This window comes from Mobula birostris, chromosome 26 (assembly GCF_030028105.1).
Source record: "Mobula birostris isolate sMobBir1 chromosome 26, sMobBir1.hap1, whole genome shotgun sequence".
Lineage (NCBI taxonomy): Eukaryota > Metazoa > Chordata > Chondrichthyes > Myliobatiformes > Myliobatidae > Mobula > Mobula birostris.
The window spans coordinates 26,271,382-26,527,551 of record NC_092395.1 but is presented as its reverse complement, the minus strand read 5'-3'; the positions used below and the strand labels follow the sequence as shown (position 1 = coordinate 26,527,551).

General features: G+C 42.5%; 3 protein-coding genes across 7 annotated transcripts in view; 1 reads left to right on the top strand and 2 right to left on the bottom strand.

Annotated features, from left to right (window-relative positions):
• Window positions 1-28,704: 28,704 nt before the first annotated feature.
• Window positions 28,705-165,128, bottom strand: ell (elongation factor RNA polymerase II). The gene is made up of 12 exons (XM_072244570.1): window positions 164,979-165,128; window positions 117,049-117,096; window positions 82,401-82,522; window positions 79,792-79,955; window positions 64,740-64,990; window positions 62,137-62,261; window positions 49,690-49,771; window positions 46,162-46,666; window positions 39,244-39,310; window positions 38,428-38,599; window positions 35,039-35,083; window positions 28,705-34,385 (listed from the first exon to the last, which is right to left on the bottom strand). The coding sequence occupies exons 1-12, from the start codon at window positions 165,111-165,113 to the stop codon at window positions 34,269-34,271; spliced, it is 1,833 nt and encodes a 610-aa protein (XP_072100671.1). The 5' UTR covers window positions 165,114-165,128; the 3' UTR covers window positions 28,705-34,268.
• Window positions 165,129-175,526: 10,398 nt separating this feature from the next.
• fkbp8 (FKBP prolyl isomerase 8) lies at window positions 175,527-192,250 on the top strand. The gene is made up of 9 exons (XM_072244307.1): window positions 175,527-175,567; window positions 176,516-176,856; window positions 180,727-180,896; window positions 180,990-181,078; window positions 182,286-182,506; window positions 183,112-183,284; window positions 188,677-188,754; window positions 191,459-191,590; window positions 191,824-192,250. Exons 2-9 carry the CDS (start codon window positions 176,529-176,531, stop codon window positions 191,908-191,910), a joined length of 1,278 nt encoding a protein of 425 aa, XP_072100408.1. The 5' UTR covers window positions 175,527-175,567; window positions 176,516-176,528; the 3' UTR covers window positions 191,911-192,250.
• A 1,349-nt stretch (window positions 192,251-193,599) lies between these two features.
• Window positions 193,600-256,170, bottom strand: part of myo9b (myosin IXB) — a 114,128-nt gene continuing 51,557 nt past the window's right edge. For 2 of the 5 annotated variants that reach the window (XM_072243946.1, XM_072243945.1), the window contains exons 9-41: window positions 255,276-255,392; window positions 253,944-254,078; window positions 251,674-251,795; window positions 251,018-251,159; window positions 249,858-250,056; window positions 245,792-245,867; window positions 241,173-241,286; window positions 239,870-239,909; window positions 237,591-237,713; window positions 237,419-237,499; window positions 236,246-236,356; window positions 234,697-234,819; window positions 229,473-229,622; window positions 228,546-228,712; window positions 221,644-222,537; window positions 220,603-220,678; window positions 219,585-219,688; window positions 219,035-219,171; window positions 216,956-217,173; window positions 216,593-216,700; window positions 215,345-215,527; window positions 213,947-213,988; window positions 213,007-213,118; window positions 208,556-208,626; window positions 207,914-208,106; window positions 206,297-206,425; window positions 204,997-205,102; window positions 204,080-204,211; window positions 201,417-201,531; window positions 200,927-200,974; window positions 200,012-200,154; window positions 194,645-194,772; window positions 193,600-194,485 (exon numbers count right to left, since the gene is read on the bottom strand). In XM_072243946.1, the coding sequence (XP_072100047.1) occupies window positions 194,034-194,485; window positions 194,645-194,772; window positions 200,012-200,154; window positions 200,927-200,974; window positions 201,417-201,531; window positions 204,080-204,211; window positions 204,997-205,102; window positions 206,297-206,425; window positions 207,914-208,106; window positions 208,556-208,626; window positions 213,007-213,118; window positions 213,947-213,988; window positions 215,345-215,527; window positions 216,593-216,700; window positions 216,956-217,173; window positions 219,035-219,171; window positions 219,585-219,688; window positions 220,603-220,678; window positions 221,644-222,537; window positions 228,546-228,712; window positions 229,473-229,622; window positions 234,697-234,819; window positions 236,246-236,356; window positions 237,419-237,499; window positions 237,591-237,713; window positions 239,870-239,909; window positions 241,173-241,286; window positions 245,792-245,867; window positions 249,858-250,056; window positions 251,018-251,159; window positions 251,674-251,795; window positions 253,944-254,078; window positions 255,276-255,392 (5,091 nt within the window). In that variant the 3' untranslated portion in view covers window positions 193,600-194,033. Of the gene's footprint in view, window positions 194,486-194,633; window positions 194,773-200,011; window positions 200,155-200,926; window positions 200,975-201,416; window positions 201,532-204,079; window positions 204,212-204,996; window positions 205,103-206,296; window positions 206,426-207,913; window positions 208,107-208,555; window positions 208,627-213,006; window positions 213,119-213,946; window positions 213,989-215,344; window positions 215,528-216,592; window positions 216,701-216,955; window positions 217,174-219,034; window positions 219,172-219,584; window positions 219,689-220,602; window positions 220,679-221,643; window positions 222,538-228,545; window positions 228,713-229,472; window positions 229,623-234,696; window positions 234,820-236,245; window positions 236,357-237,418; window positions 237,500-237,590; window positions 237,714-239,869; window positions 239,910-241,172; window positions 241,287-245,791; window positions 245,868-249,857; window positions 250,057-251,017; window positions 251,160-251,673; window positions 251,796-253,943; window positions 254,079-255,275; window positions 255,393-256,170 lie in introns of all 5 variants that reach the window. The other 3 variants (XM_072243949.1, XM_072243948.1, XM_072243947.1) reach the window with 3 other exon arrangements.

Here is a 256,170-nt window from a genome sequence, read left to right as displayed (position 1 = left end):
CCATCATCTCATGCAGACGGTGAACCTCCAGCACCGCAAACTTGCTGATGCAGCATCCCGGAAGCATCTGACCACAGTCCAACTCTGAGTCCATCCAAAAACTTCGAGCCTCCGACCAGCTCCCCGACACAGAGCACCGAGCACCATCTCTGCCGAGCGCTTCGACCCCTGCCCCGGCAACAGGCAATAGGCAAGGCCGAGGATTTGGGGCCTTCCCTCGGAGATTCTCAATCACACAGTAGCAGTGGCAGTGAAGCAGGCATTTCAGAAATTTCTCCAGATGTTCCTCTGTGCTTCTTCACGTCTGTCTCTATCAAATCAGGATTGTGCACGGCACCCTACTTCGCAGGTAGCTTCATACTTGATACTAACTTGTTTTAACTCTTTCCAAGTTCTGACAGAGCATAAACACGAAGTCTTCAGGTGCTGAAAATTCAAAGCAACGCATACAAAATGCTGGGGGAGCTCATCAGATCAGGCAGCATCTATGGAAATGAACAAACGGTTGATGTTTCAGGCTGAGACCCTCCGGCAAGACCAGAAAGGAAGGAGAAAAATGCCAGAGTAAAAAGATGGGGGAGGGAAAGGAGGATAGCTAGAAGGTGATAGGTGGGTAGGAAAGATAAAGGGCTGGAGAGGAAGGAATCTGGTAGGTGAGGAGAATGGACCATAGGAGAAAGGTAAGGAGGAAGGTCACCGGGGGAGGTGATAGGCAGGTGAGAGGAGATGAGAGGCCAGAGTGGGGAAATAGAAGAAGAGCGGAGGGGAGGGTTTTTTTTAGCGGAAGGAGGAATCGTTATTTATTCCATCAGGTTGGTGGCTGCTCAGATGGAATGTAAGGCGGTAAGAGGAGGCCATGGACTGAGATGTCGGAAAAGGAATGGGAATGGGAATCAGAATGTTTGGTGACCAGGAAGTTCTGCTTTAGATGGACAGAGCAGCAGTAGTCAATGAAGCGGTCCCCCAGTTTACGACGGGTGTCATCAATGTAGAAGAGGCTGCATCGGGAGCACTGGGCACAATAGACAACCCCGGAAGATTCAGAGGTGAAGTGTTGCCTCACCTGGAAGGACTGTTTTGGGGCCCTGAATGGGGGTGAGGAAGGGGGTAAGTGGACAGGTGTAGCACTTAGACACTTGTAGAGATAAATGCTGAGCGGGGGAGATTAGTGGGGAGGGCCAAATGGATGAGGGAACCACGGAAGAAGCAACGCCTGCAGAGAGCCGGGTGGGGGGAGAGGTAAAGCTACGCTTGGCGTAGTTTGAAGATGGCAGAGGTTTTGGAGGATAATGTGTTGGATGAGGAGGCTGATGTGGTGGTAGTTAAGGACGAGAGGAACTTTATCATTGTTAAGTCATTGGAAAGGTGGGGTGACCGTGGATCTTTTAGGAAATGGAGGAGATGCAGGTGAGGGCAGTGTCTGTGGTGGAGGCAGGGAAAGCCTATTCTTTGAACAAGGAGGACACCATTGATGTGCTGGAAAGGAGTGCTGCATCCTGGGCAGAGATGAAGGAACTGAGAAAAGGGAATAGCATTTTTATATGAGACAGTGTGGGAAGAGGTATAGTCAAGATAACTGTGAGAATTAGGTCTATAAAAGATGTCGATCGATACTTTGTCTCCAGACATGGAGACAGAGAGATCAAGAAAGGGGAGGGAGGTGTCAGAAATGGACCAAGTGAATTTAAGGGCAGGGTGGAAGTCAGATGCAAAGTTGATTAAATTGACAAGCTCAGCATGGGTGCATGAAGCAGCACCAATGCAGTCGTCAGTGTAGCAGAGGAAGAGTTGGGGAGCATTACTGCGAAAGGCTTGGAACATGGACTGGTCTACGTAGCCAGTGAGGAGGCAGGGGTAGCTGGGGCCCATGTGGGTGCCCATGACTATCTCCTGACACCTGGAGGAAGAGGGAGGAGCCAAAGGAAACATTGTTGAGGGTGAAGACCTGTTCGACCAGATGTTAGTGAAGGAGAACTGGCTGGTTCTTTTATTGAGAAAGAAATGGGGAGCTTTAAGGCCTTCTTGAATGGGGATAGAAGTGTACAGGACTGGAGATCCATGGTGAAAGTGAGGCGGTCAGGGCCAGGGAATTGAGGAGATCGAGAGCATGAGAAGTATCATGAACGTACATTGGAAGGGACTGAACCAGGTGGGGTAGAATGGAGACAAGGTACGAGGTCACCAGTTGAGTGGGGCAGGAGCAGGGTGAGACAATGGGCCTACCCAGACAGTCAGACTTGAGGACCTACGCAACTTGTGGATCTTCCTCCTACACAAGCAGTGCAGGGCAAGGAAACTATGAGTGGCAGTGGATGGGAGTTCTCCAGAGCTGATGAAGCCGTGATGGTGTCAGAGACAGTTTTCTGATGGTTTGGATTGGGGTCCTCTGCCAGGGGTAAGTATGAGGTGCTGCTTGACCACAGCAAGGCAGAAGTCACTCCGCCACACTACAGCAGCAGCCCTTTGCCTGCTGGTCTGATGGTAAGGTGGGGATTGGTGTGGAGAGAGTGGAGGGGGTTGTGTTCAGAGGGGTAAGGTTCAAGGAGAAGGGAGGGGTGCTAAAGTCGAGCCAGTTGATGTCTCATTGCCAATTCGGGATGAAAAGATCCAGAGCAGACAGAGAGTCAGAGCGGGTTGCCCAAGAAGAGCATTCTGACAAATCATCTTTGATTTGAAACCTACATCGACAGTGCTGGAGCTGCTGAGTATTTCCTACATTTTCTGGTTTTATTGAGTGTGTAGGGACAGGAGCAGAAACCTTGAGGCTGATGAGCAAACTGATCACATAGCACCACACTACAGGAGGCCATTCACGTTGGGGGAGTGTAAAAGAATTGCTGTGGTAATAAAAACAGTAAAATTGGGGAGGGAGGATAATTGTTATTTTTAACCTAATCTCAAGCCCAAAAAGCTACATTGCTCACCTGGACATCTCCTTGGGCCGGTAGAAGAAAGTGGAGCAAAGGAAATGATTGTGCCCTTAAGGAAGGTGCAGGTGAACTATCCTCCTCTGAGCATACATGGCTCCTCCGTGGAGAGAGCCAAGTGCAGCAAGTTCCTGGGAGTTCACGTCACAGGTGACCTCACCTGGTCCCTTAATAACACCCCCATGAATGAGAAGTCACAGCAGTGGCTCCATCTCCTAAGGAGATTAAGGTAAGTGAGGCTTCCCCCTCACCCCATCTTAACCGCGTTTTACAAGAGCACCATTGAGAGCATCCTGACAAGCTGCACCTCCATCTGGTACAGGTGCAGCAGAGCATCGGACCCAAAGATCATACAAGGGACTGTGAGAGCAGCTGAGAGGATCATCAGGGTCTCCCCACCATCCATCAGGGACATTTATCAGGAGCAGGGCCCCTTAGTATTATCAAGGATCTCACTAGTCCATCCAGCATTCTCTTTGACTCTCTACCATCAGGCAGGAGACTCTGATGTATAAAGACAAGAACGGTCAGGGAGGGAGACAGTTTCTTCCCTCAGGCCATTAGACTTCTGAACGTCCTGCAGCATCGCACTTGACTTGACAAGAAAGATCCACTTAACATGATCCAAATGGAAACTAATGACATACAATAATAAAGGATATTGACATCATTGATGTGAAAATAAACAGTCCTGTTGGGACAAGCTTCATTTGAAACAGGCTGGGATGAAGGTTTTGGTGAATTTAATAATTAGAATTGTAAGTAGGACATAAAGCTAAATTATGGAATGCTCAATTGTAATATTTTAACATGTTAGAACATAATTAAAAATTTGAAGTAATTTATTTCAATTTGAAGTGAGGATCTTAAATCTGAATGAAGTAAACTATAATGCCATAAGCCATGAGTTAGCAAAGGGAGAGTGTAAAATTTTTTGAAAGATATTATCATAAGAAAGAACTGGCTCTCACTTAAATAATTAATATTTAGTTAATAGAGATTCTTCTAAGGCAAAAAAATTGTGAACGTGGTCTGACGGTGGCTAGCAAGAGAAGTTAAAGACAGTATTAAATAAAAGGAAAAGGCCCAAAAGAAATAAGCCCAAGATCTGGGAAATTTTAGTAAGGATGATCAAGGCATTGATAAAAGGGAAGTTGAAGACAAGAAAGATAAAAACAGACTGCAAGAGATTCTTAGCAATGTAAAGAGGAAAAGATCACCTGCAGATTGAGAGAGGGGAAACTGGGAAGTAAGAAAAGTGACAGAAATTAAAGAAATACTTTTTGTTTCTCTCTGTGAAAGACAATACAGAAAATCTCCAGGAAATAGTGAGGAACTAAGTTTAGTGTGAAATAGGGGTTCAAGAAATCAGCATTTATTTAAGAAATTAACTTCAAAAGTACAAAGTAAATTTATTGTCAAAGTATGTATCGGTAACCATATACTATGCTGAGATTCATTTTCTGGCAGGCATTCACAATCGAACAAAGGAATACAATAGAATCAATGAAAAAAAGAATGAAATGGATAGAAATGAAAGGTAAAAATTCATCAGGACTTTATACGCTGCTTTCTTGTTCTTTGAAGGTGGTGGTTATAGTGATGTTGATACTTTCCAAATTTCAAATTATTCATGAATTGGTCAAATGTCTTGAAAGGTAGCACATGTAATTCCATTACTTAAGAAAGGCATAAAAGAGAAATCAGGAAACCAAGACCAGTTATTCAACAACCAATAGTAGAGGAAATGCTGGAATCTATATTAGGGAAGTGGTAAATGGTGTATATCTAATATTAATGAGATTAGCCAGAGACAACATGGGATTTATGAAAGATCAATCATGTTTGATTAATCTATTGGAATTTTGAGGTTATAGTTTTGCAGAAGAGATAAGAATAATGCAGTTGAAATGGTGCATTTGGAATTTTGGAATGCTTTGTTGATGTACCTCACCAAGGATTATCAAACAACATTGATAATGGGTTACAAAGGAGTGTAGTCCGAGGACTGCTAAATGAGTCGTTTTTGAGTTGTCAAGTTATTAACTAGTTGGAGATGATAGCGATCAGTGCTGAGGCTCCAGTGCACAATTTATATCAATTTATTTGCAAAGCAGATGAACAGTAATATATCTACATTCTCAAAGCTGGCTGACAGGGTGGACTGTGAGAAGTATGATGAGGCTTCAGGGAGATGGAGGTTAAATGAATGTAACAAGGTAATGTTACAACTATATAAGACCTTGGTCAGACCCCACTTGGAGTACTGTGTTCAGTTCTGGTCACCTCACTACAGGAAAGATATAGATACTATAAAGAGAGTGCAGAGGAGATTTACAAGGATGTTGCCTGGATTGGAGGGCGTACCTTATGAGAGAATAGGTTGAGTGAACTTGGCCTTTTCTGCTTGGAGCGACGGAGAATGAGAGGTGATCTGATAGAGGAGTATAAGATGATAAGAGGCATTGATCGTGTGGATAGCCAGAAGCCTTTTCCCAGGGCTGAAATGGCTAACACAAGGAGGCATAGTTTTAAGGTGCTTGGAAATAGGTACCGAGGGGATGTCAGGGGTAAGTTTTTCCACACAGAGAGTGGTGGTTGCATGGAAAGCACTGCTGGTGGCGCTGGTGGAAGTGGATACAATAGGGTCTTTTAAGAGCCTCTTGGATAGGTACATGGAGCTTAGAAAAATAAGGGGCTTTGCTCTAGGGAAATTCTAGGCAGTCTCTGGAGTAGGTTACATGGTCAGCACAACATTATGGGCTGACGGGCCTGTAACGTGCTGTAGATTTCTTTGTCCTATGTTCTATGTATCATGGCAAATAAAATATAACATGGAACATTATGAGGTCATTCACAATATAGAAAGGCGGTGCTACTTAATATCTAAACGGGTCTCAGCCCGAAACGTCAACCATACTCTTTTCCATTGATGCTGTCTGGCCTGTGGAGTTCCCCCAGCGTTTTGTATGTGTTTCTTGGATTTCCAACACCTGCAGATTTTCTCTTGTTTATGAAAGTTTAAAAGTTGCTGGCCTCCAGAAGGACACGCATGCAAATCACTGTATGTTTTTACGCAAGTACAGCAAGCAGCTGGCAAGACAGTGTATTTGGTTTCATTGTAGGAGGATCTGAATGTGAGAATGGAGCTATCTAGTTTCAGTTACACAGGTCCCTGGAGAAAGCAGATCTGGACTATTGAATACAGACAAGGCTGTGTTTAACGACTGATTCCTGGGATGGCAGATTTGTTGCGCAAGGGCGGGTTAAACAGCTGGAAACCTCATTAAAACATAAAAAAATTCTTATAAGCAACAGATTAGTTGCAATGATGATTCTCTCTTTAACTTGGGAGCCTCGACAATAGATTAATCTTAAAATTAAGGATTGGCCTTTCAAAAGGGGGTGGGGGGAGGGGAGGAGAAGAAATTTCACCATCGATGGAATTCATTATCTAAGGGGGCAGAGCAGGATTGTTTGCTGAGTATATTCAATCCAAAGACAGGTAGATATAATAAATTTTAAGAGAATCAAGAGATTATGAAATGTGCAGGAAAATGGCATTGGAGTAAAAAATGAGCCATATTTTGTTTGAATGGCATTGGAGATACAAGGAAGATCAATGGCCTATTCTTGCCTCTATTTCTTATGTTTTCTAAGATTCTCTTCCTCCTGCTGGATTCCCCCGTCAGAGAAAATGGATCCTGTATCCTGTCCACTCCTTTATTAGCATAGGCATCACAATTAAATCATCCTTTAATCTAAATTAGGAGACTGTGCAATTTGTCCTAGTATGTTAACCCTTCCAGCCTTAAACATTGCTAAATCTCTCCTTTCCGTGTTCAGAGCCCATAGGACAGTGATTGGTATGCTAGATGTGTTCTTAACCTCTAACTCCTTTGACTTAAAACGTTTATTTGTTTATTTCTGTTTAGTGATACAGCATGGTAACAGGCCTCTCTGGCTCAATGAGCCCATGTTGACTGTTATTGCGTGAATGAAGTCACTGGAGAAAATTACTGGTAAATACAAAGCAGCTTCTTTATTCGCCAAAACAAGGTACAGCAGGTCTCCCTGGCCCAACGTGGGGCTCGATACTTTATGTGCCAAACATCAAGGGAGAACTCCATACTTACAATGTATGGACAATGCTTTCTTTGAAACTACCTACAACCTTCACACCTCCTGATTCACATGCACACCACAGACCTCCAAATGAATTTTAATCAGCATTGTCACAGCTTTTAGGAACCCATTGTTCAGAGCTGCACTCCAAATTAAATGCACAATATATATTCAGATGTGAAGACTGGGAGCCAAAGGCAATTGTTAAATGTATATGTCCTAAACCTAAAAGTCACTCTAACACTGACTAATTGCACCAATATGACTGATTTAACCTACTATTCCATACGTCTTTGCGTTGTGCAAGGAAACTGGAGTACCTGGAGGAAACCCATGAGGTCACGGGGAGAAAGTACAAACTCCTTAGACAGCAGTGGAATTAAGCCCGAGCTGTGCTGCCCAATTAATCAATCATTTACTTATTATATCTGTCCATGTGATTTCAGGCAATTTCTGTAAATAGAGCCATATATCTTTGCCCTCCACTATTTTCTCACCAATACAATGACAATGTTACACTCACTTGATGGTTCTGTTCTTAAAGTGCTGCACTGTCTCAGTATTGTCCCCGATGGTGTGGCTTCTCCTCAGTCCATCCCCCTGACAATGTGATGGTCCCAATTTGGTTAAGAATGTGCAAGGCTTTGATAGTAAACTTGTAGATGACGCTAGAAGAGGTGACATAGTGGACAGTGACGAAGCTTATCAAAATTCCTGGTGGGTCTTGATTACTTGGGTCTGTGGACTGAGGAATGACAAATGGAGTTTAATTCAGACAAGTGTGATGTGTTACATTTTGGAAAGTCAATTTAAGGCAGGACTTTCACAGTGAATGGCAGGGCCCTAACGAGTGTTGTAGAACAGAGGGGTCTTGGACTTCAGGTATATGATTCCTTGAAAATGGAGTCACAGCTAGACAAGGTGGTGAAGAAGATTTTTGGCATGCTGGCTCTCATCAGTCAGGGCATGGAGTATTGAGGTTTGGAGGTCACGTTGTGTCTGCACAAGATGTTGGTGAGGCTGCACTTGGAGTATCGTGTGGAGGATAGTAAAAGCTCCTTTAGGTATGTGAAAAGGAAAAAAAAAGTTAAGACCAAAATTGGGCTCTTGAAGACAGAAATGGGTGAATTTATTATGGGGAAAAAGGAAATGGCAGACGAGTTGAACAAGTACTTTGGATCTGTCTTCACTAGGGCCAAAGGACCTAGGGTAATGGATGAACTGAAGGAAATTTATATTAGGCAGGAAATGGTGTTGGATAGACTGTTGGGTCTGGAGGCTGATAAGTCCCCGGACTTGATGGTCTGCATCCCAGGGTACTTAAGGAGGTGGCTTTAGAAATCGTGGACGCATTGGTAATCATTTTCCAATGTTCTATAGATTCAGGATCAGTTCCTGTGGATTGGAGGGTGGCTAATGTTGTCCCTCTCTTCAAGAAGGGAGAAAGAGAGAAAACAGGGAATTATAGACCGGTTAGCCTGACGTCGGTGGTGGGAAAGATGCTGGAGTCAATTATAAAATTACGACACAGCTGGATAGCAGTAACAGGATAGGTCTGAGTCAGCATGGATTTACGAAGGAGAAATCCTGCTTGACTAATCTTCTGGAATTTTTTGAGGATGTAACTATGAAAATGGACAAGGGAGAGCCAGTGGATGTGGTGTACCTGGACTTTCAGAAAACCTTTGATAAAGTCCCACATAGGAGATTAGTGGGCAAAATTAGAACACATGGTATTGGGGACAGAGTACTGACATGGATTGAAAATTGGCTGGCTGACAGAAAACAAAGAGTAGCGATTAATGGGTCCCTTTCGAAATGGCAGGCGGTGACCATTGGGATACCGCAGGGTTCAGTGCTGGGACCACAGCTGTTTACAATATATATTAATGATTTAGATGACAGAAATAAAAGTAACATTAGCAAATTTGCCGATGACACAAAGCTGGGTGGCAGTGTGAAATGTGAGGACGATGTTATGAGAATGCAGCATGACTTGGACAGGCTGGGTGAGTGGGCGGATGCATGGCAGATACAGTTTAATGTGGATGAATGTGAGGTTATCCACTTTGGTGGTAAGAACAGGAAGGCAGATTATTTCTAAATGGAGTCAAGTTAGGAAAAGGGGAAGTACAACGAGATCTAGGTGTTCTTGTACATCAGTCACTGAAAGCAAGCATGCAAGTACAGCAGGCAGTGAAGAAAGCTAATGGCATGCTGGCCTTCATAACAAGGGGAACTGAGTATAAGAGCAAAGAGGTCCTTCTGCAGCTGTACAGGGCCCTGGTGAGACCATACCTGGAGTACTGTGTGCAGTTTTGGTCTCCAAATTTGAGGAAGGACATTCTTGCTATTGAGAGAGTACAGCGCAGGTTCACAAGGTTAATTCCTGGGATGGCGGGACTGTCACATGTCGAAAGATTGGAGCGACTGGGCTTGTATACCCTGGAATTTAGAAGGCTGAGAGGGGATCTTATTGAAACATACAAGATTTTTAAGGGATTGGACACGCTGGAGGCAGGAAGCATGTTCCCGCTGATGGGTGAGTCCAGAACCAGAGGCCACAGTTTAAGAATTAGGGGTAGGCCATTTAGAATGGAGTTGAGAAAAAACTTTTTCACCCAGAGAGTGATGGATGTATGGAACGCTCTGCCCCAGAAGGCTGTGGAGTCCAATTCTCTGGATGCTTTCAAGAAAGAGATGGATAGAGCTCTTAAAGATAGTGGAATCAAAGGTTATGGGGATAAGGCAGGAACTGGATACTGATTGTGGATGATGAATGGCGGTGCTGACTCGAAGGGCCGAATGGCTTACTCCTGCACCTATTGTCTATTGTGTTCAGTTTTGATCACTCTGCTATAGGAAAGGTGCCATTAAACTGGAAAGGGTGAAGAAAGGGTGCAGAATGTCGCCGGAACTTGAGGGACTGAGTTACAGGGAGAGGTTCAACAGGTTCAATAAACCTTTTCACCTTAGAGCATAGGAGACCAAGTGGTGATCTTGTATTAAACAATCAGGGGGATAGGTAGGGTGAATATACTCAGTCTTTTTCCTAGGTTTGTGGAATCAAGAACTATGGGACATAGGTTTAAGATGAGAGGGGAAAGATTTAATAGAAACTCAAGGGGCAACTTTTGTTTTTACACAGAGGCTGATATGTATGTGGACTGAACTCCCAGAGGAAGTGGTTGAGTTAGGTAGAATAGCAATTTAGAAAAGACATTTGGGTAGGCACGTTGATAGGAAAGGCTTAGAAGGTTATGGGCCAAACTCGGACAAATGGGACTACTTGGAGGAGCATTTAGGTAAGCACTGGTCAGTTGGGTCTGTTTCCCTGTTGTATGACTCCATGAACGCATTTCTCAAACAGAGCACCTCCTCCCCAGTACACTCTCACCCCCATCTCTCTTGTAAAACTACTCAGTATAACTCTTGACATTGATGATGGTGTTCCCCCTCCTGCGTACTGACTCTCTGACAGCGTGGCACTCCCCCACTGTTGTCCCTTTACAGTTCAGCACTTCCGCAGTACTGGTCTCTGATTCTGGAGCTATCCCTCAGCTTCATCTGCCTGGCAATTTAGCACTCTCTCAGTACAGCCTTTATGATATTCATTCCCTGAGAATCGCACTTGTCAGACTGGATAAAAACAGAAGATCAAAGAAAACGTTCTGAGGAAGGGTATTGAGCCTGATATGTTAATTCTGTTTCTCTTTCCTCAGAGGATGTCTGAACCGCTGAATATTCCCAGCATTTCTTTTGCATTTTGTTTCATATTTCCTATATTTGTGGTTTTTAATTTCTGTTCACCCATCACCCCACATTATGTCTCAAATCTCTTGAAAAGTAAAATACATTTTAACTCCATTGCACGAAGTTTATGGGAGCAGCCCAAAGTGCCCAACGCTTGCTTTTTCGAGAACTCTCTTTACTGTGTCAAAATGATGGCCAACTTGGAGACCGTTGGCAACCTCCCAACACAAAGGGCAACAGCCTTATCTCTGCTTACAGTACCAATTAAATATTAATCAGGATAAGTCTAAGTGTCATTAAGTGCAGTAAGCTTGCAAAGTGTAAATATGAGAAGCACTATTTTATCACTGACCCAGTATTAGATAACAGTCTCTGACCTCACTAGGCTTACCTGAATGCTCTGAAAACATCCCTGCAGTTCCAAGAAAAATATGCAAACAGCTGAGCAAGCACCATGTTATCAGTACCACATAATCAAAGGAGACCTTAAATCAGAGGTTAAACACACGCATTCATGTTAGCCTGCTTGTCACAACAACCCATTCCAAGTTTTTAACTTTGGGTCATCTCTCTCTTTTCAGAATGTAGCCTCTCTTTCCCTTCTTTCCTAAATATCAGAATGCACCTGTATTGCCTTTGATGAAAACTCAAAAAGGCTTACAGCAGAAACTTCCTATGTAAATAAAAGCAGAAGATACTGGCGATCCGGGATAGAGAGGGAATGAGGGAGTGTGAGGGATTCCATTTTAAGCCAATTGCTATTTGTCGGAGCTGGGAAACTTTAGAGAAAAAGACATGTTTTATATTATAGAAAAGAAAGATGCATGTAAGACCAAAGGAAATGTCTGACATAAGATGGAGACAAAGAGAACGTGGACAACACAGAGCAGTGGGAGCAGGCTTGTTAATGGTAGCTTGGCTGCTTGGAGGGGCATAAATAGAAGCAAAGCAGAGGAGAGATCAGAAACGATAGAAACATCCTGAAATGATGAGATGCAGGACATGAAGATTGTTGGAAATCTAAAATAAAGGAGAAGGCTAAGAAAGCCCAGCAAATCAAGTAGAATTGTGGAGAGATACCAAGGATTGAAAAGCAAAACTAAAACCTACACATGCTGGAATAATGCAATTAAAAGAGAAAATGCAACATAAGAGAGAGAGAGAAATAACATTGATAACCTCTCTAATCTCTATCATGAATAGTTATGGACCTGAAATTCCAACCCTACCTCCCAACCCTGTAAATATTACTCTGTAATACACCATTTTGTCAGTAGTGGTGGAATCACAAAATTATAAAAGGTATTTTCCATACAGTTAGAAAATGGTAGAAAGATACGTTAAGTTGCACAGAAGGGTAAGACTAACAATGGGGGAAATTATTCACTTTACTTTGCCTGACTTTCTCCCTATCTGTCACAAAAATGAAAGAGAAAGATGGGACCTTTCATAATCTTTGTACCAATTGAGCATTACTCAGGGAAAGCATCCTTTACAGCCAATGTATTATTTAAAAAGTTACTGTAGGAAATGTAGCTCACATTCATGCAATCTAGATGTCCCACCTATCTCTTCTAAGTCCGCTGTCAAATCTGTGTTCAAAGCCAGTTTCCACTCAAGGTTCCAATGTCTGCTCATCAGGGACCTTCTGTGAAATGCAATAATGCATCACTGATAAATGTGGATTGTAATTCTTTGAATTTAGAACGTTGAGAAGCAACTTCAACTGATCAATAATAAGAGATTTGATATAGACCATTTGGCTTTCTTGCACAAAAGTAAGTGAAACTCTAGAAGCCACTCTTTGGATGGAAGTGATAGCTGAAGGTCAGTTGGAACCTACAAGACTGAGACTGATAGATCTTAGGCACAGCTTCTTCCCCTCTGCCATCTGATTTCTAAATGGACATCGAGCCCGTGAACACCACTTCACTATTTTTTATTTCTATTTTTTTGCACTGCTTATTTTAACTAAACTACTTAATAGTCATATGCACATGCTTAATGTCATTCATTTTTCCTCTATATTTATTTATTATGTATTTCATTGTACTGCTGCTGTAAAGTTAACAGATTTCACGACATATGCCGGTGACATCAAACCTGATTCTGATTTTTTGTCGAGTAAGGGAATTAAGAAAATGGAATTTAAAAACTAAGAGGGAGTTGAGAAACAGACTGGTCATGATATAATTAAATAGTTCAAATATTACACAAATAACAAATTCATTTCACAAAATTGTTAGAAATTCAAAACTCTGAAATTGGTTGAGTTGAAGTAAGACTATTAAATTGCTGCCATTGATGCCAATCACCTCAGCCATCTTGTTCAATCAATTCAGAGGATTGCTGGTCTTCCCTACCATTGTAGTATCAAGATAGTTCTCAAGTGAGTCCACATTTTTTACTTCAACTAAACTGTGAATTAGTGCCACCCATAACTTAGTTTGCAAAGAAATTCCTAAAATCAAAAAAGTATTGTTTTCTAATTCAAACTCATGGTTCACAGCTATATCCTCACAGGGTTAGCTCCTTTGGTACCTGTAAACTCAAATGAGCCACTTGCTAGATTAGATTATTAGATTAGATTAGGTTAGATTATGAGGACACGCAGTCCTCTTTTATTGTCATTTAGTAATGCATGAATTAAGAAATGATACAATGTTTTTCCAGAATGATATCACAGAAACACATGACAAACCGACTTAAAAACTAACAAAAACCACATAATTATAACATATAGTTACAACAGTGCAAAGCAATAGCGTAATTTGATAAGAACAGACCATGGCACGGTAAAAGTCTCAAAGTCTCTTGAAAGTCCCATCATCTCACGCAGACGGTGAACCTCCAGCGCTGCCATCTTGCCGATGCAGCATACTGGAAGCATCCGACCACAGTCCGACTCTGAGTCCGTCCGAAAACTCCGAGCCTCTGACCAGCTCTCCGACACTGAGGACCATCTCTGCTGAGCGCTTCAACCTTGGCCCCAGCCCCGGCAACGGGCAATAGGCAAAGCCGAGGATTTGGGGCCTTCCCCTCCGGAGATTCTCGATCGCACAGTAGCAGTGGCAGTAAGATGGCATTACAGAAATGATGAGGGGTTACACAGGAAAAGGAGTATGACCTTTTTCTTCCTGAGGTAGTTCAACCATTGTTCGAGACCATAGCTGATAGTTGGCCTTACTTTGTTTAAGTGCACCTAAGATCACTTAACAATAAAAGATGGATAAAGATTGGGGAAAGAGATTCAGATTTAGGGCTTCAAAGATAATGACTCCTGGATTACTTCTTTTACCACTACCGATCAATACAGGAATAGAAGGACTACACAGACAAAATCTTTTTTCTATGATATGTTTTAAAGGGAATTGGAAGGGCAAGGGTAATCGCTACCCTTCCAATTCATTGATATTTGATACAGTTACTATGTTACGAGGCATTTATACAGCCACATAAATAGGCAAGGCATAGAAGGATATGGTCCTACTGCATATTAAAATGGGGAAGGCTAATTACGACAGTGTTAGTCAGGAGCCGGGGACTGCAGATTGGGAGTAACTGTCATTTCAGTGAGAATACTTCTTACACGTGGGAGTTGTTCAAAGGCAAACAGGTCTGAAGTCAGGACTAAGATGATCCTATGAGGAAGAAAGACAAGGATGGCAAGGTTTGAGAATCTTGGATGATGAGAGATGTTACAAATTAAGTCAAAAAGGGAAGATATGCAAGGTTTAGAAAGCTGAAATTGGACAGGGTTTTTGAGGAAAATCAAGGAAACAGGAAGAAATCAGGCCGTTTCTGTTGAGTAGCATTAAAGAGAATCCCAAAGTACTTTTACATACATTAAAAACAAGGGACTAACTAAGGAGAGGGTAGGAAACATTTAAGAAAAAGAGGGAAGTTATGCCTGGAGCCAGAAGAAGTTGGCAATATACTAAATAAATACTGCTCATTGGTATTCACCAATTGCCTTAATAGCTTTTAAAAAATGTATTGCACTCTATTGCTGCTGCAAAACAAATTTCACGACATAAGTCAGTGATATTAAATCTGATTCAGATTCCGATTCCAAGGAGAAGGGCATGGGGGATAACAAGGGCGGGAAGAAGTATGCTGATATTTTAGAGCACTTTGATATCAAAAAGATGATGTTGGAGAATATTAAAATGGATTATTCCCCAAAGCCCAGGTTACTGAAAGACACAAACAAGGAGATGGCCGGGGCCTTAAAGAGATCTTTGTATCCTCCTTAGTCACAGGTGTGGTCCCAGCGAATTGGAGAATAGCCAATTTTTTTTCTGTTTAAGAGTAAAAGAGACACATCAGGAAAGTAAAAGTCTGTGAGCCTTACACCAATGGCTGGGAAGCTAGCAGAGAAGTTTCTCAGGGATAGTATCTACATGCATCTGGAAAAGCATAGACAACATTAAGGATAGAAAGAATGCTTTGTGCAGGAGAGGTCATATCATAAAAAATGATAGAGTCTTTTGAGGAGGTGACAAAGATGATTGATGAGGGAAGGGCAGTGGATGTTGTATACAACAATAAATCTATTGATAAGATCTGTTTGCATCTGTATGCCTGGGACACTGCTACAACAAGGCTTTAAAAAAATTGTATCTGCACTGTCTGCATTTGTGCATACGACAATAAACTTGACTTGACAGGCTGATTCAAAACACTAAAGCACAAGGAATCAATTGATAAATTGGATTCAAAATTGTCTTGGCCATTGAAGACAGAAGGTAGCGGTGACGAGCTGTTACTCAAGTTCAAGTTTACCATCATCTGACTGTACAACCAAACGAGACCTCAACGGTGGCAGGGTATTCGTTAGTCTCACAGACTGAGGAAAGAAGCTGTTACCCAGTCAGGCATTCCTAGGAAGCATTGTAGATACATTGTAAATATAGAATTGTCCTTTGACCTTTAACATATAAAATGTCATGTAATTTCATGCTCGGCAGAGATGGTGCTCGGTGTTTGGTGTTGGAGGGCTGGTCGGAGGCTCAAAGTTTTTGGACGGACTCGGAGTCGGACTGTGGTCGGGTGCTTCCAGGATGCTGCATCGGCAAGTTTGCGGTGCTGGAAGCTCATGGCAGGGAGAGCTTCTCGTTTATCCCTTCAACCATCTGCGTGAGATGTTGGGGCTATCGGGATTTTGAGACTTTTTTTTACCGTGCCCATGGTTTGCTCTTATCAAATTACGGTATTGCTTTGCACTGTTGTAACTATATGTTATAATTATGTGTTTTTTTTGTCAGTTTTAGTCTTGGTCTGTCTTGTGTTTCTGTGATATCATACTGGAGGAACAGTGTATCATTTTTTAACACATGCATTTCTAAATGACAATAAACGAGGACTGAGTGTCGTCATAGTCTAATCTAATCTAATAATCCAATCTAATCTAATGTTGGGTTGAACAGGCCTCTTCCTCTGAAAGGGTCTCAACATGATGCCTGATGCGTCTCATTTTGTCGAATAAAAGACTACTTCAGATCTACAAGTTGCATCTCTCTGGTAACTTTTTCACATTACAACAATGTAGATACTACTGTGCCTTCCTGACTAATGAGGAAGTGTTGTGGGTTCAGGTTGTGTGCACACCAAGGAACTTGGTGCTCTTCACTCCCTCTATGGCAGAGCCACTGATGTGCAATGAAGAATGGCTGACCTGCATCTTCCTGAAGTCCACGATCACCTTTTCTGTCTTGTCCACATTGAGACTCAGGTAGTTGTTCTCACACCATTTGACAAGCCTCTCTACCTCCTTTCCTAATGCCGGCTCATCATTGTCGCTGATGAGGCCAACCACTGTTGTATCATCAGAGAACCTGATGATGCGGCTTGAGCTGGACCTAGCAGTGCAGTCGTAAATCGCAGCGGGCTGAGCACTTGGCCCTGAGAGGGTGCGGGGTGGTGTCATCAGTGCTCAGTGTGATGGAGCTTGAGATGTTGTTGCTAACTCAGACTGGAGTCTGACAAGTCCAAGATCCAGTTACAGAGAGGGGTGTTGAGTCCCAATGAGGACAATTTATTCACCACCCTCTGAGGGATGATTGAGTTAAACACTAAGCTGGTTGATGAACAAATCCTGGTGCATCAGGCACTGTTTTCTAGGTGGGATGGGACGGAGAGGAGAGCCAAGGCTACAGTATCACCAGTTTGAGCGGAAGGCAGACTGGAAAGGGTCCGATGTAGCTGGAAGATAGGATCTTATTCAACCCATTTCCAGCCATTCAAAGCACTTTATGAGTTTCGTGTCATCAGTGTATTATATGCAGCTCTGGTTGCCATATTATAGGCAGGATGTGGCGATTTTAGAGAGAGTGCAGATGAGTTTCACTGGTGCCCTGGATTGGAGAGTATGGTAAATAATGAGCCTGGGGTTTAACCTGGATTGCTTTTTCTAGCACACAGGAGGCAAACAGCAAACCTGATAGATGTACTGTATATGAAATTATGAATAGCATAGACAAGGTAGTTAGATTTTTATTTCAGCCCAGGAAAATCCAAACACTAGAGTAAAGTGAGAGGGAGAAAGTTTAAAGGAGATTTGTGAGGGAAGTTAATTTTTTTTAAAAACAGAGTACCTCAAAACTAACCAATGAGCTTCAAGACCTTGGCCTCAATATCTCCTTTGTGTAATTGCATTCCCGGTTTTCTCGCTTGTAGACCCCAGTCAGCTGGGATTGGCGACATCTCCTTCACGATTGCCATCAGCACATGTGGCACAAGGCCGCGTGCTCAGTCCCCTGCTCTACTCGCTATACACTGTGTGGCTCCAATGCCATACTCAGGTTTGCTGACGACACCACTGTGAATCAAAGGTGGTGACAAATCAGCACATAGGAGGGAGACTGAAAATCTGGCTGGCTGGTGCCACGGCAGCCTCTTACTCAATGTTGGCAAGATCAAGCAGTTGATTATTGACTCCAGGGGGAGCAACCCAGGGGTTGATGAGCCAGTCCTCATCAGAGGACCTGCAACTTTAAATTCCTCAGTGTTAGTGTTTTGGAGAACCTGGCCTGGGCCCAGCACATAAGTGATATTACTAAGAAAGTGCGACAGTGTCCCCACTTGCACAGGAGTTTGCAAAGATTCGGCATGACATCCAAAACTTTGACAAATTTCTATAGATGTGTAGTGGAGAGTATTGACTGGCTGCATCACAGCCTGGCATGGAAACACCAATGCTCTTGTATGGAAAATCCTATAAAACATAGTGGATCTGCCCAGTCCATCATGGGTAAAGCTCTCCCCATCATCCATCATCAGGGACACCCTCCACACAGGCCTTGCTCTCTTCACACTGCTGCCATCAGGTAGAAGGTACAGGAGCCTCAGGACTCGCACCACCAGGTTCAGGAACAGTTATCACCCCTTAACCATTAGGCTCTTGAATCAGAGAGGGTAATGTCACTCAATTTCACTTGCCTTGTCATTGAAATGTTCTCCTCAACCTCTGAAGTCACTTTCAAGGACTCTTAATCTCATGCTGTCAATATTTACTGCTTATATATTTATTTATTATTTCTCTCTTTTTGCATCTGCACATTTTATTGTCTTTTGCACATTGGTTGAATGCCCATGTTGGTGAGGTCCTTCCATTGATTCTCTTATGGTTATTATTCCATTGTATTTTTTTTAATTGAGTATGCCCACAAGGAAATTTATTATCAAAGTAAGGGTTGTACAAGGTAACATATATAGCATGTACTTTGATAATAAATTTTTTTTTAAACTTTGAACCTGGAAAACACTGCCACAGCAATTGTTGGACTGCTGGAGGAACAGCAAAGATTAGAAGACATTTAAACAAGCAAAAGTGAATAGGGAGGAAAATAGAGAGATCTAAACCATTCAAGGTCTTGGACCCAGACCCATCTCTCAGGCCCAAATGTTAATACTTCATTTCCCACCATTGAAGCTGCCTAATCTGCTGAGCTCCTCCAGCACTTGGCTCAAGATTTCCAGTATCTGCAGAATGCTTTGTGTCTCAATTTTGAAAGCTTTTAAACAGAATCAAACTAACAGAGAGTACAGTACGTGTACCTAAGTGCAATAACAATGTTAGAAAATGTTGGAACGTTCCGGGTGCAATTAACCGCATGGGATTGTGAAGAAATGGCAATAAAAAGACCCCAGCTCAAAACAAAAAGGCAGGGGTGCATTCTAAATATTGTTGAAAACATAACGTTCTTGATCACACGGATGGAAAGAAAAAACGGGGAGGGGTGGATTAAGGAGAATAGGTACTGCAGTGCTGGAGAGAAAGAACGCCGCGGAGCGTTCAAGGACAGAATCTATATGCTTAAAATTCAAAAGGTTACCAGCCAGTGAGAACAGTATATGTGCAGGGACATCGCAGTAATAGTTAGAATAATCAGAATTACAGAATACATTCAGTGGCCACTTTGTTAGGAACAGCTGCTCATTAATGTAAATATCTAATCAGACAATCACGTGGCAGCAACTCAACGCTTAAAAGCTTGCAGATATGGTCAAGGTTCGGTAATGGGGAAAGAAATGGGATCTAAGTAGCCTTGACCGTGGAATGGTTGTTGATGTCAGATGGGGTGGTTTAAGTGCTGATCTCCTGGGATTTTCATGCACAACAGTCTAGCGTTTACAGAGAATAGTGTGAAAAAACAAAACAAAATCCAGTGAGCGGCAGTGGCAGATCTGTGGGTTAAAATGCTTTGCCCTGTTAATGAGAGGTCGGAGGAGAATAACCAGACTAGTTCCAGTTTACAGGAAAGCAACAGTGGCTTAAATAACCATGCATTACATCGATGTTGTGCAGAAGAGCATCCCTGAATGCGCAACACGTTGTATCTTGAAATGGTTGGGAGATAGCAGGAGACGACCAGGGACATACATTCAGTAGCCACTTTATTAGGTTCAGGAGGTACCCAATAAAGTGGCCACTGATGTGTAGTTGGAATGGAGATTTTCAAGTATCCAGATATTTGCAATATAGGGGGAGGAGTGCGAGTTGGCAGGTGATAGGTGAGGCAGAAGGTAGGTGGGAGAGGGAGGGAAAGTGAAAAGGAATAATGTGTGAAGATAGGTGATAGGTGCGGGAGGTAAGGGGCTGAGGAATCCCTGCCCCCACATTTTCATTTTGGCTCTGTCCCCTTCCTTTCCATTCCAGAGGAGTCTCGGCTGAAAATGTTGGTTGTTAATTTCCTTCCATGGATGAGTTTCTCCAGCATTTTATGTGGATTGCTCAAAATTTTGTGCCTCCATATTAAAATAAGGATAGGATTGACTGGAGGGGAGTCAGAGGGGAATCACAAGTACGTATCTAATGTGAGGGAACATGTGTTTGGAGTAAAGGTCAAGAGATTTAGAGGATCTGAGGAAGAACCCTTTCACCCAGTGGGTGTTAGAATCAGGATTGCACTGTCCAAATGGTTAATGGAAGGAAGATACTTGCCCAGTGGTAAAGATCAATTGCTGGTAAACGGATTAGTATAGGGACATACTTTATGGCTGGCATGTACGTTTGTAAATGGTGGATTGAAGGGTCTATTTCTGTGCTGTGAGACTATAGATGAACGCAAGAAACAGATGTGTAAACATAATAGGGATTTCAACTCCTCAATATTATCTGTGTGCAACACTTAGGAGTGCCAATGCAACACAAACCTTCAACGCGGCTGTACTGAACCGAATCTTTGGCAATGTATCCAGGCGAATAGAAATATTGACCACAATTCAGTAAGTTTTAAATGTGTTAAGGTGAAAAGCAAGAATAAGCTCCTGAAGGATGATTTTGATTATGATGAGACAGAGGCTGGTAAAAATGGACTAGGAGCAGGTTCTTGCAGGTGTAAATACTTGCATGGCCAGTGAGAGTTCAGGGCCAGTATTTCCGTAACGGTGAAAAGTACAGAAACCAGCAAGGAATCCTAGATCTCAAAACACATCGAGAGTTGGATAAATAAACAAAAGGTAACCACGGCAGCATAGAAACAGCCAAGAACAGGTAAGGCCTATTGGAATATTGAATTTGGGAGTGATTCTTGAAAAAAGGATTGAAGGGAATGAAGAGGGAGCATAAAATAGCACTTGTAGACAAGATGAAAGAAAATCCCAAAGCACTTTAAGTACACGAATGAGAGGCGTCATCAGTAATGGCCTTCAGGAACCAATGCAGTGAAAATTGGTGAGGTCTTAAATGAATACAACTTAACTGTGTTAACAAGGAGATTGTAATTTCAGAATTTAGGAAGGGGATAGAATTCCACAATAAATTAAAATTGAAAACGTGGGTTTAAAGGTGAATGGATCCTGCATGCTTAATGAGACGTACTCATGCTGCTATAGGAGACAAAGGGAGAGTTTGCTGGGACTGTGACAAAAGTTTTCAAATCCTCTCTGACCTCTGAAAAGGTAAAGGATGACTGGAGGGCAACACATATAGTACTTTTATTCAAGAAGGGAAGGTGAAATAAACCAGGTCATTACAGACTCATGAATTTAACATCAGTGGTAGGGAAATGATAGGTCAAAAATTCTGAGGGATAGGCTTAATCCACACTTGGACAGGCAGTCACAGCATGGATTTGCAAAAGGGAACCCAGAGCAATTTGGCTCCAAACCTGACTCGGTGATGGGAGGCACTGGGTCATGGGTGAGGGCTGTTTTGGAATTGGAAGCTTGCAGCTTGTGATGCACTGCAGGGATTAGTGATGGGACCCTTGATGTTTATTAAATACATTAATAATATGGATAACACTGGAGAGGTATGATTAGCAAGGTTGCAAATTACACAAATATTGGTGTTGTTGACAGCAAGATAGTCTGGCTATAGAAAGATATTGATAAGTTGGGCAAGCAATGGTAGACGAAAATAGATCCTGAAAAATGAGGTAATGCATTTTGGGAGGCTAGGATACATAATGATCAAAGACTTTTGAAGGCAGCAGCACAAATACCTGTGGGACCCTTGCCTTCATAAATTGAAACATTATTTTTCTCAGAGCACGACTATACATTAATTAGGTGACAGCCAATGTACTGCATGCAGTTAAGCAAAATTGGGATAAGTGTGATTGTATTGGAAGTATTAGAGGAAACTCACCAGGATATTATTTGGGAAGGAGTATTCCAGCTAAGGAAATACTAGACTGTATGGTTTGTTTTCCTTAAGAGCACTGAAGGATGAAAAACCACCTTATTAAGCCAAACAAAATTAATAATAGGACGTCAATGGGAGTTTGGGGGAGGGAGGGAATACCTTATCCCTCTTTGCAGAGATATTAATAACCAGAAACCATATATTTAAGGCATAGGATTGGAAAAGTAGAGGACCTGAGGAAAATCGTCAGCCAGAGAACGTGGTTTAAATCTGGAACACGTTAGCTGAGAAGACATGCACCCTCACAACACTGGGCTGAGATTTAGTTAATGGGACAAGTACAATTAGGTATGGAGTGGAATAAGGAGTTGACATTTCTGACCGAGATCCTTCATCAGGACTGAAATGCAGGAGGGAAGAAGCCAGAATGTGTTTTTTTCGGGGGGGCGGGGTGAAAAAGTACAAGCTGCCAGCTGATCGGTGAAACTATTCTGGCTCCCTTCTTACCTCTTCTTCTCATCCCTCTTCCTTTCTCCAATGGTCCACTCTCCTCTCTTAGTAGGTTCCTCCTTCTTCAGCACTTTACCTCTTCCACCTATCAGCTTCTCACTTCACCTCCTCGCACACAAACCCATCGTCTCTCACCTGGTTTCACCTATTACCTGCCAGCATGCACACCTTCCCTTCCCATCTTTCCAGTCCTAATGAAGGGTCTCAACCCAAAATATTAACAGTTCATTCCTCTCCATAGATGCATCAACCTCCACTGTGGAAAGTACCCGCAGTATGCCAGATATTCGAGTGCGTCAACGGGCAGAAGTGATTGTAATTGCAATTATTAAGGAGAAGCTGAAAGGTTTGAAGATAGGTAAGTTACCTGGACACTCCAGGATTCTGAAAGAGGTAGCTGAAGAGATTGTGGAGGCATTAGTACTGATCTTTCAAGAATCACTTGATCTAGGAATCACTCCAGAAGACTGGAAAATTGCAAATGTCACTCCACTCTAATATGGAAGGGAGGCAAAAGACAGGAAATTATAGGCCAGTTAGCTTGACTTAAGTGGTTGGGAAGATGTTGGGAGTCTATTGGATGAGGTTTTGGGATACTTGGAAGCACATATTAAAATAGTCCAAAGTCAGTGTAGTTTCCTTAAGGGGAAACCTGTCCAACAAATCTGTTGGAATTTTGAGGAAATAACAGGCAGGATTGACAAAAGGAGAGCCAGTGAATGTTGTGTTCTTTGATTTTCAAGGCCTTTAACAAGGTGCTGTGCATGACACCTCTTAACAAGAGCCCATGGTGTTACAAGAAAGATACAAGCATGGATAGATTAGCAGGAGGCAAAGAAGGGAATAAAGGGGGCCTATTCTGGTTAGCTGCCGAAGACGTGCTGTTCTGCAGGGGTTGGTATTGGGACCATTTCTTTTCACATTATATGTCAACAATTTGGTTGATGGACTTGAGGTTTTTGTGACCAAATTTGGAGACAATACAGCTAGGTGGAGGGGTAGACAGTGTTGAGGAAGCAGGACATTTACAAAAGGACTTGGACCCATTGGGAGAATAGGTAAAGAAGTGGCAGATGGAATATAGTGTAGGGAATAGTTTGGTCACGCACTTTGGTAGAAGGAATAAATACAAAGATTATTTTCAAAACAGGTAGAAAATTTTTTTAAAGATCAGAGATACAAAGGGGCTTGGAAGTCCTTGTGCAGGATTCCCTAAAGGTTAATTTGCAGGTCGACTTGGTGGCAAGGAAGGCAAATGCAATATGAGCATACATTTCAATAGGACTAGCATATAAAAGCAAGGATGTAATGCTGAGGCTTTATAATGCCCTGATGAGGACTCACTTGGTGAGTATTGCGAGTTTTATGCCCCTTCTCTAAGGAAAGATGTGCTGGCGTTGGGGAAGATCTAGAGGAGGTTCATGACGATGATCCTGGGAATGAAAAGGTTAAAGTATGAAGAGTGCTGGATGGCTTTGGGACTATACTTGCTGGAGTTTAGAAGAATGAGAGGGTGATCTCATTGAAACTTATCAAATACTGAAAGACCTAGAAAGAGTGAGCGTGAAGAGGTTTCCGACAGCGGGGAAGTTTAGAAGAGATAAGGAGGAATTTCTTTAGCCAGAGTGCGATGAATCTGCAGAATTAATTGCCACAGATGGCTGAAGAGGCCAAATCATTGGGTATATTTACAGCAGAGGTCAATAGGATCTTGATTCGTAAAGGCATTAAAGGTTATGGGGAGAAGGTAGGAGAATGGGATTGAGAGTGATAATTAATCAGCCATGATGGAATGGGGGAGCATACTTGACAGGCTGAATGGCCTAATTCTACTCCCACGTCTTTGCATGTGTTGCTCTGGATTTTCTGCATTTGCAATATGAAAGAGCAGCCAGTGGCGGTAAAGTGGAGAGCAGACGGAATAGCCTTGTCAGGTAAGAGTATGACTACATATTGAGGTGGTGGTGGATTTTCAGAGAGTGTATGTGGGGAGGAGGAGGTGAAAGGATTAATAATGAGGATCTTAAAATTAGTGTTCTGCTAACAATGTCAAAACATTTCAAAGAGGGTGTGCACTTTTTAGCTGTCACTTTCAAAATGCATTCATTCCTTTGTGGAAAATTACTGGTATGTCTGCCCCCAGGGACTATCAGTATCATTTGGTGTTGTCTATTTTGTTTCCAAAGCAGGCGAAAACCTTGTTTATGCATCAGATTCATTCACCTGAACATAATAACAAACATCATGGCCTGTGATACAACAAGATCTGAAGAAATGGCCATTTAAGATTTCTCTATTCTAGTCAATTCAGCAACCAGGTGTCTTTGTGGAAATCTTCTAATCGTCCAGGGAAGTCTTGAGATAGCAAGTGAAGCATAGTCAAAAGAAATGAGACAAAAAAAACCTGCTAACATGAAGAAAAAATGTTTTGCTTCCATTAGTTTTGAGCTTTGAACACCTATTCAGTTTTGTGCAAAGATGCATCGTACAAAAGCTGGGAGGTTTAATGTCACAACTCAAGGCAGTGACCAGAATTATCTTCGATCATCAGAAGCAAATGTAAATATTTCCATATCGCTTCTGATTAGTTTTGGGTATTCCTTGTTTTGCTTTGTCCAGGTTTGTACTCTGGATGCTACCTGCTCCACATTTTACCATTAAACATGTCCATCTGGAAACATTGCATACAGAGAGAATTAACTTGTTTGATATTAAGTAGCTGGGTCCTTATTCTCATCAGTCTGAATTACAGATTGCATCAGACTAAATCATTCCTTGGTCACTAGCCTTATGATATTCTCTGTATTTTCTCTGGGTCGAGTTTTTAAGTATTTCATGAAACAAAGATGATTAAAAAAGAGTTGAGGTACAGAACCAATGTGATTATCTAACTGACCCTTTATTGATTTGAAATCTTGTTTTATTTTACCATCCATAAATACTCAGACATGACTTTTTGTTACGACTGAAAAACAATTTGTAAATAGTATGAAGTCTATATGCATACTCCTCCACTTCCCCTTTTGTCTACTTGTTTAATAATCTAATATTTCTTCAACAGATATACCACCCCATTTACTCTGTAACCACATGATTACTAGACTTAAGATTGATTTCTTGTCTGGCAACATTTTTAAAACTAAGTCTTTGCTTTCAAGTGCCCAAGCAGCTTTGATCCTGCCCATCACCAGATTCCACCTTCACAATTCTCAGGTTCCTCACTCCCTTAATTCTGGCCAATTGCATAGTCTCAACTTTCACTGCTTAACTGACATCATCTGTTCAGCCTCTAAGCCTCAAAGACAGAGTTGTACGAACCTTCAGCCTACCATTGTGGCTATTTACACTAATACTACTTGTCTGAATTAATTCCATGCCCTACTTATTCAAGTACCTGTCCAGATGTCTTTAAATGTTGTTCCAGTTTCTGCTTTCACCACCACCTCTGGCAGCATGTTCCAGATACCAATATTTTGTGGGAAAAAAAATTACCACTCACCTATTTTAAATCTCCTTCCTCTCACCTTAAACCTATGCCCTCTAGTTTTAGACAGCATGGCCAAGGGAAATACTCTATCTAATCTTCTCATAATTTTTAAATATCATCCCTCAGCCTCCATTTTAGGAAAACAAACCAAGCCTATCCAATCTTTCCTTGTCCTTCAAGCTCTCTAATCCAGGCAACATTCTTGCCTTTTCTGCACCTTCTCGGGCATAATCACATACTTCCTACTCCAAATACAGCCTATCCAATGTTTTGTACAACATGACATCCCAAGACTTATGCTTGTTGCTTCAACAGATGAAGCCAAGCATACCATATGCTTTCTTAGTCACCTGAAATGTTGCCACTTTCAAGGAATTATGTACTTGTATCCCAATGTCTCTGTTCAACAGCATTCTGCAGGATCCTGCAATTCACTGCGCATGTCCTGCCCTGGCTTACCTTCCCAAACTGCTTTACTTGGCACTTGCCTCTTCAATTCCATCTGCCATTCCCTTGCCCGCTTTCTCAGTTGACTTGACTATTTCCTGATGCAACTTGACAAAACTTTTTGTCTATCCACTACATTAGCAATTTTGGTGTTACCTGCAAACACGTCACTCATAGAATCTGCAGTCTCATCCAAATCATGACAAACAACAAAGGACCCAACACCAATCTTATAGTATACCGTCTACTACCAAGCCCTCATTACCAAGCCAATTTTGCATCCCATTTTACAGCTCATCCTAGATTGTGTTCTAACTTTCCATAGAAGCCTACCATCCAGTACCTTGTCAAAAGCCTTGATAAAGCTCATGTAGACAACCTCTAATGTCCTGCCTTTGTCAATCCTCAAGTCATGATGACGTTAGAATTTCTACACTAAAATTTTCTCTATCTTTACCTCTCAGTCCTTCCTATAAACCTACATCTTTAACCATGTAGTCACATTTCTTGATATTCTTTGTGGCCTACATAAAATTTTATTTGAATGATGTTGAGATTTATGTGCATGTGTTTTTCATATTTATTTTTGCAATATGTACGCTATTTGGCTCACATAACTTTGGGACATGAGAGGAAACTCAAGGTTACAACAGACGAACTCCACACTGTAGATCAGGATTGAACTTGGGTTACTGTCACTGAGAGATAACAGCTCCAGCTCTACTACTGTGCTGGCATCAACATAATAGCATGTAAATTGTTGTTTTAGCCTTCCAAAAGCTCCTTCATCCTCTCAACATGATTCTTCAATTGTATCAGTACACCAGTTTTACCAGTGCTTGTAAGATTCCGGTTTGCAAGCATTCTATAGACAATGGAAGCTCATGGCAAAACCCATCTTGGTTGCATTTAACTTCTAGTCACCATTTACTGATTTCAAAACAACAAAAAAAAATCACAAATCAAGTACAAACCTTATCAACAAAATCAATAGTATTAACTACTCCCTGATAGAGAGCGGTCTGATCAAAGGACATCACGTTACCAGATTTATTGCACACACAAGTCTCTTGAGAGCACAGTATCTTTCAAGCACAGAGTGGCATTGGTGGGATTTAGATTAACCCCCAGTAAAATAAAGTGCAGTTTTAGCTAACAATTCCCATTCAATTCATACTCTGTTCAAGGTAATCATTTGGTCTGATTTTAATATCTGTACAAAACCGTAGTAACACATCCCTGTCCGCCTTTCATATGTGTAAGCAGATGACAACAGTGGAGGGAGCAAAAGATCAATGGTTGATGTTCACATAGGGTTCTCTTTGTCCAGTAAGATCCCATACTGCCTACACTTCCCTCAAGACATTCTCAGTCCTTAATGGAAAGTGTGGGGAGTGTTGTATAGGATATCCCTATACTGAAACCTATTTGGCTGATCCATCCCAGATAAGCAACAGATGATGCATCTTGTACCAGTAGCAGGTGGGGGTGGGAGAGAAAGAAACTGTTAAACACCAATATACATGGACTGATGAAGTATCAGACTTTCACTTCAGGCCTGAAATATAAAAGGCTCTACATTAATTAATCTAATAACCCATCTGGAGTAATTGGATTTCTGGAAGAAGATTGGCATTGGAGAAAATTCACCAGAACAACACTGGGGCCAAAAGATTTATGCTAACAGACTGCAAAAACTAGGCTTGTACTCATTTTGGCTCAGAGGATTAGGAGATGATCTGATTGAGAAGCTTTAGGAGGATTAAAGGAACTAAAAGGATTACAAAGAATCTATTTTTGTTGCAGGGGTGGGATGGAAGCTGGAGCTCATAAACCTAAACAATCTCAAAACAGAGTCAGCCTGTTCATCAAAGATGTCAGGAAACTCTTCTTTACACAGAACATTGGAAGTTGTATGAAACACTACTTAGACCACATCTGAGGTAACTGAGTTCAGAGGAAATCTAGCACTCTCTCCATCAAGACTGCTACTGTGGTTAAGGGACAATTTAAACGTTCAATACTGACACCCATTATCCTTTGTTGGGAAAGGGCATTGTGGGCTATGGAATCCAAACAGGTAAATGATGATTCAAGTCATGATGCAGGTGTGAGGAGCTGAATGGTCACTTCCTGCTCAGTACCACAAAGAATGTTTGAACAATTCAGTCGTTATAAGCCAGGAAATAAAAACACAAGCAAGTAGTTATATTTATACATAATCATTAAATATTTGGTAATTCTACAATCTTCCTAGCTTGTCTTCCTCAATATTTACAACTTCATGATCAATTCCTTACCTATACAGGTTCACTCAAAAATATTACACAATGTAGAAACGCTTTAATCTGACATCTATAATATACTGTTCTCAAAAAATAGTTTTATTTAAACTGTGGAAGGTTCAAAAAAATTCAAATTCTTAACTTCTTAAGTATTTTTTCAGACCCAAGAGGGACTGGTATTGTAATACTGTGAACAAACTTGGCAACAGGTAGCAAGGCAGCAGAACAAGCTCACTACTCAAAATCTTGGAAAATTAAATAAATCAGAAAGAAATTTCATTGAAACTCTGGCATTGTGAGAGATGGAAATAAATGTGGATCTGTGAAACAAAATGGACCGTGCGGCAGTTAGAAAAGTCAGCCAGTGCCCAAAAGGTAGGCTTAGTTCTTTAAATCCCCAATCTGCCAATAGTGTCTCCCCAGCACTATTGTTTTTGAACTCCAGGTAACTGCATTGTGTTGGATTAGGAACTGCAGTCACTCTGCCAACTGACAGTTTCATCACCCACTGAACCCATTTCCCTGGAGCTCAGGCTATGGAGTATGGCAGTGGCATTCAGTAAGATCATGCAGGTAGTGCTTTACCACTGCACGTGCATAACAGAGGAAGGAAGAGATAGAGGTTTCTACTCATTGTGTTGCACACATTCAAAAGGGGATACTGTATATTTATATTGTGCCTTAATGCAAGTTTCAGATTCCTGACAAGGAATAAGTTACTTTGAAATACAAAATACGTGCAGGCATTGATTCAGTTTGTAATCCCACAAAATGTGCAAAGATGGATTGCACTGTCGGACTTTTCATGTCACATGGAATGCCTAAATAGATCATCAACCATGTGGCTGCCCTGCATGGACTAGCGAGCAACTCCACAGTCTTCTAACTCAGGGACAGGTCAGAAGAACACAATGAACTGCATTGATATTGGCTAGAAAAAAAGCATCAGGCATATCTGGGAGAAGTTGATAGATTTAAAAGAAGGGGAGGTGGTAAATGGAAATAGATAAGTAGTGTTTCACTGCAAAACCAGTGAAACTGAAGGGGAACACTGATTCCTAAACATGTCTCATTTCAGCATGTCAACTGCAAAACCACACACAAGTTCACTGGTTTTATCCAGTGAACTTGAAGGAAAGGTCATACAAACCCTGTAGTAGCCGTGATCTTTGTACAAGGTTCGTCAAAGGCATTATATTCAATAATATTTTGAACAAGTGAAAAGTATGAATTGGTGACTAGGGCAGAGGAGTTAATGCAATAACATTGGAGTAGGACTCAAAAACTGGTTGGAATCCAATATGGGAGAGCACCACAATCAGGAACTCGTTCTCCAACAAATATTCTATACTTAACTGTGTGAAATTCAAAAATCACTCCAGTACCTCAAAGGCTTAAAGATATAGCATGTACAAATCATTAACAACACAGACCTGTGTCTTGGAACTGTCCCCTTTTCAATTCAAAATATACATTTAATAAATCAAAATTTAAGGCTTCATTTGCATAGAACTTCAGATGTGAGACCAGCACTAACCTTAATAATTAGATAAAATTTGGGAATAGTGGGGGGAGGGGAAGGGAGCCCCTGTCTGTAAGTGTCTATAGTGAGGAGAGATTAGTGTTCTAAAAAAGACCAAGGCTTTAAAAAAATGGAAGCAATATTCAGGACTTGCTGTTAATTGAATGTCCCTCCTACCACCATATTATAAGTCAAGCTCTTTGTACTTGCTGTACATTGAAAATCCACCTCCTCCGCGCCACCCCCCCCCCCACCACAACAACAACCTGACTTTTCAGAATCTTTCCTGGATGTGATATTTTTGCTGCTGCTCTTTATTTGCCTCCTCCACTGTGCCAAGACAGAGTTAAAACATTAGCTGTAAACTGCCATCCAGAGAGACAATTTGTGGATTGCCCTTTCGCCCTGGTTGTTGGGTGCCCCTTTACTCAACTGCATGGAAGCTGCAATACTTGCAGAAATTGGAAGTTTAGCTGCACTTTCAGCGAGTTCACAGGATGCCAGCTCTAGCTAAACAGAGCCCTGTGGGTTGTCCACAGGACCATGTCACTCCTAAGATAACCAATCAGCTGTGAGTAACCCAAGTTGCATCAGCTTTTCAGGGTCTACTTGCTGGCTGTCTGTAAGCATGAAATGAAAAGGATCCTGGTACTAATTCTAAACCTCACTGGAAAAGAGGTTGCTGACTGAACAAGCATTACTTCTTGGGGGTCAGTGCAATGGTATTGCCTCCAATATCAGTATTCAAGGTGCTGAACCCACCCACTAACCATCTGTTGGAATTGATAGAATTACCATTAAGTGATTGTTTTATAATTAATTTTTTCATGAATCATTGCTTCAAAAATACATAGTGGGACCCATACTAAAGAAAATATGTGTTGAGTTACTGTAAGTACATCAGTGCCCACATGGGTCATTTTAATCCCTTGTATTTCATATAAGGGATGGATTGGTGTTTAGATCCTCGTCATCCGAAGTAAAAATTTGGTGTTTTGTTTCTCCCCTTTCTTCTCGAGGTCCTGTCACAGTGAGGCAGGTGGTTATAATGATAACCACAGTCTAAAATTCTGGTGCTTCCACCTTTCTTCAAAGCTGTGATTTCCATTGTATACTTTTTATGGGCAGCTAATGGCTGCCGTCTCATATCTCTGTTTTAGTTCATGTCCCATACAATAGATGCTGATATCAACACCATTATCTATCCTACCTTTCCTCTTGATATGAGTCTTTCTTTTCCCCATCCCAGAAGACCCATCAGCTTTTCTATGGATGCTGGATTGAAGCATTGACAAAGGCACATTTAGTTTAATTTAAATGTCTGAGAAAAGATTTTTTTTTTATTCATCACAATGAGCACTCTACAGTAAGATGAGGAACACTCTTACAGTTTGAAATATCTAGAAGAACTGTTAAAGACCTGAATGGAATCAAGTGTTAGATAATTGCCCATCTTAGGTCTTTACATATCTTCCTCCTTTTAGTTTATCTTCTTTTTATGCCCGAGCTAGTCCAAGCTTGTGTAATAGACAAGAAAGATAATTAAAAAATCTATTTTATTTAGCAGGCAGCACCTAGGTCTAGTACCAGAGATTGAGTAAACAAGCAATTTAACCAACAATTTCAAATTCTTTCTTAAGCCTTCTAATTTCTGCTACTTTGTAATTGCTGTACTTTTCTCTGAGTCCCAGACATGCCCACACATGCATATTACACTTGTCAGAAAAGCCCATTGAAGAATATGTATTTGAGGTGTGTAAGAACTACAATTAACAATTTCATTATTGGAGCAAAAAAAATTTCCAGCTCTATACTTCATTGCAGTGAGTAACCTGAGGGACACAATCACGAACTACATTCAGTGCTAACTAGCTTTCATCCCAAATATTGTTCAGGCTGGTCTGTGTATTTAGGAGATGGGTTTCGTGCAGACAATAAGGAAACAGTATTCACCTATTTCATCCTGCTATCTATTTTCTAAAAGTTTTGAATGGATCTCTGGTCAGTCACAGAAAAAGTAGATTCCTTGAGTTCCTACTGCATTCACTGCAGCTGTAGGTAACTGAGAAGCTACATTCATTGACCCTCTGTCCCCTTTCTCCCAACTCTTCATTCCCAGTGTCTACAGAGCTATTCAGACTGTTGTTTACAGACAGGGAACTCTCCTCAGAGGTTTGAGATGTTATAATCCTTTCTTCCACAATTTTATTTTAAGTAAAAAATTTCTTTGAAATGTAAGCTGTTAATTGCTTAAACACAGGCTATGGTCAGGAGTTGAATATTCAGATTTGAGTTTTAATTTCACTGCTGATTGAAATAATCAGAAAACATTGCCCCTCATTAATCAGCAGTACTGAAGAGGCTTAAGTCCTCTTTATTGAATAGGATAGGATTCTATATTCAAGGTTGATGGTAGAGATGAGAAACATGTTTGAGTGCAGAAACTGAATCCTGCAGCAAACATTTTTTGACTGTAAGCTTTTCCCGAGGGTCACTTTTCCCTAGGGTCTGTACATGCTCTCCCATCCCAGGAATCTGGAAAGATGCTTTCCAAATTCATGATATCATTGAATCACAGCATAAAGGGGGTGATTGACTGACCAAGTCTGACTTTTGTGCAGGCAGTAGGAGTTCACAGTGAAATACTAAACATTTATTATCCAAATACAGATATTGTTATTGGGTACTGGCACTGTAATCTACTTGGGTAGAACATTAAAACCCAACTGGCCACTCTATACCTGACACAAGTCCAAGAACCAGTACTTTCCACACCAGCTGTGACCATCACCTTCCAGGGTACCTCCTCTCTACTGACAATATCTGACAGAACTCCCACAAATGTGCACCTGCTAAAACACGGTTAATGCATTTCAGACTAATAAGGTGTGAGCTAGCCCAAGCCAAAGGAATTGTCATTTTTTAAAAATCTTGGATGATCAAACCAAAAGCCAACATGGAGTCAATCCCACCGGCTCAAATTAGATGGTCAGGTTCTGGTTGGCATAGCTTGGCTGCTTCTGTGATTATCAGTCAGGCAGAATGCCACTGATCATATTGCCTAGTGAAGGCTGTTGAGAACAGGGCTATTTCAGGGAATCTGTTTCCATCCTGGCATGAGCCTCTTGCAGCATAGTACTGGTTCCAGGCAGTTAACATCAACTTGAGGAAAGGTTAAATAAACTAGGCATATGTCGACTTTCACAGTAAATGATGATGGTAGAATGGAATGAGCATCGACAACCGGCCCAACCAGTAATTGTGGAAAACTAATGTTGCATTTGGAAAATTTTCCAGTGTTCCCAAGAGCCCTACATTAGTGATGTTTAGTAATCAAAGCATGTTTGGTCACAGGAAATTCAAATGTCAGATATATATAGTTTAAAACTTAGTTAGCGGCTCTATCAATGAATTCTTTAGGTGCAGAAGTATCTAAAATGGAAAGCAGCAAGAAATTTCTAACATAGAAAGCAGTACTGGGCACTTCTATATCCAGAGATAATAACATTGAAAAGCTTGGTATAGTAGGGGCTGAAGTCTTAACTGGTGTAATATTAAATGATTTCCAGCTTTCTTTAATGGGTAAATGACCACTTACTGAGTAAGTAATAATTTTAAGAATGTAAACATTACTTTTTGTGGGGAAGTCACAGAATGCTTTGCATTGCAATGCTTTCCCAGCAGTATACTTCCCAGTATCAGGTGGTTTTGAATTGGTTCTGGAACAGTTTACATTTTGCACATAGTGCTGATTGATATTGAGGATGTTCTGTCTCCAGCTTCTGTGATGTCTCCCTGATTACTCTGTAGCACCTTCCAGGAGTAAGCCCTCACTTTGGTCTTGGCCTTCAGGACATTTCAACATAGAGCAGCTGAACCAGCAAACTCGTTTATTCTGTTTTAAAGGTGTAACTGTACTCCCAGATATCACATGAACATCTGAAGTTCTATGCAAATGAAGCCTTAAATTTTGATTTATTAAATGTATATTTTGAATATGCTGCAGTTTCATCTTCTTGAAGCGGACACACAGGAGAAGCTGGAAACATAATTAGATGCAATTGTTTGCCGTCACGCTCCCCTCTCTCTCTCTCTCACACACAATGGTAATTAAGATGGGCTAACGCCAGGATTGTAATTGCTTCTGGTCATACTCTGCTATTAGTTTCTTAATGTGAGCCAGTTTGTTGTGCAGATATTCACAGCGGTACTTCTCTTGGCTGTAGTTGGGATTTGTCTGCATAAAACACAAAAACATAATTCCATCAGACACAGCAACTCATTCACACAGTTTGCATTCCTATAGTCTCAGCAGCTTAAAGTAATATTTCACTGACATTGCCATTTGGGAATGACACATTACTATGAGGAGTGTGGGATGGTGGAATTAGTTTGAGATGGAGACAGAGCTACAAGGAGTCAGCAAGGCAATGGGATTTCTTTGGGATTCAGGTACAGAGTGGAACAATGGGATCAATTTTGCCCAACTCTAGGAAAGAATCAGTACACAGATGAAGATTCAAATAATTTTCTTCTGTAGTGTAAACCCAAATGACTGCAACTCTCAGCAAAGAGCAAAAGCAGAGGATCAAAATTGACTCTAAGAGTACAGTTGACATTTCAGGATGAATGGTCTCAGCCCAAAACGTCATGTCCTCTTTTCCATCGATGCTGCCTGGCCTGCTGAGTTCCTCCAGCATTTTGTGCGCGATGCTTGGATTTCCAGCATCTGTAGATTTTCTCTTGTTTGTGATTGGATTCTATCCTACTGGTCAAGTAAGAAATTACCTTCTCTACCCACTATGTTATTGGTTTAATCCCTGGTCTGAGAAAGGGTTTAGCAATTAACCTTGGAGCACAATTTATTTGCTATTTTGCTCAAACACTTACCTTTTTAATTTTACGATATTCCTGTAAAATTTGATCATGGATGCTCTGCAGGAAAGCAACACATACATAAAAATTCAGTAAACAGTTTTGTTACAAGAATATGGGCATGACATTATAGACTTTACTATGAACAAGTGACAATTCCCCAGGTCAAACAATTAAGGTATAATAGGACTTGTTCATTCAATTAGAAACCAATTGCTTTGGTACACTTTGTGCAGGCAAACAAATCCATTCAAAATTCCATGAGCACTGCTCAAATGTACCATAGCAAGGCAGAGCTAAAGAGTGATAAAATGCCAGCCCTGCCTTTCCCTAGCCTTCCCCACTCAACAATAGCTCAAATCAGGGAAAAAAACAGCCACATAAATATATAAACAGCTTTAAGCCACTGCGTGCGTGCCAAACACACAGTGGCACTCCCTAGTTGTATTTTGATTGCTGATTTCAGTTCAGGGATTGGCAAAGGCAAATAAGGTCAGTAGGGTTGGGAAGACACATCAATACTACATGGCATTTAGTCAACCTGCACTTTAAAAAGAACAATGGGTTACACCACTCTTAAATAGACAGACTACGCCTAACAACCAGTTCAAACTGGATGATCATATCTGATTGCATACAGAAAAATCATGAAAGACAGTGCAAATTAACCTGACAATATCACTCTCACAATGGATAAAGAGCATATAGCACAGCTGTCAGCAGCTTGTCCAGGATGGTCTGGGTCAAGGAAAGAGGCAATTAAAGGAGAGGGAGAATAAAGGGCTAGATAAAGCAGAAGCTGAAAGGGGTGAGAAACTGGGAGAGGGTGAATGAACTGGGGCCAGAATCAAAATCAGGTTGATTATTGTCATTATTTTAAGTAGCAAGTAAGATAATGGCATATTGCCATTTGAAAACTGTAAGTCTCGTCAAGAGTGAGTCTTAATTGTACGAATAAAAAGAAAGAAGTTGTAAATGGAGTGGCCATTGTTGGAGTGGGCCAATGTTAGAGTCAAGCTTTGGCTTAATGGGCTTCAGCAAGACCAGACAGAGGCAAAAAGATGCTGCAGCTTATAGAGTCATTTGGTTGATTGCAGAACTTCAGCTTAAGAAATTAGAGCCAAAGGCAGGATGGTCGTTAATGCAATGGAATGCTCCTCTTGTAAGATGTGGGACTGCAGGGTACTTAACTGATGACAACATCTGCAGGAAGTGCACCCAACTTCAGCTCCTGACTGACAAGATCAAGGAACTGGAGCTGGATGTACTCAGGAATATCCAGGAGGCTGAGACTTCATACATGAGGCTTTTACTGAGGTGGTCACAGCCAGAGTGTAGGCTTCAGATGGGTGACCACCAGAAGTAAAGGGAGTAAGCAGTTAGTGCAGGATTCCCCTCTGGCCACTCCCCTCAGTGACAAGTATACTCTTCTGGACACTGTGGCCAGCTCTGAGGCTCAGCAGGGAAGGGTAAAGTCAGGTAGTGCGAAAGTGATAGGAGACTCAATAGATGGGGGATGGACAGGAAATTCTGTAGCTGTGAAAGACACCAGGATGGTATGTTACCTCCCAGGTGATAGGTCAAGGATGTCTCAGAGCAGCTGCAGAATAGTCTCAAGAGGGAGGGTGAGCAACCAGAGATTCTGGTGCACATTGGCACCAATGACATAGGCAGAAAAGGGGAAGAGGTCCTGCACAGTGAGTGTAGGGTGTTAGGAAAGAAGCTGAAGATAAGGACCTCCAAGGTAGTAATCTTAATACTACTCCATGCTAGTCAGGGTAGGAATAGAATGATAGTACAGATGAATGAGTGGCTGAGGATCTGGTGCAGGAGCAGGGTTTCAGATTCCTGGATCAATAAAATCTCATCTGGGGAAGATATTGTATGACCTATATGACAATAACAGGTTACACCTGAAGCCAAGGAGCAACCAATATCCTTGCAGGTAGGTTTGCTAGAGCTAAACTAATCTGGCAGGGGATGGGAACCGGAGCGATAGGGCTAAAGATGAGGCAATTGGTGTACAAGTAGATGCAATGTGTAGTGAGAATGTGAGAAATGATAAACAGACGATAGGACAAAATTGTAGTTAGTGGGTAAAATCGAAAAGGGTGATGAATACAGGACTGAAGGTGTTATATTTGAATCCACGCAGTATATGGAATAAGGTAGATGATCTTGTGGCGGTTGAGAAATTGGCAGTTATATATTTTTCAACTGCGCCACAAGATCATCTACCTTATTCCGTGGCAGTGAAAGTTATGACACTGTGGGCATCACTGAGTCATGGCTAAAAGAAGATCATAGTTGTGAGCTTAACCTCCAAGGATACACATTGTATTGAAAAGACAGGCATGTAGGCAGAGGGAATTCCGCAAAAAAAACAAAGGTGACATAGAATCGGAAGATGTGGAATCCTTGTGGGTAGAGTTAAGAAACTGCAAAGGTGAAAAGACAACATACACAAAATGCTGGAGAAACTCATCAGATTAGGCAGCATCCATGGAAATGAACAGTCAACATTTCAAGCCAGGACCCTTCTTCCAGGCAGGCCAAAGTAAACATGGTTTCCTTAAGAGGAAACCTTGCCTGGCAAATCTGTTGGAATTTTTTGAGAAATAACAAGCAGGATGGACAAGGGAGAGTCAGTGGATATTGATTACTTGGGTTTTTCAGAAAGCCTTTGACAAGATGCCACACATGGAGCTGCTTGTGGGGAGAACATTACCATTAGTGGGAGAGTCTAGAACAAGAGTGCACAGCACCAGAATAGAGGAATGTCCATTTAGAACAGAAATGAGGAGAGATTTCTTTAGCCAGAGAGTGGTGAATCTGTGGAATTCATTTGCACAGATGGCTGTGGAGGCCAAATCACTGAGTACATTTAAAGCACAGGTTGATAGGTTCTTGATTAGGCAGAGGCTCAAAGTTACAAAGAGAAGGCAAAAGAATGGGTTAAGAGGGATAATAAATCAGCCATGAGGGAATGACAGAGCAGACTCAATGGACTGAATGGCCCAATTCTGCTCCTATGTCTCATGGTCTTATTATCACTTACATGTCGTGAAATATATTGTGTTTTGTGGCAGCAGTACAGTGCAATACCTGAGACTGTACAGTCCAATGGCGGGGGTGGGGGGGCGGTGGAGATTAAGTGAAGGGATTGTTAGGGGAAGGAACCAGGATTAGGGTGAGAATGAAGGGACTTGAGAAGTTGGATAAAAGGATGAAACTATTGAAAGAGCATGTGAAGAATTCAAAGAAGAAATGTTGCTTTACTACCTTGCTAGGTATGCAAATACATACAAATACATGAATGAAAAGGGGCTTGCCAACACATGTGAGGAATAGGCACTACAGACAGTGCAAATGTTTTATTGAAAGGAATAAAAATGCTCTTATACCTTGTAGTCAGCAGTCCCCGGTGAAAGTTGTTTCAGTTCAGCGTCCAACTGTGTGAACCGCCTGGTGATGCTCTCTATCCTGGAGTGCAGGTCTCTGTACTCACTATACTCTGCATTGAAATCGGTTTTATAACCTTGCCTCTGCTCTTGTGATGTAATTGCTGCATATTTACTGAGGGAGAAATCCAAACCAGACAGCGCTTAATTGGCAAGTCCAAAAGAATAAGCAGCTCTAGCTTTTACTTTATTAATAATATAAAAACAATGCAAAACTGCTCAGGTACAGAAGGTACTTTGCAACTGTTAAAATGACCACATAATCTCTTTGAAATACTGACTGAGGAATAATTATCAGCCACAGTTGGAACTACCTTGCTCTTGGTTGGAACAGAACCATGGGATTGCTAATATTGACTTGAGAGGGCAGACATTGCCTCTTATTTAATGGTTCACCAACAATGCAGCATTGCCTCAAATATTTGAGTCTGTATTTGAATAAAGACAACTGAAACAGACTTTTACCCACAGCCTTCTGACCCAGAGGCAGATATGATACCTACTAAGTCACGGCTAATAACATTTTGAGTTACTGAACCATCAGATCCCGAACATCCTATTCAATTTCCAATGTCCAGAAAATCAGCTGAATGGGACAGAAATCAACCCAATCTTGATTGTAGTGACCTGCATTGGTGAGAATGTTTTGGAGAAATCTGGACCAGTCTTTGATGCAGACAAGAATACTAATTGCAAAGCAGCATCAAAACACCAGAGGGAAGTTGTGGAATGGGAAGCTCCTTCACAATTTTTACTTACAGTAAATAATCAGGCACATCCGATGTTGAATCCGGAACACTGGAGCTGTTGCACATCCCGTTCAAGCCTACAAGAAGACAAAGTGATGTATACAACAAAGAAAGAACAACTGAAAACATTACTAATCACAGCTAGATCCTCCATAGTGCCTCCTCCAGATTTCTGATACCAGAAACATTTCACCCTTCCAAATCCCACTCTCTTTACCCCCTTACATGGAATAGAAGTTTCTCCTCAAACAGGGCACAAAAAGCTCCTGTAACATTTACCACTAACCCTCATAATCCCAACGTGGGTGATCACAGTCTGACCATGACCAGAATGTTCTTGACAAAATTTTCTACAGAAGTGGTTTCCTATTACCTTCTTCCGGGCAGTGTCTTTCAAAATGGGTGACCCCAGCCATTATCAATACCCTTCAGAGACTGTCTCAGCAACACACACAAAATGCTTGAGGAGCTCAGCAGGCCAGGCAGCATCTGTGGAAAAGAGTAAACAGCCGACATTTCGGGTTGAGACCCCTCATCATGCATTTTGTGTGTGTTGCTTAGATTTCCAGCATCTGCAGATTTTCTCGTTTCTCTTCAGAGATTGTCTGCCTGGTGTCAGTGGTCGCCACAACACTTAATGAACGAAGCTCAATACCCTCCAACTAGAGAGCAGGATTAGAATAAAATCAGAAAATGTTGCAACTACTCCACAGGTTGGGCAGCATCTGTGGAGAGCTGAAGGTCATTAACTGAAAATGTTAACTGTTTCTCTTGTCACAGATGCTGTTAGCCATTGAGCATTTGCAATATTTTGTTTTTATTTCAGATTTTCAGCATCTGCAGCCTTCTTTCAAAGTAGTTTGGAGGTCCTTTCAATGGGTCATTAGTCTCCTGCAATACTACCTCATAGACCTTGATAGTCCAAAAAAAAGGAGCTTCCATTTTCCACCCATTTCCCCCTCTCTGCAAAGGAATCAGAACATTACTACTGCGAAGCAAATGGCAAGTTGCAGGCATGCATTTGGTTGCCATAGTTTTCTAGTTTTCTCAACTGCTTCTACAGTATTGGAGGTTTGTAACACTGTTCCCAATAATAAAGGTATCAGGTGAGATTCTGGAACACGTAGAGCCATCACTCAGTGAAGGCAAACTCTGATGCAGTCCCCTTCAGTGTGCTGGCACAGCCTTTGGTATCTGACAAACTGATGGTCTACCAGGCAGCAATAATCCCTGCCCACCCATCTACTTCTGAGACCAAAAATACCTACCTTGGCACAAGAAGGCACCAGAAAAAATATTGTTAATGTTCTCCAAACCCACTGAAAGGGTAAGTGCACTTGCCCTAGCAAACATCCCAGTATCAAGTTGTAATTTCACCCATTAATCCCGTGCCCAATATAACACTCACAAACATTCTACTCTGACCTCTGTAACAGGAAGAGGTTACCAGGACACCAGAGCAAAAGGTTCTTGACAACAAAATAAAACACAGCACTCCCATTGAATCCTGGGAATCCAAAGTGGAGCAGCATTTGGGAAATATTGAGAATGCTGAATTGGTGCACTGGGAGCAGATGGAGCCCATGTAAACAGGAGAGTACCATCTCACAAACTATCCACCTTCGGTCTCATCCATGGAAAAATCTGCTTTCCTCTATCACCTTCAAGTCAGACAAACTGCCTGACCGAAAAATGGTAGTGGGAGTATACTGTGTAGTTTGCCAGTGGTGCAAAAATCACCAAAAAAATCTCTGCTGAAGTCTACAAGTGCTGGTCATCACATCCACTGCACTATGTCCAAATCTAACAGAGGACAAGACAGAGATGTTGGCTGCTGTGAAGATCTGCATCCTAGATGTGAAACCTATTGTCCCTGCTCTTTTCTGGCAATGTTTTAAGGTCAAACATCTACCAATAGCAGAGCCAGCAAGAAGTTACTAATTGGAACTAGTAAGACCAGAGAGAATTCTACCATGTCATGCCCGTGCATTCACATACACAATCAACCTAGGTGAACAATGCAGTAATTCCCAGTTGCTGGGTTCACCAAACAGACTAGGAAACCTTGGCCGGAGAAACTACTGCAGGCAGAGCCCTCTGGTGGTGTCTTCACATGCAAAAGACTACTAAAAGGTGAAGCCAACACTGTGCTGGGAAAATATGGGAAGTACAATAAACAGAGAAATAGTGACAAAATAAAGCAAGTCTGCTGGGCACGGGAAAGGCAAATTGCAGGACCACGGTACTTCAGCATCCATGTACGACAGATTACCCCAGCCAAAGTAAAATTTGTAGAAAACTTCCACTTCACAGCAGGAAGTATTAAGGAAAGTTGCTTTCAATTTTTACTACAGAATTTACCAAAACTACGATGAAATGTTAAGGGAGCCAATCAATCACATTCAGCAGGTTTTCTACATAAGCAGGAAATGTTGGAAATACTCAGCAAGCTAGGTAACATTTGTGGGAAAAAGAGCAGTTAACATTGCAGTTTGAGGGACTTTCATCAAAATGACATAATATTCAGCTTTGGTATGGTCACTTCCATGATAGTGTCCCACCACCATAGCCCTGGCAGATTATTTTGCTCATTTCTTGTTCATTTGTTTGCCTCCTTTGAACTTCAGAGGGCTTTGGGTTATCTTGTACTGGTGTCTCATTGCTAGTCAAATTCCAGATCAGAACTGCAAGATCCATCAGTGTTGGTGTCTTGAGATTCATTATAATTGCTGGCAACAGAGTTAGAAATTGTTCACATGGCTCTCTCAGAGTTAACTAAATCCAACACAATGCTAAGGAATCTTCCTCATAAGCAGCAAAGGTGTTGAAGCAAAATGGGAGGATCTATCCAGCAAAAGGGCTGGATGGTTTGGAGTTTGTAAAATGTGTGCAGGATAGTTTTTTGCAGCAATACAAAGAGGTACCTCCTGTTAGGGAATGAGATAGGTCAGGTGACGGAGGTATGTGTTGGGGAGCACTGCGGGTCCAGTGATCACAACGCTATTAGTTTCAATATAATTATGGAGAAGGATAGGTCTGAACCCAGGATTGAGATTTTTGATTGGAGAAAGGCTAACTTTAAGGAGATGCGAAAGGATTTAGAAGGAGTGGATTGGGACAATTTGTTTTATGGGAAGGATGTAATAGAGAAATGGAGGTCATTTAAAGGTGAAATTTTGAGGGTACCGAATCTTTATGTTTCCGTTAGGTTGGAAGGAAAGGTTAAAAGTTTGAGAGAGCCATGGTTTAAGGGATATTGGAAACTTGGTTCGGAAAAAGAGAGATCTCTACAATAAATATAGGCAGCATGGAGTAAATGAAGTGCTTGAGGAATATAAAGAACGTAAAAAGAATCTTAAGAAAAAAATTAGAAAAGCTAAAAGAAGATACGAGGTTGCTTTGGCAAGTAAGGTGAAAATAAATCCAAAGGGTTTCTACAGTTATATTAATAGCAAAAGGATAGTGAGGGATAAAATTGGTCCCTTAGAGAATCAGAGTGGATAGCTATGTGTGGAACCAAAAGAGATGGGGGAGATTTTGAACAATTTCTTTTCTTCGGTATTCACTGAGAAGGATATTGAATTGTGTAAGGTAAGGGAAACAGGTAGGGAAGTTATGGAAACTATGATGATTAAAGAAGAGGAAGTATTGGCGCTTTTAAGGAATATAAAAGTGGATAAGTCTCCGGGTCCTTACAGGATATTCCCTAGGACCTTGAGTGAGTGCAAGCAGGCTTTTTCCACTGAGGCAAGGGGAGAAAAAAACCAGAGGACATGGGTTAAGGGTGAGGGGGGGAAAAGTTTAAAGGGAACATTAGAGGGGAAAAGCTTAAAGGGAACATTAGGGGGGGCTTCTTCACACAGAGAGTGGTGGGAGTATGGAATGAGCTGCCAGACGAGGTGGTAAATGCGGGTTCTTTTTTTAACATTTAAGAATAAATTGGACAGATACATGGATGGGAGGTGTATGGAGGGATATGGTCCGTGTGCAGGTCAGTCGGACTAGGCAGAAAATGGTTCGGCACAGCCAAGAAGGGCCAAAGGGCCTGTTTCTGTGCTGTAGTTTCTACGGTTCTTTGGAAGTTAGCGTAGAAATAGCAGGGGCTCTGACAGAAATATTTCAAATGTCATTAGAAATGGGGATGATGCTGGATGATAGGCGTATTCCTCATGTTGTTCCATTGTTTAAAAAGGGTTCTAAGAGTAAACCTAGCAATTATCGGCCTGTAAGTTTGACGTCAGTGGTGGGTAAGTTAATGGAAAGTATTCTTAGAGATGGTATATATAATTATCTGGATAGACAGGCTCTGATTAGGAACAGTCAACATGGATTTGTGCATGGAAGGTCATGTTTGACAAATCTTATTGAATTTTTTGAAGAGGTTACTAAGAAAGTTGACGAGGGCAAAGCGGTGGATGTTGTCCATATGGACTTCAGTAAGGCCTTTGACAAGGTTCCACACGGAAGGCTAGTTAGGAAGGTTCAATCGTTAGGCATTAATATTAAAGTAGTAAAATGGATTCACAGTGGCTAGATGGGAGATGCCAGAGAGTAGTGGTGGATAACTGTTTGTCAGATTGGAAGCCGGTGACTAATGGTGTGCCTCAGGGATCTGTACTGGGTCCAATGTTGTTTGTCATTTACATTAATGATCTGGATGATGGGGTGGTAAATTGGATTAGTAAGTATGCAGATGATACTAAGATAGGTGGCGTCATGGATAATGAAGTAGGTTTTCAAAGCTTGAAGAGAGATTTAGGCCAGTTAGAAGAGTGGGCTGAAAGATGGCAGATGGAGTTTAAAGCTGATAAGTGTGAGGTGCTACATTTTGGTAGGACTAATCAAAATAGGATATACATGGTAAATGGTAGGGCATTGAAGAATGCTGTAGAACAGAGGGAACTAGGGATAATGGTGCATAGTTTCCTGAAGGTGGAATCTCATGTGGATAGGGTGGTGAAGAAAGCTTTTGGTATGCTGGCCTTTATAAGTCAGAGCACTGAGTATAGGAGTTGGGATGTAATGTTAAAATTGTACAAGGCATTGATACGGCCAAATTTGGAATATTGTGTACAGTTCTGGTTGCCGAATTATAAAAAGGATGTCAACAAAATAGAGAGAGTATAGAGAAGATTTACTAGAATGTTACCTGGGTTTCATCACCTAAGTTACAGACAAAGGTTGAACAAGTTGGGTCTTTATTCTTTGGAGCGTACAAGGTTGAGGGGGGACTTGATAGAGGTATTTAAAATTACGAGGGGGATAGATAGAGTTGACGTGGATAGGCTTTTTCCATTGAGAGTAGGGAAGATTCAAACAAGAGGACATGAGTTGAGAGTTAGGGGGCAAAAGTTTAGGGGTAACACGAGGGGGAACTTTACTCAGAGAGTGGTAGCTGTGTGGAACGAGCTTCCAGTAGAAGTGGTAGAGGCAGGTTCGATATTGTCATTTAAAGTAAAATTGGATAGCCATATGGACAGGAAAGGAACGGAGGGTTATGGGCTGAGTGCAGGTCGGTGGGACTAGGTGAGAGTAAGCGTTCGGCACGGACTAGAAGGGCCGAGATGGCCTGTTTCTGTGCTGTAATTGTTACATGGTTATTAATAGAACAACTTGATATATTCAACACACATTAATCACATTATACAACAACATCCTAGATTATGTTACCACCATCCTTGTGTACTTTCTGACTTCACAGCAAGACAGAGCTACAGGTCTAGATGGCAGATAGCTGATTTAGTCAGGAGGATGTGTCCTTAGTATTGACTCCAGATCCCATTAAATCTAAGGACATAGTCAAAGCATGATTTGCTTATGATACTGAAAGTGCGCTTCATGGAGAATAATTCTCAGTGAAGAAGACAGATTTAAGAGAAGTTTGGATAAGCACATGGATGGAAGAGGTATGAAAGTCATGAGGTACACTCTGAAAAGATCTGAGGTCAAAGCTGAACATCCACAAACACCCAAGAATTGTACTCCACCAAAATCTATAACATGAAATGTCAACCACAGTAGAACATTTACCATGAGCCCCCATCACTGAGCCTGCTCTGCCCATTAACAGGATCATGACTAATCTAACATCCCTGAAGCCCACATTCCTGCCACTGCCCCAAGTCACACCTATTACAAATGATGTCGACTACTGCTCATAATGCAAATATCTACAGCTGCTTCAATGACATCTTTCCTCCTTCGGTATCAGATGCTGATGTTCATAGATGTTAAGTTCCATATACATCTCAGATAATGAAATAATTATTGAATCCATCCCAAACATCCTTGGGGGTCTGCAATGAATAGAAGTGTACTTGGACTAGCCACGTAAATTCATCGACTACATACCAGGTCAAAAGCTAGTACCCTACAGGAGTGACTCACCTTTTCTCTGCTGAAAGCAGTTCCAGTGTCAAGAGACAAACAATCTTCCACTAATCTGATTAACAGTATTCCAGCAACACTGAAGAAACTCTCTGAACCATTCGATACAAAATGCCACTTGATTTGCATTCCAGCTACCAACTAACCTGACGTCGAAAGTTAAGTGCCTACATTCCATGACAGATGATAAAAGTTTGCTAAACAACTACAAAGATGTATTGAAGTTAAATCATAAAGATGGACTAACAGTGGATCACATGATGAGAATAGAGATAGTCATGCACATTCAAATGGGCATGGCACTGCCTTCTCTATAGTCAGAAAGGCCTTAATTGCAGGTTGATACATGTGTAAGTTATAGACATAATACTGTGGAGTGTGGCAAAGACAGCTCGAGAAGACAAACAAATTCAGTAAAGACAGCAATGATGTAAGTCTCTGAACTGGAATGGTGGTGTCCAGTACTCTCATAACTGGAATTACTAACAAATGGAACTAACATTTTTTTGAAAAGGGAGAGCCTGGCCAGCTTAACACTCACCTGCAGGTTTCGGTACAGAATCTTTTTTCTGCTCCCTGCAGCTTTGAAGAAAATCAGAATTTCTTTCTCGTTCTCCACAATCCTCCTCAACTCCATCCTTCTCCCTTATTCGCTCCTTATCTTTGTGCTTTTTAGATTTTTTTCTTGACCTCAGGTGAGATAAAGAAGTGCTTGACGCGCTCGGATGAGACAAATGCGAAGGGAATGGACAACCAGGTCTCTCTGAGGCCCCCGGGCCTTCACAACCCCTGCCATTCTGGGTAGAATCATTGCTGGCGTCCAAGAGAGGTTCATGAGATCGCTGAACATCCCCCAGCATCGGCAAGGTGGAAGATGCGCTTCTAGAGTCAGGAGCAGCTGATTCAACGGTGGGAGCTGCTGCCTCTTTCCCATTAGAAGGATTTAACCTGCCATTCAAGGTTGGAGGAACTCGACTGGTCAAAAGAGATATCCTGGTTTTCTTATTGGCCAGTGGATCGATGAAATCATTAGGTACGGGCCGTTTCTAGAGAGAGGAAACACATTGTTATTTTGGTACAACTCAGTTTAATAGGAACTGTTCAATGTCACATCAGTAAACGGCTTTCTTCTTCACAAGGAACAATACTATTTTGAAGGCTGAGAGAAAATTCTCCAGGGAGGAGACAGGTGCATTAAAAAGGGATATGTGCAAGAAAATATGTTATTTAATGGGATGGATAGTAAATAAACATTGCAGCTTACAGTGACAAGGTTACTAGTCCTCAACAAGCTAAAATATGAGAATATAGGTATTTTCCTCCCTCAGCTTGTTGGGAATGTTTCATAACATAAATTGTGAGTCACCCAATGTCTTTGAGAGGATGAAGTCAGTAACTGATGAGGAACAACATTACAAGTTATGGAAACTTCACCAGATCAATGAAACAGTACAAGACAAGGTTCTGCCCTGGTCATAAATGCCCAACTTTTCAACCCTTGTGAACCATGTGGGTTTTCTCTGGGTGTTCCAGTGTCCTCCCACAGTCCACTTACTGGCTAATAGGTTAATTGGTCATTGTAAATTGTCCTGTGATTAGGCTGGTGTAAAGTAGGCAGCTGAGTGATGTGAGTCGTTGGGCCAGAAGGGCCTGTTCCGCGCTGTCTCTCTAAATAAAATATGAATGAAGGATGGATTTGCCAGCTGCTGCAGGGCTAAATGCATCATTTGCTGGGTGGAATGGAGCATTTCCTTGTGCTTTCTCTTCAATGCTGTCAATGGCAACACTGGGGACTGGACCACGTTGGCAATGCTGAGCAGACTCATTGAGTCAGCAAAGACAGCTGACAGGCGCTGTTCCCGTAGCTACTCACTCTCCTATTACAGCTGCTTCTGTTCACTCTGACTTACCAACAGTTTGTTTACAACAGTTCTCAGGAACCGTATCCTGTCATAAGCCAGGAACTGCATATACACCAAAAAGGAAGCCCATAAGGTTACAACTCAAAAATTCAACCTTATTATACTTCTTTCTCATTCTGAGTTTAGCTGGAATCTGGAGCTGGGCCTCCAGAACGGTGCTGCAAGTTCAGGTCCAAATCGTTATTCTAGGATAAGCTTCCCGATGCATGAGGAACCGGATCTGGCATCTTAGTGAAAGATGCAACCAACCATTTGCTTAACTCAAAATTACATGCTTATTTGGATACAACTGAATTATTTGTCACCAAAATGCATGATGGAAATTGCTAGTTAACTTGTCCAGGGACCAGGACAAAGGCAATCAGTCTCCTGTCAAGTTCACTTTTTTAAATATTATACAGTGGGAACCCAGAGCCAGTTATAAATTGCTACATTCTGGACTGGAAAAGGCAGAATTATGGGCGATTCTGATACAGATGGCTGGTGATACTCTAACTGGATCCCATCAAGACTTAATCACAAAACACCCAGGTGCATATCTACATTAAGAATCATTGGTGAATAGTTGATGGAAGAAATATTAAACCTTTCTGACAAGACTACCTCTGATCCTTTGTGAGCTTTTTAACCTTAGTCAGGAGATGAGAATGTGTTTGGTATTGGCTTCACAGGACACCAGATGTAAAAGTGCAAGATATGATCAGAATTGCCCAATTTTCAAAACTAATTGAAGAGTGCTCACTGGGTAAAAGACAGTATTTTAATCTGCTATTAATTTAGCAACTAGAAATAAAACCCCTCTGAATTGTCTCATGATTTAATCAACAGGAATGCCTTTTATGCAGTTCAGATAAGTTGAAGTTATTAGATGTCGTGTATATGGATTTCAGCAAGACATTTGATAAGGTATCCCATGCAAGGCTTATTGAGAAAGTAAGGAGGTATGGGATCCAAGGGGACATTGCTTTGTTGATCCAGAATTGGCTTGCCCACAGAAGGCAAAGAGTGTTTGTAGAAAGGTCATTTTCTGCACAGAGGTCTGTGACCAGGGGTGTGCCTCAGGGATCTGTTCTGTGACCCCTTCTCTTTGTGATTTTTATAAGTAACCTAGATGAGGAAGTGGAGAGATGGGTTAGTAAATTTGCTGATGACAAAGATTGAGGGTGTTGTGGATAGTGTGGAGAGCTTTCAGAGGTTACAGTGGGACATTGACAGGATGCAAAACTGGGCTGAGAAGTGGCAGTCATCCCAGATAAGTGTGAAGTGGTTCACATTGGTAGGTCAAATATGATGGCAGAATGTAGTATTAATGGTAAGACTCCTGGCAGTGTGGAGGATCAGAGGGATGTTGGTGTCTGAGTCCATAGGATACTCAAAGCTGCTGTGCAGGTTAACTATGTGGTTAAGGTGGCATGCGGTGTACCCTTCATCAACTGTGGGACTGAGTTCAAGAGCCAGGAGGTAATGTTGCAGCTGTATAGGACCCTGGTCAGACCCCATTTGGAGTACTGTGCTCAGTTCTGATCATCTCACTACAGGAAGGATGTGGAAACCATAGAAAGGGTGCAGAGGAGATTTACAAGGATGTTGCCTGGATGACTTGACCTTTTCTCCTTGGAGCGATGGAGGATGAGAGGTGACCTGACAGAGGTGATGAGAGGCATTGATTGTGTGGACAGAGGCTTTTTCCCAAGGCTGAAATGGCTAACATGAGAGGGCACACTTTTAAGGGTCTTGGAAGTAGGTACAGAGGAGATATCGGGGCAAGTTTTTTTCTTACGTAGAGAGTGGTGAGTGCGTAGAATGAGCTGCCTGCGGCAGTGCTGGAGGCAGATGCAGTAGGGTCTTTTAAGAGACTCCTGGGTAGGTACATGGAGTTTAGAAAAATTGAGGGCTATGGGTAACCCTAGGTAATTTCTAAAGGAAGTACATGTTCGGCACAGCATTGTGGGCAGAAGGGCCTGTATTGTGCTGTAGGTTTTCTCTGCTTATATGTTTCTATGTTAGTGATGACCAAATTTTAGATATGACCGGTTATTTAAACATCCACCAGGTGGCGCTGTCACTGCAGTACAGAAGGGAATTTGGCTTAAACTGAACACCAAGACACAACAGGAAAGAGCACTTAACCATTGCAGGGATCATACCTGTGGTGGGGAGGCTGAAGCTGTGCAGTCTTTTGGACTTGATGAAGGTGTCTCTCCAGAGTTGTGCAGTTGATAAGATTTCCTATACAAACAGAGTAAATGAGTACTTCAGGTCCAGGCAGAGGCAATTTTGTATGCTAACAGTGCAGCAAAGACGAAGGGAAAACCAGTCGCCATTAGGGTATCCTGATGTACATTATTCATCTGATCACACCAGAATGTACATGAATCAAAGTAAGATGGAAGATCAAACCTGTCCATAAAAGGCTGACATCAAATAAATGCAAAGCTTTCATTACATGGGAATGCTGAGAGAATGCAGAAAGCCTGAACTGAATAGGTGACTCTTAACCTAAAAGGTTTCAGATTATATGTTTATTTAAACAAATATATGCAAACTCTTGATATGAAACAAGTGACAGATCAATGGCAGAGCAGAATATAAGCATGGACACTAAAACCGGTAATGCTAATCCTAAAACAGTGGACACCAGAGCTAGCCCCTACTTTGTTTCCAATGCAACAGCATTAACACATCAGATTCACCATCTAGATTTATAAAAAAAAAACAGTACAGGGGTATTTGATAAATGTGACAACTATTAAAGATGTGTCCGGTCAAATTTAAGCATGATATAACAAAAAATAATAATTGAAACAGGCCCTTCAAGCCCATCTTGCTGATGCCAAACTATTATTCTGCCTGGTTTTTGGGGAACAGAGAAGAAACTACAGTCTTTCATGTGAAGTAACTACTCTATGTCCACCTCTGCATTCAGCAAGACTGTGGCCAGTGCAAAATATTTCATCCTTGAACAAAAGTTAATTTGGCGAATGGATATGAGTAAGAACTTTGTAGATTAAGAAGTTTATCTCAGATTGCCTATTGGGGTTATTAATTCTCAATGCATTTAAAATCATGGTATTTGGCTCTTATCTCACCCAGAATAGAAATAATTTTGCCATATTTATCCTTGTGAACCCTATGATCATATAGTAGGTTTCTATCTGCTCATCCCTGCTATTCGTTGTTGAAAATAATCATTCAAATAAGCAAAGATGATATGCTTTTAATTTTAATGACAGGCTTGATAGAACATCTCTCTAGATTTGTCCAGACTTGCACTATACTGCCTTTGATGGATTCCTAATCATCCAGTTCAGTGTGAAAAGACAGAAGCAAATACACTGAGTTAAAACAATATCTAAATATATTGTCACGATAGAAGCAAGATATGGTCACAATGTTGTAGTTTCCATGGCGTCCACCAGAAAAATGCCATCACATCTGGTAAAAACTTCAGGTGATAGATTCCTTGACGCCTGGTAAGGAAGTACAGGTCCGACTGGCTCAGCTGAACCTATTTGTGTCTATTTAAGGAAATGGCAGTCTCTAAGCCAATAGCACGGCTCATAAGAAAATTTATTTCCAAGTTAGCCCATTTGAGAGCAGACTGCAAGCAGAAACCAATTAACTCTTGAGAATCTTGAGCTTCAAGAATACAGAACAGCAATCAAATCACACTTGAGACTGAATTTTACAGTAATCAGTATAAGAGAATGTAAACCTTATGTGTGTTGAATGCACAAAAAGGAGAAAGGATTCTATTGCAAGCAAAACACCTGCAAAAGCTAATCCATATTTGTTCTAGAAGCATCAAAGTATTAATTTTATTTGTGAGGAGTCTTCACTCAATGATTTAATAAGGTTAACAGCACAGAATCATTAAGTAATCAGGTGAATAATAGTTTCAGATTGCACAGTCACTCTTCCCAATTGCTGAAGAGCTCTTCCCTGAATAAGTGTGGATTCCACCCATCTAGAGGCACTATGTACATGAACCTTGCAATGCGATAATTCAGAGAGTAATGCAAGGAATAACACATTAAAGACCTTTGTTGGCTTCAACTCTGTCAATCGAGAAGTACTGTGGAGCACTTCTTTGAAAAACACCTGCAAACAAATTCTCATTTTATGTTTGTTTCATAAAGCCATACAAGATGTGATTCTAACCAACAGGTGCATAAAAGCGCCAATCTCAATGAAGATCTATATCAAGCCTCTGCCTTGACATTTTTTGCCCAGTCTTCGTCACTACAAAACGTTATTGCTGGAGCAGTCCTATTCTACATCTGAAATGGGAACTATTCATTCAATGTCCATCTCCACTTGATGACCTACATCTTATTAGGGAAAGTGAGCAGGAGATAGATAGGAGCTACAGAGAGTTAGTCACTCCGAGGTGTAGGAGTTAGCTAAGTGGGTGACTGTCAGGGAAGGGAGGAGTCCAGATAGTAGAGAGCCATCCTCCTCAGTAATCGTTATCTCGTTTTGGATGCTGTTGAGGGGGGGAGACCTAACGAAGGATGACCACAGTGATCAGGTGTCTGGCACTGAGCCTGATTCTGTGATGCAGAAGGGGAAGAGAAGGGTGAGAAATGTGGTAGTCATAGGGGATTCCATAATGAGGGGAACAGACAGGAGGTTCTGTCAGCCTGATAGAGATACCCACATGGTGTGATACCTCCCAGATGCCAGGGTACGGGATGTCTCGGATCAGATGAAGAGTATTCTAAAGGGAGTGGGTGAACAGCCAGAAGTCTTGCTAGACATTGGTACCAATGATATAGGTAGAAAAAAGGAGAAAGTCCTGAAGAGAGAAATCAGGGAGTTAGGTAGGAAGCTGAAAAGCAGGACCTCCAGGGTAGTAATCTCAGGATTGCTGCCTGTGCCACATGCTAACGAGCTCAAGAATAACATGATCAGGCATATTAATGTGTGGCTGAGGGACTGATGCAGGGGGCAGGGCTTCAGATTCATGGATCATTGGGGCCTCTTCTGTGGGAGGTACAACCTGTACAGAAAACATGGGTTACACCTGAACCCAAAGGGGTCCAATAGCCTAGCAAGCAGGTTTAGAAGAACTGTTAGGGAGGGTTTAAACTAATCTGGCAGGGGAATGGGAACTGGAATGATCGGGCTAAGGAAGGGGAAACAGAAATAAATCAAAGATAGCGTACAACAGAGATTATAGAAAGAACAGGCAGGAGATGAGGCATAATCACAGCCACTGGGAAGGGTTACAGGGCAATAGAGGCGTGATGCAATTAAAACAGAAAGCAACAAATACTGGACTAAAAGTGTTATATTTGAATACACGCAGCATAAGAAATAAAATGGACGATCTTTAAATTCAGCTACAGATTGGCAAGTATGACGTTGTGGCCATCTCTGAAACTTGGCTAAAGGATGGCTTCCATTGGGACAACAGGAATTCTGCAGATGCTGGAAATTCAAGCAACACACATAAAAGTTGCTGGTGAACGCAGCAGGCCAGGCAGCATCTCTAGGAAGAGGTGCAGTCGACGTTTCAGGCCGAGACCCTTCGTCAGGACTAACTGAAGGAAGAGTGAGTAAGGGATTTGAAAGTTGGAGGGGGAGGGGGAGATCCAAAATGATAGGAGAAGACAGGAGGGGGAGGGATGGAGCCAAGAGCTGGACAGGTGATAGGCAAAAGGGATACGAGAGGGTCATGGGACAGGAGGTCCGGGAAGAAAGACAAGGCCCTTGTCTTTCTTCCCGGACCTCCTGTCCCATGACCCTCTCGTATCCCTTTTGCCTATCACCTGTCCAGCTCTTGGCTCCATCCCTCCCCCTCCTGTCTTCTCCTATCATTTTGGATCTCCCCCTCCCCCTCCAACTTTCAAATCCCTTACTCACTCTTCCTTCAGTTAGTCCTGACGAAGGGTCTCGGCCTGAAACGTCGACTGCACCTCTTCCTAGAGATGCTGCCTGGCCTGCTGCGTTCACCAGCAACTTTTATGTGTGTTGCTGGTATATCAGAAAGATAGGTTAGCAGGCAGAGGGGGTGGTGTGGCCCTGTCTATAAGAAATAATATTAAATCATTAGAAAGGGATGACATAGGATCGGAAGGTGTGGAATCTCTATGCATTGAGTTAAGAAAAGGCAAGGGTAAAAGGACTCTAACGGTAGTTGTATACAGGCCTCCAAACAGCAGCCGGGATATGGATTACAAATTACAGCAGGAGATAGAAAAGGTGTGTCAGAAGGGCAAAAGCCATGATAATCGTTGGGGATTTTAACATGGAAGTGGATTGGGAAAACCAAGCCAATACTGGACCTCAAGAGAGAATTTGTAGAATGTCTAAGGGATAGCTTTCTATAACAGCTTGCTGTTGAGCCCACTAGAGGATCGGCTGTGCTGGATTGGCTGTTGTGCAATGATCCAGAGGTGATAAGAGAGCTTAAAGTTAAGGAACCCTTAGGGAACAGTGATCACAATATGAGCGAGTTTACTTTGAAATTTGAGAAGGAGAAACGAAAATCCAATACATCAGTATTTCAGTGGAATAAAGGAAATCACAATGGCATGAGAGGGGAGCTGGCCAAAGTTGACTGGAAATGGACACTTGCAGGAAGGACAGCAGAGCAGCAGTGGCTGGAGCTTCTGCAAAAAATGAGGGAAGTGCAAGACAGATATATTCCAAATAAGCAGAAATTTTCAGATGGAAGGACACTACTGTGGCTGACAAATGAAGTCAGAGCCAAAGAAAAAGCAAAAGAGAGGGCATATAAGGAAGCCAGAGCTAGTGGGAGGATGGAGGATTGTGAAGATTTTAAAAACTTGCAGAAGGGAACTAAGAAGGTCATTAGGAAGGAAAAGATGAATTTTGGAAGGAAGCTAGCGACTAGTATCAAAGAAGACACTAAAAGCTTTTTTAAGTATATACAGGGTAAAAGAGAGTTGAGGGTAGATATTGGACCAATAGAAAATGACACTGGAGATATTGTAATGAGAGATGCAGAGATGGCAGAGAAATTGAATGTGTATTTTGCATCAGTCTTCACAGTGGAAGACATGTGCATTATACCGGACACTCAAGAGTATCAGGGAAGTGAAGTCTGTGCAGTGAAAATTAAGACTGAGAAGGTGCTCAGAGAGCTTAATGGTCTGAGGGTGGATAAATCTCCTGGACCTGATGGAATGCACCCTCGGGTTCTGAAGGAAGTAGCTGGAGAGATTGCGGAGGCATTAACAATGATCTCTCAAGAATCGATAGATTCTGGCATTGTACCAGATGACTGGAAAATTGCAAGTGTTACTCCGCTATTTAAGAAGGGTGGGAGGCAGCAGAAAGGAAACTATAGACCTGTTAGCCTGACATCAGTGGTTGGGGAAGTTGTTGGAATAGATTGTTAGGGATGAGGCACATGACAAGATAGGCCAAAGCCAGCATGGTTTCCTGAAAAGAAAATCCTGCCTGACAAACCAACTGCAATTTTTTTTTGGAAATTACAAGCAGGGCAGACAAAGGAGATGCAGTAAATATGGCGTACTTGGATTTTCAGAAGGCTTTTGACAGGTGCTGCACATGAGGCCTCTTAGTAAGATAAGAGCTCATGGAATTACAGGGAAGTTACTAGCATGGGTGGAGCATTGGCTGTTTGGCAGAAAACAGAAAGTAGGAATAAAGGGATCCTATTCTGGCTGGCTGCCAGTTACCAGTGGAGTTCCAAAGGGGTCGGTGTTGGGAACTCTGCGTTTTACGATGTGTGTCAATGATTTGGGCTATGGGATTGATGGATCTGTGGCCAAATTTGCTAATGGTACAAAGATAGGTGGAGGAGCAGGTAGTGTTAAGGAAACAGAGAGCCTGCAGAGAGACTTAGTTTAGGGGAACGGGCAAAGAAGTCGTAAATGAAATACAATGTTGGAAAGTGTATGGCCATGCACTTTGGTGGAAGAAATAAACAGGCAAACTAGTTTTGAGATGGGGAGAGAATTCAAAATGCAGAGACACAAAGGGACTTGGGTATCCTTGTGCAGGATACCCTAAAGGTTAACCTCCAGGTTGAGTCGGTGGTGAAGGAGGAGAATGCAATAGGAACAAAGATAGAAAACCTACAGCACAATGCAGGCTCTTCGCCCACAATGCTGTGCCGAACATCTACTTTAGAAGTTACCTTTTGTTACCCATAACTCTTTATTTTTCTAAGTTCCATGCACCTATCCAGGAGTCTCTTAAAAGATCCTATCGTATCTGCCTCCACCACCGTTGCTGGCAGCCCATTCTACGCACTCACCACTCTCTGCATAAAAAACTTACCCCTGACATCTCCTTTGTACCTGCTTCCAAGCACCTCAAAACTGTGCCCTCTCGTGTTAGCTATTTCAGCCCTGGGAAAAAGCCTCTGACTATCCACACAATCAATACCTCTCATCATCTTATACACCTCTGTCAGGTTACCTCCCATCCTCTGTTGCTCCAAAGAGAAAAGGCAGAGTTCACAGATCCTATTCTCATAAGACATGCTCCCCAATCCAGGAAACATCCTTGTAAATCTCCTCTGCACCCTTTCCATGGTTTCCACATCCTTCCTGTAGTGAGGCAACCAGAACTGAGGACAGTACTCCAAGTGTGGGGTCTGACCAGGGTCCTATATATGTTGACATTCATTTCTAGAGGTATAGAACATAAGAGCAGGGGTGTGATGTTGAGGCTCTACAAGGCACTTGTGAGACCACACTTGGACTATTGTGTGCAGTTTTGGGCTCCTTATTTAGGAAAGGATATACTGACATTGGAGAGGGCTCAGAGAAGAGTCATGAGAATAATTCCAGGAATGAGAGGGTTACCATATGAGGAATGTCCGGCAGCTCTTGGGTTGTATTCCCTGGAGTTCAGGTGAATGAATAGAAACATTCCGAATGTTAAAAGGCCTGAACAGATTAGACATGGCAAAGTTTCCCATGGCAGGGGAGTCTAGGACAAGAGGGCACAACTTCAGGATTCAAGGGTGTCCATTTAGAACAGAGATGCAGATAAATTACTTTAGTCAGAAGGTGGTAAATCTGTGGAATTTGTTGCCACGAGCAGCTGTGGAGGCCAAGACATTGGGTATATTTAAGGCAGAGATAGATAGGCTCTTGGTTAGCCAGGGCATCAAAGAGTACGGGGAGAAAGCAGGGGAGTGGGGATGACTGGAGGAATTGGATCAGCCCATGATTGAATGGCGGAGCAGACTCGATGGGTCAAATAGCCTACTTCTGCTCCTATATCTTATGGTCTTACTCCAGAATCAAACTTGCCCAACTTTAGTATTGGAGCTGCAGTAGGCAAATGACATTTGAAAGCAGAGCACCAAATCATCTGAGGATGTATGCCCCTCGCACTCAACATCCACAAGGCTCACTATCCACTTAACATATTGCACAATACTGCCCCTGACGAGACTCTGGATGATGTAATTCACTTTAATCTTCAGTCAGTAGCAGCCTTTGGCTATCTGAGGAAAAAGGTACTTGAAGTCAAGGTACAGGAGATAGAGTAGATGTTGGAAATCTTGAGCAGTACACACAAAATGTAGTTCAATCTTTTGGACCAAGATCCTTTCATCAGGACAGGAAGGCAAAGGGGCAGAAGCCAGAATAAAAATAGGTAGGAGGGAGAGGAGCACAAGCTACCAGGAAGTAGGTGAGTCCAGGTGAGGAGGATGGAGGAAGGAGAGTGAAAGGCAATGATGTAAGAAGCTACGAGTTCATGAAAAGCTGGAAAATAGATGATGTGAGGCCACCCTGCCCTCAAAATCTACTTGGCCAGTCTCTGAAAGCTCTCTCCTTTTGATCTGTCTCCATCTCCAGAAATAGATTATCTATTGATGGTATCCACAAACCCAGTTACCTTGAATATACTACTTCCTAGCCTGTCACTAATAAGAAAGCTATTCCCTTCTCTCAGTTCCTCTGCCGCCACCACATCTGATCTCATTAAGAGGCTCTTCATTCCAGGGCGCCTGAGATGTCCTCTCTTTAAAAAAAAGACAATGAGATTTCCCTTCCATCACTATCAATGCTACTCTCACCCATTTCTCCTCCAATTCCCTCACGTCTACCCTTATCTCCAACCTAACAACGTAGGCTTCTTCTTGTTCTCACCTTCCACCTCTGTATCCAACACATCATTTTCCGCAACTTCTGCCACCAGGCACATTCAACAACCACCCCCCCTCCCCCCCCCCCACTGGCCAATCTGCTTTCTGCAGGGATCGCTTTCTCCATGACTCCCTTTGTCCACTTGCTCCTTCCCACCAATCTCCCTCCTGGCACTTAACCTTGCAACCATGCTAAGGGCTGCACCTGCTGCTACACTAACTCTCTCATCACCATTCCGGACCCTAAACAAGCAGTGTTTCACCTGTGACTCTGCCAGTCTCATTTATGGCACCCGGTGCTTCCTCTTCTATATCTGTGAGCCCTGATGCAGACTGGGAAACCATTTAGTCAAGCACCATCACTCTATTCACCGCAAACGCCAGTATCTCCCAGTGATCACCCATTTCAATTTCACTTCCTATTGCAACACTGACGTGTCTCTCCATCACCTCCTCTGCCATGAGTCCAGACACAGGCTGGAGGAGAAACACCCCTTCGTCTTGGTAGTACATCATCAATTTCTCTAAATTTTGGTAACTACTCCCTTCAGTATTCCTTGTCGTGCGCCCCCCTCCACCCATTCTGGTGGCCTTCTCACCCCTTCTTCTCTGCTGTTCTTACAACTTGTCTATCAACTCCCTCTGGTTCCCACCTCCTTCTCTTTATCCCATGGTCTACTGCCCGCTTCTATCAGGTTCCTCTATCTCTACCCTTTGCCTCTTCCACATATCACCTCCAAGCTTCTCACATCATTTTCTTTCAAAGCTCCTTGCACCTACTTGCCTTCCCCCTCTCATCTGGACTTGCCCATTTTCTGCCAGCTTGTGCTCCTCTCCCTACCATTTTGTTCTGGCTTCTGCCATTTCCTATGCAGTCCTGAAGGATCTCAGTCTGAAAAATTCCTCCATGGATGCCGTCTGATCTGTTGAGTTACTTGAATATCAAGATTTCAAACCTGACACAAAATTTAACTTACTATGCAGCAATGATTCTGGTGCTCCTACTGGCTTGGACTACCTGTATCAAGCATATTAAAGCAGTGCAGAGATGATAATGCTGTCACCAAAATATCCACCGACAAGATAAGCAAACCAACTGCAGTATCCTCCCCCAGGCCAAACAAACTGACATCAGAATACCATTAAGGACAAGGTCCAGCACCTGGCTGCGTGGTGTGCCGACAACAATCTGGCCCTTAACACGCAGAAGACCAAGGAGATCATTGTGGACTTCAGGCATATCAGGAGTCACACTCACGTCCCCATCTACATCAACGGAACTGTAGTGGAGCGTGTATCAAGCTTCAAATTCCTTGGTGTCCACATTTCCGAGGATCTCACCTGGTCCCTGAACTCCTCCATCCTGATCAAAAAGGCGCAACAGCGCCTTTACTTCCTGCGGAGCATCAAGAAAGCTCACCTCTGTCACAGGATACTGATGGACTTTTACCGCTGTACCATTGAGAGCATACTCACCAACTGCACCTCAGTGCGGTATGGCAATTATCCCGTATCGGACCACAAAGAACTCCAGCGTGTGGTGAAAACTGCCCAGTGGCTACCCAATTGCCAACCATTGAGACCATTGAGAACATCTACCATAAACGTTGCCTGGGCAGGGCGAAAAGCATTATCAGGGATGCATCTCACCCTAACCATGGACTTTTCACTCTCCTCCCATCCGGTAGGCGCTACAGGAGCCTCTGCTCCCGCACCAGCAGGCACAGGAAGAGCTTCTTCCCTGAGGCTGTGACTCTGCTGAACCTCTCATCACAGCGCTAAGCAGTATTGCACCCATATTGTACTGTCTCAGTACTTCTATATTTGTGTGCTGTAGCACTTTTTTAATTCGCAGTTATTTTGTAAATAACACTATTCTTTGCATTTCTGGTCAAATGCTAAATGCATTTCATTGGCTTTGTATCTGTACTCGGCACAATGACAATAAAGTTGAATCTAAATCTAAAAATCTAAATTAGGCAGATAGAGGAAAAAATCCCAGAATGCCTTCAAAACCTCAAAAAAAATGCAGCAATCCCACTGCCTCCTGGAAATTCCTGGTCCACGACTGCTCAAACTGAAGGAGGAACATTTGGGAGGACACACAAACCCAGAATAAACAGGAGTGCACCACCAACCCACCCACCCACCATCTATCCCATCTGTGGTAGTCTTCATCAACCACCTTGGAATCCACCATACTAGAGTGAAAGTCATTTTTGACACCGAGGGATATGCAAGGTGAGTAATGTTTTCAGTGTGGCGACTGATTCTGTAACTATACGGAGCAACTTTTTTCCAGAATAATCAGTAGAGCAAGTTCTGGTCAATATGAGATTTAGTTTGAAATTGAGAGCAACTATTTATCAGGAGTTGGAAAGCTGCCAAGCTAAGACTTTGAAAGAGCAGACACTGCAGGGGCCGATTTTGAATAAAATGATTGTGACTGTCATGTATTTTGTTGTCAAAAAGAACAAAGCTGCAAAGCTTCAGATCTAGACAGAAGCTTGGATGACACAAACTAACTGTTGATGAATACAGCAGGTGCATCAGCCGAGATCACCATTCTGCAACAGTACATCTTGCTCAAAGTGATGTGGGCACAGTATGTGGGTAGAGGGGAATGGACTGCCATTTATAAAGGATCGTGAGTTTCACTCTGCTAACTAAATACTCTCAGCTTGATTATATCAAACAACCTAAAAATTCACAGGGAAAATGCAGAAGAAATAAAAATAACTAAGGAAATAATAAAAAAAGAGGTTCACAAATTAAGAATCATGAATGTCCTTGCATTTCAAGCTGCCAGACCATTTCTGCATGGGTGCATAATTGTTGCTGCACCTAGTAAACATCCTTTAGAAGATAAAGCACAAACATGCCAAAATGATGGTGTTAAAATGGTTGAAGTGTGAGGGTAGTTTGCACAGACTGGCCTGTGTTCCACAGAGTTTAGAAAACTTAGGTGCAACTGGAAAAACTGCATCAGCATCTTTATATTATTTAACTTCCACGATTATTACATAAAGGCAATGATTAATTAAATGGAAGTGCCATTGTTTCAGAGGTTGGAATGGAGAATCCCTGTAAATCAACATTTCCTGGGCAATATCCTGGTAGTGTCCATACTTCCGTGTCAAATGGCAGTACATATCATCATCTCTAAGGGAACTTCCAGTCTTTAAGTGTTTCTGGAATGGAAGAAACAATCCTGGGGAGGGTGAGGTGAGGGGAACATCCACAGTTTGTCAGTATTTCCAGGGATTTCCCCACCTGCTTCAATATTATCAGCATATTTCCTGCCAGATGACATCATTTCCTGAGTGGTATCATACAAAAGAAAACTTAAAAAGGATGGAGAAGCAAAATACCTGGCTGTTATTAAATATCCAGTTGTTCTTCATGAATCCAACTACCACATAATACTATTGTGCCCACACAATAGTCACTGCACTTGAAATAATTCACTGTACCTCGTGCAATTCCAATGTAACAAACAGCCGCCAGATAAAAATTCAGAAAATCCCTTTACCAATTCTTATGCATTCAAAATTTGCAAACATTTGCCAGGAGACATTTTTTCCACCTCAAAATTGGAACTACAATGCTCGGGTAGATATTCCATCATATGGCGCTGCGTTAAGTGCAACATTTAAAAAATTATTTTCTGGTTCAAATTTGATGCTTAATATTGCTAGCAGTGGATTCCACCATGATTCGGGGGGGGGGGGGGAGAAAGGGGAGAGGAGCTTGGATACATTAACACCACAAGTTGCCTTGTCCTTCTGAGTGGTGGGCCGTAAAGAGTTGCATTCACAGAAACTTTGATGATTTACTGCAGTGAATTTTACAGACAACATGCACCCGTGAGCTCTGGTGGTGGAAGAAGTGGGCAGTGTGCTGTCAAGTAGGCAGCTTGGTCCACAATTCAACAGTTAGGCAAATGAAAAGTTATTTTAGCACAGCCCTACAGACAGAGGAGCTTCTGAGTACCTGTCTGTTGCAGAGTGACAATAACCTATTTCTGACTTGCTGCAATGACCAACTATTTTAAGTGGCTGATCCAATGGCGTTACAGCTCAATGGGACACTTCCTCTCCATGATTCCCTGCCTACTCCCACCATTTGGGTATTTTGTCAGTGGCAAAGTTATTGATCTTGATAACATTGAATGGAAGCAGGCCCCAAAGGTCAAGGAGAGATACCCGTGTTCTCAATCTTAATGATTAGTTCACAATTTTTTGACTTGGTCTGTGCCTGTACCTAACAGCACAGTACAAGTGTTGATGCTCATCTGTTCAATCCTAATAGAGTGTTAATGGTGTTTCCTCACTATCATTACAATCTAGTTGAAAATCTATCTTTTCCACGCAACTCTGGCAATTTCAAACTTTTACTCCCTTTATTGATTCTACGCATCCACCACCATCCAAGCTCTGTAGAACTGCTCAGGGCATTTTCTATACAAGTGTTAATTGTTAATGTAACCTACCGAACAAGAACTCTCTTTAGTAACTGCTGGTCACCATCTGAGTATCCAGGCCAGTCCTTTTGGATCTCCTTGTATGCAAAGTCTTTCAGGGTGAACGTACCATCTTTGACATTCAGGTTAGCAACCTGCAACACAGCAGAAAACAACTCAGCCAGTCATTATCTAACCCCTGCAATATTCAAGTGCTCAGTACAGATAAAATGGAGAAAATGGTTCAATATTCTCAACACTAATACTGTCCATGGTCAGAATAATGCTTTGTCTTCAAAGTAAATTGATTCTTTGCAGTCAATTGCGGCTGTCATTTGGGTTTCAAGCAATCTTCCAAGAACACTGGACTGGATTAGCTGCCCTTGAGTAAACCGACCGTAACCTTTCCAACCACAAGCAAAATCTGCTACTTGTACTCTGCAGACATTTCCCAAGATATCATTATGAACTTTATCAGAAGAGATTTCATCAGCAACAAATTCAGCAAACCACATCGTGAATCTGCAGCCAACATTAACTCAATGAAGAGACCAGAAATTGAGGGAGGCATTGTGTTATTCACACAAACTCCAACAAAGGTTAACAGCTGAACAACAATCCTTTTTGTGGGAACTTTAATGATTACTTCAGAAATCTCTTGGTATCAGTGAACTTTCTAGAATATACACAGATTTGGACTTCAAATGTAAAATTGGTAGCAAAGTCACTGGTACCCAAGATAGAAATGAATGATTTATAATGCCTGGATCACATAGGATTCAGTGTTACAAACTTATGGTCGGTCTGTACTACAACAACTTTTCTCCTAATGATACCAATCTGCCTGGTTTTACTAACCCAGAGGACTGATTGACAACTGACATTTATTTTCAGGTTTGATAAGACTCTAGTTCTAGGAACTAGAAAGTGCTACCAAACCAATCACAAGGAAAGATTTTTGACAAATAAGAAATAAGGAGATTACTGATATTAAAGGTCAGTAACCAGAGGCTAGAGATTTAAGGTAATCAGTCAAGATGAGGATCTTGTCCTCCTAACAGTATTCTTTTCCAAGAGTGAATTATTAATATTAGCCATTATTTATGGAGCAGGCTTGATAGGCTGAGTGGTCTACAACTGCATCTAATTCATATCTATATGACTATATGGAATGTCTTAGCTGAATAGTGGAAGAATTTGGGGTGTAGAAGAAATAACCCAAGAATCTTTCATAACATAATACAGCCCAAACAGATACATTATCAATGCAGTATTTGTAAAGGAGAAATTACTGGGAAATGAGGAGAGGACAGTGGAATGGAACTGATTTAAGTGGTTCCAAAAACCTGCGAGGCAAACAAGATGCGTGGGATTCGACCTATCTGTGCTGTATGATTCTTGGTACCAAGAACTCCTGAGTATGTACGCACATGGAGTGCAACATCCTCTCAATGTTCTTTACCCATTTTCGTAAATTGATAAATTGATTTATTATTGTCACAGGTACTGAGCTGCAGTGGAAAAACATGCCTTGCGCACTGACCATACAGATCAATTCATTATAACAGTGCATTGAGGTAGTCATGGTAAAACAATAACCATGCAGAATAAAGAGTTACAGCACAGGGAAAGTGCAGTTCAGATAGGCAACAAGTCGCAAAGTCACAACAAGGTAGATTATGAGGTCAAGAGTCCATCTTAATATACTAGGGAACCATTCAATAGTCTTCTTATAGTGAGACAGAAGCTGTCCTTGAGGCTGGTGGTGTATGCCTTCAGGCTTCTGTAATCTTCTGTTTGATAGGAGAGGAAGATGACAGATTGTCTGGGATAGATTGGATATTTGATTATGCTAGTTGCTTAATCATAATTGGTAATTACCAAATATGATTATGGTAGCGAGGGGTAGACAAAATACCGAGGAATGAACTCTTCTCAGGCTTCCAGCCGGGTACAGGTATCGAATATATCTAATGCTTTGAGGACAAACTGCTATCTTCATCAGGGATTATGCCCAGGCATGTCTAGTCTGATGGTATTTATACCACCCCGTAGTCCATCCCTCCTGATTGGTTAGTCCTCATCCAATCAGGTTTCTATTCTCCCACTTTGCTTACAATCAAATTCTAGTTCTTTCTTAGAGTGAGACTTTCGTCTTTGTTAAAATTCTTTTCCTTTAGTTTTATTTCAATGGCTTCCTTTACCAGGCAGTCTCAAAAGCCATTCATATGGCACAGTAGTATGTGTGCCATTGAAGCCAATCCTATGGCTATTGCGAATGTAGTGTTCTTCTCCTGGTAACCCAAATGGATAGACCTCTGGTGCCCCTTGATGCCAGTTTCCACCGTGTGTCCCATCTGGCCAATATACGCTGCTCCGCATTCACAGGGAATCCTGTAAACGCCAGCCGACCTGAGCCTTAGGTCATCCTTGACCCGCATAAGCTGTGATTTGACACACTAATGTTCTCAACAATCCATGCTACTGTCGATGACACTGATTGTTTCTGCTGAAGACAACAAGCAAGCAGATACTTTTAAAAGAGAATCTCATTGGAACACCTAACCCTCTTTACTTTGGGTTACTTTCAAAATGAGGAAATAACTTAAGACATACTTGTAGAGGTTGGTTACCTGCTGCAGGAGATTTTCCAAGGAGTCCTTGTCCTGCTGACTGACCCCATCCTTCTGCAATCGAACAATTAATTCTGGTTTTTTATAGGGTTTCAGAGCCAGTAAGTGGATGACTCGGTCTCGATAGGGCCGTTGGGAAACACTGTTAGCACATTTCTTCATCACATTCGCCAAGTTCACTGGTGTGGGCCGTCTCCTTTCAGGAACAGCATCAGGAATGCCACCAGTTAGCTTGGATAGCACTCTTTTAACTGAAAGTAGAAGAGAAGCCAAAATTAAAAGTGATCACAGCAGCTACAATGAAACCCAAAAAAAGCCAAATATGATAAACCAATGCCTGGAGTATTAAAGCACATTCACATTTTATGCTGCATGTATCTATCAAAATTAAACACTACCTTTTGAACAGTCATGGAAATAAAACAGTAGTTAATAATTGCATAGTAGGATGCACTGGGATCAGTAATTAAAATATAGTGATAAGAGTCATGGGAAATTTATAATACAGGAAGTTACTTGGCCTATTGAATACATGCCAGTTGAATAAAAGTGCCCCCCAGCTAAACCCACAATTCAGCATTAGGTCTACTCTCCTAGAGATTAAGGTTCTTTAAGTATACATCTGAGCGCTGTTTAAACACAATTTGGGTTTCTGCCTCTTCCACCCTTTCAGTCAGTGAGTTCTGAACATGTACTACCCTTTGGGTGAAAAGATGTTTCCCTATCTTCCCCCTAATCCTGCTGTACAGGCCTTAAGGGAAATTGACCCTTTCTAGTTATCTATGTCTTTCTAAATGTTGAACGACTTAATTATATTTTCCCTCACCCCTCTTTGATCCAAAGAAAGTCACCCTAATGCATTCTTTTGTCAACTGTAATTTTCTGGTAACAGCCACATAAATCTCCTCCATGTCTTTACAATCACATTTTTCCTGTAATATTGAGATCAGAACTGTATGCAGAACTCAAGTACAGCATAAGTTTAGCATTACTGCCCTTTATATTCAATGCTTAAACTAATAAATGAAAGAACCTTGTGTTCCTTTTTAACTACATTATCTGCCTGTCTTGCTAATTTTAAGGATTTGTGGACACATATTCCAAAGTGATTCTGCAATTTCAAAGACTAAAATTACTAGGTCAGGAATCGTGCTTTCAGAATAATGAGCGATACTTAGAGGAACAGCAAGGTAAGAATACATCAAAAGATACCCAGAGAATGTAACCCGTTTGGGAGGAAAAGGCATCTCTTGTAAAAACAGATGCTACCCTTAGAGGGGCCTCTGGTTCGAGTCGCTGCCCTTGGAGATTAATGGATTGGACTGTAGTTCAAGTTGGTTTCTTTCAGTTCTATGCTTTCTTTCGTGTTTTTGCCCATTCTTTCTTGTTGTGGATTGGCGGACTGGGGGTTTGGGCAATCTGTTAGTTTTTGTGCAAGGGAGGGGATGGGGGTGTTTGGAGTTTGTGAGTTTTTGTTTCTTTTTCTTTTTGTGTGTGGGAATTGATGTCTTTCTTTCAGTACTTGCATGGTTTTCTGTATTCTATAGTTACCTGGAGAAGGCAAATTTCAGAGTTGTATTTGCGTACATACTTTGACAATAAAACAAACCCTTGATCTTTAAAGTGGTAGGGTTTTCACTCTGCCTGGGCCAATTGAGGATTCTGTTAAGAATTAATCCCCATGATTTTCTGAGTCATAGAATTTTAATTTGGTAATTCTTATTTTTGTGTCCTAATAGGAGGCAGGAAGAAAAGAAAAATGGAAAGATTGATTTGAATGTTAAAAAGAGTTACTAAAATCTTTCTTGTAAAGCACACTGCAGAGGAGTGAGATTACTATGAACCCATTAAAAGGAGTGGTGGTGGTTAAACTGGAAATGTTGATTCACACATTGTCTGAGTAGAGCACAAAGATGATGAGTCAGGCTCATCAAGATCTGAGAAATAGCTTGCACAGAAGATGCTGTTCTTTATATTGTATGATGATTGTCAGTCATTTCCCCCTCCCCCACTTACGATAACTAGTGAAAAACTGGATCCAAAGTATTCCACATTCTCACATGGTTTGTCTAAAAGGCAAGATCATTCATGGCACAAAAGAGGAGAGAATATAAATGTTCCTGCTACATCTCATGGCAGTCCTACCAGCCTTCTGGGGTTTACTGCTGATGAGAAACTTAATTGGACTAGTCACACAGTTGCTACAAAGATTATGACAAGCAACTGACATCTTAACTCCCCAAAGGATAAATCATAAATGGAATATGATAGAATATTCTACTAGTGAGTGCATTTTAATAACACTCAATAAGCTCAACAATATCCAGATAGGTGCCAAGTTCTCCACCAATAACATTCATTCCATCTTCCATAGTCATAATGTGGCCATTGTGCACTATATACAAAATGCAGTTGTTCACCAAAATGATGTAAATTATTTTTATTTAGAGAAAAAGTGCGGAATAGGCCCTACTGGCCTTTCAAGCTGAATGCTCAGCAACTTAGCGATTTAACCCTAGCCTAATCATGAGATAATTTACAATGATCTACTAATCGGACTTTGGACTGTGGGAGGAAACCAGAGCACCCAGAGGAAACCCACTTGCAGATGGGAAGGAACATGCAAACTTGCTTACGGAATAGCACCTTATAGCCTCTGAACTCCTATTACCAAGGCAAGAGCACAAGGCATACAGGAAAGTCACCATGCAAGGCACCTTTCCATGTTATACTTCATCCTGATTTAGAAATACATAAACCACTCCTACATCCTAGCTGAACCGTAAGCAAGCCAACAACACTGTACATACATTCAAAGTTCAAAGTAAATTTTATTATCAAAGTACATATGTCACCATATACACCCTATCCTCGTTATATGCGTCTTCAGACTATGTGGATTCACAGTTATGCGAGGAACCTATTTCTACCAACGTCTCATTACATGCGTCCAAAATTCACAGTTATGCGAGCAGCACTGCCTTCCCGCCAATACAAGTCACGTGTGCACACTTCACAGTCTCACTGTTGGGACAAGAAGCACTGCTTTCCCGCCAATACAAGTCAGGTGCGCATGCCTTACAATCTCTCTCCCACCACTCTCGCATTGGTTTTGGCAAGGTGTGGATGCGCGATCTTAAACTTCTGTTGGTTATACCTACGGTGCAGTGATTTTGCACTTGAAATATTTAACTATGCCTCCTAAGCGTCCGATGTCATGTCTTGGGCCGTCAGCCGAGCAGCAGAGAACCGCTTTAACACTTGAAAAAAAGTTGGAAATTATAAACAGCGCAGCATCAGCTGAAGGCAACACAGCTCTGGGACGCTTCTGTCGGGAACAGAATCTTGCCTTTAAAGTTCTTTTGTTGCTTGACAATGCGCCAGCCCATCCTAAACACTTGGACAGCATTCATCCTAACATAACGGTGCGTTTCCTGCCACCTAACACAACATCGCGACCAGGGTGTAATCCACATTCAAGGCATACGTATTTTTTTACCGCGAACTCTCTCTCAGATGCTGCAAGCAACAGATAATTTTGAAAATCCCGGGAGTTAACCAACGGTGAGGGAATGGTGGAAGTCAGAACACTTGGCACAAATGGCGATGGACATGGACCCACGTTTAGAATGGAGTCATCATTTCAGTCGTTCTCTGCCGTCAATCCTTCTTACCTACAAGCAAATTTATGCTGAAAAACAAAAATGCTGCCCTCTGGAACACATCCCTATTTTCTCCATTTAAATAATTGTTCACATTATGTGTCAACTTCGAGGAACGTATCCCTCGCATATAACGAGGATAGGGTGTACAACCTTGCGATTCATTTTCTTGTGGGCACACATGAAAATGAAAATAAAATCAGATCTGGAAACCTAGAACAAAAACAGAAATTGGTGGAAATACTTAGCATATCAGGTCGCATTTGCCTTCGATCCAAGTTATTAACTGTTTCACTTCCCACAGACAGAGCTTCCAACATTTTTCAGATTTTGATTTAGAACACCATAGCACCACCATTTTCTCAATTGATTTTACACAAGCAGTCAATGGTGGGGCTTTCCAAATAACAGCCACATCCCACGAGGAAATTTTAAAAAAAATTTAAATGACAAGATAATCAAACAATCCCCCTAACTGTGGACACTCAAGTTTATTTAGATAATCCAGACAAAGACCTCATGGGTAATTGAAAGGTATGCACCAGTATCTCTTAGTTCAGATGTTTAAGGCCAGAAAACCGAGGGTGTCCCCAGTGTGATTGGGGGGGGGGGGGGGAGAGGAGAAGGTGGCTACCAGTTCTTCATTCTCCAGTAATGACTTCTGAGAAAGTGTTTCTTCCCTATCTTAAACCAATTCATTGCCAATAATCGCAGTCCACAGATGAAGTATGGGTAGTGAGTGACTACCATAGATGCAGAATTCGCTATTTTTTGCCAATTTTTTTTTGTCTCAATTGCAAACTGCAGAGTCCACAAAATCACTCTCAATTATATATATTTAAAAAATGCTGCAGCAAGGCTTTGCTCTGAGGGAAATTCAATTTCAAGTGATGGACCTCTGAATGTATTCTCATTTCCAGAGAAACATCAAATCTGAATTTATTGAAAAGGATATTTCAGCCTCTTTCTCAAATACTTTCAGTTGAATTTCTGCTGGCTGGCTTACATTTCCGATGAATGGTGAAAGCCATCTTTTGGTTTCACTATTTTCTGTACACTGAAGCTGTTAAGTCTTGTTGAACAATTTCTCATGCACAAACTGCTCTATTGGGTCTCACCTATGAAGCATGCAAGCTCATGTGGTGCAGCCACAGCGTGAAGTCAATATGGATGATTACCTGTATAACCTGAGACAGCTTCTGCCTACACCACAGTTAACTCCAGTGTTGCACTGTTCAGGCTAACCCTCCATTTATCTAGTATTGTGCAAACTCACTTTCCAGAAAGTGCCTGGAAACCAGGAGGATCTTCCGCTAATTCAAGGCATGAAATCAACAGCAGCCTAATCAAAATAAAACTTGGAATCTGGAAACTTGGAATGAACTAGGAATATAATTAAGCATTCTTTTATTGTTCAGTGTTGATTAAAAATATCATCCCCAAACTGATTCACTCTCCAAAGATTTTGCCCGAGTATTTTATACTTGTTTCAGATTCTCAGCATCGCAGCAATTTTTTTTGGCAAACTTTAGCTCATTCAAAATTGCTACAAACAAACTAACTTGCACCTGGTCCCATTCTCCTATCAAATATATTCACTGACATTGGGTGATAAATATGGCAAGTTTCGGATATTAGAATTCCCATTGTTATTTTCAAAATCTTCCATGTCCCTTAAACAGTGCAGCAACAGGTCCACAGCAGATGCCACCTCACTGGCTCTTCACTCAACCCTGGAACATATGGACAGTTAAGATGCATACATAAGGATGCTCTTCATTGACTGCTGCTCAGCATTCAATACTATCATCCCCTCAAAACTAACCAATAAGCTTCAAGATCTTGGCCTCAATACATCCTTGTGCAATTGGATGCCCTACTTCCTCACTTTCAGATCTCAGTCAGTGCAGATTGGAAACAGCATCTTCTGCACAATCTCCATCAGTACAGACGCACCACAAGGATGTGTGCTTAGCCCCCTGATCTACTCACTTTGTACTTGACTGTGGTTAAGCACAGCTCCAAAGCCATATTCAAATTTGCTGATGACACTATTGCCATAGGCCGAATCAAAAGTGGTGATGAACCAGCATGTAGGAGGGAGATTAAATCTGACTGGGTGCTGCTCTTGCTCAATATCAAGACTAAGAAGTTGATTCCTGACTTCAGGAGGAGGAAACCAGAGGTCCATGAGCCAGAGTTCATTAGAGGATCAGAGCTGGAGAGGGTCAACAAATCTAAATTCCTAGATGATATTATTTCGGAGGAACTGTCTTGGGCCCAGCACACAAGTGCAATTATGAAGAAAGCATAGCAGTGCCTCTACTTCCTTAGGAGCTTGCGAAGATTCAGCATGACACCTAAAACTTTGACAAACTTCTACTGATGTGTAGTGGAGAGTATGTTCACTGGCTACATCACAGCCTGGTATGGAAACACCAATGCCCTTGAATGGAAAATCCTATGAAAAGTAGTGGATACTGTCCAGTCCATCAGGGGTAAAGCCTTCCCCACCATTAAGTACATCTACACAAACTGTTATTGCAGGAAAGCAGCATCCATCATCAGAAACCCCCAATACCCAGGACGCATTCATTCCCACTACTTCCATCAGGGAGGTGGTACAGGAGCCTCAGGACACACACCATCAGGTTGAGAAACAGTTATCACCCCGCTACTATCAGGCTCTTGAACCAAAGGGGATAACTTCACTAACCCCCCATCAGTGAAATGTTTCCACAATCAATGGACTCGCTTCATCAACTCTACATCTCATGTTCAATATATTTATTGCTTACTTATTTATTATTTATTTCTTTTGTTTTTGCATAGTTTGTCTTTTGCACACTGGTTGAATGCCCAAGTTGGCGCAATCTTTCATTGATTCTATTGTTATTGTTCTATTATGGATTTATTGAGTATGCTTAGAAGATAATGAATCTCAGGAACAGTTCTCGGAGGCTTGTATGCTGAAATGGTTTCTTGGGATACCAAAGTTCAAAGTAAATTTATTATATGGTGACGTACAGTGCCTGTAAAAAGTATTCATCCCTCCTTGGAAGTTTTCATGCTTTCTGGTTTTACAACATTGAATCACAGTGGATTTAATTTGGCTTTTTTTTGACACTGACCAACAGAAGAAGACTCTTTTGTGCTAAGGTGAAAACAGACTTCTACAAAGTGATTGAAATTAATTACAAACATAAAACACAAAATAATTGATTGCATTTAAGTATCCACCCTCTTTAATATGACACACCAAATCATTACTGGTGCAGCCCATTGATTTTAGAAGTCACATAATTAGTTAAATGGTGGTCTCTGTGCAATCAAGGTGGTTCAACTGATTGTAATAAAAGTACACCCTGTAACTCGAGGTCCAATTGCTGGTGAGTCAGTATCCTGGCAAAAACTACATCATGAAGACAAAAAAACACTCCAAGCAACTCCACAAAAAGATTATTGAGAAGCACAAGTCAGGAGATGGATACAAGAAAATTTCCAAGCCACTGAGTATCCCTTGGTGTACAGTTAAGTCAATCATCAAGAAATGGAAAGAATATGGCACAGCTGTAAATCTGCCTAGAGCAGGCCGTCCTCAAAAACTGAGTGACAGTGCAAGAAGGGGACTAGCGAGGGAGGCCACCAAGAAACCTATGACAACTCTGGAGGAGTTACAAGCTTCAGTGGCTGAGTCGGGAGAAAATGAGCAAACAGCTGTTGCCTGGGTGATTCACCAGTCACAGCTTTATGGGAGAGTGGCAAAGAGAAAGCCACTGTTGAAAAAAAAACCTCACGGGAAATCTTGGCTAGAGTTTGCCAGATGGCACGTGGGAGATTCTGAAGTCAGCTGGAAAAAGGTTCTATGGTCCGATGAAACCAAAATTGAGCTTGTTGGCCATCAGACTAACACGATGTTGGGCGTAAGTCAAATACCACACATCAAAAACACACCATCCCTACTGTGAGGCATGGACTTGGCTGCATCATGCTGTGGGGACGCTTCACTGCAGCAGGCCCTGGAAGACTTGTGAAGGTAGAGAGTAAAATTAATGCAGCAATATACAGGGAAATGCTGAAGGAAAAACTGATGTAGTCTGCAAGAGATCTGCCACTTGGGAGAAAATTTGTTTTCCAGCAAGACAATGATCCAAGTGTAAAGCCAAAGCTACACAGGAATGACTTAAAAACAACAAAGTTAATGTCCTGGAGGGGTCAAGTCAGAGTCCAGACCTCGACCCAATTGAAAATTTATGACAGGACTTGAAAAGGGCTGTTCACTCATGATCCCCAGGCAATCTGACAGAACTTGAACAGTTTTGTAAAGAAGAATGGGAAAAATTGCAGTGTCCAGATGTGCAAAGCTAATAGAGACCTGTCTACACACACTCAAGGCTGTAATTGCTGCCACAGGTGTATCTATTCAATACTGACTTAAAGGGGGTTGAATACTTAATGCAATCAATTATTTTGTGTTTTATATTTGTAATTAATTTAGATCACTATGTAGAAATCTTTTTTCACTTTGACACAAAAGAGTCTTTCTGTTAATCAATGACAAAAAAAAAAGTCAAATTAAATCCACCATGATTCAATGTTGTAAATCGATAAAACATGAAAACTTCTGGGGCGGGGGGGGCTGGTGAATACTTTTAATAAGCACTAAATATATACTATAATAAATTAACTTTGAACTTTGATATCCCAAGTAACCCTTTCAGGGTACAACCCTCAGAGAACTGCTCCTCCAATTCTTCCTCTCTTAGAACTGCACTACAGTCTCAGCCCAAATTTTGAAAGTTTCTGGAGAAGGGCACAAAATTCAGATATATGAGTTCGAAGTTTCACCAACAAATTAATGGCTGACACCAAACCATTGGTCCTGTATGTCAGTGGCAAAATTTGTTTGATACTGCTTCAGTGAAACACATAGCTCCAGTTTTCTACATTCAGTGTTGAACAAATATAAACCATTGTTGGAACTCATTGTAGCTTAAATGAAAAACCTGGACATCGTACTGTAAGTGAATATATAAAGTAATAATCAAGTGACCAGGCAGCATCCAGGAAAAGAGTACGGTCGATGTTTTCTAGATGCTGCCTAGCCTGCTGAGTTCCTCCAGCATCTTGTGTGTGTTGCTCGGATTTCCAGCATCTGCAGATTTGCTCTTGTTTGTGATAAGAATCAAATGTTGGCTTTTGCATGTGTTGCTTTTACTTTCATCAACATAAATGTTTAGTGCCAGTATGAATTGTAAAAAGAAGCTCCAATGTTGTGGAAAACAGACTGTCACTGCTCATCCTTGAAATGTCACACGACATTGAGCCAATTCATTAAGAACCAGAGAATATGTGGATCCAATATGTGTAAACCAGCTGTTCCACTTAAATATGAAGTCACACCAATGGGAAGATGTTAAAAGATTGTAATGCAAGCAAGGAATTTGAAAGAAGCTGCACATAAAAGCAATAGACTAGAGTCTGCTTCTTCCCAACATCACCAAGGTACTAAACTACCACCCACCTTCCCCAATTTGCTCTCTGGGCTTCTGCCAGATTCATCAAAGCAATGACTTTCTTAGGAAGTGTTCATGCTTCAAACTTCTTCTTTCCCTTTTGTCTATGCCCTGAATCTTTTTCTCAAAATAAATTGTGGTTACTTCCATAGAATTCAAACCTCCACACCTGAAAAGCACTGCAAAGTTCAAAATAAATGATTGACAAGCAGGAGGCTCTGATAACCTTCCTACAAATCCAGACTATTGAAGTCAATCGCAGCATCCCTCCCAGATTAATGTCCTCATGTCAGCCAGCTGAATGGGCTCATAGTGATGCTGATGGAAGAGCTCAGCAGACTGAACAGGATTTGTGGGGCTGGGGTGGAGATCATTAATGTTTTGCATCTCAAACCTGCATCAGCAGTCGGGGTTTCAAGCTTAATCATTAACAATTCATTTCCTCTCACAGATGAAGCTCGTTTGAGCACTGTTGGGGGGGACAGCTTACTCCGGCACAGAGTCCGGCCCTGTAGCTCAGAAGGGTAGAGGAAGGAAGAGGAGGGCAGTTGTGATAGGGGACTCGATAGTAAGGGGGTCAGATAGACGACTCTGTGGACGCAGTCCAGAGACCCGGATGGTAGTTTGCCTCCCTGGTGCCAGGGTCCGGGATATTTCTGATCGTGTTCAAGATATCCTGAAGTGGGAGGGTGAGGAGCCGGAGGTCGTGGTACATATAGGTACCAATGACACAGGTAGGAAAAGGGAAGTGGTCCTGAAAGGAGAATATAGGGAGCTAGGAAGGGAGTTGAGAAAAAGGACTGCAAAGGTAGTAATCTCGGGATTACTGCCTGTGTAACGCAACAGTGAGAGTAGGAATGCGATGAGGTGGAGGATAAATGCGTGGCTGAGGGATTGGAGCAGGAGGCAGGGATTCAAGTTTTTGGATCATTGGGACCTCTTTTGGTGCAGGCGTGACCTGTACAAAAAGGATGGGTTACACTTGAATCTGAGGGGGACCAATATCCTGGCAGGGAGATTAGCGAGGGCTACTGAGGTGACTTTAAACTAGAATGGTTGGGGGGGGGTGGGAATCAAATTAAAGAGGCTAGGCGAGAGGAGGTTAGTTCACAACAGGGGAATGGGAGCCAGTGCAGAGAGACAGAGGGGTGTAAAGTGAGGGTAGAAGCAAAAAGTAGTAAGGAGAAAAGTAAAAGTGGCAGGCCGACAAATCCAGGGCAAGCATCAAAAAGGGCCACTTTTCAACATAATTGTATAAGGGCTAAGAGAGTTGTAAAAGAGCGCCTGAAGGCTTTGTGTGTCAATGCAAGGAGCATTCGTAACAAGGTGGATGAGTTGAAAGTGCGGATTGTTATTAATGATTATGATATAGTTGGGATCACAGAGACATGGCTCCAGGGTGACCAAGGATGGGAGCTCAACGTTCAGGGATATTCAATATTCAGGAGGGATAGACATGAAGGAAGGGGAGGTGGGGTGGCGTTGCTGGTTAAAGATGAGATTAACGCAATAGAAAGGAAGGACATAAACTGGGAAGATGTGGAATCGATATGGATAGAGCTACATAACACTAAGGGGCAGAAAACGCTGGTGGGAGTTGTGTACAGGCCACCTAACAGTAGTAGTGAGGTCGGAGATGGTATTAAACAGGAAATTAGAAATGTGTGCAATAAAGGAACAGCAGTTATAATGGGTGACTTCAATCTATATGTAGATTGGGTGAACCAAATTGGTAAAGGTGCTGAGGAAGAGGATTTCTTGGAATGTATGCGGGATGGTTTTTTGAACCAACATGTCGAGGAACCAACTAGAGAGCAGGCTATTCTAGACTGGGTTTTGAGCAATGAGGAAGGGTTAATTAGCAGTCTTGTCGTGAGAGGCCCCTTGGGTAAGAGTGACCATAATATGGTGGAATTCCTCATTAAGATGGAGAGTGACATAGTTAATTCAGAAACAAAGGTTCTGAACTTAAAGAGGGGTAACTTTGAAGGTATGAGTCGTGAATTAGCTAAGATAGACTGGCAAATGACACTTAAAGGATTGACGGTGGATATGCAATGGCAAGCATTTAAAGATTGCATGAATGAACTACAACAATTGTTCATCCCAGTCTGGCAAAAGAATAAATCAAGGAAGGTACTGCACCCGTGGCTAACAAGAGAAATTAGGGATAGTATCAATTCCAAAGAAGAAGCATACAAATTTAGCCAGAAAAAGTGGCTCACCTGAGGACTGGGAGAAATTCAGAGTTCAGCAGAGGAGGACAAAGGGCTTAATTAGGAAGGGGAAAAAAGATTATGAGAGAAAACTGGCAGGGAACATAAAAACGGACTGTAAAAGCTTTTATAGATATGTGAAAAGGAAAAGACTGGTAAAGACAAATGTAGGTCCCCTACAGACACAAACAGGTCAATTGATTATGGGGAGCAAGGACATGACAGACCAATTGAATAATTACTTTGGTTCTGTCTTCACTAAGGAGGACATAAATAATCTTCCAGAAATAGTAGGGGACAGAGGGTCCAGTGAGATGGAGGAACTGAGCGAAATACATGTTAGCAGGGAAGTGGTGTTAGGTAAATTGAAGGGATTAAAGGCAGATAAATCCCCAGGGCCAGATGGTCTGCATCCCAGAGTGCTTAAGGAAGTAGCCCAAGAAATAGTGGATGCATTAGTGATAATTTTTCAAACCTCGTTAGATTCTGGACTAGTTCCTGAGGATTGGAGGGTGGCTAATGTAACCCCACTTTTTAAAAAAGGAGGGAGAGAGAAACTGGGGAATTATAGACTGGTTAGCCTAATGTCGGTGGTGGGGAAACTGCTAGAGTCAGTTATCAAAGGTGATAACAGCACATTTGGAAAGCGGTGAAATCATCGGACAAAGTCAGCATGGATCTGTGAAAGGAAAATCATGTCTGACGAATCTCATAGAATTTTTTGAGGATGTAACTAGTAGAGTGGATAGGGGAGAACCAGTGGATGTGGTATATTTGGATTTTCAAAAGGCTTTTGACAAGGTCCCACACAGGAGATTAGTGTGCAAACTTAAAGCACACGGTATTAGGGGTAAGGTATTGATGTGGATAGAGAATTGGTTGGCAGACAGGAAGCAAAGAGTGGGAATAAACGGGACCTTTTCAGAATGGCAGGCAGTGACTAGTGGGGTACCACAAGGCTCAGTGCTGGGACCCCAGTTGTTTACAATATATATTAATGACTTGGATGAGGGAATTAAATGCAGCATCTCCAAGTTTGCGGATGACACGAAGCTGGGCGGCAGTGTTAGCTGTGAGGAAGATGCTAAGAGGATGCAGGGTGACTTGGATAGGTTGAATGAGTGGGCAAATTCATGGCAGATGCAATTTAATGTGGATAAATGTGAAGTTATCCACTTTGGTGGCAAAAATAGGAAAACAGATTATTATCTGAATGGTGGCCGATTAGGAAAAGGGGAGGTGCAACGAGACCTGGGTGTCATTATACACCAGTCATTGAAAGTGAGCATGCAGGTACAGCAGGCGGTGAAAAAGGCGAATGGTATGCTGGCATTTATAGCGAGAGGATTCGAGTACAGGAGCAGGGAGGTACTACCGCAGTTGTACAAGGCCTTGGTGAGACCACACCTGGAGTATTGTGTGCAGTTTTGGTCCCCTAATCCGAGGAAAGACATCCTTGCCATAGAGGGAGTACAAAGAAGGTTCACCAGATTGATTCCTGGGATGGCAGGACTTTCATATGAAGAAAGACTGGATGAACTAGGCTTGTACCCGTTGGAATTTAGAAGATTGAGGGGGGATCTGATTGAAACGTATAAAATCCTAAAGGGATTGGACAGGCTAGATGCAGGAAGATTGTTCCCGATGTTGGGGAAGTCCAGAACGAGGGGTCACAGTTTGAGGATAAAGGGGAAGCCTTTTAGGACTGAGATTAGGAAAAACTTCTTCACACAGAGAGTGGTGAATCTGTGGAATTCTCTGCCACAGGAAACAGTTGAGGCCGGTTCATTGGCTATATTTAAGAGGGAATTAGATATGGCCCTTGTGGCTACGGGGATCAGGGGGTATGGAGGGAAGGCTGGTGCAGGGTTCTGAGTTGGATGATCAGCCATGATCATAATAAATGGCGGTGCAGGCTCGAAGGGCCGAATGGCCTACTCCTGCACCTATTTTCTATGTTTCTATGACCCACTGAGTTCTTCCAAGAAGATTATCTGTTGCTCCTGATTTCATGATCTGCATCTCCTGTGGGCTGATTATGGTATGTATGCTCACTTACACATTGTAGAATACACTCAACTGTCAAGAACAGGAATGACCCACTGCCCTGTTTGACACACATTACCCCATATGATAAAAATAATTTATCCAACATCTGTTGGGATTCCGCTTTCTGACATGGTAATGTGGAACTTCTACAAATGCAAATTAAGCGTGACATGTAGATAGTGCTTCTGCATAGCTCAATCAATTATGTTTGTGTTTAATGATGTTTAATGAGTTTAACATCTTCAAGGGCCTCACAGCTGGAAGCAGAGTCACCTATGTTTGAATAACAAAACAAAGGGACAACACAAAGCTAGAACTGGCAAGACAGACTCTTCAGGTTTTAAGATTGGAATTGGAAAGCAGGGGAAAGCCCCAGCAGGGATTTGAAAACAAGAGTGGGAATTTTAATTGTGAAGCTAGAGCTTTAATCAGAATGTAGTAGTGATGTGAATAGTTATTCAAAGACAGGAAGCAATTCCAATCTCACTGCCACAGTTACAGAAAAAGGAAATTCCAACTTCTATTTAAAAGACAAAGTGGTTTCACATCAGATATGATACTCATACTCCCCTTTCCTGCTGTAGCAAATGCACCAACGTACATATACCAGATACCAGCAGAACCCTGCTGCCACTTCCCGTGTTTAATCTATAGCAGTACTTTACTCCTCGAGAGCTGCATGCCCTCTGGCATGACTCATCACTACAAGGGGGATCTCTTCGCTGCCACCTTTAAGCCAAATTTTATTGTTGCACTTACTAGTGCAAAATCCTTTCAAAGTAATTATTATGCAAGTAATATGGTTATCTGTTTGATTCCATGAAGGAATTATTAGCAAACTATTACCCTCTTAAGATGAACTTTGCAGCTTCCTCCTGACCAGCCAGGGAAAAAAAATATGAGCATCGTTCAATGAAAATCATTTATATTCGAATTGTATGCATGTGTGATGACTGTTACAAATCAGTGATAGACTAACACATTACAGAGATGGTTAAGCTTTGGTCCAGGAGACTTGAATATATCCCTCACTTAAAATTTGCCTACATCTAAGCAAATAAACAATGTTTCACTTTAGGTGGCAGCTACTAGTTACAAGGAACTAAAATAAGCTTTCACATATAATAAATTGCACTTATTAAAATAAAATGTTTTTTTTATTGGTAATGGAATACTTTGTTTGGTAACAGCTGTGTTTTCAAAAAGAATAAAGCTCCTTCTGCACGGTTCCATCAAACACTTATTTCCAGGGTAGAGGGTTACATACATAATCAAGCTAACCATATGCCTTCCCAACAACTTGCATTATTCTAAATTCACACAACTGCCAGCCTCTGACATTTAAGATTTTTGCCTTCTCCTATACAATCAGCTTAACACCAGGTAAAATAAATATAATTAGGGAATATTGTCATCTCCAGGAAGAGGCAAAAGGATGGATATTGTTTGTGCATAGCTTTCAGAAGAGTGCCTGAAAACAACAATATCCAGTAGCCACCACTTGAACTGTGAAATGTGACTGGGAGAACACTATGAAGAAGCCTTAAAACTTGCTCGTCACAAAACAAAGCAGTGGACAGGATTAGTGACAGATCCAGGATATTCCTACCTCTGATTGGACCTCCGGGTTTAATAACTATTGCTCCCCGGCTTCGAGTCTCCTCTTCTGCTTGAGTCATACGTTCCCTGGTCATTTGGTATGAGTCATCAGTTGCACACACAGTGATTTTATCCTGTATGCCTCCAAGACAGTCCAACTGCACATTCCCAGACCTGTCAGGAAATAAATGAAGAATAAACTCAGGCGTACTTTTAAATGTGAAAAAGCAAGCACAGGATGGAAGCCATAATAATCGGCAGGTCAGGGAACTGCCAGGCCATTGTACAGCCTGCTGGAACCCTGTGCGTTAAGTGGAGTACCTGAACCAGAAGAACAGAAGGAAGAAGACTCATCTCCAAGTGCAATGAATTTGCTCAGAGCCAAAAAACAATGAAACGTTAGGACTAGCCATGTAGTAGGTGAATCAAGCTTTACCAAATTTCACAAGTATAGCCTATTGGGCAATTGTAGAATAATTTATTTGGGATTTTACTCCAACAATGCCTTTATCTGGGCAATGAGTACGTGGTTAATACAACTCTTAAGAGAATTTTAAATTCAAGCAATTAAATATATTTTAGAAATTAGAGAATGGTACTTCTGAGAATATTAGATTGTTGCAAAACACTTGATCCACTAATATTTGCTAAAGGAGGAAAATGCCACAATTACCTAAATTGGTATGTGTGCAACTGCAGGCCCACTCAATGCCGCTGACTCTTAACTGCCTGAGGTTCAGGGTCAATTAAACATACACATTAAATAGTGACATTACCAGTGACATACAAATCCCTTGAATTAGTAAGTGAAAATACGATGTCAAAGACTCGGCTGTTTCCAAACCGAGACAGGGAAGATGATATTAAGTGAAATTAAGGAACTGGGGAAAGCAACCAACAGGACCATATTGACCTACTGAAACCAAGAACTTGCCTTGGAAATCAGCTGCCGAGTTTTGTACCATTTTAGTTCTCACAAATAAATTGTCCGATAACATATTGAAATAATGTGGTACTAGGAAACTTATTTGTGAAAACTAAAACAGTGTAAAGCTCAATACTTGATTTCCAAGATGAGTTCTTGGTTTCAATAGTCCAATGTGGTCCACTGGCACACAAAATCCCCACAGGAAATGGGCACCAGTCTAGGAATGCTGATCTAGAGGCATGCAAAACAGTAACTTACCCAAAGGCTAGAAGTAAATAGGAATCAGATAACAAAGCTCCTCTGTGTCATACAAGTTTTCGTAATATTGAGCACCATGATAATGGAGGCTACCTTAGCTCACCCTTCTCTACTGGGCATCTCTATATGCACCATCTTCGCTCTTTCCTTCCTTTCAAAATTATATGGCCTCATTGCGCAATCACCTTGCAAGGGGTCATTGGGTCAAATTTAAATCATTCCCCCCAAATCATACATTTTGCCACTTAGTTAAAATAGTGAACTGAAAAATGTATGAGTAATGTGAAACACTGAATTGTTGAAAAACCCAGCCTGATTATTAGTGTACTTTACAGAGGAAAACTGGCCTTCCACAAGTCTAGTCCACAGGTAAAATCAGATTTAAACTCTAAACAGCACAGCAAGCTCCTCTAATGCTTCAAAATCATTGTGAGAGCATCTTCTAAAAAAGAATGCAAAAAGGTTCAAGCTGGTGGTTCACTATCACAATCTACTTAAGAAAAATTAGAGATGGATAACAACTGCTGGCAGCTAGCAGGGCTAACATCACACAAATCAATCAAAAACTTCTGCAGATTGATACACCAGCCATGGATCTGACTACTGCATTAAGGAAATACTCTTCACTGGATGAGACACTGAACCAAGATTCTGTGGCAGAATTCATAGACCTTAGAGTAATCCCGTACAAATCAATCAATATTCTTCCTTAAATTAAGACTTTAAAAAACATATCAATTATCACCAACTTCAATTGCTCTCTCAGAAAGCTGTGAAGTGCCTTATAACACCTTTGATATTCTTCACTGGATCTACATACTAAACAAGAAAAACTGAGTTTTCACTAGGGAAGTTCCAGGTGACAATAATCACACAATGCTTCCATTACAGAGTCAGTAGGTGATGGTTGGTGGAAGGTCTGAGGACAGCTTTAAAGGCTGGGAATTAACTATAAATTGTGCTGGGTTGTATTTGAAATTCCAGCTCTGAATGTGCACCTGGGTCATTGCCAAGAAGCCTGATCATTAAACAGAATGTGATTTTCGACCTCCACTTACTAAATTGTAAATCACTTTAAAGCCAAATTGCCCATCCCCATCCCTATCCCTTCAAGATTTCCCACAGTAAGACCATATTCACAAACCCTAATGTCTTCTTTCCAATAGGGAATTTCATTCAAACGCATGAAGCAGCAGCAGGGCAACAGAATAGCACACATAGCAGAGTTGGTGGCTCATGGAGCTTCAAGATCAATTCTAACCTCTGGAGTATTCATGTAGAGTTTGTGATAGAGTGAGGAATGTGAGCAACTGGTCTGACGTGCAAACACTGCCTAAAGAAAAAGATTCGGTTAAAATGCCTGTTCTGTGAATTCTTGATTTAAGATTTAATGTGCCCACTCAGAAACTGCAAGTGCAACTGAGTTAACTTACCTGGATTGGTACTGCTGAATACAGTCAAAACTGCATTGAGGATTATCCCTTCCAACACTGCAGAGGTAAAACGTGAATGTCCGCACATCATTCGGGCTATCTGCCCTTGGAATGGTGATTTGCTGCAGAATAGAAATTAAGTTTCTTTAAAAAAATAACAAACATATTCCAGAAACATCCAACATTCCTGAATGCAGCACAGAGCAGAAAACAAAATTCTACAAATTTAAACCATGTGAAACTAAATCAAATCAAGATTTATCCTCTCAGCTTGAACTGCCTTCATCTTACCTGGAAATGTATTTAGACCACATTTTCAAGCTCAATCTAAACTGACAATTCACAGTGAGACTGAAGGTATGGTGCTTAGTAGTAAGTGCTGTCTGATATGACATCAAAATAAAGCTCATGATTAGATCTAAATGAAAAATTAAATGGCTCCCTTCACCCTTAGGCAAATACCACTAATACCTGAATCATAGGCAATTCTGCTCATTATTAACTACATCTTATTATGATGGTTTGCAAGTAGAGTAGTGCAGTCGACAGTGAGCACCCAATAATGGCTAGGGCAGCACAAACAGTAAAAATTTTATTTACACATGAGAATAAATATTTGGTACCACTTCAAGTGATCTCCTGATGTTAGATGCCAATGTCTGCACTTTCAGTATTGTGCACTACAGAACTGGGGAAATGCTAATGTTCTTAAAATTATCCATTGATTTCTGTACATCAAATATAACTAGGATAGGGCTCAGCATTTAATATGATGCCCACTATATGGATGATAAAATAGCAAAATTGAGAAACAGTGATGGCAAGGAATGGAATGAAAAGTAAAGTTTTTTTAAAAGTAGAAGTTGTACAACCAGAACAAAAGGAGAAACTCCTACCACAGCTTACCTTCAGAACTTTGGGTTGCACACACCAAGAGTGCACTTCAGTGGAAAAAGTATTTCAGGAAATCTCTAAAAGCAATTCCAGCAGTATGGAATGTTGGAAGTTCTTAGCAAAAAACATGTAGCTAAATTTAGCTGCATATTTCCATATATTTGACTTGCTGTCTGATAACACTAGTGAAGAATGCACGTACTGCCTGATCCACATCTCTCAAATGCCTCCTGCCCATCACAGCAGTACCATTATGTAAAACAATCTAATGGCTAACAGCCCACACACTGCAGCAGAATGCACAAGCTTTTGGTAAAATTGGTTTGGGAAGAAACACTGGAAAAAGGAGTTAGCAAAGATTTGCTAACTGTAAATTTGTCTGACTAGATTTAATATTATTTGAAGTAGCAAGTAGATTGATGAAAATCACAATGTAGAAAATATTCTGAAAGCATTTGACCATGCCTGACCTTAAAATGAGCAAAACTGAGGGCCATGGAATAAGGGAATAACGATAAAAGAAATCCTATAGGCAAAAAATTCAATTATAAACAAGTCAGTCTTCCAACAGTGGTGGACAAACTACTGGAAAGGATTCTTAGGGACAGGATTTATGAGCATTTCTAGAAGTACATTCTTCGGGTCAGTCAACATGACTCTGTGAAGGGCAGGTCATGCCTCACAAACCTAACTGAGTTTCCGAGATGACAAAACAAATTGAAGGTAGAGCAGTGGATGTGGTGTATATGGATTTTAGCAAGACTCTTGCTAAGGTTCCCCATAGTAGGCTTGTCCAGAAAGTTGCAAGACATAGAGGGAGTCTTGGTTGCATGGATTCTGAATTGGCTTGCCCACAGAAGACAGAGTGGGGTGGTAGATGAAGGCCAGTGACTAGCAATGTTATACAGTATCTGTTCTGGGGTCCCTCCTCTTGGTGATTATTATAAATTACTTGGATGAGGAAGTGGAGGGGCTGGTTAGTAAATTTGTAGATGACATAAAGGTTGGAGGTAACAACTGAAGTAGGTTACAGGACATAGAGAGGATGCCACCTTGGGTGGAGAAGTTCAATCCAGAAAAGTGTGAAAGATCAAACTTGAAGGCAGAGCACAGGGTTTATTGAATTGACTTTATTACTTATACCCTTCACACACACACACACACACACACACACACACACGAGTAAAAATCTTTATGTTACATCTCCGTCTAAATGTGAAATTAATAGTAATTTGTAATAAATAGTATGTACAATGATGTACATGCATTCTTCACTAGTCAATATCCATCAGCATGAATTAAATCAGTCTGATGGCCTGGTGGAAGAAGCTGTCCTGAAGCCTGCTGGTCCTGGCTTTCATGCTGCGGTAGCGTTTGCTGGATGGTAGCAGCTGGAACAGTTTGTGGTTGGGGTGACTCAGGTCCCCTAAGATCCTTTGGGCCTTTTATACACACCTGTCTCTGTAAATATCCTGAAATGTGTGAAGTTCACATCCACAGATACGCTGGGCTGTCCGCACCACTCTGCAGAGTCCTGCGATTGAGGGAAGTACAGTTCCAATACCAGGCAGTGATGCAGCCAGTCAAGCTGCTCTCATTTGTGCCCTTGTAGAAAGACCTTAGGATTTGGGGACCCATACCAAACTTCTTCAACCGTCTGAGGTGGAAGAGGTATTGTGTTTTTTTCCACTACATAGCCGGTATGTACAGACCACATGAGATCCTTGATAAGTAATGTGTATGCCGAGGAACTTAAAGCTGTTCACCCTCTCAATACCCTTAAAAAGTAAGACCATATATTTTGGGTATATATCTCAAGAATGGTTGAAAAGAGACAAATACTTAATGAATATACTGCTGGTGGCTGGTAAAAAGACCCTTACCAGGAAATGGTTATCACAGGAGAGCCCAACTTTAAATGTATGGATGAAAATTACAATGGACATTTACAAAATGGAGAAGATAACAGTATCTGTTAATCATAAGTTGGAACAATTTAATTCATACTGGGAAAAATGGTTTAAATACATAACACCTCCTAGGCCTGATTTTATTCTCACAAGTCAATGAATATGTTGTAAAAAAAAGATCACTCCCTACTTTGTACATAGTTTTCTTCTTTTGATTGTTCTTTCTTTCCTCTCCTTTCTATAAGTGTATACCTCAGATAGATATTATGTGGAGATTTGTGACAAATATGACTATATGATATATATGTAAAGTATCTGAAATACATCTTATGGAAAGTTTTGTTTGATGATGAACTTCAATAAAAAATAAATTACAAAAAAACTGTTCATCCTCTCAACCCCAGATCCATTCATGTCAATAGGGGTTAGCCTGTCTCCACTCCTCCTGTAGTCCACAATCAGCTCCTTTATTCTTGCGAAATTGATGAAGGTTGTTTTCTTGACACTACTGTGTCAGGGTGATGACTTCTTCTCTGTAGGCTGCCTTGTTATTATTTGAGATTAGGCTAATTAATGTAGTATCATCAGCAAATTTAACTAGCAGATCGGAGCTGAGGGTGGCGACACAGTCACGGGTATACAGGGAGCAAAGGAGGGGGCTTAGGACACAGCCATGAAGGGCACCTGTGTTGAGAGTCAGAGGGGTAGAGGTGAGGGAGCCCACTCTTACCACCTGCTGGCGATCTGACAGGAAGTCCAGGATCCAGCTGCACAAGGCAGGGTGAAGGTTGAGGTCTCTGAAATTCTTGTCAAGCCTGGAGGGAATTATAGTGCTGAATGCTGAACTGTAGTCCAAGAACAGCATTCTCACATAAGCATCTTTCTTCTCCAGATGTGTAAGGACAGGGTTTAGAGCTGTGGCTATTGCGTCATCTGTTGATCAGCTGTGTTGGTAGGCGAATTGTAAGGGATCCAGTGTGGGTGGTAGCATGCTGCAGATGTAGTCCTTGGCCAGCCTCTCAAGGCATTTGCTTATTGAGGCGTGTGTGCGACAGGGCGCCAGTCGTTCCAGACACGTTACCTTGGTCTTTTTAGGTACAGGGACAAGCAGGAGGGCACTTTACACTGGGAGAGGGAAAGATTAAAAATGCCTGTAAATACACCTGCCAGTTGTGCCGCACACATCCTGAGTACCCGCCCTGGGATGGCATCCAGTCCCTCAGTCTTGCAACTATCCACTCGTTGGAAACACCTGCGTACTTCAGCCTCAGAGATGACCAAGGTGCAGGTTCTCCTCGGGGGCTCAGTGTTGGTGATATTGAACTGAGCGTAAAAAAGATTTACCTCATCTGGGAAAGAGGCAGCAATGTTGGCAGCACCATTGCACTCAGCTTTGAAGTCTGCGATTGTCAAAAGCTGTGTGTGTGGCTGGTGGAGGGTTGTGCCTTGATCTTGTCCCTGCACTGTCGTTTTGCTGCCTTGATGACTTTGCGCAGATCCTAGCTGCATTTCTTGAGCTCCTGCTAATTACCGGTAATGAAAGCTCTGTCTCACACGGATCCAGGGTTTCTGATTTGGGTAGACCCTGATCAATTTCTGGGGGACAACATCCTCGATGCAGCTTTGGATAAAGCTTGTGACTCCATCTGTGACCTCTGAGACAGCCCCATCACGAAAGACATTCCAGTTGATGTCACTAAAGCAGTCCTGTAGCATGGAGACTGATTGGTCGGACCAACAGTGGACAGTTTTAACTATGAACAAGAGAAAACCTGCAGATGCTGGAAATCCAAGCAACCGAGTTTTAACTATGGCCACCTCATTTCAGCTTCTGTCTGTACATCGGCAGAAGCAAGATGGAGGAGTGACTCGACTTTCCAAATGGCAGGTGGAGGAGTGCTTTGTAAGCATTACAGAAGGGACAGTAGCAGTGGTCAAGTATACTATCTCCCCGTGTGCTCACTTGGATGCGTTAACAAAACTTTGGAGAGACTTCAGACAGTGACGCACTATTAAAGTCACCGGCGACGATGAAGGCAGCCTCTGGGTGTGCAGTCTTCAGGGTGCTGATGGTCTCAAAAAGTTCCATCCATGGCAGGATTCTTAGCAGTCTGGAGGAACAGAGGGATCTTGGGGGCCCTCAAAGTTGTTGAGCAAATTGATAGGGTGGTCAAGAATGCATATGGTGTACCTTCATTATTTGGCAGGATTGAGTTTAAGAGCCACAAGGTTATGTTGCAGCACTATAAAATTCTGATCAGACCACACAGAGTATCGTGTTCGGTTCTGGAAGCTGGAACAGGAAGCTTTGAAATGGTGTAGAAGAGATTCAGCAGGATGTTGCCTGGATTAGGGGACATATCTTACATGGGAACATTGGAGTGACAGAGGATGAGCGGTGAGTTGATAGAGGTGTAAAAGATTATAAGGGGCACAGACCGAGTGGATAGCCAATACCTTTTCCCCCAGAGCTGCAATGGCCAATACCAGAAGACACGTATTTAAGATGAGTGGAGGAAAGTTTAGGGAAGTTGTGAGAGGAACTTTATTTTTTACACTGAAAGTGGTGGATGCCTGGAATGCACTGCTGGCAGTGGTGGTAGAGACTGATACAAAGAGGATATTTAAAACTCTTAGACAGGCACATGGTTGTAAGAAAAATGGAGAGTTATGGGCGCTGGAGGAAGGATCAGTTAGATAGATTATGGAGGGGCTCAAGTTGTTTCGTACTGTTTTATGTTTAAATAGTCAGGATCTAACAGACAGGGCTCCTCTCAGTGCCAGCCAAGCAATATCTTAGTGAGCTCTGGTGATGAGACATTCTGTCAAATGATTTTGACAGTATGCTTAGGAAGTCATCCCTTAAGGTCCATTGTATAGTTCTTCCGCAAAACCTGTAGGCAGTTCCATGTCAACCACTGCCTGATGGACATGTGGTCAAAGATGTTTTTCTGAAGGAACTTTTCTCTAATGGTAGTACTGCAAATTCCGACTGAACGGGCTTGGCATAAGGCTGCAGCGCACAATGACATTCGGTGATTGTGCACTTGGGTTCTGTGCATATCATGTTACAGCTTCACACAAAGGTGGACATCATGATGAGGGTAACGTTGGGTAATGTTTCTCCTCACATTTTCCAGAGACTAGAGGCATTGTGACCCACCACCTTGGACCCGCCAATGAAACAAAAGTGGCTCAGGTGATGGGCCACACCTGCACCATGTACAGCAACAGCAAGAGCACCCTGTACTTGATGACAGGATTCTTGTCTGTCTTCAGGAGTCAGTGCTGCCTCTATGCTTCCAATTTGTCTCACTGCTTTGGTCAAATTTTTTCAGTGTAATCTTCTCTTTAAGACAGAACTTCAGTACATTGGACAGTCAGACTGTGCTGAAAAGAAAGATGATTGATCAGGCTAATTCCCAAAGAATTGCAAAGAAAGCATGTGACTCTGGCCCCCAAGGTCAGTTCAAACAGGGCACAAATACTCTGGAACTGAGTAGAAGGTGATAACCTCATCCATGTTAAGTAAAGCTTTGTTCCAAAAGCCCCTATAATCTGGCATCATCACTCATTTTATGCCCATGCGCTTGGAAAAGGATTTTACACAATGCACTAAGGAAGGAGAAGGGCAACCTTTCCCACTCATTAATTTGGACTGCACAGTGAATGGCGGCGAAAATCAGCTAGATTCAATTCCTGACCTGCATCACACCCCTTCCTCAAGCACAGTCCCTTGACATAAGACGACCAGAAAAGTCGCCACAACCCTATCCCACGCATAGGTGATGGTATTCCTGAGCAGCAGAGGCTATTAATTACTTTCTTGGCAGCTGGAGCACAGGATTCCCAACCCCAAGATTGATGGTATTGGTCCATGGTATAAGAAAGGTTGGGAACCCTCAGTCTAGGTGGATCACCTGTCCCTCAATAGGCTTGATTTTAATGGCAATGACCTTGGACAAGATCCTGTAATCCACACTCAATATCTTCCTTTTTGTGCTCCCTTCTCTTCTTCTCCGCACTTGTTTAAAACTCTTTCAATTCTTACAATATCACCAAGTTTAATTACATCAGACTTATTTGAGCTATTCTATGATTTGCAAGTTGAATTTGTTCTGCATGGGAATGCAGTAAGAAGATGCTGCTCCAATCAGCCAGCTGCTTTGTCATCCAATTGATTCATAAAAGGAGTGAATTTTTTGCAGAATTTCCTAGAAGGTATTGGTTATGTGCAATGATGTCTGAAAATTAGTTAAGGACAAACAACTTGTTTTAGGCATGTTTTGAATAGCAGAGTACATTTCTTTTCCCTCCCTAAGAGGCCTGGCAATATCAATCTCTTAGCTATTGTAGTGCACATTCCCTAACCTGGTTATTTTATTTAAAGGATTAGCTACACTATTTTACTCATTATTGTAAGAAAATGCAACATGGTAAATCAACAAAAATAATTACATTCAAGGAAAGGTTTCCTGTTAAATTTCCACCTATCAAGACAAAATTGCAGAGAATATGAGTAATCCCATACAGGTTATAATGTGTAATGATGCCCAGAGATAGTTGGATCACTGCTCAACTTGGCTGCCTTGAAAGATGTGATGGGAAACAGCACACGCTCACCAGATGCAAGCAACCCTATCAACTGAAACAGCAATTTTTAACCATCCACTTTATAAATACATATGAAGTGATACGACTACTGTAGGATAGAGCTGCAATTCAGTCACCCACAGTAATATTCAAATTAATTTCCAGTAAGAATACAAAATAAATTGGCAAGTAACTAGATATGGTCTGATAATGACTCAAGCAGGATGGCAAAAGCCTGCTTGGGTTCACTTACAGTGCACAGCCACTGCACAAACTGCCCTACTCAGAGCAGTACTACATCACATAGACTCGCATCTCCCAGTTTACAGCTGCAGTTAACTGTAATACTTAAGAAAACTAATACATAAACACCTGATCAAATCATAGTAAGCAATATGCAAAATAAAGTCACCAGCTTTCCTTCAATTCTGTTTCTCGACACCAGCTTTAATAAAGTATACCTTTTCCCAGAAAGTGGAAGGAGGCGGGAAGACATTTCACAAGGCAGAAACTTACTGTAATAAAAATGTTGTCATGTTCCTCTGAGTATAATATCAACATCAAGCGAAAACTGGAGTTTCTGCAGTTCTCTTAACCTTTTGAGTACTGAACTGGCTCCAAACTAATTAAACAACTGCTCCTGAGATAGTGACTTTCTAAGTGCACAATATACAGGTGAGGAAATTATACCAAATTGAAAAGCCAAAACTAAAATACATGAACTGTTTCTGATTTCTACTAATGAATAACATTTCCTAGCTCAGTTATTTTTAGGAAACTGATAGAAACTCATTTCACAATTTATCAGATCTTGTCTGGACAGAGGAAACATAAGACACTGCAAATGCAGCAATCTGGGGGACAAACAATCTGTTGGAGGATATCAGCCAGTCAAGCAGCATCTGTGGGAGCAAAGGAATTTTTGATATTTCAGACTGAATCCCTGCGCCAGTTCTGATGCATGGTTTTGACTTAAAGGTTAACAATTCCTTTCCTCCCATAGATGTTGCTTGATCTGCTCAGTTCCTCCAGCAGATTGTTTGGACAGAATCTCAATTTTATTATCTGTTTTAGTGTTACCTAACAAATACTTTACAGCTTTAAGGGATTTGTTTTTTTAACTGCAGTATAATAGTAGGAAGAGTCACAAGCAACAGCTGAGGACAGCAGTGAGTATCTGGTTGAACGAGATGTCAACTCAGAGAAAATGAATGCCCTCGACATCAAGGCAACACTTGGCTGAATGCAGTATCTAGGGACCCTTGAAAAGTTGAAGTTAATCAATAAAGGAAAAATATCCCAATGGTTATAGAGTCGTAACTAGCGAAAAGGAAGATGGCTATGGCTGATGGAGTTCAATCACCCCAGCCATGGGTTTATAGATGCTTTTCATCGTGTCTCAGGTCTAGCCAGCTTCAGCTGCTTCATCAATGACCTTCCTTCCATCACAAAATCAAAAGTGGGGACATCTGTTGACAAGCATATAACATTCAATTCCATGTGTAACTCCTCGGACATTGAAACAGTCCATGCTTACCTGCAGCAAGACACAGACATCATTACGGCAAGCAAATGTTTCAACACTAATCTTTGATGTTCAATGGCATTGCTGCTGCTGTTGTCTGCTGTCATATCCTCATTGATTCATGGCACCCTATAGATAGTGTGGTGATTGAACTCCATCAGCCATAGCCATTTTCCTTTCTGCTAGTCACGACTCTATAACCATTGGGATGTTTTCCCCTACACAGATATCACTGCTGCCCAGTCAGGTTCAAACTGAAGACTATCCACCTCGAAGTCCAGTGCTGATGCCATGACATCACTGGCCAGCCCAGTGGCACTACCATCACTGAAACTCACACCATCGACATCAAAGATAACAGCACTGTCCAGAAATTCAATTGGACCAGTCGAAAAATACTGAGCTTTCAAGAGTTGGTCAGAGATTGGGTAACCCTTCAGTTTGCCTTATCTTCTGATATCTAAAAGCATTTCAGATATGGAGAAGATGGCGGCGCAACGCAGCTCATAGCGGCCACTCAGGTGGTGATGTCCGTTATTTGTCAAGTAGGGTGCCGTGCACGATCCTGATTTGAAGGAGACGGACATGAGAGCACGGAGGAACATCTGGTGAAATTTCTGAAATGCCTGCTTTGCTGCTGCTGCTACTGTGTGGTCCGGAATCTCCGGAGGAGAAGGCCCCGAGTCCTCGGCTTTGCTTGTTGCTCGGTGGCCAGGGCGGTGTCAAAGCACTCGGCAGAGGATGCTGCTCGGAGAGGCTGTGTCGGGGGGGGCTGGTCGGAGGCTCTAAGTTTTTGGACGGATTCAAGAGTCCGCTGCGGTCGGGTGCTTCCAATGGTGCTGCATCGGCAAGTTGGCGGAGCTTGGAGGTTCATGGGAGGGAGAGTTTCTCCCTTCTGCCACCTGCGGGAGATGATGAGTCTATCGGGACTTTGAGGCTTTTTTTTTACTCTGCCCATGGTCTGCTCTTTACCAAATTATGGTATGCTTTGCACTGTTGTATCTATATGTTATAAGTATGTGGTTTTATTAGCTTTGGTCTTGGTTTGTCCTGTGTTTTCTTGTGATATCATTCTGGAGGAACATATCATTTTTTAATGAATGCATTTCTAAATGACAATAAATGAGGACCGAGTGTCCTCATAATCTAATATAATCTAATTTCCACCATCTTTGCAGAGCAAAATATGATGGAATACCTGCCATTTGCCTGAAGGACCGCAAGATCCAACAGTGGATAGTAAAAACCACCAAGATCATAAGGGTCTCCCTCCCCCCTATTTGTGCCAGTTACCAGAAGCATTATACATGAAGGGCCCAAAACATTTTTGAAGACCTCTACCACCCATAATCACAATTTCTCTGACTGACTACCATCAGGAAGGAGGTAAAGGAACATTAGGACTAGGACTGCCAAACTGGAAACAGCTCTTCTCAGACTGCGAGACTAATGAATACCCTGCCACCACTGAGGACAGCGAGCTGTTTACTGTTTACCCGTGGTGTGCACTACTATCATATTTTATTAATCTGTTTGTGCTGTGTGCAATACATGTTTTGTGGGTAAACTGTGGTCTGGAGGAATGCTGTTTCATTTGGTTGCATACATGTAGTCAGCTGACAATAAACTTGAACTGAGTTCCAAAAACACTCAGATCAGAGGAAGCAACTCCCATAACTAGTACCCCATTAACACTAAATATTCATTCACCCATTAGAAGATCAGTGTCTGCAAATTGCAAATTACAAAATGCACTGCAGTTACTTTCCTAAGCGAACCTTCCTTGGTGGTAGGGGTCCCAACTTCTGACCCCTACCACCAAGGAGGATAAGTGTTTTAGGTGTATGGGAACATCATCTGAACATTTCCTTCTCAGTTACATAAGCCCAGAAACAACACGTAGGGTTACAAGTCCTGGAACTGCTGCTGCCCAATAGCCTAATAGGAACACGTGCATATTGAGGACAACAGCAGTTCAAAAAGGTGGCATTTTTCAACTGGCAATAAACACTGGATTTCCAGTGCCTTTCAAATTCTACCCAAAAACATTGACTTTTTAACGTTCCATGGGTTTGGGCTGGATGATAACTTAAAAGGTCCATTGCATCTAAATAAATTTCTCAATTAATGTCATCAATTTTACAGCTGAACACCCGGTCACACAAACTGTCGAAGAGCAACAGTGCCTATTTCTGACCAACATCTTAAAGGGACAAAATTCAAAAGCCAATCACTCACTCTTTTCGATTACTTACTGAAGGAGTAAAAATGAATAAGACATAATTAAAAGAAATTTAAACACATTTAAAGAAAAGTAATTTAAAATCTACTGTACTGACTCCTCAGACAATTTGCTATCTCGGCTGGACACTAATGGTTCTGTTAGCTATGCTCAATTGTAATTACGTCATGGAACTCACATGGTTGCTAAAATGGACTGAGTAATTCCATCTCCAGCACAGGCAGAACAAAAAAAGCCTCATCACTTCAGGTGAGGGTCTTGGTCCAAAACGTGACTGTTTACTCTTTTCCATAGATGCTGCCTGGCCTGCAGAGTTTCTCCAGCATTTTGTATGTTGCTTTCATCACTTCCATATCCAGTTACTCCAAAAAAAATATGCACATGCTGATGAAGGAGGGCACTATATCAGTCGACTACGGAACCTATCCTATGCGCCAAAACAGTCTGCCAATATTTATCTCTCACTCATTGCTAGCTTCTTTGAAGTGCAGTAATACCCGTTACTCCAAAGATTGAGTAGTACATATGGTAGCATTAGTTAAAAATCAACATATAATGCTGTCATTATTGCATCTGTGTTTGTGGGAGCTTGCTTCTTGCAAATCGGTTGCAATGTCTCAAACTGCAACAGTAAATAGATTTCAAAAACACTTAATTGACTGCAAATCATCTTGAGATGTGTCTTGTCATGAAGTACTTGCAATTAGAGGTAAACAACCAGTAAAATCCTAATCATAAACAAAAGAGATCCTGCAAATGCTGGAAATAATCATTATTCTAATCACTACAATTTAGTAACACGACCACCTTGACCATTTTGCACTAAATGGAATGTATTTTTATTGTCCTATTTATGTTTTCCTGTAAAAATTATGAGTAATTTGTTTCATTTATTTTTTTCTTGTGACTGCTTATATTCAGCTATGTTCAAAAGTTCATTGAATGTAGCATACAGCTCTGAGATTCATCTTCTCCAGGTAGCCATGGAACAAAGGAAACCATGGAAAGTCCACAGGACACAGAAGCAGAACCAGGCTATTCAGCCCATTGAGTCTATTCTGCCATTCCGTCATGGCCAATCCTGGATCCCACTCAACCCCATACACCTGCCTTCTGGCCACATCCTTTGACGCACCGCCCAATCAGGAAACTATAAACTTCTGCTTTAAATAAATACACGGACTTGGCCTCCACTGCAGTCTGTGGCACACCATTCCATACATTAACTTCTCTCTGGCTAAAAAAAAATCCTCCTTATCTCTGCCCTAAAAAGTGACCCCTCAGTTTTGAGGCTGTGTCCTCTAGTTCTGGATACCCCCACCATAGGAAACATACTCTCTACATCCACCTAGTCCTTTCAACATTCAGAAGGTTTCAATGAGACCGCCCCCCCCCCGCATTCTTCTAAAATTCCAGTGAGTACAGGCCCAAAGCTGCCAAATGCTCCTCAGATGATAACCCCTTCATTCCTGAAATCATGCTCATGAACCTCCTCTGGACACTCCCCAATGACAACACATCTTTTCTGAGATATGGGGCCCAAAACTGCTGACAATACTCCAAGTGCAGCCTGGCTAGTGTCTTATAAAGCCTCAACATTATCTCCTTGCTTTTATATTCTAATCCCCATGAAATGAATGCCAACACTGCATTTGCCTTCTTTACATAGACTCAACCTGTTAATTAACCTTCTGGGAGTCTGGTACGAGGACTCCCAAGTCCCTCTGCACATTTGATATTTGAATTCCCCCCCCCCCTATTTAGATAATGGTCTGCATTTTTGCTCCATTTACCAAAGTGCATTATCATACATGCGCCAACGCTATATTCCGTCTGCCATATTTTTACCTATTCTTCCAATCTGTTCACCTTTCTGCAATTGCATTGCATCCTCAGCACTACCTACCCCTCCACCTATGTTCGTATCATCTGCAAACTTTGTCACAAAGCCATCAATTCCATTATCTAACTCACAGCCAAACAATGTTAAAAAAAAAGTGGTCCTAATACTGACCCCTGAGGAACACCACTAGTCACTCACAGCCAAACAGAAAAGGCCCCCTTTATTCTCACTCGCTGCCTTCTGCCTGTCAGCCATTCCTCTATCCATGCCAGTATCTTTCCTGCAACACCAGAGTTGTTCAAAGAGAAACAGCACGCCCCACAAAAAACTAACAAAATGCAACAAGAATATTGACTCTCAACACCCCTCCCCACACAAAATTATGAGAAAGAACAGGCGAAAACGTAGAATATAAAAATCATAAGACTGAAAAAGTAGCTGGGATGTGTTGGCAAATAAGCTTTTCATTGCTTCTGTGCATATAACAAACTCGACTTTGAATTTCATGAAGGTTCACCATAGTGACACTTGAGATGGCAGAACTGTCACCTGAAGACAGGCCTGCATTCACATAAAAATTAGAAAAAAAATTATTGAAACAAACTGCTCCTCGTTCCACATTCATACAAACTGTGATATAGCTTTGGGGACAAACAGTCTGGTAACATATACTGACTGAGGGACATACAAAGAATAACTTGTACCCAAAGAGAAAACATCCAGCATTAACACCTCTTCACCGAGTCTGTTAAGTACTACGCTAATGTATGGAACTTAATAAAGGCATTAATTGCACACATGTTCAAGCTGAAAATGTTCTTTTAAAATATGTAAATCACAAGCAGCTTTCGAAGATCCAGATAACGACTCTGGTTTTCTGGTAAATGTCAGCTGAGTACTTGTTCAAATTTATTACACAAATAACCTCCTGAAACTGCACATCAAAAGATCTCCTGGGAACGTTGGTGCATGCAAATGAACAGGAGGGATTTTCTGAGTGCCATGTTTAGAATATACAAGGTAAGCTATTGTTTCCGATTTTATATCTGCTGATCATCACCTCAAAATTTAAACCCTAATGAAATTAAATCCTTTGCTGCCTTCTTGACTTCGCATATTGTCACGATTTCAAGCTTAGTACTTCAGAGAATGCAGCCAAGCAACCGAAAATGGCTTCATTCCAACCAATGGTTTAGTTTGAAAATATGGGTTTCACTTCAGGTCTACAGCAAAGCCCTTTCTAAAAAGCATAACTGTATGATTCTGCTAGACATCTTTCTCAAAGCCACACATACATAATCTGGAACATAAAAAATATGCAAATGCTGAATATCCAAAGCAACACACATACAAAATGCTGGAGGTACTCAGCAGGCAAAGCAGAATCTATGGAAAAGAGAAAACAGTCGACGTTTCAGGCCGAGACCCTTCATCAGGACTGTTGCAATACATAATCTAATTTCATTCCATAAGTTCTGCTGGAACAGAATATGTTATATACCATATTTGAGTTGAGAAATGTAGTATTTGCATATTCGCTAATTGTGGGAAAGCGCAGTAGCCTAGCTTCCCATAAAGGCATCTCAACTGAAATTTTTCCTCTCTGGTCCAAAAGCACAAACTGTTGATAGACCTTCCACTCTATAAATATTTCTGCAAAACTTCCAATATGCCTGGTTGGAGTGATAACAACTTCAATTCACTATTCAACAACACTTGCCAATATGCGTAACGTATGAGGCACTAAATAATTGTCCAATTGTCAACATCAGCATTTAGTGGAACTACTATGCCTGGATCACTATTATAAAATGGTGAAGCAAATGTGATGTTGGCACCAACTCTACAAACCAATGTGTCTTTTTAAAGGAAAACACTTATAAAATAATCACCATATTCTCATGAACCTCAACCTCTGCAACTGAACCAAATTCCAAAACTTTTTACAAATTACAAAGAGCAAATAAAAATCTGTATCATTCCTATGCTCACCTGCTTATTGTTTGCCCATTCCAACTACCATCACTTCCACCCCAAATACCCAGACCTTCAAAAGCTCCTGTTTAACTGAAAAATCTAAGTATCTGGGATACCCTCTGAAATGAAGCTGACTGAATCATCTAGATCAGGGGTTCCCGAACTGAGGTTCACAAATCCCTTAGTAGTATTGATTCATTGCATAAGAAGGTTGAGAACCCTTGATCTAGATGATAGTTTGGCATAAAGCTGACTTTGATATAAGCAATTCATCTCATGACTTGTCAAAGCTGTCTACAGGAATAAAATCTGCAGCATGCTGTAATATTCACTAACTGCGACATCTATGCAGCCAAACATCACCTGCACACTTTCAGCAGCAGGACATATATGAACAGGACGTACTGTTGCAAAGCACCACAGTTAATTCAACAGCATTTCCTTCCAGGCATCTCTACTGCTGGGAATACCAAATCACACTTGATCCTGATTTGGGCATACATGCTTCTTTGCACTGTTGTTATTGTTCCTTTTCATCCCTTGTGGCACATCAGGCGGCATTTTTGCTGTTTCCTTAGCATTTGCCTGTTTTTTTCTTAAACAAAGCTGAGTTGCTCGCTCCACACTCAACATGGCACGGATGGAAAGTGTGCAAGGAGCCAGCCGGATTTGAACCCAGGACTATTTGCCTTGAGATCTGGCACTGATGCCGCTACACCACCGGCCAGCTATTCTTTGCATTAAGTGACCTAATAACTTAAAAGCCACAGACACTATAACAGTCTACCACATTCATGGCTTACAAGAGTGGGCAAAAACAGTTCTACACCACAAGAACTGGTGTTTGATTTGTAGAAAACGTGAGCAGAAACTGGGCTGATTTCCTCCTGTAATCCAGATATTCTCATATATTGCTCTAGTTTACATGAGCAGTGCAGACCACAGAATAAATCTGGGAAACTGCAATTATAGCTCAGATTTCACTATTACAGGAAAGAGTAAACCTGTTTCAAATTACTCTGGATTGGAAAGTTACAAGGACAACCAGTGGCCAAGACTGTATCCCATTTGAAAGTACAATACCCAATAGAAGCTGCAAACCTATAGTCAGCAAAATGAACATAGAGCAATTCAGCAGATGATCAGGCCCTTCAGTCCACAATATTTGATGCCAATTTAAATTAATCTCATCTGCCTATATAAGCTGTATATCCCTTTATGAATGGTAGGCCATTCAACTGTTCAAGACTGCACCAACCATTTAAAACGACTATAACAGACGATTCACCTGAATGTCGTATTTCTAACTTTGTTCCCTTGATAATTACTGAGAAGCTGGGCATGTACCTGAAGGGAAAGATTAATGGCAATATAAGAGAGCAGAGGAATAGAACTAGTTGGACCCGTCTTTAATGGCAAAGACTTGAAAGGATGAATGTTTTTTTTCTGTGATTTGACCTCCTAAAAAATATTGCTACAGATTTTTCATCTTTAAAAAGCAGTTTGCATATGAAATTGTGAACAGTTTAGAAAAATCACCAGTCTGAAGGAAACAGCAACTGATTCTCCAGGTTACTGAACAAATCAGCCTATTAGTTTACACTTTTGCCCAGCAGTCTTACAACAGTTTGCATGAAGTCCACATATAAATGACCCACCAAATCAGCAAAGGGCCATTTCAGGTGACAGAACCTGCAGTTTGACACAAACAAAAGAATAATAGCCCTGCCTTTATCAACAAGCCATATGCAAAATCTTTCATTGTTAATTACTGGGGTCTCAACCTTGAACTTGCTGATTAGTAGAGAATATACTGTAATCAGACCACAATATAAAATGTTCTGCACAGCCCTTGTGACAAACAGTGATCGTAAGAGCTGCTGAGTAGGGAGCTCAGTGCTTCATTGCAGGGAAACATAATGTTATGTTTATCTGAACTGCCCATCAAGTATCATGTTTGTCTATCGCCCAGCAAATATTTACTATGGTATACTACTGTGTTTATATAATTGGAACTGTCTATGCAAATTCTTCTGTCTAAACAGTATGTTGGGACTGAGGATGACATGGTTCCCCTCAGTTACTGTGGTTTTCAAGTGACTTAAGGTCAATGTGGGAACTGAAACTCTTCCATGGATGGGTCAGGAAATGCCCGATGGTGGGTGGGTAGTTAGTTTGAGGTGGTGCAATCCATCTGTTGTTTATGCTGGGTTCCTCTGTGCGCCTGAAACATGGAATTAGGTTTTCAGTATGATCCTGAATGAGCCTGCTCCAACAAGCCCCAGGAGACAAGGTTGACATTGCATTATCTTCTGAAGAAGTTTTGAAAACAATTCTTGAATTTCTCTTTTCTCACCTGGCTTGGGATTGAGTGTCTGTTTCAGTAATCTAGCATTGGGCATGTAAATAACATCGCCTGTCCAACAAAATGATTGATTGTCGTTAAGATATCAACAATGAGAACGTTGTCCTGGGAGATGACACTAATACTGGTTCATTTATGACACTAATACTGTTCTTCCAGCAGATTTGCAGGATTTTATGGAGACAGTGCGGTATCTTTCCAGTGCCTAGAAATGCAATTTGGAGGAAATCTTCATCTGAAGAAGTTTGTACCACAAGTCTGCTGTGATCAAACACCCTGTTCCTTAGTCAAACAAAGGACGTGTCGGCCCACAGTGTTAACTGTGAATTTCATCACTGATACGTCTCTGCCTTTGCAAGGGTCTAACTCCCAAGATTTGGGAAGTGGTGCATTTCCTGTGTCTGCTGTGAGGTCGAAGGCCAGTGTCTGCAGGCTGAGTCTGTGTCTGCTGGAGGCCTGTCCTAGGGTTAAAGGACTCTGTGTGTACATGGATGGGAGGGAGGAACAGGGTTTGAATTTGTTGTTTTGTTGCTTGTGTTCTGTACTGTTCTGCCAAGCATGTGGGCACACTATGTTGGCGCCAGAAAGTGTAGCAGCACTTGCAAGGTGCCTCTGGTTGGTTGTTAAAGCAAATGATGCACTCCACTGTATGTTTCAGTGTACATGTGACAGATAAACTTGAATCTTGAACTGTGATGAACATTGGTGGAGGACATTGCAAAGCAGGAGCAGCTTGATGGAAAACCTTGCCTTGCAGAAATTCAATATAAGGCCCATCCTTTGTACACTTGAGTGAGCAAGTTAGCTACATCTTAGAGCTCGTCCTCTGACCTTGGGCAAATGCAAATGTCAGTGTCATTTCATACTGCTGATCAACTACTGACATTGAACCTGTCTAATAGAGTAGTCCTAAAACTGGAACTTGTTATGGGGGAGTTGAAATGGTGATGCATTGCAGTGAGAAAGATGGAGGCAAAAATGTTTGGCTACAACTACATTATTTGATATTAATCTTCACTGAGATTAACTCTGTTGTTAACCAGTTAGTTAGGGACCAGAGTGTGCTTAATCAGACACACCAATGTGATTATTAAGTGCTGTTGAAGTAGGCCATCAAACCAGAATTTTCAAGGACACTTAGGAATAAACATTGGTCTTTAATTCTTTCACCCTCAGGTTGTACACGGCAGTGAGCTTCGTAGCTTAATTCCTGGAGATTCCAGAAAAATTGTGTGTTTCGACTGCATTCCAACAGCTGAAAGGCTTGCCTCAAAGAACTAGTGCTGCACTGAAGGAGGAAGGAAAGCATGATATTCCTGTAAGTCACAACTCAGACCCCTCAGGACTTTCAAACTTTCAAGCATTAGGTTTCAGAAGACAGATTTAGAAATATTGAGCAAGATTAATAAGGAGTCAATTCCACTAGCAAAGCTCAGCAGAGTTAAATGTTAAGAGAAACTAAATGCCAGACATCCCACCTCTCCCGGAAGTTCCGGAAGTCTCCCGCATATTAATAGTGGTTCCCTGATGCCCGCAAATTATATACAATATCCCGGAAATCAATTTTTTCTGTGAGAGTGAGAGAGCGAGAGAAAGAGACCGCGCGCATGCACGCGTGATAGAAGAGTGTTCCAAAAAAAGAAAATATAAAACGTACGTCACCCCAGACTACCCTAAAGTGTACCCCTGCCTAATAGGGGTCAAAAATAATGACAGTGTTGCTCGCTGCACTGTTTACAACAGTGACTTTTCTATTGCCCATGGTGGGTTAAAATGTAAAAGACATGTTGAGGTGAGTTTAACAGGTGTCATTCATTCATTAGCATAGCTAACATTATTTAAACTAGCTGGCTAGCTGCTAAGGATACTCTATTACAGACATCCCACCTCTCCCGGAAGTTCTGGGAGTCTCCAGCAAATTGATGGTGCTACCTCCCTGAAATGAATTTTTGCAGGGTGGGATGCCTGAAATGCAGTCTAGCTAAGTACTGTCTAATGAAGCCCAAGGCTGCATGATATAAGCACCTGAATAGGTTCATCCAAAGCCTGTCAGTCGCATCAATAATTAATAAACTGAATGGTGAAAGCTGCAGCCCCACTAAAAATATAACATTCATGACTTTTTGACTTTTAAATTTTAAAGGCATTAGATTTTAAAATTGTCAACCTAACCTGCCATCCTAAATTCAATTTTTCATGAAACTGAACATTAAAAAGACAATATTGCAGTTGTTCTCGAAGCCTCTTTCTGTAGATACTGGCCCCGATACATATTTTACAAGTAAGAGAACTTTGGGAAAGTTACAATCACCAGAGAAGTGGCACTGAGCAAATGCTGAGAGTTGCAGACTAAAAAGTCCCTTTATCCTAAGGTCTTTGGGAGCTATTTAGAGAGGTGATTGGTCAGTGAGGTAGTTAATGTGTTGACTATAAGTTCCATTAAATTAAGAAGGGCATGGAACAACTTCTTTCAAAAATGGAAGCCAGACACAAAGGTGTAACTACAATCAGTTACCTTACATCTTAGGGGGGAAAATAGAAGTGGTTAGAACACATAACATCTAACATTACATGACAGGAACAGGCTCTTCCATCCTTAAGGTTATGTTGAACAAATAATGCACATGCTCCATATCACTCTATTCTCTACACATTCATGTGCGTATTGAACAAACTATCATATCTGGCACTTCCACCACCTCTGGCAGTATATTCCAAGCACATACCATTCTCTGGGTGAAAAAAAACTGGCTCCACATGTATCCTTTGAACTTCTCCCTTTCACCATAAATGCATGGCCTCCAGTATTAGAATTTCGACCTTGGTAAAAAGATATTGGTTGTCTACTCTATCCATGTGCCGGCTGGTGGTGTAGTGGCACCGGTACCAGACTGCAAGGTGAATGCTCCCGGATTCGAATCCGGCCGGCTCCTTGCAAGCTTTCCACCCATGCTGCGTTGAGTATTGAGCTAGCAACTTGGCCTCGTAAAAAAAGGACAGACAAATGCTAAAGAAACAGCAAGGCTGCTGCCCGATGCGCACAAGGCGCAGAGAAGAACAACAAGCAACAGCTCTATCCATGCCTCTCAGTGTTATAAACTTCCAGCAGGTCTCCCCTCAGCCTCCACTGCTCCAGAGAAAACAACCCTAGTTTGTCCAACATCTCCTTACAGGATATGTTTTCTTACCCAGACAGCATCCTGGTAGACTTCTTCTGGGTCCCTCTCCATATTCTCCACATCATTCTTCTAATGGAGCGACCAGAAGTTTATGCAATACTCCAGATGCGGCCTAGCCAGAGCTTTATATAAGTGTAACATACCTTCCTGACTCTTGAACCCAATACCTTCGTTGCCACTCTATCAACTTGTGCAGACATCACGGCATGGACCATTGACCTACAACTACTCGATGAGTAAAAAAACAAACATCACTTGAGTTTCTTTGGAAGAGGTGGTAGGGAACATAAAAGGCCTAACGATGACGATAACGCGGAGACAGCTGAGGACGAGACTGCAAAAAAAAAAAAAAGAAACCTTCCTTCAACAGAAAATACGATGAATCATACATAAAATATGGCTTTATTGCGACGGATGACTCGCACGCTCCAAGCCCCCTGTGTGAGATATGTGGAGACAAGCTGTCTAATGAGGCAATGAAGCTCTCAAAACTGCTTCCGCACCTTGAGTCCAAGCACTCTGCACTTAAAGACAAAGCCATTGAGATTTTTGAGCAGAAGAAACTTGAGCAAGCGGGACAGAAGCAATTGCTGAGAGCCATCACCTCCACCAATGCTGCTGCTCTGAGAGCGTCGTACTTAGTGGCTAGCCGTATTGCTAAGGCTAAGAAGCCTTTCACTGTTGGTGAAGAATTGATTCTGCCTGCTGACAAGGACATGGGCAGTACACTTCAGTGACTAGGAGTGGATAGCAAAACTCGCTTATCTGTGTAACATCTTCAAACTGCTCAATGAACTCAATCTGTCACTTCAGGGGAGAATGACAACTGTTTTCAAGTTGGCAGATAAAGTGTCTGCTTTCAAAGCCAAACTGTAACTGTGGGGACGGCGAGTGGACAGGGGCATATTTGACATGTTCCCAACATTAGCTGGGATTTTGGGAGAGACTGAGGCTGCACATATCTTCACTGTCGACAGAATTCGAACGTTACTTCCCAACCGCAAATGACCCAAGACGTGCAAAGGTGGGTTCGTGACCCATTTGTGAATGTCCCCGATGAATCATCCACATCAGCGTGGGAAGAAGATCAACTCCTCGAGCTTGCAAATGACGACGGGCTGAAAAGTATGTTTGACATAACATCTCTGCTGGCATTCAGGATCAAAGTCAAGGCTGAATATCCTGAGATAGCCACGAAAGCACTGAAAACGTTGCTTCCATTTCCAACATCATATCTTTGCGAAGTGGGGTTTTCTGCAATGAATGCAACGAAAACTAAATTGCGGAATAGACTGGACATAAGGAACTCCCTTCGAGTATCGCTGTCTCCCATCGCCCCTCGATGGGACCATCTTGTTGCAGAAAAACAATCCCACTGATTCAGCGATATTGGTGTGTTGCGATGATTTTATATGTTCATATGAGGAAAATATGCGCTGTGTGTTTAATATCCAAACGTTACTTAAAATGTTATGATGCTATTGACTTATAATTGACTTATCACTATATTCATGCGAGGAAAATATGTGCCGTGTTTAATATTAAATTTGTTAGGTAAACCCTTTTAGAAACGAAATTGAGTATATTAGCCACTTATAAGTGACTTATCACCTATATTCCAGTCGTGATTAACACCCCCCCCCCCCCCCCTTCGGCTGGTCCACGAGAATATTGTCAATATTAAACCGGTCCACGGTGCAAAAAAGGTTGGGGACTCCTGATCTAAGTGGTATGAGCCAGCAGAGCTCTGAGATGCAATGGAATCTAGTTGATCTAGTATACAATTCAAAAGGCTATTATGCACATACATCAAGATGTAAGATTTTCACAAAGAGAGTTGATGCAAAAGCAGAGAGGTTACAGTTGTCCTAGGAAGATCACATAAAGAGTCTTATATTCAATAGTGGTCTCCTTTTTAAACAATGATAAGAAAAAAAGTGTGTTGGAAGCAGTTTACCAGACTGATTTCCTAGATTCGTGAATGGCTCCATGAGACTCGGAAGTACCACACAATTTCTATATTCAAAACCCGAGGCTAGACACAAAACAGGAAACTACAGACTAGCAACACACACAAAATGCTGGAGGAACTCAGCACGTCAAGCAACATCTATGGAAATGAATACACAGTTGACATTTCAGGCTGAGACCCTTCTTTAGGACTGAAATGGAAGGGGAAATGCTAGAATAAAAAGGTGAGGAAAGGGAAAGACAACTAGCTAGGTGCTGGGTGAAGCCAAGTAGGTGGGAAAGGTAAAGGTCTGTAGAAGAGGAATCTGGTAAGAAAATAGAGTGGACCATAGGAGAAAGAAAAGAAGGAGTGGACTCCAAGAAGTGACTGACAGATGATGAGAAGAGGTAAAAGGCCAGAGTGGGGGAAAAGAAGAGGGGAGGAGGTTTTTTTTTAAAAAACAGAAGGAGAAATCGATACCCATGCTATCAGATTGGAGGCTACTTCTTCAGAATATAAGGTGTTGCTCCTCTACCCTGAGTGTAGCCTCATCTTGGCACAAAAGGAGGCAAAGGACTGACATGTTAAAATGGGAATGGGAATTGGAATTAAAATTAAAATGTTTGGCCACAAAGAAGTTCTGCTTTTGGCACATGAAATGGAGGTGCTTGAGGAAGCGGTTTTGCAATTTTCAACTGGTCTCACCAATGTAAAGAAGGCCACATTGAGAACACTGGACACAATGGATGACCCCAAAAGATTCACAGGTGAAGTGTTGCCTCACCTGGAAGGACTGTTTCGGGCCTTGAATGGAGGAGTGGAGGAGGTGAATGGGCAGGTGTAACACTTGGGCCGCTTGTTGGGATAAGTACCAGGAGGGACGAGTGGACAAGGGAATTGCAGAGGGAGCGATTCCTGCGAGTGGGGGAATGGGGGTTAAAGATACATTTAGTGATAGGGTCCATTTGGAGATGACAGACGTTGTGGAGGATGATGTGTTAGCTTAACACTTAAGAATAAAGTTAGCAGTTACTAAAGTTGATACAGCGGGGTACTGAGAAAATTTCAAGATAATCCTATAATCCTACAGTCAATGAGCAGGTCACCTTATGCTCAACAGACTAGGTTTGTGTACAAACTCTCGTAAAGTGAGATGGAACTTTTCTGAAAACAGTCTTGTGAGTGGATCAGTTTAAGTGGATGCCAAAGATGAGTGATTTTTTTTAAGTCCTGAATCTTTGCAATTCTGGAAGCAAAGATTTAGAATTTTATCTTAAAAGCAAAGTTAGATAGATTTTTGATAAAGGAGATGGGGTTACCAAGGATAGTCAAATGAGTGCAGTTAAGACGATGGTTAAATCAGCCTTGACTTTATTGAATAGCTGAACAGACTTAAGGAGCTTTGCACTTAACAGCTGTTATGGTTATATTAGCATGTATTTCAAACACGTTCCCAAAGTGACTATTTTGCTGTACGGTACTTCTATTGATAGTAGTTTCTGATGGTCCTCATTAGCCATCACAATGTCTCAAGAGACAAAGGCCAAATGAGCAACAATTTGATATGAGCAGGAAACATAACCTCAAATATCTAGCTTCTTTCACGGCTCAGCAGTTTTGTCTCATGACAATCTAAACCACACACAGCACAGCACGTTCAACCTAAGGTTGTGCTAAGTTAGCAGAATGAAGTGATGGGGGAAAAATTGTCATAATTCCTAGCTCCTGATCACTGACCACAGGCACATGGCTGCCATATCTACATTCCATTGCATTTAAGTTACTGGACCAATAGATCAGAAGGCCAAAAAAACTTTGCAAAAGTGACCAGGGAATTTAAAGTATTCAGATATATCTGGAATTTAAAAAAGCTAGTATGGGTAATGGTGATCGTAGAAGTACCACACTGTTGTAAAAAATTGTTTGTAACTCATTTCCTTCAGTGAGGAAAAGCAGTCAATGATACCCAGTCCCTTAGACTCACTAACATCAGCAACTCGATTGTTCAAGGCAATTTCAAATGTACAACAAATGATGGTCACCACAGCAAAGTCTACATCCCAGAATAAAATAAAAAGTGTGAATGGCAGACAAGGATTGGCCCTAAATAGTGAAGTTGGTTCTCGGTGTCAAGAATCATAATAAAATGATCAGCAATTTAAATTTTGCAATAGCCTGCAGTGATACCCACATCCCATGGAAGTGGATTGTGTGTAAAAACAAAACTGCAGAGCAGTTGAGGAATGATAAACTATGTGTGCTTCAGAACACATCCTGTACAGAATATGCTTTGTGCAAATAGTAACTGGACAAGTGGCTAAAGATATTAAAGACAGTAAAATTATTGAAGCTAGAGATAACAAGTGTAACACAATTTCACCATGCATTTCATCAGACACACAAGAAACTGCAGATAAAAACAAGGAAGTGAGTCATGTAAAAAAACTTAGAAAGAAATTGACAACATGTCAAGTTGAGATCCTGCATCACAACTGGGAGTATGTAGGGAGGATAGATAATATAAAGGAAAAGGGAGGAGGGAGGCAGGGGCTATTAGGTGATTGGAGGACATAGGTAGAAAGAGGGATGACGGGCAGATAAAAGTCAGACCTAGGGTATTAGATGGAACCAGACAAATAAATAAAGGGTAAAGACAGAAACTGAAGATGAAGAGTAATAAATGGAGGCACGTAAGGCTTGAATCTGATTAGTAAGGAAGATGGCAGAACCCAGACAAAAGAGAGTTGGTGGACAGCTGGAATCAAATGGAGGAGACAGGAGACATGCTCAAGTGAATGGAACCAGATTGGGGAGGGAAGCCGTGGGGGTGGGAGTGGGGTTATGGGGGGAAAGAAAAAGATGATTCTTCACATCTCAGTTATTGAGGAGCAAGAATATAATTCAGAGTTACCTAAATTTAATAATGTACCATCAAGGCAGTAATTGGGTTTCCAGAATGTGAATGGATTTTTAATATTATACTTTAACCCTTTTGAAAATTAAGGGCCAGGTAGTTGAGAACACCCTGTTTTTAAGCAGTGAGGAGCAATAATAGACACTCCCAAACCAGAAATTAAACTTCAAGCATGCCCCAATACTCTCAAGAAACTACTGCAACTCAGAGACAAGTTTGGATTCTAGAAATACATTAAATAAACTTTGTTCCAAACTTGCACGTTACCACCTGTATATTTTGTACCAGTTAAAAAGCATATCTACCCTTTGTAAAGTGTAAATTTTGAGAGTAGCTCCCTGCAAATACAAGCACCAGGAAACACAGGCCTGAGCTGAAGTTTCACTCCTACATAGCCAATATAATCACCAGACTGCTCCTTTCTTTCTGACACCTACAAATTGCAAATATTTGAAGTAGCTGCGAGAAAAATGTTCTAAAATTGCTCTACATTGACTCCAATCAAATGAAGTGAAAAACAATTTGTCACAAAGCAACATAAATCCACCACTAAATTTTTAAATCCCAGACACTGTTGCGTGGAGTCGTTAGCCCTCATCTATGCAAGATCCGTCTTAGTCATTCACTGGAAAAGCTCAACCCATCTCAATTCAGAAAAACAGGTCAGATCTACAAAAGAGCAAAAGATGAATGTTCCTCCGTCATTGCTGCATCTGCTCTCAGGGTGAGGCTTTTCATTCTAGAACGAAGAAGATGTCCTCCTTTTCCAAAGAAAGGGGCTTCCCTTCCTCCACCATCAACACTGCTCTTTATTCAACCTCAATTTCATTGTCAAGATAACTGCCAAATATTTTATTAATAGGACTGGAAGTTTGTATATTATGTAGTGGTGGGTCCCATACTCTTCAATACAGGGGAAAGCAAACATCCAAGTACTATGGAAAGCAGAAGAATTGAGAGTTGATTCCCTGCACAAGACTGAACTAGATGGAGATCTTAGAAAAGGAAAGACTAGATAACAAACCTGAAGAGTGATTTTCAGATAATGACTTGGCTTGTTAAAATGGACACGTATCTAGTTGGGACATCTCTAGAATAGAGCTATTAATACAAGACAACTGCTAATAAGTGCAATATGGTATTCAAGAGGAACCATTTTACTCAAAACCAATGGGAACAGGAGTTTGGATGTTGTGTTGAACATGTATAAGTCATTGGCGAGGCCTAATTTTCTTTGAACTATGAAGTTATATGCGTTAAAATACTGTAGTTATTTCGGCTGCCATTATTGAAGACCAGTCATTGACGGAATAAAGGATGTGAACTTCCCACTATTCAGGACATTTACAACGACAGGTGTGTAAAAAGGGCCATGAAGGATCATTGGAGACCCAAGTCACCCCAACCACAAACTGCTCCAGCTGCTACCCCCCAGGAAATGGTACAGCAGCATAAAAGAATCAGAATCAGGTTTCTTATCGCCGGCATTTGTCTTGAAATTTGCTAACTTGGCAGCAGCAGTTCAATGTAATAAATAACATAGAAGGAAAAATAAAATAAATTAAGTAAATCAATTATAGGAAAGGAAAGGTAGGTGGCATCCGGAGTTTCTCCGGTTAGCGGACCATTTCCCTCCACGCCTCTCTGACGTAGTGGGGAACCGCGTACGAGGCAAGTTACAGCGGTGGTTTACCATTGCCTTCTGCCAGGTGAGTTTCTCCCCAACTCATAGCCCAGCACGGATGGAAAGCGCGCAAGGGAGCTGGCTGGATTCAAACTCGGGACCTTTCATCCCGAAGTCCGATGCTGATGCCACCAGCTGGGTCAAATCAATTGTAGTACACTATTATTAAATAGATTAAAAATTGTGCAAAAAAAAAAGGGAAATAATATACATTTTAAAAGTGAGGAAGTGTTCAAGGATTCAACGTCCATTTAGAAATCGGATAGCAAAGGGGAAGAAGCTGTTCCTGAATTGCTGAGTGTGCGCCTTCAGGCTTCTGTATCTCCTACCTGATGGTAACAGTGAGAAAAGGGCATGCCCTGGGTGCTGGAGGTCCATAATAATGGAAGCTGCCTCTCTGAGACACCGCTCCTTGAAGATGTACTGGGTATTTTGTAGACTAGTATCCAAGATGGAGCCGACTAAATTTCCAACCCTCTTCAGCTTCTTTTGGTCTTGTGCAGTAGCCCCTCCCCCCCATACCAGTCAGTGATGCAGCCTGTCAGAATGCTCTGAATGGTACATCTATAGAAGTTTTTGAGTGTATTTGTTTCATACCAAATCTCTGGACCAGGACCAACAGGCTCCGGGTCAGCTTCTTCCATCAGGCCATCAGATTGCTTAATGCATGCTGATACAACTGTATTTCTATGTTATATTGACTATCCTGTTATACATAATACTTATTATAAATTACCATAATTGCACATTGCACATCTAGATGGAGACATAACGTAAAGATTTTTACCTCTGATGCATATGAAGGATATAAGTAATAAAGTCAATTCAATTGAAACATTTTCATTTGATTTAAAATTTCCCTTCATATGGTCAGAAAGTGATTGACTATCTGAAATAGTCTACCCCATGGAAAGCAAACGCTGGCTAACAGACATCTACAAACAAGTAACCAAATGATCAGGAACAGAAATTGCAAGTGTTTAATCTTGTCCTTATTTGAGACACTGCTGACCTGAGGTCATACCATTCAGCACCAATTAAGGAATAAAGTACAAAAGCAACTCCTAAACACTGATTTGTGTATCTTTCTGATTGTGATGAATGTGGAGATTAAGGGGAAACTAGAAATTCTAACCATGGTATAGATATAATTAGACAGGAAAATTCTTCCAGCTGTTCAAGGTTTCTAAGGCATCTGCAATTATAAATGGATTTGAAATAGAAAATGGTGATTAACTAACACGGCCCAGTTGAACTATTTGAGAAAATAAGGACCTCTGCCCCAATGACCACTACTCATAATAAATTGGGAGGATGTGAAAATAATCTTCTTTCTGGGTACCTGTAGCTTTGGTTCTGCTGAATGCTGTATGATAAACGACATGTGGCTCAGATTAAAAAAAATATCAAAGTTTGCTATTTCTAAGGTCCATAGACAGTCTTTCAAGAGGAAAAGTTAAGCCTCACAATGGCCCATGGTCTGGATACAGAAGGGAAATGAATACTGATAGATAGATGGTGCTGATAAATAAAGCAGAAACATGGCTTTCACAAATAAGGATGATGTTTGGATTAATTTATTTCTATTGAAACAGTACAGTACATTTCTGGTAATGATATACTGATATAAGCATATCAAGGGGAAGGCAAGAGGGGTTGGGGAGATGGTTGACAGACAGCAATGACTACAAGAGAAAGTACCAGTAGCAGTTGGCTTTAGGAGAGCCAAACCCTAGGTCAAGATCCATACAAGAAAGAATTGATGGATTTTATGGATTGACCTGAGGATTTGGGGAGTCAGCCTGCCTCGCCAATAAGAGGCACTTGGTGGTTAGTGGGCTCTTTCCCCAGGGCTGTTATCAAATCACCTACTAAAACAAGCCTCCTTTGATCAAAGAATGAAAGGGATGGAAGGGTACCAAGCACCATCCTACTTATTACCCCCACTCTGGCCATCAGTGCCAAGTGTTGTCTAGTCATCGCTGAGAAATGATAGCTAGAGACCAAGTAAGGATAGTAAATGGTTAGCAGAGAAGCTGCAACACCATTATAAATGTTTTTTTTCTTTAAAACCAAAGTGCTGAAAGCAGAAAAGTTTTATCTACCTTTACCCATCAATATGCCAACTGACTTTTGCAAATCACAATTAAGCAATCAATATTACTTACCTGCAATTTTGCATCCCTTGTTGGCAGTTTGCCATGATGTTTAGAAGCTTAATCAGGGAGAACTTTAACCATCTATGTTGTGTAATTAATCTTGAACAGAACACTTTATTCTATGCAAGCAGTCAATTCAGAATTGGGGAAAAAAAACAAGTTCAGAACCATTTTCTCCTGGGCAAAGGATTAAATGAACATGTAGTCTGACAGTTCAGGTAGATACTAAAGACCTCATGGCAACATTCAGCAAACAGAAAAGTCAGCCAGGATTCTGATCACCATTCTCCTTCGAGTAATGCCACTAAATGAACTACTCATTCAGTGCATTGCTGTCTGAAAAATTGGATGGCACTTACCAACACTAATACTCTATTCACTGCATAGTCCTTAATTGTATGAAATACTTAAGCCATTTCTAAAAGATGTCATACAGTGCTGTGCATAAATGTCCCTCTTTAGTCAGTTTGTTTCTATTGCTCACTTTCTGATGTAATTGGCTGCAGAATGTAGAAGCTACAGGTAACAGATTGCCTTTAAAGTTTTGCTCTGCTGGACAAGTTCTGTACATGGCGTGTTCCTCTCCTGAAAGTACTGATTTACATAATCACTCGCCAGTACCTCATCCTAATGAGCGTGTATAAAGACACAGTATTGAGCATCAATAGAATAATCAACTGCAAATGGAAGTGCAGGTGCCAAATCTGATTTCACACAGCAGACAAGCTTGTGTGCTGCTCATCTGGAATCACTGAGTGGAACTTGGAGGAGGATTTCATGAAAATTTCAACCAAACTCTATATTACTCTCATATTTGCAATTTAATAATGCAACAAATGCTGAATTCCATACAGTTATGAAACAACTTTCTATTACTAAAAATCATCCTGAAGAAACGTGGTAAGCTCGCATTACACTAAATTGTATTTGAATTGTATCATTTGCAAAGGCAGAAATATAAATTTACAGTAAGAGGGATCAATGCTGCTCACTCATAGATCAAACCTGAGAGCTGCAGACATAGCGCCAGAAGATGCAGTGGCAGTTTCAGTCTATGAATAGCTTTGTGTCAGGTTTCAGATTTCTATAAAAGTGTATGAGATTTTTTTTTAAATAAGAACAGAAACCTAGAACAGGCCTACTAACTTGTACATATAATGCAAGTATCTCCATGGTACTGATAGCACTGTGGCAATCAATCTGATGTAATTCCATGCCATCATTGTGCATCTGCACCTGATCCAAATTTACCTTTTTCTTGAAATTTTAAATGGTTACCTTGAAAGCACTCATTTAAATGTCACAAGACTGTGACTGCAAATATTGATCAACATAGTGTCAAATCTGATACTGGTGTAAAAGTGTAAAATAGTCAGGAGAGATCCATATCATTATTTACTTCTGAATAATGTTTGGGAGAGAGCACACATTGGTGAAGTAGGTACAAGGCAGCTGGTAACAGCTCTGACAAGGATGGCTTTTATATTGTTTTGATCCGCTAAGTTTCTGGAACTGCATTCAAACATACCCCAACAATGCAAAGCAAATAATGTGATGCTATTGCCAGGGAACGCTTGCATTGATGAGAGTTGTAGCTTTGGCTTGAAGTCACGATGAATACAAGCTCCAGCTCCAAAGTATGGAGAATTACTGTCTCAGCAATAGGGATGTGCTATTTTCCAGGGTCATCTAATGGTGGAAAGACAAAAACAGCCCATTTGTTTTATCCATGACAACACCCTGTGGGCCCTTGATGAGTGTGTTAGCATATATCATGATGAGGACTGGATTAGGCCCTACATAGCTGGATGGTCAGATTCACACATCAATAATGGACTTGGAGGCAAGATCCCTGAGGATGGAAGCTCTGGGACCTTGCCTCTTACTCCATTATTGAAGTGTAAATTTGAGTATAATAATGATAAATCTCTCAAGATCTCCAATTAGATACTCTGATTTTATAATTGTTGCAAATTATAATTGCAGCAAGTTATAAATTCAAATTTATTAAGTTCAGGTCCTGTTAACAAGATTTTTAAAAAAATCTATTTATTGAGATGCAACATGGAATAGGCCTTTCTGGCCCTTCGAGCTGCCTGCCCAGCAACCCCTGAAATAACCCTAGCTTAATAATGGGATAATTTACAATGACCAATTAACCTACCAGACTGTACATTTTGGACTGTGGGAGGAAACTGGAATATCCAGAGGAAACCCATGCAGTCACTACACTACCATGCTGCCCCATTATATTAGAATAGTTCCTATCACAAACCTATGGAGAACTTATAACATGCTGCAGCTTTGCATTTATTAGAAAGAATTAGTACAAATATCAAGAGCCCAAAGATGCTGGTGGAGCCTAACTGACATTGGGAGTTGCTTCCAGATACACAGCAATCATCACGCCTACCCAACTATAATTATACTCAAAAAATATTAATCATGATATTTGCAATGTTGAGAGGGAGGTGGGGTGGCCAGATGTCACACAATCTCAAGACCCATCAAAGCAATTTTTAAATCAATGATGGAATTTTGAGAGGAAATCAAGCCCATAACATAGGAAACAGTGCAACCAATTTGCATAGAGCCAATTCTCAAAAGTAACTTTGAAATAACAATGAGGTAATATTGATATAAATACTGGTCCAGGGCCATGGGAATTGGATAAGTAAAGCAGAAAAATACTGTAGTGGGAGCAGGAATAACTGAACTGTTGGAGAGTATGGGATCCCAAAACTAGAGGACATAGGTTTAAGTGAGAAGGGAAAGATTAAAGGGGAACTTTTTCCACAGAGGATAGTGAGTGAAACCCCCTTTTAACAGGCGTCTCTAGAGATGCGACTCATTAGCCTCTCACTAACAGGCACTGGACAGCGGTGAGAAAACCACCTTTCTCAAACTCTGTATATCTAGGGTCGGTAGGACTTGGGTCCCACCAAAGCAGGAAGTTGGGATGTCTTGACCACCTGAACCCCGATCTGTGCGGATACTGCCCCTGTGCAATTAGCCGTCGGCAAGAAATAATAGATTGTACACTGCATACAATTACAAAGAAAGCATATTTACAAATGTCAGCTTTAGGTCGAACAGTTAGTAGGAAAAAGAAAAGGAAAAAAAAAGAATAAAAAGAGCCCATTACCGTGCACACGAATTGGAGCTCATCTTGAAGTTGTCTTTAACTCATGTGTTGGACCCACAGTCTGCATGAAAGCACATACCATCTTCCAAGTGACACTCAAAGTCTATCTCGAACAAATGGGCTCCCCCATGGAAGTATTGGCCCCTTCTCCTTGAAGCCATTCATCTGCACTAAGAACCTTGTGCAACAAGGACAGCAACCTCGGCCATCTTCCCTCCTGTCTTCTCCCAGCTCCCACCAAAAAGATCTCGACCCACACCAGTATCTGTCACAAAAGCCTCTCCACCCAGCATTCTCTGGAACCTTCTCCCAGTTCTACCATCCTGATTGGCTGACACAACATTGTTGAACAACATAGTTCCTTCTCTTTAGCTCAAACTCAAACATGCTCAAAGCAGAACAGACTGCTCTTACAGAACTGCCAAAATTAAATACCTACAGCATAGCAGTAAAAAAAATCTTAACCAGGGTGTTACATGAGTATATGGAATAAACTGCCAGAGGATGCAGGTATGATTACAACATTTTAAAGGACATTTGGTTAGGTACATGGATAGGAAAAGTTTAGAGGGATCGAGGCCAAGTGACACTTGCTCATATAGCTAATTTTTATTAGCATGGGCAAGTTGGGTCGAAGGGTCATTTCCTTGCTGTCAGCTATGACTTTGCTCCTTGATACTCAGTACATACCCTGATGGGATGAATGGTCTCCTTCTTTGCTACTGGATGAAATAGGTTAACCTTCTTGCATTTCTCATTGCGTCATGGGAACTTTCAGTCCAGAAGGAAGTTGATGTCCATCTTATAATTAGTGTAGCAAAATCAGATGCATTATGTCCTGTAGTTTTTTTTCTTTAATGGACTAGGTTTCTAAGCTACAGCACTGAGAATCTCAGAATTAATATGGGTTCAAGCTGCTAAAACAACCAAAGATTAACTCAATAGATACAGGTAACAACCTTGAGTCACAGATAACAACTCTCTCATGGCTTAGAGAGATTGGCTTTGCTCAAATATCTCACGGACATTGAAGGGTGTTAACTGTGAACTCAAATATCAGCAGTCATTCGACACAGAAAAATTCCACAAGTGATGATCAGCATTAGCCAGGACAACAAGAAAAACTACTTACTTCTCCCCTAACCAAATAAAGTACAGCATTTGCAACAATCAGTACAGATTCTTTTCAACAGTACAGATTGAATCAAAAGCAAGAATGGCCCTTAAAAGGATCTAGTCAATAGTTAACATCTTGTAAATATTAAGTTCACTTGTTTGTTCATGTTTCAAGTGGAGTTAGTTAATACAGTATTGGGGTGCTGACACAGAAATGGAAACATCCCAAAAACATCTGTTGCTAACTGGTGATAAGCAATTTTACACAAAAGATACAAGGATTAGAAAATTACTTTAAATTACCTTTATCTCAAGGAGACTAGAATGGTAACAGAGCCTGATTGGATTCCAAATTGCATTGTTTCAGATTTGGACCCAACATTGAAGTACTTGGTTTAGTCAAAAGTACGGCACTGGGATTGCTGGGCCTGATTTTGGTCACAACTCTAAGAAAGTGGGGTTCACAAATATGGGCAACAGTACCTTAGAAAGACCTTGAGAGAGAATGCAGCAAAATTCACCAAAAAGATTAAAGGACCAAAAGTCTTGCAACAGTCTCTGTAGATCAGATGTGCAATCCATTCAATATAGAACATAGAATTGATCTAATTTAGTTATTTGAGATTATTTAAGGAGCCGACAGAAAACAGAGAATATACGTCATTAAGTGCCCAGAAGGAGATTTTTGATTTAAGCCAGGCCATTCAGAGTAAAACCTGAAGTTGTGTTTTCACATGTAAACAAACGACAAGAGATAGAGTACAATAGATGAACTTTTACCAGGCAAATGAGTTAAGGGTTATGAATCAAGTAAGGTGAATAGAACAAAAGTACAAATCAGCACCAAGTGAGTGGCACAATAGAATCTACAACTCGAAGGTCAGTTCCTACTTCTAAGAGTTGTTATTGCAGCAAAACAGATGCTTTCCCTCACCATTGCACAAGAGTAAATAACAATCATCTACTCAATCTGAAGACTGAAATAAGAATCACGGCTACTTGGAGACAGTTCAACTACCACATGCCCATGGAAAATTACCCAGAAATAAGTCAATGGCTCCATAAAGAGGGAAGGGAAAAATGTGACAAATTTGAAACAACATACTGTTCCTCAAGTTTTAGAAAAACAAAGCAAGATTCCAAAGACTTACCCCTTGATTTCCTTCGAAGCGTATAGCTGGCTGGCAGGAAAGTTTACTCTAAAGAGACAACAGAAACAAAGTTAAGCATACTCAATAACTTGCAAAAAATATATGAATGCTCATTTTCCATAAAGAACACTAAAGAGTGTGGCAGTACTAAATACATGCCAAACTTTAAGACTCCCAGTTCAAAGTATTGCCTATAACTAGGGAGCAACACTGTCAAGTTAAATCATATTATGCCCACAGATCCTATCACTGATCATTACCTCATAACCTCCTGAAGCATAAAATGGCGAGAAGACCAAGGAATCCCTTGAACTTGCTTCACCATTCAATAAGATTATGACGGACAATGTATTGCAGCTTGATCCCCACATATTCTGATGTAAAGAGACTTTTTAAAATTTGTAATGATTAATAGTTTATTTTTGAAATTAGGAAAAATTACCTACTGATCCAATCTCTAAAAATTATTTACCATCCATTTCCTTTGTTGGAAATTTCAAAGATATCAGACAAAACCTGAAGGATCATTTGTCTTTCTGCGTCGAGCTTTGGTTGGGGTCGAACTTACAAACCTCTACGTAAAGAAATGTCTCTCCGTCATCCTAAGCGGCTGTCCCCTTATCTGGGGCCTCATCCTAGCCCACAAGTTCTAATCTTTCCAGTCAGATAAAACAACTTTTCAGCATTCACCTTAAAGGGAATCCTCTATCTCAGAAATCAACCAAGCTATTCCAAGGAAAATGTAACTGCACACAATGGGCAGTGCACACACACAAACAAGAAAAGAATCAGTATCAAAATATTTCTGTCCCAATGCAGCAAGCCCCATTAATGTAAAACCACAAGGAATCATGCTATTTGTCAGAAAGGATTCACAGCAGTTCATTCAATGCACTCTCCAATTAGTTTCACTCCTCTATAACCTTTTTTCCATAGTCCTCCAATCATTTTTTCAAGTAATCATCCAATACATTTTAAATTTACATTTTTGTACTTCTAGATCATAATTTTTTGCACTAAAAATCTCCCCCGCCCTTTTTTTTTTGCCATTTATTGCAATTGTCTTTTCTAGTTACTGATTTATTCAGTCAAAGCAGTTTACTGGTATCTACTTAGGACACCTGGTTGCATGATGCCACAACAACCGAAGTGAACTGATAGTTGACTTCAGGAAGAAGAGCACGAAACTGTACCAATCTATTGGTAGGCTGGCAGTAGCTTTAAAATTCTTGGCATTAACATATTGGATAATCTATCCAGGGCCAGGCATGACGATACAGTCAAAAGAAAGGCATGCCAATGTCTTTACAGGTATGTTACCAAAAGGTATGAACAAACTTCGACAGATCTACTGTTGAAAGTATCCTGACTGGTTGCATCATGGTCTGGCACAAGAATGCAAGAAACTGCAGATAGTAGTGGATTCAGCCAAATAAATCACAGGAACATTCCCCCCCACCCCACTATCGAAAACATCAACATTAGACACTGACTCAAGAAGGCAGCATCCATCATCAAAGATCACCACTATCCAGGCTATGCTATTGTCTTGCAGCTATCACCACGCGGGAGGTACAGAAGCCTGAGCCCTACACCACCAGGTCCAATGACAGCTACTTCCCTTCGTTTGGTTCTGCATAATTCTAATCTTGGTATAGCAACACTATGACCACTTTGCTCCAAAAAGAATTTTGTTTTCTTTTGTTTTAATTGTGTTCTCTTTTTTAATTTATGAATGTTTTGCATCTAATGCTATGTGCCCATGTTGTTGCTGCGTGTTTTTAAAAGAACACTTGGTAATATACTTTATGCACATATGACAATAAGTTCGACCTTAACAACTTTGATTTTTACTCTTTTGTAACATTTCATATGAAAATCACAGAAACTATTGAAAGATGCCCCAATCACTGTTTCCTATCCCACCACCTCATCCACATTCCCATCAAACACTTACACACTAACAGCAGTTTACAGTGACCAATTAAACCACCAACCTACAAGTTTTTGGGTTGTGGAGAGAAAGCAAAACACTCAGGAAACCCACAAAGACAGCACAAGAGTTCAAAATTGAACATAGGTCAATGAAGCTGTAAAGCAGCTAGTCTATGAACTATGCTACTGTTAGTATGAGAGGGTTGATTAGATGGGAGAGGGGCAGCAAATTAGGAAGACAATGGTTTTTGAATAATACAGCAAGGCTTTTCACTCCAACAGGCTTATATTTCACTTGAACCATATACTTTTACATGACCTTGCTCCCATATTTCATCCAAATGAATCTCTATTCCTTTCTGTGATGTATGCTTAATGGTTTAAATACATTTCTACTGAACCACTCCTCAGCAGAAAGCTGCACACATCACTACAAAAAAAGAAAGTCATCCTCCCAAATTCTATATTAGATTCATTATTGACAATTATGAAGGTTATATCGTCCAGAACAGAGACTGCATGTGCAACTCTGGAAAGAGTTATATGCTGAAAATAAAGACAGATTAGAGAATCAGCACCCAGATTTCAGACTGCTTCCCTGAAGTACCGATGGTGTGATGTGAGCAAGAGTGTCAGACTGAGTTCCCTGAGCAATGGAAAGCCACCTTTACTACTGCACAGATTTAGAAGGCCTTTTTGGTAGACGCTGGCAAGTTGCTCGCATCTACAAATGCAAAACTCAGTTATATCTGAAAGTCAGTTTATTGCAGCTACGTTAAAACCTGCTTTATTTTTGCAAATGTTAAAGTACACTCTTAATTTAATCTATGTGCATATGCCTTTTAAAATCTACCCACATCTCTCTATCTGCTCTGTCACATCCCATCATAAAGCAAGGAACAAATCCAATGTTCTCTAAAGGGTCATTCCGTAACCTCAAAGTTGTTACATCCTGAGTATCTACCAATCATAATTCTGAAATTTAAAATTGGCCCTCAGCTGCAAACGCATTTTAATTGTTTCAGACCTCCACGATGTTCTGTTTGAAATGAAGTGTTTTGACCACACCTAAATATCTTCGATCAAATGTTAGTGCCTCCTTTATTCAAAACTTGCCGCAACTAGCTGCTTTTCAGTACCCTCTCTTCATTCATCTCAACAGACCTAGAAGAAATAGTTTCCATCCGTCTAAATTGTCAAATGTTTCAATCATGTTGAACATCTCCAAAATGTCACCCCATTATCATATATTCTTGAAAGAGTACAAACATTCAGGCATTCCTGAGGCAAGATACCTTTTCTGTGGCTATGCCCTAGAACAAAATACTGCAAATGTAGCCTAGAAAATTATAGTATGATTCTCAGCTCTTGAAATAAAGCCCACAATTCCATTAAACTTTTGAATGATTTTGTACGTATTCATGAACACTTCTACTAAAATTTCTAAATTTATTTTAATTTGGCGATACAGCGAGGTCTGCCACGCAGCCCCAGCAAACTCACAATCCCAATTAACTGGACCTAATCACTGGACAACTTACAATGACCATTTAATCTACCTGGTACATCTTTGGACTGGGAGAGGAAACTGGAGCACCAGGGGAAATCCCATACATTCCACAGGGACACCGGATAGAGGATCTTTACAAAACTGTGCCAGAATTGAACTCTGAACTCCAGAACACCCCAAGCTGTAAACGTTGCACTAACAACTACGCCCTGTATCTTAAATATGCTGGCCGTCTTCCTACCCATCAAAGCAACTATTTTGGCTTTATATATATAGAGATATAATGAACAAAAGGAAGTTACGCCAAACCTTTACCAAACACTGGTTGGTTTCAAGCAAGTGTATTGTACCCAATTCTAAAGATCATAATTTAGGAAGTATTTTGAGACTTAAAAACAAAGGTTTGCTTTTTAAAAAAGGAAATTCCCTAAAATATTCTACCACTTTTGAAATAAAAATCTAAATTTAAAGAACGTTTTTTAAACAGGAATCCAGGGATGATTTATTCGACAGAAAGCAGCATCAATCGAGCAAAAAAAACCAGATTTGTGACAGGTCTTCAAAATAATGAAGCGTTTTGATTATATAAATAACAAAACAATAGTAGACTTAAAATATTTGGCCGAAGAAACATAGGATTTATTCACGGAGCTATGGTAGAAACATAATTTTCAAAAGAGAAATGAATAAATACTCAAAAATGTATATGGTTATGGGGAAAGGACAGGAAATAGAATGAAGAACCAGCAATAGAATTATTTCTATAAAAGTTCATGATCTTCTTTATCCTGATTCTATAATTAGCCACCTGTTCAGCTTCTCAACATACTTACTTGGAAGTCTATACCAAGATGCATCAAGAAGTGTGCAAACACTGAGGAAGGATAATTCCTTTGCATTTTCCATCTAATACAAGAGCCACAAGGAATTTTGTTTTCAATTCAGTGTTCCCCAATATCCCCAGTGACTCATGATTTTACACCTTACCTGTTTTTGCAAAGATTGAACCCTCAACAGAAATGTCAGTTACAAACAAGCCCCACTGAAAATAGACTAAAAGACTATAAATGAAACTGAAATACTCAAAGGAAAACAGTTAAACAGTTCTTAACCATCTGCCCTCCTGAGGTCTGAATGAAGGTGCATAAACACTCCCTAGTTCTTTCTAATGTTTCCAGTGTCCTAATATTGCAGAGTTTATTCTTTAATTAAAAGCATTTAAATCTGCTGGCTGATTTGGTGAAATCTGAACTGTCTTTATGTCATTAGTACAGTCTTCCAAATTACAAGTGTAATAGCTAAATCACCATGCTGTCTGAACACCTACAGTGGCAAACACTGAAACACTTGAGTGTTTCTCTGTTGTGCTTCTACAAGAGAACTGTTAAAACCTCAACCACCTGAAAAAAAATCAAAGGCTGGGTTTACAGTATTTTCCTGCAATTGTAATTTTGCATTGAGAACGGAAATTGCAGTCCTGGAGCTAACTCAGGAACATAACAAGAGATATTGAGCAGACATCTGAATCAGAAGTAATAATATAGGCGAGCCTTGACTTGTGAAGACTACTTGTTCAAGCAGGTGGTTAAAGGCTTAATCCACAAGCTAAAACACATTATGAAACATTTGGTGTAACTTGAACAAAAGTCAAAAAATGTTGTACTTTCAGTGGAAGGTACATAAATAAATTGGTATGTAACAAAAAGTTTTGTTGAAAAATCATTTTTTAGATTTTTTTTAGATTCTGAGGACACTCAGTCCTCATTTATTGTCATTTAGAAATGCATGCATCCATTAAGAAATGATACAGTGTTCCTCTAGAGTGATATCACAAAAAAAACAAGACAAATCAAAGACTAACACTGATAAGACCACATAACTATAACATATAATTACTGCAGTGCAAAGCAGTACCTTAAATTGATAAAGAGCAGACCACAGGAACGGTAAAAAAAAGTCTCAAAGTTCCGATCGATTCCCGATAGTCCCTGATAGCAGGCGGCAGAAGGGAGAAACTCTCTGTGCCATAAACCTCCAGGCACCGACAACTGTCGATGCATTGGAAGCACCCGACCACAGCTGACTCTGAGTCCGTCCGAAAACTTCGAGCCTCCGACCAGCCCTTCAACACCGAGCACCACCTCTGCTGAGCGCTTCGACCCTGTCCTGGCCGCCGAGCAACAAGCAAAGCCGAAGATTCGGGGCCTTCCCCTCTGGAGATTCTGGATCACACAGTAACAACGGCAGCGATAAAGGCATTTCAGAAGTTTCTCCAGATGTTCCTCCGTTCTCTCACGTCTGTCTCCATCAAATCAGGATTGTGCACAGCACCCTTCTTGACAGATTACAGATATCATTCACCACAGTGGCCACGCAAGCTGCGTCACGCCACCATCTTCTCCTCCTCTTAATAAGTTGCCAACTTTATTAATCTCATCCTATAAAACTACCATCTTCTTGCTGAGGGCATGGATTCCACAGACACTACCTGGACATTCTATATTCTGACCAGGTGATTTTGATCAATACTCACATATACCCGCCAGCAGGAGCCTTTGGATTGCCACAAGGGAAACTGCCAGAGGGAAACATAAATTGTAGGGTTCTTCCTGGGTTGAAATCACTTATCTCTATACAACTTGCAACAAGTAATGTCTTTTAATAAAGAATGAAGTCTCAAAGTACTTAATTCACACCCAGTAACTGACAAAGCCAGAGTGGACAGGAACAGTCGCAGTTAAAAGTCTGATCCAAGAGATCAGTTTTAAAATGGGAAGATGGAAGTTGGGAGGAGGGAGAGTGTCCAAGGAGTACACAGAATAGTGAACTTGGGTACGAAGTTCCAGAACTTAGTCTGAAGGAGGTTACAAGGATAAGGATTCTAACATGCAAATGCAAATTTTAAATCAAAGGTGTTGAATCCGATGGAAGTCTTAAGTATACAAATGATAGACAGACAGGAAATGGTGCGTGATCCAGTACAGTTAGAAGTTCTTTGGATAAGCCAAATTTAAACTAAACATTGCAACAGTTATTTATAAAGTGAAGAATGTGATTGCTGGATGCTGAGACACAAGCCAAGTGATGTGATGGATAGAATAGCCAAACACAGTTCAGGATTAAATACAGCACTAAAGTTGCGACACTAATCAGTCTTCAAGTTGGGATGGTAGCCAAGGAACATACTAATTAACAAGTATATGGGAATTATGGAAGTGTCCTTGGAAGATGGATTTGGTCTCCTTCCTTAGATGTCGAAAATCTTTAGCTTACCTTGTTTTGGGCATCAGTGAAGATGCAATGCAGATGCTGAGAAAAGCTTTCAGAATTATTTAGCTGGATGCCTTTAATGTATTGTGAAGAAATCTGAAGATGTGGTGTCAAGAGTAAACATGCTGGCAAAGACGGAGAGATCCTTAAGTGGCTCCAGTGGGAATAGCAATGTAAATTTAAATAAATGTAGATAAAACATTTGAGTTGTTCTGGCAATATCTGCTTTAATGGGAAAGGATTGAGATGCAGTCTCTCAATTGTAGAACAAGGGATATGTATGGGAGGAATGCATAGCCAACCATGCCAAACACATACAAAAGACTACGCAAGTTCATGTTGATATATGATGAAAGACTGGATCAACTAGGCTTATACTCACTGGAATTTACAAGATTGAGGGGGGATCTTATTGAAACGTATAAAATTCTAAAGGGATTGGACAGGCTAGATGCAGGAAGGTTGTTCCCGATGTTGGGGAAGTCCAGAACGAGGGGTCACAGTTTAAGGATAAAGGGGAAGCCTTTTAGGACTGAGATGAGGAAAAACTTCTTCACACAGACAGTGGTGAACCTGTGGAATTCTCTGCCACAGGAAACAGTTGAGGCCAGTTCATTGGCTATATTTAAGAGGGAGTTAGATATGGCCCTTGTGGCTAAAGAGATCAGGGGGTATGGAGAGAAGGCAGGTACAGGGTTCTGAGTTGGATGATCAGCCATGATCATACTGAATGGCAGTGTAGGCTCGAAGGGCCAAGTGGCCACCTCCTGCACCTATTTTCTATGATATACAGAAATTTAACATGGAATGTTAAAAAATATAGCACCAAGACAGGCAATTCAGCCAAATGTTGTGGCAAACTAATAAAATTAGTAATCAAATGCCCAAGTAATCCCTTCTACGTACATAATAACTATACCCTTCCATTTCCTGCACATTTACACCCTGTATCTAACAATCTTTTGAATTTCTAATTCCCATTCATCTCCAATACAAGCCTTGGCAGCACATGACAGACACCCACTCACAGTATAAAAACTGTTGCCCCACACATGTCATTTGAACTCTCTCCTCTCACCTTAAATACATGCCCTCTGCTATTAGACATTTTAATCCTGGGAAAATAATACCGGCGGTCTAAACTATCCTTGCCTTTCATAACATGGACTGATGAAGGGTCTTGGCCTGAAACATCGACTGCTTATCCTCTCCATAGATGCTGTCTGACCTGTTCCTCCAGCTCTGTGTCTTGCCCAAGTTTGTCCAACCTTTCCTTACAGCACATGCCCTCTAATACAAGCAAACTCCTGGTAAAGCCCCTTCTGCACACTCTCCAAAGCCTTGGCATCCTTCCTGTGATGGAGCATCCAGAACTTAATGGTCTGGAGTATTACACAGTATTATAAAGCTCAACATAACCGACTCTCGAACTCATTTCCTCGATCAATCAAGGTAAGCATACCATATGCCTTCTTTACCACCCTATCAATGTGTAGCCACTTTCAGCAAGCTATTGATTTGGACGCCAAGATCCCTCTACACATCAGCAGAGGTCCCAGTATGGATCCCTCTGGAACAACACAAGATCACCAGCCAGAATAAATCCCATCGACCATCTCCTCTGTCTTCTCTGAGTAAGCCAATTCTAGTTCCAAATGGCCAATTCACAATGGATCTTAATCTTCTGCATGAGCCTCCAATGAGGGACCTTGTCAAACGCCTTACAAAACCACTTTCGTCTCCTTCTCGAAAAACTCAATCAAGCTTGTAGGATGCAAATTTCCCCACATAAAGCTATACTGACTGCCCTAATTAGACTATGGCTTTCCAATTGCTTGTAAATCCTATCCCTAAGAATCGATTCCAATAACTTCCCTGCAACTGACATAGGACTCACAGGTCTATGGTTTCCAGGATTACCTTTACTTCTATTTTTGAATAAAGGAACAGCATTAGCTATTCACTAGTCTTCCGGGACCTCACCTGTGGCTAGAAAAGACACAAAGGCATTGGCTAAGACCCCAGTAATCTCATCTCTTACCTCCAATCACCGGGGGTATATTCCATTAGGCCCTGAGGACTAATCCACCTTGCTTAACACTACCTCCTTCCCAATTTCAAAATGCCTTAGAAAATTAGCATGCTAATTTTAAACTGAAGTGGTGCTGTTTTGAGGCAGAAAGTCCAACGTATAGTCAGTGCAAAGATACATACACTTGGCAAAGTGAGAAAAATAACCCAGGTGAGAAAAATGAGACTTCAGGTTAGAATCTGTGAAGTGAAAGACCCATGGCTAGTGTTGAGAATTGGGAGGCATAGGAGACTGATGGCAGAATTTCTGGGAAGGGCAGCAATTAGAACCAGGATTTATGGTGCATTGGGATGGCTTTATACATTTTGCCCAAAGGAAGATAACGGGTTTTATCTTTGTATTAAGTGTACCCATCTTGTGTTATCCAGATACAAAAACAAAGAAATTATTAGAAACCTCCAGCAAGTCAGGGCTATTATTCTATGCTCAGAACTTAATTTGTCCACAGGTATCTCCAGAGTGCATCTGCTGCTCAAATCTGTGCTCCAGCAAATTAAAAAAAGAAAGTTAGTGATAATACCACAAATATTACTGACCTAATCAATTTATCTAACATTTTCCGATGCTCAGCATATGCATTTTTTAAAATTAAGATTTCACTTTGAACATTGCTATGTACCAACAGTTCCTACAAGTGCACATTTTAAAATATCTAAATCAGTATGGGGCAGAAATTCATCCATCTGCTTACAATGTCATATTCCACTGCACTGAGTTTTACTTTAAGTGAGAAACTTACATCTCTTTTTGCTGTTGGTGTAATCTAACCACTTCCTGATAATTTTTGGCCTATGCTGCACTTTGACCCCTCATATGGATTTCTCAAAAACAAACTGATAAGAGATAGTAAAACCACACAAGAGCTTCAGCTAATCCTATAACAAGAAACAAGCTCCAACCTATATCCCAAAAGTCCACCGAAGCATCCTGAGGCTCTAGGCTTCGCAAGAACATTTACAACTTTTGTTTAAAATAAGCTGAATATGCAGTTAGCAATTGCATGACAAGATGCTGAGTGAGGAATCTGCTCAAATAGCAGCACTGCATTGTAACTCCCAGTAATCTTCCATTTTACAGCCACAACAGTTTTGCAGACTGGCGACCAGTGTACACTAGGGTTCTTTTCAAGAACAAAACAAAATGTACAAGAAGTCAGCAGCTAAGTTATCCATGAAGTATAAGGTCAAGCAAGGTAATGTAGTTGGAAGCTTTTACATCAGGCATATTAATCAGACATGTAATCATTGAATATCAAAATGAGTCACTTCCAACACTTAATTCAACCAAGAGTTAACTGAACAAAGAAGATCACTGGAGAAGGAACTGAAAACCCCTGACAATCAAAGGAAATAGCCCCAAATCTGCATTTTGGCTCAACAGCCCTGACTTACATAAAATAAGCTAGGTTCCCATCCCAATTACTTTTCAGAGACTGGCGTTCATGTACTTTAATGTGCTGCAACAGGATTTTAACCTTGATAATGTTCTGAACTGCAACACACTTACACTGCAACTTCCCAAATCAAATCAAAAATGGCAAGGTAGTGGGTGACTGATTTCAACAGTGAGGCTGCATCCTGTGTGTCAGTGCCAGTTAGGGAATGCGAGATCAATAACAGCAATACAACAAATGTTAGGTTCCAGATATGAGATGTCTAGGAATGCCTCCGATACTTAACGCAATGGTGCCATTTTTAGCCTGAATTCAACAAAAGAATACTTCTATTGGTCTACAAAGTCAACCCCAACTTGTTTATCTTGGAAACAGGCTTAGGAAAACTGGTTTGGTTTGATTTTTCACCTTTCTATTGCAATGAAGCAGATGGCCGCGCACACGGATGTTGATTCTTAGAGACATTTCACTTGCACTCCGGAAGAGGAAAGCAATCTGCGCAGAGCTGTTGGGGATTGTGTACAAACCAGATTAAACCCTAATCGTAGTATGATCAGAAGGAATTTCATAGCTGAGCAATGCATAGCAAAAGAAGTAGCTTTAATTTCTGGGTTCTACTTACTGATCTCAAGGGGTGGAGAGCTACAATTGGATCTGAACATAGTCAGATTGATGGTGAGATGAATTAGGTGGGATTCCTCTCTAAGAGCTACAGTTATTCAGTGACTACTGTTAAGACACTCAAATGTGTCAGCACTGGGTTACTCAGCATGAAGACAAGATTATGGCAGGTGATGTATTCTGGAGTAAAAAGCTTCCAACATTTCTAACCTGTATGCCCTCACTCATTTTACAGCCCGTCTCCACCTTTCTCCTCCCCATCTACCACCCCTCCCTACTATGTGGAATCTTATTAAAAGCTTCACGAAGTCCATGCACATCACGTCTACACCCTGCCCTCATCAACTTTCTTATTCACATTAAAAAACAAGTTTGTAAGACATGATCTCCCACGCAAAGCTGTGCTGAATGAAGCAATAGAAAAGGTGAAGAAAGAGAAAAATATGGATGGACTGGTCAGAGTGGAAGTGGGAAGGAATCAGGGAGCAAGCAATCTGAAGTTGGAAAATTTAATGCTCATGTCACCAGGCTGTATGCTACTCAAGTAGAATATTTCCAATTTACATTTCATAGAAACATAGAAAATAGGTGCAGGAGTAGGCCATTCGGCCCTTCGAGCCTGCACCGCCATTTATTATGATCATGGCTGATCATCCAACTCAGAACCTCGCCCCTCACCTCACCATGCCAGTGGAGATGAAGACGGACAGGTCAGTGTGGGAACAGGAAAGAGAATTGAAATGACATGCAATTGGAAATTCAAGATGGCCATTTTGAACAGATTACAGGTGCTCTGCAACAGTCACCTAGTCGACACTTGATCTCACCAGTGTGGTGGCACATCATGAGTACTGAATACAACAGACCATGAACCTCTGTATCGCATGGAAGGACAGTTTAGGTCCTTGAATGGTAGTAAGGGACAAAGTGCAAAGGCAAGTGTTGCATCACCTTCCAGTGCAGGGGAAAATACAATGGGGAGATGGATTAGGATACATGACTGGACTGGAGAATCATACAGAGAATGGTTTGTACAGAAATTGAAAGATGGTGGAATTGGGTTGGGGAGAGAGGAGGATGTGGACGGTGGTGGGACCCCATTGGACCTTGCAGAAGTTGCACAGGATGACTCCCTGTAGTGCAAACCCAGTTTCATTTTCCACAGATGCTGCCTCATCTGCTTGGATTCGCCGGCATTTTTCTTAATTTCAGTTTTTCAGCAATTTCTTTTAATGTGCTTTTTTTTCCCTCCTCCCTTACTCTGCCCTGTTCTCAGTACCTTCCTCTATTCATACCTTCGCCACAGAGTAGTTTTTCACCACCCTTTCTCAGTCAACACCAATCTATATTACAAACAGGAGAAAATCTGCAGATGCTGGAGAAACAAACAATGCACACAAAATGCTGGAGGAGCTCAGCAAGCCAGGCAGTATCCATCAAAAAAATCATAGTTGATGTTTCGGGCCAAAATCCTTCAGCAGGACCATATTATCTACATTCAGATATTCCCTTTGGTCTCTCCATCTCTCTACCTTCTCTGCAACTTTAAAATGTCTCTTTTCTAATTTTTTTCTAGTCCTGATGAAAGGTCTTCAGTTTGAAACATTTGTTCTGTTCTACCCTTAGTTGACAAGGAGAATGAAGACAAGCAAGCTAGGGGACACAAGGAGAAAAAAAAAACAAAATTTCAACTTTTTTTTCCCCACAATTTATCAAGAGAAGAAACTACTTATGCATTCGTCTGCACCAGTTGAAAACTTACCAGAGTTCCAAAGATACTTCAGAAGGTTGGGGATCATTCTGGAGTTATGAATTTATGAAAAGCATAATTATGGATTAACTAAAATGAGAACCAGTCCTCAGGAAATAAAACATGTACACAATTCCAACTGAAACTTTGCGGTTTATGAAACCATCATTGTGTGTGAGACATCTTCTGTTCCATTAGGGGAAGACAGTAAGTGAATATTCCTGCTATTAGCACATTATTAAAGGTGTATCCCTGTCATTTAAGGCACAGTTCAGAACAGATCTGTTTTGTCACCTTCTGGCTAGTTATCTATTCATGGCACCATCCCTGACACGATAACAAATGAGGTACATTTTGGGTGCCTGCAGTTTGTACATGGAGGCTTTCACAACAAACGCCAGTATTGCATATTCAAAGTGGTTCTGTTAATTGGGATGTGCTGCAATTGTAAACATATAATCCTGTAAATTTACCTGATCATATTCTAAATGTTAAAGTAGGTGATCATAGCAAATGAAACGAATTAATTATTTAGTGTTACCTTTGTGGTGAAAAAGTATAAAACAGCATGTTAAGAGATTTTCCTGGAGGTTTGCTGTATGAATGAAGACTTCTATATTTCCCAGTTACAGCTTTTGGGTGGCTCAGTTTTAGATTAGATCAAACTATATTGTCATTGTGCCGATGAAATGCAGTTAGCATCTGACCAGAAATGCAAAGAATAGTGTTATTTACAAAATAACTGTGAATAAAAAGTAAGTGCTACAGCACACAATATAAAAGTACTGAGACAGTACAATATGGGGGCAATACTGCTTAGCGCTGTGATGGGAGGTTCAGCAGGGTCACAGCCTCAGGGAAGAAGCTCTTCCTGAGCCTGCTGGTGCAGGAGCGGAGGCTCCTGCAGCACCTACTGGATGGGAGGAGAGTAAAAAGTCCATGGTTAGGGTGAGATGCATCCTTGATAATGCTTTTCGCCCTGCCCAGGCAGCATTTATGGTAGATGTTCTCAATGGTGGACAATTGGGTGCCGTTAAGCCACTGGGTAGTTTTCACCACACGCTGGAGTGCTTTGCGGTCTGACACGGGACAATTGCCATATCACACTGGGATGCAGTTGGTGAGTATGCCCTCAATGGTACAGCGGTAAAAGTCCGTCAGTATCCTGGGACAGAGGTGAGCTTTCTTGATGCTCCACAGGAAATAAAGGTGCTGTTGCGCCTTTTTGATCAGGATGGAGGAGTTCAGGGACCAGGTGAGATCCTCGGGAATGTGGACACCAAGGAACTTGAAGCTTGATGCATGCTCCACTACAGCTCCGTTGATGTAGATGGGGCTGTGAATGAGGCTCCTAGCATGCCTGAAGTTCACAATGACATCTTTGGTCTTCTGGGTGTTAAGGGCCAGGTTGTTGTCAGCACATCACACAGCCAGGTGCTGGGCCTCGTCCCTGTAGGCCGTCTCGTCATTCCCTCTGATCAGGCCAACCACCGTGGTGTTGTCTGCGAACTTGATTATGGAGTTAGAACCACGTACAGGAATGTAGTCATAAGTGAAAAGGGAGTACAGAAGAGGGCTCAGCACACAGCCTTAAGGCACACCGGTGTTCAGGGTGAGAGTGGAGGAGAGGTTGCCTAACTTAACTGATTGGGGTCTGTTAGTTAGAAAGTCCAAGGTCCAATTACAGAGGGATGAGCTGATACCAAGCTGGCGAAGTTTGGCAATCAGCCTGGAGGGGATCATAGTAAAGTCAATGAACAGCATTCTGACATAAGAGTTGGGGCTGTCCAGGTGGGTCAGGGCAGAGTGAAGTGCCGTGGAGATGGCATCCTCTGTTGACCTGTTGGTGCGATAGAACCAGTCTCTCAAAGCAGTCTATCAAAGTGAGAGAGACAGTTCACCAGCTGGGGGATCCGCTTTGAGGGTGACCTCCTTGTTCCCTTGGTCAAAGCCAGTCACAACACAGAAATCTGCTATACGAGCAATCAATATTTCAACAAATTCAGACCACACACACCCATAAACCTACATATTTACTAATTAGTCTACTGCCCGACTTCTGGAATTACTATTATCGTCAGCAAATGAAGTAATTTTTACTCCGTCAACCTTCATGTCCCCTCATTATAAAATTAATATTCACTTTCAACTGAGAAACACTAAAAAAGCCTATGGCTCATTATATATTGCACAAAGGAAATGAATGTTTAAAGGTATAGGACTGGTTAGGCAGGATGTGGAATGGATGCTACTGGATTTTAAAAATGTGTATATTGTCAATGTGAGTGGACACTTAGGAAGATGATGAAAGCTAGTCTGAAGATCCTTGGATTAAGGAGATGTGTAACGGTTCTCTGTTCTGTCTATTTTGCCTCTCTAACCAGGAGCACTTAATTTGAAGCTTCATCCTTTATACTTCAATTGCAAATCTTGCTGAACTATTCTGACATAGCATACTCTCACAATATAGTGGTTCTAATATTTTTTAGAATGTTCAGATGTTCAGAGAAAGACCCAGAAACCTGAGCTCAAATTGCATCATGCCAGATGGAGAATTTGGATATTCATATAAATTTTTTTGAAAAAGCAGGCTAAAAAAAACTAGATAGCAGTTACAATGATTATGAAACTACCGGAACTCCATAAAAGTCCTATCCAACTCACTAATGTCTTTTAAGGAAGGAAATCCTTTTGGTATCTATGACTCCTGGCACACAGTAATGCGGTTGATGCAACCCTTTTCTAAAATGGCCAGTTAAAGCAGTTGAAGTCATAGTCAAAAAATGCTAGTCTTACCAACAACATTCACATTCCATTCACTACTTAAAATTAAAAATCTCTATAATCAAGACAATGGCAGGAGAACACCTCTTCAAAGTTGCCCTAGACTGGTCAAACATCATTCCGACAGAGAAACATAAAATACGTGCCGTTACTTTATCAGTGCTAGCTATGAAGAATATCTTACCCAATAATAGCAGTACTGAACAGTTCAATCAGATACTGTACCAAGTATTAGAGGCCAATAACTTAAAATTTAAACAGCTGGATCAGTGTTTTAAATCATCTGCTTCTCTAGCACTCTTACAATGCTAAAATATAAATCAACCCATTACCCCCAAGGGCGCCACAGTAGTGTAGTGGTTACTCCCCATGACATCGTGGGTTTCCTCCGGGTGTTCCAGCTTCCTCCCATGGTCCAAAGACCTACCAGTTGGTAGGTTAATTAGTTACTGTAAATTGTCCTGTGATTAGGCTAGGTTAAACTGTGGGTGAGTGGGCGGCGTGGCTCGAAGGGATGGAACTGCCTATTCCGCTTTCTATCTCAAAAATAAATAAATACCTTTCTCCCAGGAAATGGGAGAATGTGTTGAAGTAAGCAAACCGATTTCCCACATGGGTACCATGTGAGGATTTACCTCATCATTATTTTATTCTCCAGCTAAGCCTCCGTCAGTACAGCTGCAGTTATATATGATACAATAATAAAGCAGAGAACAACGTCGATAATGCATCATGTTCTTCAGTAGCATTAAATACCAAACATTAAAGAGCTGTCCAATGAAGAGAAAGCATCCACCTGAACTACAATGCAGAGATAAGCTGAGTTACTAGTACAATATAGTGACCTGACATTTATAGCTTAGGATAAGTCAGCATTTTGTAAAGCAAAAAAACTGGACCTTTAAACAACACACAAAATACTGGAGGAACTCAGCAGGCCAGGCACCATCTATGGAAAAAAGTACAGTTAACGCCTCGGGCCAAGACCCTTCAGCAGTACTAGAGAAAGATAAAGCTTTTAAACAACTGGTTATCATTTAGTATTTTCAATTCATAAAACAAAAATACATGAGCTGGATGTACTGCCCTATAGTTGTGACTTTTAAATACAATCCTCAATTCTAGCATTTACTACATTATCAATTTAGTATGGATATACTGTTATGTGACTGGATAAATGAATGTGAGACAAATAGCAGCTGCTCAAATCCCACTGGATTTTGACTTCAGTCTTAAAATATGTAGAATGAAAAGCTAGTATCAATAGCCATAAATGCTGGATTAATAACCCAACTGACTCAATAATATCGCATATGAAAGCGGGTCTACAAGTTTTCCTGGGACTTTAGTCCCACATTAACTGTCAAACACACAAAGTTGTTTCAAACTTGCCACCATAGATTCAAAGAGGAAGTAACCAAACACCATCATCTCTGGACAGTTAGGAATGGACAATAAAAAGTGGCCTTGTAAACACTGCTCAAATTTAGAATTTTTCAATAAGTTTTTTGTATCAAAAGAATGTCTAATTGTTCCTATATTAGTTTATCAAAAATTTTCATCGAAAAGGCTAATCATTCAGTCCACTCCACTTGATCCCACATCAACTAAACAGTTCACAGTCCAGTCTTAATTCCAGTTTCCACCTCTTGATCTGGAATAGCTTACCTCATGCCATTTCCATAGCCAGGCAACTGTAAACTTTACTTCCTATCTCCCTGTTGTAAACTCTTTAATGATTATCTTTTTTGTGTTGCTTTAATTTTTGTTTCATGTGGGTCTGGCTAGCTAAGTGAAGTCATGGCTCCATCAGTTTTAGTCATTAGAATAAGAAAATAAGAATAGGCCACCCACCAAGCTTTCCCCCTCACCTGCCAACTTGTACTCCCTGCTCTCCACTCACCTTCCTATTCTGGCTTCTGCCCCCTTCCTTTCCTGTTTATTTGCCTCCATAGGTGCTGCCTGACTTGCCAAGTTCCTCCAGTATATTGTGTGTGTCAGCCCTTAAACCTGTCTCACCATTCAATATGGTGATGGCTTATTTGTCCCAGGTCTCATCTTCAGTGCCAGATATTCTCTGAATATAGTAATTCAACTGAGGCTCAACAGCATTGTTGCCTCCAAGCTTCACAGGTGTGCAGCTGCGCAGTAACTGAAATGCTCCCACGCACAAAGCTTTATTGCCACGCAGGTGGAATTTTTAAAATATATATGTTGATATTAAAGTGCCATGCAGTTTTTAGGCCCTGTAAAAATTTCCAGCTTGGAGCACTGGCTGGTCTGTGCAGCTGTAAAAGACATTAGAGGGAATGTTGCCCAACAGTGATGTCCTCATCATTAATCAAATGGGTGCAGGTATGAATTTTCAGAGATCACAACCTTCAGGTAAAACACATCAGGATGTATTCCTTTGATGGATTTTAAATGCACGATACCAGTCAGACCCTGTTCCCTCATGCCCTCGATATTATAGCTCTCTTAAACAACACCGAAACACTGGCTGAGTTTCTCATCCTCTGCGTGGACCTGGTAGTTAAGACTGACTACTGTATTTCAAAATTCAAAGTAAATTTATTATAAAAGTACATATACATTACCATATACTACCCTGAGATTCCTTTTCTTACATTCATAGTAAATGCTAAAAAACACAATAGAATCAATGAAAAACTGAACACAAAGACGTACAAAAATTTGATGTACAAAAGACAGAAGTTGTGCAAAAAATAATAATAATTAATATTGGCCATAAAAGTTGTAGAGCCCTTGAATCAATTCAGTGAGTGGATGAGTGAAGTTTTCTACCCTGGTTCAGGAGCCTGATGGGTGAGGAGTAATAATTGTTCCTGAACCTGGGTGGTGTGCAACCGAAGGCTCCTTGATAATGGATGCTACTTTCCTGCAACAACACTCCTTGTAGACATGTTCAATGGTGGGGAGAGCTTTATCTGTGATGGACTGGGCTGTATCCACTATTTTTTGAAGGCTTTTCCATCCAAGGCATTGTTTTTTCTACACCAGGCTATGAAGCAACTCGTCAGTATTCTCTCCACCATGTATCTATAGAAGTTTGCCAAAATCTTAGATGACACACCAAATATTCGCAAACTTCTAAGAAAGGAGAGGTGCTGCCATGCCTTCCTTGTAATGGCACTTTTGTGGTAAACCTACTAAATAACAATAACTGCAAAACAAAGGCAACTTACTGGTTGTAAAGGGCTTTGGGAAATAGCTGAAAGGTACGAAGTGAATAATTCCTGTCACCCCACAAATGCTGATGATTCATTGAGCTCCTCCAGCATTTTTTTCCTCCAGATTCCAGCATCTGCAGTATCTTATGACCCCACTAAATGAACATGTTTGTATAAGTTGTTCTTGTTGTGTTAATCTAGACATCAAGTATAAGCACGTGATTTAAATTAAAAACGTTAAGCAATTCTTGCTTGTACCCAAAATGTATCAAACTGATTCAGATTTACTTTAGCTTTGCTGCTCAATGACAAATGCTATTGTTGATTCTTACTGTTCTCTCCCAGAAAGCCACTACCACCCCCCCACCAATCAATTTAGCTATGTCTGTGTGACTAGGAAGCCCAGCACTCTTTCCAACACTGCATTGTGTTGGGCATAGCCAATAAGGAAGAAGCTGGAGAACAATCAAAAATTGGACAAATTCAAAAGGGGAGTGATTGTACTAAAATGTCAGTTGACTAGTGGTGCCTCAGGAAAGACACAATCTATTAGGGGTTTGAAATTTAACATAAGCAGCAAGCAACTTGGGGTGAATTCTAAACCTCTTAGGTTTTGCCTTTGTGTGAAGAAGTGGAAACTCCTGTGCAAAACAGGTCCTCCCTGGGTTACAAGTGCCTGGCACCTATACATACTATTTATAGAAACTCATTCGCAAGTGCACCAGGGGAAATAGAAAATCTGTTTATGTGAAACTTCCCCAAAGTAATCAGACATTGTTGTCTCTTAAGAACAGGCTGAAAGAGAAAATTGCTTTGGATATTGACAAGGTAATTGCTTCTACTGACACTTCTGATTCTAGCTCAAAGCCAATCCATTGAGTAAGAGACATCCTGATTCTGTACCACCGTAAATAGTAACAAATTTTGCATTTAGATGGAATACAGAACAAATTAAAGCACCAACAGTATCACAGTATTATAAATGGAATAATTAATTGGTGTTCTTTGGATTGAGTATAATTGAACAAAATCAGCGCACTTAATGCAGGTAATGATCTACCTTCCTGCATAGAGTCAAAATAAAAAACAAAATGATCAAATATCACTGCTCTTTGAATTGGCATCCATCATTTCTTAACTTAACGCAAGTACACGCAACTGACACAATTTAAAATGTTCACTCTATAATGTCTAAAAGCCGTTTCTGGCATCTCCAAGCCTGAATGCTTGAAAGCAGAGTGAGCAAAACTCAAACTGTCTTATTGCTTATTTTTCTCCAACTATCATGACAAAAAAAAAATCACTGCTTTTTGAAAACAAACACATGAAGCTATTTAAAAACCTTTAAGCATGGTGTGGAGTCCAGCAGACACACAAGTGCACATAAGAAACATTAGTCAGACTGTCCAGCTAACGTCTTCTGTCCCAATTAAGTGGTATAGCACCCCAAATAAACACAGGGAATCCCAGCTATTTTCTGTCAGTATTTTTTTCCTTTGTTATCCCAAATAAGCGGCTGTTCCAATCAACCAGAATCCTCTGTATATGCTCATACTAATTGCAGCCCATCAACGCCACTTAGTAGTACTATGGAGGAAATGATTACTGTATCGGATGGTTTTATGTTTCTTTTGGCTTATAGACAAAATCATATGGATGCCTGCAAAAATCAAACTTGTTCATAACGCAGGGACAGCCTGTATAGATGCACAGGTCCTGGAATTCCACATAGCTGATTCCCACTATTACTGCACGAGGGAAATGGTGTCTACAAATGTCTGTAATTTCCCAGCAGTTCAATTGGAAAAACAGCCAACAGGTTAGACCTGCCAGGGGTTCAGTGACTCCATTCATCTCAAAGATGAGGAACAATGTGACAGAGATGTGTTACCTGCAATTGCCAAGACTTTTTAAAATACTCAGTTAATTTAAACAATTATTTTGCAGTATTTTCTCCTTTTAAAAAAAATTGAAATAGTATACTTATTCGTTAAACGTTCTTGAATGTTTTTGAATGAGGATGAATACCAGTCATACTTCAATGGCAGGTTCACATGGTGTATGATTTTGCCGATTTCATTTTTTTCCCACCTGATGTAGGATGCCATTCAGGCCTTCAAGTTTGTGCCCTACTTAGCTCTTTATAGTCTATTCTCTCCCATATGCTTCAACTCTATCCTGATTCTCTTAATATCCACCTATTTTGAGGTAATTTACAGTGGCTAATTAACCCACTTTGGGATGTAGAAAGAAGCTGAAGCACCCCAAAGGAAGCCCATTTCAAATTTCAAACAGACAGCTGAAGATCAGAATCAACTCTGGATCTCTAAAACTATCCAACAACAGCAACACCACTTTACTACCTGGCAGCTGGGTGACCAAAGGTATGACCACCATTATGATCTTGCATTGTGTATGGCTTTCTCAATCAAGTTAGAACCATATTCTCTATTGTGACACTCACTGAAGGAAAAAGTGGGTCAAGAGGTAGACTACCAGCAAGTGGCTTTGCAGAAACTTCAGGCTCAGATTCCTAAAGTCTACCTTAAGTTTCTAAAATGATCAGATGGACTCTCAAAGTGGCACCTTCACTGATGCAACATTGACTCAATACCTCATGTATTTAACTAGTAACTTAAGCAACACACTCATGGTTTAGTATGCAAACACTGGATTTACACAAAGTTCTAATTTAACCAGTAATATTGCTGACTGATCTAACAAACCCAAGTAGTCATCACTCATTGGTTAACTCCCATGATTCAGAATCGAGGATTAAATCGCTTATCCCCAAGAATATTGAATGCATTCATCTAACATTACCTTGCTCATCCTGACCATACACGCCTAACTAAATGAACTTGTACCATCCTAAAAGTATTGGTTTACTACAAGCTGGTACACACGCCCTGTATTTAAATCAAGTCTTCAAAATCTCAAGTACTCAGATTCAAGTGTGTTTGGATGCTTCTCTTTAAAGATGAGCATCTGGTTTGACAAAAGCCAAGACAGAGCCACCATTAAATACAGTATTCAAATAAAAACAAATTTATATTTTGCATAGTTGAAAGCTATCTTTCAAAATTATAACACATATCACTTTCTGTTCCACAGGTTGAGCACCCCTTATCCGCAGCATTTGTGGCCAGTAGTGTTATAGATTGTATTTTTTGGGATTTTGGAATATATTATGAGATAGCATGGGATCGTCATTATTTGTGCTACCAGTAAGCAGTCCTTGTCTTTCACCTGTTCATCACACATGTATTTAACAGCAAAAATTATATACTCCTTAATGTAATGAAAACTTAATATGCACAGAGTAACAAAATCAGCACAGCAGCATCAGAATATCTGAATCAGCTGTTGAACAACAAGAAACAACAGGCTTTCAATCTGCACCTACGATGCTGTGTTTTGATTAAAATATTACAATTTTTAAAATTTTACTTTTGTAAGCCTTTATCCAAGGTATAAAGAAAAGGCATTGTAGACTTGTTCTGGTGTTAGATGTTAATTGCCGATGATCTTAGCAAATTTATCAACGCTTAGTGATCATTAAATGTTTTTAAATCTTTAAAAACTTAATGCTGAGCCTTTTCTTATATTTCTGCAACCAGCCTGCAGAATATTCACAATTACCTTCAATTTTCAGATTGCTGTGAGATCTTTGCTTGTTTCATGATCAGAATACCAGTAAATGACGACTGCTGACGAATGCATTCTTCCAATAGGGATTAAGATCTTTGTTTTTCACTTTATGCAGTATTTTTCTATTTTTCCATTAACTTCTGTTCATTACATAAGTCAGGTCACTTCTCAGAACAGCCTGTGATGCACAAAGACCTGTGCATCATCTGGGAACCTTTCCAGCACTGTGGAATTTTCCATTTGTGACATCACATCAGCACTCGGGGGGAAAAAAAATAGATTTTGGAGGCTTCCAGATATGGGGTACTCAACCTGTCCCGTTAAACTAATTATTCCTCCCCCCACCCCCCAACCTGGGTTTTTCTCCAAACCAGTATCAGTTACATCATTAAAATGTGCAACTACTCCACACTGAAATCAATTTGAACATTACAGCTGCATTGTGAAATGATGATAGTGATGTTAACACAATGCAATTGGCACAGCTAAAATGAGCAACTGCGCTGTAACAAAGCCAAAGAGCATTAGCCATTGCACAACAGTCCGCACACGCTCCATTCGTGCAGTTCAAGTTGGATAGAGTTATTGTACTGATGTAACCTTGGCGTAAATTCCTTAAAATAACAGTCTTATTCATGATCAGGCAAATAGAATTATTTTAAAAGTGAGTATGACACCCATAGTTAACATCCAAGGATTATGGCTTCTATATGACTGGATATGTGCAGGTCCAAGACTCACTTCTACTCTAAAATGGCAAATTAGACTCATTGTCTCTGGAGCAGGTCTTGGAAAATCATCTGGAACACTGTTCCCATTTATTCTCCAGTGACACTGTTGACCTGAACATATAGCTAAATTAGATACAGACATGTTTAGATGAGCTTCGGATGTTTCCAGAACCTAAGTTCATGGACGATCTTTACTTGCATACAAGGAAGACTGCTGGCCCTTGGTTGTAGAAACACTCAGTCGATTCCACATATCTGTGGATTGAAAATTTAACATTTCAGGTTGAAGAATTTCATCAAAGTTATCAGCAGAATATGGGCACTACTGTTATCGCCATGCTTATTGCCCCAAGATGATGACGTTCAGGCTTTACAGCGACCAGCTGCAGCCCAAAATACTTAATTTAAAGTAAATCCTACTAATCCACCTATGTCACAAACAGCTTACAGTTTTATTACCCAGCGTGGTAACTGATTTATGAAGATAATTCACAAGAGATTTCCAAATATACAATGCTGACACTGAGATAAAAACCACATTTACAAACAAATGCAAAATAATTATCAAGGTACTCTTCGATCGCTCTTCCAAAATTTTATTGTCTGGGAATCACAAGCAGTTTTAAAACTAGAAACACATTGTCAGGCACGGACTTTAGAAATGCAGATGATAGATGAACTTAAGATACATATCTGTCATATTGTTTTTCCTGTTTCAAGATGCAAAACTGTTCTATTGCATCAACTCTGCCTCAGGTTAAGTATTCCCAGGAGCAACCCATAATCTGCACATAGCTACAATGTATTACTTGTGAAGAACTGGAGGTCAGATATGATTTCTAGTGTCCTCTCCACTGGTAAACAAAATGCACACAGGAAATAGATAAAGCCAGTTTTCTCCTTTAGGGTACTGGAGCAAATTAGAAAACCTCAGCTAGAATAAAAAGCAATGCACCCTAAGTCAATGAATAAGACAGCATCAGCCAAGGCACTACATCAAAGACAAATGAGACTACAGATGATGAACTATAGAACAAAGAACAGAAATACTAGAAGAACTCAAAGTCAAGCAGCACCTGGCTTGACAAAAGTTGAATATCGATGTTTCAGGTTGAGACTGGACTGAGGGAGAGGCAGAAAGGATGCAGTACAAGGAATGACTGCGACAAAGCTGGTGGTGAAAGCAGCTGAAGAGGGAATTGTGGACAGATAGAACTAGGTAGGGGAGGGAAAGGGACTGAAAAAGGTGAACAAAGGGAGAAGAAACCTGGGTGGTTAGATGCATGTGGGAGGAGAACACTGGGAATGTAGATTACTTAAAATTGAAAAACTTCAATTTCATGCTTTTGGGTTGTAAACCGCTCAAGCAGAATAGAACATGGTGTTCTTCCAAGTTGAGTTTGGCTCACAACAGCAATGGAGAAGGCAGACAACATTTTAGTATGGACTGCAAAGGAGAGTTAAAATGACATGCAACCAGAAGCTTGAGATAGCTGCTGTGAACAGAATAAAAATTCTGTATATAATATTCTGCTAGCTTGGTTTTTTCAAAGTAGACAAGATAATATTGTCAGCAGTGAACGCAGCAGGCCATGTTGGCAGAACTGCAGGGGAATCTCTGCCTCACTTTGAAGTACTGTTTAGATCCCAGATGGTGGTGTGGGAGAAGCTGAAAGAACAGGTTTATACCATAATTGCAGGGGCAAGAGAGAAGGATTTAGCAGATCAGTCAGTCATGAAGAGAGTGGTTCTTGCAGAAAGCATAAATGAGGCAAGGTGTTACAGGCAGTGGGATCACATTGAAATTGATGGAAATGGCAAAGGGAGATATACTGGATAAATTAGTGGGGTGAAAGCTGAGAACCAAGGGAAACTTATCACTAGTCTGTCTGAGTGGTGGACTCTCACTCCAGCTGGAAGCAAACTGGTGTGATTTCTGGAGAACTGAAAAAGGCTCAATGATGTTATTTCCATGGCCGAGCATCACACTGGTATTATGACTACAAATCTACACAGAATCGCACCAATGTATGTTTGTAGCTGTGATATCTCATCCTGGTCTAGCCGTGACTGATTTTAGTTTCAATACTATTAGCTGTTATCATGCTTCCTGCTAAATAACACAAGCCAGAGAAAGTTTGAATATACCTGCAACTTTCGTAAAACTGACAGCATTAAACCCCTAAACTTATATGCACAAAAGAACTGTGGGGAAAAAATGAACATCCATAACTACTGAAGCTAAAGGCAAAAATCAATACTTTTAGCAAAGAAATCAGATTTAAAATGTTCTCTTGAAACAAGATCTTGGCAGAAACAGGTTTGGTGATAAACAGAGCAATAGCATTGCTTGGGACATACTAATGACATTCAGTAAAAGCACAGATTTACCTAAAAATCATTTTCACTTCAACAGATTTTCTGAACATAGGGCAATTCCTGTCCCAAATGGCCTTCCAAAAATATATAAGCAAATTTGAAAAGCAAACAGAAATAGCAGAAAAGAGTTGGTCAAAGGACCCTTGAGCTGATTGCGGCCAAACTCATACTTCAGGTACACTTTCCTGCGCTATCCCCATATCCAAATCTCTATTGATACCATTCTGAACATCCACAATGAGCAGAGAACTCCAAAGATTTACAACTCCTAAAGAAATTCCCCCTTACCTCTGATTAATCCTATGCCTCCTATAAAATCACCCCCCACTGAAAACAGCCACTTGGCAATTACCCTTTCAGAACAATAGATTTCAGCAACTTTTGATTCTCCCAACCTATTTATATTCTCTCTGTAGGCCAATATCCTCATTCCAGGAATGTGCAAGAGACAACGAAGACAAATAAATAGTTCCTAAAATAAAGGGCTGTCAAACAAGATGCAATAGAATTAATTAAAAACATACCAAGAGAAACAAAATTTGACAAGAAAACAGGTTTAATTGAGAACTCAAAACTGTAAGGGCTTTAAGGCTGATTTATACTTGTGCGTCAAATGTACGCCCTAGGTACCGCGTACCCTACGCCGAACGGTGACGTGCACCTCCCCAAAAATGTAACTCACTCTTCGCGGCGACGCAGACCGCAACAACTGTGATTGGTCCGCTTAGTAGCGTTGCATTTCCTCCTACGCATTTCGGTTGCTTTTCTCCGCCATGTCTGTACACTGATGCGAAATAAATGGTTGGAGACGATGAACCAAATCGTCAAATCTACCTGCTGACATCAGAAAATATTTGAAATGCATTTCCTTGTCCATGTCTCTCACGAAGAAACTCAACACAGTGGCATATAAACCCCACCACCAACTAGCGTTTTGGCGGTGAATTGCAGAGCGACGTAGACACAACTACGCATGCTCGCTACGGTGTAGGGCTATGCAAAAGTATAAATCATGCCCACAGCATAGCCTGTACGCACAAGTATAAATCAGCCTTGACTCAACAGGTTGTGCAACTGTGTTTGCATAAGGTTCTAAAAACAAACTTGCATTGATAGCTGTTAAGTCCGCATGCTTATCACCAGAAGAATTTTGTTGTTATGCAGGTAAACCCAACTCTCCAGGGGCACAGCAAGAACAAGTATGGAGTAAAAAGATTAATGAATATTAATCTGTTATATCTTTGGTGTTGACCGAAAGAAGATGCACAATCTGGGTATCAGCAAAGGTTCATCCATTCTAAAGAGTGTGCTGGGATGTTGATGCCAATCAGAACCACTACAAACAAATGGACACTTGGCTTCACAACTCATCTAATGGATGCCAGTACTAATAATGCAGCTGAGTGGTATCATACAACCAATGTTGGTGGAGATAGATATCTGAAGTTGGAAAATGAAAATGCCTACAAATCCTTACAATCAATAATTGGTCTGAAAGTATTCAGTTTCCAAAACTGGAATTGTTTTCCATTTATTTCCTTTTAGTTTTCAATGCCGTGGAAATTAATGATGACACAAAGGTTGGGTGTGTTGCGGATAGTGTGGAGGGCTGTCAGAGGTTACATTAGGATATTGATAGGATACAAAACTGGGCTGAGAAGTGGCAGATGGAGTTCAACCCAGACAAGTGTGAGGTGGTTCATTTTGGAAGGTTAAATATGATGACAGAAAATAGTATTAATGGTAAGACTCTTGGTTGTGTGGAGGATCAGAGGGATCTTGGGGTCTGTGTCGATAGGACACTCAAAGCTGCTGCACAGGTTGACTGTGTGGTTAAGAAGGCATACGGTGTATTGGCCTTCATCAATTGTGGGATTGAGTTTAGGAGCCAAGAGGTAATGTTGCAGCTACATAGGACCCTAGTCAGACCCCACTTGGAGTACTGTGCTCAGTTCTGGTCGCCTCACTGCAGGAAAGATGTGGAAATCATAGAAAGGATGCAGAGGAGATTTACAAGGATGTTGCCTGGATTGGGGAGCATGCCTTATGGGAATAGGTTGAGTGAACACGGCCTTTTCTCCTTGGAGAGACGGAGGATGAGAGGTGACCTGATAGAGGAGTATGAGATGATGAGAGGCATTGATTGTCTGGATAGTCAGAGGCTTCTTCCCAGGGCTGAAATGGCTAGCACAAGAGGGCACAGTTTTAAGGTGCTAGGAAGTAGGTACAGAAGAGACGTCAGGGGTAAGTTTTTTTTTAAAAAACACAGACAGTGGCGAGCGCGTTGAATGGGCTGCCGGCGACGGTGGTGGAGGTGGATATGATAGGGTCTTTTAAGAGACTCCTGGACAGGTATGTGGAGCTCAGAAAAATAGAGGGCTATGGGTAACCCTAGGTAATTTCTAAGGTAAGGACATGTTCGGTCAGTTTTGTGGGCCGAAGGGCCTGTATTGTGCTGTAGGTTTTCTATGTTTCTATGATATCTTCAAATATGATGCACTAAAACCTCAGCAAAAAAAAATTGCCCAATAAAACGTTAGAGGATATCATGAAATATAAATCTTCCCTAACGAATGTACTGATTGGAACTGTGGTTTTCGAAAAGCAACAGGAATATATTCTTGAACACAAAAAAATGTGCAGTAAAGAAGAGATCAGTGAGATTGACTGAATAAACAGATCCTTCAACACAAGCACAACCAAACCAAATGATATTCTTCTGTAAGCTTAACTCCTCAAGCACTAAATTTCACCTGTCTGAAGCCATTTCTTACAAATACACTCAGACCCCACTTAATCCTGAGGATTCCTTTGTCAGAGGTGACGTGCAATGTAAATCAGCACTATGCAGGGTCATTATAATATTACGTAAATGGACATGTGTGTCTCATTAAAAAAAATCAAACCCGAGATAGGAACTCAAGTTAGGGAAAGGGGAAGTACAACGAGATCTAGGTTTTCTTGTACATCAGTCACTGAAAGCAAGCATGCAAGCACAGCAGGCAGTGAAGAAAGCTAATGGTATGCTGGCCTTCATAACAAGGGGAATTGAGTACAAGAGCAAAGAGGTCCTTCTGCAGCTGTACAGGGCCCTGGTGAGACCACACCTGGAGTACTGTGTGCAGTTCTGGTCTCCAAATTTGAGGAAGGACATTCTTGCTATTGAGGGAGTGCAGCGTAGGTTCACAAGGTTAATTCCCGGGATGGCAGGACTGTCATATGTCAAAAGATTGGAGAGACTGGGCTTGTATACTCAGGAATTTAGAAGGCTGAGAGGGGATCTTATTGAAACATATAAGATTATTAAGGGATTGGACACGCTGGAGGCAGGAAGCATGTTCTCGCTGATGGGTGAGTCCAGAACCAGAGGCCACAGTTTAAGAATAAGGGGTAGGCCATTTAGAACGGAGTTGAGGAAAAATATTTTCACCCAGAGAGTGTTGGATATATGAAATGCTCTGCCCCAGAAGGCTGTGGAGGCCAAGTCTCTGGATGCTTTCAAGAAAGAGATGGATAGGGCTCTTAAAGATAGCGGAGTCAAAGGTTATGGGGATAAGGCAGGAACTGGATACTGATTGTGGATGATCAGCCATGATCACAGTGAATGGCGGTGCTGGCTCGGAGGGCGAATGGCCTACTCCTGCACCTATTGTCTATTGAGATGTATTTTATTTTCTGAATACACAGTATTTGTGGAGTAACAAACACACAAACAGGCCTAATATCAGTGGAGCAACAACACATCACAGCAGCAGCAGCAGCAGAGGGAAGCGGCTGGTGGTTACATTTTACAGGAGGGCCCAGGTTGTGAGTACTCCTTTAACTTTAGCTTCTTCTTCAAGTAGGCAGCGAGATTTGACGGCCTTTTCTTAAGTTTCCTCCCATGAAGCAGTTCTCAGTAGCAGGAAATCACATCGAGAACTCCTCTTTTTCCCTTATTGCTTCACTCCTAGTCATGGTAATTATCGATGAACTGGTCCATGATTTGTGTGATCAACAATGCAGCCAATTTCAAAGAGGCGCCAACATCAACTTAACGCTCACCAGCTTCCCAATGCTGTATCACTTGCAGTTTCACATCCCAGCTAATGCTTTTCCCAGACATCTGAGATGTACTACCCTCACTGGAATTTGCAGGGCATTTTCCAGACATTATGGGTGTAAAAAAAGTGGACTAAATTGGCACGGGAGCAAGAATGTTTACACATGCAGGGAGGCAATGTGATTGGCTGTGAGTAGCTCACAGCATACGAAAAGTGCTCTCATTGGCTGACTGGATGATTACTGTAAGGGCAGCTGCTCTTGAGAAGTTTTAAGTGTTGTTAAGAATGAATTTTTATCATTTTAAAAAATTCAATAATTAATTGAATAACCACATTGTAACGAATCAGCACTATGCAGGGTCCAAGTGTACTTGTTTGTGGTTTCAATGTCAAGTATTCAAATACCCGACTGCAACCATAACCAATGCTCCCCATCTTCCCAAAACTGTCTCCATTCAGACAGAACACAAATTATTCCCTGGCCATCTACACCTCCATACAAACACAGCTGGCCTCTCACATCAACAACAGCCCTTTCACCATTACCTTGTAAACAATAAATAACCTTTGTTGGGAAAGACTTAATCAGATCTCTGCAAAATTTAATTTTGTACACTCTGGAGTAGCTTAAGGAAACAAGGAATACAGATTCAAATCTAAAGATGCCATTATCATGAGATAATGAAAACTTGTAACCTTGTCTCAAACAAAATTTTAAGCAAGACCCCTACTGAACATCAGGATTCCACTGTATAAAGAAAACGTTATAGTCATACAACACAGAAAAAGGCTATTCAGCACAGCAAATCCACACACACCAGCATTAATTCTATCTTCCAACACTTGGCTCATTGCCTTTGATTCTGAGGCAAATTAAGAGTGCACACAGACATTTCTTAAATGATATAAGCAATTTTGCATTCACTACTCTCTCTGACAGTGCATGCCTGGTACTCCCCATACTGTCCTAATAAAAATCCTCATCAGAACCCCTCTAGGTCTCTTACACGTTACTCTAAATCTATGTCCTCAAGTTTTATTCACCGTTGATAAAGGGAAATGTTCGGTGCAATCTATCCTGTTTATATCCCTCTTTCTACATGTACTCCATCTCCACCCCGCCCCCCCCGACTCTTCATCCTCCTGGCACTCATCCCTGCAAGCAAGACCTGGCATACATCTACCACTACAGCTCCTCCCTCACCATCATTCAGGGCCCCAAACAGTCCTTCCAAGTGAGGTGGTATTTCACCTGCAAGTCTGTCAGGGCCACCTATTGCATCCAGTGTTCCCAGTGCTGCCTCTGCCATATTCATGGGCTCCAATGTAGATTGGGGGAACTGCTTCATCCAGCACCTTTGCTCCATCAACTGCAAAAGGTGGGATTTTTCGGTGGCCACCACTTCAATGTGACTTCCCATTCAAACCACTGTCATGATGAGGCTACACTCATTTTGGAGAAGCAACATCTCATATTCCATCTGGACAGCCTGCAATATGATGGCATTCTCCCCCTCCCCTTCTCTCTTTTATCATTCCCCATTTTAGCTCCCATCATATCCTTTCTATTCTCATCTAGACATGAAGAAGAGGTTCAGTTATTGTTCAGACCAAACACCACAATAAGAAGAAATATGATCTAAGTGACCTTGACTGTGGAATGATTGTTGGAGCCAGACGGGGTGGCTTAACTACCTCACAAAATGCTATTCTCCTGGGATTTTCATGTAGAACAGTCTCTAAAGTTTACAAAGAATGGTGCTATAAAAAAACAAAATAAACATCCAGTGAGTGGCAGTCTTATGGACAAAAACACCTTGTTAATGGAGAAGTCAGAAGAAAGTGGCCAGACTGGTTCAAACTGACAAGAAGGTGACAGTAACTCAATTAACCACGCCACACATCACAACAGTGGCATGCAGAAAAGCATCTCTGAACACTCATGGAACGGTTAGGCTACCACAGTAGAAGGCCACACTGGGTTTCACTCCTGTTCCTAATAAAGTGGCCACTAAACGTATATGTAACAGTTTTCAATTGAAATGTGAACTGAGTGAAAGACTATAGGTTTCAGCCTAGGCCACTTCAACATGCTGTTCTAGGCACTTTCATTCCATCTATTATTCTTCACATACAATGATCTTTTCTTCAGAGATTAGCAGACTTCTATGAATGGAACTTTCCAGCCTTGGTCTGCAGCGTGGGCTGAAACATGTCAAACCAGTTTCCTCTAATCCGCACTCAGCACAAGAGACTCCAGCTGCCGTAATCTGGAGCAAAAAAAAACGCTGGAGGAACTCAAATGAAGCTCTTGACCTGAAATGTCAACAATTCCCCCTCCAGCCCCCACAATAAATGCTGCTTGATCAAAGTTCCGCCAACATTCATTTTTGTTTTGAATCTGCACATTATCTATAATATGCAAAGTTGGAACAGCAAGACAGTATAACATGACAAGTTCTCCCAGGACCACCTGGTTTATGATCTTGAATTCAATAGTTTACTCCAAGCATTTTTACAAGAGCTACAAAAGGAAAACTGACAAAAATATACTCACGTTAATACAAAGCTTGGCAGTATGCACATTTTAAAGACATTACAGTATAGTAGAAACAGCTTTTCATAGATTTTGCTGAACATTAAATAGTTTTGCAATAAGATACAGTTGTCTATGATAACTTGCACCACCATATGCCAATCACAATCAAGTACTGATTTGATTGTAATACGTCTCTACCAAAGGAGGTGTAAGGTGCTCCTTCCCTTCGCTAGCCTGCAGGTCACCCTTAGCCAAGGTGTAGCATCTGCTTAGCAATCAAGGTCAAGCCATGGGAGCAGGTGATGAATAGTCGTATGAGCAGCTGGTGCATATCACAACAACCACTGACGCCAAGCAGACAATCTTTGAAGAGTATTGACGACTGGGGTCACTCGTCTTGAAAAGACACTGTCCAGAAGAAGGCAATGGCAAACCACTTCTGTAGGGGAAAAAAGCGAAGAACAATCATGATCATGGAAAGACCATGATCACCTACGTCATACACCACGGCACATAATGAATGAACCGATGTCCCAACATCCATAATCAATAAATCTTTCAAATGATACATTGAAGGATCATGATGACATCTGAGAAGGTTCCGGACTGTAATAGCTACTAAATTATTTAAGGTGTCACACAATAAGAAAGTGAGGTGTGTGCTGGGTTCAATTCAAAGTTAGCACTGTTTAAGAGAACACCTAATCTCTTCAAATATACAACATACACTAAATGTTGGAGGAACTCAGCAGGCTAGGCAGCGTCTATGGAAAAGAGTAAACGGTCAACATTTCAGGTAGAGACCCTTCATTAGGAATTTAAAGAAAGAGAAGTCAGAGTAAGAAGGTGGGGGAAGGGAAGGAAGAAGTCCAAGGTGGTAGGTGGTAGGTGGTAGGTGATAGGTGAAACAAACCAGGAGAAGGGGAAGGGTGAAGTAAAGTGCAGGGAAGTCCATTGGTGAAAGAGATAAAGGACAGGAGAAGGGAGAATCTGATAGGATAGGGTAGAAAACCATGGAAGAAAGGCGAGGAGCACCACCAGAGGGAGGTGATGGGCAGGTAAGGAGATAAGGTGAGAGGGGGAAATGGTAAAGGTGGAGGATGAAATTACTAGAAGTTTGAGAAATCGATGTTCATGTCATCAGTTTAGAGGCTACCCAGATGGAATAGAAGGTGTTCTTCCTTCAACCTGAGCGTGACCTTATTGCAGCAGTAGAGGAGGCCATGGACTGACATGTTGGGATGGGATTGGGAAGTAGAATTGAAGTGGGTGGCTACCAGATCCTGCTTTTTCTGGCGGATGGAGCACAGGTGCTTGGCAAAGTGGTCTCCCAGTCTACATCAGGTCTCACCGATAAGACAAGAGCCCACACCGGCAGAACCGGACACGGTAGATGATCCCAAAAGACCTGCAGCTGAAGTGTCAGCTCACCTGGAAAGACTGTTTGGGGGCCCTGGATGGTACTGAGGAAGGACGTGTAGGGGCAGGTGTGGCACTTGTTCTACTCCCAAGGATAAATACCAAGAGAGAGATCAACTGGGAGGGACCAGTGGACAAGGGAGTCACATAGGGAGTGATCCCTGCAGAAAGTAGGGGAGGAAGAGAAAGATGTGCTTGATGGTGGGATCCTGTTGGGGATGGCGGCAGTTACGGAGAATTTTGTGGTGGACGCAGAGGTTGGTGGGGACAAGAGGAACCCTATCTCTGGTGGGGTGGTGGGAGGATGGGGTGAGGGCAGACGTGTGCGAAATGGAAGCGATGCGGGTGAGGGCAGCATCGATGCCAGAGGAAGAGAAGCCCCTTTCTTTGAAGGACATCTTAGTAGTTCTGGAATGAAAAGCCTCATCTTGAGAGCAGAAGCGGTAGAGACGGAGGAACTGAGAGAAGGGGATGGGATTTTCACAAGTGACAGGGTGGAAAGAGGTATAGTCCAGGTAGCTGTGAGAATCAGTGGATTTATCTCTATGGGAAAGTGGCAAAGAGAAAGCCACTATTGAAAAAAACTCAGATAAAATCTCAGCTAAAGTTTGCTAGAAGGCATGTGGAAGATTCTGAAGTCAGCTAGAAGCTTCTATGGTCTGATGAAACCAGAACTGAGTTTTTTGGCCATCAGACTAAACACTATGCTTGGTGTAAGCCAAACAACGCACATCAAAACACACCATCATTACAGTGAAGCATGGTGGTGGCTGCATCATGCTGTGGGGGATGTTTCACTGCAGCAGGCCCTGGAAAGCTTGTGAAGGTAGAGGGCAAAATGAATGCAGCAAAGTACAGGGAAATCCTCGTGGAAAATCTGATACAGTCTGTAAGAGAACCGTGACTTAGGAGAAGATTTGTTTTCCAGCAACACAATGGCCTTAAAAACAACAAAGTTACGTCCTGGAGTGATCAAATCAGAGAATTTGTGGCTGGACTTGAAAAGGGCTGTTCCCTCACAATCCCCATGCAATCTGACAGAGCTTGAGCAGTTTTGTAAAGAAGAATGGGGGAAAATTGCAGTGTCCAAATGTGCAAAGCTAATAGAGACATCATCTACACAGACTCAAGGCTATAATTGCCGTCAAAGGTGCATCTACTAAATACTGACTTGAAGGGGATGAATACTTTATGTAATTATTTTGTGTTTTATTGTTGTTTTATTTTTGTGTTTTATTGCAATTAATTTAGATCACTTTGTAGAGATCTGTTTTCACTTTGACATGAAAGAATCTTTTTCTGTTGATTGTGTCAAAAAAGCCAAATTAAATCCACTGTGATTCAATGTTGTAAAACAATAAAATATGAAAACTTCCAAGGGGGGGGTGTGAATACTTTTTATAGGCACAGTATGTCTATAAAACAGAACTTGCTCATTTGTAAGGGATGACCTATATTAGCATCACTACAAAATTTTCTTAAAATTTTCATATTGCAGTTTTTGGGGTCTTGTTCCATCTACACACTCATTGTCTTCACAACATGTAGTATCTCTAAATTACGTAGTTGGCCATAAAGTAGTTTGGATTTTATGAAGGCAGAGAAAGGCACTGTATTTCTCAGTTAGAAATAAACAGAGGACAGATTTTTTTTTAAGTTGAAATATTCATTAATAATTTGGACTGAAATCAGATCCTCCCATCACCCAAGTGTTTTCACTCCCCAGCCCAAATAACTTCATTCTACCCTTTCACTTTTTGAAAATGTTTTAAAATGAAAACCCAAAATATTTCGATTGGCTGAAAGAGAAAGAAAAATGAACACTAATGTTAAAAGTACTTTGTAGTAACAGTCGAATACCTCTTATCCAAAATCCGAAAAACTCCAAATACAAATTTCTTTGAGCGCTGATAATCACAACAAATGGAAAATTCCACAAGGTACTGGGAAGGTTCCCAGGCAATATGCAGATCTCTGCACACTGCAGACAGTTCTGAGAAGTGATATCACTTATGTAATGACAGAAGTTAATGAAAATACTACATAACGTGAGAAATGAAGATTTCGATCGTGTATTGAAAGAATAAATAAGTAAGCATCAGAGTGAACATATGCTGCTTAATGACTTGCTGATCATGAAACAAGCAAAGATCTATCACGACGAACTGAAAATTGAGGTTAATTGTTTCATGCACAAAATTACTAAAAATACTTTGTAAAACTACCATCATAGTTGCTGTGCTATGGGCAGCTGATTGAAATCGACGGTGGATATAAAGGCAATCACAGCACTGGAATCCAATAATAGACGCAGTCGGAGGCTGTCGTTCAACTCCAATAGTCTGTGGAGAACCCAGCTCCATCATGTCAGATTGTGCTCTGACTGCGGACTGTTCACTCTGTGGTGTTCACTTCAGCCACACATAAAGCAGAATATGTAATGTAAAAGGATTGTGTGTTTAGACTTGGGCCCATCCCCAAGGTATCTCATTATATAGATGCAAATATTCCAAAGTCCAAAAAAATCTGAAATCCTAAACACATCTGACCCCAAGATTTCAGATAAGGAATGGTCAACCTGTACCATTCTAATCAATTTCTTGTACTTCAGCATGATTCCTATTCCCTTCACTGCCAAATTTACATTGCAAATGCATTATATATTTGGAGAGAAGATTCCACAATTGGACAGAATGCACATCTTAAATTGTGGACTGAATTATACTTACCCTTACGTATGTGTTTTGTATATCCTCTGACCTCTAATCTGGCCAACTAATCATAATATAAATGCAATCTAGGGGAATTTAACTACCATAAAGTAATTGCATTTTGATCCTAAATTTATCACATGGGAGTTCTATGATTAGGATGTTAAACATTAATTTAACTAATTAATTTAATGAGTTCTGTAGACCCATGAGAATTCCCATTATAAAATGATCAACTGCAGCCCAAGGCCCTGTACAAATCAAACAGGAGACAAACATGAAACAGCACTCTCATTTGAAAATGAAACCAATAATCAATACAACTTCTATCAGTAAATATCTTCAACTTAGAAAACAGCTCAATATTACAAAGGTTTAAAGAATGAACTGAGTCATAGAAGATTCTATGGATTATGAGGAAAATGACATTTTTCGGCTTAGGCAAATAAATGCACAAATGTCAGTGGCTGGATGACCACAAAGGAATTTCAACAATAGGACTCAACATAGATTAACAAGTATGGGGCAATGAATGTGACCAGAGCACAAGACAGGATTTTACAAAAGCTTTTTAAAACTGGAAGCCAGCCTGGAGAATAGCCTTGGCGAAGGAGCAACAAGGAAGGGTTACTGCAACCAAAGGAGGTAGTCTGGTACGATTAAGCAACAGGAATTCTGCAGATGCTGGAAATTCAAGCAACACATCAAAGTTGCTGGTGAACGCAGCAGGCCAGGCAGCACCTCTAGGAAGACGTACAGTCAGGACGAAGGGTCTCGGCCTGAAACGTCAACTGTACCTCTTCCTAGAGATGTTGCCTGGCCTGCTGCGTTCACCAGCAACTTTGATGTGTGTTGCTGGTACCATTAACGTAGTTTTGCAGATGAAGGGGACTTGAGGTTTAATTACATAAAGTTTGCTGCAGACTAGTTCAACCGTTGACTATGCGACATGTAGATGCTGAGTAACCAAAATAATGGTTTTGATGCTGTCTTCAAGAACTAGATGCTAATAACTCCTGCTAACTATGGAAGCTGCAGGTCCACTAGAGTAACCAGTGTCTATTGAATTGGAGATTGCACAGTGGCACAGCTGGTCAGACATGCCTCATGGCATCAGAGAACCAGTTTCAACCTGATATCAAGTGCTGTGCGGTGTTTGCACATTCTCTTTCTGACCGCCAAGGTTTCTTCCAAGTGCTCCAGTTCCCAAGCCTGAAGATCAGTGGTTTAGTAGGTAATGGCCACTGTGACTTGTGTAACTAAGTGGTAAAACCTAGATGAATTAATGAATGCGAGAATATAAACAGGATCAGTGTAAGATTAGTGTAAATGGGTGGTATATGGTTGATCCGATCTTGATGTACTAAAGGGCCCATTTCCATCCAGCATGTCACGACAAGCTTATCAGCAGTGAAGAGACAAGAGAGATGAGGCAGAATTGGAAATCACTAATGCGAATGTGGAAGCTGACTTTTCATAATGGTATAAACACTACAAGCACATAGATGATATACAGGATTATGGGTGAAAGCCAGGGCCAAAGCTAAAATAGTGACTGCCCATCCCACTGTCTGCTGGAAAGAACCAAATTGAGGTCATCTATGTTTTTTTTTACTCTGAACCTGAGAGAGCCAAGAAAATTTCTGGTTTGGGAGTCAGTTAGAGGAGGGCAGAAAAACATACATTTTGGAAGAAGGGACACACAAAAAGATCTATAAAAGCCAACGTCAGGATACAGATAATCCCAAGAGACATTACCTTGATGCCAATGCACATAGAACCTAGTGCTGTAGCAAGCCAATCATGTTTCAAACTGTACAGTGCAGATACAGGAATTTCCAAGCCAGTTACAGTTAAAATTTAAGCTGTTTTTTTTCTCAAGCCCGCAAGCTGAGAATGGAGCCATGATGTCTATGGCAAGCTGACTAGATTGTTTGATCTTTTACTTCAGCATTTAATAGGAAACCATATTTGTATAAAGAGGCAGCCAATATATACATCAGCACAAACATTTCCTGGATATCATCACGTTAGTATGGAAATTCAAGCTTCCCTTCATTTTGTTTTAGCTCAATATTGACAAAATAGCTCAGTCCATTCATGGCCTGGTTTCTGAAGCTCAGTTCAATTAGACAAGGAGAAGTTTTTTAGATAACTTGTACTATGAACACACTATCCATAAGAATGGTGGAATCCAATACAACTATGAATTTCAAAAGAGATTAGACAAAATGAAGGGTATAAATAGCATGTTATGAGGAAGTCAAGATGGATAAATCTTTAACTGATCTGGCGCAGGATGGATTTATTTAGTCCTACAATTATAGGAGTCGTGCTTAGAACACTGCAGTGGGATCACTGTGGTAAATCTGTCTGCTTACGTAAAACTAGTTCACGCAACTCAGAATTCCAAGTGTGGCTTGAGAATTAAGCCAGATTAAATGCTGACATCACACATTCCTTAGGCACTGATTTTTTTTTGACCCAATTGATCAAGATTGGATTCTCAATTAGATTAGGAAGATACATTTTCCAGCCAATTATATTTCCAAATGTAACAACGTGCACACAATGCACACAAGCCCAAGGTTCAGTTTGTACAGTATATGGGTTTACATTCAGATTCCCCCCACCCCATTTAATAGAATAATTGCAGCAGGTTCAAACTCACTTCTACTCAGCCTAGAAAATCAGAACAAGGAAATCCAAGCCACAGCAGTTATAAAGTACACAGCCACCGAGGCATCACATCCTGCACCAACTATATCATAGGACACAGCACCGATGCAGCAACCATCACCTTAGCCTTGCTGCTGATGGAAGATGCTGTGTCACAGGTTTCAAAACTTGACTGAACCTTTCGTTGTACAAAGTCTGAATAATACTCAGAGAAACTGAGGTGGATAAGACATAACGTTCCAGATCACTCATTAAGTTCATATCACTAGTTCACACAGGGAATTTGTGGTGAACAAGAAAATTGAAAGATGGAGAATTAGAATTAAAATGTAAAATAAATAGCAGCAGACTTATATGTAAGCAACTATGACTTCTATTTACATTTTTGATGTTGCCACTAGGAAAGGAAAGGTAGGTGGCATCCGGAGTTTCTCCGGTTAGCGGACGATTTCCCTCCACGCCTCTCTGACGTAGTGGGGAACCGCGTACAAGGCAAGTTACAGCGGTGGTTTACCATTGCCTTCTGCCGGAAAACATGTTTCAAATGTAATGAATTACATAGCAGATAAGTGACTTAATTGGAACAAACAGAGTACCCAATTTGCTTCCAATAGCCCAACAGCAAAAGGCTAATCTGGCTTACTTCTTGCACATACAGAGGAAAATCTGCCCAGGATGATGGGAAAACAGGTCTTAACCCAAAACATTGACTGTGCATTCCTCTCTATGGATGCTGCCTGACCTGAAGTTCCTCCAGCATTTTGTGCGTGTTACTCTGGATTGCAGGCATCTGCAGAATCTGTCTTTATGATGGGAAAACTTGCTGCATTTTTTGCAACAATGCTCTGAACTCTTTAAAATCCACATGAACAAGTCCTCAGTGTTACAACTCATCCAAAGCTAATAATGCAACATTTAATTCCTATTCACACAGCACTGATGCAATAAAATGTATCAAGTTCTGTAAAATGAGGGTTATCAAAGAAAATTTAATGACAAAGTTCAAAAGGTACAAATGAGAAGAGTTCCAAGTAGTTTTTACTGAGCATCTTAGAGGAGTGAGGTTTAGGGGAGCATCCAATACATAAAGCCTTAACTCCCACAGTGTCAGCTAAAATTATGCACTAAGTGCTCAACTGTGGACCAAAATATAGCAATTAAATTTAGCTTGAGGGAGGAGGGAATTCACAACAGGCATTAACTTGACATATTAACAGCCATGGACTAATAATTTATAAAAACACAATGAGCTGAAGCACAACTATTATTCAAAGGAACGCATAGACCAATTACAGGAAGGCACTTATCTAGTTTGGTGACAACTAAACAAAGATTTTGAGTTACTGGGCTGACAGGTTAATGTTCACAGATGGCTGAGTTAGAATACTGGACAGTCAATGCTTTCAAGCTGTTCTTAGACAACAGACTCTTTAAACTGAATTTAGGCCATATCCTTACCTCCAACCCTTGCGTCCCTAATACAAAAACCTTCCGTGTCCTATCAGGAGACAAAAGACTTTGCATCTGCCCAGATTCAATTCATGCAGCATGTTAGTTATGAAGGGCAAACCATCCTGCATCTAACTGAATGTGACCTGTCACATATCTACAACCACTTTAGCATAAGACCCCAAGAATAATATATGTAAAAATGCAAAAATCATATTAGAAGAGTAGTTAACTGATTAAATAATTGCACTAATGATCAAGAATAACACCAGTTCATGGTGTAGAAATAATGCAAGTGAAAACACAGATTTTTATTCAAAAACATTGGCAAAACACCTTTCACAAAATTAGAAAATCTTAAATCAATGAGCTATTTCTGAAATATAGTAACTACCATAATATACTTGCTGGAACAGCTAATTTGCACACCAAATCACCCACAATGAGATAACAGCTAATGTTTTAATGAAATAAAAGTTAAAAATGGCTGATCGGTGCAGACAACTACAGATTTTGAAAACACAGCTAACACTAAACGTTCAAAATTCTTCTCCACAAATACAGGATGACTTACTAAGTGTTATCAGCATTTTCTGCTTCTATTTCTGATTTCCATTAATTCAGTAGTTCATTTTTATATAATCTGTCTTTAGCAATATTGGTTGAACCACTAAACCAGACATGAGTAATAATCTGTCAAGTTAAAGAAAGAAATTTCAACATTTAATACAAAGACTTCTTCAATGTTGACTAGCAATAAGCACTCATTCTTGAGCGTAAACCAATAAATAGCATGGAGAGTCTTGTGAGAGAAAGGAATCTACACCAGTCCTCGATTGATAAGGAGACACTAAAATCTATGTGTCTACTATTTAAGTGCAAAAGATGTCACACTGCATTGGAGAGAATCAAATTTAGGCTTGGAGAGGAACAGTGCCAGGTTTGATTCTGCTGAGTATGTTGGCCTCAATTAAGCCAGCATCAACATACCACTTCATATCACTAGCTGCAGAATAACCATCCATGATTCCACTGCCAGCTCCCTGATTATAACCCTCAACCATTTTGGAATGTTTTCTGGCATTCAGAATCGGGTTTAATATCACTGGCATATGTCATGACATTTGTTAACTCAGTGGCAGCAGTATTATGCAAGACATGATAATATAGAAAAATATGGAAATCAATTGAATTATAATAAAAAAGTTAAATTTAAAAAAGTTCAAAAACAGAAATAACAAAAGTGAGGTGGTGTTCATGGGTTCAATGTCCATTTAAGAATCGGATAGCAGAGGGAAAGAAGCTGTTCCTGAATTGCTGAGTGTGCGCCTTCAGGCTTCTGTACCTCCCCCCTGACAATAACAATGAGAAGGGGGCATGTGCTGGGTGATGGGGGGGTCCTTAATAATGAGCACCCCATTTCTGAGGCACTGCTCCTTGACGATGCCTTGGATAGTACAGAGGCTAGCACCCAAGATGAAGCTTCAAAGTACATTAGAGGCATTGCATCATTGCAAATTGCTGCTGTTCCAAGTGCAATAAGAAATTGAGACTTGGATACATACAACATTACTATTCTCCGGAAAGTAGCAAGTGCGGTGTAGGAACAGGATGTGATGAAAGGTACTGACTGCAATTTACAAAACATTCACTAAGTGTACCAGTTCAACTATCCACCTGAAATGTTTTGGATGTCCAATTCTCCTTCCTTAATTTCAAATACTTCCAACCACCATCATTGTAAGCTCAGTTTTTTTTTGCACTACTCCAAATCTGGTTTTACAATTCCCACATTCCACCACTCCAGCATTGACAAGCATGGTTTCTGAGGTTGAAAGCTCTGTAATTCCGTAACCAAAACTCAGTTTGTTTATTTCTCTTTATCACCTTTAAGACATTCCTTCTACCTCTTTAACCAAGTGTGGTGGCTCTGGTCAAAATTTGGCACAATTACTCTCAAGAAGCACCTTCCAATATTTTACAAATTATAACATTTATAATATATAAAGTAAAAATTACAAGCCCAGACTAAGATGGATTGAAGGAGACTATTGTGACATTGTGGAACATGAAACAATTCAGAGATATTAATACAATAAGGCAAGCTTATCCATCCTAAAGTGAAAATGGAAGGGATATGAATAAATTCAGTATAGATTACCAAAAGGAAAATCAAGTTTAACTAATCTACTGAAATGATTTAAGAATATGGTGCATTTAGATTTGGATTTTCAGATTTTTTTGTATATACTATATGATGCTACACAGAAGATCAGTCAACACGGCTAGAGCACATTGTGGGTAATTTACTGGCATACATTGAAAAGCAGTTCACACACAAAGTGGGAACGAGTATCATGAGAATCAGCGCTTGAGTTCCACAAATTAACTAAATTATTAATGTAGATTGATAAAGCCAGGAAACTAGATGGGATTCTCAGTACATGGGTATACAGAGAAGCTGCAAGGGGACAGTCAAAATAGTGATGAGACAAAAACCTGGCAGATTGGTTATATCGAAAAATGTCAGGTCAACAGTGCACTAAACAAAAATTTTTCAGTTAAAATGGTAACAGATTGACAAAAGTTGATGTTCAATGTCCTTGTACATAAGCCACTGAAAGGTTCAGTAAGTAGGAGGACGACAAATGGTACATTAGCTTAACTATGAGAAGAATTGAGTTCAAAAATAAAGTTGTCCTATGATCCCTGGAAATTTGTGTGCAGCTTAGTCTTCCATTACTAAGAAAATGGGTGCCATTGCTTTTCAGGGAATGCAAATATTCATCAGACTGGTTCCAAGGACGATGATTTTGTGGTATATGGCTTGTTAGTCGGCTCCTACTCTCTAAAGTTTAGAAGAATGAGATGACCTTCCCAAAATTTTTTTTATAAAACTTCACAGGGTAGATGAAGCATAAAGGTTTCCAGTGGTTAAGAAATCTAGAAGTACTGCACAATCTCAAAATAAAGGGCACTCATTTAGAACTGAGATAAGGCAGCACTTCCTTCACTTGAAGACTGGAGAAGCTTAGTCACTGAATTTATTCAAAAGCAGAGATCAATAGATTTCCAGATAGTAAGGAAATCAGGTGATACAGGTACCTGCAGGAAAACAAAGGTGATATAGGAGGAACAATAACACAGACTCCAAGACCCAAAAGGCCTATTCCTGCTCCTAATTTTAGTATGTACCCCCAAGATGAGCTTGAACACAGGAGCTAACAATGGCACCAAAGTTATATGTGATGGAGTGCAAAAGGAGCTCCAGAAATTAGAATGTCTGCAGAGCTAGTCTTCATAAAGGTAGATTTTGCATTTATCAAAAGCTAGGGTCATGTGAAATTGCACTGGGGCTCCTTGGGGAAGTTACTTCTGTCCAGCTACTTCATAAATGACATTCACCCATCTTTCCATTGGGTACCTTATAGATTTGAACTCTCAAACTGTTTTTTTACACGTTTATTATTCAGGATGAGAGCGTCTGTGACAATGCCAGCATTTGTGTGGCAAAGAGACATGGATAATAGGTGCAGCAGGTAACATTGTTTATTGCTAAATAACAATTAGATAACAGAACCTGGGCTGAGATAATAGCCAGTATTTGCACAAATGCAGTTCAAAACTCTGGAAGGAAGTGCCCTGTAGACAACCTTTAAAAACTCCATTCAGTGTGCTCTACAGTAGAATATTCTGGAGTTTAAAAAATCCTTCTTGAAAATACTCTCTATATTCAATAACTCTACTGTAGTCCCAGGAGTAGGTACACTGATAATCGGCAAGCTGCTTAATAAATGAAACCTACTGTAGATATTCAATAGATTCTATCCTCTTACACTCAGGAACTCTCCCTAAATTTACACATCTCATCAGTCCGGAAAACCTTTTTTTATTTAATACCATTCATGTTGAATCCATTAGGACAATGTACTACATTAGAGATTTATGCATCTCTAATGTATAAGTGTACTGTTCGACCAGGAATACATAGTCATGCATGTACCCATTTCAAACACTGCATGTGAAAAATTGAATTCACTCTCAGAATTTTAAGATTAATGTTAAGGCATCAACCCTTTAACCCAAGAAGGATCAAACCTGAGGTATTACTTCCATAAATTCACAGACTGCTAATTGACAAACACATTAAGGCCAGCTTCCAATCAAGTACTAGCAAATTGCTGAGAACATTTCACAATTTCACGCTGATTGCTGAACTTGTGTATTATTTGGTGTTACTGGTGCACTCTCTTCCTCAATTTCCCTTTAACATATTAACCACTTTCCACTTTGAATATAGTTGAGGGTAAAGGCATTTCTAATACAAAATAAAATGGAGCTACTACTGAAATCCAAAACACTCTGATTAAACAACACAATGGAAGTTAAATCAAATGAGTGGAATGCATACTCCACACTCCAGCCAGGTAGGATTCAGCCAATTTATAACTGACGAGCATCTTCCAGTAAAATCCCAAACTATTTCATTTTCTTTTCTAGGATAAAAGTGTTCAGAAGAGATTGGCAGATTTCCAATCATGCACGGTTTGGCAATATTTATGAAAGTGACTTACATTTGCAAGATTCCCACACTAGTGTCAGTGAAGGATATTTCAAATTCATTTCAGGAAGTTTCTGAATGCGTCACATCCTTTCATTTGTATGGAAATTTACATCCAGAAGCATTCAGAGATCTTTTGAGGAGCATGGACCCAATAGCCTCGTCCACCGTTTATTCTTAATTGTTTTTTAACTTCCAATCTCCACAATAAACCCAGCTGCTACATGCCATCATTTATAATCCCAATCAGATTTATGTCACACTATCAGCCCATCTTTCTCCTTTCTCCCTTACTGACTGGTTGTTTTAAAATAAATCTCAGCTATACACCTCAACCACTCCTTGCAGTAGTAATTTTATCATTTACACCACACCCTGGGAAAGGAGCCATTCCTGAACTTGTTACGGAATCTTCAATGGCAACCTTGCGTTTATTAGTAATTACAACTGATGGCTGAGCTGTGGCCTAAACTGTAAGTTTCAATGCCTTACGTGCACCCTATGCTATCCCTTCACAAGTTTTATGGCCACCAATCAGATTTGGCTTCCAGGTTCCACAGAAGTTTAATCACAAATTTAAAAACCAAGTGGCAAGTAACAGACCAACACAATGAAATAACTATCTGAATCCTTGAGTTCAGCATGTCTGTAGCTATTGCCAGGACGTTTAAACACAACTTCATTGAAGGCAATGGCAGAGAGCCGAATTACATGAGTAGTGTTACTGCTGTGGTGTTATTTTAAGGTTTCAGGGACTTATAGAGATGTGATGGGGATGGAGGGGGCAATTCAAGGAAAGCTCTAGTTAGGAATTCAGGGATAGGGAGGGGGAAAATCAAAGGGAAGAAGGGAGATAGAACAGTACAGCACAATACAGGCCCTTCTGTCCACAACGCTGTACAAATCTTTTAGCCTACTCCAAGAACAATCAAACCCTTCCCGCTCGCGCAGCCCTCCATTTATCTTTCATCCATGTGCCTTTCAAAGAGTCTCTTAAATATCCCTAATGTATCTGTTTCTACCATCACTTCTGGCAACACATTCCATGTACCCAACACTCCATGTAAAAAAAAACCTACCTCTGACATCTCCCCTATACTTTACTCCAATCATGTTAAAATTATGCCCTCATATTAGCCACTTCCACCCTTGGGAAAAAAAAATACTGTCTATCCACTCCATCAATGCCTCTTATCATCTTATACACGTCTGTCAACACATCTCCTCTCATCTTCCTTCACTCCAAAGAGAAAAGCCCTAGCTCACTCAATCTTTCCTTATAAACAAACACACAAAATGCTGGAGGAACTCAGCAGGACTGCTGAAGGGTCTCGGCCCAGAACGTTGACTGTACTCTTTTCCATAGATGCTGCCTGACCTGCTGAGTTCCTCCAGCATTTTGTGTGTGCGGCTCAGATTTCCAGCATCTTCAGATTTCTTTTGTATGTGATTGCTTTCCTTATAAAATATGCTTTCTAATCCAGGCAGCACCCTGGTAAATCAGCTCTGCGCCCTCTCTCTGGAGCTTCCACATTCTCCCTATAATGAGGCGACCAGAACTGAACACAATAATCTAAGTGTGGTCTAACCAGAGATTTATAGAGCTGCAACATTACCTTGTGGCACATGAACTCAAGCCCCAACACCACAACTAACAAAGGCCAAAAATGCTGGTGCCAGAAGTGTGGCAACATTTGCCAGCTAAAGTAAAGTTAGTCTTTAAATTGTTATCTATAAACCCATCATATGCCTTCTTAACCACCCTATCAACTTTCGCAGCAACTCTGATGGATCTGTGGACACGTTCTTCCACACTGCTAAGAATCCTATCATTAATCCTGTACCCGGCCTTCAATTATGACCTTCCAAAATGTGTCACTTCTCACTTTTGCGGACTGAGCCCCATGTCACTTCTCAGCCGAGCTCTGCATCCGATCAATATCCTGTTATAACGTACGACAGCCTTCTGCATAATCCACACCACCAGAACCTTGTGTCATCTGCAAACTTACTAATACACCCTTCAACTTCCTCATCCAAGTCATTTTTTCTTACAATTACAAAGGGCAGAGATTTCTGCAGAAGACTACTGGTCACTGACTTCCAGGCAGAAGACATGCCATCTATTACAACCCTCTGCCTTCTGTGGGCATCAATTCTGAATCCACGCAGCCATTGCTCTTAGAGGCCGTGTGTCCTGAATAAGCCTGGGGAATCTTGTCAAACACCTATCTAAAATCCACATCCACCGCTCTACCTTCATCAATATATTCTGTCACTTCCTCAGAGAATTCAATCAGGCTCATGAGGCATGATCTGCTCTTCACAACGCCATGCTGACTGTCCCGTATCAGACTACGCTTCTCCAAACGCTTGTAAATCCTGTCTCTTTAGAATCTTCTCCGATAGTTTGCCCACCACTGATGTAAAACTCACTGGTCCATAATTCCCAGGATTATCCCCTTTACCTTTCTTGCCACCCTCCAATCTTCTAGTACTACTATGTGGCCAGTGAGGACACAAAGATCATTGCCAAAGGTGCAGCAGTCTCTTCCTTCAGTTTCTGTAGTAACCTGGAGTAGATCCCATTCATTCCTGGGGAGTGATCTATTCTAATGTTTTTCAGAAACATTACCTGCTTACCTTATTCTTATTTCTTCATCCTTAAGAATTGATGGAGTGTATCCAATAGAAGTCAGGGAAAATAGGTGTTTAGTAAGAGACCAGGAAGGGTAGGTCGGAGGGAAGTCTGGTTTGTGGGAAGCACAGGGGTTCGGAAAGAATTCGAGAGGAGGCTGGGAACCCGTGGAAGCAACGGGCTGGTGGTTCAGATTCATTCAGAAGTAGAGTTCTTTGGGATGGTGGGCTTCAATGGGGAATCCCGGGGGGGAGGTGTCTATGGGCCCGGGAGGGAATTCAAAGAGGCACTAGTTTGGGTTTGTGCGTCACGGAAGGCTTGATCAACTGAGTATACGAAGCAACCTACCATTAGCTATTACTCCCAGAACAGATAGCCACAGGGAAAGGACTACACCACGGAGGCCGAGGGAAAGGGGGGTTAACTCGGCATTACCATAGCAACAACCCCCAGGATAGAGGCCTTAAAGTACGGGGCTCAAGTGATATAGTGGCCGTAAATCCGGCCCTGGACGCAGACGGGGAGGAATTCGGACCGCTGACCACCTCTTTCCATGCCCCCACCCGCCACTCTCCTAACCTCACCTTACAGTTCTGGTAGGCCTCGAGGGCACGCAGTGCAGTGTCTGTGAGCTTCACGTGAAACACCGATACATTGCTACCCGAGCTGAGTTTGCCACAGGAGAGCCCATAGCTCTGCTCCTCCTTCAGCGTCGCCATCTTCCCTCGCGCTGTTTCCCTTCCCCTTCCCCTCCCCCCCCCGCCCCGCGCGCACAACCAGGCCACCGGGATAGCCCGCCAGCAAGAAAGATGGCACCCAGCCAATCAGGACATCTAGCGCCCCTCTGCCCGTCACAAAGATGGCGTTGTCGGGCCGGGCTGGCCTGGGGCGGAGATAGCGCAAGCGAGCAGACCTGCTACAAAGATGGTGCCCGTCAAATGAGACTACATCCACCCTCAATAGCTTCAGATTAGCCCATATTAAAGATGGCGAATAGGGGAAGCCAATAAGTACGGTATGAGAATTGCTTCTCAACTTGATGGTAGAGGTTATCAATGTTAACCATCAGTTTTTATCTGTAGAGAATACTTTGTTCATTGAAATCAGCAGGTAGTGTTATATATAAAATGACAAATCGGATCGAATTACCTTTGTTGGCATAAATAAACCAATACTGCTTATAATTGTACTTTGCTTTAAGAACAGTACACAGGCCTCTACCTGGACTGGCCTCCACCACTCAAAATATTATTTATACTACTTCTGTTAAATTTGAGGAGAGGTTAATTTGAAGACTTTAATAGAACTGGCCGGAGCACTGGCATTATCAAATTTAACTTCCCAAAAACAAATTCACTGACTCTATGTGTGCTTTACGGCAGATTCTTGTTTAAATCCTGACAGGAAAGTTTTCAAAACGTTAATCAGAAGTAACTCATCGATGCAACAAGCATGTTCTCGGCAGCAACGTGATCGTTTTTAAATGGGGCAGTGCAAGGATAATCGACTGATTTTAAGCATAAAGTGTTGATATCCTGCCATCTATAGGTATACAGAGATAATTACACCTGAGCTTCAAACATTTGGACGTTTTATGTTAAAAACAATTAACGGTGTATTCCCTATAATTTTCTACCTGCATATTTACAATGGAAATTATCATGTCGATTAGATAACTACATCCTATATTACTAAAAAGCCATAACCAAGAGACAGGTTAATGTTCATACGCATTTTTTATAAGTGTGAAAAGGACATTTGTCTTCAGTTGCAGGAATAAAGGCCGGCCTGTAAATATGAAGTCAGTAACATACACAAAATACTGGAGGAACTCAGCAAGTTAGTCAGCATCCGTGGTAAAATACAACAAGTCAATGTTTTGGGCCAAGACCCTTCTTCAGGACTGAAAAGGAAGGGGGAAGACGTCAGAATAAAATGGTGGGACGAAGGGAAGAAGAATAGCTAAAAGGTGACAGATGAAGCCAGGTGGGGAGGAAAGGTAAAGGATTGGAGAGGAAGGAATCTAATAGGAGAGGAGAGTGGACCATAGAAGAAGGAGGACGAGCACCAGCGGGAGGTGATAGGCAGGTGAGGAGAGGGAAGAAACCAGAGGAGGAAATAGAAGAAGAGGGGAGGGATTTTTTTTTACCGGGAGCAGAAATCAATATTCATGCCATCAGGTTGCTTTACCACCCTGAGGGTGGCCTCATCAGGGCACGAGAGGAGACCAAGGACCGGCAGGTCGGAACGGCATTGGGAATTGGAATTAAAATGCTGGGCCACCGGGATGTTCTGCTTTTGGCAGATGGAGTGGAGGTGTTAAACGAAGCGGTTCCCCAGTTTACGACGGGGCTCACCAATGCAGAGGAGACTGCATTGGACACAATGGGCGACCCAAACAGATTGGCAGGTGAAGTGTTGCATCACTTGGAAGGACTGTTTGGGACCCTGAATGGAGGTGAGGGAGCAGATTAATGAGCAGACCACTTGCAGGGGTAAGTGCTGGGAGGGTCAAATGAACATTGAGGAACAGACATGTAAACAGTTTAAGGAAATGTGTAAAAGTAATAAGATCGTTGTCATGGGAGGGGGGGTTTCAACTTCCCAAATATAAACTGGGACCTTCATAGAGCAAGGGGTTTAGGTGGGGCAGAATTTGTTAAGTTTTTCCAGGAGGGTTTATTAAATCAATATGTAGGCGGTCCAACGAGACAAGGGGCTGTACTGGACCTCATGGTGTAATGAGCCTGGCCAGGTGACTGACCTTTCAGTGGGCGAGCAGTTAGGGAACAGTGACCACAGCTCTTTAACATTCAGGACTGCTATAGACAAGGGTAGGTATGGTCCTTACGAAATAGTTTTAACTTGGAGTAGGACAAATTTCGAGGGCATTAGACAGGAACTAAGGAGAGTTAGTTGGGAACACCTCTTTTTCTGGCTAGTCCACATCAGACATGTGGAGGGTGTTTAGAGATCAATTGCACAGAATACAGGATAACGAGGGAGGGGTTAGGACCACTCAAGGGTAATGGATGTGGAGAATGTGAGTGAGGTACTTAATGAATACTTTGCTTCAGTACTTACCAAGGAGAAGGACAGGGAGGACCAGGAGATCAGTGCTGAGGGTATAAATATGTTAGGGCATATAGAGGTAAAGGAGGAGGAGGAGGTGTTGGGCCTCCTAATGAATAAGTCCCAGGGCCTGATGGGATTTACCCCAGGTTTATTGTGGCAAGAGATGAGATTGCCGAGGTCATGACCTGTATCTTCGTGTCCTCTCTAGGCACAGGCAAGGTCCCGAAGGACTAGCGAGTGGCTAATGTTGTAGCTCTATTTAAGAAGGGAAAAAGGGAAATAGACACTGGTGAGTCTCATGAGAGTTGGAGGTAAATTGCTGGAGAAAATTCTTAGGAGTAGGGTATATGAGCATTTGGAAACTCATGGCCTGGTTAGGGAGAGGCAGCAAGGCTTTGTGTGGGGCAGATCATGTCTTACCAACTTGACTGAGTTTTTTAACAAGATGATGAGAGAGATTGATGATTGATGGATGTTGTCCACATGAATAAGGCGTTTGACAGAAGTCCCTCATGGAGGCTAATCTGGAAAATTAAGATGCACGGGGTCTGCAGCAAATTGGCTGTTTGGATTCGGAACTGGTTTGTGCGTAGCAGTGGTTGAAGGGACTTACTCGAGCTGGAGATCTGTGATTAGTGGTGTTCAGCAGGGATCTGTGCTGGGACCTCTGATGTTTGTGGTGTATGTACGCAAGTGACCTGGATGAAAATGTAGGTAGGTTGGTTAGTAAGTTTGCAGATGATACCAAGATTGGTGGAGTTGTGGATTGTGTAGAAGACTGGCAAAGAATACAACACAACATAGACCTGTTGCCGGTATGGGCAGAGAAATGGCAGATGCAGTTTAACCCAGCTAAATTTGAGGTGTTGCACCTTGACAGGGCAAATGCAAGGAGACAGTACACTGTTAAGGGCAAGACCCTTAACGGTATTGCTGAGCAGAGAGATCTTGGGATCCAAGTTCATAGCTCCATGAAAGTGGTCATACAGGTCAATAGGGTGGTTAAGAAAGCTCATGGAATTCTTGCTTTTATTAGTCCAAAAGTCAAGAGGTTATGTTGCATCTTTATAGCACTCTGGTTCGGTGACATCTGGAGTATTGCTTTGCACGCAGTTCTGGTCACCCCACTATAGGAAGGATGTTGAGGCTTTGGAGAGGGTGCAGGATAGGTTTACCAGGATGCTGCCCGGTTTAGAGGGCGTGTGCTAGTATGACAGACTGGACAGCTTGGGTTGTTTTCTTTGGAGTGGTGGAGGCTGTGGGGAGATCTGATACAGGTTTATAAGATTATGAGGGATATAGACAGAGCAGACAGGAAGTATCGTTTTCCCAGGGTTAAAATGTCTAATACCAGAGGGCATGCATTAAAGCTGAGGGGGGGGGGGTTAGGTTCAAGGGGGATGAGAGGGTAATTTTTTTTACTCAGAGTGTCATAGATGCCTGGAATGTGCTACCTGGTACGGTGGCAGAAGCAAATACATTGGAGGCTTTTAAGAGATATTTAGATAGGCACATAAACGTAAGGAAGATGGAGGGATATGGGTGTGGTGTAGGTAGGAGGGATTAGTTTTTTGGGGGTTTTAATTTACTTTTTAGCTGGTTTGGCACAACATTGTGGGCCGAACGGCTTGTTTGTGTACTGTTCTATTGCAAGGGAATCACAGAGGGAGTGATTTCTGTGGAGAGTGTGTGTTGGAGGGGGGGTAAAGTTGTACTTGGTGGCAGGATCCGTTTGGAGATGGCAATTAGCGTACCTTGGTCTATAATTATGGCACCTTTCCGACTATTTCATTGGTCTTAACGCCTTTGCTGCAGGAAGGCCATCAACTTGATGAAAGAAGTGTGTCCTTCCTGTCATGGTCTTTAGTGTGTCCAAAACTTGTCTTCCAGTACAACTGGATGTCTATAAAGTTCCCACCGATCACATCCCAGGCTGCAGTAGCACATGCTAAGGGATGCACTGAAGCTTGATGCAGCCAACGCAAAGACTTTTTGGGGCAAGTCAGCAGACTAAGGTCCTGTTTCAACAAGATATTTTCTAATCCCTGTATACAAGCACTTGAAGTTTATATCATCCAAGGAGGCTACATGAGTGGCAACGATGCCTTGTGCGTAAAATATGCGAACACCATGAATGTACAGACCCAATAACACTCTGAATGGTTAGACTGACAGACAGTATGAATGGAAACAAAAGTAATGCATAGTTTTTGTTTTTATTCATTTTTATGAATTAAGTTGGGTTGATAGAAAAATGGTTGTGTAAGAGAGAAGGATTAGATTCATCTTAAAATAGGTTAAAAGGTTGGCACAACATTGTGGGCCAAAGGTTCTGTACTGTGCTGTAATGTTCGCTGTTCTATATTCTATAATAAAACAGTGTCTCCCTTTGAGTATTCCATGACTCTGAGGTCCAGAACTATGTGCTGATGGACACACAGAGATTGGCTCCACTGCTCTAAGGTTCTATGGTGACATGCCAAATTTCAATAGTGTCTTAAGAAAATGGCGGCACTGGTGAACTTTCTTGGCCGTTGAGTCAAAGTGGTTGGACCAGGATAGGCTAAGGGTGTTGCTCCGAGGTTCCATGGTAAAAGGGTTGCTGGGCATTGAAACTAGGAAAGTGAGAGGGAAGAGGTAGTGGTTGTAGTTGTTTGGAAAAGATGATACCATCATGGTGGGCTATATCTCAAATAGTGATGAATCGGAGTACAGGAAGAAGATTAGAGAGTCTACTGACACAGTGTCATGACAACAGCCATCCCCTTGATGTCAGCAAAGCAACAGGGCTGGTCATTATCTTCAGGAAGGGTAAAGTTCCTGCTTGCATCAACAGTGCTGAAGCAAAGAGGGTTGAGAGCTTCAGGTTCCCAGGAGTGAACAACATCAGCAGCCTGGTCCAAACCTGTTGATTTCTCAGCCAGGAAAGCTCACTAGTGCTGCTACTTTCTCGGGAGACTAATGCAACCAGGAAGTGGGGCAAAGTTAAGACGGTGCTAAACGGCAACTCCTTTGCTTGCATCTTCAGAAACAGCTCTATTTCCATCTTTAATATCTTTATTTTTCCCTTTCAGGGTTCTTTTGAAGACCCCAACCTGGAGTTACACGCTGACTTTAGTTCTTTGCAGGAATGGGTCTCGCTCTCGGGATTCCATAACTGGCCGTTGTTCGGCATGCCAAAGGTTTGGCCTGAGAGCCCAGCTTGAATTAGGATGTCTAAGATCTTGGGGCTCTGGGGACTGGCGGATCAACAGTCGGTGTCACGGCAGGAGACCTGTGTGTCGTTGGGGGAGTCAGGATATCTGCTGTGGGCCCAAAGACCCGAGGTCTTTGCGACCTTCAGGGACAGAGCTCGGAAAAAGCAATGTAACGGACTTTTAACATCATAAACCAGCGATTTTTCCACTGTACCAATAATAAACCAATTTACAATTTACTGAAAAGTTTGACAATGGACAAGTGATGGCTGGCATTTGGGAAAAAAAACTGTATACCTTTAGAGTTCAAAAACCCAAAAAGGCAAGTTATTCATTCATGACTGACCAGAGAAATCAAAGATATTGTTACATAAAAAAAGAGGCTTATACAGTTCCAGAAATAGCAGTAAGCGTGGGGAAGGGAAGCATATTCAAACTTAACAAAAGGGGCCCAAGAAATTGATCTCAAAAAGGGAAGATAGAATATAAAGTATGCTAGTGAAAAATGTACAAACAGAACTTGAGAGCTTCTATGTAAAAGGGAAAATAATAGTTTGGGCAAATTTGGGTCCTTAAAAAAATGAGAGTATTAAGAAAAATGGGAGATTAAAACTGTATTTTATGTTTCTCTTCGTGGAAAAAAGACACATTAAAAACCTGCTATAAAATATTAATGAACCGGGGTTCTAACAACAATAAGGAATTGAAGGAAATTGATATGGTCAAAGAAAGCACAAGGATTGGTAAACTCAAAGCTGATAAATCCCAAAGACTTGCATTCCAGAGTTTTGAAAGAGGTGGCTACAGAGATCAGGGTCACTCTGGTTATCATCCAAAAAAAAATGCTGTGTCCATGTGGACCAGAGGGAGGCATTTTAAAAAAAGTAGTAAGCTTTGATGAGAAAACTAGTTGGACTAATGTCAATGCATGCGAAAATGCTGGAATTCTTAACGAAATGGGTAGTAAAAGGACACCTTGAAAGCAATAATAGGATTGAAGAGAGTCAGCAGTGGATTTTGGATTTGGCAAACCAGCTGGAGTTCTTTGAGATGTAACGAGTAAAATAGATAGGGGAAACCACTGGATGTGATGAATTTGGATTTTCATAAGCTTTTGATAAGATTCCACACAGGACGATGGTCGGAGCATGTGAAACACTGACATGGATTGAGAGTTTGTTACCAGATAGAAAACAAGTAAATGGGAATAAGTGGATCCTCCGCAGGTTGACAAGCTGTGACTAGTACCAGCATTAAGATTGATGCTTTACACCACCTACATCAATACAGTACTTTAGTTCTAAATTTGCTGCTGACAATAAACTATTCAGGATTGTAAACAATGAAGGATGTAGAGAGGCTATAGGGGTGATTAGGAACAATATGGAAGATGGAAAATGTGAAAACATCTCTTTGGCACATAACAGAAAATCAGTTTTTTTGAGAAATGGGAAGGAGATACAGAGTCCTGAAGGCACACATTCAGAGATTCAGGAACAGCTTCTTCACCTCAACCATACAATTCCTAAATGGACATTGAACCCATGAACACTACCTCACTTTTTAAATATATATTATTTCTGTTTTTGCACTATTTTAATCTATTAATATATATATACTTACTTTAATTGATTTACTTATTTTTTCTTTCTATATTACCATGTATTGCATTGTACTGCTGCTGCTAAGTTGACAAATTTCACAACACATGCTGGTGGTAATAAACCTGATTCTGATTCTGCTTACGATCTTGTGCTTGTACACAAGAGCCAACATGCAAGTGCGAAACAAGATGACAAAGGAATATGAACTTGAAAAAAATAATAAATATTTATTATTGTAAGTTTACAGGAATGCGGTGAGATCACTCTGCTTTACTGTGTACTGGCTGGATCTCCTTACCTCAGAAAGTCTGAACTTATAGAACCATACTGTGACACCACTTTTAGGGAATTTTGTATCTGTATTCCCAGGTCCCTCTGTTCTACTGAACTCCTCAGTGCCCTACCATTTACCTTGTATGTTCTACCTTAGTTTGTCCTTCCAAAGTGTAATACCTCACACTTGTCTGTATTAAACTCCATCTGCCGTTTTTCAGCCCATTTTTCCAGCTGGTCCAAATCCCTCTTCAAGCTTTGAAAACCTTCCTCACTGTCCACTACACCTCCAACCTTTGTATTATCAGCAAATTTGCTGATCCAATCTACTCTGATATGCCTCAAGATAGCAAGCACTTACCCCTCTTCAATCTGTATAGTTTCCATGACCTCACTACTTGTTTGCCTTATTTCCATAGACTCCATGCCGGTTTCCTCAGTAAACACAGACGCAAAAAACACATTTAAGATCTCCCCCATTTCTTTTGGTTCCACATATAGCCGACCACTCTGATCTTCAAGAGGACCAATTTTATCCCTTACAATCCTTTTAATATACCTGTAGAAGCTCTTTGGATTATCCTTCACCTTGACTGCCAAAGCAACATTGTCTTCTTTTAGCGCTCCTGATTCCTTTATTAAGTATTTTTTGCACTTTTTATACTCCTCAAGCACCATATTTTCTCCGTTTCCTACACTTGTCATACATCTCTCTCTTCTTCTTTATCAGAGTTCCAATATCCCTTGAGAACCAAGGTTCCTTATTCTTATTCACTTTGCCTTTAATCCTGACAGGAACATACAAACTCTGCACTCTCAAAATTTCTCCTTTGAAGGCCTCCCACTTACCAATCACATCCTCGCCAGAGAACAACCTGTCCCAATCCACACTTTTTAGATCCTTTCTCATTTCTTCAAATTTGGTCTTTTTCCAGTTTAGAACCTCAACCTGAGGATTTGCCATAGAAGAAGTGCAGCAAAAATTCACTAGATTAGTGCCAGGGATGATGGAGAGAATGGGAAAGGTTGATGAAAATGTGAGTGGAATAAACTACAGGGAAAATGCTTATGGGACAATGAGTTTGTGGAGTAAATTGGCATAGAATTGATAGTCAGAATGGCCTCCCTCTGCGTTGTAATGAAATATCAAGAGACACGTGGTAACGTTGCCGCTCTATAAAACTCTGTAAGACCACACTTTCGGAGTTCTGGTCACCTCACTATAGGAAGGATGTGGAAGCTTTAGAGAGGGCGAGGAAAAAGATTTACCAATATTCTATCTGGATTACAAATCTTCTCCCAAGTTGCAGTTCTCTTGCAAACTGTATCAGGTTTTCCTCCAGAATTTCCCTGTATTTTGCTGCAATCATTTTATACTCTACTTTCACAAGCCTTCCAGGGCCTGCTGCAATGAAGCATCCCCACAGCATGATGCAGTAGGGATGGTGTGTTTCTGATGCTGTACGGTGTTTGGCTTATGCCAAACATAGCATATAGTCTGATAGCCAAAAAGCTCAATTTTGGTTTCATCAGACCATAGAACCTTCTTCCAGCTGACTTCAGAGTCTCCCACATGCCTTCTGACAAACTCCAGCTGAGATTTCATGTGAGTCTTTTTCATCAGTGGCCACTCTCCCATAAAGCTGCGACTGGTGAAGCACCTGGTCAACAGTTGTATGGCAGTCTCTCCCATCTCAGCCATTGAAGCTTGGAACTTCTCCAGAGATGTCACAGGTCTCTTGGTGGCCTCCCTCACTCATCCCCCTCTTGCATGGTCACTCAGTTTTTGAAGACAACCTCTTCTAGGCAGATTTACAGCTGTGCCACGTTCTTCCATTTTTTGATGATTGATTTAAGGGATATTAAGTGTCTTGAAAATTTTCTTGTATCCGTCTCCCAACTTGTGCTTTTCAGTCACCTTTTCATGGAGTTGCTTTAAGTGTTTTGTCTTCATGGTGCAGTTTTTGCCAGGATACTGACTCACCAGCAATTAGACCTTCCAGATACAGGTGTATTTTTACTACAATCAATTGAAACACCTTGACTGCACACAGGTCTCTATTTAACTAATTATGTGACTTCTAAAACCAAATGGCTGCACCAGCGATGATTTGGTGTGTCATATTAAAGGGGGCGAAAACTTATGCAATCAATTATTTTGTGCTTTATATTAGATCTGTTTTCACTTTTACATGAAAGTCTTTTTCTGTTGATCAGTAGAAAAAAAAAGCCACATTAAATCCATTGTGGGTTCAATGTTCTAAAACAATAAAATATGATAACTCCCGGGGGGAGGGGTGAATACTTTTTATAGGCACCGTAGATAGGCACATTGAAGGTTATGTGGGAGGGAAGGGTTAGATTGATCTTGCAGGAGGTTGAAAGGCTGGTACGAGATTGTGGGCTGTAGAGCCTGTACTGTGCTGTTATGTTCTACGTTAACGTGGAAGAGCAGACTCACGCACTCCTACTTTATACTGGTGTTTAACTTTAAAACTTCTTGACTTGAGGGTGATATTTCAGAGTAGGACTAGGGTTACTGCCGTTGGTTTGTATCCGAGGGGGATGTTTAAGGAGTATGTAATAAGTGATACTTGCAGATAACATTCACAGAGTGTTAATGGGGGAGGGGCTTGTTGATCTTTGCACAATGATGTCTGGGCTCTGACGGTGCTGATGAGTGGAAAATAGATGATACTGAAATACTGGGTTCGAATCCAATGATAAACTTGCACATTTGATGTGTATCTCATGTTTTGAACTCGGAGTTCAGGGTTTTTCACTGGACAGCGGAGTACTGGGTGCCTGAATGTGAGTATGGAAACGGGCGCTCGCTTTCAGGCGGTTCCGTGCGAACTGCGGTTCTATCGCAGGATTTTGGATCTTGGAACCGGAATCGCGGAGGAAGCGGAAAAAGGTCTGATTGACAAAGAGCAAAGCCAATCGACACAAGGGACGCTCAACTCCGCACCTTTGACCCACTAGAAAGGCGGGGCTTTTCAGTCAGAAGCGGAAACTGGGAAGGTGAGGAATGGACGGGATGAGCGGGATAGAAAATATAGAGGGCTGGGGGCAAAGGCTGATGAGGAAAGAGAGGGAGGATTGAAAGAGGAAAGGAGATGGGGAGAGAAGAAAACAGGAGGCAGATGGCGGGAGAGAGTGTGGAAATGGAAGGACAGGGAGATTGGAAAGATGGATAGATGTTGAGGGAAGAATGGATGGAGACGGACAGGCATAGATGAAGGTAGAGAAATGAAAAGATGGAGGTGGGGAGGGTGGGAAAGACGAGCAATGGTAGGAAGGAAGGAGGGATAGATGAATGTAGGGTAAGGATGGATGGAGGTGGAGAAGATAGGGCTTGACAGGTAGTGAGGAAGGGAGAGACAGACAAGTGGGGAGGGAGAGATAGATGGAGGTGGGGAGAAGGGAGGGAGAGACAGATGCAAGGAGGGAGGTGGGAAGAGAATGGATAAATACATGGAGGGGGAAGGGAGAGGCGGAGGTGGGAAGATGAGAGGGATTGGACTGAGGTAGGGAGGGAGAGAGATGGAGTGGGGAGGGAGGCAGAGGGATGGGGTCAGAGATATGGCAGTGAGAGAAATGGGATGGATTGGAAGTGAGGGGAAGAGGCAGGAGGGATGGAGGATGAAACAGTATGGAGTTTGGGGAAGGAAAATAGTGGTGGAAAATGGTAAAGGAATGAATGGGAGAGGTGAAAAAGAAACAAATAAGGTGCGGTTTTTGGGGAAGGACGGGTGGTGAGGGCAGAGGAAGATATAAAGACACATTGTAGTTTAAAGAGTGTGAGGAATGGCACAGAGAAACTGAAGGTGGGAGAGAGAAATGCATTTTTGAGATGGGTAGTGGGTGTGGGAGTGAGATGGTAGAGCGAGTGAGCTAGTAACTATTGGGCATGGGAGGAGTCTGAGATATGATCATGAAGAGAGATTTGGTTAATTTTTCACTTGGCAGTTTTTGATTCACAATGGATGAGAAGAGCTGGGAATCCCAGGAAGCCGCTGGTGATGCAAACTCACAAAACCTAGGAATCAAACAAAATGACCCGCCACTGAACACTTCCCTCGTAGCAAGTAGTGATAACATCGATAGCACCAATAGCGACACAGATGAGGATGATTCTGATGACCCTCCATCTCTAGAAGATGTTGGCTTCTCGGAGGAGCCTGATGTGCAGAGCATGAACCAGGAAAGTTCAGAACCCTGCACCAGGGAGGTCGGTGGTGAGCCTCAAAGCAGAGCAGGAAACCTGGACAGCACCCACAAGCCAGATGAGGAATGGCTACAGGTCCTTGGTATGATTCATCTGTCCTTACACATGATGTTCTCTCATATCTAGCCTTTTTGAAGTACTTATATTATGCTGCTCTGTTAATAAGACTTTCAGCAAGATCCGCTGTCAGGTGTATGATCTTACACTGAGGCTGCTTCTGGTATTCATTCACAGTATAAGCACAAATTTTGAAGTTTTCCGTTATCAGTCCTGTCTTATTAAGATGTTTTTACTAGATTTCTCCTCTCAACAGATGAGGGAAATCCTCTTTTATTTTATTATGAATCCTCAACATTGTCAAACTGTACAGTGGATTCCAGTTAATTGGGACTCATCAGGACCAATAAGTTTTGATCCAATTAAGTGGCTGTCCCAATTAGCTGAATTTTCTTGGGGGTAGTTAAAAAGGTATAAAAAAGACAAACTGAGTAATTGATTAAAAATTATGTATTTAAATGAAATACGGAACAAATTAGAACACTTTAAATACTACTACGGTACTATAAAATTGTGTAATAATTCCCAATAGTTACTGACGGAGGAATTAATTCAGTGAATGCTACCGCATTCTTTTGATTTTCTGTCAATGAGCAAAATTAGCTCAGACACCCAGTGTAGACAATGAACTGCTTAATACAATGCTCTTGATGATTGCATCCTCCATATTAGGGGTCGCCAACCCGTCGATCGCGATCGACTGGTCGATCTTTGAGACTTTCCCAGTAGATCCTGAAAAAAAATCAAAAATAAATACACAAATACTGTTGTAATGTGAGCATTATAAAAATAAGTAATACTAATTAAGATAACGGTGATATAGCAATACTTTTGCTACAAAGCTGTTTGTAAAGAGAGATTGTTTCCGGGTTGTAGGGTTTTAGTTCCGTTCTTTCTGCCCAGTGCGCATGTGTGTAGCACCCCCGCCATGAACTACGTTTTCAGCGTAGCTTGTGCTGCATCAAAGTGACCAATTAAATTAGATATGCAGTGGTCCCCAACCTCCGGGCCGTGAAGAATGCAGCGGAACAGCGGTAGTCAGAACGCACCCAGCACATCTTTAAGAAAAAAAGCCGAAATAAGCAAGCTAATTAATTAGGTGCCACCCGGCACATAAATGTTGGCCCAGATCAGGGGCGATTACGTCACCTCTGATCTGGGCTGACATTTACATGCCGGGCGGCACCTAATTAATTAGCTTGTTTATTTCGGCTTTTTTTCTTAAAGATGTGCTGGGTGTGTTCTTCGCGGCCTGGAGGTTGGGGACCACTGGATAAGAGTACAGACTATTGCAAACACTCGCTCGTGATATCCTGATAGCATGGCGGAGGCTCCACAAAAGAAGGCAAAAACGTACAAATTCCATCCAGAATGGGAAGAGGAATTTCTATTTACCTTGGTGAAAGACAAGTGTGTATGTATGTTGTGCCACTAAACACAAGCACTGACTAAAAGAGGGGATCTGGAGCGGCACCACAAAACCAACCTCCAGAAATTTAAAGACACCTACTCCCCCCAAAGAGCGCAATTCGTGCCAGGAAAGTTGAGGAGCTAAAATCAGGGTTGAAGGCCCAGCAATCATTTTTCACAAGACATGCTGCTGAAAATAAGGCTGCTATTGAAGCATCATTTCGTGTAAGTCACCTTTTGGCTAAACACAAGAAGCCTTTTACAGATGGCGATTTATTCAAGGAAGCAATGGCCATTACTGCAGAGACTGTTTTTAATGATTTTAAAAACAAAAATGACATCACAACCACAATACATAATATACCGCTTAGCCCTGCAACAGTGACAAGGAGGGTAGAGTCACTGTCAGAGGACGTGGATATTTTTCACTACAATTCGATGAATCCCTGGATGTAATGCAAACAGCTCAGCTTGTTGTATTTGTCAGAATGGCTTTCCAGGACTTTACAACAAAAGAGGACTTCCTCACTCTTTTGTAATTAAAGGAGAGAACAAAAGGTGAGGATATTTAAAATGAATTTAAAAAATATATCCGTGAAAATGACAACCCCATTTATAAACTGGTGGCAATTACTACTGATGGGCCCCAGCAATGTACAGTGTGCGCGTTGGTTTTATTGCACTAAAAGTCAGTGCCTTCTTCGGGTCAACTTATCTATGTGAAATTGCATTTTCACAGATGAAAAACTATTAAATCTAAGTACAGGAGCTGTCTTACTGACAGACACCTCACAGACTGTCTCAGACTGGCTGTCTGTAGTTATGAGCCAAATTTCAGGGAACTAGCAGTAAGTATTTAGCCCCAGTCATCACACTGGGTGCAACAGTCAATTTTTATTCATTTATTTTTCGTGTTGGAATAAAATTAAATAATGAAACTTAGAATTAAAGGTGTGAAGTATTGTAATATTCTTAAAGAAAGATATGCTAGTTACAGTGTTTTCTTGTTTCAATTAATTTGAAAGTTTGACAAAAGTATTTTGTGTAATTCAAATACAATTCGCCCAAATAAAAGGCCTCAAATTGGCAGTACAATCTGAGCTGTTTTTTCTCTAAATGATTTAGTAGGTAGATCTTACCTTTCACTAAGGTCGAGGTAGGGGATCTTGGGCTTAAAAAGGTTGGTGACCACTACTCCATATCTTCATTTTCATTATAACACTCAAGATGATTGTTGATAATTCTTCGTAGATCCTAACTTGTTCAAGTAGTAAAATCATTTCATTTTCACTCTTAGTCATTTCTGACATCGCCAAGCCTGAATGCTTGAAATTACAAAACAATTCTGAATTGTCTTATTGCTTATTTCTTGCCAACTACCAGTGACAAAAATCACAGCTTTTTGAACACAATTGCACGCAACTGACACTATTTTAAAAATTGTTCGCTGTAATTATGGTATAGTGCCTAATGGTCACACAAGTGCATGCATCTGACGTTATTAAGAAACTGGCAACAGTCTCTAATTAAGCAGTCCAAATAAAGGGAATCCTGGCTTTTATTTTGATTAGTCTTTGTTCCTTAAGCGTTGTCCCAAATAAGCAGCTGCCCCGATGAACCAATGGCCTAATTAACTGGAATCCACTGTATTTCCCTTTGTACATTATGTGCATCCTGGCATTGAGCACCCAGCATTGAGGCTGTGTCCCTCGTTGTGGGAAAGCGAACAGAGAGAAGTTTGCTGCTTATGTGGACCGCCTAAGCCAGTGTTCAAGAAATTGACAAGTGGAGGACAACGTGGGAAGTAGGGTCGGCAAATTATTAGGCAGAACTGCAATAAGTATATTTTTAATAAAGTGAGAAACTAGTAAGTGGTGTATAGAGAGGCAGGGAAGGGGTTGCTAGTTTTTGGACACAGTAAAATAATATGTAATAAAAAGCTATTCAGAGAGCAAATTGTGTTGTCTTTTATTGCAAACCATTAGAGTGCAAGGGAAGGAGGTTTTACTGAGATCTCACTGAACTTTCTGAGACCACGGGGAGTGAATGAGTGCAGTGTTGTTCTTTATTATTGATCCTTACGATGAAGGAATGGTCTTTTTAAGTTGAGAATGAGAGATGGTGTACATGACCTTGAGCAGGATGGACATAAGAGGCTGTGTCTTTAAAGAATCTGGAAACAAGTAGGCATATTGTCAAGGTTAGAACTGAGAAGACAAAAGTTTCTTTCCACAGTGTGTAAATTCTTGATTCCAGAAGAGCGTAGATGCTTAGTATCTCTCAAGACTGAGATGATAGACTGTTGGCTATTTAGCCATACCAGAGGATGTGAGGAAAAGCTGGAAAAATGAATTTGAGACAGAGGATCAGCCATAAATGATAAATCAAAGGCCAAATACTCAACTCTCTCAAATTTTTGCTATTAATCCATTGTGTTTGGCAATATAGATATGTCAGGGGACTTATTAATTGCACTTTTCTGTAGGGAATGAGCTGCTGAGGAAGAAAGTTCTGGTAGCAGGTCGGAACGATGAGCCAAAACCGCAGAAAGGTCAGAACGTAACCGTGCGGCTAAAGATGACACTGGAGGATGGAACCGATATAGAGGAAGATCCCTCCCTCACTTTCACCGTGGGGGATGGGGATGTTATCCAGGTTGGTGCTGGTAAGCAGTTGGTACCTTAGTGTTTTTGCAGGTGCAGGTTATGTGAGGAATTTGTTTCAGTGTCTGTTTCCATCTCTCTGCAGGCATTGGATCTTTGCATCCAGCTGATGGAGCCAGGAGAAGTGGCTTTGATTGTCTCTGATGCCAAATATGCCTATGGTTCTCTGGGCAGGTAGGTGCTCAGAGGCTCATTGGAAACAATAGACGTAATAGTTGTTCACTGTGCTTCTTCACGTCTATTTCTCCCGTGGTTCCCATAGAACCATCTGCACCATCTAGACAGTAAAGTTCTTCTACATCATCCCATCAAAGAGGAATGGTATTGCAGTTGTTAAGTTGCTAAACTAAAAATCCTGTGGGACAAATTTGGTCACTTGCATGGGGCAAGACTTGGAGCACCTTCGGGCACAGACTGATAAGTATCAAGAAGCGTTCCTGCGAAGAATAGGACAATGACCATCTTTAACATAAGAGTCTAATCCTTTACCATGATATGTTTGCCAATGGCCAGAAATTTGACAAGAGCTGCCAAATAGCTGGTCAGTGGGTATCCTATAGCAGATAACCCAGTACCTGACTTCTTGAAGCCTTTTCTTTAGTTATATAGTGCAAATCAAGAGTGTGATAGAATATTGTTCTTGCCTAACTTGTTGAAGTTGTGAAATCATTTCCAGTTTCTGGCATCTCTAAGCCGAAATGCTTGAAGCCGCAGTGAGCAAAACAGGAATTGTCCTGCTTATTTCTCGCCAACTATCAGTGACAAAATCACTGCTTTTGAACATAAACACGGGCAACTGATACTACTTAAAAACTTAGCTCCAAGCATGGTGCAGCGGCTAATGGCCACACGAGTGCGTGTGACTGATGACAATTTGACAACAGTCTCCTGCTCCAATTAGGTGGTATAGTGTCCCAAATAAATTCTGGGAATCCCAAGTTTTTGTTCTTTAAGAGTTGTCACAATTAACCAATGGTCCAACTAACTGGAATCGACTGTATATACAGCCAATCCTTCATTGCTGCTGAGAATAGATCCTGGAAACCAAAAATACTTCAGTAGTTCAAGTCAGTCGTTCAATGCTACGTCTCAAGGGCAAGTAATGTGTACTAAATAAAAGCTGGTCCCACCCAGAGTGGTTTTTTTCCATAAATAATTTAATCTAAAAGAGATAACCACTCAACTGATTTTCCTTGGTCTGGGGGAATTTTTTATTGATTTATCTAATTTGTGTTCTTGAGGTAGCCAGCATATTTGTACCTTTATGTTTCTTTTAAAGGAAATGACCCAGTATACCTCTTACATAGGACCTGTGGCAAGGCTGGAGGTGCGGAGGTTGTGCAGTCTTTTTTTAATCATACTATTTCTCGTCCCCTGCCAGCATCCAGCCCACAGTACCTTCAAATGCCACTCTGCACATTGAGGTTCAGCTTCTGTCGGTGAAGGACGCCCCGGATATCGAACTCCTGTCGGGGAAGGAGCGCTTACTGCTGGCCAATAAGAAAAGGGAGCGGGGGAATGCCTACTTCCTACGGAATGAGTATGTCTTTGCAATCAACTCGTATGACATCGCCCTCAATATTGCAAACTCGAGCTCCAAAGGTACGTTTAGGTATTTTGAGTTGGAGTGGTAGGTAATGGCTAACAGGACGTGACCAATCAGTGAGACTGTGGCTTTGGACCCTCCAGTATTCCCTCATTTCAGTAAAACTTTGAGCAGTATGGTGGTAGAGCAGATAGTGTAACACTTATTACCGTGCCAGCGATCTGGGTTCAATACTATTGCTGTTTGTAAGGAATTTGTACGTTCTCCCCGTGACCATGAGGGTTTCTTCTGGATGCTCTGGTTTCCTCCCACACTCAAAAAAAACATGGATTAGTAGGTTAATTGGTCACAAGGCTGTTATTGAGCAGCGTGGGCTTGTTGAGCCGGAAGGGCCTGTACTGTGCGGTATAAATAAATAAATAAATACTTTGGTCAGTTCACCTTTGGTCCAAACTCACAATTACCGGTATCGATCTCCGTTTGCTGAATCGTCCTTCTGTCCTATGCAAAGTGCTGTTCACTCATCTTTGTGTCATTGGCAATCTTTCCCTCTCTGGATTGCTCACTCTCAGGTTCCTGTCCCTTTTGCATTGTGTGAAACAAGCCCCCTTGTATCTACTGCTGCTCTCAGGTGTCTTTCTCTGTGTTCAATCCCTTGCAGTTGAATTTTCACTGGAGGAAGAGCAGGAGTTGTTGGATGTGAAGGTGAAATGTCTGAATAATCTGGCGGCAGCCCAGCTGAAATTGGAACATTTCGAGGCTGCACTTAAATCCTCCAATGCTGCGCTCGAGCATCAACCCAACAACATCAAAGCACTTTTTAGGAAAGGGAAGGTAGGCACTGGCCCACTGGTGGAAAACCTCAATCTTCTAAATTTTCTTAAGTTAATCTCTCTTTATGTACATTACTAACAGGTTTAATTATTAGTACGTCCATGTGTTTAATGGGAAGTGCCAAATAAACTCTACACAGTAGCACAGCCAATGGTGGAGTGCTAACGTTACAATGTAATATTCAGATGAGGAATTTCAAATACACAGAAACTTACAACAAATTGTTAAAAAGGCAGAACATGGACCAATTTACCTCTGTGCACTAATTCAATTATCTGTGTTTTTTCGGTCCATATCATCTGTAATTTTAAATTGTCTGTTATAGATATCATGAAGGTTGCACATTGCAGTCAAGGTTTACTTCTTGTCAGCTACAGAAAGTAGGAACAAGTCCATAAGACATAGCAGAATTAGGCCATTCAGACCATCAAGTCTGCTCCCAATTTCATCATGGCTGATCCATTTCCCTCTCAACTCCATTCTCCCGCCTTCGCACCTTAACGTTTCACACCCTGACTAATCAAGAACCTATTAACCTCCACCTTAAATACACTCAGTGATCTTGCCTTCACGGCTGCCTGTGGCAACAAATTCCACAGATTCACTACCCTCTGGCCAAAGAAATTCTTCCTCATCTCCGTTCTAAGTGGACATCCCTCTATTCTGAGGCTGTGTCTTCTGGTCCTAGACTCCCTTACCATAGGAATCATCCTCTCCACGTCCACTCTGTCTCTACCTTTCAACATTTGATAGGTTTCAGTGTGATTTCCCCCCTTAGTCGCCTAAAGTCCAGCCCAGAGCCATCAATCACTCCTCCTATGATGTCTTTCATTCCAGAATCATTCTTATCAACCTCCTCTCAAACCTCTCCAATATCAGCACATCCTTTTGTAGATAAGGGGCACAAAACTGCTCACAATACTCCAAATAAGGCCTCGCTAGTGTCTTATACAGCCTCAGCATTACATCCTTGCTTTTATATTCTCCTTCTCTGGAAATGAATGGTACGTTGCATTTGCCTTCCTCGCCACCAATTCAGCCTGCAAGTTAACCTTTAGGGAACCGTGCACGAGAACTCCCAAATCTCTTTGCACCTTGGATTTTTGAATTTTCTGCCAGTTTAGAAAATAGTCCATGCTTTTCTTTCTTCTACCAAAGTGTGTAACCTTACACTTTCCAACACTATTCCATCTGCCACTTCATCCCCCATTATCCTAATCTGTCCTAAGTCCATCTGCAGCCTCCCCGTTTCCTTTACACTACTTGCCCCTCTACGTATTTTCGTATTTTCAACAAACTTGACCACAAAGACATCAATTCCATCATCCAAATCATTGACATACGACATAAAAAGAAGCAGTCCTAACACTGTCCCTGCGGAATACCACTAGTCACCAGCAGCCAACTAGAAAAGGCTCTCTTTATTCCTACTCTTTGCCTCCTGCCAGCCAGCCAATGCTGTATCCATGCTAATATCTTTCCATGGGCTCTTGTTATGCAACCTCATATGTGACAGCTTGTTAAAGGCCTTCTGACAAACTAACTACACAACAACCACCGACTCTCCTTTGTCTGCTCTGCTTGTTATTTCCTCAAAGAATTCTAAAAAATTTGTCAGGCAAGATTTTCTTTTAAGGAAGCCATGCTGACTTTGACCTATTTTATCATGTGCCTCCAAGTACCCCAAAACCACATTCTTAATCAACTCCAACATCTGAGGTCAGGCTAACTGGCCTATAATTTCCTTTCTTCTGCCTCCCTTGCCTATTGAAGAGTGCAGCGACATTTGCAATTTTCCATTCCTCCAGAACCATTCCATAATCTAGTGTTTCTTGAAAGATCATTACTAATGCCTCCGCAATCTTTTCAGCTACCTCTTTCAGAACCCTGGGGTGTTGTCCATCTGGTTCAGACCTTTCAGTTTCTGATGCACCTTCTCTCTCGCAATAGCAACTTTACTCACATCTGCCCCCTAACACACTCAAACTTCTGGCTTACTGCTAGTATCTTCCACAGTGAAGACTGATGCAAAATACTTAATTTAGTTTATCCACCTTTTCCTCTTCCCCCTTTATTACCTCTCCACCGTCATTTTCCAGCAGTCCAATATCTACACTTGTTTCTTTATTTTACTCTTTTTAAATTCCCGTGTCCTTGTTGATATTGTTGGCTAGCTTACCTTCATGCTTCCCTTGTAAGCCCACGGTTGTGTCATCCTGTATTTAGAATACTTCTTCCTCTTTGAGGTATATGTATCCTGCACTTTCTGAATTGCTTCCAGAAACTCCAGCCATTGCTGCTCTGCCATCAACCCTGTTAGTGGCCTTCCAATCAACTTTGGTCAGCCTCTCTCGTGCCTTTGTAATTCCCTTTACTCCAAGGTAATACCGATACATCTGACTTTAGCTTCTCCCTCTCAAATTGCAGGATGAATTCTGTCATGTTATGTTCACTGTTCCCTAAGGGTTCCTTTACCTTAAGCTCTCTAATCAATACCGGTTCATTGCACAACAAATGATCCAGAATAGCTGATCCTCTAGTGGGCTCAACCAAAGCTGTGCTAAAAAGCCATCTTGTAGGCATTCTGTAAACTTTCGGGATTCAGTACCAACCTGATTTTCCAAATCGACCTCCGTATTGAAATCCCCGATGGCTGTCGTAACATTGCCCTTTTGACATGCATTTTCTATCTCCTATTGTAATTTGTAGCTGACATCCTGGCTATTGTTCGAAGGCCTGGATATACAGTGCCTATAAAATGTATTCACCCCTGCCCCCCCCCCTTGGAAGTTTTCATATTCTATTGTTTTACAGCATTGAATCGCAGTGGATTTAATTTGGCTTTCTTGACAATGATCAACTGAAAAAGTCTCTTTCGTGTCAAAGTGAAAACAGATCTCTACAAAGTGATCTAAATTGATTACAAATATAAAACACAAGATAATTAATTGCATAAGTGTTCATCCCCTTCAAGTCAATATTTAGTAGATGCACCTTTGGCAGCAATTATAGCCTTGAGTGAGTCTGTGTGGATAAGGTCTCTATTAGCTTTGCATATCTGGACACTGCAATTTTCCCCCATTCTTTACAAAACCACTCTGTCAGATTGCATGGAAATCATGAGTGAACAGCCCTTTTCAAGTTCAGCCACAAATTCTCAATTGGATTGGGGTCTGACACTTTGACACGAAAGAATCTTTTTCTGCTGATCGGAGCCCCTTATGCCTCCCTGCCTGCCCTTTTGATCCAAAGTGCATCCTTAGATGTTAAGCTCCCAGCTATAATCTTCTTTCAGCTGTGACTCAGTGATGCCCACAATGTCATACCTGCCAACCTCTGACTGTGCTACAAGATCATCTACTTTATTCCGTATAGCGTGTACATTTGAAAATCACACCTTCAGTCCTGTATCCGTCACCTTTTATGATTTTGCCCCCCCTTTACACTGCAACTCATCCCACTGACTGCAATGTTTCCCTATCATCTGCCTGTCCTTCCTGACACTCCAACTGCTTGTAAACCACTAGCCCTATTGCTCTGGTTCCCATTCCCTGGCAAATTAGTTTAAACCCTCCCCAACAGATCGAGCAAACCTGCCCACAAAGATATTGGTCCCCCTCCAGTTCAGGTGTAATTATCCCTTTTGTACATATCATACCTTCCCCAGAAGAGATCCCAATGATCCAGAAATCTGCAACACTGCCCCCCTGCACCAGCTTCTCAGCCACGCATTCATCTGGTTAATCATCCTATTCTTGCCCTCACTGGCATGTGGTACAGGCAGCAGTCCTGAGATTGCTTCCCCAGAAGATCTTGGTTTTCAGATCCCAGACGTCCTTGACCATGGCACGTGGGAGGTAACATATCATCCAGGTGTCTCTATCATGTCCACAGAATCTCATGTCTACTCCTTTAACAATAGAGTCCCTGCATTCCCTTTTCCTTCCTTCCCTTCCGAGTTCAGTGCCAGAGATGGGGTCACTGAAGCTCCCATCCACACCCTACCCCCCCCCACCCCCTGATTTCCCATATCGCACACGACAGAGCCTCTGAAACCATTCGCACTGCTACAACTATGTACTAATTGATGAAGAATGAACAAGAAAAAGGTAGATGAAACTTAACCAGATACATACCTCACCTAAGCCTGTTCTCGCCAAACCATGAGCCAAAGCTTCCCCACTTTAACACTGGTCTGCTCCAACAATGACCACTCCGCTTGTCCCTGTCTCTTATTTTTAATTTGCCATTGCTAATGTGTGAGGCCTTGTGCACCAGTTTGACTGCAACTATGCCGCCGATAAAAGCACCCCCCCCCACCCTTTCCCCTGCAGGTAGGATAGAAATAGAGGCATGCAAACTCAGACTGAGTTATCTAGTCTAGCACTATTTCTGGTCCTTTGACTCAGAATTCAAGCCATCTTAAATGGTGTGAACTGCTGTCTATTTTCTGTTATCTCCTTCCACATCAAGGACGTACATTTGATTGTGGATATTCACTGAGGAGGCTATGTCTGATCCAGGACATTGGTCGTTAATTAGCTTTACTCTTTATTCACCTGCAAGGTTTGGGTGATGTTGACATTGTCATCTGTATATGTCCTACATTTGGTGTGGCAATGAGTCCCCACCTTGAACAGCTGCGGTCCTTCTGATCAATCTATCCCACAGCTCAAAGGAAATTCCAGAATCTGTACCCCGGGGAAATAAAAGAACCACATTATATTTCCCAGTTGGGATGGGGTGTGACTTGGAGGCAATTTGCAGGAATGTGCTTCTCTGTTTCTGCATCCCTTTCAAATGTCAGTTTCACAAGTTTGAAATTTGGAGAGGTCTTGAGCAACACACACAAAATGGTGAAGGAACTCAGCAGGTCAGGTGGCATATACAGAGTGGAATAAACAGTTTGTATTTTGGGTTGAGACCCTTCATGAGGACTTAGAACAGTGTTGGTGTGTGCCTGGAGTCTCTCATGTAGATGTTACACATTGCAGCCTTGTAGAAGGGAATGATTGTTCAGATGGATTCTGTCGACCTTTAAGTATTACTTGAGCTCTACCTATCCAAAATATTGAAGAGTATTTCTTCATATTCCTTTTTGTGTCAGGGCTAATTCATTCACCCTGGGTACCCAGCTCAGTCATGTCAGTGTTTGAGGTTAGTCCAGTTGAGTCACTGGTCAACAGTGGTCCTAGGATATTAACGATTTGCAGTATCATTGCTGATCTGTGAGAGAACATGTACCTGCCTATCTATTAAAAAGTGCCACAAAGCTCTGTGGTCCTTCATGTGGGATTCATGAGTGGGCCATTGAAGGTTGCCATTCTGGCAGTTTAATTAACAGGATGAGGAACCATTACCTGATCCCTCCTGGTTAATTCTCTGTTATCAGGTTCTGACCATGCAGGGTGAATATGCAGAAGCTATACCAGTCCTGAAGCAAGCTGCAAGACTAGAGCCATCAAACAAGGTGAGTGGGAAGCCAACAGAATACCAGTGGACTTGGTCTTTGTTAACTGTAATTGATAGGGAACATTGGGAACATCTCCAACAATGTAAGGATACTTTACATGTGATTCTGGACACATTTTGTATTTTGTGTCTTTTGGCCTTAATTTGTGTGGATGAGGTATACCTTAGATTTGTGTGTGTCTATGGTACATGAGAACTGGGCTGTGTTTTTAAGTGCCTGATATGTGTTCTTTCACTGCAGTTTCACATTCACAGATCCTTTCATAACATCATTGAAAGTTTATGACACAGGAGAAGACCATTTAGCCCTTTGTGCCTATACCAGCCAAAAAAAGAGATGTGTAGTCAGATCTCTGGCTTTCAACACTTGGTATATAGCCCAACAGATCATGGCTTTTTAAATACACACCATGCTGTTTAAAATATGATGAGTGTTTCCACCTCTACCTCCATTTTAGGCAGGGAGTTCCACTCTCTTGGTTTAAAACACTTTTCCTCATCTTCCTCCGATCCTTCTACCAATTACTTTAAACTATGCACTCTGGTTTTGATACCTCTGCAAAAAAAATTAGCCTCCTTGTGGTTCCAAAGAAAACAACCACAATCTATCCAGTCTTTCCTTTTGCTGACATTTTCCAGTTGTGGCAATATCCTTGAAAATATCCTCTGCACCTCTCTCTCCAGCAATTGCTTCTTTTCTGTCCATGGCCCAGGACAGCACACATCATTCAAGCTGTGGTCTTACTAATATTGCATTCAGTTTTAGCAAAATCTACTCTTACATTTTGTATGCAAACACGAGGAATTCTGCAGATGCTGGAAATTCGAGCAACACACGTCAAAGTTGGTGGTGAACACAGCAGGCCAGGCAGCATCTCTAGGAAGAGGTACAGTCGACGTTTGGGGGTCTCGGCCTGAAACGTCGACTGTACCTCTTCCTAGTGATGCTGCCTGGCCTGCTGTGTTCACCGGCAACTTTGATGTGTGTTTCTTACATTTTGTGCTGGGTATTAAAAAGAAACATTCTATTTGTCTTTTTAACTACCTTATTGACCCATCTTACTTTATTTCTGGAGAAATATTCTACAGCCCTTCTGTTACTTTCCAGTTCCTAGTATCCTGCCATTTATTGTGCTGCTTCCAAAATACACTGCTTCTCAGCTGTCTGGTTTTAATTCCACTTGCTACTTCCCTATCTGCCTTCTGCTGCCTTGCGGCCATACCCACGCATGGGAAAGGCTTCGGGAGTAAACCCTGAGGACAAATCTGGAGCTGGAGTCCCTAAGGCAGTCTGACGTTGCCTTCAACCTCTTTCTGGCAACTCCTACGATGACACTGGTGCCAAGCTGTATCAGCCCTTGCCCTTCCCTTGGACAACATCGGTGTCGTGGAGAGGGGAGACTTGCTGCATGGGCAACTGCCGGTCTTCCACACAACCTTGCCCAGGCCTGAGCCCTGGAGAAAAACCCAGGCGCAGATCCATGGTATTGCGAGACTAATGGATGCCACCACCACTTCCCTATCTAGCTGGACAACTATAATGGTCCAGTAGTTTCTCTTCCCCCCGCCACCCATTGTCACTTTATAGCCAAGTTTTGAATCATATGAATACTTTTTTTTAATGCCCTTGCATTTGAATGTAAATCATTAGTACAAGTTTCAGAAAGGCATAGGTTGTGTACTGAATGCTGTGGAACCCTACCATAAGAGCTTTCCTTTATTAACTGAACCACAACATATGACAGCAAGAAGATTATTCTACCATAAACGAAATGCCTATTAACCAATACCATTTGATTTGATTCAGACTACATGCAAGGCTAAAGTGCATTCCAAGCTGTGATAGTCTCCTTTTTTCCTAACCTAATGATAGTCTTCTTCCCTAACCTAATGATCCTTCTACATATCACTTCCCACAGCTGTAATTGTTCCTTTGATCAATATTCCCACTATATTTGATTCTCCCTCTGAATTTCACTCGAGGACCTTATAAACAGGGATGTTACTACTGTTATTCCCAACCTTCCTTGATCTGCATTTCACCAGTATCTTACTTCTTTGTGCCTATCTGGCTTTGACTCATCTGTCTTACTCACTGATCACCTGGATTGTGCATTTAAGCACAGCCACGCTCTTTTAAAGATCATTTTCCGACCTTTGTTTGCTCTACCTTCCAAATTCTGATTGTCTTTTGCCTTGATTCTGCCTTCTCTCCTATTATTGGACCCAGACCTACTGAGGGTGCAGCCCATCTGACAAGAATCTAAGGCCAGCTATCCTTCCCTTAGCATCACAGTAATACATTTACTGACATTACCTGAAGCTTATGTCCTTTAAATTTGTGATTTTTTAAAATCCCTTTTGTGTCTCCTTTATTGGTACTGATATGCACAATAATCTCTGGCTAGTTGCCCTTTCCCTCTGCAGTTGCTCAATATTGCTGAACCTCACACAGAGTCAACTGGAATCATATCTGCTCCCTAACAATGCAATCCCCTCTAACTTGACTTAGTGACCGTGCTCCTCCCACTGTGTAACTGAGCCTCCTGTGAGTCTTGGCTCTGGCTTAGGTTGTCACAACCTTAAAGATGTCCAGGGTTTGTTTGTTTTTTTGTTGGCTGGGATAATGTCCTTGCAGAGTGCTGCTGCTAATTGTGTGTGATTTTTGATCTCTGTTAACGATCGCTGCTGCTGCTATACAGGCGATTCAGGCTGAACTCTCCCAGCTATTGAAGAAGCAATCTGAGCAGAGGACCTTGGAGCAGGCAATGTACCGGAAGATGCTTGGAGATATGGCTATGCCCCCTGCCTCCTCACCATCTCGATTCTCATGGGTATGTGAATTAAAAGCTTTGTCGTTTACATTTTCTAAAAATTAGGAAAGTAAAGGGTACAATAATGGATGGAGACGATAGAGGGAATTTTACTCTTCCAGGTGGGAGGATTTGAAGGAATATCTAGAAGGAGCACCTAACCCATGCACTCCTGCCCCTGGGATGCTGATGAGGGAGCTAGCAGTTGGGGAAGTGATGATGTGCGAGTGGTCTGCTGTTCTCTACTTTTGCAGAATATTCCATGGAAGTGGCTGTTAGGAGCGACCATGGTAGCAGTCGGCGGCGTGGCTGTGTCCGTCATTGTTGCTGCAAGAACCTGACACTCGGAGAGTGGACTGAATATCCTCACGGGGATTGTGTCCACACCAAAACTCTTAACGGCCTCACCGGTGCTGAATTTAGTTAGCTTCCCCATCCCCTCACCCAGAACATTCTGAGCCTCAGACTGCTTCAGGTACTGTACATAAAGTTAACGGACAATGGCCACCCCTTCCTTTAACATCCCAGTACAGAAATGACCACAATGGAGCATGTAGTGATTGATGATCAGTTCATATTATAATACTGATTGGATTTAATTTATTTCTTGGGGGTGGCTTAGAGCTTCCTGTTGAGTGAAATTTATGCAAAATGTTTATATAATTATAATAAAATGTTTATATTAAATTCCATGTTGCTGAGTGTTGCTATAAATATTAATGGAGAGGAAGCTAGGCATCCTGAGGGGTGGGACGAGATCATTTCCTTCCTCTGTAGATTCTAGGATTGGTACAGGGGTTGACTGATGTGAAGAAAAATTACTCAAAAGGACTGTGAACCTTTCACATTCTCTGCCCCATGAGTACCAAATATTCAATTCCTGAGCAGATTTCAAAGCTGAGGTCAGTAGAACTTTTGAGGGAACAGGGAGATCGGCTCAGGAAATGGAACTATAACTTTAATGAAGGCTGAATTGCATGCTGTACGTCCTTGCCAGGGTACCAATGCCCCACTTACGGATGGGCTATACGTATGAACAAGCATTTGGGAGACTGGCAGAATAGATTTGCCAGCTGCTCAGGGCTGCAGGTAGCTTCTGTCTGGAGCTTCCCACTGCTGACTGTGAGGAGTTTGTACGTTCCCCTGCCCACATAGGTTTCCTGCCGCAGTCCAAAGACAATTTGTGGCTGAACTTCTGACGTGTGAACTGACCAGGTTGTAAACAGGTCACAGCTGTTTTCATGGAGGACCTAGATTCATTTTAAAGGTCATTGATGAATGAGAGCTCTGATGTTGGTTTCATCTAATAAGCACAGACCTTATTAAAGAGAATGGCTTTGGAAGCAGAGATTCAAATGATTTTTGATAGACTAACCTAACTTCCAGCACTTGTGTGTGTCTGAACATTGTCCTGGCTAGACAACATCCAAACACAGCAGCATCACCATCTACTGGTAAACAGAGCAAAAGTTTAAAAGATTTAGATAGGAGAAAAATCTCTGCTGGCCCTTTTTGCCCCACTTTACCCCGTGCTAGAAACTGGAATGCTAATATTTTTGATTTTACAAACACATGTTTTGTTAGGACTTCATCCTGTCTATGAGAACAACAATCTTTTTTACCTGAGCATTAGTTTCTGTTCATTACCTCTCACTACCTACTCTTGCCACTTGTTCAAAAGGTGATGTTGGCATGTTGTGTCACACCGGTAGAGACTATTCTTGCAGCTGTGCTTTAACTGAAACTCCTTAGCTCTAAAATGGATTGTAGATTCTCTTAACAGCTTCTTTGAGGTGCCTTCCTAAAGTTAGGCACATAAACCCCGTCACAGAAACCACCAGATAACCAATGATTAGTGCTGAGAATCTGCAGGAAATAATCACCTCCTTCTGCTACAGTTCCTCTTTCACACTCTTTCCTACTTCTCAGTGACACTCTGGACTAAGAACTAATTCAACCCATTGTTGTATCTGAGTTAGCATCAATCCCTTTGCAAATATTTTACATTTACTCCACCATGACAAGTAAAAAACAAATAAGGACAACATTTATTTATATAAAAACTGTACTTTTCACAAGTAGGGAAAAATGGTTACAGGAGGGCAAGGGCTGAGCGTGACCTTCTCAAAATACCAGGTGGGACCGCACAGTGCAACTGAGGAAGTAACCCCTTGATCAGCCGGGGGAATGTACTAACAGAGCAAAGTGTCAGAGAAGGTCACTCAGTCATTTGGCCCATGTGGTCATTCATTCATTCTCCTGATCTCGTTCAGCCTCAGGCATCACTCATTCACTCTTCACATTCAGATCCCAATTTCTTTCACTCTTGGTCCCGTGCAGTTGCCTGCTCCCCCTTGGTTCCAGAGCATGAAGCCGGAGAGAGAGAGTAGTTCAAACTGCCTTGGCGAGGTAAGTATATAAATGGGGATAATCCACTGCCTTCTTCAATAGGTGGTGGGCAATGTTACAGGGCAGATTCGTCACCTCCATGGGGTAGGTCGGCTAGCGGGTCAGAAAACCTCCTCTGGACCTTGGCTGGGGTGGGATTTGTTCCACCAGTGTTCGGTAGCGGCAGGAAGTCCTGCACAGCGACGTACATGGAGTGAATGTTGTCAGATCGCTGGGAGGGGTTGCGTCGTCGCATAGTGACTGCCAGTGAGTGAGGCTCTCCATCTGCGGTGCTGGGACTTGTGGGGACACCGCCCACGGCACTGACAATGCCGGGGGGGAGCTTGATGTTCCGCATGGGCAGCACGGCTTTCCGACGGGGCAGCTTAATGCTGGTGAGCATGGAGAACGCCCTTCGCTGTGCGACAGGAGGGCGAGCTGGCGGCACGGGTTTAGTTGGGGTGACAATGCCCTCTGGAGCGGCAGGAAGAGGCTCGTGTCGTCCAGTGAACTGGAACACCGCAGAACCTGGAGGGAGAAAAGTTTACACCTTACATCAGATTTGCAGCTGCCTATCTGCTTGCCTGTTGTGCAGACCACAGATTCACGCTGTCTAACACACTTGCCGCTTTGAACAAATGAAGGAGCCTCAGAAGTATACAAGATGGCAACCTACTTTTTACTGACCTCCGGACTCCACTTGTGCTGGTCGGTCATCAAGGAGGCTCTCCATACTCCATGAAGCCTCAGAATCAATGTTTTCCTCATCAGACCCTCTCTGCTCCAATTGTGGGAGCTCAAGTGTCAGCTGATCCCTGCGGGGAAGCAACAGACAGACAAAGGTATGGTTATCACATAACAAGAACCCAATTTTCTCCTTCATGCATCCACCATGTATAGCTATTTTTAGAAGCATCGAGCAATAAATTATCTTGGATTCTTTTAGATAGTTTCTGGGCTAGCAAGACACTAAATGCTATTCAATGACAGGCTGATACATACTGGGTAGGGAGAGGATTGGGAGAGCAATATTAGACCATAACATAGGAGCAGAAGTAGGCCACTCGGCCCAATAAGTCTGCTCTGCCATTAAATCATGGCCGATTTATTCTCACTTGCAACCCGATTCTCCTCAAACTGTTAAGCGCTGACTAACCAAGAACCTATTAAGACTCTGCTTTAAGTATACACAATGACTTGGGTTCCACAGCCATCCACGGCAATGAATTCCACAGATTCACCACCCTCTGGCTAAAGAAATTCCTTCTCATCTCTGTTCTAAATGGATGTTCCTCTATTCTGAGGCTGTGCCCTCTGGTTCTTTGACTCCCTTACAATAGGAAACATTCTCTCCACATCCACCCTGTCTAGGCCTTTCAATATTTTTGGTTTCAATGAGATCTCCCCTCATTCTTCTAAACTCTAGTGAGGGGGGGGGGAAAAAAAGCCGTCAAATGCTCCTCATATATTAGCCCTTTCATTCCTGGAATCATTTTCGAAAACCTCTGGACCCTCTCCAATGCCAGCACACCTTGGATAAGGGGCTTAAAACTGCCAACAGTACTCCAACTGCAGTCTGGCCTTATAAAGCCTCAACATCACACCCTTGCTTTTATTCTAGTCCTCTCAAAATGAATGCTAATGCTGCATTTGCCTTCCTTACCTCCAATTTAACCTGCGAGTTAACCTTTAAGGAATCCTGTGCACAATGACTCTCAAATTCCTTTGCATCTTGGATTTTTGATTTTTTTTTCCTCATTTAGAAAATAGTCTGCGCCTTTATTCCTTCTACCAAAGTTCATGACCATATACTTCCCTACACTATATTCCGTCTGCCACTTCTTTGCCCATTCTCCCAATCTGTTTAAGTCCTTCTGCAGATGCTCTGCTTCCTCCTTTGCCAATCACCTGTCCAGCTCTTGGCTCCATCCCTCCCCCTCCTGTCTTCTCCTATCATTTTGGATCTCCCCCTCCCCCTCCCCCTCCCACTTTCAAATCTCTTACTAACTCTTCCTTCAGTTAGTCCTGACGAAGGGTCTCGGCCTGAAACGTCGACTGTACCTCTTCCTAGAGATGCTGCCTGGCCTGCTGCGTTCACCAGCAACTTTGATGTGTGTTGCTTGAATTTCCAGCAACTGCAGAATTCCTGTTGTTTCCTCCTTTGTCTGTTTGCCTGTTTTTTCCTCAAATAATTCCAATAGTTTTGTCAGGCAAGATTTCCCCTTAAGGGAACCATGCTGACTTTGGTCTACCTTATCACGCACCTCCAAGTACCCCAAAATCTAATCCTTAGTAATACATTCCAACATCATCCCAACCTCTGAAGTCAGGCTAACTGACCTACAATTTCCTTTCTCCTGCCTCTCTCCCTTCTTAAAGAGTGGAGTGACATTTGCAGTTTTCCAGTCCTCTTGAACCATTTCAGAAACTAGAGACTCTTGAAAGATCTTTACTAATGCCTCCACAATCTCTTCGGCTACCTCTTTCAGAACCCTGGGGAATAGTCCATCTGGTCCAAGTGATTTACCTACCTTCAGACCTTTGTTTCCTCAGCATCTTCTCCTTAGTAATAGTAGCTGCACTCACTTCTGCCCCTGATACTCCCAAATTTTTGGCACATTGCTAGTGTCTTCCACAGTGAAGAATGATGCAAAATACTTATTAAGTTTGCCTGCCATTTCTTTGTCCTCTATTACTACCTCTCCAGCGCCATTTTCTAATGGTCTATTATCCACTCTAGCCTGACTTTTAATCTTTATATCCGAAAAAAACTTTTGGGGTTTTGCTCTCCTCTTTGATATTTTTAGCTAGCTTTCCCTCGTATTTAATCTTTTCTCTCCTTGTGCATTTTTTAGTTGTTTTCTGCTGGTTTTTAAAAGCTTCCCAATCCTCTAACTCCCCCTAATTTTTTCCACTATATTATATGCCCTTTCTTTTGCTTTTATGCTGCCTTCAACTTCCCTTGTCACTCACATTGCCTCATCCTCCCGTTAGAACACTTCTTAATCTTTGGGATGTATCTATCCTGCACCTTCTGGATTGCCTGCAGAAACACCAACCATTGTTGTTCTGCCATCATGCGTGCTAGTGTCCCCTTCCAATCATCTTTGGACAGCTCCTCTCTCAAGCCTCTGTAATTTCCTTTATTCCATTGTAATATTAGAATATAGAACATAGAATAGTACAGCACAGTACAGGCCCTTTGGCCCACAATGTTGTGCCGACCCTCAAACCCTGCCTCCCATATAAGCCCCCACCTTAAATTCCTCCATATACCTGTCTAGTAATCTCTTAAACTTCACTAGTGTATCTGCCTCCACCACTGACTCAGGCAGTGCATTCCACGCACCAACCACTCTCTGAGTAAAAAACCTTCCTCTAATATCCCCCGTGAACTTCCCACCCCTTACCTTGAAGCCATGTCCTCTTGTATTGAGCAGTGGTGCCCTGGGGAAGAGGCGCTGGCTATCCACTCTATCTATTCCTCTTATTATCTTGTACACCTCTATCATGTCTCCTCTCATCCTCCTTCTCTCCAAAGAGTAAAGCCCTAGCTCCCTTAATCTCTGATCATAATGCATACTTTCTAAACCAGGCTGCATCCTGGTAAATCTCCTCTGTACCCTTTCCAATGCTTCAACATCCTTCCTATAGTGAGGTGATCAGAACTGGACACAGTACTCCAAGTGTGGCCTAACCAGAGTTTTATAGAGCTGCATCATTACATCGCGACTCTTAAACTCTATCCCTCGACTTATGAAAGCTAACATCCAATAAGCTTTCTTAACTACCCTATCCACCTGTGAGGCAACTTTCAGGGATCTGTGGACATGTACCCCGAGATCCCTCTGCTCCTCCACACTACCAAGTATCCTGCCATTTACTTTGTACTCTGCCTTGGAGTTTGTCCTTCCAAAGTGTACCACCTCACACTTCTCCGGGTTGAACTCCATCTGCCACTTCTCAGCCCACTTCTGCATCCTATCGATGTCTCTCTGCAATCCTTGACAATCCTCTACACTATCTACAACACCACCAACCTTTGTGTCGTCTGCAAACTTGCCAACCCACCCTTCTACCCCCACATCCAGGTCGTTAATAAAAATCACGAAAAGTAGTGGTCCCAGAACAGATCCTTGTGGGACACCACTAGTCACAATCCTCCAATCTGAATGTACTCCCTCCACCACCACCCTCTGCCTTCTGCAGGCAAGCCAATTCTGAATCCACCTGGCCAAACTTCCCTGGATTCCATGCCTTCTAACTTTCTGAATAAGCCTACCGTGTGGAACCTTGTCAAATGCCTTACTAAAATCCATATAGATCACATCCACTGCACTACCCTCATCTATATGCCTGGTCACCTCCTCAAAGAACTCTATCAGGCTTGTTAGACACGATCTGCCCTTCACAAAGCCATGCTGACTGTCCCTGATCGGACCATGATTCTCTAAATGTCTATAGATCCTATCTCTAAGAATCTTTTCCAACAGCTTTCCCACCACAGACGTAAGGCTCACTGGTCTATAATTACCCGGACTATCCCTACTACCTTTTTTGAACGAGGGGACAACATTCGCCTCCCTCCAATCCTCCGGTACCATTCCCGTGGACAACAAGGACATAAAGATCCTAGCCAGAGGCTCAGCAATCTCTTCTCTCGCCTCGTGGAGCAGCCTGGGGAATATTCCATCAGGTCCCGGGGACTTATCTGTCTTAATGTATTTTAACAACTCCAACACCTCCTCTCCCTTAATATCAACATGCTCCAGAACATCAACCTCACTCATATTGTCCTCACCATCATCAAGTTCCCTCTCATTGGTGAATACTGAAGAGAAGTATTCATTGAGGACCTCGCTCACTTCCACAGCCTCCAGGCACATCTTCCCACCTTTATCTCTAATCGGTCCTACCTTCACTCCTGTCATCCTTTTTTTCTTCACATAATTGAAGAATGCCTTGGGGTTTTCCTTTACCCTACTCGCCAAGGCCTTCTTATGCCCCCTTCTTGCTCTTCTCAGCCCCTTCTTAAGCTCCTTTCTTGCTTCCCTATATTCCTCAATAGACCCATCTGATCCTTGCTTCCTAAACCTCATGTATGCTGCCTTCTTCCACCTCACTAGATTTTCCACCTCACTTGTCACCCATGGTTCCTTCACCCTACCAGTCTTTATCTTCCTCACCGGGACAAATTTATCCCTTACATCCTGCAAGAGATCTCTAAACATCGACCACATGTCCATAGTACAGTTCCCTGCAAAAACATCATCCCAATTCACACCCACAAGTTCTAGCCTTATAGCCTCATAATTTGCCTTTCCCCAATTAAAATTTTTCCTGTCCTCTCTGATTCTATTCTTTTCCATGATAATGCTAAAGGCCAGGGAGCGGTGGTCACTGTCCCCCAGATGCTTATCCACTGAGAGATCTGTGACCTGATCCGGTTCATTACCTAGTACTAGATCTAGTATGGCATTCCCCCTGGTCAGCCTGATATTGATACATCTGATTTCATTTTCTCCCTCCCAAACTGCAATTCTATCATTTTATGATCACTACCTCCCAAGGGTTCCTTTATCTTAAACTCCCTAATCAAATCTAGTTCATTACACAACACCCAATCCAGAATTGCTTTTCCCCTTGTGGGCTCAACCACAAGCTGCTATAAAAAGCCATCTCGTAGGTATTCTACAAATTTCCTCTCTTGGGATCCAGCACCAACCTGATTTCCCCAGTCTACCAGCATATTTAAATCCCCCATGACAATCATTTCCATTGCCCTTTCTACTTGCTTTGTCTATCTCCCATTGTAATTTATATCCCACATCTTGGCTACTGTTCGGAGGTCTGTATGTAACTCTCACTGTTTTTTTTTAAACCCTTGCAGAATCCCACAAGGATTCTACATCTTCTGATCCTATGTCTCCTCTTGCTAAGGATATTGGTGTCTCTTGCAATACCCCTGGAACAGTGATTTCATTCCCCAGTGAGAATTGATACCTGAACCCCAGGCAAAGTAGTATTTCATGACGGTATTCTTTCCTCACTGACCTCTCCTCCTTTATTGATTGGATCTGCTCTATCAGGATCTCCTCCTCGTGTTCCATGTCAGTGTCCGATGGCTCCTCTTCTTCCAGGCTTACTAGACTTGGAGGGTTCTCCTCAGTGGGTTTTGGGGTCCTAGGCCCTTTGCTCTAAAATGGAAGTGGGGAAGAAGATGATCATTGTCACAGAGCTCCTCCTTGGTGCCCTGGCTCCAACCAGAACACAGTTAGGGTCAGCTGTGGGGGGTGGCAAAAGTGTGATCAGCCGGTAAACCTCCTAACCCAGTGACTTTGCTGTGGAGGGACAGAATGGGGCAAAACCATGACAACTCTCAGACTGCAGGGAGCCCATGAGCCTGCACCATATTGGAGGGATTGACGGAAAAGGGTGGGGGTGGAGGGTGAAACCATTTGTAATAATTGGAAGAACTTATTACAGTCCCAGAGATCCCAACTGTGGGCTGTGATGATGTCTTTCACTCCACAATGGTTTGCTGTGGGGTTGACTTGGAGGAGTGAATGAAGGCACAACAGGAGGTAGGTGGGATAACCTCTGATCTGATGCTGGCTACCTTCACCCATATTTAGCTGCAAGTAACTCCCCCCCTTAAACTTTTACGGCTGACATCTGTGGACAATAAGTATATTACATTCGGAAACCCCACGTAACCACTCACGGAGATAAGCACAGCGATGCCTGGGTGGTGGACGTTGCCAGTGTTAGTGGAAAGGGATACTTGGAGTGAAGGAACACTTCAATACAGAGAACACAGTGAGTAGATTCAAAGTGAGGTGGCATGCACAAAACACATGCTTCGCAATGAGTGCATGCCAGTGATGGAGTTCAGGGAACATGCATGAACTGTGGAATGAAAGCAGACATGCAGAGTGAGGAGATTGTCCAAACTAGCCCAGTACCTACCAGTACCCCATCATACGGAGCAGAAAACCCGACTTCAAGAGGCCAAAGCTGGAGAACAAGAGTAAGAGTGAGGAGAAGGAGTAGCAAAGAAGAAAAAAATAATCACCAAACAGTCCCAAACTAATCAGATACAGAAATACCAACAGAGCAAACGTTCCAACGATTCTCAGAGCAAGAGGGAAGCCCAGATCCCACAATAGGGCTGGGGTAGTTTGCAAACTGATTTCTATTTGCAGAGGTTGAACTGACTCCTCCTCGCCGAATCCTAAGCAACATTGTCACTCGACTCATGCCTTCATCACCTTGATTTTACTTCCTTGCAGATTATGCACAGTCCTCCATAGAGAAACAAAATTAAAAGGTGGGGGGGGGGGAATCAGGAATACCATCTCAGGGGAGCTGAATGGCCTCCCAATCGGGTGCCACAGATACCAGGACTGAAAGGCCTTCAGTTTCTCAAAACCCTGCTAAAGTACGTTTACCAACTCACACGTAGGAGCGAGAGGCGGCGGACGGCAAGCTGCTCTGCTGTCTCCAGTTGGGTGATTTCATCCATTTTCATTTTGTATTTCCGCATCTGCTCAGTGATCAGCAGCTCCACACACCTGCAAGGACCAACTCAATAAGACCTCAGCCAACATAGTGCCAATCATCAGCTTTCTTCCACCCCCCCCCCCCACCGCAAGACATTCCAAAGCTCACCGCAGCCAGGAAAGTAAATCTCATCTGTTGGAGCAATGCAGCACAAACGCACAAAAAAAGTTTGATTTGGATCTAAAATGTTGGATGAACTCTTTTGCTCTTTTTTAAAGTAATGGACACTCCCACTTGGGAGTATTCTAACTGGTTGCATCACCGTATGGTACGGTGGAGGGGGGGGGCCACTGCACTGGATTGGGAAAAGTTTCAATGAGTTGTAACACAGCTCCATCATGGGCAGTAGCCGCCCCACCATCAAGGACATTTCAAAAGGCCACGCCCCAGAAAGGTAGCATCCATCATTAAGGACCTTCCCCCTCGTCCCCACCCCCAAACACCCAGGACATGTGCTCTTCTCACTTATACCATCAAAGAAGAGATACAGGAGCCTGAAGACATGCTCAACATTTCTTCCCTCCACCATCAGGTTTCCAAATAGCCTGTGAACACTACCTCACTATTTTCCTCATTTTTATATATATATATATATTCCTTATTGTAATTTATCATATACTTTGTGAATTGCACGGTACTGCTTCTGCAAAACAACACATTTCATGACACATGTTAGTGATAATAAACTTGATTCTGAGTTTAATATTTCATCTGAAAGTTGGCATCTCTGACTATGGAGGATTCCCCCAGTAAGACAGTCTGGAGTATCCCCTTAACAAGAGCCAAACATCCTTCCAAAAGTGGTTCATAATTGTACCTCTCCTCCAGCTGAACTCTTATCAATGGTTATAATAAAGGTACTTCATTATATATAGAGAATTTTTGTAAAGAAATCAAGCCATTGCAGCTCACAAGGAGATAGCTCAATCTTTTTGCTTGATAGGGCAAAGAAAACACATTCTCTACTGACATTGATAGATACATGGGGATGTTTTTCAATCCATTGAGACTTCAGTGAAGTCATGACCAGCTTGTAGCCCAACCCCATTTTATTAAAATATATCCATCTCACAATTAGAATACGACACTGACCTGTTATCAGTTGTTATTCACAGATTTTCCTGTTTTCCTGTCCCACTGTACTGAAATGCTTCAACCCCCACAGCTCCCCAAACAGAAAGAATAGTTTTTCTCCATCTACTCTCATATCCCCTTCAATCAGCTTGTGTCTTACATCTGCTGTGGAATTACAACCCCAGTCCACAAATCTTAACCCTCAAGCTCGAAGCACTAATCTGGTCATCCCTGGGCAATGTACAAACTGTTGGGATCTTTTAAAGGGGATTTTGTAAAGAAGATAAAAAAAAAAAGGTTCTGGAAAAAGAGCCAGGGTAGAGCAGTATGGGGTTAGCAAAACTAATTGGAGAGTACTCTGAGATGGCAAACTGAGCCAGTGATCCAAATAGCCTCCCTCTGTGTTGCAAGATTCCAAGATCTCAGTGGGGATATTTGCTCCTGGACAACAGCCCAATAATTCCTTGCTTGAGTGTGCAGCGGGGTGGTTTGGGCTTGGATTAGGTTAAATGCGACTATGCCAATGAATATTCTGCTCTCTTCTGTCTGCAAGTGGGCACATGATGATTAAGCAGTTAAGTAAGGCCCAGGGTGATTGATGCTGTTGGATTGCTAAACCATCTGGGGAAAGAGAGGAAATGCCATTAACTCAAGCACAACATTTTTTATTCACTTAAGGTTTGTATTCACAATGAATTACTTCACTTATCTTCAGAAAGGATCCCACAGGGTGTAATCAGTCCAGGGTGATTACAGTAAGACAGGGTGGTGCTGCTCGAGGAAGTGCTGGCACACAACTGCTGTGTCACAGCCTCTTTCAAAGGTTCACTGCTACTACATTGATCAGATTTTGAGCAAAAAAAGACCACCAAGGAATGGTGCCTCTGAGGGGGACCTGAAATATTAACTTGTTTCTCTCTCCATGGAGGCTGCCTGACATAGGTACCCAACTCTTCACAGGCTGGTTTTTAATAGGTACATTTAACGTCAGAGAAATGTCTATGATATACATCCTGAAATTCTTTTTCTTTGCAAACATCCAAGAAAACAGAGAAGTGCCCCAAAGAATGAGTGACAATTAAATGTTAGAACCCCAAAGCTCCCCCGACTCCCCCTCCCACGTATAAGCAGCAGCAAAGCGATGACACCCCCGCCAGCAAAAAAGCATCTGCACCCTTCACCGAGCACTCAAGCATGCAGCAAAACATCAATAAAGACACAGACTTGCAGTACCCCAAAGACTACTCGTTCACCTGGTATTCGACATACCACAGGCTCTCTCTCCCCCCAATAAGGGGGAGAAAAAGGGTCCCTGTTTCACACAACAGGTAAGAACAGGCAGTGGGTCCCTCAGAACCTGTGTTTTACACACACACACACACGCACACACACACACACACACACACACAGTCAACTGCTGAGGCTGTCAGTCACCTACACACAACCAGTAGAATTCCTGATGGATTAAGGAGAATGAAGACTCACATGGTTGTCTTGGAGACGTCTTTCATGCTCATCAGTGGGTCAGAGCTGTCTGGGGACCGGAGGATACAAGGAGCAAAGACAATCGCTAGAGCATTGGGAGACATTCGATTCATCTCTTCTAACACCGCTACCCTGAAACCAAGAACATCATCATCACAGGGGAACTGCATTCCCAACAAAACACCACCACTGAGGTCAGAGTTCAGAGCCTAACCAGGAGTAACTAAGTTATGGGTGTTCTGTACAATTACCACCTCTATACACGTGGTCTCTCCTATTGAGAAAATTTTCTAAGATGCCCAAGTCACCCCATCAACCTGTCAGAATGGCGGAGCTGGGTCTTGATATCTTTCATCAATTGAGTCAAGACCACACATCTCCCAATAAGGACAAAAAGAAATGTTCAAATAACAACCCCAGCCCCTAGTAATTCTTACTTTTCTGGTTGGGAGATGAGCAGAATCTAGGACCCATGCAGTGTCCATTGAGTGTTCCAGAGAGCCAGTCATACAAGAAATTTTGAATAGGGCTCTCTCCCTCACGGAGAAGGTAAACTTTTCCCTCAATAATGCAAACCTCCGCTCCCACCCAAGAATACATCCCACCCCACCCCAAATTCATCTGCTTTCCATTCCTACCCGACCCAGATGGTTCTCTGTCCTAATTACACAAATCTCATTGAACCTACTCTCACCTCAGGCTCCCCGAGCAAGAAGAGTTTCACTGTACTCTCTTCTACTTCCCACCCCTTTTCTCACCTCGCCCTTCTCTTCCCTTCAGGAATCAGAAGGCAAACTCAGCTTGTGCCATGATTCTGCATTTGCAAAATAACATCTCTAAGGACAGTGGTTTAAAACATCCCTAACTGTACCTACCAGACCCTCCCCCTTCACCCACTTTTCAAGTGGCTCACTTACTTGACCAGGTGGAAGATGAGGCGTTCAAGAGTGTGGAAGATGCCGCTGGGCAGTTGCTCAAGGACACTGTAAACTGCTTGTATCTGCTCTTGCCTTCCTGGGTGTTCTGAAAGAAAGCAATGTCCAAGTATAGAGATGGTTCACTTATGTGCGAAAGATAAAGAGATAAACTAAATTTGAACCTTGAAACAAGGCTGAAGACATGGGGTGTGGGATGGTTAATGAAGTAATTACAGATATCGTTTAAAATACAAGGACAAATTAAGAAGGCCATTAAAGAAATACAGGGGTAAACAGGAACATAGGACTATAAAACAATTGTTTACACAAGTCACTGCTTAGGTCCCAGGAAGTTTGCAGTTCTGGCCACCTTATTGTCGGTAGAATGCAAAGGCATGGGAAAGGCTGTGGATAAGTACTGGAACAAGTTCAGGGGCAAATAATGATCACTATGTGGTAGAACAAACTCAAAGGCATGGGTTTCCTCTGGGTACACCAACCTCCACAGTCCAAAGATGTAAGTTAATTGGTCATTGTCAATTGTCCCAGGACTAGGCCAGGATTAAATTGAGGGATTGCTGGTCAGCGTGGCTCGAAGGGCCAGAAGGGCCTATTCCACACTGTATGTCAATAAAAAACCCTTCTGTTCTTAGGCAAGGCACATTGAAGTTATGATCCCCACCCTTTCTAGTAAATAACGATGGATTGAATGACCAGTTTGTGTGCTAGATAATACTATAAACTAATGAAACTAAACCTGTGCAAACCATTCCCTACAGTCTCTCTGGGGTTAGGGCAAATTTGGAATCCAATACTCTGGTTATGAAACAATAGACAATTGATCAACTGAAACAAGGGGGTGAGTAACATCAATCTGGCAGCAAGACTGGAGAAACTGGGATTGTTCTTGGAGCTGACGAAGGTAGAGGAGATTTAATCAGGTGCTTAAGGGAGATTTTTGTAAAGTGAAACCATTTCCTGTGGCAGGATTGATGAGCAGTGGGACATGGATTTATGTTGATTCACAAAGGGAAGAGGAAGGAGGAAATATTTTCTTTCGCATCCAGTCATTCTAAGCTGGAACAATGCCTTAAAAATGTGTGGAAATTAATGTGATTTTTTGAAAGGGAAAAGAAACATACTTGAAAATAAAGATTTTAAAAAGCAGGAAAGGGGAGAGTGGGAATAATTAGAGGGTTCTTTCCAAAAGCCAGCAGAACTATTTTGGGCCAATTGTTCCCCTTCAATGATTCATGTCTCAAACCTATGAAATGCCCAAAGATCAACTGCTGTAACTCACCAATTGCACGCAGGAAGTCACCATATAGATCAAAGGTCATTAGCGGAACTGGGAGTTCCCGCAGCCACTGTTTAAGCACTCCTGTAATGGCGTGAATGTGGTAATTCTCCAGGTGAACTGAATCTGGATCTGAGAAACACATTTAACAAATATTTCATTTGGAGATAGCTGTCTGCATGGGTTAAGTGTAGTATGAACCTCCCTCTGTGGTGTCCATGAAATAAGTCCCATCAAGTGCTCCTAGGTTAAGCACAGCTCCCTTACAGAGATGCATGGGATCAGCTGGGGTGAAGGGCCTGTTTCCTTGCTGTATGACTGGTTATAGGACACCCTCATAGGCCTGGCAGATCTGGCAGTGGCCTGCCAAGAATGATGTCCATCTCAATTGCCTGCACCTTTTGAGGTTGCATCCATGCCTGGGTATCCCAGGAGACGGAGCGTGCAGTGTGGGCTGACTCTTCGAAGGCCTTACTCCACTGGCGGTCGCCACGGTGGCAGAATGCATCCTGCACACTTGGGAAAATGTTTAAAATTTTCATTACTCTGTTTCATAAGCTTATTTTCAAACAAAACAACCCTTACAAAAGGCTAAACAAATAGTGGTCTAGACATGAAGGTTTAAAAATAAAGCTCCCAGGGCAGAGAAAGCACAAAAAGAGCTCCAATCCTCTCCTTTTGATGTTGCACAACATCCCAAGACTTTCTTAGGAATGTTAACTAAAATAAACTGAATAGATTTAGGACATTCTCGAGCAGTCGACCAGCACTTGGTGTTAAAGGGAGAGGGAGCGAGGCAGAGAACATTCTGTAAGGAAATTCCAAAGTTAAGGGTACAGACAGCTAAAGGGACACCTACCATGTTGTTATACTATATTTATGGTTGATCAAGGTTAACAGTATTAAATAGAGTAAATACAAGCAAGTCTGCAGATGCTTGAAATCCAAAGCTACACACACAAAATGCTGGCATAACTCAGCAGGTCAGGCAGCATCTATGGAAATGAATAGATGGTCGACGTTTTGGGCCGTGACCTACCTTCAGGACTGAGAAGGAAGGGGGAAGACCCCGGATTAAAAAGGTGGGGGGGAGGAGAAGGAAGCCAGCTAGAAGGTGATAGGAGAAGCCAGGTGGGAGGGAAAGGTCAAGGGCCGGAGAAGAAGGAATCTGATAGGGGAAGAGAGCGGACCATAGGAGGAAGGGACCCAGGTGGAAGCGATGGTCAAGTGAGGAGAGGTAAAGTGTCAAGAGTGAAAAGTAGAGGAAGTGGGGGTGGGGATTTGTTTTACAGAAGGAGAAATCGATATGCTATAAGGTTGGAGGCTACCAAGATAGAATATGAGGTGTTGCTCCTCCACCCTGAGGGTGGCCTTGTCTTGGCACAAAAGGAGGCCATGGACCAACATGTCAGAATGGGAATGGAAATCGGAATTAAAATATTCGGTCACCTGGGGTTCCTCCAGCATTCTGTGTGTGTTGCATTAGAGTAGTTTCTTTCTACACTACACCTCAGGTTCACACCCTGCCCCAGAGTGTTGATGCCTCACAGGGACAGCCGTCACACTCTATTGTCACATAGCTATGTTGACAGAGGTGACAATCAGAGGACCTGGACCCACCCTCCTCCAGCTGCTGCCGTAAATCCTTCATCTTGTTGGCTGCTCCCGACTTGCGGTAAATTCCTTCGGTGTACAGTCCATGCATTTCCACATACTCCAGCAGCTTCTCCATCACCATGGGCAGCGTCTGGTTCTCATCCGTCAGAGCAAAAACCTGCACCCCAAAGTGTCGCGACACCACGTCTGCATCATTCTGTCCACAGGGAGAAAACCATGGGTGAGATGGGTCCAACCAGAGAGTGCTGTGGATTGCTGCACAGTAAAATGTCGTATGAACAATGACAGAGCCGTTTCAGAGTTGGAAAACTTGGCAAGGGACAGTGTCTTGAACAAGTGGGGGACCAGAGAGACATGCAAGGGTTGATGCGTGTTAATGGAGTGAAGTACCATGAGCAGAGCAGACTTGGGTCAAAGAGCCTAATTCTGCTCTATTGACACAAGGCCTTATGGTGTTTGTGGGAAGGGTCTGTATTCCCAGTGAGGGCATGCAGAGCACTGCAGGGTTGGGTGGTGAGCAGAAAAGGATGTGTAGTTCTGCACTAACAGTGCAGTATTTGCGTGCTATCTGAATGCAGAACAGCAGGGGGTCCTGCGATCTGCACATCTCCATCGGCCTAACAAGTTCATGCTGGAACTGCTCACCTTGTTGCAGCCAGATTGACAGGAATTTTGAATCTTTGTCAGGCATCTCTTGTGACAAGTCATCCTGCAGGCTGTGAACAGAAAGGAAACAGGTAGTTTAGCATCTTCTGTCCCCGTTACCGATCAAATAAATTCCACCTGGTTCCTCCAAATCAAAATCTCCCCAGGAAATGTACACAGTTTAAGGGAGAAGAGATTTTTGTCGATCATCTTGATTAAATCTTCTACCTAACAAAGATACGATACTAATGGACAGTGATACCACAGGCAGTCAATGAGTATGTAGAGTTGTGAAAGAGCTTCACATCCAAAACTTTCACTGTTTTCTTTCTACCAATGCTGCCTGACTTGTTGAGTTTTTCTCAGCACTTCCTGCTTAGTTTCAGATTCCCAGCATCTGTGGTTTTTTGTTCAATTGTTAGTAGGAGATTCTGTCATAACCTTTACAGGAAAATTCCAAGAGATACAAAACACTAACAACATGCAGAAAACAATCCCCAGTTTATTCAAACCAATGACTGAGCGAAGAAATTAATCGGCTCCATTTCATTCAGTCTAGGTTGACACCCAACGTTGACCCAACCAATCAACTTCCCAGCTCTTTACTTCACTCCCCTGCCCCTGGTTTGACCCATCACCTACCACCTTGTACTTCTTCCCCTCCCCCCCCCCCAACCTTCTTGCTCTAGTTTCTTATCTTTTTTCTCAGTCCTGATGAAGAGTCTTGGCCTGAAATGTTGACTATTTACTCTTTTCCATAGATGCTGCCTGCTGAGTTCCTCCAACATTTTGTGTGTGTTGCTTGGATTTCCAGCATGTGCAGATTTCAAGTTAAAGATGTGCCATTCCCCCACATCCTGCTCAATAGAGTAGTGAACTGCAGAACTGCCCATCTCCCCTGTAGCTGGGATCCTTCATGTATTTAGAAAGATGATGCCATTAGATGGCTCTTTGCATGCAGCTCCAATGGAAATTGTACATTATTCCTTTTTAGGATTATGACAGCTGAAATCCACAGTCACAGCCATGGGTACTTTAGTAAAGCATCATTGTCTTAAGATGATTAAAAAATCTATTATTACTCAAAATTGATGAACCTCGGATGGCAGACTTGGCTCGCAAGTGCAGCTTCCCTTTAAGAAAATGCTGCAGGGACACCGTGCTGGTTTACAGATACGATTGAAATGCGGAGGATTTAGATGCCCCCCCCCCCCCCACCCCAACTCCTGAATATCTGCTGGCAAATGTACAGTCTCTGGAAAATAAAATTGAAGACCTGAGAGCAAGATTGCTATACCAGAGGGACATCAGGGACTGCTGTGTACTTTGCTTCATGGAAACAAGGCTATCCCCGCCATTTCAGATGCAAGGCTGTAGCTCGATGGCTTCACTCTTCTCTGCAAAGGCAGGACAGCTCAGTCTCTTAAAGGCAGAGGAATTGGAGTATGCATTAGGGTGCACAGACGTGGTGGTTCCGTCTCATTCCTGCTCACCTGACTTGGAACACCTAGTGGTCAAATGTCATGCATTTTATCTTCTGAGGGAGTTTTCCACCATTATCCTGGTAGTGGTGTACATGCCACCTCAGACCAACGTCAGACAGACACTGGAGACGCTGAGCAATGTAATCAGCAGGCACAAAACTGTGCACCCTGATGCCTTCCCTATCATTGCAATAGATTTCCAACACACCAGCTTGAACAACTACCACCAATATACCACCTGTTCAGCCAGAGGAACTAACACACTTGACCACTGTTATACCACCATCAAGAATGCCCCGTGCCATCCCAAGCCCACACTTCGAAAAGTCCAATCATCTGGCTGTACTTCTACTCCCAGAGTAGAGGCAAAGACTAACGACCGCAGTACCAGTGATGAGGACCAAAAAGGTATGGTCAAGGGAGGTAGAGGAGGTACTTACAGCACTTTGAGTCAGTGGAATGGATAATATTCAGGAATTTGTCTTCAAGTCTAAGTGAATAGTTGTCACCGACTTCATCAAGACCTGTGTGGATGAGTGTGTGCCTTCGAGAACATACCAGACATACCCAAACCAAAAGCCGTGGATGAACCGGGAGATTCATAGTCAGTGAGTGCTTGATCTGTGGCATTCAAGACTAATGATCCAGAACTATATGACCTATGGAAGTCTATTTTAAAAGAGTATGAAAACAATTCCGATGGAGGTTACAAGCAGAATCGGATACATGCCAGCTCTGGCAAGGATTGCAGGCCGTTACTTCTCACAAAGCAAAACCTAACATCATGAAATGCTGTGATGTTTCACTCCCAGGTGAGCTGACTGCCTTGTATGCTCACTTCGAAAGGAAGAATAAAACCACACCTGTGTGGATTCCTGCAGCAACCGGTGACCCTGTGATCTCTGGCTCGGAGGCCGACGTCAGAACACGTTTCGGGAGGGTGAACCTCACAAGGCATCAGGCCCTGATGGTGTAGCTGGTAGGACCCTGAAAACCTGCGCGAACCAACTGGCGGGAGTGTTCAAGGACATCTTCAATCTCTCAGTGCTGCAGTTGTGTTGTTCCCATCTGCTTCAAAAGGACGACAATCATACCAGTGCCCAACAAGAGCAGAGTAAGCTGCCTCAATGACCATCGCCCAGAGGCACTCACATCTACAGTGGTGAAGTGCTTTGAGAGGTTGGTCATGGCTAGAATCAACCCCTGCCTAAGCAAGGACCTGGACCCACTGCATTTTGCCTGTCTACAGTGGATGCAATCTCACTGGCTCTCCACTTGGCCTTGGATCACCTGGGCAATAGTAAAACCTATGTTAGGCTGCTGTTTATTGATTGCAGCTCAGCATTCAACATCCTCAGGTCTAATCAATAAGCTCTAAAACCTGGGCCTCTGCAGCTGAATCCTTGACTTCCTCACTAGGAGACCAACCACAGTCTATGTGGATTGGAAATAACATCTTCTCCTCACTGACAATCAACACTGGGGCACCTCAAGGGTGTGTCTTACACCCACTGCTCTAGTCTTTCTACACCCACAAGTGTGTGGCTAGGCACAGCTCAAACACCATCTAAAAATGACAACACAACTATTGTCGTCAGAACTTCAGATGGTGGTGTGGAAGTGAACAGGGGTGAGATAGATCAGCCGGCTGATTGGTGTCGCAGCAACAACTCAGTAAGACCAAGGAATTGACTTCAGGAAGAAGTCGAGGGAACCCACACCAGTCTTCATCGAGGAATCAGAAGTGGAAAGGGTGAGCAGTTTCATGTTCCTGGGTGTCACCACCTCTGAGCTCAATCTGGGCCAACTTGGTGCAATTATGAAGAAGGCATGACAGTGGCTATATTCATTAGGAGTTTGAGGCCTATTGTTTGTCACCAAAGACATTCGCAAATTTCTACAAATGTACTGTGAAGACCTTTCTAACTGGCTGCATCACGGTCTGGAATGGAGGAGGCACGATACAGGATCAGAAGAAAAAAGCAGAGAATTTAAGCTTCAGCCAGCTTCCTCATGGACTCCACCATCTAGGACACCTTCAAAAGGCAATGCCTCAAAAAGGGACCATCCATCTTTAAGGACCCCCATCAACAAGACATGCCCTCTCCTCACTGCTACCAACGAGGAAGTAGTACAGGATCCTGAAGACACACGAAGTTTCAGAAACAGCTTTTCCTCTCTGCCACTGGATTTCTGAATGGACACTGAACCCATGAACACCACATCAGTATTTTTCCCTCTCTTTTTGCACTACTTACTTAACCTATTTTTTTTTAAATATACAGTACTTATTGTAATTTATAGCTTTATTACTATTATTGCAATGTACTGCTGCCTCAAAACAACAAATTTCATGACATACAGAACTGTACAAAAATATTAGGCATATTTATATATCTCTAGGGTACCTAAGATGTTTGCACAGTACTGTATTTGTCAATGTGGAGCTGAGAGCGTGTTGGTAAATCTGGTGGGAGCAGTGGATGTTAGGAATGGTGAGGGTGGTACACTGCATGAGGGGTGTGGGGCAGGTGGCAGAGAAGGAGTGACAGGGGTGGGAGGTGGCGCAGGTGCAGACACATCCAGCCCTGAGACTCCAGGCAAGGTCATTTGGCTCCAAACAATTAGTTTATTGATCATTGCAGAATGTCTCTCTGGTGCTTCCTGCTCCCTCCCCTCCCCCCCTTCCCCTTTTCCCAACCAAGATTCCCCTCTCCCTGCCCCATTCCCACTGTCAGTCCACAATAACCTATACCAGAATCAGATTTATCATCACTCACATATGACATGATTTTTTTGTGTGGCAGCAGTAGTGTGATACATAAAATTATTACAGTCCCATGCAAAAGGCTTAGGCACCCTGTATATATATATCTGTAAGAATTTTGCACAGTGCTGTATGCCAGTGAGATCAAATCTGATTCTGATTCTGGGCCGAAAGCCAACCTTGATCCTTTGGGAACTTACAGCAGCATAACAGAGCCTTCTCCATGGGCCAGATGTAGGACGAGCACTGCTCACACGACTGCCCAATGTTCACCTGGTAACTGCGGAACATGTGCCCACAAACCTCCTCTTTCTGAAAGATTAAATTCAGCAGGTCACGATACCCTGGTCAGGAAACAGATGGCACACGGTATCCCCTATAAAAACCTGCAAGGGCACACTCCCCCCCCACCATGGTGCCCACAGGGACCCACTCCTTCCACCCACCAAAGCAGCAGCCACGTTGGCATCGCCTGACCACACCCCCAACTCCCCAGCACGCAGGAATGTGGGCCACATTCCCCAACAGAGCTATAGTCTTCTTTATGCAGAGATACAGCATGGTAACAAGCCCTACCAGCCCACCAAGTCTGCGACCCAATTATACCCAGGTGACCAGTTACCTACTAACCCGTATGATTTGGAACGAGGGAGGATACCAGAGCATATGGAGCAAACCCACATAGTCACATAGAGAACGTTAAAGCTCCTTACAGACAGCACCAGAACTGAACCCGCATTGCCAGTGTGGTAATTGCGTTACGCTAGCCATTATGCTACCATTGCCATCAATAAATGTGCCCCTCCACTATGACAAGAGGTTCCAAGTGACTATGGCCATTGCCTTCCCCCGTCCCCTCTCAATAATCAAATGCAGGATGTCCAGAATGACTGTATGAACAGAGCCAACACTTCAAAACCATTCGATTAAGATCTTTCTGCTACTGTGGGCCTTTGTTCTGTGAAAACTAAGTACTGACGTCACTGTTACACTGAACACTCGAGAACAGAGGCTAACCATTCTGAGGTCCCAGGCTAACACAGCATTAAGAACCAGGTACTGGACTAGAGCTCTTGGTTGATGCAGGTCAACAGTCTCAAAGCAGATGAGAAAAAGAGGGAATGTTGACCCTAAACTTACAATTCGATTGCGTTTCCGCCTCTTCTTCTGGGATTTTGTAGGCTGAGAGAAAGGAAAGAAACAGGCCAATGATGTAAAATAGCTCATCGCCTCCCGCTTTTTCTGCCCAGCTCAACCCAACGAGTGGCACAACTCCTTCTCTCCTCCTTTATTCACATTCTCTCCATTCCTCCCCCAACTCAACAAAATATCCACCTGTGTCCAACCCGTTAAGCTGCCACTGATCTCAAACACCCAGGGAAAGAGTTCAAAGTTCAGAGTTAGCTCTGTGTGCAGAGGATCTTTCCAGCCCTTGAGCACTTATTTCGAGGTTCTCCCTTCTTATTTTAGAATCTTCAAAGGAAATAGTTTCTGCCTACTCTGACCAATTTCTTTTTCAATTATATACAGACCGCTCTTCAATCTAACTAACTAAGGTGAACTCTAGAAAAGTTTACATTTCCTCGTTCAGTTTTGTTTACTTCCAGCTGGAAGTGGGGTTAATCTACCTCTTTGAAGTGCTGCTGTGCTGCTGGGTACAGTTTTTCAAGAATTGGATCTAATGACAATGAACATCACCAAGTCAGAGTGGTGTACAAGTTGGAAGGCAACCTGGAGGCTGCAGATGGAATTTATTCTCCTTGCCTTTGTGGAAGATATTGTACATTTGGGAAGAACAGTCAGAGTAGTCACAGTGAGTAACTGCGTGTATTTTAAGATGATATGTGTAACATTTATGTTGGGGGTGCAAATAGATGTTGGTGGTTGAGATACCAGTTAAGAGGACAATATTGCTCTGTACATTCCTGAGTGCTGTTAGAATTGCACTCATCCTTGCAGATCTACAGTATTTCATCATACTCTTGGATGTGCCTTGTATATGGTAGAGACGATAAGTTTCTTGCTGAAGATGGTTATTGATTGCCACTTGTTGGGATGGGTATAGCAAGTAGTCAGTGAGAACTGCGCCTCAGAAGTACCAGACAATGACAATCCCAAACAAGAATCTAGAAACTTTGCCTTGGTTTTCAACAGAATTTCTTCACCAAGTCCCCTCCCATCAACCTCTTGGAAGCTGGGCCAGTATTCGCCTAGAACTACTGAAGATGTTACCAAATTAATCTTTTTCCATCTCACTGTCAAATTCCAGATCACAGCAATATACTGTTATCTACCATTGATATTACCTGGTTACCATTGCTTCTGTGTCACTAGAATCAATTTTACCTTTTGTGTGCAATGCTTGTTATGTAAACTTTTATCGTTTTGCTTGAATACATTTTCCTCATTTTAAACACCTCAGCAGAATTTTCTCTCAACCTTTCACCCAGAATAGCTGCATCTTTTAATATCTCCTTGCCCCAGGGAACTGTTCTACCCTTCCCTCCCCCTTCCACCATATATGATGCCCAGATTTACCTTCGGTGTCTGCGTCTCCGTCTCCTCCTTCCTGGAATAGCCACGGGCAAACTCATCCAGGAGAGACTGGAAGAGGTTCAGCACAAACTGAACCTCAGTCTTCTGCCTCTCGCCCACCAGCTTGGCCAGTAGCATCTGGTAGTTCTGTATCAGATCCTTGTAGCCTACGTGGGTTTGTCCATTCTGGAGACAAACAAGGCATGATGGACAGTGAGAGGAAAGAAAAAACAGCAAAACTAATCTGTTGCTTTAAACTGGGTTCACGAATTGCCTGCTGGGAAGCAAATCTCCGCTGTACCTATCTGTGCAGATCCCACATTGACTACCAGGCTGGAGAGTATGGGAAGAACAGCATAGAATGGATTTAGATGACCAGCAACATTCACTCTCCAGCAATTACTCGTGGTGGTAAACCTGTATCTCAGCATCATTTAAGGACCCTCATCACCTGGGACAAGCCCTTTTCTCATTACTATCATCTGGAAGCAGGTACGGGAGCCTGAAGACATACACTCAATGTTTTAGGAACAGCTTCTTCCCCTCTGACATCAGATTTCTAAATAGACCATGAATACTAAGTCACTAGGACTACAAGGTCATAGGGTTGATGTTTTTCTTTGAACTCCTTCCACGGTTTTCTTTGTTTCATGGCTGTCTGGAGAAGACAGATCTCAGAGTTGAATACTACATGCTTACTTTAATAATAAATGTACCTTGAACCTTGAATACTACACTGCTCCTCCTCTTTTGTACTACTTTATTGTATGTTGTAGTCATTTTTTATGTCTTCCTCTCTACTGCTCCCATAAAACAAATTCCATGACGTATGTCGGTGATCATAAAACTGGTTGAGGTGCTGAGCCCCTGTAACAGGACTGGCCGGTGAAATTGATGGCCACAACTTGCGTACTGCATACAAGGAAGTTGTAGAATCTGATAGGAGTTGATGGAAACGTGGGGGAAAATAAAATGGGAGTTGTGTAGATTAGTGTAAATGGCTATTGCTGACTTGGGCTACTTTTGGTGCATTATTATGATCTGAATGGATCACCACCCAGACACCACTGGAGTCAGTGTTTGTTGGTCCAAATCTGTTCTGTTTGAGAATTACTAATCTGTATCCCAGTGAGATATGGGTTATATGCACACCATAAACCTTTGTGGTTAAGTTCTCTGGGGATCCCGATATCAATGTTTACCCTGGTGAATGAGGCTGCAGATCAATGGCAGGTTACTGACAATACTCACATGGACTGGATACATGCTTTTGAGTGTGTGTCGGAATTTCTCAGTCACACTGATGAATAAAGTCTCGATGTTCGACTCCTGGGAAGCTCGAGAACCGAGGTCGTTTACCTGGCAACAAAGTATTTTAGTCACCACGGAGTTCGAGGCATTTTGCATCGTGACTGAGAAGAAGAGGGTGACAAACTGAGCGGAGGCAAAATGGAGACCAGGAGGAAGACTGGAGAGGAAAAGGAGACACGGTATGATGGGCAATCAGAGATACGAGGAGAGTGTGGGGTAGAAAGCCCCAGATGGAGAGGCTGACGATGGACCATGAGGGCAATGCACCTGTGGTAGACCAGCTATCAGAAGCTGCCAGCTCACCTTGTTCAGCAGGAACTCGTCCAAATGTTTCAGCTCATTGGCGTTGGTGATTTTACGGCCCACGTGCGCTCCCCATTGCTCGGACACAGTGGTGGCATTGCTGATTTTGATGCTGCGGCTCCGCTTGACTTTAGTGGTCTGATCTTTGGTCACGTCTATGTATGCATGTTGTGTGGAGTGCGCCAGTGGCAAAGTAGCAGATTTCCTCGCCTCTGGTTCTGCAAAGAAAAAGATGAGCTTTATTTCTCACACGCACATTGAAGCAGCGAGACACGCATCATTCGTGCCAAAGACCAGCACAATCTGAATGCATGCTGGGGGCAGCCCACAAGTGTAGCCATGCTTCTGGTGCCAGTGTAGCATGCCCACAACCTACTGTCTTTGGAATATGGGAGGAAACCAGAGCATCTGGAGGAAACTCATGCAGTCATGGGGAGAACATACAAACTCCTTACAGACAGTGGCAGGAGCTAAAGCTTGATCACTGGTGCTATAAAGCACCGTGCCAGCTACTATGCTACCTTGCCACCAAGCGAATCACCAGGAAGATTTCATCAACGTCGCAGTCTCCAGGGTTGATCTGCAACTCGTTCCAAAGGGGGATCTTGCTGTTGCACGGTGCAGTCAAAAGAGCTCAGAGCTGTCCTGAGGGCAGGAGGTCAATCAGAGTGGGTGCCAGCCCTCTCACGAATTCCACACTCTCTGACCAGTCAACTAGTGGAAAGTCTTATACCCCACATCCCCACACTTATCAAGAGTTACCCATGGCAAGGGGGGAGGGAGCAGTGGTGTCGAGGAAGTGGTTGTAAGTGCTTCCGTATTCTTGTGAAAGTTTGGGAGTTTCACTGCCTTTGTGCGTTTTATGCCCCTGGCTGGAGCACTTTCTTGGAAATAAGAGCAGATTCAGAAGGAGATGGGAGCAAATCTGCTGAAGAGGAGGAAGATTCTAATGAGACAGAGAGAGGGAGAGGGAGAAATGGAAGCAGAGTGGTCTAACGTCAGAATACGAAGGGTGATTGATAAGTTTGTGGCTTAAGGCAGAAGGAGTCAATTTTAGAAAACGTAGCACATTTATTTTTCAACATAGTCCCCTCTTACATTTACAGACTTAGTCCAGCGGTCGTGGAGCATACAGATCTTGGACCTCCAGAAAGTGTCCGCAGCAGGGGTGATTGATAAGTTTGTCGCCCAAGGTAGAAGGAGATGAGTTATACAGCTCTCATTACATGCACATGCAGTTCAACTCTGAGTGATTATGCAGAAGGTTTGAGGTTAATAACTCATCAGGGGTGATTGATAAGCTCGTGGCCTAAGGTAGAAGGAGATGAGTTATGCTCCACGACCGCTGGACTAAGTGTGTAAATGTAGGAGGGGACTATGTTGAAAAATAAATGTGCTAGGTTTTCTAAGATTGACTCCTTCTACCTTAGGCCACGAACTTATCAATCACCCCCCTCGTAATTAGATTTAGAACAGAAAACAAAATGCCAGAGGAACGCAGCGAATAAGAGGGAAAAGATGGTCAATATCTCAAATCAAGAAGCTTCATCTCATTGAGTTCCTCCAACAGTTTGTTTCTTGCTCCAGGATCCAGCATCCTCCGGTCTTGTGCATCTTCTAGTGGAGTCTGGGTGCAGGGGTATTGATAGGAAAGGTGATGGAAATAAAGATGACTCCTCTTAAACTGAGGCAGTGACTAAAGCAAGGGAGGTACACAAAACCACTGCCAGTCCCAGCCGAAGTTTTGTGCACAATTCTGAGCACAAATGTTGTGAAGGCGTCAAGACCTTGAAGAATGTGGAGAAGAGATTTACCAGGATGATAAACGCCGGTGTATGTTCAGAACAGCAGTGGTATTGGCAAAACTAGGTGGGAATAATAGGCAAGTAGATCACTGGTCAGAAATTTTAAAAGTTGCTGGAATTAGTGAGGAAACATGGAGAGATATTGATGATTCGTTTTACCATTGTCACATGATAAGGTCTGGAGGAGCTGATAGAATGGGACTGATGAGCTGAATGGACTTTGCTTGCTACATTCTCCAGGGATGCTCCTGACAATGCAGGTGAAGATACTCACTGTCACCGAAGTTCTTCATTGCTTCAGGGGTCAAGGTGAGAGCAATGTCCTCCAGAGTGGGCGTCCCCTCCTTGGAGAACTTTTTATCGGCTTGCCGCTTCCCCAGGAACCTCCGCAACGGGATGCGGAACTGGGACCTGGGCGGGGACAGAAAACGAAACTCAGCAGGGACAAGAACAAAAACAGCAACACTGCCTGGAAGCAGCACATCACAGGGACCACCCAATTAGATCCGCATAAACCACTCCCCTTCATCTCTACCTGGATAACCACCCTATGACCCCACCCAAAACCAACGAGTGGGAACAGTCTAGGCTGATCTCATTTTCCCACTTCCACTCCTCCTACTTATAGTGACCTTCAGATTCATCTCCCCTTCCCAAAGATCTTCAGCCTAGAATCAGGAGCCAAGTGCCACTCCAAAGGAAGCAATGGAAAGCAATCCAGGGAAGAATTATGCTTGAAGTAATGTTGTAGCTTAGGAAAGTTATAATTTCCCAAGATTGATAGGGCTAAAACCCAGGGCAGCCCTTGTATGTTTTGAACTTACTTGGGAGATTCAAGGGGTGGGTTAAGATCCAGCTCTTGGGAAGTCTTCTTCTGGATTGCTAGTTTTGTTGGCGTTCTTTCACCGTCCTGTGATTCATTCTGAGTCTAAATGGATGGGTCGAGAGAGGAGGAGTGGGAAAAGGGGACAGGAGCAGCAGGAGAGAGGAAATAAAATTATTGATTATGTTTAAAGTACAAACAGTACTTCATTTCAATCAAAGTTTAATAAGGATACTTTGTAACCTGGTTGGTTGAGGGTGGAAGGGATGACCTATGACCTTCAGCATCCAGTATGGTAACAGGATGCAATGGGTTGCTTGCTTCAGCATCTCGCCCTCATTCGGGGTGGGGGTGTTAACAGTGAGTGACCATCCACGACTTTACCCCTAGACTCTTCCCAATGCTTCCTTCCTGCTCTCTACAAATACAACCCTCCAAAGCTTTTAAACCAAATGTGCTCCGAGGTTGATAATTACTTTATTCTCAGGCACAAATCCGACGGGGAATAGGGTTGGAGCCTGACTCGCATCCTGTCGGGAACTGGGAACCCACTCAGTCATTCAGAAGGCAGAAGGATGTTCCAGCATTGAGTCTTCCCTCCCATGGCTAAGTTGAGGAGGGAAGCACTGAAGAAGACCATGGGAGCAAGAACCTAAGTGGAATCTCACCTACTAATCCCAGGGTATCTGAAACACAGTGGGGCAGGTTGGTCTCAGTGTCTCCACCAGGGCGCTGAAGCCAACTCCCCATTCTACCACTCAAGTTTTCATGCATTATCCTTCGTCTCTCTCCCTGTAAATATTTCCTGTGCTTTCCAACTGATTAGGTAAGAAACCAAGAGTAGACTCCCTGCCTAAGTGGGTAAAAAAATACTTGGCGGGTGTTACTAAGCACAGTGGAACAGACAATGCCCATACCATGTGGGGAGGCAAAAGAGGAGTGGGAATCCACATACCCCCCCCCCGCCCCACTCTGAGCCTCGACTCCCCAAACTCGACAGTTACTGGGATCACACCTACCTCAGATACATTTTCCGTGGAAGAAGTCAAAGTTGGCGGCAAGCCTTCATCCTGAGGAAGCAAGATCTCTTTGTTCCTGTTTGGAAATGGGGTGGGCAGGGAGGGACAGGGACAGGTGAGTGGTTCACCAGAGGAATAAGGAGGCATGAGTGAAAGGAAGTACGAGAGGGGGTTGGTGAGAAAGAGAAGTGGGATGGGCAAGGTGAAGGGACAGGGGAAAAAGAAAAGAGAAAACTGATCAGATACTCTTGACAGCAGCCGCCAAACCTCACCCCTCCCCACCTCAGTTCACAACACTGGACCATCAGTCCAATCCTCATGAGGTTGTACAGCAGCCAGACACCTCCTGTTCACTGCTTCACCAAAGTACACTATAGCTCCAAAGCAACACACACAAGACACTGGAGGAACTCAGCATCCATAGAAGAGTAAACAGTTGACGTTTTGGGCCAGCGCCCTTCATCGGGATTGTCTCGGCCTAAAATGATTTCCAGGCTACAGATATTCTCCTGTTTGGGACACCACAGCTCCAGTTCATGAGGGCCACATCAGGATATCGGTCACCCAACCACCATTAAAAGCGGGCGATGTCGCATTCACATTCTCTGGCCCAACCCAATCCTGGGGCTGGACCGCTTCGGACCAAGCAGCATGTGTGCATGCAGCCAATTGTAATGGGTGACCAGTCCGGGGAATCAGAGTAACCAGACCTCGTGGGGCCTCTTTTAAGGCTTTGATTCTGTGCTCCTGCAATTCCCCTTTATAGGGGTGGGGAGAGGGATGAACCATATCAGATCAACTGTGAGAATGTGGCAAGTGCACATATGGCCGACTGATTGGGCCTTCTACGTGCAGGAGGCACGGGCAGGTTTTTCTGTCTCAGCAGGCCCGGTTCATCGGTCCCACATTGTAAGGTGCCCAGCAATTACCGTGACTAAACTGTAAAAACATTTAATCCTACTATTCTGTTGTTGTTCTTGCTCCATACGTACATAACAGGAACTACACCCCTGACCCCAGGAAGTAGAACCCAATTCATACTTGGTGCTTTTTGACGGAGACTGGTTTTCCTTCTTCTCTACCGATAGACTGGCCAGCTCATAGTTATGCTTGTCCTTCCACTTCTCTGCCTTAATCTTGAGCTTCTTGTAGTCATGGTAACGTTGAATGGTCCCTGGTGAGGATCCAGGACTCGGCGGAACTTTCTTAGCTGCTTGCCCGCTCTGTATCTCATTCCCATTGGCCCAGGCGTCCTCCTCCGAAGCATTGCCGGCCGGTAGAGGGTCACCAGTGTCAAGTTGCAGAGATGTTGGTCGCTGCAGTGCTGCTGGTGGCTGCTGGCTTTCTACCTCAGCACTTGCACCTTTCCCTACTTCACCGTTATGGGCCAATCCCACGTCCAGCTGCTTGTCGCGGTCTCCACCGTCTGACCACTCTAACCGAGAGCTATCCGGCACTGTGGGCACTGGCTGCCCCTCCGCCAGAGGCTGGCGATCATCCTGCTGCCCCTTGGCCAGCTGACGGTCACCCTGCATCATCCTTTCGATAATCTCCCGGGTCTCAAGTGTGGGAGGGGCGGTGGGATTGTCCTGAGAGGTGGGCGACGCCAACTGTCGCTGGAGCTTGTCGTGTTCCAGGCCGCGCATCCGCCGAGTCTCTCGTTTCTCACGGGAGTTTGACTTTTCTCCGCCCTCCGGCTGTGCTTTCCGGTATGGAACCGTAACGTTCTCCTGAGGTTTTGGTGACTCTTCTGGGCTAACGGTATCCACGGACGTCTGCTTTTCTGGACAAATCTCAGCCTCCGATGGAACCTTAGTGTCTTGGTCTGTGATTGTGGGCTGTGATCGGTTGGAAACTTGCTTCCTGTCTTCAGCCTGTATTGCACTCTCCCCTTTGTCTTGCACACTCTCTTGTACCTGCCGCAGTAGACGGACCCTGTAAGGGAGCAAAACACTTTAATTAAGCATTCAGAAACAGGAATGATTTGAAATAATTTACAACATGAGAACAGGAGCAAACAATTTGTCAGAGTTCCAAATAAATTTATTATTCAAGTAGGTACGTATATGTCATTTTCTTGCAGGCATTTATAGGAAAATAAAGAATTACAATAAGAACTAACCAAAAACTATACTTAAATAAAGACTGACAAATAATCAGTGTGCAAAAGAAGACAACTTGTGCAAAAACAGACAGATAATACTGAGAACATAAGTTGTAGAGTTCCTGAAAATGAGTCCATAGGTTGGGGAATCAGTTCAGAGCCGGGGTGAGAGAAGTATTTTCATTTTTATGTATTTTATTCAATTCTTTAATTTATTTAATTTTATTTTATACGGTGCCCAGAAAAAGTATTCACCCCAACTGCCCTTGGAAGCTTTCATATTATTTTACAGCATTGAATTACAATGGATTTAATTTGGCTTTTTTTGACACTGATCATCATAAAAAGACTCTTTTGTGTCAAAGTGAAAACAGATCTCTAAAAAGTGATCCAAATTCATTACAAATATAAAACTTAAAATAATTGATTGCATAAGTTCTCACCTCCTTTAATATGACACCCCAAATCATCATTGGTGCAGACAATTGGTTTTAGAAGTCACATAATTAGCTAAGTGGAGATCACCTGGGTGCAGTCAAGGTGTTTCAATTGAATGTAGTAAAAGTACACCTGTATCTGGAAGGTCCAACTGCTGGTGAGTCAGTATCCTGGCAAAAACTACACCATGCAGACAAAAGAACACTCCAAGCAACTCCACAAAAAGATTATTGAAAAGCACAAGTCAGGAGATGGATACAAGAAAATTTCCAAGCCACTGAGTATCCCTTGGAGTACAGTTAAGTCAATCATCAAGAAATGGAAAGAATATGGCACAGCTGTAAATCTGCCTAGAGCAGGCTGTCTTCAAAAACTGAGTGACCATGCAAGAAGGGGACTAGCGAGGGAGGCCACCAAGAGACCTATGACAACTCTGGAGGAGTTGAAGGCTTCAGTGACTGAGATGGGAGAGACTGTGCATACGACTGTTGCCCGGGTACTTCACCAGTCACAGCTTTATGGGAGAGTGGCAAAGAGAAAGCCACTGTTGAAAATAACTCACATGAAATCTCAGCTAGAGTTTGCCAGAAAACATGTGGGAGACTCTGAAGTCAGCGGGAAGATTTTGTGGTCTGATGAAACCAAAGTTGAGCTTTTTGGCCGTCAGACTAAACACTATGTTTGGCGTAAGTCAAACACCACATATCATCAAAAACGCACCATCCCTACCATGAAGCATGGTGGTGGCTGCATCATGCTGTGGGGATGCTTCACTGCAGCAGGCCCTGGAAGGCTTGTGAAGGTAGAGGGTAAAATGAATGCAGCAAAATACAGGGAAATCCTGGAGGAAAAACCTGATGCAGTCTGCAAGAGAACTGCGACTTGTGAGTAGATTTGTTTTCCAGCAAGACAATGACTCCAAGCATAAAGCCAAAGCTACACAGGAATGGCTTAAAGACAACACAGTTAATGTTCTGGAGGCCAAGTCTGAGTCCGGACCTCAATTCAATTGAGAATTTGTGGCTGGACTTGAAAAGGGCTGTTCACTCACGATCCCCATGCAATCTGACAGAGCTTGAGCAGTTTTGTAAAGAAGAATGGGGAAAAATTGCAGCGTCCAGATGTGCAAAGCTGATAGATACCTACACATAGACTCAATGCTGTAATTGCTGCCAAAGGTGCATCTACTAAATACTAACTTGAAGGAGGTGAGTAATTATACAATCAATTATTTTGTTTAATAATTATAATACATTTAGACAAATTCATGGAAATTTGGTTTCAGACATGAAAGTGTTCTCTTCTGTTGATCATGTCAAAAAAGCAAATTAAGTCCACTGATCCAAGCAAAAAAAAACATGAAAACTTTCAAGAGGGCTGAATCCTTTTTATAGGCACTGTATGTGTTTTAATTTGTTCATAGAAGGTGAACCTCCTATCCTCTCCCATCGTTGCTACCCTCCAGTGTTCACTCCCAAGTAGACAAGCTGGATTGCCTTTGTCTGTGACTGCATTTGCAAGAAATGAGGAACTGCTGCGACCTGTTCTTGCAGAAACGTGGCTCCTGGATAACATCTATGCACCATCAATCTGCAGGCTGTGATCCTCAAGGACTTGGGCTATACTTTTTTTTATACATTATTTCTTGCAACTTTTTTTTTGCTATCATAATTATAAGTGTTATGTGTGTGTTAGTACTGTGTTTTACACCATGGCCCCAGAGGAATGCCATTTTATTTGGCTGCATTCCTGTGTATGGTTGAATGCCAATTAGACTTCAACTTAAGAACATCACTGGTGTTCATTGCCCATTCCTGTGGAGGCAGCTTGGAGCCAACCACAATGGTAAATCTGGGGATCAGGTAGGAATGGCAGCTTTTCTTTGTTCAAGTACCTCGGCTGACCAGGTGTAGTCTTGCAATCATCTGGTGGCTCCACGATCATCATTACTGAGAGACAGAACAGCCGAACACTGCAAGAGGGAAGCTGCCTCACAGATCCAGCCTGGGCTCGATTTACACCTGTTGTTGATTCACCTTGCGATCCTGTGGATTTCTTCCAGGTGTTCCGGATTCCTCCAACACCCCAAAGTCTCGCTGGTTGGTAGCTTTATTGACTACTGTAAATTACTCCTGGGGTAGGTAGTTGGTGGGAGATTCAGGGTGGAGTTGACAGGCACATGTGGATGGGTGGGAATAGGTTAAAGGAAAATACAGTTGATACTCTGCATGGACTTGGGCTAAACAGCAATAAGGAAATACAAGAAATTACTTTTTACTGCAGATTTATTTAATTACAGTGCCTATAAAAAGCATTCGCCTCCCCACCCACCTGGAAGTCTTTCATGTTTTAATGTTTAACAACATTGAATCACAGTGGATATAATTTGGCTTTTTGACAATGATCAACAGAAAAAGGCTCTTTCATGTCAAAGTGAAAACAGATCTCTACAAAGTGATCTAAATTAATTACAAATGTAAAACATAAAATAATTGATTGCATAAGTGTTCACCCTCTTTAATATGTATGACACACCAAGTCATCACTGGTGCAGCCAATTGCTTTTAGAAGTCACACAATTAGTTAAATGGAGATATATTTTTGGAGACCTGTGTGCAGTCAAGGTGTTTCAATTGATGGTAGTAAAAATACACCTGTATTCGGAAGGTCCAACTGCTGGTGAGTCAGTATCCTAGCAAAAACTGCACCATGAAGACAAAAGAACGCTCCAAGCAAATCCGCGAAAAGGTTATTGAAAAGCACAAGTCAGGAGATGGACACGAAAATTTCCAAGGGATATTCAGTCAGTTAAGTCAATCATCAAGAAATGGAAAGAATATGGCACAACTGTAAATCTGCCTAGAGCAGGCCATCCTCAAAAACTGAGTGCCCAATCCTTTGACTGCCATGTTTGGTATTGTTGAGGATAGTGCTACAAAACTGAAGCCATCTAATTTGCGGGTATTGGCCTTTACGTCTCTTATGGCCAGGAGGGCGATCTCGCTCGAGTGGAAGGAGGCCGCCCCGCCCACTCATGTGCAATGGCTATCTGACGTTATGTTGTGCCTTGATCTAGAGAAGATTCATTGTTCGATTTCTGACTCTAAACATGATTTTCTAATGTTACGGAGACCCTTTCTGGGTTATTTTCATAATCTTTGAACTGTTATTAAAGTATGGATCTGAGCCATTATTATTATAATATTATATCGTAAGGTATTTCTTTTTTTCCCTTTTTTTTTTTACCAACCAGCTCATTTTGCTGTGGGAGTAGATTTTTAAAATAAAATACAATTATTTTATTATTTCATTTCATAATTCAATCTTTTTTTTCTACATGATTGATTTGGAATATGGGATACTGTGATCACATTACTGTGATTTAAATGTAATGTAATTCGTATTACTTGTATCCTTATGAGTTTTGTAGTTGTATTTATGCAATTTATATAATATTAATAAAAATATTGAAAAAAGCTGAGTGACTGTGCAAGAAGGGGACTAGTGAGGGAGGTCACCAAGGACAGTTCTGGAGAAGTTACAAGCTTCAGTGGCTGAGGTAGCAGAGACTGGCATAAAACAACTGTTGCCCGGGTGCTTCGTGGGAGAGTAGCAGATTGAAAGCCACCGTTTGAAACAAAACACGTGAAATCTTGGCTAGAGTTTCCCTGAAGGCATGTGGGAAATTGTGACGAAAGGTTCTATGGTCTAATGAAGCCAAAAACGAACCTTTTGGCTATCAGACTAAATGCTATGTTTGGCGTAAGCCAAACACCACACATCAAAAACAGACCATCATTATTGTGAAGCATAGAGTTGGCTGCATCATGCTTCACTGCAGCAGGCCCTGGCAGGCCTATGAAGGCAGAGGATAAAATGAATGCAGCAAAATACAGGGAATCCTGGAGGAAAACCTGATGCAGTCTGCAAGAGAACAGCAACTTGGGAGAAGATTCGTTTTCCAGCAAAGCAATGATATTGGCATAAAGCCAAAGCTACACAGGAATGGCTTAAGAACAACCAAATTAATGTCCTGGAGTGGCCAAGTCAGAGTCCAGACCTCAATCCAATTGAGAATTTTGTGGCTGGACTTGAGAGCTGTCCACTCATGATCCCCATGCAATCCGACAGAGCTTGAGCAGTTTTGTAAAGAAGAATGGGGGAAAATTGCAGTGTCCAGATGTGCAAAGCTGATAGAGATCTATCCACACAGACTCAAGGCTGTAATTGCTGCCAAAGGTGCATCTACTAAATTCTGACTTGAAGGGGGTGAATACTTATGCAATTAATTATTTTCTATTTTATATTTGTAATTAATTTGGATCACGTTGTAGAGATCTATTTTCACTTTGACACTAAAGAGTCTTTTCTGTTGATCAGTGTCAAAAAGCCATTTTAAAACAATAAAATACATAAACTTCCAGGTTGGGGTGGAGGGGGTGAATATTTTTTATAGGCACTGTACCTGAATTAGAATTTTCCTGCAGCATTTTAAGTTTAGTTCAGTGGTTGTACCACTGAACTTCATAAGGTTCAGTAACCAACCATAAGTTCAGAACAACCTCTACCGATTAAATACAATTGCTGCTATAATATAGGAAACACAGTGGCCAATTCGCAAATAGGCAGGTCCCACAAACAACCAAGTGACAATGGCCAAGTAATGACTTGTGGTGTTGATGGAAGGATTAAATATAACATTGGGAACATGGGTAAGCTCCCTGTGTTTCTATGCAATGGTGGGATGAGACCCCACCTGGAACATGTTATCTTTGACAGTGCAGTGATCTCAGTACTGAACCAGAACATCAGCCTGAAATGCCACATCACATCCTGGACTTGGAACTTGTTGGTGGGGAGAGGCCTTGGACTGCTGGAGGAGAGTCGCTTGCCAGCTAACACTCAGTCTTTTATTTGCTCTCGAAACTACACGGCTGGTCCAGTTAAATTTCAGGTCAAGGGTAACAGCCAGAATTTTGAAAGTGGCTGTTCTGTGGATGGTAATGCTTTTAAATATTAAGGCAAAGTGTTAATCTCTTTTTTGTTGGAGGTGGGCATTGCCTGGCACTTTTGTAATGTGAATGCTGTTTCCCAGTCATCAACCTACTGTCCCAGTCCTGCTGATTGAAAACAAAGGGTTTCATTGTGTAGTTTAGCAATATATTCTTTCCATCTTAGTCAGAACTGGAGAAATTTGCTGATCGTTGCACAGTATCCAATTACATTGTAAATCTTCAGATACAGAAAAGCCAGAGCCTCATCATGTTCCACAAAGACTCGGTATCAATTTACACGTCTGCTCCTTTTATGAGCCACAGAACATCTGGATTAAAGGCCTTGGGTGAATGTATGGGCTGCTCTCGTTGAACTGGGAACAACTTTACACATGGGGCTCCTTTACCTTTTGCGCGCCAGGTAGCCGCGGCACACAGCCTGGCAGAACTTGATTGCATGGACTTGCTTCAGGTACGCACATCTCTGCACGTAACCTCGCCACACCAGCTGGATCAGATTCGCTGCGTTCAGCCTCTGTAGAGCCAAGCGAACCAGCACAGCTCGAAAATGGGCCTGGAGGGGGAGAGAGAGAGACTCCACACTGATTACCAGCCTGTGACACAGCCCCCACCCTGCAAACCATCCTGAACAGAGAGCGAGGAACTCTCACCCTGAACAAACAGCGAGTGATGCTTACTTTGACTAAACAAGATATTGACCCCAGTGCCTCTGTGATTAAACAGCAACCGTCATTACAGAGTAAAGAGCGGGATTAGTGATTCTTATCACTTGCACAAACAGCAAGTGATGCCCATCCTGAATAAACAGTGGCTCTGTGCAGTTGCACAGTGGGTGACCCCGTAATGCTTACAGTTTCACATGCTGATTTAATTTTAGATGCGGTGACGGTTATCATGCAAACATCAGCTGCTACTGGAAGACTGTCAACTCAGTAAAAGGTACCCTGAGGGCTGCCCAAAGCTCTTCGGACCTCCAGTGCAAGGACAGGATTGTAACCAACTGCTGCTGAGGTGCAGAAGAGTGGACTGAGCTCAGTGCTGTCTGTGGGCACCGAGCGGCTGAACCCTGTGTAATAACCTACTGCCGATGGAATGTTCAAGACTGAAAAAACTGAATTGTTGACATATTTTGACCAAATATAACAATGTATTTGCTGCTGTGAAGGAGGACATTATAATTTCTGCATTGAACAATTAAGTATTTTATGAGCGAAGTTGGGTTTTTGTTTGGAGGGGGGAATAAAACCTAGCACACGGGCACCGCCCCATGGCATGGACCGCGAGCTTTTGTTGGGCCGGCAACCTCCACCCACCTGTATGGTGATCGCTGCCCTCCTCATCCTCAAAAACCTCCTCCTTTCCAGGACAGTCCGGAACCAGCTCTGCAGGAGCAGGATCTTCCGCATCACTTCCCGGTGCAAGACATCCTGAAGCTTCTGACGTTCCGACTCCTTCATAAAAACCTGGCAAGAATAGGGAGAGAAAAGAGGGGGTGATGAGCCTAGAGAAGTGTGAAGCGCACAGGCCATCAAGCCAACGCCAGTGTCAAGGTGCAAGGCCAGGCTGAACCCTAAGATTTCCACAGCTGATACCGTCCAAAAACAGTCTGGTCTAAGCAGAATACTATTCCTTCCAGTGTCAAATGAAAAAGTTAAAGATTGGCTTGCTTTATTTATTTATTGAGATACAGCGTGGAGTAGAGGTGGCCTTTCTGGCCCGTTGAGCCGCGCTGCCCAGCAATCCCCCGATGTAATCCTAGCCTAATTATGGGACTAATTACAATGACCGACTAACCAGCTCTTTGGACCGTGGGAGAAAACTGAGCACCCAGGGGAATCCCACGCGGTCACAGGGAGAGCGTACAAGCTCCTTACAGGCAGTGGCGGGAATTGAACCCCAGATCACCTGTACCGTAAACTGATGTGCTAACCACTGTGCTACCATGCCGTACCTTGTCCCAAGCGGAATGAATATATAAAGTGAAATGTGTTATTTGCATAAAACCAAATCAGGGAGCAAATGCCACCAAGCTTCCAGCACCAGCATAGCACGCCCACAACTCACTAACCCTGACCGTACATCTTTGGGAGGTGGGAGGAAACTGAGAAGAATCGACACGTGGTCACGAGGAGAACGTGCAAACTCCTTCAGGACGAGCCTCAGCACAAAACATCGACTCTTTATTCCCTTCCGTAGATGTTGCCTGATTTGCTGAGTTCCTCCAGCATTTTGTGTGCGTTGCAAACCCTCTACAGGGCAGCAGCGGGAATTGAACCCCGATCTGGCACTGTAAGGTGATACACTAAGCGCTACACTACCACGCTTGCTGTCTGCATCTTTCCTTAGCGGACAATGAACACGGGGATCATGACAGTGTTACTCGACACAAGGGCCACGAGGTAGAGATGGCTCACACTGATCTCTCACTCTCACTGCCGAGATGGTGGAGGAAACACGGCCAATGGGTTCAGAGGCAGGAAGGGTGTAGCAATCAAAGGTGATGGGGGTGGGGGCAAGGAGGTGCGGAGCAAGGGTGGAGCACGATAGAAATCAAGGCACTTTATCCTGAGGCCACGTGTGTGAGGGCGAGAGAGGACGAACAAGAGCAAGTCAACACTAGTTTTACAATGTACGCCCCTAGCATTCAAAACCTTTACAAACTTGGCTTCAACAGCGAGGATTCTGGTGCTCTGATCCAGTTCTGCCTTTGCCTGGACCTCCCCTCAAGTGCTTCTGAGCTGCGTGCTTAACAGCTCCCTATGGGGCCCAGGGAGCGGTTGGCATTCTCAACATCCTCTGGGTGATGAATCCTTTTTTCCCAAATTCCCTGCTGGATTTCTTTTATCGATGCCTTCTAGCTATGCTCTTCTCCAAAATGGAAACATTTCTTCTGCATCCCCTCTTGTACAGCCATCATAATTTTAAAGCTCTTGAGTAGGCCACTTGTGTCTTCTTTACCCAAGAGATTCAGTCTGTTTTTCCCTCCTTAATAGCTATATCTTTGTATTTCTAATATCATCCCCATCTGTGCAGTGCCTTTTATCTATACTAACAGTATTCTCAATATGGTTTAACTTGGGTTCAATACAATGTCCCTACTTTTTAAATTATACTTCTTCAGAAATAAACCTACACTTTTTTTTTTAAAAGTGTGTCTTGTAAGCCTTTTTTTTTATGATCACAAGTCATTGCTGGATTCTAAGAACATCCAAGTACTGCAGGACTATCCCGTCAGCGAGTTGGTCAGTATCGATGGAGTTTCACATGGTTGCTGTGTTGTTGCCTGGACTTTTTTGTGTATCGTTAGACAGTTTGCAGTGCGGGTGATTGTCTTTCCATTTTTATTGTGGTTACAAGACTCCTTTGGACATTGGCAACGTAGGATACTGCAAGTCGGGTTCGTAGGTTTATCGGTGAGACCGATGGAGGGAGAGCTGGGTCACCTCAGTTGTGGCAAGGATTAGTCCGAGGCCACAGAGTCGCCTGCTGCAGCCACCCAGGAGACGAGGTGCCAAGGCAGTGTGGGAATCCATACTTGAGTTGGGGGCTGCCCCCGCCCATCTCTGATGTTCGCTTGGTGGAAGAACAAGCTGGGCCAGGACAACTTGCCATCAATTATACAGTCACTCAGGGACTTGGGCTATTTATTTTCCTTTGTGGGTACGTTTTATTCTGAAATCTTAACTATATGTGCTATTTGAGCTGTGCGCAGTTTGCTGTTGGTAATGTGTTTTGCAGCTTATTTTGTGTACTGTTGAGGACCGTTGTTCATTTGGCTAGATTCATGTATGGTTTAATGATAATCAAACTTGAAATTGAAGTGTTTGTCTCGTGGTCAAACTATTGGTTCAACTTTTAGAGACGGGTGTATTTATGCTTCATTCTGCTTCCCCACCTTGATTCACACTCTCCAAGCAGTACATCACTCTCCTACTGAAACATGGTAGCCCCCTTTTACCAGTGTGAACTTTGAGAGATACATTCTTGGTTTATTAATGTCTTCCTATCACTCGTTGCTGTCTTCTATAGATATGGATGATATATCGAACATTCAGGCCCTTTGGCCCATGATGTTGTGCTGACCTTTTAAATTACCCTACTCCATTTTTATATCATCCACAAATTCCGAAATCATTTTTTTTTGATTCCAGTGTCCCAAGTGCAAATGTAAATTGTGAACAGCAGTAGCTCTAGCCCGGATCCTTGCGGAACACCATTACACAGCTCACTTGACAGCAGACAGATCTGCTTCCTGCCCCCAAGTCTGCTGCAACCCATTCCACTGCATGTCTCCTGATACTGCTTTCTCTGACCTTATTCAGCAGTCTATCATGCACCACCTTATTAAAGACTTTTTAAACATCTGGATCATTTATACCTACTCTACTGCCTTTGTTAATTTTCTCTGGCATCTTCTTAAAAGCTCTGTAAAGTAGGAGATGCAAGATTTCCCCTTTTATAATCCATGCTGACTATTCCGTAAAGATGTCATCCTATTACCTAGCACTAATATTAAGCTGATTGGTATATAATGCCCAGGCAATAATCAAAACCTCCCCTTTTAAAATATTGGCATATTAATTATCTTTTTCCTAAAATAATTATTAAACATGCGTAGTAATGTCTCTGCTTTCTCTTTGTGGATAGTTTTATAGTGTGTTGTTGCAATCTATCTGGACCAGGATTTTATCCTCTAAGTTTATATATGTAAGTAATATTTTATTTATTAAAAAAATAAATGCATTAAATTCATTAATCATCTCATCACCCACTCAACATTCTATCTTCCTGGTAAATACTGAAACAAAGTATGATTTAATGGTTCCACCACCTTATGGTTGATTTTGGCCTGTTTCTCTCTTAATGGCCCTATTCCCGCCTCAACATGTTTATTATGTCTTTGTAAGATATTTTACTATTTTATATTCCTTTACAATTTAATTTCATCTTTCTTCTTTGCCAGTCTCTCTCCTGGGAGTCTCTTGCCAGAAATCCCTTCATATTCTCCCTTACCGTGCGCTCCTCCAATGCCTAATTTGTGCCCCTTGCATCTTCCCATTTTTCTTCAAGAGTGGGATCAGGGGTCATCCTCATCTGTCAGCTTCAGCTTTCCATTACTTGGCCTGAGTCAACAAAACATCTCCCCCATGGGGCTGCTGTAATCCTGTTCTGAATGGAACCCATCTAAAAGCAAGCGCAGTCTGTACCCTCAGATAGTGAGTGGGGTGCTGAGAAATTACCCTTCAACCTTCAGGATTCAGAACCAATGTGGTTAGCTTCACACACAACACTGAACCCATTCCACAACCCATGGACTCACTGTCAACGACACTGCAATTCACATTCTCAGTATTATTTATTTACTTATTACTTTTTTTTTGTATTTGTCTACTTTTATATAGTGGTTGTTTGTCAGACTTTGTGTATAGCTTTTGGTTGATTCTATTATATTTCACACACTCAGCAATTCAGAAACAGCTTCTTCCCCTCTGCCATCCGATTCCTAAATGGACATTGAATCTTTGGACACTACTTCACTTTTTTTTAAAACATAGTTTTTTAAAAAATCTATTCAATATAGGTATACTGTAATTGATTTACTTTATTTTTTATGTTATTTATTTTTTTCCTCTCTGCTAGATTATGTATTGCATTGAACTGCTGCTGTTAAGTTAACAAATTTCACGTCACATGCCGGTGATAATAAACCTGATTCTGATTCTTTATTCTACTGTGAATGCCTGCAAGAGAATGGATCCCAGGGTAGCACATGTATACCTTAATGGTTAATAATGGTATACCTTACTGGTTAATCTGTTCTGTACCTTACAATATTTAATATTAATACACTTTAATTTATGTGTGAGTCATCTGTAGATTTCATCCTTACCTTCATTAGTTATAATGTGTTATGTGCTTTACACCCCAGTTCGAAGAAACACTATCTCGTTTCTATATACATTATATGGTTATATACACATGTATGTATACACATGGCCAAGTGGTTAAAGCATTGGACTAGCGACCTGAAGGTCATGAGTTCGAGCCCCAGCCAAGGCAACATGTGTTATGTCCTTGAGCAAGGCACTTAATCACACATTGGTCTGTGCCAAGCTGTATGGGTCCTAATGCCCTTCCCTTGGACAACAATGGTAATGTGGCGAGGGGAGACTTGCAGCATGGGCAACTGCTGGTCTTCCATACAACCTTGCCCAGGCCTGTGCCCTGGATAGTGAAGACTTTCCAGGCGCAGATCCATGGTCTTGCAAGACTAACAGATGCCTTAATGTAGCTAAGTGACAATAAACATCACTTGCCTTAATAAATTTACTTTGAACTTTGAAATAGGAAATACTTCACTTCTCTCTTCCACCACTAGATGGAGCATATTTGCAGAACGAGGCCCCCTAGTGGTCCAGGCCGCCAGTGCATACCCATCCAACACTAGGATCTAGGCAGGTCTGGGCTTTGCCACATCATGACTCTGCTGTTCCTGGACATTTTGCCAAAATACTGGCAAATCTTAGCTGGTCTTACCTTAGTTTTTCCAATCTGACAGTTATTCCTGTCCAACTCCAGCCTGTTGAACAAGGCAGCGATAGCTTCCTGTAGTGGCTCGGCATTCCTGGGGAGCAGCACCTGGAACTGGTTCCTGAATTCCTGGAACAACAAACATCCGGAGGTGAGGCTAAGGTTGACCTCACAGAGGGCAAGCTGTGGGGAATGAGCCCCACAAAGCACATGGAATTGGAAGAAGGGTCTCAGCACGGATGAGTATAGGAGAACAGATTGAGTGTTGGTCAACAAGCGGGAGGAACAATCGTGCCCTCCTTGGGTAGTCCAGCTGTGATCAATGGGGCACAACAGAGCTCTTGTTCTCAAGCCCCAGCTATTCAAAGTCTACCTCAAAGAATTTGCTGACAGAATGAAATGTAACATCTTCAGGTCTGGTGATAATGAGAAACTAAATGGGAACATGTGTGGTAAGAGGGGGTTTCAAAAAGATGGAGAGAAGTTCAGTGAGGGGGCAACTACATGAGAGATACCATGTGACAATACCCACTCAAGTACGAAAATCGCAGGAATGCCAAATAATCATTCAAAATGGTGATAGATTAGAAATGTTCATATTCAATGAGCAAATGTCCTTGTACACAAATAACCGTGAGCTAATATGCAGTTATAGCAAGCAGATGGGGAAGTAGTTTGGGCTTTCATTACAAGAGGATGTGAGTACAAAAATAAGTATGTCTGCACTACTTTAGAAGCCTTGCTAGTAAAGGGCTGCAGCAAAGCTTTATCAGATTAGCAGCCACAAAGCAACGCGTTTCACATCTATGTCATGGGCGTGATAACCATCTAATTCTGGTTCTGAGGATAGATCTGTCATGAGGTGAGATTAAAGGGAGGACTATCCTGTTTAAGAATTTCTCCATTTCCCCAAAATCCTTAGAGGACTCAGCAAGGTGGTTCTGGCCGAGGAGATAGAACAGCGGATTCTGGTCTCAGAAGGTTGCAAACATTCCAAAAGTTCTCTTCCACCAGAACCATGGAGGCTCAGTCAATGATTCCATTTGACACCAAGACTGACAGATTTTCTGGATATTAGATGATTCAAGTGATTATGGGATAAAGTAGGAAAAGCCACGATCATACTGAAGGGCAGAGCATGTTCAAGGGGCTGAATGGCCCATAGCAGAGGAGGTAAAAGTTATGGACCAGAAGGTTCAACGTAGCTGCTGTCAGATTAAAAAGAAACCCAGAGGAGGGAGTGACTCTGGAACTCACCGCCTGAAAGGACAGCAGAGACAGACACCCTCATCACGTAGAAATAATGTCTGAGTGTGCACACCTAGAGCTGGTGGAAGGAGGGAGGAAATCCTCTTACTCATAATCAACGCAGACACGATACTCCAAGTGGGCTTCTTCCTTGTAATAAATATCATTGGATACGGATCCCGTGCACACCGATCCTTGCTGGGGCACGGATCCCAGGGATGAGAAGTTAGGAAAAGAATCATGCGAAGGCAGGAACTGGATGAGCAAATGCGATATCCTGCTTCCCGCCCATTCCCCTACTCCGTACCTGGAAGGTGTATTTGGCACTGTACCCGGAGCGCCGGATTCGGACGGTCTCCAGCATTCCGGTGTACTTCAGCTGCTGCAGTACGAGGTCATCATCGAAACAGAGTTCCATCTGCAGGGAGACAAGCAGGAAGATCATCAGCGGACAGACACCAGGCCTGAAGACACATGGCTGAGCCTGTGACACAAAATCCAGCTGGCAGGAGCGGCATCTATATACAGTTCAGAGCCAACAGAGGCCATTAATTCCACAGTAAAAAATGGTTTCTGACTCATGACAATATAGATTTCAGCATCAGGCCATCTCAGACCCCAGCTTACAGTACAAAAGTGAGGTACAATGTGGGTACCCCTGCTACAATGCTGCACAGGGACTGTCACCATATCACAGGATAAGACTGAGGTACAGAACTGGTAGGGAAAGGATTGTCACTGTACACCTGTGGGTACAGCTCCATTGGGATATAGAAATCTACAGCACAGGCCCTTCAGCCCACAATGTCGTGCTAACCGTCGGTGAGGTTTGCTGTGGGTTGTGCGGCCTAGAGCCCTGGAAGGCTGGAGACAGGTGCAAGCCCGCGATTGGCTCCACTGCTTTTCTCCATTTGAGGCATCAGGCAAGGTTGAAGTCAACGAGGACGAGCGCGGGGGATAGGCGGGTGCTTGGTGCCGTCTGCCCGTACTTGACCTGTCTTCCTCCCCTTCTCGCTAGCTGCTATCGGAGAAAAGTGCAGGAGTCTTGGGATCCACATTGCAAGGACTGATTGGCAAGGCTCATGGCTGTGGACTCGTTTTGGGGGACTTTGAGGTTCATGTTGCATGTGTTTCTGGTAACGTAGACCACCTTAGCCATTACACTTTTTTGAGAACAGGCCACCACCATTTTTTGATCAGCTACAAGTAAACCTCATTACTATTTAATCGAATGTGAGGACCTTTGGAATTGGGAAATGTTTTCTAGAAGGTTATGGTTTGCTCTGAAGCATCTTGTGATCTCTGGAAGCCCACGTTCCGAGCTCTCCCAGGAAGATCTCTCAATTAGAAGGCTCAGGTTGGGGAACCCCCAGTCCTTCAGCAACTTCCTTCTGGTGCACGGACAGCGGATAATCACAGCAAAAGCAGTAAGTTCTTACCAAGCCCAGTCCGTCACACCCTTCCCAACAACGCGCCTCACCTTTTTGGCGTTTGAGCGGATGCATCGAATGAAGAAAGGCTCAGCTTTGCCCAGGGCTTCCATCAGTTTATTCAGGGAGGCCTGAAAAATCAAACCCAGTCACTGTAAGGGATCTAAGAATCACGCTTAACCACCGGCCGGTCAGGTCAGAGAGAGCGCCCGCCATACCCACCTGGAACTGTGCACTGATGCTGGGCGGTTTCTTCTTCTTGTGCAAGTGCAGCAAGGATTTGGTGGTGCGGTCGTGGAGAGTCATGCCCATAATGTGCTTTAAGGAACTCGAGTCAATGAGGTTCTGGCAAAGGGTGTGGAGGGAGGAGAGAAGCGATTTGTCACATGTGTGGTTCGGAACATGACCGACGTTTACATAGTCAGCAGTAATCGCTGGAGTAGAGTCAATTTGCATAGTGATTGGCCTAGTCCATTCCCAATCAGTTCTTCACATGATCAGCTACTACCCCCAGGGAATGATTGTAAATTGTCCCATTATTCCAGAATGGTTAAACTTGCTACTTCAACATTAAAAACCTAACTGCACAGTTGTCAAATCCTGCCTGGTCCTCAATCTACCTGCTGAAAGCTTGCCTGCTTAGCCATCAGCATGTGTAACAAGGCTGGCATGGACTGACCTCACTGGTCTCTGGAGAAGAAGGATTTTCCTACCCACAACCCAGAAACGTTCACCCTGCCAGTTTACCCATCTTGGCCTTGGACAGTTTCTATGACTTGGCCTCTTCCAGTTCTTTGGGGCAGAGAAGTCTAAGTATTCACAAGCTTAGAGAAGTAATTCCTCCTCATTCACCTTAAATGGGCCACTTCTATTTGGGAGCTGAGTAAACATTAGGGGATTCCACTCTTTGAGGGGTGGGAGTCTGGGATTCACTGTCTAAACCCAGTTGGAGACCGAGAAGGTCTCCCTAGTTCTAGATTTCTCCACAAGGAGAAACTTTGCCCCAGTCATCCTCATAATTCTGGAAGTTTTAGTGAGGTCAACTCCTGTTCTTCTCAATTCCATTCAGTAGAGGCCTAAATTACTGAACCTCTCCTCACAAAACAACTATTCACCCAGGAATCAATCTAATGAGCCTTCTCTAATGCCTTCTTTCTAATCCTTCTACCATCTTAAATGTATTAATTATGAGCATAATTTACATCTTCAACCTCTTCAGCAAAAGCTTGCAGTGACAATATTCATCTATTCACATTGCACCCGAATATTAATGATAGGGGTATTTCTTTCTCAGCTTTGTTACTGGCTTGTCAGCACAACCAATGACAGGCCTCTGTCTGTCTGTCTGTCTGTATCTTGTTTTACGGCGGTTGGCATCCAGCTTAATGGTGCATTACCACCACCCTCTGCTCCAGAATGTACACTAGACATATATTCTAAATCCCTTCACCCAATCGCGCGTACACACACACACATATATACACAAACCTACACTTCACCCTCCCATTTTTGACCATCCTAGTATCCTATTCCTGTTTATTCGTCATATTCTATAAAACGCTAAAAATACCCGGACTTGTGCTCTCTCACCCATGCCCAGCAACCCTTTTAATGTGAATTCCTGCATCCCCAACTCCCTTAATTTATTTCTCATCATCTCTCTCTGTCTCCCATACTTCCTGCAACACAAAACTACATGTTCTACTGACTCCTCTTCCTGACATTCCTCACACAATCCTGTCTGGTGTTTCCCTATCATTTTCAATGTTTTGTTTAATGCACAATGCCCCAGCCTTAACCTAGTCCACACAATTTCCTCTCTTCTGTTTCCATTACCTACTCTAGTAACTGCAACACTCTTTTGTATTTGATATAAATGCCTCCCTTTCCCCTCCCTGTCCCATCTTTCTTGCCACATTCAGTTGACTTTTTCCCAGATTACACACTTAACCTCTGCTTTACTGATACTAATGTGCATTTCCACATTTCCTTTCTTTAACGCCCTCTTTGCCAACTCATCCACCCTCTCATTCCCCTTCACCCCTACATGTGCTGGAACCCATAGAAATTTTACCTGACCTCCCTGATTTGCAATTCTTGTAACTAACTGAAGGACTTCATAAAGTACATCTTGCCGACTGTTTGTGTGAAAAGACCTTAAACTTGCTAGAACAATGAATCTGAACATATCAATGCTTTGGCTTGTCTGGCTTTCTGCACCCATTGCAACACAACCAACACTGCCAGCATCTCCACTGTAAACACCCCTAACTTATTAGATGTTCTTCTGCTGATTCCAATTTCTTTTGCTGGTAATACCACCCCAAACCCTGTCACTCCTTCTTCAGGTAATGACAGGCCTCTATTCTGTTCATCCAATTAGAAGAGCTGATGCTGAAGGGGTCCCAATGGGCAATGTCTTGTGAATTTTACCACTTGTATTCTGACCAAAATGTCAAACAGAAAAAAACATTAATGAACTATTCAAAGGGACTACTTACCTTAGGAATTACCAGCTTTTGTTTCAAACCTTTATTTTTCCTGTTGAGATACCAAAATGTTTCTTTTTTAAAAATCTTTTTACAAGTGATAGTGGTAGGGGTTAGTCCAATCAGCAAGCAGCACAGGGCAGGCAGAAAAGGGGCAGCAGGTGGCTGAAGATGGCAATTCCGAGAGTGCAGGGATTAGTTGAATTAAATAATAAGGTCAAAGAGTAGAGCCTGGGGTTAAAGATCAGCTGAAAGCCCAAAGAGGTAACTCAGTGGCTGAAGGCCTGCAGGGCTGAGGTTGGCTGCTGTGAGAATTATTTCTCGTGGGGCTACCTCTTCAGAAATCTCTGCACTCTTGGTTAGCCATTAGCATTCCTCCTTTTATTTGGTCAACTTTCGCTGGTCTCGTTTCCCTGGGAGTAGCTGCATCTAACTGGTCTCTTTTCTTCCCCTTCACCCAAAAGCCTCAAACACACCATGGAGGCCTGGCGGTTAGCGCGACTCTTATATGGCTCTGGGCTTCAGGGTCAAAGAGTTCGTCTCCAATGCGGTCTGTCATACGTTTGCGCGTCCTTCCCGCGAGTGTGCGGGCTTCCTCCGAGCACCCCGGTTTCCTCCCACAGCCCAAAGGCATACTGGCTAGTAGGTTAATTGTCCTGTGATGGGATAGGGTGAAATAGATGGGCCTGCCCACGCTGTATCTCTGAATAAATACGTACATCTTCCCACCACTTACTGCCAGGGGGGAGAGCAGTCAAGTGCCCACACTCCCTTCCCGACCCCACACATCCTCTCCCTCTCTCTGTTCTTCCTTCCCCACTCCCACCCTTTCTCCCACCAGCCTCCGCCCCTGATTCATCACACCCCCTGCACCTAGTCCCTCCTCACCCCCCCGCTGTCAGTCCACTTCCCTGTCCTGTTCTCATCCCTCATTCCCCCTCTCTTCTCAGCCCCTCTCTCCTTCTCCTGCCGCTCAACTGTCTCCCTCTCCAGTCAACCGTCTCCAATTCACCCCATCCCGCCCTCCTTCCCCTCGATTATATTCCCTTCCCTCATTCTCTCTGCCCAATCTGCCAACCATCATGGCAGAGGGGGTTTCAGTTTCTCTTTGCCAATTGAACAAGGCAGAGCAGAACTTCAAGCAGGTAGGACAAAGCATCCAGGACAGCTCCAGCACCCTGACACCTCTTGCCACTCCCATTCTACCCGTACAAAAGGCCCGAGGAAACTGAGCTAGGGGGCAAAGAGGCAGGAGATTGACCTGAAAGGCAAGGAGGCAGGCAACTGGAGGCAGCACATCTGAGTGGAAACTCACAAGAAGAGGGTGTGAGGTCTCTCAAAGCGTCTCAGTGGTTTGAGGAGGCTGTGAGGATTGTCAAGGGATTGAGCCCATCCCCGGATACTGTTCATCACCTGGGCATGCAAGTCACTAGCAAATCATTCCAAGGAAAGAGGGAGAAAGCAAAGGAAAGGTTGAGAGATGACCAATCACCAAATCACCGCAGCAAAGAGGGCTGATTATTGCCTTGCGATCCCACGCCATGCAGTTAATGGAATTCCTGCAGCATCTAACACCAAGTGGGACTGACTTAGATACTGGGCCACCAGCCCAGCAAAAGTCACGGGTTCAACTCCCGGCACAGCTTGTGGAGGGAGTGAAGTCAATGAATTTTCCAAAAGGTCCCGTTGAAAACTGTCAGAATGCAGTCCGATCCAAAGTGAGTCACAGATTCCCTTTGGATCCACATTCCAATCCATTCCTTCAGTCACAAGGGGACAGGTACATCCCATAAAATCATTAACAAACACCACATTTCTCAGTTAATCTATTAATGGAGAACATTAATTCATTCAACATTAGTCTGCAAGAGGATTAAACATTGAAATGGAAACCCTTGGCTCTGAGACAATTTGCAGACTGGAGCTCCTCTGTGGCAGCTCTAGCCCAAGGCGTGGTACCCCCAGCCCAAGGCAAAGTAAGCTCAGCCCATGCTAGCATCACTCACCTCAGCCCTTGTTTCCACGGAGGCATCAGGCAAAGAGAAAATCCAAAGGTGTGAAATTCCGTCTCCTTACCCAAGAGGGAATAAAAATACCAATTCCACCCCCCCCCCCTCACCGCCACCCACTTATCATCATCCCCTCAGAGGGGTCAGCAATCACTTCGAACTTGAACCTTCGCGAGGAACCAAAGTCTCCGGCGAGCATATGGACCCGAATCTCCAGGAAGGGTCAAGAAGATTGCGAGGGCTACCAAACGTTGGCCAACAGAGCCAATTACAACTCACATCTGATCAGTGTCCACCAATTCCACCTGTGTCGGTGTGGAGCGTTCTGACCCCCCCCCCAATCCAAACACAGGTGTTGGCGCGGGTGTAATCCTCAGATCAAGGGGCCTGGAATACCAGGAGTTGACGTGGCTGTATGACTGGAAGGAGCCTATGGGGATGACAGTACTCAGCACTGAAATACATTGCAAACATATTAAACTTTAACAGGCTAAATTGAGAGGGTAGGGTGTGTAGGCCACGTTCCAGTTCTCTTGTGCTTTAAATATTGCCGTCAATCTTTAAAAAGTTAAAAGGATTTAATAGGGCAGAAAGGAAAGGATCGTGGGGAGGACCGAAAGAAACTCTATACAAAGAGTAAGTGGATGGGGCTTGGTGAATATCTAACCCTGGTCAACAAAAATACCGAGAAACAGCTCTGAACCAATGCAATTTGTTGGCTTGGATCTCAATATGATTCAGCTCTGGTTGACTGAATGATCACGAGGTGGTCAACGCTGAGGCCACGCAGAGTCTGGAGGACGTTTGCCTGGGCTAATGCCTCCACTGAACAGGAGTTACCTCTTACTCACTTCTTGCTGATGTCTTCAAAGGGCTCAACATTGGAATCTTCACAAGTACTTTCAAATGAATAATCGAGCACTGAAAACACACAGGGACATGAGGCCGGGCTGAGCACTAAAGATCCTAGGGATTCCCCCAGTTCCCCTTGTCTATCACTTGCAAAAACACCTGGTAAAGGCCACAGGCCCAAGAGAGGCAAGATACACTCCGTGGCCACTTTATTAGGTACACTTGTACACTGGCTCATTGATGCAAATATCTAATCAGCCAATCATGTGGCAGCAACTCAATGTATAAAAGCACGCAGACATGGTCAAGAGGTTCAGTTGTTCAGACCAAATAGAATGGGGAAGACAACAGGAATTCTGCAGATGCTGGAAATTCAAGCAACGCACATCAAAGTTGCTGGTGAACGCAGCAGGCCAGGCGGCATCTCTAGGAAGAGGTACAGTCGACGTTTCAGGTCGAGACCCTTCGTCAGGACTCCGGCAAAGCCTGACGGTCCTGACGATGGGTCTCGGCCTGAAACGTCGACTGTACCTCTTCCTAGAGATGCCGCCTGGCCTGCTGCATTCACCAACTACTAGAATGGGGAAGAAATGTGATCTAAGTGACCTTAACAGTGGAATGATTGTTGGCGCTAGATGGGGTGGTTTGAGGATCTCAGAAACTGCTGATCTTCATGCACAACAGTCTCTTGAGTTTACAGAGAATGGTGCGATAAACAAACAACAACATCCAGTGAGCGGCATTCTCTAGGTGAAAATGCCTTTTCATGAGAGTTCAGAGGAGAATGGCCAGACTAGTTCAAGATGACAGGAAGGTGACAATAACTCATATAACCATGCATAACAACAGTGGTGTGCAGAAGAGCATCTCTGAATGCATGATACCTGGACCCTGAAGTGGATGGGCTACAGCAGCAGAAGACCTTGAGCATACACTCAGTGGCTACTTTATTAGATACACCCCAGTCTCGAATAAAGTGGCCACAGAGCGTATTTCACCACAGGTTTTTGACAGAATAAAACATAAATGCAATGATAGCATTACCGTTCCAAATCTGAAATAACCTGCATTTCCCCAACAGCACTGACGTACAGATGAATAATTTCCCCCAACAAGCACAGATTTACAGATGAATAATTTGTCTGGGATCACCTCGAAACTTGTCGTGAACCAGGAGTACGGTCCTGGAATAGTAATCCAAAGGTTGCAAGTTTAATCCCATCAGCTCAGTTTAAAGAGCTAAATCAAAATTTAGAAGTACAGAGGTACAGTAAAAACGACAATGAATTACCAGGCTGTTGGGGAAAACCCAACGTGTTCACTCATGTCCTTCAGAGATGGAAACTTCGTGTACTTACCAGGCCTTTCCTAAACCTCTTTCTGCTCTTCAGGCCCCGGAAACCTATCGTTCTGATCAAGCTTCACTTTTCTTAAGGGCCCTTTAAATGGCTCTGTGCTAAACTTTTTCCATTACATTCCCAGAACATGGTTCAGCGTGCTTTCCTGGATTATAAGGATGTGCTATTCTATTTCTAGGTCAATGTGACGGACAGTGCCCTTCGAAGTGGTGGTACAAGACCAGCAGTGGATACCTTCCGGGACTTTATGGGGTTTGGCAGTCAATGCCTGTGGTAAATAGATAGTATTGCTGGCAAACTCTGGTCTGCCACTAGAGGGGGTGCCAGGAAATTGGCTCCACACCAGTAAAACCCAGGCATTCTAAACCAAGCAAAGCGTACACACCCGAATCATGAGCTTGCCTTTCCAGACTGTGTACTTAAAATACTTGAACACGCAGATGCGCAAGAAAAGCATATGGCTCCTCCAACTGTACGCACCAGTCAAGAACTCCCAAGGCTGACCCTCAGAACCATTGTGCTTTGCTGGCTGATAGTCCATTCCCTCAGCGCAGAAAAACCCCTCAGAGGCCGCCCTAATCAGCAGCACATCAACAAGTTTTGGGGGTAGAGCATCTCAAGGATTCGTAACCACAAACACAACTTCTAACCCAGCACAACCCACTTCGGAGGGGGAGAAAAAAAGAAGTCTTGGAATTAAACACAGATAAGTTTCATTAACAGCAACTATGAAACCACCACATTCTTGCAAAAAAAAATCTTTAATTCCCTCACTCTTTTGCAATGAATATCTGCCAACCTTATCTGATCTACTTGCCTATCCAGACTCACCAATCCAATTGCCCCTTCACTACCTCCTCACTTTGGGGGCAATAAGATTCAGACAATAAGTACCAGCGTTGTCAGTGACATCCAGACATGGTCAAGAGGTTCAGTTGTTGTTCAAATGGACAATAAATGCCAGTATTGCCAGTGACATCCATGTCCTTCAAATGAATAACAGCCACATTTTTAGGTACACCAGCTCGTTAATACAAATATCTAATCAGCTAATCATTTGGCAGCAACTCAGTGCATAAAAGCATGCAGACACGGTCAAGAGATTCAGTTGTTATTCAGACCAAACATCAGAATGGGGAAGAAATGCGATCTAAGTGACTTTGATTGTTGGTGCCAGATGGGGTGGTTTGAGTATCTCAGAAACTGCTGATCTCCTGGGATTTTCAGACACAAAAGCCTCTAGAGTTTACAGAAAAGGGGGGAAAAAAATCCAGTGAGCAGCCGTTCTGTGGGCGAAAGTGCCTTGTTAATGGGAGAGGTCAGAGGAGAACGGCCAGACTGGTTCAAGCTGACAGGAAGGCGCCAGTAACTCAAATAATCATAGTGGCATCTCTGAATGCATAACATGTCGAACTTTGAAGTGGATGCAACAGGAGACTGCAAACATATACACAGTGGCCAACTTTATTAGCTACAGGAGGTAGCTAATGGAGTGTTCTCTGAGTGTATACCAAGAGACCCCTTCTCACAGGCCAAAAAAAAAATCCCAAGATTGTGCCCCCATTTGCCAGAGGAACCGTTGCCTCATGCCAAACAAACTTGCTACGTTGCATGTAACTAAATCGATACCACTGACGGTGGTTGCACTGTCACATGGCTGGCATTTTAATGGTTAACCAGTTTCCACCCTCACACAGTCCGCCCAGCATCCTTACCGGTAGACCTTTTCTATTGGAGTGTTTGGCCACTGCATCTCGCTGAGTGGAATGCGGGGCGTGGAGCGTATCATCCCTGTGAGGGAAGGAGGCAAGGTCAGAGTAGCCAACACGCATCCAATCCCGACCTCTGACTTCCAAAGCTAGTTCTAGATCCGCACCATTGCGCCTCCGCCCACAAACACAGCGTGTAATAATACCTCCCGTGGTGCCATTATCCACCTCTACACAGAAACATAGAAAATAGGTGCAGGAGTAGGCCATTCGGCCCTTCGAGCCTGCACCGCCATTCAGTATGATCATGGTTGATCATCCAACTCAGAACCCCGCCCCAGCCTTCCCTCCATACCCCCTGATCCCCGTAGCCACAAGGGCCATATCTAACTCCCTCTTAAATATAGCCAATGAACTGGCCTCAACTGTTTCCTGTGGCAGAGAATTCCACAGATTCATCACTCTCTGTGTGAAGAAGTTTTTCCTAATCTCAGTCCTAAAAGGCTTCCCCTCTATCCTCAAACTGTGGCCCCTCGTTCTGGACTTCCCCAACATCGGGAACAATCTTCCTGCATCTAGCCTGTCCAATCCCTTTAGGATCTTATACGTTTCAATCAGATCCCCCCTCAATCTTCTAAATTCCAACAAGTACAAGCCCAGTTCATCCAGTCTTTCTTCATATGAAAGTCCTGCCATCCCAGGAATCAATCTGGTGAACCTTCTTTGTACTCCCTCTATGGCAAGGATGTCTTTCCTCAGATTAGGGGACCAAAACTGCACACAATACTCCAGGTGTGGTCTCACCAAGGCCTTGTACAACTGCAGTAGTACCTCCCTGCTCCTGTACTCGAATCCTCTCGCTATAAATGCCAGCATACCATTCGCCTTTTTCACCGCCTGCTGTACCTGCATGCCCACTTTCAATGACTGGTGTATAATGACACCCAGGTCTCGTTGCACCTCCCCTTTTCCTAATCGGCCACCATTCAGATAATAATCTGTTTTCCTATTTTTGCCACCAAAGTGGATAACTTCACATTTATCCACATTAAGTTGCATCTGCCATGAATTTGCCCACTCACCCAACCTATCCAAGTCACCCTGCATCCTCTTAGCATCCTCCTCACAGCTAACACTGCCACCCGGCTTTGTGTCATCCGCAAACTTGGAGATGCTGCATTTAATTCCCTCATCCGAGTCATTAATATATATTGTAAACAACTGGGGTCCCAGCACTGAGCCTTGCAGTACCCCACTAGTCACCACCTGCCATTCTGAAAAGGTCCCGTTTATTCCCACTCTTTGCTTCCTGTCTGCTAACCAACTCTCCACCCACACCAATACCTTACCCCCAATACCGTGTGCTTTAAGTTTGCACACTAATCTCCTGTGTGGGACCTTGTCAAAAGCCTTCTGAAAATCCAAATATACCACATCCACTGGTTCTCCCCTATCCACTCCACTAGTTACATCCTCAAAAAATTCTATGAGATTTGTCAGACATGATTTTCCTTTCACAAGTCCATGCTGACTTTGTCCGATCATTTCACCGCTTTCCAAATGTGCTGTTATCACATCCTTGATAACTGACTCCAGCAGTTTCCCCACCACCAACGTTAGGCTAACTGGTCTATAATTCCCCGGTTTCTCTCTCCTTTTTTAAAAAGTGGAGTTACATTAGCCACCCTCCAATCCTCAGGAACTAGTCCAGAATCTAACGAGTTTTGAAAAATTATCACTAATGCATCCACTATTTCTTGGGCTACTTCCTTAAGTACTCTGGGATGCAGACCATCTGGCCCTGGGGATTTATCTGCCTTCAATCCCTTCAATTTACCTAACACCAGTTCCCTACTAACATGTATTTCGCTCAGTTCCTCCATCTCACTGGACCCTCTGTCCCCTACTATTTCTGGAAGATTATTTATGTCCTCCTTAATGAAGACAGAACCAAAGTAATTATTCAATTGGTCTGCCATGTCCTTGCTCCCCATAATCAATTCACCTGTTTCTGTCTGCAGGGGACCTACATTTGTCTTTACCAGTCTTTTCCTTTTTACATATCTATAAAAGCTTTTACAGTCCGTTTTTATGTTCCCTGCCAGTTTTCTCTCATAATCTTTTTTCCCCTTCCTAATTAAGCCCTTTGTCCTCCTCTGCTGAACTCTGAATTTCTCCCAGTCCTCAGGTGAGCCCCTTTCTCTGGCTAATTTGTATGCTTCTTCTTTGGAATTGATACTATCCCTAATTTCTCTTGTCAGCCACGGGTGCACTACCTTCCTTGATTTATTCTTTTGCCAAACTGGGATGAACAATTGTTGTAGTTCATCCATGCAACCTTTAAATGCTTGCCATTGCATATCCACCGTCAATCCTTTAAGTGTCATTTGCCAGTCTATCTTAGGTAATTCACGTCTCATACCTTCAAAGTTACCCCTCTTTAAGTTCAGAACCTTTGTTTCTGAATTAACTATGTCACTTTCCATCTTAATGAGGAATTCCACCATATTATGGTCACCCTTACCCAAGGGGCCTCTCACGACAAGACTGCTAATTAACCCTTCCTCATTGCTCAAAACCCAGTCCAGAATAGCCTGCTCTCTAGCTGGTTCCTCAACATGTTGGTTCAAAAAACCATCCCGCATGCATTCCAAGAAATCCTCTTCCTCAGCCCCTTTACCAATTTGGTTCACCCAATCTACATGCAGATTGAAGTCACCCATTATAACTGCTGTTCCTTTATTGCACACATTTCTAATTTCCTGTTTAATACCATCTCCGACCTCACTACTACCGTTAGGTGGCCTGTACACAACTCCCACCAGCGTCTTCTGCCCCTTAGTGTTACGCAGCTCTACCCATATCGATTCCACATCTTCCCGGCTTATGTCCTTCCTCTCCAATGTGTTAATCTCTTCTTTAACCAGCAATGCCACCCCACCTCCCCTTCCTTCATGTCTATCCCTCCTGAATATTGAATATCCCTGAACGTTGAGCTCCCATCCCTGGTCACCCTGGAGCTATGTCTCTGTGATCCCAACTATATCATAATCATTAATAATAATCTGCACTTTCAATTCATCCACCTTATTACGAATGCTCCTTGCATTGACACACAAAGCCTTCAGGCGCTCTTTTACAACTCTCTTAGCCCTTATACAATTATGCTGAAAAGTGGCCCTTTTTAATGCTTGCCCTGGATTTGTCGGCCTGCCACTTCTACTTTTCTCCATAGTACTTTTTGCTTCTACCCTCACTTTACACCCCTCTGTCTCTCTGCACTGGTTCCCATCCCCCTGTTGTGAACTAACCTCCTCACGCCTAGCCTTTCTAATTTGATTCCCACCCCCCAACCATTCTAGTTTAAAGTCACCTCCGTAGCCCCCGCTAATCTCCCTGCCAGGATATTGGTCCCCCTAGGATTCAAGTGCAACCCGTCCTTTTTGTACAGGTCATGCCTGCCCCAAAAGAGGTCCCAATGATCCAAAAACTTGAATCCCTGCCCCCTGCTCCAATCCCTCAGCCACGCATTTATCCTCCACCTCATCGCATTCCTACTCTCACTGTCGCGTGGCACAGGCAGTAATCCTGAGATTACTACCTTTGCGATCCTTTTTCTCAACTCCCTTCCTAGCTCCCTATATCCTCCTTTCAGGACCTCATCCCTTTTCCCACCTATGTCATTGGTACCTATATGTACCACGACCTCTGGCTCCTCACCCTCCCACTTCAGGATATCTTGGACACGATCAGAAATATCCCGGACCCTGGCACCAGGGAGGCAAACTACCATCCGGGTCTCTGGACTGCGTCCACAGAATCGCCTGTCTGACCCCCTTACTATCGAGTCCCCTATCACAACTGCCCTCCTCTTCCTTCCTCTACCCTTCTGAGCTACAGGGCCAGACTCTGTGCCGGAGGCACGGCCACTGTCGCTTCCCCCGGGTAAGCTGTCCCCCCCAACATAATGCTCCTCGTGCTGTTGCTCACCCACATACCAACCCACTACCCAAACCCCTCTCCTACTCCCGGTGCTTGGCAACCTCCCGTGCCCACCTCGCCCGGCGCGTACCCGTTTTGTTTTTCTTCGCCCGCTGCCGCGCGGCCTCGTTAAAGGCAGCCACCGCGCGGATTGCAGCCCGGAGGGTGGCCCAGCGGAACACAGACACGGGATCCATCCCAATTAGCTCACGGATGAACGCACTGTCACTACCCCTCAGGAGTGCCACGATATCCGGCCGCATGTAGTCAGTGTTCTTCTCCCGAAAGTCCTGTGATGGAGGGAGCTCTGTTCAGTTCACAGGGAGCTTACGAGCGACAAGTACCAACCAGAGGGGTTTTTGGGGGCAGTTGCCAATTGGAAGTTTGGTTTTTGGGCGGGCGCCGGGCGCTCGGAGAGACTCGGTGGGGGCCGTGGTTGAGTGGTTGGCGACTTGGCCGGCTCCCCCACCGGACCTAGTCTGGTGGGGAGGGTGTGAGGACACTCAGCAGGACTAGAAAAAACAAGATCTGACAAAGGGTGGATGAGCTCCTTGTGAGCCAACGGCCATCTTCCGTGGAAGAGATTAAAGCCTCACCACGTATCTACGAATCGTATGCTATGCACCCAGTTGGAAGAGACATGATGAGCTTGGGCGCTGCACCGTGTGCCTGGACCTGCCCAAGGCCTCCGCCTGAGGAAGGGCCGAGCTTGAAGAAGCGGCCGCGGCTGGAGGCCAACACGGCCTCGGGCTCGAGTTCGGCGGGGGGGGGGGGCGGCTGGCGATGGCGGACTGGAGGAGAGGCTGTACTCAGTACTGTCACACAATCGAAGAAGATGGAGGTGCATAGCCGCCAACCCTGGATTCGGGACGGCACCCACTCACTGACTGACTGCCAATTGGGAGAAGTAGTTGGGAGTAAGGAGTGAGACTTAGAATGAAAGACAAAATAAAAGACAGGGCAGGAAAAGGGCTAAGAGATGAGAACTTCCAAGCTGAAACATGCATTCAACATTTCAGACCAAATGTGATCAGCAAAACGTGGGTTCTGGGTGGGTACACAAAATGAGCAGGCATAGGGGGAAATGAAGTCAATACAGGTCAAGGGGTTTCAAAAAGACAGCTATGAAGTGATGGGACAAAGGACTTGTTTCTAAACTTTACAACTATGACTCAGTGTTCTGCCTCCCAACAAAGAATTTCCCAAGAGGGAAAGAAAGAAGCTGAGGAACAAAGTGGGGCCAGAACACACCTTGATCTGGTACTTGACTCTGCCAGCGAAGTGTTGGATGACGAAGGCTGGCTCCATCACCGGCGTCCCCACGAAGAACCGATTGTCCTCGTGCTGCTGCTTCAACTTGGCCAGCAGGGTCTGATTGGTGGCGTGGGGGAAACTGTAGCCGGGAGAGGAGAAGCCAGTCACAGGCAAAGAGTACACACCCACATACCAAACAGAGACAAGGACACACGGACATACACAATGAGACACGCATGCGTGCACACAGACGTTCAGACACAGAATAGAGACAAGTATACCCACCCACACACAAAGACAAGCATGCACAGACATAGTTACAAACACAGAAACAAGTACACACACACACACACACACACACACACACAGCCATATGCACTCACATACAGAGAAACAGACAAACATGCACTCACACACACATACAGACAAACAGACAAGAGTGCATGGACATACACACAGAGACAAGCACATATACACACACACACACACACACTAAGAAACAGGGACAAGTATGCACACACAATCAAAGACCTACAGGCGCACACTGAAACACAGGCAGAAGCACACACAAACACACTCCTACACAGACACACTGAGATGCACCTTGCACCCACCAGCCCTGCCCCTGAACTCCACCCACTACTCCGACATACTTGCTTTCCTCGTCCAGGAGGTGGAAGAGTCCCGTTGGCTTCTTGCTGATGAGGTGGATGCAGCCCACGTTGTCGGTGTAGTCAATGTTGTGCCAGGTGATGCCTTCGCTCTGATACTCCTCCTGCAGAGAGGCAAGGTCACACTGTCAGACACGCTTGCAACCAAGCTTCGAACAGTGACAATTTTCACCAAACTGCGGGATTCCTGGATTTACCTGCCACAATGCACGGAAATTCCTTCCCAGAATTCATCTAAACTCTGTTACTACATTGACTGGTCACAATGCTGACTGGCTGCACATCTCACACCATGTCCCCTGTATTCATTACAAGCTCATGGCCAAGATCTCACATAGGAGACTGGTCCAAAAGAGTGGTGAACCAGTCCAAAATCAACTTGGCAGTTGGAGGTAAATGGTGAGATAGTGAAAGGTTGTCTTTGTGATTGAAAGACTGCAACCAGTGGGGTTTTGCAGGATTTGGTGCTGGGACTCTTACTGTTAGTCATATACATTAATGATCTGGTTATGAATTACAGGAGGTATGATTGGTAAGTCTGCAGATGATATGAAGATTTGTGATATTGTTGATACTGATAGGTTACAGGATGACATTGTTGTCCCTTTTCACACCTTGTGGCACAAAATGCTGTTACCTTAGCATTTGTCTGCTTTTCTTTACCAGGCCAAGTCAACCCAGCATGGATGGGAAGTGTGCAAGGGGCCGGCCGGATTCGAACCTGGGACCATTCGCCTTGAAGTCCGGTGCGGATGCCACTGCACCACCGGCCGACTAACAGGCTGACATTGCTCAGTTAGTAAGACGGGGAGAGCTCTGGCAGGGGAATTGAATCTTGGTGTGCGTGACTTGGTGTACTCTGGGACTAATAAGGGTAGAACGTACGGTGAATGGTCCCAGGGGAACACTGAGCAATAGAAGGACCTCAATGTTTACATTCAAGGGTCCCCAGAGTTGGCCTCACGAGCAAAGTAGTGGAGATGTCATATGGTATATTTGCCTTCATTAGCCAGGACATAGGATACAAGAGCAGGGAGTTGATGCATTGATATTGCTTTACCTTATTCTCCCTCAATGCACTGAGTAATGATCTGATCTGTATGAACAGTATGCAAGACAAGCTTCTCACTGTATCTTCATACACGTGACAGTAATAAACCCATGCAACAAGGTTTATCATTGTCACATTTACCAAGGCTCAGGTCACTACTGGATGTCTGGTCGCCACACTATAGGAAGGGTGTGATTGGGCTGGACAGGGCGAGGAGGAGATTCACCAGGGGTGGGGCACTCCAGCAATGAGGAGAAACTGAGTTGGATGGACCAATGGAGGCTGAAGGAGGACTCGACTGAGGTATACAAAAAGGTGAGGGGCATAAGAAGGTAATTTTCGCCTGTAGCTAAAACAAGAGGGTAGAGGATTAGAATAAGGATTAAAGGGTTTTAGAGAGAATCTAAAGATTAGAGACAGTGCTCCCTCAATTTTGACCCCAGATGGGGATAGTGCTCCCTCAGAAATACCCCCCAAATGGGGGTAATGCTCCCTCAGTACTGCCTCCAAATGGAGGGGTAGTGCTCCCTCACTATGCCCCCCAAATGGAGGGGTAGTGCTGCCTCACTATGCCCCCCAAATGGGGTTAGTGTTCCCTCAATATTGCCCCTGAAATGGGGGTAGTGCTCCCTCAGTACTGCCCTTCCGACAGGGTGGCGCTCCCTCAGTACCAGACGAGGATGTCGGAAGGGTTGTACTGAGGGAGCGCCGTGATGTCAGAGTGGGCACATACGCGATGAGACCATCCAACCAAAATGTATACAAGCATAATTAGGACATTTGGCTCATCTAGTCTGCTCCACCATCCAATCATGGCTGAATATTGTTAAACCCCTTTCCCTATTACCCTTACAAATCAAGAACCTATCAATCTCTGCCTTAAACACACCCAATGGCTTGAACTCCATAACCAGGGTCTGGTCTCCAAGTTGAATGCAAAATATCACACAGCCATCCAAAGCAATGAAGAATGTAGCCCCCCCCCCACCCATCGCTTCAGCGTCACCAACAACAGATTACTTGTTCATTGCCGCAGTGATGATTGTTGGACCTTGCTGTGGAGACAACTTGCCATGTGTTGTGGACTGACCACAATCAGTGGACCTTGGTTAGGAGATTGTGTTATTTCCTTACAGCTGTTTAATTCTTTTTTTTTTCAGTAAAAGCACCAGGTAGAGTGGGGTGAAAGTTCACTCCTCACCTGCTCCAGTTTGAAGATGTGTTGGTTGAAGTAATACTGAAGCTGCTCGTTTGCATAATTTATGCAAAACTGCTCAAAACTGTTGTTCGCAAAATCCTCAAAACCGAAAATATCCAGGACTCCGATCGACAAGCACTGTGGGCACAGGTGAGGAGGGGTAACGAAAGGACAGGGAGGGGTGGGGGTGAAGGGAGAGCGTGGGAAGAGGAGGGTCGGCAAATGGTTGAGGGAGGGAGGGTGGAGGGGGAGGAGAAGAGAGTGAGAGAATGATGGATCAGGTGAAAGGGAGGTAGGGAGAAGAAATGGTTCAGATCATAAGCAACACCATATTGCAAAATCTTTCCTGTAAACCTCCTCCCCCCCACCCTGACTGTCGTTGTCATCTCCCCACGTGCTCAGCCACGCTGAAAGTCAACAGGTTAGTCAAGTAGGGAGGCCGTCAGTGTACCCCAGGGTAACCAGATCTCAACTCCACCGCTATATACTTGCAGCAGGGTGCCTGAATATGAATGCAGGTCAGATTTGGACATTGAAACACACACCACAGAAATACTTTATTTTCAATTTGTTCAGAAACTTAGCCAACTCCTCTTTAGATATATTCAGCAGCCTGGTCTCACATATCCTGAGACCACGAGCCTCAGTTCTAGTTACCCCTCTCTGCCCCCATGCAAGGGGCCCCTGCATTCTGTTGAGCCCTTTCAGAACTTTTGTACCTCAATGTGTTCATCCATTAGAAGCCAGAAACTGGTTACAGAATAGAGGAAGCCACCCAGTGCAGAAAAACCTGCTTTGTCATGTAATTACCTCAAAGCTGATCACTATCTGAACTCCCTTTAGCTGCCTGGGCTTCATTACATGCATCAGTCCATCCAGAAGCGATTGAGCAGTGCAGATAAATATCCAGCCAGTGCCCGTTCTCAGCAGCTCTCCAGAAGAGAGCTACTGCCCTTTGTGTGAGCGGGGGCCGATCCATATCTGCCTTGAATGGTCTTCCGCTCTCCCCCTCCCCTGCGTATATTGGATTCCACACCTACCCCTCCCTCCAGCAAGGAGGCTATCTCTCCATCTAACGCATCGCCATCACTTTAAAAAAAACCTCCAGGCACCCAATTTTCTGAACTCAAGTAACAATTTAACTCTTTCAGCCCCTATACCACTGCACTAAATCCGCATATGCAGCCAAGACTCTTCCTCCTCCCTGGTACAGTGCCCAAGGAGCATCAGAATATGGCTCTGCACGGCCGAATGCAACTCTCGACCTCCCCCCATACCTCATGGCCACATCGTAACCCGGCAACAGCGCGGAGACACCAACGGGTGTGGTTTTACCATGACAGACTCCTCCATGTCCTTTTTATTGAGGAGAGCGTGGTTAATCCGAAGGACGATCCAATCAAAAAGAGCAGTGTAGAGAGATTTGGCCATGGAGTCTCGTGTGGTCACAGCCTGTGAAAAGCACAATCGACAGTAGTTCAGAGAGCAGAAGGACCCAAGTTCCCAGCTGGGCCAGCCCAGTTCACGGGGACTATAGCTGGTTCTTTGACCTAGCTAATCCGGACTAGTGTCCAGCTACCAGAACAGGACAGTACTGACCTCTGAGCAAGCATCCAATGCAAATCCAAGATCACGTCCATCACCATCACACACCCGCATCGTCAGCCAAACATTCCTGACCCAATGAGCGTCAGGAGACTGACTTTCACCCTCCAAGTACAAGGCTACCTTAGGAATCCACAACTCCCCCCCCCCCCAAATGAAGAGCGAGATTGGTGGGGCAACTCAAACTATTGATGCTGCTTCAGAATTTTCTACGAGTCTCTCCACCACCAGTTACTTCGGCCTTGGTGGCCAAATTGACATTTCCTAATTTGGAGAGGCAAGAATGGCCATCATTTTATTTGGGTGATGGAGAGCAAACCCTTTCTCTGGACTGGTATGTATGCATTGGATCTCGAGCAAGGATCAGTACAGCAGTTCACCCACACCAGATCAGTAACCCACCCACGAGCCCAAACCCTCGTTGCCTCCAACACAGATCACAGAGCGTACCATCTACAAAATGCACTGCCGTTACTCACGGACAGCTCTCTCAGATGGACAAGCTCCACCACCAGGGAGGACAAAGGCAGCAGACCTGTGGGAACACCATGACCCCAATTTCCCCTTCAAGTTGGACTGTTCTGACTTGGACATTCCTGCAAAATTGGAACTCCCTTCCCTGAGG

Coding starts and splice junctions, on each gene's coding strand:
- fkbp8 (XM_072244307.1), top strand. CDS start 176,529: ATGGATGAGAAGAGCTGGGAATCCCAGGAAGCCGCTGGTGATGCAAAC. Junction 182,507..183,111: donor TGCAAACTCGAGCTCCAAAG/GTACGTTTAGGT, acceptor AATCCCTTGCAG/TTGAATTTTCACTGGAGGAA. Junction 188,755..191,458: donor GACTAGAGCCATCAAACAAG/GTGAGTGGGAAG, acceptor GCTGCTATACAG/GCGATTCAGGCTGAACTCTC.
- ell (XM_072244570.1), bottom strand. CDS start 165,113: ATGGCGACGCTGAAGGAGGAGCAGAGCTATGGGCTCTCCTGTGGCAAA. Junction 117,097..164,978: donor AGGCCTACCAGAACTGTAAG/GTGAGGTTAGGA, acceptor TTGTCTCTTTAG/AGTAAACTTTCCTGCCAGCC. Junction 64,991..79,791: donor ACCCGGAGGTCCAATCAGAG/GTAGGAATATCC, acceptor TTCTACTTTCAG/TTAAAAGAGTGCTATCCAAG.